General features: G+C 48.0%; 10 protein-coding genes across 16 annotated transcripts; 3 read left to right on the top strand and 7 right to left on the bottom strand.

Moving 5' to 3' along the window:
* Window positions 1-11,227: 11,227 nt before the first annotated feature.
* DMC1 (DNA meiotic recombinase 1) lies at window positions 11,228-40,971 on the bottom strand. The gene is made up of 14 exons (XM_019734560.2): window positions 40,821-40,971; window positions 39,336-39,419; window positions 38,697-38,741; window positions 37,632-37,778; window positions 36,629-36,711; window positions 35,870-35,922; window positions 34,787-34,828; window positions 33,604-33,676; window positions 29,945-30,036; window positions 29,461-29,534; window positions 29,221-29,335; window positions 28,805-28,865; window positions 17,560-17,676; window positions 11,228-12,004 (listed from the first exon to the last, which is right to left on the bottom strand). The coding sequence occupies exons 2-14, from the start codon at window positions 39,384-39,386 to the stop codon at window positions 11,935-11,937; spliced, it is 1,023 nt and encodes a 340-aa protein (XP_019590119.1). The 5' UTR covers window positions 39,387-39,419; window positions 40,821-40,971; the 3' UTR covers window positions 11,228-11,934.
* Window positions 40,972-43,565: 2,594 nt separating this feature from the next.
* FAM227A (family with sequence similarity 227 member A) lies at window positions 43,566-93,908 on the bottom strand. Its single transcript, XM_019734561.2, has 16 exons — window positions 93,411-93,908; window positions 90,298-90,526; window positions 88,102-88,184; window positions 84,357-84,426; window positions 83,693-83,769; window positions 81,419-81,565; window positions 80,524-80,625; window positions 79,874-79,978; window positions 77,877-78,000; window positions 76,991-77,098; window positions 66,508-66,599; window positions 61,258-61,415; window positions 60,438-60,590; window positions 57,988-58,128; window positions 50,173-50,298; window positions 43,566-46,821 (listed from the first exon to the last, which is right to left on the bottom strand). Exons 2-16 carry the CDS (start codon window positions 90,437-90,439, stop codon window positions 46,740-46,742), a joined length of 1,710 nt encoding a protein of 569 aa, XP_019590120.2. The 5' UTR covers window positions 90,440-90,526; window positions 93,411-93,908; the 3' UTR covers window positions 43,566-46,739.
* Window positions 93,909-93,920: 12 nt separating this feature from the next.
* Window positions 93,921-100,850, top strand: CBY1 (chibby 1, beta catenin antagonist). Of its 2 annotated transcripts, XM_019734566.2 has the most exons (6): window positions 93,979-94,073; window positions 96,474-96,648; window positions 97,537-97,647; window positions 98,658-98,763; window positions 98,852-98,970; window positions 100,132-100,850. In XM_019734566.2, exons 2-6 carry the CDS (start codon window positions 96,646-96,648, stop codon window positions 100,210-100,212), a joined length of 420 nt encoding a protein of 139 aa, XP_019590125.1. In that variant the 5' UTR covers window positions 93,979-94,073; window positions 96,474-96,645; the 3' UTR covers window positions 100,213-100,850. The 2 variants fall into 2 exon arrangements, with proteins under 2 accessions (XP_074182506.1, XP_019590125.1); XM_074326405.1 differs by lacking the exon at window positions 96,474-96,648 and having other exon boundaries at window positions 93,921-94,073.
* Window positions 100,851-104,216: 3,366 nt separating this feature from the next.
* Window positions 104,217-107,417, top strand: TOMM22 (translocase of outer mitochondrial membrane 22). The gene is made up of 4 exons (XM_019734519.2): window positions 104,217-105,540; window positions 105,812-105,930; window positions 106,378-106,495; window positions 106,723-107,417. Exons 1-4 carry the CDS (start codon window positions 105,424-105,426, stop codon window positions 106,795-106,797), a joined length of 429 nt encoding a protein of 142 aa, XP_019590078.1. The 5' UTR covers window positions 104,217-105,423; the 3' UTR covers window positions 106,798-107,417.
* A 194-nt stretch (window positions 107,418-107,611) lies between these two features.
* Window positions 107,612-120,804, bottom strand: JOSD1 (Josephin domain containing 1). Of its 4 annotated transcripts, none has more exons than XM_019734518.2 (5): window positions 120,496-120,804; window positions 119,284-120,115; window positions 111,114-111,242; window positions 110,782-110,976; window positions 107,612-109,696 (listed from the first exon to the last, which is right to left on the bottom strand). In XM_019734518.2, the coding sequence occupies exons 2-5, from the start codon at window positions 119,466-119,468 to the stop codon at window positions 109,597-109,599; spliced, it is 609 nt and encodes a 202-aa protein (XP_019590077.1). In that variant the 5' UTR covers window positions 119,469-120,115; window positions 120,496-120,804; the 3' UTR covers window positions 107,612-109,596. The 4 variants fall into 4 exon arrangements, with proteins under 4 accessions (XP_019590077.1, XP_019590074.1, XP_074182505.1 ...); XM_019734515.2 differs by having other exon boundaries at window positions 120,425-120,804; XM_074326404.1 differs by having other exon boundaries at window positions 120,403-120,804.
* An 11,147-nt stretch (window positions 120,805-131,951) lies between these two features.
* On the top strand, window positions 131,952-153,386 carry GTPBP1 (GTP binding protein 1). Of its 2 annotated transcripts, XM_074326407.1 has the most exons (13): window positions 131,952-132,277; window positions 135,226-135,337; window positions 141,119-141,299; window positions 141,865-142,213; window positions 144,967-145,090; window positions 145,929-146,043; window positions 147,448-147,592; window positions 147,721-147,903; window positions 148,673-148,808; window positions 149,355-149,533; window positions 150,214-150,414; window positions 151,287-151,736; window positions 151,977-153,386. In XM_074326407.1, exons 1-12 carry the CDS (start codon window positions 132,086-132,088, stop codon window positions 151,377-151,379), a joined length of 2,010 nt encoding a protein of 669 aa, XP_074182508.1. In that variant the 5' UTR covers window positions 131,952-132,085; the 3' UTR covers window positions 151,380-151,736; window positions 151,977-153,386. The 2 variants fall into 2 exon arrangements, with proteins under 2 accessions (XP_074182508.1, XP_019590039.2); XM_019734480.2 differs by lacking the exons at window positions 135,226-135,337; window positions 151,977-153,386 and having other exon boundaries at window positions 132,139-132,277; window positions 151,287-151,521.
* A 2,225-nt stretch (window positions 153,387-155,611) lies between these two features.
* On the bottom strand, window positions 155,612-173,916 carry SUN2 (Sad1 and UNC84 domain containing 2). Of its 2 annotated transcripts, none has more exons than XM_019734477.2 (18): window positions 173,785-173,916; window positions 171,036-171,192; window positions 169,984-170,174; window positions 169,461-169,598; window positions 168,772-168,867; window positions 168,084-168,177; window positions 167,297-167,367; window positions 165,265-165,392; window positions 162,728-162,982; window positions 162,264-162,341; window positions 161,661-161,704; window positions 160,978-161,143; window positions 160,367-160,588; window positions 159,973-160,057; window positions 159,589-159,704; window positions 159,274-159,441; window positions 158,841-158,933; window positions 155,612-157,347 (listed from the first exon to the last, which is right to left on the bottom strand). In XM_019734477.2, the coding sequence occupies exons 2-18, from the start codon at window positions 171,155-171,157 to the stop codon at window positions 157,237-157,239; spliced, it is 2,178 nt and encodes a 725-aa protein (XP_019590036.2). In that variant the 5' UTR covers window positions 171,158-171,192; window positions 173,785-173,916; the 3' UTR covers window positions 155,612-157,236. The 2 variants fall into 2 exon arrangements, with proteins under 2 accessions (XP_019590036.2, XP_074182507.1); XM_074326406.1 differs by lacking the exon at window positions 173,785-173,916 and adding an exon at window positions 172,111-172,463 and having other exon boundaries at window positions 171,036-171,194.
* A 17,918-nt stretch (window positions 173,917-191,834) lies between these two features.
* Window positions 191,835-202,611, bottom strand: DNAL4 (dynein axonemal light chain 4). Its single transcript, XM_019734557.2, has 4 exons — window positions 202,486-202,611; window positions 195,153-195,363; window positions 194,214-194,297; window positions 191,835-192,902 (listed from the first exon to the last, which is right to left on the bottom strand). Exons 2-4 carry the CDS (start codon window positions 195,219-195,221, stop codon window positions 192,738-192,740), a joined length of 318 nt encoding a protein of 105 aa, XP_019590116.1. The 5' UTR covers window positions 195,222-195,363; window positions 202,486-202,611; the 3' UTR covers window positions 191,835-192,737.
* Window positions 202,612-209,709: 7,098 nt separating this feature from the next.
* NPTXR (neuronal pentraxin receptor) lies at window positions 209,710-236,518 on the bottom strand. The gene is made up of 7 exons (XM_019734444.2): window positions 236,514-236,518; window positions 231,184-231,294; window positions 229,438-230,398; window positions 218,377-218,602; window positions 216,135-216,382; window positions 214,206-214,385; window positions 209,710-213,861 (listed from the first exon to the last, which is right to left on the bottom strand). Exons 1-7 carry the CDS (start codon window positions 236,516-236,518, stop codon window positions 213,637-213,639), a joined length of 1,956 nt encoding a protein of 651 aa, XP_019590003.2. The 3' UTR covers window positions 209,710-213,636.
* Window positions 236,519-245,038: 8,520 nt separating this feature from the next.
* Window positions 245,039-256,120, bottom strand: CBX6 (chromobox 6). The gene is made up of 5 exons (XM_074326408.1): window positions 255,936-256,120; window positions 255,713-255,756; window positions 255,505-255,570; window positions 255,297-255,363; window positions 245,039-250,772 (listed from the first exon to the last, which is right to left on the bottom strand). Exons 1-5 carry the CDS (start codon window positions 256,002-256,004, stop codon window positions 249,771-249,773), a joined length of 1,248 nt encoding a protein of 415 aa, XP_074182509.1. The 5' UTR covers window positions 256,005-256,120; the 3' UTR covers window positions 245,039-249,770.
* Between the last annotated feature and the right edge of the window lie 26,476 nt (window positions 256,121-282,596).

Here is a 282,596-nt window from a genome sequence, read left to right on the forward strand (position 1 = left end):
GGTGCCTGGCACATACCACTCAACATGTTAGTGGTTAGTTATCATCTCTCCACTTTACAGATAAGAAAGCTGAGGCTTGGGGCGGCTGGATGGCTCAATTGTTTAGAGCGTGAGCTCTGAACAACAGGGTTGCTGGTTTGATTCCCACATGAGCCAGTGAGCTGTGCCCTCCACAACTACATTGAAGGACAACGACTTGGAGCTGATGGGCCCTGGAGAAACACACTGTTCCCCAATATTCCCCAATAAAATTTATTTTTAAAAAAATGTGAGGCTCAGATTAAGTGCTAACCCAGGATCACACAGCAATTAGCATAGGCTGGACTCAAACCTAGGTGCTCTGGCAAGGTTTTGACTTGGCACTATTTAGGGCCGGATAATTTATTGTGGGGGATTAGCCTATGCATTGTAGATGTTTAGCAGCATTCCTGGACTCCACCCACTAGATGCCAGTAGAATCGCCCTCCTCCTCCAAGTTGTGACAATAAAATGTTTCCAGACATTGCCCAATGTCTCCCAGGGGGCACTGAGAACCACCCCAGTTGAGAGCCACTACTCTGGGACCACTATGCTATGCTACCTCCCTGTGGGATCACAGGGTCAATATCATTCTCTTTCCGTTGTCCAGTTTTTCTGCAGATGTGGTTTCCTTTCTGCAGATTCCACCTGCCAACAATACCATTGCCATTTTTCATTTTATCTGTGTTTTATTGTTATTATAGCAGTACAATTTATACTCGACTCGATTTCCAACCACTAAGAGAATTTTTCCATTTGTTTAAAGTTTTAAAACTGTAGTTCTTTGTTTTTAAGCTACTTTTACTGTAAACCACCTGTATTATAATAAATTCTATACATACCTTCTCTTGTCGCATTGTCACAACTTTGCAATGTCATAGTCATTAAACTCGCCTAATGTGAAATATAATGCTTCTGCCTTCTATCTTGGTAGGACTCAGGTTGGTTCTTTGATAGCTTGGTTTATTGTACTTTAGATACAAGAGATTGAGAATACTGAGGTGCTTAAGTCAACAAGGTAACTTGAAGCAGTTACCTTTAAACTGTGGTACACAAGGGACACATAGGAGCAGAGACTTTTCAGGAAATCTATTTCCAGAACTTGAACGTTCATATATACTCCTTTCTAAAATTGAGATGACTGAGAAATTTGCTTAAAATTGCACCCTCTCACTTTATAAATGAAAGAATATTTCTCTTCTACCCAAAATTTTACTACGGACTTTGCCATGGAAGTAAAAATCTCAGAGGGGCCCAATACAGGGATAGTTAGAAATGCTGACATTGGTGACTTGAAAAAAGTAAATGATCCTAATACCTTGGTAACATGTCCATTTGCAAATTAGGAGAATTCCAGCTCTTTGCTTTCAACAAAATGGAAGGAGGACGATGTGGAATTTCTACCGACAGATACATTAAAAATAACTTCTTGAGATAATTACTGGATTTTTGGCATATAACTTGGAAGAAGATCAACAAGGAATTGAGTGACATTACTATAACAAGACTCCATTCTCACCTATTAAATTATGTGATCAAAATTTCTCAGCACTGACTATAAAAGGGAGAGAAAAAAAATAGCCAAAAATAACTATTCATAGACACATGATCTATTTTTTCTTAGTCTCCCTCTATCTTATTAAAAGATACATTTCCAATAAAAATTTTACTTTCTATGTTTAATAGTTATTAAGATTTGTAATATATTTATATTGCTTTGCTTAATTGTGTTCTAATAATATTTGTAATAACTTTCCAGAATAAATTTTAATACATAGATCCTTAGGGTCAAGGGAAATGAGAAAAAAACATTTTAATTTTGTGCCACAATTCCATTGTGTATAAATAAAATTAAGTGATGAATAAGACATTTGATACACAAATATTCTGGAAAGTAAGAGTTCCAAGAAAAAAAGGAACAACATAAAACATCCAACTCTTAAAGAAGAGTTTATTCATGTATTTTTAAAGGATGATATTGGACGTGAAACTGATAGGGTATTTAAATTCCATTGGGATGCATTTAAAAGAGTGATGTGGGGAGGCCGGATGGCTCAGTTAGTTAGAGCACGAGCTCTGAACGGCAGGGTTGCTGGTTCGATTCCCACATGGGTCAGTGAGCTGCGCCCTCCACAACTAGATTGAAGGACAATGACTTGGAGCTGATGGGCCCTGGAGAAACACACTGTTCCCCAATATTCCCCAATAAAACAAAATAAAAAGTGATGTGACAGTTTCACTTAAAATGTCAATATTTCAGCATATCATAAATTATATCCTTTAAAACAACTTAAACTTACAGTGAAAAAGTTTAGGAATTAACCTAAACTATGTTTTCTTAGGGGGAATATTTGAAGGCCACTAATCTAAAGAGGTGAACCCAGACCAGGTAGGGAGGGCCTGAGGGAGCTGGAGAGCCATGTTACATCTAAAGTATCTCATTGTCTATCCAATTGTTGCCAGGAAGAAATTTAGGCCCAGAGGTGTTAACTAACTCTAACTGAATGTGTGTGTTAGTGACTTTTGTATTAGAGCAGGGGTGTCCAAACTTTTTTCAACGTTTTTTACCAAGGGCCATATGCGGTAAAATACACAAACAGCCGGGCCACTCAAGTACGTATTGCCTCACCTGGTTTATTTAAGTAAACTAAATATGTGTTTGGAATTTGCTGCAGGCCAATTCACAATGGATTGCTGACCGACCGCAGTTGGCCCAAGGGCCGCAGTTTTGACACCCCTGTATTAGAGAGTGGAGGAATGGAATCCCGTCCTCACTAAGCATTTTTCAACTTTGCTATTCTGTGTAAGTCTCTTGATTACACTTTCTGTGGCTCCCCATGACCTAAACACCCAGTGTTAGCTCCACAGGCTGACATTCAAGGCCTTCCAAATCTGTCCCCAGCTTCTCACCACCCCCTTGCTTTGGCAAATCTCTATTCTCTGTTCTTCACTTACTTTTTTTTTCTCTCAACCTCTGTGATTTTTGTTAATCCCTCTTGGTACCTGCAAATAGAGAAATTCAAAGTCCACTTCTGGCCTCTCCCCAGGTTAGAACGTTACGGAAGTGATCTCCTGTTCTCTGGTATTTAGAGGCATTAATCACTGGATTAACTACGTGAAAACGATATTTTTTCTGCTCTCTTTTAGGTAACAGGGACAGCTGTTCAGTTGCTCCCCTCAACAAATAGCACACAAGCGAGCTTAGGAAGAAAAGAGTTCAGACATACAGTCAGCTCACTACGGGGGAGATCGTCAGAATTAAAGAGGCAGAATAATTCACAAGCCTAGAGATTAACACTGTTAATGCATTTTAAAGACTCTAAATCAGAGGGTGGGGATGATGATTATCAAGATGTGACAGATACTACACTCACGTACATAAATGCTTAGCACTTCCCTTGTGGACTGCACAGGATAATTCATCCACCCTACTCTTCGCCTCAGCAAATGGACCTTTCTAATGAGGCTGGGACAAGAAAAACTTTTTTGGTGACAGAAAAAGTTGCTATAATTCCTTAGCAGCCTTCTAAATCAAGGGACTGTAGTAGCTGAAGGCTCTTTGGTTTGTTGACTATAAATGAATTTAAAGACAGTATTAAATGATGAGTACGGGAGTGCAAAATCTGAGAAGCCAGATAAAGTCAAAAAGCTTTGCATGGGGTAGGGTGGGGAGGCAATGATTTTACCTTCAATAAAATCAGTAATGCTCACTAGTGCTTAGTAGAGGGTGTTTGTTTGACGGAAGTGTCACTAAGATGCCATGGTGTGCTGAGTTCCACTTCAAAATTGATGCCAGTTGGGAACAGAGCCTGTCAGTGGGGACGCAGCCACATGTGAGGTAACTCGTTCTCAGTCCAAAGAGAAGATTCAGAGATATTCCAGTAGATTGTAAGGCACAGGGATACAATTTGTTCCTGTTCCTTCACCCTCCATGCATACTGTTGCAAAGGCTGCAGCCAATCCCAAGGTTTTCAGCGGTTGAAGTCCAGATGCAGCTGAATTTACTGGTGCCTCCTTACTTGCTACCAGTAGGAAAACAACCATTACAGGTTTGGACGGACCACAGGCTGAGTAACCAAGGCCATTTCAGTGTCAGCTTTTCAGTTCTGGAGAAGCCACAAGACAGGCCCAAGCAATCTCCTAGGTCACTGTGGTCAAGGACCATCTGCCGTGTCACCTGCTGGGCCCCAGTCTCTTAGCAATCCTTCTGGGTGTTAAAGATTAGACCCGCCAGGACTGTGTGCCTATGACTGCTGGTGCTTGGGAGGCCCTGAGAGTCTCCTGAACTACAGCAGGGCCTTGTCTTAGCTGGGGATACAAACAACTCTTTTCTTCTTTCCTGAGGAACAGGTGAGTGGGATTCTCTGTCTGCTTTTGACAAACAAAGAGGAAAAGTCAGCCCTCATAGGCTGGAGGGGTGGGGGTAGGGATATGCTAAAATCGAGATGAATCTCCTTAGTAGCTAAGCAAGAGTTAGAGGGCAGGTTCATGTTTTTAAATATCCTTCTGTGTTCCGAGCCAGACATAGGGGTGTTGATTATATAGGGAATGAGCAGAGAGTGAGAGACGAAAGTTGCTAATATCCTGCTGAGGAACAGAATGGAAAGGAGGAGCATCGATCACCAAGTACATAATTATGTTACCGTCAGTTGTACTTTAGAAATACATAGACTTAACAATGTGAAGAAAACAGGCTGGCAGCAAAAATCAGAGCATAAGGACAAAATTAGTGAAAGCAGCAATAGGTTGGTTAAACACCAACAGGTGTCTTTAAGATATTATATAATAAGAAGGAAAACACTGGTATTTATTAATTTGATCACAGAGACAAAATATAGTTTGCCCACACTTGGAGGAAAACCAACTAGCATTAGTGTTATCTCTGAGGAAGACTGTACCAGTCTCTCTCTGTCTCTGTCTCTCTCACGTGTGCTTAGACTAAGGTGTCTTTCTAGAAATTAATCAACACTGGGGCACTAAGCACATTGAAGCTTAAGGCTGAAGGCCTGGCCCTGAGCATGGAACATTCTCCACCATATGAAACCTCTTGGGAAAAATCCAATTAGCCTTCTCATGTTGAAACCCCTCTCTTTGTGCCTGCCTTCAGACTTACACAGTCTTAAAAATGTTATTGACATATTTAAATTCTGTGTTGTTATTTAACTTATCAAGAGTCTGTGTCTCGTGTCCCTGACCATATTGTAGCTTTTGCAGATAAAATCTCCCTACCCCCCAATGGCCCAACATAGTTCCCCGTAGAAGATGGTTACACTGATGACCTCTAAAGAACCATGTCACTGGTATTCAAGCCCCTGTGTAATCCCCTCCTACAATGGCTCTGGGATTGGTGCGTGACTTGCTTTGACCAATGGGACATTAGCAAGTGTAAAGCAAGTAGAGGTGTGATAGGCACTTGCCCTCTTGGAACCCAGCTGCCATTTAAAGCAGCTCAGGCTAGTCCTGCCCTTTCAATAATCATCCCTGCCAAGACCCCACAAAAATGGCTGAGGCCATCTTAGACCCTCCCGCCAACCCACAAGCTACGTGACTGAGCTATTTTCTTGCTCCTAAAAGAATGTCTTTTTTTTCTAGATGTTGTCATGTTAGGATATGAAGGTAGGACTGCTGTACCCATATTTTGACCATGAGGGAGCTTTTGGAGAACAAAACCAGCACACTGAGGATGGGGAAGTAGAGAGAAAGAAAGAAACTGGGCCCTTGATAACATTAGAGAGTTGCAAAATTAACTATGAAGCTAGCTGCCTTCTGGACTTTTTATTATATGAGATACATATTTCCTCATTGTTTACGTTACTTTGAGTTTGGTTTTCTGTTACTTGAAGCTGAAGGCCTTCTAACCAGCTCTAACTCCTCAACCAGCTCTACTGGTACAAGAACAAAATTCTAGAAATGTCCTGCATAGTATATAATAGGCATTCAATAAATTTGTGATTGCTGAGGAAATAAAAGAAGATTTTGTGGTAAAGACTAATTGCTGACTCAACAACCATTCTCCCTTCCCTCCTTAATTACAGAACTCTGAACTATAGCTGAACGATATTGCTGTCTAGAACAAAAGACTATTTCGCTATCTTCGTGTGTATAGATATGGCCATGTGACTGAGTTCAGGCAAATGAGTGTAAGTGGAAGTGTTGTGGTGGAGGGCTGATTCACAGGCGCTGATTCAGCTGGAAGGAACCTTTTTTCTGTCTTTCTGCATTTCATCTTGCTTCTCTCAACCTGGTTTTTCTGACTAGAGTTCAAGGCACCATCTTGGGCCATGAGCTGGCCTTGAGGATATAAGGCAAAAGCTAGAATGGCCAAGGAGAAAGACAGAAGCCTGGGGTCCTGATGAGAGAGTAGAACCACCATAATAGCTCTGAACTGCCTGGTTTCAGATTTCTTGTCTATGAGAGAAAAATAAACCTCAATTTTATTTAAGATACTATTATTTTGAGTTTTCCTTATATTCAGACAAATAAAATCCTAACTAATACAGTCTGTTTATAACTTTCCTTTTAAAATATTGAAGACTGGTATAGAAGAGTATATGAAGAGTCTGAATAATGAGGAACCTCTCACCAGAGATGTTAGGCAAGCCCTTCCTGGCTTCCTTTTTCCCAGTTCTCTAAAGCAGCATTTGGGAGTCCCTTTTCTGTGCCTCGATTGAAGTTCTAGATTGTAAGTAACAGAATCCAACACTGGCTAACTGAAGCAAAGGAAAATTTCTTGAAAGGACATTAGGAGTCATTGAGTTGGCAGGAGGCTGGAGAACCACCCTGGGAATGGACAGGAGTTTGGGCAACGCTGCAGGTTAGGAGTCAGAAACCTACAGGCCAGTAGCAAGAAGAGCCTGCTCAGGTCACTGCCAATGCTGCTACCCCCGCTGCCCTTGCTGTCACTGCATCAATGAGTGGCCTCTAACCCATGTTCTCATCCTTGCAACTGTCACTCAGTATCCAATGTCTCAGGATAGACTACATGAATTGAGGAGAGGTAATTTTTTAAAAGGAAACCAGGGTAGGGGCGGCTGGATGGTTTAGTTGGTTAGAGCGCGAGCTCTGAACAACAGGGTTGCCGGTTTGTTTCCCACACGGGGCAGTAAGCTGCGCCCTCCACAACTAGATTGAAAACAACAAGCTGCCACTGAGCTGCTGGTGGGGCGGCCGGATGGCTCAGTTGGTTAGAATGCGAGCTCTCAACAACAAGGTTGCTGGTTCAATTCCTGCATGGGATGAGGGGCTGCACCCCCTGCAACTAGACTGAAAACAGCAACTGAACTTGGAGCTGAGCTGCGCCCTCCACAACTACATTGAAGGACAATGACTTGACTTGGAGCTGATGGGCCCTGGAAAAACACACTGTTCCCCAACATTCCCCAATTGAAAAAAGAAAACGAAAACTGGGGTATTATTGTGATGGAGAAATGGAAATAGTGCAATAAAAACATAAACATTCACCATGTCCAACCAGCCAGAGTCAGGTGAAGGACACTTGACTGACAGCAGCTTGGTAGCTAAGGTCTCAATCCTTCTCTCCATGAAAGATGCCAGTTTTCTGAGTCTAGTCTATTGTATTACCCACTTTTGTCTTGGCCACCCTATGTTGATCTCTTGGCTTTCTGTCCTTGTTTTTGTTTTTTGTTTGTTTGTTTGTTTTTGTTCTTTAAGGAATGATTGAACAGGAAAGTTAGAAAGGGAAGGGAGAGATCATCTATTTTCAACCTCTTCCTTTTCTAAGAAGCTGCTAGGTTTCCCCACATCTTGACATCCATGTTTCCGACTGTAACCAGTATTGGGTTCAGGTTGTGTCATCCTGGTGTTTGACCCTTGCCTGTACCTGATTCTTACTAACTGGGGATTGTGTCCGCCCCTCCAACCTCCTGAAATTCATATGTTGAAGTCCTAACCTCCAATACCTCAGAATTTCACCTTATTTGAAAATACGGTCATTGTAGATGTAATCAGTTAAGCTGGAGTCATATTGGAGGAGGGTCGGCCTCTAACCCAATATAACTGGTATGCTTAAAAAAAGGGGGAAATTTGGACACAAAGACACACACTCAGGGAAAAAGCTATGTGAAGATGTGGGCAGAGATCAGGGTGATCTTTCTACAAGCCAAGGAATGCTGAAGATTACCAGCAAACCATCAGAAACTAGGGGAGAGACACGGAACAGACTCTTCCTCGTAGCCCTCAGAAGGAACCAACCTTGATCTTGGACATCTAGCTTCCAGAACTGTGAGACAATAAACTTCTGTTGTTTAAGTCATCCATTTGTGGTACTTTATTATGGCAGCCCTAGCAAACTAATACACTAACTTTCCCAGGTAAAATATCTAATCTCTATTTGACACTTCTTCATTCCTGTTGATGAAACAAACATAATTTTTTCTCATAGGTTAGAGAACTTTGTCAGTCACCTGTGACTCTGCCTTCTCTTCCTTTCTTTACATTCAGTCTCACACCAAATCTTAACTACTTTTCTAAAATGTCTATATTGTTGCTACCACCTCAGTACCGTTCTTCAACATCTCACAATTGAATTATTGTAACTGTCCCCTAAATTCTCTCCCGATGCCAGCGTTATTTCCTTTATTTGTTTTTCTGTCTCTACCAGATTAATCCTCCAGCTTCCCATACCAGCAACCTCCAATCAGAGCCTTGCCTGAAGCCTTTCCTTATTTTTCCACTATAAGCTTTCCCATTACTCTGCCTGCCTTTGAGTCTCTACCAAAAGCAAATGAAGGTCACTAACTCTCTTACTGTAGCAAATGCTGAATAAATAGCCTTGGTTCTTATTTGGTGGTCTACTTTTATTTCCACAGAATGAATAATCTATGGAGGAAAAAGGCATGCTTTCTCTAGTGCATTTTCTAACGTGGTGGGATGTGGACCTAAAGCTGCAAGCAGCATCTTGGCTGCTGTGTAGGGTCAGCCTGTCTAAGAACAATTGCAACATGGAGATAAGCAGAGCAAGACATGGAGGCAGGGAGAACAACTCATGATTCTGTTTGGGATCTTGGCTCCAGCTGTGACTAAAGTCAGCTCTACTTCCGGACTTTGCAGTTTCCTGAGCCAATGAATTTCTGTCTTGCATTTGTTAATTTGAGTTTCTGTAGCTCGCAATGAAAAGAGTCATGACCAATAAAACCTATTTTTTTGAGCCCTTCTGACCCCTTAGAATAAGGGGCCAGAGCTATTTCTACAATCAGGTGGAGAGGGAGGACTGCAAAGCCCTGATGCTTTGGTCACTGGTGACAAATTGAACCTTGGCCTAGAAAAGTTCATTGGGCCATGCACAATCTGCTGTGCGATCCCAAAGTTGGGCCCCAAGGTTATAGCTTTTTAGTTCACATTCTCATGCTCAGTTACTGTTCTCTAAAGCAGGACACATTAGAGTGGCTGGACCCAGGGAGGTTTCCAGCCTTGGCCACACACCAGCCCTCCCCACAGAACTGTAGTCCCTTGTGATGAGACCTGGTTTACGACCTACTGCCCACCTCTTGGTAATTTCTCCTGGTCAGGGGTACTCAGCTTAAGCCAGAAAGATTTTCTGAATTTCAAATCTTGGGAGTTTTATTTCCTCCCCTATCAAAAGACTCTGGGTTCCTATACCTTGTTTCCCCGAAAATAAGACTGGGTCTTATATTAAGTTCTGCTCCAAAAGACGCATTAGGGCTTATGTTCAGGGGATGTCATCCTGAAAAATCATGCTAAGGCTTATTTTCCGGTTAGGTCTTATTTTCAGGGAAACACGGTACAAATTAGTCCATTCCCTCTCCAAGCCTTGGCATACCAGGGAATTTCCACAAGACGCTTTTTTTTTTTTTTTTTTTTTTTTTTTTTTTAAAGAGTTTATTGGGGAAGGGGAACAGGACTTTATTGGGGAACAGTGTGTACTTCCAGGACTTTTTTCCAAGTCAAGTTGTTGTCCTTTCAATCTTAGTTGTGGAGGGTGCTGTTCAGCTTCAAGTTGTTGTCCTTCCAATCTTAGTTGTGGAGGGCACAGCTCAGTTCCAGGTCCAGTTGCCGTTTTCTAGTTGCAGGGGGCGCAGCCCACCATCCCTTGCGGGACTCGAGGAATTGAACCAGCAACCTTCGGAGTTAGGAGCATGGAGCTCCAACTGCCTGAGCCACCGGGCTGGCCCCCACAAGATGCTGTTTTTATCAAGTAACAAAACTTTCCCTTCTCTAGAACAAAAGGTATTCATTTTTATTTGCATCCTTAAATAAGCCATTTCTTAAATGGCTTTGCAGAATATAGAAAATCTGCTCCTAGATGATTGTATCTGTTTATTCAGAGAAACAGTTGCTGAGGTTTTAAAAAAAGTAAAACGGAAAAAAAAAGGGGGGGGGCGGCCCAGTGGCTCAGGCGGTTGGAGCCCCGTGCTCCTAACGCTGAGGTCCCTGTTCGATTCCCACATGGGCCAGTGAGCTGCGCCCTCTACAGCTAAGATTGTGAACAACAGCTCTCCCTGGAGTTGGGCTGCCATGAGCAGCCGAAGGTTGGTGTGAGCTGCCCTGTGCTGCTGTGAGCTGCTGTGAGCAGCCGACCAACGACCAGTCATCAGGCTCATAACACCAGCATGGGCCAGGGAGCTGTGTCCTATACAACTAGACTGAGAAACAATGGCTTGAACCAGAGTGGGGGCAGGGAGGCAGAAGAAAGTGGAGGGAAACAACTCTCATTTCCCAGTACCCCATGCTGTAAACAATTCTGCTTATCTGGTTGGTCTCCTTGTTTCCAAGTCTCAGCTTCTATATTTTGCACATGCTGTCTGCAGCTTAAGCTTTCCTCTTCCATTTTTGGAACCCTACAGTCCAAGACCACATTACTGACTATATAATCATTTCCTCTCTCATTCTTTCGTAACTATTAGTCTTTTCTCTTAACTAGTGTACACGTATTTTGAAGGCAGGAACCATACTTTCCCTAAATATTCTTTAGCATTAGTATTAACTACACAATTGGTGACTAATGACCATGAATAACCAAATATATTTTGTAACAAATGGTACTTTCAATACTTGAATTTTCATACAAGTTGTTGCAATGTAAGAGATTAAATCTTTTTGAAGTTCATAAAAATTGTCATAAGTATTCTTAGTATTTTAATTTTTAAATATTTTTATCATACATACATTTTGAAAACTAGATTTTATTTTTGTTTAACAATTAGAAAAAAACAACACACTTTCACACATTTCTAAATTCTTATTCAAAAATTTTACATTTAAATTAACTTTAATATTTAAAAAGATTTTGAATTCTCTACCTAAAACTTAAGAAAAGTCATGCTACCTTTGTGATCCAAAATTGTACAGTTCCTTATTACCTTCCTCTTTATCTTCCCAATAAAATACATATAAATCAGAAGCACATTTTTAAAAAGTAACTTTAACTGGTCAAAAAGTCAAATGATTTAAAATTTATCTTAATTTAATGTTTCTTTTCTGTTGTTATACAATGTGAACGTGCAGTTTGATAATGTAAGTAAAAAAAAAAAAGCTTTTTTGTGTGTCCTCTAAACATTCGTTCCTTAAATGTCTTCCTCCTTTGGAAGTGTATCTATCTCTGTGTTTGAGGGGAAATCTGTAAGAGAGTGGGACATTTCTGAACTCTTGGATTTTCCTTCTGCTTAGTGGCTCACTTTAAAAAGCTAAAGTGAGAGAATCCCTACTAGTTTTCAATAGGTTTATTCATTTATATATAGTATATATTCCTGAATTGACATAAACTATATAGTTATAAAACAGGGACTTTTACGATTTAAATCAAACCTCTTGCCGACTTTCCTTTAATAACATGTGAAAAAAAACAAACTCTTACTTCAAGATAGGAAATTGGAGACTGTTTTTCCATTTCTTCAGCTCCTAATAAGCACTAAGAAGCAATTTGCATCAATCCGCCACCTACTCCTTGGCGTCCCCAATTCCTCCAGCAGTTATTGCGAAGGTGGCTTCATTTTCAGGCATCTCAGGGCTAACGGAATACAAGGGAACAGAAGTTTATAAAAAGCTCTATTTCTATAAATACTCTACTCATGTCAGCAGCATCATACTCCTTTATGTCTGAGTCTCCAGAGACATTTCAGGGTCGGTACAGCTAAATGTGGACTATGGAATGTACCTATGGATACTGACTGGTTTTTGATCAATTCATAATTAATTCCAGCATTCCTTGTCCGACTATGTATGTGTGGTAATTTGATTTTTCTTTTGATCTGGTTATAAAATCTTATTGGTTCCTGTATTACTTCACATATGCAGCCAGCATTCCTTTGACTAACTATATAAATCTCTGTTCCTCAAATTATCCCTTGAATCAATGGTCTCCTCATTAATTATGGAGTTGAATAAAACTGACATGTTCATTTTAATTTATTTGCAAGAAAGTCATGTTTTTAACTTTTTGAAAATCGTGCTAGAATCTGTAGATTTTACCAAAATGAGACGTAGTCCTTATGAAACACGTTAGTTAGCATGTTGTTAGGTAGACAGGGGGGTCCCTGGTGGAATAAACAAAAAGCAGCCATATCCTGAAACTCCGGGTTCTGGAATGTCTCCTTCACTCTAGGACAAAGATATGAGACTATCCTTTTTGGCCGGACAAAGGAGCAGATCTGATAGATAGGAATGGGTTATTTCATTAATCCCTTCAGGATGAGCAAACAGGACAAACCTGATAGATGAATTCCATTAGAAGCCTCCAGCCCCCTTCCCCAAGCAGACAAGGGAAGGTATAAAAGTAAGAACTTTTGCCTCAGTCACTGGGCACCCCCATTTGGGACCCCCTCCCGCTCAGGAGCTCTGACCTTTTGCTTTCAATAAACTATCCTTTTTAAAACTCTTTGCCTCTCCTGGGTCTGTTTCCATTCTTTGGTCTCATGAGACACGATCCTGGCCCTCACACAAAATTCCCCTACATCATTTGGGTACTCACAGAGAAATATCCCTACAACACTTACTCTCAAGAAGTCTAAGACGTGATTTATGACATATGACAAATATTCAAAGTAAGCTCAGTTTCATGAAGTCAGTCTACATGTACTAGAATTCTAAAGGAAGGAGACTATGCCAGGTAGGTTGATTAGGAAAGGCTTTATAGATAACATCTGAATGGCCTTTGAGACAGAAATGGGAGTAATCCAGGCAGAGGTAATGGCATAAACAGACAAACAAACAAAAATGGCAATAGAGAAGCTTGTTTTGTATATAAGAAAGACGGGAAGAATAAGAAGCTAGGTTTGGATGTGTTGCATTTGAGGTACCTCTGGGATATCCATGTAGAGGAGTTCTGCAAGCAGTTGGAAAAGGACATCTGAAGCTTGAGCAAAAGATTAGACTAGAAATAGAAATTTGGAAATCACTGACCATGAGAGAAAGAGCTTACTGCTACTTTGTGCTGTTATTATATCCAGGGTATGGAGACTGTATTAATATTAATAGCTTCCACTTATTAAGTATTTACTGTGTGTCAGGCTCCCTTATGTTATTTCATTTAAACTTTATGATAGCCCCATTGGCTGAAGACTGAGACTCAGAGAGAAGTAATTTGCCCAAGGTCACAGTGCTAGTAAGTGACCGACATCAGGATTAGAGACTAAGGTAACGACTAAGGTAGAGACAAAAGCTTTTGACTCCAAAGCTCATGTTCTTAACCACTAGGCATGCTGCCTCTCAAAGTCGGTTTTGTTTTTTGATTTTGTTTGGTTATTTTGTTTTGTTGGGAGGTGGAGATTAGGCAGTATACTTTGAGCATGCTGTTTGTGTGGTTACTTCCCTTAGGGTCTCCCCTGAGGATAGCAAATGGGTTATAGATAAGGTAGGTCTTGCTAGATCAAACTGGAGTCCAGTAAGAAGCCCTGAGTGGAATTAGAAAATAACATTTGGCCTTGATGAAAAATACTCAGTTGGCCACTTACAAACGGCAGGAAGACAAGGAGCTGAGAAAGAGGGAAGCCAAACAAGGTATCTGCAAAGTTGAACCAGAGATTTTGTTTGTTTGTTTTGTTCTAGAAACAGAATCAAAACAATTATTTCAGAAATGACCATTTGTATGCCTTTTCATTTTTTTGTAATTATTTAAAATGTATTTTTCCTCTGAATTCAGTAGAGTTCTTTGTTTTTAATATCCACTGAACTCAGATATGCTAAGTGGCTTAAATAGGGTTTTTATTCAGTCATTTAAAAGTTTTAAAGAGAGAAAAATGTACACTTGGGGGCCAGCTCTAGTTATTCATGGGAGCAATAATTATGATGACATTCTAGGAAAAGGGCTCAGTTCCTTTTTGTAGTCTCTCCTATACACCTGGGAATTCTTCTGAGAACCCCTTTCTGCTCAATTCTTGGGGAATTCTTCATTTTCTTTGAACAAGAAATGTCTTTCTCTTACATCTGTATAAGGTGGTAGTTGAAGCCATGGGAGTAGCTGTAGCAGATTAACTATGACTACTCTAAACAGATCATCTCTAATAAGCTAAGAACTAGTGTAATGATTAAAAGTGCAGGCCCTTGATTCAGACAGCATAGATTCTAATCCTGACTCCATCCTTTACTGGTGGTGTGATTTGGAGCAACACATTCATTTACTTATTAAGAAAATACTTATTAAGAAAATATTGGGGGCGGGCGGATGGCTCAGTGGGTTAGAGCGCGAGCTCTTAACAACAAGGTTGACGGTTCAATTCCCTACAACTAAAGATTGAAAACCACAACTGGACTTGGAGCTGAGCTGCACCCTCCACAACTAGATTGAAGGACAACAACTTGGAGCTGATGGGCCTGGAGAATTATACTGTTCCCCAATATTCCCCAATTACAAAAAACACACACAAAAAAACACCGAAGACTATAAAAGGAATTAAAAAAGAAAATGTTTATTGAGCATCTGCTATATCCTTGTTGTAGTCACTTGAGATTTTTAAGTGGGAAGAAAACAAATATCCCTGCCCTTGAGGAACTTATATTTGGGAGAAGGAGAGACAGACAATAACTAATGGACATAATAAATAAATATATTAGGTGATATGTTAGGAAATGACAAATGTAGGAAAATAAAAAGTAGAGCTAGGAACAACTCTGAATTCTCAAAAAAAAAAAAAAAAAAGCTAGGTAAGGAAGATTGGAAGTGTGGAAATTGGGAGTAGGCTAATTGCAATTTAAAATAGGGCAATCAAGACAGGCATTGTTGAAAAGGTAACATTTGATCAAAGACTTGAAGGAGGTGAGGGAGATAAACAGAAAGAGGGCTACTGGGGAAAGTTTATTCCAGGCAAGGAGCACAGTAAGTGTGCACAGGCCCTAAGGTAGGAGTGTGGCTGGCACGTGTATGAACATTAAAAGGCCCACTGAGGTTGAGGCACTGAGCAAGGAGGAGAGCAGGAGGAACACGACTAGGGCTCTGTGAACCATTGTAGAGATTTGGGCTTTTACTCTGAGTTAAGATGAAGAGCCTTTGGAGGGCTATAAACAGAAGATATGACTTGACTTAGTTTTACAAAGGACCACTCTGGCTTCTGCATTTAAAATAGACTGTAGGGGCTGGCCCGGTGGCTCAGGCTGTTGGAGCTCCATGCTCCTAACTCCAGAGGCTGCCGGTTCGATTCCCACATGGGCCAGTGGGCTCTCAACCACAAGGTTGCCAGGTTCAACTCCCGCAAGGGATGGTGGGCTGCGCCCCCTGCAACTAGCAACAGCAACTGGACCTGGAGCTGAGCTGCGCCCTCCACAACTAAGATTGAAAGGACAACAACTTGACTTGGAAAAAAGGCCTGGAAGTAAGCACTGTTCCCTAATAAAGTCCTGTTCCCCTTCCCCAATAAAATCTCTTTAAAAAAAAAAAGATTATAGGGGGCAATGGTTACCTAAGTGCTTGGGGCTTTGGTTTCCTCTTGTGGGGAGTATGACCTCTATCTCTTAGGTTTGTTGTTATAAACAATGAAATATATATAAAGCGCTTGGTGAAAGGCCTAGCACACAGTAGCCATTCAATAAGTGTTACCCATTATTATTAGCAGCAGCATCTTCTCTACCTCAAAGTTCTAAAGTCAAGGAGAATTCTTTGTGAGAAATCATTAGGGACCAGAAAGAAGGGAGTATCTGCTGCACAGAAAAATAAGTTTTGCCATTTTAAGCTCTGATCTAGTTTTGTTTTTATTCAAATTTATGGAAACTTGACATAACTAACCTCTGTGATAACTTTAATGATCCTTTATTGAGTCTGCAGAACCCTAGTATTCTTAGGACTGTAAGAACTGCAGGAGTTGTTTGTTCCTGCATGTTTGGAGGACTTGATGAAATACACAAATGATTGAACATGTAGATGGAATTCATTCATTTGTTAATTAAAAAAATAGTTGAGTTCCTACTATGTGCCAAGTACCCTGCTAGGTGCTGGGAGCATTAAAAACCAGACTCAGTCCCTGTTGTGAGGGAGATGTACATGTAATCAGTTGATTACAATTCAAAGTGAAAAGTGTTTGGAAAGTTCTAAGCACAGAAATCTATCCAAGATATAGAGCAAGAAATTTTAGTAAAAACATGGGACAATCCTACTATCTATTCAATTCACAACAAAAAAACATTTGTAGCAAATTTCTAGAGATTGCTGAAGCTCCACAAAACACAGCATTTGTGTATTACAGTCTTTCATAGGGATAGGCGATGAAAGGCAAAATGGTCTGAATAAAAACTATACAGATATAGAAACTTATTATTTAATATTTATTCAATGACAATACATACTAAGTACTGTGATTCAGAGCAAAACCAGATGAAGAGCTCATCTGATTTCTTTTTGGCTGATTTTACCCTCCCTAGGGTAAGGAGTTATTACAAATCTTTGCCTTATTGCTCAGACAAATCAGTCAGTGACAAATAGTGTACACCTGTTATGTCCCAGGAATAGTGTCCCTATCCTCAAGGTATTTAATGTCTAGCAGGGATGACATATGCTATAGTATAAATCACTACCAGTGGAATGTAAGCTCCATGAGAGCAGGACCTTGTCTTTTTGTTTTGTTCACTGATCCATCCCCAGAACCTAGAATAGCTGATATGTAGTAGGTTTCTCTTTAAAATTTATTGTTTATAATTCTTAATTAAAGAAGTAAAGTACTGTGAAAGAATATAAGGTGTAATATAGGGTATAGCCTTGATTGCAAGGGTCAGGGAAAGGTTCCCTGATGAAGTGATGTTTAAACTGAAACCTGAAAATAAAACTGGCAGAAAGAAAGAAGAATATATTCTTGTCATATGAGTACCCTGTACTTCTCCTGCACTTATGACACTTCAATTGGAATTGATTATTTCATTATCTAGCTTCACTGTAAGCTTTGGCAGGTCAAGGGCCAAATACATTTGTCAATAGAATCCCTGAATCCCTAGAACCTAGTACATAGTACGGACTTCCCAATGAATTGAATAATTTTTGAAAAGGAAATTAAAACATGCAGTGTCTTCCAGTGATATACTTACAGCCTCTCAGGAGATTTTATTCATGCACAAGAATCTGATTAAGAATAAGATAATATTTACCTGTCATAAATCTTGGCAATTCTCAGTTCTCCTCTTCCCTTTCGCAAGCTTATTCTTGTTGTTGAAGCATGAGCCAGAATGTGTCCCCCAATGGGTTTTTTGGGGTCTGCCTGAAAACTGAATTAAAAACAGCTTTTCAGGTTCCATTACATGGACTACATAGAGTAAGATCTACAATTTCAAGACAACTTTTCTGTGGAGGGTGGCAGGCGGTGGGGTAGTGTGTGTTCTGAATAAGCACAGGCTTGTTCATTAACGACGGAGTGGGGTTGGGTTTGGAGCTGCTATATACTCCACTGCCATCCAGTTCAGGCTTCTGAGATTCCTGTGATAAATAGTTCATGTTTTAAAAAGAAAAAACACAAGTAAAACATTATTCACTGTCTTAGGATAACTCTTGGGGTAAGCAATCTTTCTTCTTTATAAAATATAAAGATTGAATTTATTTATTCATGCATTCATTTATCAGAAATATGTATTAACAGCCTACTATGCGCTAAGCACTATTCTAGTCTAATGAATAAGAAATACCCAACCTTCCTCCATGATGCTACGATGTAAATGAGAGCAGATTGAGAACCTTTTTTTTTTTTCAATTTATTGGGGTGACAATTGTTAGTAAAATTACATAGATTTCAGGTGCACAATTCTGTATTACATCATCTATAAATCCCATTGTATGTTCACCACCCAGAGTCAGTTCTCCTTCCATCACCATATATTTGATCCCCCTTACCCTCTGGTAACCACTGAACTATTGTCTGTGTCTATGAGTTTTTGTTTCTCATTTGTTTGTCTTGTTCTTTTATTGTTTTTGGTTTATATACCACATATCAGTGAAATCATATGGTTCTCTGCTTTTTCTGTCTGACTTATTTCACTTAGCATTATACTCTCAAAATCCATCCATGTTGTCACAAATGGTCCTATATCATCTTTTCTTACTGCCAAATAGTATTCCATTGTGTATATATACCACAACTTCTTTATCCATTCATCTATCGAAGGACATTTTGGTTGTTGCCATATCTTGGCCACCGTAAACAAAGCTGCAATGAACATTGGAGCACACGAGTCTTTATGGATAAATGTTTTCAGATTTTTTGGGTAGATACCCAGGAGAGGGATTGCTGAGTCATATGGTAATTCTATTCGTAATTTTCTGAGGAACCTCCACACTGCCTTCCATAGTGGCTGCACCAGTCTGCATTCCCACCAACAGTGTATGAGGGTTCCTTTTTCTCCACAGCCTCTCCAACACTTGTTACTATTTGTCTTGTTGATGATAGCCATTCTGACTGGGGTGAGGTGATATCTCATTGTGGTTTTTATTTGCATTTTTCTGATGATTAGTGATGCTGAGCATTTTTTCATATGTCTATTTGCCATTTGTATGTCCTCTTTGGAGAAATGTCTCTTCAGGTCCTCTGCCCATTTTTCAATTGGATTGTTTTTTTGTTGTTGTTGAGTTGCATGAGTTCCTCGTATATATTGGATATTAGCCCTTATTAGAGGCACTGTTTGCAAAAATCTTCTCCCATTCAGTTAGTTGCCTCTTTATTTTGTCGATGGTTTCTTTTGCTGTGCAGAAGCTTTTAAGTTTCATATAGTCCCATTCGTTTATTTTAGCTTTTACTTCCACTGCCTTTGGAGTCAAATTCATAAAATGCTCTTTGAACCCAAGGTCCATAAGTTTAGTACCTATATTTTCTTCTATGCAGTTTATTGTATCAGGTCTTATGCTTAAGTCTTTGATCCATTTTGAATTAATGTTGGTACATGGTGACAGATAGCAGTCCAGTTTCATTCTTTTACATGTGGCTATCCAATTCTCCCAGCACCATTTATTGAAGAGGCTGTCTTTCCTCCATTGTATGTTTTTACCTTCTTTGTCAAAAATTATCTGTCCATATTTACGTGGTTTTATTTCTGGGTTCTCAATTCTATTCCATTGATCTATGTGTCTGTTTTTCTGCTAATACCATGCTGTTTTGATTATTGTAGCCTTGTAGTACAAGCTAAAGTCAGGGAGTGTGATACCTCCAGTATTGTTCTTTTTTCTTAAGATTGCTTTGGCTATTCGGGGTCTTTTGTGGTTCCAAACAAATCCGATGATTTTTTGTTCTATTTCTTTTAAAAATGCCATTGGGATTTTGATGGGGATTGCATTAAATCTGTATATTGCTTTGGGTAATATGGTGAGAACCTTCTTATATGTTAACTCTATGTTGGAAGCCTTCAGTGTTGTACAGGTTTTGAATTTGCCGTGAGAATAATCTCAGAAATATCTTTATCTTTATCACTGATGCCTAAAGTTCATTCTTCTAAAATATGATACAGAAAAGATAAGCTGTTACTATGGCTGATCATATGGATTCAAAAATATATTGTGATTGTTAAGGTAGTTTACACATATTGTTGACACTAATCTTGATAGACAGACTCACTAGGGGACTAACACTCACTTGACAAGATGTGAAAGGTTCTTAATAACACTAATAGTGAGCCCTTTAAAAAAGCGTAGGTGCAATAATCCTCAACAAAATACGTACTAGTAAACCAAATCCAGCAGCGTATTAAAAGGATTATACACCACGACCAAGTGGAACTTATTCTAGGAATGCAGGAGTGGTTCACCATAGGAAACCATCAATGTAATATACCATATCAATACAATGAAGGAAAAAACCCATATGATCATCTCAACTGATTAAGACGAAAACCTGGGCTTTGAAATCATCAATAAAGGGAACTGAACGTAAATTAACAGATTGTACTTGATGAAAATAAACTGTGCTATAGCATAATAGCCTCAGTTCTGGGAGAATAGGGTTACAAGTAAATTCAAATTCTGCTCGCTCCAAGGAGGTGTTCAGGATTCTGGTTACTCTAAGCAGAAGGCTTGGTGCAGTGAGGATGTGGCTGAGTGGCAGGAGGTTAAACAGATTGTAAGTTCGGTGGGGATAAGAAGCTCTCTGGTAAGGGAGTCTGCTGGTATAAACTGATGCTTGATTGAGTGGCTCAGAGGCTAGGACCAGAAGATCCCTGGCTGGGGCTGGATAGGATTCGTTACGATTCAGCAGTGTCAGGCATGGGAGACATCGTCACCACCAGGACACAGGAGGCCCAAATGGACCAATCCTCTGTTCCGAGAGCCATCTTTTTTTTTTAATAGAAGTTTTTTAAATAATAATAATAAAAAAGATTCAGCACGTCCAAAGTGGGAACATAAATACACAGTTAGTTTTGGAACCAACCACTATCAAGAAAGTAGCAGCCAAGCAGTTGACACGGACAGCAGTTAAGAGGTCAGAAGACTGGGTTGCTCTATGCAGGCAGCTGAATGGGGCAGTAAAGCGATGTGATCTCACTTGGATGAAATAGCTACAGGTGAGTTATCTCTGTAATGTTTATAGATCAATGCCACTCTTTGTAACGGAATGGCTCTAAACTTTCCAGGTCACCCTATGTTATCAGTGGTTCTTCAAGGTCTTAAAAGAATCCTGTGTTATATAGAGATGGACTGCTTGAGGCCCTGATGTGGGCTGTGAACTCTGAACTTACCAACACTACATTTATGCTTCTCTACTGCACTTCTCACTTTAATGCTATTATTATTCCTATATTGAATTCTCCCTCAATCCCTCTTCTATTACCTATCATTAAGGTCCGTAAGGGCTGACAATATTGTATTTAGCTGTGTAGCAACCAGCTACCCAGTGGGTACTCAAAAATATTTTTTTGCACTTAAGATATGGAAGTTGTAAAAATACCAAGGAGAATATTGGACTGTAGAAAGATTGGTGCTTCCAGAGAATGTAGACCAGTTAGAAGTTTCTATTAAGAGGACACAAGAAAGACTAGCTAGAGTTAGCTAAATGAGCAGGGAGAAGTTTTAGCCGCTGTGTTACAGATGGTCTCTCCTGCTGCCCAGTAGTTCTCCTATATGAGCGTGGTCAGCTTCACCTCCGCTTTTCCAAACCTTCAGTAATCTTGAGTCCCCTCATCTCGGACAATACTGCCTACTTCTTCCCAAAGAAAACCAGGGCTTTCAGAAAGAAGCTCCCTCAACACCCCATTCTTTCTATCTGTCATCTACATACTTCTCTACAGTTATAGTCATTCTTTCTTCTTCCCTCTCAAACTTTTCTTTTTTCTTATTTCAGCAATTCCTCTTATGCTTTGAGGCCTTTGCACACACGATTCCCTCTGAAACGAAAGCCCCTTTTCCACTGTGTTTGTTCATTTAGTTCTCACTCATCCATCAAGCGTCATCCCTTCTTGGGAGCCTTGCCTGATATACTGAAACAGAGTAGAACGTGCCTTCTCTGTGCTCTCAAACCACTGTGTGTATTCCTCCATTAAAGCATACTACATTATACTTTTTAATTCACGGGTCTCACTCTCCCACTATACTCTAAATCCTGTTCATCTTTGTAACTCCAGTGCTTAGAAAAGTGCCTGTAATATAAAAGGCACTCAGTATTGTTGAATGAATACAGAGGAGAAGACAATTTGGGTCTCCCTGGTCTAGATCCTTTTGGACACAGATTTGTGACATATCTTTGAAGAAGCTATAATTCAAGGAAGTTTTGAAGGATGTTCTGACAGATAGGCAAATATAAAAGATAAAATTTCTTCCTAATCGAGGTAATCCTCTCCCAACCCCATTACAGATAATCTAAAGAAGAGCAGGAAGCTGGAGCTTCTAGATATATAGCCACGGTGTTTCCTTAGCACATTATTGTTTATTGTTACCAATGTGGTACCCTATGCACAAAAGATAATAAGTATTACTGTTTGTTACTGACTATTCTAGGTGGAGAGCCTGAATGTTAAGAATGTCATCTTTAAAGAGATGATTTTGAGTGAACTAAATGAGGGAAATTATAGGATTTGCAGAAACATATAGGAAAGATATCAGCATGGGGAGAAAAATGTCCTTAAAAAGACTCATAAACTAACAGATTATACTTAATCAAAATAGATTGCAACATAGCATAACAGCCTTAGCTCTGGGAGAATATCAAGCCAATTCTAATTTTACTTGCTCCATCAAGGTATTCAGGATTCTGTATAGAATTTTGGGTAGAATTTATGGCTCTTAATCTCTCTTGTAGGTCACTAACACTTTATTAATTTAAGAAAAGATATAAACTCTCCCCCAGAAAAATGTACATATGTACATATATAAGAATTTGCATGTAAATTTAGGAGATTCATGGTTTCTTCCCCCTCTGGTGTAGACAGGTATTAATAATAATAAGAGCAACCAAGATTTATGGAGTCCTTACTATGTGGCAGTCCTTACTCTTCTAACTCATCTAATTGTTTCCCTTTTTTTGGATTCCATATTTAGTAAATACTTTGGACTGAAATTTGGGTTCCTATAAAGGTTTACCTATAGGGAGAGAATGCACTGGTCACGAGAACCTCAAACGTAGTTACGTTTTTCATTATCAGTAAACGGTCCCTGTTATCTTTCATTGAGTCTCATGAGCTTGATTAATGCGAGTCTGCCCGGAGAGACGGATTGGTTCTCAGTAGGCTGACCAAATCAAATCTCTGCCTGCATGGCCGAGGGCCCTGAACTCTGGTCAATTCACCAGGGCAATGGATACATCCCTGCACAGCCTCTCAAATGACAGCATGCCAAGCTTTCCCCAGGCCTATACAACCCTGGTGTACTGCTGTGTGGTACAAGAGCTTTGGAGTGAGACCTGGGTTCCAATTTTGGCTTATCAGCCAGACATGTGACCTCAGGAGAATTCTTTAACCATTCAAAGTGTCTGTTTCTTCATTTTCAATGGGGGATAGTAACTGTAGCTCACTGGGAGGGTACTTGTGAGAATAAAATAAAATAATTGAGGTGAGGCTGTAGCCTAGTGACTACAGGCATTATCATCTGCTTTCATAATCCTGACTCAACACTTGTTATCTAAGTTACCTTGGGCTAGTTGCTTACCTTTATGAATCTCAGTTTCTTTAACTATAAAATGGGAACAAAAAGCCCTTATCTCTTAGTGCTGTTGTGAGGATTCAAGATATATTTAGTATAACTTGCTGGGAGCCTACTGTGTGCCAGGAACTATGCCAGATCATTGATACACATTAGCTCTACCTTTATAGAAATCTTGTCACGTAAGAAATACTCAATAAATGGTAACTATTATCATTTAACTAAAGGATTCAGATAAAACACACTCTTTCAGTGACATGTAGACCAAGAAACTTTTCTTTGAACTGTATTTGAACCAAGTCTCGAGGTAAAGTATAAGAAGGTATAATAGCATTCCACATTCTTTTAGAGGGCTTTAATTTATTTCTATTTCTGATGAAGTAAAAACAGCTTCAGAAAACCACCCACAGCCTTTCTTTAGTCTATTCTCTTATTTCCCCTTCTTTGGTATTTTTTTCTCCTCTTCTTTCCTCCTTTTCTTAAGGGATTGGGGAGTATGATGAGGAGAAAGAGATGGGGGTGGATATTAGAAATAAAGAGGGACCAGGAAAGATTGCTTCATTTCTTCCCCTCTGGTTGAACAGAAGACGGCCCATTATATCATTGAGGGTAAAACCCAGAACAGCCTGACTACCCAACTTCAAATTAGGGTAATGGGGTCATAAAGTACAGGATTATGGTGATGGTAGGACAGGTGATATCTTTCTTGGAATGGGATGAGGAGGGTAGCACAGTGAGGCTAAAATAGCATCAATTTTGAAGTCAAAGATACCTGGGTTCAAATTCAAACCCTGGCTCTATTTTTTAATTGTGTGATTGAGCAAGTACTAAGTACTCTGAGCCTCTGTTTCCTCCTTTATAAATTGTGAATAATAATAGCATCTACCTCAAACACTGGTTGGAGTAGGGACCTTGAGGGGGACTAGGCAAGGGTAAGTTCGAGGGACAATGGGTACTCCTGGTACTTTTGACTTGCTAAGGGGTAAGCTTACAGATAGAGTTTTTGAAAAGGGGTCCATTGCGGAGAGAACGACTGAGTGAGCATGCCCAAGAATGAGGAGGATGCTTTGAGGTTAGGAATGATAGGGAGAGAAGAATACTGCCAAAAGATAAAAATTTGGGGGAAAATAAAGAGATCGTTTCAAGAACGGAGTATGTTTAACAAGTTTTGTTAAGTAATCCCTCGCCCCCAAAGTATGCAGAAAAATCTACACTTTTTCAACATTTTGAAGATGGAATTCTAGGGTTGTTTGGCAGCAGGGGAAAGATGGAGTAACATACTGAGATTGGCTTCACAGAAAGAACATGGAGTCCCAAGGAGGCTGAATTATGCAGAGGTGACATAGAATTACATAAGATGATGCATGAAAGCATCTGGCACGTGGTAAGCAATCAATAAATATAAGTTCTCTTAATTTTCACGGGGAAGAAAACAAGTTCAAGTAGTTTAAATGACTTGCACAAGGTCACCATGCTAGTGACCCTAGTTGAATGTTTTTTCTCTAACCAAATTGCCTCTTAATTTATGCTAAAGATGTTGAATCAGTAGGCGACATCCTTAGAGAATAAACTGACTAAACATTTACAAGACTGCAAATGTTCTAAGATGACTTTTTGTTTGAGCAAAACAAATACACAAACAAAGTAGATGGTATCATCATCTTATTTTTTGTCCTGGTGTGGAGCTTTACAGGCTGATACTATGACTTTTTATCTCCAGACCTTCATCAGCTGGATCATTCTAGTTCTAAAATTTGTATGTGTAAGCCTCGTCTAGGAGCTACTGCTCTGCTGCATCATACGGCAGCTCCCTGCCTCTATAATTTTGTTCCTTTTTAATACAATGTGCCATCAAGCACTCGTATAATGCATGGGACATAAGCCTCAATTATTGTCAGCGTGCTTGGGGACTCATACCAATTACAGTGGTATTTCTCTGACAGGCCCCAGACGAGCTGCAGCTTGGAGTTCCTCAACACTAAGAAACAAAGGCATTTTCTTTATGGGAAGTTTTCTACTGCATCTGAAACCCTTTAGGTTAAAACTGTCCTGGCTTTTTTCATTTAGTGGCAGCAATATATGTGCTTTATATGAAGACATGCGTTTAATTTGTATTGTGATAATTTTAAATACTTTGGAATGTACTCATTCTGGTGAACCTGTTTCCTTACAACTTGGTTAGATGGAGGAGATGATGTGTCAAAGCTGATTCACCCAGCAAAAATATTAGCCTTTGTTACCTTCTTTGGCTCTTTACTTAGCTCACTTCGTTATAAATCTCCTCCCCTCTCCAACTCCTACAATTATTTCCTTCTATCACCTCTCTAGTTCTCATTTCATTGTCTTGTTGGAGTCAATTCAAAATGGTTTTACTCTTTTTGAAACTTTCTACAAATATATAAAAAAAGAACCCCTAACTGACCTAATTTCCACCGATTTCCTTTACCTTCCTTCTAACTCTCTTCAATGTTCCCTCTCCACACCTGAAGAAAGAACATTGCTCTTTAACTTGTACTGTTTTATTTGAATGCAACCCACTTCCTCCCTCTGAACCAATGAGTCATTTTCTCTTTTTAAAGCAGGCCTTAAAAATCTTCCATTTCTGTTCAGTTTAAAATTATTCTTTTTCTGAAGTACTTCATGTCCTGTGTTTGAAAGATACCCTATAAAACAGAGAAGATTGCCTTGACCACTCAAAGGCTACAGACAATTGCATGCCCTACCAAAACTTTAAAATTTTGAATTAAATGGACATTATTTATTTTTCTTTTTTGTGGAGGCAAGGCACATAGTTTCTTTTGATGACTAGTAAATTCCCAGAATCTTAATACATAGTAGATTTTCAATAAATATATGTTGAGTGAATTAAATGATTGATTTCCCCTCCTCAATCTTTTCAACTTGCTTAATATCATTTGTGTAGTTAATATTTTCACACTGGAATCTCCCATGATTAAGTAGAAAATACTCATAAAAAGGTATTGAAAAGTGAGAGAGATATCAAACTGCAGAAAATGCAGCAATACTCTTAGGGTTAATTTAGAAAATGCCTAAAGAGAGACACATTTGTTTCAGTACAATTTACAGAATTTACACTAGCATATCAAGTATCTTCTAATATATATATCAATCTCCATGACTTATTTATTTTATAATTGGAAGTTTGGGGATTAATGTACAGCAGGTGACTATAGTTAATAATAATAAGAAAACAACATATGCCAATGACTTATTTATGTACTGCTATACAATGTAGTGACTCAGTTTTAAAGGAATACCACTTTGTAATATAACCATCAGAGTAATAATTGATGGAAGGAAGAATAATCAATAGATGTTAAAACCAACGGGTAAAGCTTATCATAGAACAAGGTATTTACACCAGTCTCAACGTATCACTCCACAAATTACTTACTGATTACAAAGGGAAAGGCCTTTTATGATGCAGAAATCTTGTGAACACTATCTTAATCACATGATCAAACTTAACATCATTAATAATGGGACAAACTGCCTGACAGTTTTCCTGCTAAAAGTGTTTAACATTTTAAGTAACGAGGAAAAATCAACTCCAAATTGAGGGACATTCAGAAAAACAGTTGGCCTATGCTCTTCAAAAATGTCAGGGTCATAAAAGTCTAACAAAGTCTGAGAAGCTGATTAAAGGAGCCTGAAGAGATATGACAACTACATGCAATGCATGATCCTCCGTGGATTCTGAATCTAAAACAAAACAAAAAATGCCAACACTTATAAAGGAAATTATTGGGACAATTGGAGGCACTTGAATACAACTGTATATTAGATAATACTACTGCCCAATGTTAAATTTCCTGAGTGTGGTCATTATATTGTGGTGATACAGGAGAATGTTGTTGTTCATAGAAGAGATATGCTGAAGTATTAAAAGGTGAAGTATCCTGATGTCTGCAAATAATTCTCAGTGGTTCAGGGAAAAAAACCCTCAAATGGTTCACCAAAACACACATACGCACGCACATATGTGTGTATGTATGGAGAAAGAAATTTTACATACATGTGCATGCACACACGAGAGAGAAAAAAATGTGGCAAAATGTTAATAACTGATGAACCTAGGTGGATGATATATGTGTATTCATTACACTAGTCTTGCAACTTTGGTTAAAAAAAATTTCTAGGGGTGGCCAGATGGCTCAGTTGGTTTGAGCACAAACTCTGAACAACAGGGTTGCTGGTTCGATTCCCATATGGGATAGTGAGCTGCACCCTCCACAACTAGATTGAAGACAACCAGCTGCAGCTGAGCTTCTGGAGGGTCAGCTGGATGGCTCAGTTGGTTAGAGCGCGAGCTCTCAACAACAAGTTTGCCGGTTCAAGTCCCACATGGGATGGTGGGCTATGCCCCCTGCAACTAAGATTCAAAACGGTGACTGGACTTGGAGCTGAGCTGCGCCCTCCACAACTAGATTGAAGGACAATGACTTGGAGCTGATGGGCCCTGGAGAAACACACTGTTCCCCAATATTCCCCAATAAAATTTTTAAAAAAAGACAATCATTAAAAAAATTTTCTAAATAAAAAGTTGTTGAAAAGATCTTTTAAAAAGCAGTATCATGGATTCAGGATAATTTTGATAGCTTATTCAGATACATAGTTTCCAGAATTTTTGATGGTAGCAACTAACCTTTCTTTAAATGTTCTGTTTCTATTACCCTCTTTTAGCTCTTCTTGCCTTTCCATTCACTGCCATCTTTCAAACAGAGCCATCAATCGGTGTGTTACATACATAAATTCTTCAACAAATTCTGCATATGCCTAGTATGCACTAAAATTGTTTCTTCCAACAGAAGACTTCCCTCACAGGACCTCTTATAAATATATCTCTCACACACACACACACACACACACACACACATATCCTGTAAAGAACCTCCTTTTTTTTTTCAGGCTAACAGCTTAGTGCAATAGAAGGCATTCGTGTATTTGGAATATAAGTTTTTATTTCCCTGGGATCTTTTTCTTACTGTCCTCCAATATACTTCTAGTCCTAGACAAAAGAGGAGCGAGTATCTGAAAATAGTTAAACTACTGCTTTATTTTATAAAGGACTAGATAAAAATAGGTCCTGGATAACAAATAAGTGATATTTGCAATTAGAAAGTAATAGGTGCTGTGAAATAAAATAATTTGTGATAAATCTGTGCCCACATCAAGATTGATTATATTGGAATTATTTTCTATCTATACTCCAATCCTCTTGATATTAACCTTCGCGAAATACAAAAGCAGAATGTTGGGGCTTACGTCATAGTTGCTCCTGGATCAGCAGTCATTTGATTGGTCACAAACACAGCCACATTATATTCTGCATCAAGAAATAAAATTAAAGAAACTCAGATAATGGCAATGTAAATATAAAAAGTTCATTGTTTAGGAATCAGAGTTTAGGAATTATTGTGCCATGAATTTATTTTATAAACAAGATTATATTCCTAGTTTTTCTTTGATCACATAATTCATTTAAAGCTATTATTGTTATCATTATTTAGATACCTTATTGTAAGAATCAATCATTTTTATTTAAAAAACAGTGGTATTCCCAAGAAGGTAATTTTATTTTTTAAAAATGTATCACCTCCTGACATCCTGAGCTTCTCTGCAGTCTACTCAGCAGTCACAGATGCTATTCTTATAGTGCCATTTTATCTCTAAAAATCTACCTTCTGAGATTTTTTGGAGTCGTGACAACATCTGGGCCAGTTTTTGCTGTCGTTCAGCCAACTCCCCACGACCGCTGAAATCCACTCGAAAAAGTGCCATTATCGAATCAATGATCTGCACAGTTAATGTAAAAATAAATTACGATTTGGAAAGGAAGAAGTTAATCTGAATCGGAATCAATAGAAGAAAACCAAGATGTTAAATAACTCTGTGAGTGAGCAATATTTAAAAGCTTGTACCAATAGCTTGAAGATGCCAGCTTCTTCATGGAACTTTGCTGCTACATAGTCAAGTAGCTCCATCTGATGTTCACCTGGTGGGAAATGCAGTGAGAAAATACTACAAAAGCTGGAAGAAGCAGAGGCTAAGATCAAGTATGTCCTTGGGAGTCAGTCAAAAGAGAATCCTTGAAGGATTTTCTTAATTATTTGTAACTTTATGAAATATGGTTTCATATTCTACCTTAGCATACACGCCAAATGCTACATTATCCAAAAAGAATGTGATTCTCCATTTCAAAGACAAAGAATAAGAAATAATTTGAGGACATTTAATATGTAAGAACTTACCAGATGATAAAATTTGTAGACTAAATTAATTTGGAGAAAAGTAAAATAAAAAGAGAAAAGAACAGTGTCAAAATGTTGTAAGTATCACTCAAATTGTAAATCAGTGCTGCCAACCTTAAAACTGCCCAAGCGTCCAAGTGCAAGGGGCTCTTACTAGTATATGCACGAGCATAGAGGACATTGTCTAGTACTGCGTCATGGTCCACATTGAAGCGATCGGCAATATCCCGGAGGCGATCTGGACGGCTGACGTGTCCCAACATTAAGGAGCCAATAAATCAATTCCAAAAAAGTTTAGACAACAACTACAGAAAATAATACTGTAAGTAAATTAACAGAGAGTCAAAACAATGTACCTGCAAAGGTATTCTGGAGGATGCTAATAATCACTTCAAATCTACCAGATTTTATTTTTCTTAAGTGCCTCAATTAACGAATACTTTAGGTAGTGATAATGGTGATAGGAATGAGGAGGCAGTAATGCATTTAAATGTTAAATGATCTAATCTTTACAATAACCTTAGAAGTTAGTTGTTACAGCCTATATTATATTTTATAAATGAGGACACTGGCAAACAGATTAGGCAAATAACTCAGGATTAGGCAGAAAATCAATTACAAGAGAAAAACTAGAAACTAAGATTTGTGAATCTCTTGTTCTCAGTTCTATAAAAACAGGTCTATTTTAGGAAGATAATATCACTGAATTATAACTCAAGTCACTTCAAAGTGAATTAATTCACTCTCTTCATACTCCTCGCTTGTTCAATATGAAATAGTTTAATATACGAATGATAAATTTGACTACATGCACCAAAGGATCAGAAGGAAATTAGCAATTTTTTTATTTATTTAGGGTTTAAAATCCACCTTCTTTTAAAGGAGTTGTGTTTTCTGGAATTAGTAAATTCATAGGGAGGCATAAATTCAGTGTACCTGCAAAGGTGTTCTGGAAGATGCTAATAATTACATTATCTAAACTATAAAAGGGTAAAAACATTTTTAGGTTTTTGGTGATCCCAACAATATGTCTACAGTATATTCTCCAAAGTGAAGTAAAACAAAATGCATGTCTGTGGTCTCATTTCACTTTGTATATTACTGATCATACTGTAAGTAACTGTAAAGCAAGGACCATTTCTAATCTTATTTGTGACACTTGCAACTAGTTTTGTAAATGTTAAATTGAATTGTCTTTAGGCTTTCCCAGCCATCTATATCCTAATGCCCTACATATGTTCTTTTCTTCAGAGCTTCAGTGACAGCCATTAAAATCTTCCACTGCTACTGAGTATACCCAGTAGATGTTTTTGGTGGACAAGTCAAAGAAGACAAGGAATTAAAAGAGGCAGTAAAAATATTTTTCACCATGTCAGTTTTTATAAAACTTGGTTACTACGTGACCAGAAGTGAAAAGGTTGGGCTTATGCTGAAAGGAAGTTCAAATCAATTTATAAATATCTATTAACTGAATACCCTATGGAATCAATCATACGTGTATTAACCCATTACCAGTGCAAGGCATTGTGGAGGATATAAAGAGTCATAAGACAATCCATGCCGTAGGTAAGCACAAAACACAATTAAGTAGGCAAAATATATAAAAAGAAAAATTCAAGAGAGAACAGTGTATGTGTAAGACACTGAAAGAATGAGAACATCGTACTGGGGCCCTTGCATGTCCTTGTTCCTCCCTACTCTCTCTCGTGTATGAATTGGCTAACTGTTTACCATTCTTGAAAAAATTCAAATTACCCAAACAGTGGCTGATAATCTGTGAGAACAATTCCTCCCTTTCTAAGAACCATCTGTCGACAGCTATTTCTGAAACTAGCTCAACTCCAGCTGAGCTCCACTTGCCATAACCTATACAACATTTCACCCTCCTTCCCCAAGTTAGAAGTTTCCTTCAGAGTCTTCTCATGCCTGGTATATCCAAATAAGGTCTTCTGCAAACTGTTCTCTGGCTGTTTTTCTTCTACTAAAGTGTTTTGGATAGTAAATTCTGTAACAGATCAAGGAGGACAAGGTTTTCTAAACTGGGCAATTAGAAGTTAGAAAAGGCAGGCCTTCAAATGAGAGCCCTGGAGGATTTGTATGACTAAGAAAGACTGTGAGGTAGGGAAAGAGGGAACAAATACCCAATAGGATAGAAATATACCATGCAAATTTGGCTATGACTGGCCAAATTAACATTCAAGAGTGAGAGCAAAATAAAGACATTTCAGACATGCCAGAGCTCAAAGTTTACCATCTGGATTACTTTTCTGAAAAAAATAAGACTTGAGTAGGTACTCCAGCAAAACAAAAATACAGGAAAGAAGATTTGGGATTCAAGAAACTATAATGAATAAAAAAAATGAGAATCTTTATATTGAAGTCTAAATAATTGCTGATGTACAATGTCTTCAAATTTTAATAGCAAAGCATGTTTTAGAGGCAGTAAGATTGGACCAGAAGACTGATCTCTTTGCCTCTAATAGTGGCAATAATGAGTAATGATCTTGGGGAGCTAGGGCTGGGGCTTCTTTCTTTGTGAATGACCTTATGAACTTATGCAGGTCTCCCTCCCGACTGTTAATAATTTACTATGAACCTAATACCTCCTCAAATTACTGTATTTCTTCTTCTCTTCAGTAGTTAATAACACACTGTCTCAATTCCTTACTGTTTCTTAGCAACAAGCTTCCATCAACACATTTTTCTGCAAATGCCCTCTTGGACTCCTGATTTCAAACCTCAGTGATCTTTCTCAGTTTGCACCTTTGGTCTGTCTGTCATCTCTCTCTTTGTAGAACATTGCTGATTGCCCTTTTCTTCTTGAAACTCTCCTTTTGCTCACCTTCCACAACCAGATTTCCTTCTACTTCCTCTATCTCTATGGGCTCCTCTTTTTAGTCCTTCTTTCTAAACACTGTCACACCCCAAAGTTATGTCCTCTCTTCTCTCTAAGTTCTCTTACCCCCTTGGCGAGTCCATCCATATTTCTGGCCCTCCCCCTTCTCAAGCTGAGCCTAACATTTCCAACTGCCATATGGATGTCTTCCTGTACCTCATATTTAACACATTAAAATGAAACATCACTGTTTCGATGAAGTATGATCTTCCTCATTCTGTTATTAGCATCATTATTCCCCCAGCATTTAGATAACAAATTTGAGTGATTTCTCAAACCTCTTTTCTTTGTCTACGAAATACATTCATCAAGTCCTATCAATTTTCCTCCCTAATATTTCTTGTCCTTTTCTTTTTATCCCTACTGCCTACTGCTTCCCATCTAGATCAAGTTCTCATTACTTGCCTCGAATATTGTAAAAGTATCTGATTTACACGCATCACCTGGTTTTAAAGCCCTTCATGTCTGAGACCCAAATCACCTTACCAGCCTTGCATACTGGAATATCTTACACTTCAATTAAACTGCAATTCTTTCTGTTACCCAAACAGGTTCTGCCATTTTCCCTTCTGTGCTTTTGTTCTATTCATACCTTTCGCTTTATTTTGGACCATGACTTTGAGTGAGTCAATAGTCTTCTTTCTAACTTTAAGTAAAATCTTTGGAGATTAAAAACGAGTTTCCTTTCATGTATTTGTTTTGTCAATTTCACACCAAATCCATAAATCCATTCAGAGAAACAAAACCTTTTTAAATAAAAGTGCTTTGAGATCTCATTGTTTTCCCCTTGGTTATTCTCACTATTGCTGGTTTACAAGATGATTATAAAAATGATATATTTCAAACAAACTCTCTTTTATAGTATCATTACCATATTACACTACTATATTAGCAACTTGTTTAAATAAAAAGGTTACAAAGTATTTTCTGTATCGATGAAGATAATCTTTCCTCCTGAGTAGCCACCAGCTCCTGGAAGCTGAGCTGTCACTAGGAAGCAATTAAAAGTTAATTAATATTAATAGGAGTGAATAAACTTTGTACAAATGAATGTATAAATTAACATGGGATTTATGCTGGTTGCAACTCTTTAATCAATCTAGCAAAGAATCATGATCCTTTAGTTTCTAAATGGCATATTTTTATATTACTAACCAATGGGCAACATTGCAAGTACTCTGACAGCATAGTAGTAATTTAACAGAGAATGTCAGTATCCTTACAATGGGAGCTAGTCATGAAAGCTAGCTCTTGTAAAGAATAGAAGTCAAATTTAAATATTACTTTCTTCCTATAAGAAATTATCACAAATATAATTTATGCTATATAACTCATTTAAGTAAACTTTGGTGAATGGATGCCAAATTTTCAAATACATTTTCTTTATATGTAGTGGTAGTTCCCACTAAGGAATTACTTTATATCTGGTACATGCATATCTCATTTGTTTTTCAAAACAACCCTAAATTTGGCACTATCATTATTCCTATTTTACAGATGGGGAAAATTAGAAAGGTGAAGAGCAACTTGCCTACGTTACACAGGTATTAACGGTACAGCCAAGACTAGAGTCAGGTATTTTGGTTCCAGAATCCCTTTCTTAACCACTTTGCCATGCTCCTTCTACTTAGGTCAAAGAAATGCAGAGTAATGTCTTTGTGCAAAAGGAGGTCTTTACTTTGTTTTAGAAAACGTTGTTTTTAAGTTTTTCTAAGGGGCAACCCTACTCCATGGAAAATAAGGAATTCTAGGCCTTAATAGATTTGTGACATTCTTGTTGATAGGACACAGACAATATGGAATGGGAAAAACTGAGACAGTGAATCTCTCCCCACTTACACACTCATATACCCATTTCCATCATCCCTATTTCCATTCAGGTGTTCAGAGAGCAGCACACCACCTCAAGCACCACACATTCAAAGACCAGGTCTGGTATCTGTGTAACCATGGGCAGTTTACTTAACCTCTCTGAGATTTAGTTTCTTTGTAAATTTGTTCAGATTACAGGAGATGACATAAACCAGGCACAAAGTAGGTTAGTAAGTCATAACTACAATTATTATTGTTATTGTTATTATTGTTGTTATGTACCCTTACCACAGAGGGTATGAGAGAGCTGGGTTTTTCCAGTACGAAATTCTGTGAAATATAGGGAAAAAAAACAAAAAACCGCAGTTAATTTTTAGATATTTTCATAAAGAATAAAATATGTCCTCAGAGTATGGTTTTCTGTTCCAACTGTCAAATCTTACCCATAAAGTACCACCACGTCATGAATGGATCCTGCATATATGAATACCAGTACTAAAAATAACTTTTTAAAGTTATTTTTTCACTGAACTGTCCTTTAGATAAAAATTAAGTTAAACCAAGTTTTCCTTAGTCATATAAATGAGAGTTTAATATCCTCCTATAGGAAGGAGAGCCTGGGATTCTCTCACTGAACTGAAGTACTCAGAGGGGAGCTGACGTGGTCTCCAACTGGTGGCATGCCCTTGCTAGCAACAAAAGCAAATTCTCTCTGGGAGAAAACTTGCCCACTCACCAGTTTAGGCCCACTGAACTCCCACAGATTAAAATCAAGCAATAAACTCACAAATATCAATAAATACACAAGACGATAGCCACAAGACTGAGAGTCACCAGAAATAATGAAAAACAGATTTATTTCTCCAAATCACCAGGAACATCAACAAAACAACAGATTTAGTTTCCCGAAGACTGCAAGTACTGAAATTGCCAGGCACGGTGTAGAATAGTTATGTATGAATTGTTTTGAAGAAAAATAAAGGATATAAACAGGGAAGAAAAAAAATCTACTCTCCTTGTTCATGGAACGTGCATTTCCTAGAAATAAGATGTCTAATTATTCAACTACCTTTTGAAGGAATGAGAGTAAAAAATTCTATTCTCTTCTGTAGCAGTCAGAGATAAAAAGATGAAAAATGACAATAAGATCCATCTGTTAATGTTGGAATATATTTTAACTGCAGCTTAGAATAATCCTGTATTATGATAACTGAGATTTCATTGTATGTCCCAAAATAGACACAATTAACTATTGGTTGTTTATTTAATTATATATGTATGTGTTTATATGTATGTGTGTGTATATATATATATATATATATATATATATATAATTTTTTTCATATAACAAACTATCAAGGTTCTATTTACCTCCAAAAGCTTCTGTGATTGCCATGCTTTCAATTCCACCTCCTAGCAACTTACTGGAAACAGAAAGTAAGCATTAATAACAGGAACAGAAATAGAGATATCAAGAAAGGAGAAAGTGTTACTATCATTCATATCATTTCTTTCGATATCTATCTATCTATCCATCCATCCAACATGAACAGGAATTCTGGGCTGAACAAATGGCATTCCACCGGTTTAGATCACAGGTTCTACTGTGTATGAGCCAGTGGATCAACAAAACAACTTGTAAGCCCTGCTATTCTTACTTCTGGGTACCAATAGGAAACAGGCAATATAGGCCTTATGTCTCAGTTCTGTTCTTTAGATCTGAATTGGAGTTTGAACAAATGGTCTTATTATTAGCTGGGCTTTTCATTTTGTGCTGTTTTTAAAAGTCAACTGAATATTCAATTTTAAAAAATATACTGAGAAACATGAAAAATAGATATTAGGAGAGAGGAAATGAAAAGTTAAACTAATTTTTAAAATTATTTGTAGATTAATACAGGTTGATTCAGAAACTATATTTTGGGTCTGAATTTCTTGTAAGAAATTTAATCTTGTTTCTACAAGTAGTTTCAAATGTATTTTCTTCAGTTGCCTTTGGGAAAAAAAAACTATTTCAAAAGAAGAAGATATTACTAATACTAATAGTAGAAACAAAAGCCAGGTAGAGGAAAAGAAATATAGTATTTCAAAGACTGTGCTCAGTGGTTATAAAATATATGAGATACACACTCAAATTCCTGGCTCCCAGTGGTGATATGGAAAACCATCTTCCTCTTCTCACTATATTCAAAGGCAGTCAAGAATCCTGGTTCCTACAGAAAGACAAAAGGAAAGTTTCAAAAAGGGTATAAGATAATGGTTTTAATTTCAAATGTTGCCGAAAAGTATATACTTGATTATCAGGGTCATCATTTGATATGAACTACAGTTCATTTGTCTTTGAAGGCAGCACAAAATCATGGTTAAGAACGCAGGCTCTTGAGCCACCCTACTTAGGTTCAGGGGTACCCAAAAGCTCTACGCAAAAGCTTGGGTTAAAGGCATATGTTTTTGCTTGGAGCCTCTCAGCTGTATGGGCCTCTCATAGTCTGTGGGCCCAGCTACAAGGTATGGGTTTGGCGTAACTTTAGCTCACTTGCCTTAGTGAGCATATTCTTGGATATTTATTCATTCATTTATTTCAGTTACAGTTGACATTTAATATTATTTAGTTTCAAGTATACAACATAATGGTTAGTAGGTTCATACATTTTTCAACTGCACACATGTAGACCTAACTACTGTTAGTCTTTTTCTAACCCATGCTCTTTTATCAATTGGCCTACATACACCAGGAGAGAGCAACTTCTTTGGTGCTAACCACTTTGCAACGGCCATAGATATCATATTTGAGGAGACAAAACAAAAACAAGGTAAAAAACAAAAATGAAAAGGAGAAGGAAAGGCAGAGAAAAAGAAAGAAAAAGTAATATAAAAGGAAACAAAAAGAAGTTTTGGTAAAAATAATTATCTTCAGAGTGTTCCAGGTGAAGACCCCTGCCTCAATCTTGAAAAAATTAATTGCTGTTGCTTTGAAACTGAAGGAATAAAACGTTAACATGGGGAGAATAATATCCGGTGATCTACAGGAATGCAGAGTTTGCATAATAGTTTCTCGTGTTCATAATGAGAAAGACTACAGAGACTCAGGGGCCCTTCTAAGCTAAAACAACAAAGAATGGATTTTGCTTACAATAAGTTTGTTGGCGGCCTCTTTAATCTTGTCCACTTTTGCTTCTGAGAGCCCTTTGACATTGCACAGGGCTCTTCTTGTTGTCATTTGTATCCCTTTAATGGTACAGATTCCTACTGACTTCAGTTTCTTAATGTCAGCCACATTCTGTAAATAAAAGAATGGAGCAGATTGATGAAATACCAGCCTGAAAAACTCCCATACTATGTCATGCGCTTTTGTGTCCATATCCTTCCACCATGATGCCAATTTTATACAAGTAGCCAGGTGGAACCCACCCACCATGTAGCCAAATGTTCTAGAAATATCTGAGTAGAACACACCCAGCACGCTGCCAAATGTTCTGGCTGTGCCCTGTTTTCCCAAGAATGTTAGTGAGACCATGGCAATGTAACAAGGAATTCAAAAGAAAAGTCTGTTAGTAGAAAAGCTAGCAAATTTATCACACATTCACCCACTCAATTCAGCTCCTTCCTTCTACAGAACTTCATTACCAATATGTTCTTTCAAAATTTTTAAAGATTTTTTTTCCCCTCTCCCCTTGGAGAATGCAAAGAACTACATCACCAAAGGGCCAGGATTTTCTTTTGCTCTTATTTTCTAAATCCAACTGGAAGAGATTAAATGTGAGCCTTCAAAAGATAATGTCAGAGAAGTTTTACTATCAACTGATTGCTGTTGAAATTCATCTAGTTTGTTATTCAAAGTCTGGATTTCTGTCAACATCACTTACTCTGATCACTGCAAAAATTCCGACAGAACTGAATTTTCTGTTGATGAGGACAGCTGATGTAGATAGCTCTGAATATCTCTACTTGAACAAGTGGTTCTCAACCAGGGGCAATTTTGCTCCATGGGGACACTTGACAATGTCTGGAGAAATTTTTGGTTATCACAACTAGAGGGGTACTACTGGCATATAGTGAGTGGTTAGGAGTCAGGGATGTTGCTAAACACTCCACAGTGCACAGGACAGACGCCCACAACAGTCCCGAATGTCAATAGGGTCAAGGCCAAGAAACCCTGAATTGGACAATTTCACACAACATTGAAAAAAATACTTACAATTCCATGTTTTTGTAACAGATCAATGTCTTGAAACAAAGATTCCTAAAGGAGATGGAACAAGAAAAAATGGAGTTTTGATTCTTTATAGTCAACACTTTCACATCTTTTAAAGAGTTAATTCAATATTATGGTCATTCCAAATGCCTCAAATTCCATTTCTCTAGACAGATAGATGTAGGATCAATAATGCATTTACAAACACATTGTTACATACTTAGAAGAAGAGCCAACATTGAAAGGGCTGGGAAATTCAATACTTTTGTCATGGCCTCTTCAAATTTTTAAGACCTTAACCCAAAAGAGTGGAACATTTAAATCTATTTTAAAATATGTGTTCTCAACCTTCTTCCCCACCAGATCTTGCCCCCCTTCCTCTGTTGTTTGGTATCAGTACGCATAGGTACCAATATGGCCACACCAGTTGTTAAATTATTAAAATACTTTCATGCCAGTTGCTAGGTAGCTAATCTTAGCACTTCTTGCCAAACAAGTTGTTACATATTTGTAATATTGCCTCTCTCTAGAACTATGTTTTATTTCTACTCTCAGTTTCTAAAAATAGTAGCTAACAGAGAAGAAGCTTCATTTTTGTGGAATGACTGAATGTCTACCTATCTTCCAATATTCTTGCAATACCTCTTCATCTTGGAATCCTGGTTCTTCCAGCACAACTTGATCTTCCTTCATATTGAAAGGTGAGCAGCAGAAAAATCACCAACTCTGGGAAAATAATATTATTTAAAAAGCAGTCAGATTATATAGTACAAACTCCTTTGCCCAGAGACCTCCTAGATTTCATTTTGAAGTCACCAAGGACCAGGACAATTAGAGAAACATTTAGTTTGGAATGACTGGGCTGGCCTATCTTCTTTCTGCTGAGCATGTGGCATTATTTATTTTAGGGGTGTATGTATGTGGGGGTGGGGGACTTAGCTGCTTCTCTCTTTTCTTAAAACTGGTCACTTTTATCATCTTTTGATTTCCTGTAGCAGTTAATCATGGCTGTCTGATAATATCTTTTTTCTTATCTTGGAAGGTTATTTAGAATTGCATATTGCTGTTTAGTCTTTCGTGTTTGTTAACACCACTCTAAGAACTTTGACCTTATGTCATTTTTCCTGTATCCTCCCTGGCTCCTAAACTTAGTCTGCCGTCAATAAATATGTTTTATTTTTCTCACATCTGATGAATGCCTTCCTGCTTGCTAATTATGAATGGGCTCTCTTGTAACATATATCTTTTTGCTTCATAAAACTTGAGATGTATTTTGTATTTACTAGTATTTACTAATTTCATGGGGCTTTCTTTTCTCCTTGTTTTTTTAAGATTTAAAATTATGGTGGACACTCAGTGCAATACTAAAGCCAACCAATAAGCAGAGTCTTTGATTTAACACTGTAGCAGTTGTTTTAAGATCTCAGTAATCTACAAGGTATGGCTGTGTTCATTAGAATAAAATGTGGTCCAAGTAATCCATTTTCTCGGTCTCTTCCATCTCCTCACTTAATACCAAAATTAGGGGTTGGGGCCCAGCGGAAGAGGAACAAACTGCTAGACCTCTAAACAGCAAATTAACCCAGGGAAAAGAGAAAACAGTGTTAATGGTATCTTCTGGAATACTGTCCCTTCTTTAATCATATATGATTACACAAAATTCCACACTATCTTCATTGAAGAAAAAAAAATCATTTCTACTCCCCTTGATAAAACAAATGGATTGTTCTCTGTCGTTCTGGAGCAGTAACTGACGGGCTGAACAGTTAGAGGGCTCCCAGACACCTCGGTTTAAGGCGCCGTCGGGGAGTGTGGTCCAGGTCACCCCCTTACCCTCCCTCAACAGAAGGCCTGGGCCGCACCCGCGGCCCGACATTTTAACACTTGGTTCCCTCATAAGGAGGCCAAGGGGGCCCCTTCAAGACCTAGGTCCGATTTGATTTAAAATTAAGATGCTGGAAGTCCCTCGAGATCACTGAGATTCCTTTCCCGAAGTGAGGGAGGGATGCACGACGCCACTACCCAGGGACCAGCAACGACCACCAACTATTACCAAAGAACGGAACCCTGGCGTTTCCCCTCAGATTCTTCACACGTTTCCCTTTCTGCCACAAACCCCGCTCGTACCCACAGTCTCCCCGAGATTTTCCTTTCCGCCCCCTCGCCCGGGCTTCCCAGTCCTCAGGGATTCCAACTCAGAACCAGAACGCGGAGACCGCCGGCCCGCGCGTCGTGGACCAGCAGCTTTGGTGCCAACCGGCGCGAGGTTAGGTGCGCGCGGGACGTGCAGACGTCGAGGACCGAGGGGGCGGGGCCACAGTGGGCGGGACGGAGGGAGAGGGAGGAGCATGTGTGGGCGGGGCTCTGGGCGGGGCCGAGAGCGGGACCTGGTCCGAGGGGAGAGGAAGCTAAGAATTGTCGCCGAGAGAGCTCTGAGGGCTGCGCGCTGGGGTGAGTGGCAACAGGTGATGTGCAGAAGGCTTATCTCCTTGAGGACCCTCGGGTTAGGCGGTCGAATATGGGAGTCTTTTCCTCCAAGAGGGGAAAAGGCCTTTCTTTTCACGAACAGCTTTTCATGACTGGTGTTCATAGATGGCTTCACTAATGTCTCAGCGTTCCTAATATCTTTTTGTTCTTTATGGCTTTCTTAACTAACCGTTTGCCACTCTCCAGTCTGTGCGTGAGAGTGAGGCGCCCAAGGCCCATTCAGGACGGAGAGTAATTTTCCTTCGTCTTAACTTGAAATTTTAAATAGACAACAGAAGCCAAACATATTTTGGTCCAGTTTTTAAATAGGAATTTTAGGCCAGCCTTCATGCCAGCAGAGCTATATCTGGCAGCGTCCTCTTCCTCCCTTTAAATGGAGACTGTTGAGGAGAGTCATGAAACGTTTGAAAGAGCATCTGTTGAGGTGGAGACTGTATCTTGGATGAATATCTGTGCAGTTTTTTTGGGTTCAAAACCTAGTACAGAGTGACCCTTTTTCTTCAGTGTCTGAATCATTTTTTTGCTGGAATAAATAGCAAAAAAATTCCCACAGTAGCAGCTGGCATTTTGTAGGATGTTCCCCCCCAACCCCCCAACCAAGGTGGATTGTTTAAAGAGCCAACAAATAAGAGCTGTAGCTTGGAAATTAATGCCCATTTGGGGGGTGAACTGGATAGTGCTAATAGGCTTTCACTTTGAGGATTCACCCAAAATAATTACAGCAATTTCTGAGCAACTTGTTAGATGAAGACATCAATTGTACAGAAGAGCTGCGAAGAGCACAGCAAGATGATTTAGGGAAATATAACATATGTAGCTTGGTGTAGTGACAGCTGGGAGAGAGAAATGTTCATAATATTTGAAGGTTGTGTGCAGTACACTTAAAGAAACTGAAATGAACTTGGTAATAAATTCACGAAGTGAGAATAAAAATCTTTGAATATGATATTGATGGTTATGTACAAATTTTACAATTAAAAACAAACAAAAACCCTGGGGTAATTAAAAATTACACTTGAAGACCTCTCCATTCAAATCAGAAAAAAAAAGACGTCTTTCATATCAAACAAAAATTCTGAATATGATGAAGGTGGAATTTCAAATCAGTGGGGAAATGATGAAGTCAATGAATGGTGGTGGAACAACTAGGTAGCCATCTAGAAGAAAAATAAAATTGGAAGCATACTTCACACCTTATACCAAAATAAATTTCAGATAGATCAAGAAATTAAATCTGAACAATTAAATAATAAAAATGCTAGAAGAAAACATGAGACAATTTTTTGTTATCTCAGAATAAGAAAAATCTTAAGAATGACAGAAAACTCAGAAGCCATAAAAGACCTATAAAAATGACTACATAAAAAAAATCCGGCATGGAAAAATACTACCTTCCTATTTTAGAGGATGACAAGCCAGAACTTTTGTGTCAATTAGTAACCAATTAGTAATTGTGTCAATTAGCTTTCACAATTTCTCAAAATTTTCAGCAAGTCCGCACATTCTCTATAAAATTTAAAAAGTTTGTGTCATTTTAATGATATTCTAAGAAATAAAAAAAAACAGTGAGGGCCGGCCCATGGCTCAGGCAGTTGGAGCTCTGTGCTCCCAACTCCGAAGGCTGCCAGTTCGATTCCCACATGGTCCAGTGGGCTCTCAACCACAAGGTTGCCGGTTCAACTCCTCGAGTCCCGCAAGGGATGGTGGGCTGCGCCCCCTGCAACTAGCAATGGCAACTGGACGTGGAGCTGAGCTGCGCCCCCACAACTACTGAAAGGACAACAACTTGAAGCTGAATGGCACCCTCCACAACTAAGATTGAAAGGACAACTTGACTTGGAAAAAAAAGTCCTGGAACACACTGTTCCCCAATAAAGTCCTGTTCCCCTTCCCCCCCCCCAAAAAAAAAATGCTAGTTAAAAAACAACAACAAAAAACACAGTGGGATTACAGTAAAGACCTGAATTTTAAACCGTTACACTTTACTGCCCCTCTGTGGACAACCATCTTATAATCAAATAGAGGCATATGATTCCGTGGCATACATTTGAGTTTCCTCAAACTAGTGCCTGTGGATATATGTTAGATATATATTCTTGGAGTTTCAAGAGCTCAAATTTGAGAAATGCTATAGTAGAGAACTAAAGAATGAAGAGTCATCACACACACAAAAAGAATTTCACTGGGTACATCTCCCCTTAACATATTTCATTCACTCAAGAGATGTTTATTGAATTCCTACTATGTGTCAGACACTGTGCTAGGTGTTAGGTGCTAGGGATTCAACAGCAAACGATGCAAACCCTAGTGGGGGATATAGATAAGTATATAGGCAATTACAGTCACACACACACACACACACGGTGCCAAAAAAATGTATACACATTTCAAGAAAGGAAAACTGTATTAAAATTGTAATACTCAACATATACCAATAACAAAAGATGAATACAAGTCACGTTTAACTTCTGCAATTACAAGAGGTGCTCAGACTGGTTACCATCAGCGTACAGACACCTCTGATAATGGTGAACTACTGCTTGAGCAATGTTGACCAAAGTGTCCACTTGTATACATTTTTTGGCACTTCTGGTATACCAAAACTCCCAACTTCAGCATATAGCTGCTCAGAGAGGCATACCTATGACAGTTTATTTAACCAACATTTAGTAAACACTGGTCTCAGTTCTCTGCTGGATATGGAGATAAAGACAGGTTTCTGCCCTCAAGAAGCCGTGAGTCTAGTAGGGTAGATACAGAAACATAATCACATACAGGGCAAGATAAGAAGGATTATACATACTTGTATATGCAGTTGGGAACCAAGCAGATCTCTCCCTGGGGGTCCTCATCTAGGTGGTAACCCTTAATTTGGGGCTGAAAGGATAAGTAAGGATTTGCCAGCTGGGCATTGTGGGAAAGACAGATGGAACACAGAGGCTTATTTAGGAAGCTGCAAGTAGTTCTGTTGGAGTGAAAGGTGCTAGAGAGACGTGAGCTCTCAGAAGCAAAGGAGAGAAGCCAAAGGTAACATTTGATAACTAACATTTATAGCACTTACCGCTTTCCACAGATTAGCACATTCACTCCACACAAAGAAACCATGAGGTAGGAACTATTTATTATCCCTGTTTACAGATGATGGAACTGAGGCACCACAAAGTTAAATAACTTGCCCAAGACTCACAGTCTGGCTCCAGTGTCCATGCTCTTAACCCATGTGCTAAACCTGTATATGCATAATCAATTCAAACCAGGACTGTAGGATTTTAACTTCATCTGTTCTAGTTTAACATCTGAATTTCCTTTCTTCCATGCTGAGAATACTGGTTCCCAGCAACATTGGGAATGACAGAAGTGGAGTATCACACAATTACTCATTTGCTTTATCCCACATTACAGTAAATGCTTGTTAACTGTTCTCTTTGATGCTCTGCCCCTCCCCTTATAAAGGGCAAAGGATTCTTTCCCATAATTTTCCCTTCTAATATTTACAAAGAACGGAGACAGGTCTTTTCATCTTGAACTTCCTGAGAGGCCTATGGTTATGAGTCCTCGGTAATTTCTGGAAAGGGTCCGTGCAGGGATGATGTTGGACCCAAGTGCTGTGCAAAGGACAGTCTTGAAAGACAGCAGTGCAGTTTGCCCTGGGCCAGAAAATCAGGACACCTCCTTTCTGGGTTGGGGCTAGTGGTAGACATAGATAGGTAAACAGGCATTTACATCCACTGTGGTAACTGCTACCATAATGAGGGTGCAGGAAAGGCCATCGGACCATGTAGGAGGGGCACAAATGTCAACTTTGCTGGTGGTGTATCAGGGAAGGCTTTCTGGAGGAGGGGACATCTACACGGGGTCCTGAAGGAGGAGCAGGAATTAACGAGACAGGGAGGAGTTCACAGGGAAGAGGGAGAAGGAATATCCAGATACAAAAGCAGCAACAGGCAAAAGGTCCAGAAATAGGAGAGGGAGCATTTCTCCTGAGAAGAACTGCAAATAAAGAGCTGATTGTGGCTTGGGTGGCGGACCGGAGGCAAGAGAGAATGCTCTGGTCATCGGAGCCGTACGGTGCCTTATACATGGCACATGCTCAACATGTCCTGGTTTCAGAAGAGTATGCTTTTTAACAGCAGTGATAACAACAACAACAATAGCTCGTAGCAGTTACCAAGGGGAATAAGCTATGCCAGGAACTTTGCATTAATTATGTCATTTAACCATCACGACAACACTACCCTCCTAGGCAGGCATTCCTTTCTGCATTCAAGCAAGCAAGCTCAGAGAGGTCAAGTCATGTAGCTACAGGGATTCAAAGCTCGGAATTTTCTGGGGCCAAAGCTGGAGCTCCTTCCCTACCCCCCTTCCTCCATCCCTTTACCTGGGTGATATTCTCCAAGGGAGTCACCTAGAGTTACACTCGGGGTTCGAGTGAAGATGCATATCCGTGGGAGACAGTGTAGGTCCCAAGGATGTACTTATTTGCGTCTTGGTTCAGGCAAACAGCCATCTGCATGATTTCTTCCCTCTGAGCTGTGCCAGGCAGACTGTTCTAACACAGAACAGGTCACCCCCTTGTGCTCTGAGGCCAAAATGATACCAGCCAAGCCTCTAAGCCCAGCTGCAGACCCTTCTGCACACTGGCCCCTGTACCTCTGCACCTCAGTGAAGTCTCTCTGACTTGGTTTTCCTTGGAGTTCCCACAGATCCCTAGCAAAGCATTCATGCACTTTTTGGTTTCTACATCCTACTACCCCTTCTTCCAGATTGTGAGCCCCTTAAGGTCAGGGACTCTGTTTTTATTCATCTCTGTATGCACAGGAACTCGTCCAGGCATGACATAGAATAGACACCCGGTGAAGTTTTGCTCAGTCTCTCCAAGCCCCAGTGTCCTCTAAGGACAATGGAGTAACAGCACCATTTCACGGGGCCCCCAGGAGGATGAACCAAGATAATGTCGAAAAAGAACTTACCAGAGCACTCACCACATAGTAAGTACTCGATAAATGATGTCACCTATGATTACTATTGCTATGTTACATAGTAATAGTATACATTCCATGGTGTTCTTATTAAACAAGTGAATGAAAGAACTAGTAAGTAGGAGAGGCCGGATGGCTCAGTTGGTTGGAGCACTGGCTCTCGACAGCAAGGTTGCCAGTTCGATTCCAGGGTTGTGGGCTGCGCCCCCTGCAACTAAAGATTGGGGATGGTGACTGGACTTGGGGCTGAGCTGCGCCCTCCACGGCTAAGTTGGGGGACAGCGGTTTGGAGTTGATGGCCCTGGAGAGACACAGTGTTCCCCAATATTCCCCCCCAAAAAAATAAAAAGAACTAGTAAGTAAATGCATGAGTGAATGAAGTGACTTAGCTTCAATTTAAATCCTGACTTTGGCCCAGGTAGACATGAACTTCAATACTTTTTGTCCCATGGACTAGAAATGACTAGATGTGTTGCAGTATTATTATTATTTTGTTTGGTTTGTAGTTTTTGTTTTAGGTTAAACTCAACAACATGCATAGGCTTCATCCAAAAAGTTCTCCCAGTTCTTGGACAAGGATTCATCCAGGTGAGCTGGAAGGCGAGAAGCTGAGGAAGAATACTTTCCTTTTGTACGTTGGTTCCAACTTCTTGGTGAACTCTCTGTGGATGAACCATAAAGACACAAACAAAAACAGATTTAAAAACCAGTGTGATCAAGAGAATGAAGAAGGGAATCCCCAACATATAGCCTAGAAATCCACCATCAGGAGTGAAGCAAGTCAGGGAAATAAAGGTGAAATTGATAGACTATGTAAAATAATTGTACTGAGAGATTTGTACAACCAAGGGAGAATCTGGAGACAAATTGCAATAAATACGAGGTTGGAAAATTAAGTTCGTGAGCTCATCCTAGAAAAAAATGCTCCATGCCTCATTGCTGAATATACTATGGTCACCTTTGAAATACTCCCCTTGGGAAGCTATGCAACGACGCCAGCGCCTAGTCCACCCTTCAAAGCAATTTTGGAACGTTTTCTGGAATGGCTATCAGAGCTGTCGTCATATTACCCTTGATGTCCTGAATGTCATCAAAATGTCTTTTCAATATTTCCTTTATCTTCAGGTAAAGAAAGAAGTCATTGGGGGCCAGATCAGGTGAGTAGGGAGGATGTTCCAATACAGTTATTTGCTTACTGGCTAAAAACTCCCTCACAGGCAGTGCCATGTGAGCTGGTGCATTGTCGTGAAGCAAGAGCCATGAATTGTTGGCGAAAAGGTCAGGTCATCTAACTTTTTCACGCACCCTTTTCAGCACTTCCAAATAGTAAACTTGGTTAACTGTTTGTCCAGTTGGTACAAATTCATAATGAATAATCCCTCTGATATAAAAAAAAGTTAACAACATTGTTGCAACAAGTTTGCAAACTTAATTGTCAGACCTGTACATAAGGGGAAAAAAGCGAGAAAACAGGCAGATTAAAAAAGAGAGAGACTTAGTTCCAGGGATGGCAAATAGTTTTGCAAGAAAAGAAAACTAACCACAGTACACTCTGTGGCTCATGGCAATGGTACTGATGGTATAATAATGCTGACTCATGATCCAACCAAGATCACAACAGAAACCCATAGGGAGGATGGGAGATGGGAAGGTGTGCGTGTGAGACAGAGCCTAGGCCTCACCTTTCCTAGTGAGAACTCCATAGATAAAGCCTGACACTGAACGATCGAGGAGCAGAGCAGCATGAGATTTAGACATAAAGAGGAAAACAAATACCAGGACAATCAGTTAAGAAAGTGGAAAGTGTTGTTGCTGGAGAATAGGAAAAGGGATCCAGGGGAGTATAATTTTTTTGTAACAAGCTTTGTAGAACCATTGATCAGATAATTTAATAAGCACTTGTATTATGCTAACTTTGCATCAAGCATTGTTCTCAGTGCTTTATAAATGTTAACTAGTTTGATCCTCATAACAACTTTATACTATACATACTATTTTACACATCAGGAAACAGAGCTGCAGAGAAGTAATCAAATAGAGAGGCAGCTCTATTTGATTCTTAAAGATAAATATGTATTATTTTAATTAAAATAAAAACAAAAAATTTAAAATCAGTGTGACCTTTCAAGAGGATGTATTCCTAACTTCACAAGTATAGAGAGGCAAAGTTCTAAAATGTAATCAGTCTATTTTTTCTTATAAGAAATTCACTGGACCCAGGCTGTGCCCTCCCAAATGTGAAACTTTTGGAGCTTGGAGGTTCTTCCCTGTGGGTGAGAACTTGTGCGTTTTCTGGCGCTTCATAATTTCAGTGCCCAATAGTGAGTGAGCAGGGTAAGGACTGCCCTACAAGGTAAGCTAGCCCAGGGCCCAGAAAACCAGGGAGTCCTGGGCTCGGCTAGGCCTGTGCTCTGAAGCAGGCATGCTCGAAGGCTTCCTGAATTACGGAATGTCAGGAATTTCAGGGGGTAAAAAAATGATGCTTATTAATTACTGGCAGTTTCTATGCCAGGCTCATTATATGGGTTAGATCATTCATACATAACACCCATCACATTTTTATGGCCAAGGAAACAGGCCAAGAGAACTTAGGTAGTTTGACTTAAAGTCACAAAGCCGGGCAGGGCAAAGATTCAAAACCCCAGATCTTTTTAGAGTCAAAGCTCCTTCTACTGCTTCATCTTTTCCTGTGGGGGAAACTGAACGGTAACTCCTTTACCTGATTAATTTTTACATGGGGCTCTCCTAGAGTAGTCATCCCTACCAACATGGATCCACAATGGCCTCATTATGAGGAGAAGATATTGGAACTTCTACTATTATTATCTCATCCTTTTTAATTTCTTTTTTTTTCTGCATGTTTTATAGTATACATACTATATCAGTATAGGACCAAATATATGTCTCTGGTTGTGTGTGTGTGTGTGTGTGTATGATTTCTGAATAATTAATATATTATTAGTGGCTGAGTTCTCATAAATGTTTGAGAGAGAGAGAGAGAGAGAGAGAGAGAGAGAGAGAGACAAGATCAAGAAAGTTGGGGACTATGATCAAGAGGTATGGGCAGGGTTCCATACAGAGGTAAACATTTGTGGGAGACTGCAAATCCTCCAAAATACATACACACTCCTTGGTGAAGACCACCATCTGCCGTCAGAACTTTTAAAATCCAAATCTGACCATGTGGTTTCCCTGCTTAATGTCTTCCAGTGGCTCTCCCTGACTTAGAAAATAAAGTACTTCATGGAAATCCCTTCATGAATTGTCCAGGGATCTTCTCCACGCTCACCATCCCTGGAAGCCCCTCACACACTTTCGTGAGCTCCTGCCATGCTACTTCCTACCTCTGAGCTTTCCCTCCTCTGCTCCATCCACTGAGAATGCTGGCCTCTTTTCTCAGCCCCTGCTTTCTGCCTGGCAACCACCTACTTAGGTCAAGGGCCACGACTTCTGTAAAATGTTTCCGCGTGGCTCCAGGCTATTGGGTTCTTTGTCCCATCTGTCTAAGAGCACCTCTGGAACTTATGGCATTTATTTGTTGATAGATCTGCCCTCTTTCTACCAAACTGTGAGCCCCTTGAAAATAGGGAGTGTGTCTTCGCTACAGTTATTTACCTAGTGTCCACTGCAGGGAACTTTTGAAACCTTTCCAAACCTGGGCTAGCTGCTGTATAAATTGCAGTGAATCATCTCTACCTCATATGGCTGTTATGAAGGTTAAAATGAGGTCATGTTGCTGATGTGTGTAGCTTAATGCTTGGCACAGAGAAACCAGTTAATAAATGGCAGCCAGTATTATATTATAAATTAGATTTTGTTAGTTATCATGTTTTATATGAAATAATGGGTAACAGAGTAAATGTAATGACCCAAGCAAAAAATTCCCACTCCTGTTTTTCAATCAGCCTAGGGAAAACTATAATGGACTCTTTCCTCTTTCCTGGGAATAGTTATTTCTATTTCTTAGTCTTCAGCCACAATTTACTTTTTCTCCTGTTGTTGTTCTACTGTACCTGAAATTAGAAATATCAACGACTTCAGAGGAGCTTTCTTGTCCTGGGGAAGAGAATTCATCAGAGCTTGAAAGTGACAAGTGAGAGTAGTTCAAATCCTGTCTCCCTTCTTCCTCCTTTTCCTTCCTGTGGGGCAAACAAAAAGGACATCAACAAAAATTAGCTCAAAAATTCAGTGTAATTTCTTCAAAGTTTTCACTGGAATCTCAATAGGTGTTGAAAGAAAAAGTTTACAAATCAACCAATCACAGTGGCAGTAGCAGACCCCTGAAGCGGAGGGCTGAACACACCACGGTGACTCCTTCATTTATTTTCCAAGCTCAGACCTGTTGCGTGCCAGGCACTGGATTAGGCACTGGGAAAATCCAGGACAAGATTCCTGACCTCAAGGACAAATCTTCAGTCTAGGGAGATGGACAAGCAAATCTATGACTAAAGTAGGCAAAATTCTGTGGAGTGTGATCAGGAGAGTTTAGGGCACATAATGGGTACCCTGAGTAGGCAAGTCAAGGAAGACTTCCTAGAAGTGATGCCTGAGCTGGGTTTTAAGGTCAGCTAGGGGTTAGTGAAAGTAAGTAGTTGAAGTATAGTCAAGTCTGATGGAACAACAATAATATCAGTAAATTAGATTGAGCTGGCTTTTTATATGTTTGAGAATCTAAGATGAGTATCAGAAAGACTATTAATGAGTCACCATTGATCCTATAAGATTCAAACAGATGGGTCTCAAGCTAAATGGCTATTATAAAAAAAATTGTGGTCTTTTTCTGGTTCGAAGGAAAATTCAAATTAGGTTTAATATCGGATGATTTCCTTGGGTAAATTTCTCAGCTCATTAAGCTTTGGTTTCTTCATTTCTAAAATGGAGAGTATAATACCATCTATCTGTGATAGAGATGGTTAGCTACCAACCCATCACCCACTCTCCACTTTTTCTTTAGCAACGGAGCCAGGTTTTGTTTAAGACAGCAATGAGTCCAGATTAGATTAATAAACAAACAAACGACATTTTCCAGCCTCCTTTGAAACTACTATCACCATGTGACTAATAGCTGGCTCTTAAAATGGTAATGTTATATGGTACTTCCAGGGAGGTTATTAAAAAGGGAGGGGAGACATGGGATTGACTACAAATGGGCATGAGGGATCTTTCTGGGGAAAGAGCTTTAGAACTTTTTGAAAAAGTTGAAAAACTGGATTGTAGTAATTGTTGCAAAACTCTGTAAATTTACTAAAAAATCACTGACTTGTACCCTTAAAATGAGCAAATTTTATGGTAAATTATACCTCTATAATATGATAAATTAATAATAATTATTATATACTTATAAAAGAACATTTGAAATGTTTTTTTAAATAATTTTCTAAAATGAAGGTGTGGTAGTCATGGTTCTAGCAATGAGATGTAAGTGGAAATGTTGTTTGGGGCTTCTGGGAATGCCTCTTAAAAGAGAATGGGGTTATAGATTAAAAGTAAATGAAAGGAGAAAAATATACCATGCCAACACTAATCAAAAGACAGCAGAAGTAGCTATACTAATTTCAGACAGAGCCGACTTCGAAGCAAGGAAAGTTATAAGGGATAAAGAAGGTCATTATATAATGATAAAGGGGTCAATTCTCCAAAAAGACAATCTTTTTTTGACAGTATAGTATGCTCATATATTTATAATCACTTCCTCTTGTGACCATATTATAATGAGACTGAAGAAACACAAAAGTGTATAAACTCATAAAAATCAAGTGAATGTGAGGAATACATCTGCTTAGCACTTGTTTCTGTAGATTTCTGGAATCAGAAAGTATATACACTCGATGAAGTGTTGTAGAGAAGTAAGTCACACCCAGAATATGCATGAAGGTGTATAGGTCCGGAGAGGATACCACGGAGCAAGTTGTACTGTATACCCAAAGTTCTCCATCAATAATTCTAGTGTGGCCTTAATTAAGTATAAACAGAAAATCATGAATCACTACATATTTGGTAAGTGCTTACAAAATTAAAGAGAAAGTCCAACTTAAACAAATTTAAAAAGCTACTTTGCAGTACAAGAAAATTCATCAAACAAAAGAAAATTAAAAACAAATAAACAATAAAAAAAGGTAAACAAATCCTCAAACTTGAATGCATATTCTTAGAGAACATCAAGGAGAATTGCATCCATAAAACAAGAACAGAATGCAATGAAAAGGAACAGTCAGTAGAACAAGAGCCCTTAAAAATTAAAAACATAATTACCAAATATGTTAACATTAATGTTGAAAGATAAACTAAATTAAATTATCCAGAAAGTATAACAGGAATACATAAGAGAAATGAAATTAAATAAATAGCAAAGTCAACCCAAAGGGTCCAGTATGTCAATAACCAGTATTCTAGAAAAGAGAAAACAGGAGAATACTATCAAAATGATACTGATATTACTACTAATAGCAATTATGCTACTGATAATATTAATATTATAACTAATGATAATGGTAATAATTTCCTGCTATTTTACTTAACTGTATTCATTAAATCCTCATATTAGATAAGTTACAAACCATTCCCAGTGGCCTGAGGCTAGTATGGAAGTAGCAGGCCACCAGAGGCGACGCTCTCTTACTGAAGAACATCAGAAAAAGACATAATTCTTCATGTGTGTGTTCCTACTAATAGAATGTCAAACTACACAAGGCAAAAACTGATTGAACTGCAGGACAAATATATGAATCCACTATCATAGTTGGAGACTCTAAAACCCCTCTATCAGAATTGGACCGATCCAGCAGGCAGAAAATCAGTAAGGACATAACTCAGCAGTGCCATCATCACTCAACTGGATATCATTGATATCCATAGACTACTCCACCCAACAACAGCAGAATACACATTTTCCTCAAGCTCACACATAACGTACACCATGATAGACCACATTCCGGGCCAAAAAATATACCTTAACAAATGTAAAAGAATAAAAATCATACAATATCTGTTCTCAGACCAAAATGGATCAAATAAAAATCAGTTAACAGAGAGATAGCTGGAAAATCCCCAAATACTTGGAGATTAAACAATGTACTTCTGAATAACATATGGGTCAAAGAAGAGAGATCAACAGAAATTTAAAAATATTTTTAACTAAATGAATATGAAAACACAACTTATCAAAATTTGTGGGATGCTGAAAGCAGTGCTTAGAAGGAAATTTCTAGCATTATATGTATATATTAGAAAGGAAGAAAGATCTAAAATCAATCAGTTAGGTTTCACCTTACAACTTAATTAAAAAATGGGGGGCCAGCCTGATAGCTCAGGAGGTTGGAGCTCCGTGCTCCTAACTCCAAAGGCTGCCAGTCGATTCCTAAATAGGCCAGTGGGCTCTCAACCACAAGGTTGCCAGTTCGACTCCCACAAGGGAGAGTGGGCTGCGCCCCTGCAACTAGCAACGGCAACTGGACCTGGAGCTGAGCTGCGCCCTCCACAACTAAGACTGAAAGGACAACCACTTGACTTGGAAAAAAGGCCTGGAAGTACACACTGTTCCCCAATAAAGTCCCATTCCCCTTCCCCAATAAAATCTTTAAGAGAAAAAAATGGGCCGAAGACCTTACCAGATATCTTACCAAAGAAGAGATACAGATTGCAAATAAGCATATGAAAATATGCTCCACATCATGTCATCACAGAAATGCACATTAAAACAGCAATTAGATGCCACTACACACCTACTAGAATGGCCAAAATCAAATGACAATACCAAATGTAATATATTTATTCATAATTGCCAAAACTTGGAAGCAACCAAGATGTCCTTCAGTAGGTAAACGGATAAACAAACTGTGGTACCTCCAGACAATGGAATATTATTTAGCACTAAAAAGAAATGGACTATCAAGACATGAAAAGACATGGAGAACCTTAAATGCATAGTGCCCATCTGAAAGGCTATATTCTGTATGATTCCATCTATATGACATAAAAGGCACAACTATGGAAACAATAAACAGATCATTGGTTGTCGTGGGTTTGATGGAGTAGAGCACAGAGGATTTTTAGGGCAGTGAAAATATTTTGCATAATATTATAATAATAGATACGTATCATTATACATTTTGTCTTAACTCATAGAACAGATAACACCATGAGTGAAATATAGGGCAGCACGCTTGCTCAATTGGTTAGAGAGTGAGCTCTGAACAACAGGGTTGCCGGTTTGATCCCCACATGGGCCAGTGAGCTGAGCCCTCCATAACTAGATTGAAGACAATGAGCTGCTGTTGAGTTTCCAGAGGGGCGGCCAGATGGCTCAGTTGGTTAGAGCAGGAGCTCTCAACAAGTTTGCCGGTTCAATTCCCACATGGGATGGTGGGCTGCACCCCCTGCAACTGATGATTGAAAATGGCAACTGGACTTGGAGCTGAGCTGCGCCCTCCACAACTAGATTGAAGGACAACGACTTGGAGCTGATGGGCCCTGGAGAAACACACTGTTCCCCAGTAAAAATTAAAAAAAAAAAAAAAAAAAAAGTGAACTGTAATGTAAACTTTGGACTTTGAGTGATTATAATGTGTCGATGTAGGTTCATCCAATTGTAACAAATGTTCCACTCAGGTCCAGATTGAAGGTCAGGATTGTTGCTAATGGAGGAGGCTCTGCATGTGCTGGGGCAAGAGGTACATGGGAAACATCTGTACCTTAGTCTTAATTTTGCTTCTAAAAAAGTATTTTTAAAACGAGAGGCGAGAGGGGAGAGAGAGAGAATGAGAATGGGTTTAGCTCTCGTCTTCCCTTCCTTTAGTTGCTGGTCTACAGACAGTACACCTGGAACTCCAGCAGCCATCTTGATGGACTATAAGGACCCCGACGAAGGAAGCCAAGGATTAGGAGGGTGGAGTTGGGTCCCTGAAGGCCTAGAAGCACCATTTCAAGCTACACTGTGTCCCTCCAGACTTATGAGTGAGAATCAACCTTTGTGCCACTGTAATTCCTTATTTTTCATCTTTATATTTGACAAAATATAATACTAACTTATACATTATGTGAAAGAGTTGTTCAGGAAATAAAAAGAAAATTTGAAGATTTTGTTTTCTGCAGAACTTGAAATAAATAGGCTTTCGGCTTGGGGATACTAGATTAGTAGAAAATAAAGAAAGTTAAGTGGAAGTCTGCCTACTAGATGCAGGATCCCTACCGCCTTTGTTTCCTCTGTTTCCAGAATGCCATTAGGCAGGCATATGACCCACAGGCAAATGACTGGAGGATTCTTCTTCTAAGAAACTGAACTGCTTCTGAGAAAAGTGGCAGAGATGCTGATAATTGAGGGTCTCTCAGTGAGAAAGCTGTCTTACTTCCCTAATCCCAGAAAAAGAGAGCCCACCAATTGAGAAGCCATGCCTCTGATACATCCACTGTCAGTTTTTTAGAGCTTCACTCTTAAATATGAAGACAGCCCAGGATCATCCATAATTTAAGGAAAACTCAAAGATGAAAGTGCATTCAAAACAAGCAAATAAACAAAATACATAAAAAGGTATCCAAGAAAGATACCCGCAGAAATAATATGGGGGGGGGGGTCAGAAGAAACTAAAAAAAAAAAGATTAATATCCTCAGTTATAGATGACAATATCACACCCATGAAAAAGAAGAGGAGTCTATGAAAAAGAAACAGACAAAATAAAGAAAGAGCTCACTCTAGGAAATTAATCATATTATAGAATTTTTGAAATTAAAATAAGTGGAAGATAAAATGTAGAAACCCTCTTAGAAAGTAGGACAGAAATTCATACAGCTAGGAGAATAAAGATAAGAAAATTAGAGAATCAGTCCAGGAGCTCCAACAACTAAGTATAATCCAGAAAAACAGAGCAGGGAAAATGAAAGGAAGGAAATGATGAAATAATCAAAATTCTCAGAATTGGAGGACACTACTCTCCCGTCTAAGAGGGCTTCCCAACCCCAATGAAACATATTAAGAAAAAGACTGATGCCAAGGCACATAACTGAAACTGCAGAACGCTCGGGGTAAAGACAGTATCCTAAAAGCTTCCACAGGAAAAAATGGTGACATACAACATACAGGCCATAGGAATCAGAATGGTATCAGTCTTTTCAACAAAAAAAACTAGAAGGTAGGAAAAAAGGGTTTTTTTTATTTTTTTTATTTTCAAAATTCTGTGGCAAATTGACTTTCTTTTTCCTTTTTTTAAAAAGATTTTATTGGGGAAGGGGAACAGGACTTTATTGGGGAACAGTGTGTACTTCGGGACTTTTCCAAGTCAAGTTGTTGTCCTTTCAATCTTAGCTGTGGAGGGCGCAGCTCAGCTCCAGGTCCAGTTGCCTGTTGTTAGTTGCAGGGGGTGCAGCCCACCATCCCTTGTGGGAGTTGAAACCAGCAACCTTGTGGTTGAGAGGACGTGCTCCAACCAACTGAGCCATCCAGAAGCTCAGCGGCAGCTCAGCTCAAGGTGCCGTGTTCAATCTTAGTTGCAGGGGGCAGAGCCCACCATCCCTTGTGGGAGTCGAGGAGTCGAACTGGCAACCTTGTGGTTGAGAGCCGGGGCTCCAACCAACTGAGCCATCTGGCCACCCAGGAGCTCAGCAGCAGCTCACTGACTTCATTCTACTTGCGGAGGGTGCAGCTCGCTGGCCCATGTAGGAATCGAACCAGCAACCCCATTGCCCAGAGCTCGCGCTCTAACCAACTGAGCCACCCGTCCGCCCCCAAATTGACTTTTAATTTAGAATTTGAGTCCCAGCAAAACATTTGTCAAATATTAATCAAGAGCAAAATCATTCTGGATACATAAAGAAAAACAAAAGCTTCCCAGGTATCTTTTCTTCAAGAGCTACTAGGAAATGTGCTCCAACAAAATAAAGAAGTAAAATTAGAAAAAGGAAGACACGTGACATGGGAAATAGAGACGCCAACAAAGTAAAGTCGACAGATGGAAGTCCTAAGATGATGGTGAAGAAAGCCCCAAGATGGTAACATAAGCAGACCTATTTCTACTACCATTAATAATAAAAAAATAAAATGAGAATTGAGTAACACATAAAAGCAAGTGAAGTTTTATGTATTCTTTTCCATGTATTAAGAATTCTTAGCTTTTTTTGTCCCTGGCTGCTTGAGGGTCGGCCGCCATCATGAACGACACAGTAACTATCTGCACCAGCAATTTCATGACCAATGGACCAACGGAAACAAAACGTCACCGACGTCCTTTACCTTGGGAAGGCCGCAGTACCTAAGACAGAAATTTGGGAAAAAACTAGCCAAAATGTACAAGACCACACCAGATGTCTTTTTTTTTTTTTTTTTTTTTAGGAGGGCGCAGCTCACAGTGGCCCATTCGGGGATCGAACCAGCAACCTTGGTGTTATCAGCACCACACTCTAACCAACTGAGCTAACCTGCCACCCCTAGATGTCATCTTTGTATTTGGATTCAGAACCCATTTTGGTGGTGGCAAGACAACTGGCTTTGGCACGATTTATGATTCCTTGGATTACGCAAAGAAAAATGAACACAAACATAGACTTGCAAGACCTGGTCTGTATGAGAAGAAAAAGATGTCAAGAAAACAGCAAAAGGAACGCAAGCACAGAATGAAGAAGGGCAGGGGGACCGCAACGGCCACTGCTGGTGCTGGCAAAACGTGAGGTGGCGATTAGAAGACAGAAGAAGTAAAGATTCATCAATGACTTTATCTGTGGTGATTGAGCAGATTTTTCATAAGAGGACTAATACACTAAAAACTTTTATGTGGGGGGAGGGAAGAATTCTTTCATTGTTCACAGCTCTAATTTTCCCATGGTCTTTTTAAAAACAAACCTTAAAAGAAACTCAGTCTCCCTCTGATGGATTTCTGTAGATTTCTTTTCCGGGACTTCCTCGATGACGGTTGAAGGTTGGATGACCATGCGGTTTGCCTTTCTTCTATCGATTTCTCTCTGGTCGATATTCTTCACGTCCCTGTAGGGAAATCACAAAGACACATAGGGAAAAAGACTAAAGAGGCAGCATGGTCTTTTCTCTCCTAGGTTCAAGAGAGGCAAATATTTACAAATTCATTCATTACCTCCGTCAAGAGCAGCTGACTGAAGCAGAGCTGACCACACAGTAGCAACTCAGTAACCAAGCCCTTGCCGTGTGCCAGAGGTCATACCAGCCCTGGGGACACAGAGAGGAATAAGGGTGGTCCCCGAACTCAAGGAACACATGTTCAAATTAGGAAGACAGGTGAGGAAATCCACAACCTGAGAAAAAGCTGGAACACGAGCTCTGAGGGCCAGTTGAAGTCAAGTTGGGGCTCTGCCACTTCCTGTGTGATCTTGGGCAAATTACTTCACCTCTCCATGCCAGTGTCCTCATCTCAACATGGCACATAGGTGCTTAGCGCTGTGTCTAGTATACAGCAAGTGCTCAATAAGTGGCAACAGCTGCTGCTGGTGTTATTACAGGAGGTTTTCAGTGGAGTGTGTTAAGATAAGTTTGGGGTACACAATGGGAATGCTGAATTGGGTAATATACAAGCTGACTTTTGAAATGTGAGTGGACATTACTCAATGAGGAAACAGGCCATGGTCATTCAAGGGAGACAAAATAGCAATATGTGCATATATTTAAGGAAGGAAGATGCTGTCATATGCTTCTCTGCTGTGGTAGGCTTGATGTAGAAAGCCTGGTATTTAAAAACTAGGATTCAGTGTGGCAGAAGCCACAATGGGAGTCTTTGAGAAAAATTGTGTTGACACAACATTCTCACGTTTGGGATCTTCTGCCACAACCTTTTCTTAACTCTGTGGAGCCTGCTTCTGCGTGCAACGGAGAGACAAAAAACCAAATGGCCCATTGTCCTTGTTATGAAAAACTTGGATGTAACTCCTTGATAATGTTTTCAATGTTGTCATTTCTTGAGATGGTGAAGCCTAAACATGGCTTAGGCTCATATTTTCCTCTAGGAAAAGCATCTTTAGCTTGTATGACAATCCTATGTTGAAACATTTCATGGAGTTCTTCAAAAAGCATTTTGAATTGTGGGTGCTCTGCCCCCAGACAAGTTTGAGGACTCAGGACTCCCAAGAAAACGAGCCCTCCAGCAGCAGCGGACCCTGCTCCTTCATTGAGCTATAGCTCCATCTGCATGTGCCAACTCGGCTCTTCTCCCACTCGGAGCAGACACCCTGCAAAAGGCTGCTGGATTTCCTTTTCTCAGGGGGACTGCTCTAGGCCTCCCCAACTGCAAACTTTTCAAATCCAAGTCCTTGTGCTGCTGTGGACCCTGCAGTGTTCATGGTACGGCGGGTTTGCAGGTCTTGTCTCTACCAGCCGTCATCTGCTGGGTACCTCCTTTGAGCCAGGCACTGAGCTGGACCTCTCCTGTCACATACAACTACGTGAGTACTGCTGTGAGTGTCCCTGCCATCCAAGTGGCACCAAGCCTCCCAAGGGCTCACTGATTTACACAGAGGGAGAGAGCTGTAACTGTAGCTCCGGTCTGTCCAACTTCAATGCCATTTGTTGAATGCCAGTTAGTGCTCCTAACTGATGTGCTATATCAGGGAAGTGGTAACTGATGTCCCGAAAGAGCCCTAGCCCACCAAAGAGTAAATTCCACATCAGTGTGTGTCACCTTTTGTTCTTGTTATGTCCACCATTAAAGAAAGAAAAAAACTATTTAAAATGTTATAATACTGTATCAAATGTATATCCTATGCTGAAACATTTCATAGGGTTCTTCAAAAAGCATTTTGAATTGTGGGTGCTCGGCCCCCAGCCAAGTTTGAGGACCAGGGCTCAGAACTCACTTATATATAAAAGTAAAGAAAGTAGTATAATTAACACCGTTTACTCATTATCTAGTATCCACATAAGGTCAATCTTGACTCATCTATTACTCCTTTTGTTCCCCCACCCCCACCCCAAGTGGGTTATTTTAAAGCAAATCCTAGACACGATGTCATTTCATCCATAAACACTTCATTATTATCTCTTTAAGACATGACTCTTTTAAAAAATAACATAACTACAAAACTATTATATCTTTTTTAAAAAAAGGAACACACCAATAAAAAGAATTCCTTCATATCATCTAAAACCCTGTTATATTGAAATAAAATAAAAATCTGGTCTCTATTACTGTGGAGATTACATCCTGACCACAAGAAAGCTGAACATGCTGTAGACGTTACAGGGCTAGGCCCTCCAATTAAAAATTATGATGATGTGCTCCAGTAGCCAAATGCTGAAACAATGCCACTTCCCTAAAGCCTCTTAAATACCTGAGGAAGTTGTCTTGCAGTTCTTTTAGGTACATATCAAAATAATTCCATTCATTCTCATAGAGCTGGTTCAACTGCTGGAGGACAACCCTCCGCTTCTTCATGTTGTTCAGGGTCATGCTGATGACGTCAGCGTAGGTCAGGCTGGACTCAGTGGCTTTCATGGTCAAGGAAAACCCTACCCAATCAGTTGGTATTGACTCTCAGCATTACTAGCGAAGGGGGGCGGGAGGAGGAGATGGCAGAGCAGGAACTTGTCTAAGATGATTGAGCTAGTAAGCAGTTGAGTGGGTTCTTGGCTCCACATCTACCTGAATCCATGTTTGGACCCTCTGTGGTAAACAGCTAAGACTCAGGACACCAACATGTCACACTTATTTTCTAAAGAGCTGAGCTTTTTACCAAATCTTTGGATAAATGCCAAAGGGGCCAGGAATTTGCTGATGTGTCTGGGGGAGGGGGTGCATGTGAGAGGGTGTTAGAAGAAACACACACCTAGACACCAAAAGTCCTATTCAATACATACTCTGGGGTCAGTGAGCAATCTGGGAGGCATTACTGAGTTGCAAAGTATGTCAGAGTACCTAGTCAGCCCATTCATTCTGGTAGCTGGGAAGACATGTTGTACACCGGGAAATTCGACTTGCCCAGGTGCCACACAGGCAGCCTCTGAGGCAGACATGGAACTAACACGAGCACCCTTGCTGCTATGTGCCAGGCACTGTGCTGAGGGCGGAAGGCCCCTCCCTCATCCTCGCTTCTGGGAGCAGGAAGCAATGGCCTGCAGTAATGTGTGCCCCAGCCATGGAGGAAAGGATATGGGATGGTCTTGGTTTTCTCCCTCCTGACTATCAACACGTCTTGGCCATGCTGCCGCAGGGTGACATAGTTCTGGAGGAAGTACACAATGAGAGGGCTCTTCCCGTAAAGGTTGAAGAGGTTGGAAGTTATCTCAGGGCTTTTGCAGGCAGGGTGAGACTGAGCGGGAAAGACAGAAGGAAAAAATTAGGATGTTGTCATTTTTACAGCCTGCATTAAGACATGTAAAGATACTCATGCCCTTGATCCAGTAACTCCAGTTGTAGGATGCTGTTCTAAGGAAATTACCCAAAATAAAGAAAAACATCTTAGGCACTAAAATATTTATTACACAGATTTTTACTATAATAAAAGATTAGAATAACCTAAATTCAAGAAGATATTAATATCTCTACCCAAAGGAATAGTATGCCACTACTGAAATGTTTATGAAGAGTTGGTACTAAAATATCGTTTCAGGTATAATAGTGAAATAAAATAATAACAATGCAAAATTCGGTAAATAATATCTATTTTATGTGAAATAAGTGTAATTATATGAAATAATTCGGTTGAAATAACAGATGAGTGACTGGAAGCATAGGTACCAAAATGTTAACAATTAATTCAACAAATATTTACTGGGCGACAACGAGGTCTGACAATTAAGTTTGCGAACTCATCATAGAAAAAGTGCTACACACCTCATTACTGAATACCACTATGGTCACCTTTGAAGTACTCCCCTTGGGAAGTTATGCACCAACGCCCGCGCCTAGTCCACCCTTCAAAGCAATTTTGGAACTCTTTTTCTGGAATGGCCATCAGAGCTGTCGTCATATTACCCTTGATGTCCTGAATGTCATCAAAATGTCTTGCTTTCAATATTTCCTTTATCTTCAGGTAAAGAAATAAGCCATTGGGTGCCAGACTAGGTGAGTAGGGAGGGTGTTCCAATACAATTATTTGTTTACTGGCTAAAAACTCCCTCACAGACAGTGCCGTGTGAGCGGGTGCATTGTCGTGATGCAAGAGCCATGAATTGGTGAAAAATTCAGGTCATCTAACTTTTGCACACAGCCTTTTCAGCATTTCCAAATAGTAAACTTGGTTAACTGTCCAGTTGGTACAAATTCATAATAAATAATCCCTCTGATATCAAAAAAGGTTAGCAACACTGTTGCAACAAGTTTGCAAACTTAATTGTCAGACCTCATACTATGTATACACACTGTTCGAGGCGCTGAAGATTCAGCCGAGAATAAGACAAATCCCAGCCCTCATGGAGGTTGCATTATAGTTGAGAGAGAAACAAGAAACAAATCAACAAAATAAAAGCATCACATGATATTATAAAGTGCTCCAGATAAGAATAGGAAGGTGAGGGGTGAAGGGTGGTGCGAAGGGGACGGGGGAGGAGCGGAGTCTTCCGTGGGATGGTCAGGGACGGCTTCCCTGGCGAGGAGCGATCCAGGCAGATCTGAATGACGGGAGGACCATCAGTGTGATACCCCAGGCAAAGGGGACAGCAAGTGCAAGAGACTCTGAGGCAAACAAGGCCTGCGTGGCTCAGATGGAGAATAAATGATGAAACTAAAGAGGGAGCGAGGGCACTAGGCCAGGGGAAGGAGTTAAGATCTTTTCTCAGTGTGAAGGAAGCCACTGGAAGGTTTTGATCCAAGTACAACATAATCTGATTGATTGTTTTTCTAAAGATCCCTTTGACGGACGTGTAGAGGAATGACTGACTGCAGTGGGTAAGCGTGGACCTGAGAAGAGCAGTTGGGAGGCCTCTGCAGAGGTTGGGGGAGCTCATGGGGCTGGGACCGAGCAGTTGGGAGAAGGGTTAGAAGTGACCGAACTTGCAATATATTATGAAAGCAGAACTGGCAGGATTTGCTGATGGACTCAATGTGGGTGCGAGAAAGAGGAGTCAAGGATGACTCGGAAGGTTTAGGTGCCAGTTGCTGAGGAGGGAAGACCTAGGGAGGAACAGAGAGGACGCAGAGTGGGAGAATCAAGAGGCCTGTTGGGACGAGCTCTATTTCAGATGCTAATCAACAACCAAGAGGAAATGGATCAGGAAAGAGAATAGGCTGGGGCCAGGAGTGACTTGCTTTCCTTCCCCATATTCCTCTGCCTTTTCCCAAAAATGACAATGCTTATGTACTCCTTTTATATTGAAAGAAACAATACCTTTTATTTTGAAGAAGCAGTGATGGTTTAACCCACCAATAATTCTGTCTCATGAATGAAGGCTGCAACAGCACCGAACCACACTATTCTCGAATCCTATCTGTTTTAATTGCTTAATGAGAATTCTTCCATCTACAGCAGGGTCTCTCCACCTCAGTACGTTGACATTGGGGGCCAGGTAATTCTTTGCTGTGGGAGACTGTCCTGTGCATTGTAGGAAGTTGAGCAGCACCCCTGGTCTCTACCTGCTGGATGCTAGTAGTGCTCCAGCCTCCCCACTTGTGACAACCTGACATGGCCAAGTGTCTCCTAGGGGCCAAAATCACCCCCAACTGAGAAACAGCATCCTACAGCAAGATCCCACTCGGATTACAGAAATGTGGGGTTAGTAAGGAACCTACAGATCATTTAGTCCAATGAGTCCTAAAACCCCATCCCCAAATGGGGGCCAGTCTGTGTTCACTGGTCTCCAGGGAAATGAGGGGGGAAAGGAAAGATACATTACAATACATCTAACATAAAGTAAATGTATTCACTTTTAGGACTCTCTTTTATTCTGAGATTGTCTTTTCTACTTTTTTATATTAATGACCTTTTGTTGTGAAATGATGGTGATGGCAGATAGCAGTCATTTTGTTTTAGTAAACTTACTTAGTTTAAAAAAAAAAAGGTTTTCCAAGTCTAGAAAAATCCCAAGTGAACTAGGATCCGCTAACCTAGCTCCATGTTTATCCGAAGAATTTTTCTTTGGCTGCCCAGTATCCATTCTCAGTTCTTAACAACCTCCGAGTCTTGTGTGTTTGGGGTTTACCCGCCGCCCTCCACAGCATTTGGGCTTGAGGGGGCTTTAAGTCAAATGTCCTGCCCTCCCACGAGGGCCTCAGAAGGGGTCCACAGAGGCCTTCACAGGCTCTGCCAGCCATCACCTTCTTCTCATTCACCCAGTTGGAGCCAGGGCACCTGGAATAATCTCGGTCAATGAAAACTCCTGCTCCTGAGATTTTGAATCTTGAGTAGGGTGAAATATAGGCTGAAAACATGTGGGGGTTTATCCATTCCAAAGACGTCACTTTGAAGAAACGGCTTGAGGGTTATAATGGCTTGATTCTTCTTCTGGTCCCTGGACTGGTTTTCAGACTTTCCAGCAACTCGGTGTTCTTCCGGGTTTTGCTCACATTGGCCAGAGATAGATTTTGTTACTTGTAAGCAAAGAATCCCAGTTGGTACACACCCTTTCAATTATATTCACAACAGGTAAGTGTTCGTTTTGGATTCCTAACTTTGTTTACAAGAAATACACTACCTCCTGAAACATCCAGCTCCATTGTTGGTAAGCATCTGATTTCTACTCCCAGGCGGGAGGCAGGGGAGGGGCTGTGGGTACGGGGATGGGGCTGGCTCAGAGCCACAGCACCGGGCAAAGACGGGCCACTGGGCAAGAGAAGTCCGAGAACATCAGATTCAAGAGGCAGGGAGACAGCAGGGGAGGAGCTGGAGGGAAGGGGTTGGCATCAGAGACCTGGCAAGAGGGGGGGCTCGGTTTGAGAGCCTGAGCTGGAACAAGGACCAGCAGACGGTCTACAGCAGAGCCAGAGGGTACAGCTGGTTTAAGTGGCAACTTCGGCTCTTAGGAAGTTCTTTCTCACCCTAGATAAAAACCTGACTTCGGTATTTCCAACCCATCTTCCTTCAAAACACGTGTTAAGTAACAGTCCTTAAAATATTTGAGGGGGACCCTGGCATCATCTTTAAGTCTTGCTTTTCCAACTTAAACATCTTCAGGGCCTTCAGTAACTCCTAGACAGGATTTTCAGTTTGGTCCGTCTCTGGACACACATTAGGTGGGACCACCTGAAGTGGGACCATCCTCTTTCTTGTTCTGGGCCAATTGCAGTTCTTTTTAAAAAATTCTTTATTTTGACATTTAGCTATCATTTTTTCTGCTATCTCTGAGAGTAAAACGCTTATTGGCTTTTAACAAAATAAATTCATATTCATTGTGAAAAATTAATACAATGTAGAAATAAATAAAGGAAAAGATAAAAGTCTCCTCCATCCCCATTTCCTAGGAATAAATCTGTTAATACTTTTCTGTGTATCCTCCAAACCTTTCTATATGCACATACTGACTTTATTCCAAAAGTAAAATTCAACAATAAAAATAGCATCATAATAACACTGCGGGCTTTGTTTCCCCAATTTTATGGGTCAGGAAAGGGTAACACAAGTAACACAGCTGAAGCGGTGCAGCACCAAGATCTGAACCCACATCTGTCTTTTTTTCCCAACATGCCCTGCTCCTCCTCTAAAGTTTCACGCGAAATGCTCAGGGAAATAGGCAGCAGGAGTGAATATGGAGAAATGAAGAAGGTTCAAGAAATCTACAATACTTGCTGTACTGGCCCACATTCTATGGCCTGACTCCTTTGCTAGTTGGTGTCTTGGGGGAGCCCAAAACCTCTTGCCCTGTCCTGGATCCTACGGGGCTCTCCCCACTACACCAGACTGAAGGTGTCATTGATGGAAACTACCCAGCATGGAGGTTTGTGGGGCAAGATTAGGGGGAGGGAAGCAGAAGAGGAGAGAACACACATAATTCAGTGCCTCTCTTGTTTTGGGGACTGTGCTGCTGGCCAAGCTCGGTGGTGAAAAACTCAGGCTCAGAGTCAGACAGTCTGCGTGTAAGTCTTGCCTGTATCACTTACTTGTTTTGTGAACTTGGATGAATTAGTTACTTGCTCTGAGCACCATTTCCTCACTAATAAACTGAAGAATAGCAGGAGTAATTATCTCGGGATTGTGACAGTTAAACAAAATAGGCTGCGTGCTGGACATGTAGTGTTGATTACGTTAATTATCACCACTACTTGGGGTCAACCTCAGAGTGACTATCTCCAGTTTACAGAATAGAAAACTGAGACTCAGTGCTCTCTTTCCACTACACCCAGGCTCCTGAATTTCAAGCAAGTCATTTGAATCCTTGGAGGAATCCAGAGAAAATTTTCATTCAACTTGTGCCTATCTCCTAGCTGCTTTAAAATCATCTCTACTATTAAATTTCTAATTATGTGCTCACCTTCTCAGGAAACATATTCTCATATCTTGCTTTTGATATCCACTTGATTCGTTGTGTACTTTTCTTCAAGATCGAAGTCTGACAATAATCGTCTGTCAATACAATATTAGCCAAAAAAAAGATCATTGGAGCTTGTCAGCTGTGGTAAGAGAGAACGTATGGCAGATCTCAGCTTCCTATTAGTATGAAAGTGCCTGGGTGTGTTCAGATCATTGGAGATACTAGAGGAAGTAGTTTGGGGAAATTCATAGTTTCACGTGCTTTTATCCACATGTACACCTATGGCCATAGATTTGTCCATTTATTAATCTATCTGTCGATCCTTCTATCCCTCTGGCCAACAAACACTGAGCACGTACTATGTGCTAGGCCCATGCTAAGTGCTGGAAGTGGACTATCTTCAAGGAACACAGAGTTTAGTGAGAACAAAAAAGACATGCAAATAGTAAGTGTCACACTAGCCCAGGTTCCATGACAGAATTCTCTACAGGTTACAGTATGGTCATAGCCCCTAGACCCCAAAGCCCACCAGAATAACTCAAACTAGCCCATCCAAAGCTGTTTACCCTGTCACGCCTAGTCTTTCCCCAGGAAATCCCAATAAAGGCTGTGGCCTCTGCGGGCCCCTTGCCCCTTTCTGCCTCCTGACTGACACTGGTGTTTCCTCTCATGACCCTGCATAGCAGGCCATGCCTCTCAGTTTCTAGAACTGTAAATAACAAACTTCTCTTTCAATGGGATTGACCTTTCCCGGTACTCACTCAGTCACTTTTATATGTTAACACCCAGGCACAAACCAGTTCCTACCTCAATAAATGCTGGTTTCTGATGGGGAGGGGAGCAGCAATCATGTCAGATTTATTGTATTTTGCCGTGTATATGATGTGCACCTTTTGCCCAAATTGGTGAGGGAATAATAATTACGCGCATTATAAATGGTAGTACTAATTCTGTATCTATATAAATGTTTTTAGTACTTGTGTTTACGCTTATGAGTTAAAAGTGTAACTCTAGAAATCAATAACGATATCTGTTTGCAAAATAATACCCTGGAATACGAGCATCAGTTTTGTTGAACTTATGATGAACTTACAATGGTGAAGTGTTCTTGGCCTTCTATGATTTGTAAATTTGTTACTGTTACATCAAATTTCTTGTACCATAATATGTTAAAAAATAAATGCTAAAATTCCTTTATAATACAAAAAATCAAGTACCTAAATGTAAACAAATAAAAACTTGAATTAAAAAATTAAAATGACAGATTTCCCCCGAAAGTTGGGGCCAAAAATGTGGGTGCGCATTATACACCACAAAATACGGTATTTTCTTTCACTGCCAACAACTTCTCTTTCCCACAGATACTAGCACTGTGCTGAACTCATCATTACAAAGGTAGAACTTAATCAGAGCTTGTTGAACTGAAAAGACAATTACTTTCACTCGTAGGTACCCCCATGTAACACGGCACGTCTATACTAACACGGTTTCGCTCTAACACGGTTTGAGAATTAGAGAAATCCCCAAACAACATGGAGTGTAATAAGAGCTTTTAAGAGCAAAAATAATCTCATTCGAAATTAGGGAAATCCCCAAACAACACAGAATGTAATACGAGCTTTTAAGAGCAAAAGATATGTCATTTGAAATTTTTCATTCGAACGTGGATGTCGTATCAGATTTGACTGCAGAATATTAAAATGTATTAGAATTTTAAATCCATTTTGTTCGTGGAGCATTAAGTTCAGAGGATGAAGATATCCTGCCAAAACGAAAACTCCCTCAGTTAATGGTGCTTAGTAGTGATGACGAAGAAAACATTATAATACATATTAATATGTTATACTTTTGGTGAAAATTGCTTTAATAAAGATATTTCTCTTAATTATAAAAATATAATAGTATTTTTTTAAATATTTGAAACCTAACCCTCTTTTTTGTACTAGTTCTTTGTTTCATATAACACAGATTCGCGTAAGATGGCATTTTTAAGGAACCTAACAACCGTGTTATACAGGGGTTACCTGTATTATTTGGTACCAACGCCCAGGCTAGAACCACAAGTGTAAAACGAGGGTGGCAAATTATGTTCAAACAAACCCAAGAAACGAGGGCTTTGGAGACAATAACTGAGCCAAAAGCCTACATTCCCTTTAGGTAGTTAGTGTCCTTTTCATGGTGTTCTGTATTTGTGAGCTGTCCTCTGAATTCTTGGATAAAGAGTCTCTCTCGTTATTTGAATTTACACTCATAGACTCCAGGGGACAGGAAAAAATGAACCAATTTAGTGAAACTGGTGGTGAGAGGAACACATGCTTCTTCCCAGATGTTGCTGATGGCTCTTGCCGAGGGAGAGCTTTCGGGCTCAGCTTGACCACTGAGCCCTCCATCCTGGGAGCACGGTGGAAAGAAGTGGCTGATGCAGAAACACATGGGCTGGGGACTAATGCAGACCCGGGTTCCACTCCCAGCCCTGTCACTCAACAGTTGGTGATCTTGGGCAAGTCATCGAGCCTCTTGATTGCCTTGGTTTCCTCACAGGGTTCTTATGAGGACTAAGCCAGCTAATGCATGCAAAGTACATGAGTGGCTGCTCATGTGAAGGCTCCATGAACATAGCTACAGTGGTTTATGCAACCACTCACCACACCTCCTGCAGTAAACATTTCATTGAGCAACTAATGTATCTGGCACTGGGCAGACCCTGAAACCTAGTCCCTGCCCAGAGGAGCTTCCAGTCTAGCAGGAGCACAGTAAATAGATAATTATGCTAAGGTGTGAAAAGTATCAGATATTTGTTAAGAGGCAATGTAAGTTAGGATTAGGTTTGTATGTGAGTAACAGAGACTCAAAATAACAGTGGCTCAAACTAGGTAGAAATTTTCTCCTATGTAACAGTCTGAAGGTAGACAATCCAGGACTTAGATCGTATTTCTGCTAATGGGAAGTCCTTAGGGACTCTAACTTCTCCCCGCTCACCTTTCCTAAGAAAAGACCCTTGTTCTTAGGGTCCAAGATGGCAGCTAGAGCGCCAGTCATCACATTCACGTTCCAGGCAGCAGAATGGAGGAAAGGACAAAGAGGCAAATGATTCACATGAGTTGTTTTCTTAAGGAAGGCTCCCAGAAACTGCCACATAGCCCACCCCTTATATCTTGAATTAACTGGAGCTTAGTTACATGGTCACACATGGTTGTAGGAAAGGCTAGGAAATGTAATCTTTTACCTGCCTACTCAGATAAACATCAGCGGTTCTCTTTCTATAGATGATGGGGAACAGCAGATAATGCAGAACAGTAATCAATGGCCAGAAGCAGTACAAGCAGAGTATCAGAGGAGGCAGAATGGGAAACACTCGATTCCATCTCAAGGGGCGAGCTGGAGGACTTCCAAGGAGAGAAGACACTTTTGTTCTGTCTTTAAGGAATGTAGCAATGTCAAACAGATGCCCCACCAAGATGAGCAGTCTACCAGCCTCAACAACCACCACTTTGCTTTTGTATATATATTTGAATGGGAAGAAGAAAGAGGAAAGGCCTTCCCATACACCACGCAGCTGGTTGTCCGACAGCTACTGCTGTGTACAGAGTTGAAGTGGTTGGGGGGGTTTTGAGAAGAAAACACTTCAGCTCAATGAAGCCCCACCCCACTTCTTAACAGGCCTCAGGAGAGAGAGCTGTGGTGTGAGAGAGAGATAAAAGGAGACTGCCTTTTTTTTTATTATTATATCCTACTCTCTGTTGTGAGGGGCAACATGCTGCTGCAGAGAGAGCTCAGAGCAGCAGCATCCTGTGGCAGAAAGTCAGCTGCTGCCCTGGGACAAGTGATTCACCTCTATTTCTTTCTTTTCCAAAGTAAAGAAAATCATCACCTCCCTCGATGTTTGTAGGACTAGGAGAGGAGACATACAGAAAAAAAAAACGTGGGGTGGACTCTTCACTTTTTTTTTCGTTGTGACCAGCCACACCACCGAGTGTGAGGCAAGGTGACTGTCTCGCAGTGGGGGGGGTAAAAAGATGGCTCTCTGTCCCCCCCCCACCACGGCACAGAGGAGATGGAACCGTTCTACCCCACGTGGTCACCCTACTGCTCAGATTCGCGAGCTGAGGGCTCAGCTGTGATGGGACAGAGTTGCAGGGGAGCCTGTTTTGGAGCCGATGTGAGATTCAATCTGGGGATGCCCAGACATGTCTGGGAGACGGGTGGGCGTTAGCAGGGATGGGCACGAGCGGGAGGAAATTGGATCAGTGTTGTTATTGACCCTCTCTGTCCCGATGCTCTAGAATTTGGGGAAATTCCGGTTAAAGTGAGTAAACATTCTGACAGGACATGACTAGACAACAATCTATGGGGCATCACCTATCCCTAGACTGAATCTATAAGAATCAATACGTCATGATGCCCATTTTGCAGATAAGAACACAGAGGCTCCAATTTGCTCAAAGCTATAGACCTGACAGGTGGCCTCACCTAGATAGAAATTTCAGTCTTCTGAACCAAGCCTACTGTGGTTTCTGCCTTTGCATGTGGCTCCGTGGTGCTCATTCTCTCCTAGTTCCTCGTTTTCACTTTGTCACAGATATGTAAAACTTGGGCAGAAATAGTTCCTTCTATAATCCAGACCTCTCCTCTGAAGTTTCATCTTGTATACTAACTACCTATGTAACGTCTCCATTTGCACTTCTCACAGGCGTCTAAAAGTTAACCAGCTCAAAACTGGACTCCTGATAGCTTCCCCCCACCCTAAACCCTACACTTTCCGTCTCAGTAAATGGCACCATTCAGCTGCGTAAGCCATACATCTATTATTTATTAAATGAATGAATGACGACCCAGTCTCTAATAGGTAAGAGCCCTTATTTATATTATAATATATAGCTGGGCCTCATAGCAGAAGCCAGCCAGACAGATGCTTTTTCATTCCTACTGTGCAAAACCCAACACTAAGCGCGAGAAGGCAGACCACAGGTCAGAGACTTGAAGCTCTGCGCGGACGGACTCTCGGATGGATTGTTGCCATTGACAAGCCCAGCTTGAACACAACAAACCATTTCCTTGAATAGCTGGGAAAGTGTGTCTGCTAAAGACGAGAGGGGCTCTGTCCCCACCATGACATGCAATTACTCCCTCCATCCTGGTTTACTCAGTAGAACTTCAGCTGCTTTCAGGGTTGGAAAACTTTTGATTATTTCTATTCCTAGGGCAGGAAATGGAATCTCTTAGCTGGGTTTCTGATATAACTGTCAGAGGTTTTACGTATTTTAGTGCAATGAAAACGCATTTGTTTTACGCAGTTGTGACAGGCAGTGCAAAAACATTAAATAATATTTTGCTCTTGGCCTCTGAGTGACAGCTATCCCTCCGCAGTGCCTGCTTTGTCTATATTTTTGGGTGACTGACATTTATAGAGCACTGTTACATGCGAAGTGCAAGAGTTTACATAGGTGAGCTCATTCATGAAGTGAAGAGATATTTGTTGAGTGCCTTCTTTGTGCTAGGTCTATTCTAGGAGCTGGAGATAGAAAAGTAATAAAGAAAAAGAGGTCTCGTTCTCGTGGAGTTTACATTCTAATAGAGGGAGACAGATGCTAAACAGTCCATAACTCTCACAGGGAGAAAAGCAGACTGAGATCAGCAGTATACAATTATAACAGGTAATGTGATGATGGTGGCTGGGGAGTCAGGCAGTGAAACTGGAATCTGAACCTGGAAACTGAAAAACAAGGAGCCAGCGAGTCCCTCGGGACTCTGAGGAAAGCCGTTTTAGGCAAAGGTGACAGCTAGTGCAAAGGCCCCCGGGCATAGGCTTGGGGGTGCCCAAGAGGCCGAAGGAAGGCCAGTGGGCGGATGCCTGGTGCCAAGGGAGGGCATGGATGCGAGGAGGCTGGAGAGAAAGGTGGTGGCCGGATTTTGCAGGGCAATCAAGGCAGGCTAAGGAGTCTGGATCTCATTCGAAGTGTACTGGAGAAACTATTGAATGTTTTAAGCAGGGAACAACCTCATCTGATGTGTGTCTGTACAAGGTCACTCTAGTCACTGTGTGGAGATCAGGCTGGGCTAAGAATGAAGGGAAGGAGCCCAGGAGAGGCCACTGCAGTCAGCCAGGAGGGAACCGATGCCGGGGGCTGGGAATCGGCACTGTCCCCACCCCTTTCTAAGTTGAGATCCCCGCAGGGAGGCCAAGAGGGCAGTTGCATAGACCGGGGTGAGTTCCAAGAGGCCAGGGTACGGAGATTTGGGGGTTACTGGCACATGGCAGAAGTGACGAAGAGTTGTTCTTTGGTTCCTTCTTGTCCTGGGGACGACACTACAGATCAGGAGCCTTAGAGGCCGTCCCGTCCCTGGAGGCAACAGCAGCAGCAAGAGGACCACTTATGAGAGACCTTGGGCAAGTTACCTAACCTCTCCGATCCTGTTAAAAGGTGTGACCACTAACTACCTCACAGGGCTGATGAGCAATGAAAGGAAATGATGACTGCAGAGCCCAGTGGGCAGGACAAGCACGCGATCCACACGGCGGGGTAAAAGAGGATTGACTTCTAAAGTAAAACCAAAAACTCAGAACCCAGAAAAACTGAAATGAAAAAATGTTGGATAAAACGCTTTTAAAAAGTACCAATCTAGCAACCTCAGAAGGTGTTACATTTAGTATTCATTAAAATGTCATGAAGTTTGAAGACAACTTACAGGTCAGATTTTCTTCACTTTGCAATTCCCGTGTGTCCATGATGACCACTGGGAATGCAAACCTATTAAATGGGTCAGTAACTGTGAAAGTATAGGAAGGGAGCACACAGCAGCGCCTGGCTGTGAGAAAGGGGTGGCTATTCTGATTCCCAGCCAATCACCACAGCCGTACGCTCCTCTAAGGCTGTCGTGTATTCTCTTCCCTGTGCCCTGGACCCAGGCTTCTCAAACGGGAATGTGCGTATGGCTCCCTGGAGCACCTTGGAAACCTGCAGAGTCTGATGTAGTCCATCTAGAGAGATGCTGATGCTGCTGGTCCCTGAACCACACTTTCAGCAGCAAGTCTTTGCCACAGCACAGGAACCACAATGGAGCAGCCGCCTCCTCATCCAGGAAACCAACCAGCACCGCCTGGCGCTCCTCCTCACCCATTCTCTCTGCTCTTTTCTGCTGGTACCTCAGAAGGATGCTGTCTATTTAAACAAGGGTGGCTCTCCTACCACCAACCCTGCTAACTCCTCCAGCACAGCTTGCTCTGTCAGGCTGAGGCTTTCAGAACGAGCCACACACTCTGTTGTCATTCCTGCATCACTTTCCCTGACACCTGGGTCCTACCTTCCACCACCTGATGGAAACAGCTCTCTCAAAGTTCAGCGACAGGGTTTCTTTTGCGGGTGATGAGAATGTTTTTGGAATGAGATAGTGGTGATGGCTGTACAACTTTGTGAATATACTAAAAACCACTGAATTATACACTTTCAAAGGGTAAATTGTATGTTATGTGAATTGCATCTCAATAAAGCTGATATACAGAGAAGATCACCGCAACCTCACCACACGATTCCATGGCTCCTTCCTAGGCCTCGCTCTGTGGTCCTGCTGCAGCCGCTGGCATCACTGACCATCCCTCAGTACAGGCCCCTCTGGCCCCCAGGGCCCCAGTGTCTCTGGGCTCCTCCGGCCTCTCTGGATCCTTTCTTCCACCTCCAGCATGTAGGTCTCCAAGGCTCTGACCCCAGCCCCCTTGTGGGGACAGAGCCAGGAGTGCGGTTTCCAGGCTCTCAGCCTCACATAGAAAGGTGCTGGCTCAGGTAGTAAATGGCCATCAACTGTGATTGGATGGCCATCAGCTGTGGCTAGTTGGCCGTCAGCTGTAACCAGTGAGCCATTGGTCACTAATATAACTGCTGTGGCTAGGCTAGCAGAAAACGGGGACCAGCAAGAAGATGGTGGCTGAGCTAGCAAGCACGGATTGCAGCTAGCAAGTGCGGAGTGTGGTGGAGTGTGGATTGCGGATTCTGTGGCTCCTGCTTCCTGTGTCTCCAACCCAGCCGCCAGCGAGAATATAGTGATATGACTCCCCTACCTATGGCTTCGTGGGTGTTCCATTTTGGCTTCACCATATCCTGTGTTCTTATGTGGGGAGCGGGACCAGAGACCCCGCAGGCTGCCCCACATGACACCTCTCTCTTCTCCCTCCTTTGATATTTCCATCTAGAGATAATGTCAGCGAGCATATCTACTTTAATAAACTCCCAACTGAGAGCCCAGCCCTGACTTCTCTCCTAACTGCATCTCCAGTGGCATCTTGGTCATCTCCACCTGGATGGTCCATCGTTTCCTCCAATTTATCGCGTCTAAGATCAAACTTGTGGCCTTTCTCCCCAGACCCAATCCTCCTCTTGACTTCCTAGTTCTAAGCGGAATATCTGCAAATGCTGGCTGCTAGGTGCTTAGAGCTGCTTTGAATCTGGAACCCACCCCAGCTCCAGCATCCTTCTGGCCTGACCTACTGAGCTGAAGGGCATTTCTGGCTTCCTCATGGCCTTATGGCCTCATATCCATCTTCACAACTGTGCAGGAAAGTGTTAACATAGCAGCCCTGATGGCTGTCCTTGAAGAGTCCTGCTTATAAGGCTGGCCCTCGGCTGGCACCTGGGAATGTGGGTTTCAGCAGTGTAGTGGCTCACTGTGCCTAAACCATTTGTAGAAACAATATGGTTTACACAGAACACCTGAGTTCCTGTGGGACCCTGGAATTTGGAATATGCCAGGCAGGGGGCACCTATGTGATCAGACCCCAGTAGAAACCCTGCACACTGAGTCTCTAACGAGCTTGCCTGGCAGGCAACACTTCCCACGTGTTGGCACAACTCCTTGCTGGAGGACTAAGCGCGACCTGTGTGACTCCCTGAGAGAGGACTCAGGGGAGCTTGTGCCTGGTTTTCCTGGACTTTTCCCGATGCACCTTTTCCCTTTGTGTGCTTTCGCTGTAATAAGTCGCAGCCGTGAGGCTTGGGAGTGCTCCAAGGGAACTACTACGCCTGAGAGAGGTCTTGGGCACAGTTTCCCCACCCTGGCTTACGCTGCCCCACAACCGCAGATTCCCAGCTTTCAGAAAGAGAGTCTCAGGGGGCACCTCACCCAAGCTCCCACCCAACCCACAACCTTTCAGGCAACGTGCTAGCAGCTCTGCCAGGGCCCCTCCAGGCACAGGAAGCTCATCTCCTGAGACAGCACTGCCTCGTAAGGGGGTCCCTCCTTTCTGCTGGGTGCCCTTCCTTTCCCTGAGGACGTTAGACTAAGGGAAGGAGAACGGTTTCACTGGACAGAGAGGCCAAAGACTGACAAAAGCACCAGGTTGGTGAGTCTGTCTGGGCAACAACCTGGCTCCCCAATTGTGCTGGGAAACCTCGGGCACCTGAACATCTCTACACCTCAATTCCTGCCATACGATGGAAATAATAGGATCTCTCCTAAGGTTGGGGAGGATGAAACAAAACAATGCAAGTCCAGCAGCGGCTGGTGCAGAGAACAAGTCCGTGTGATTAGCGTTATCTGTGTTGCTAATCCAACTACAGCTCCGTGCTCAGCTTCATACTCTGACAATGTGAATTGTTTTCACCACATTTAAGAGAAAAACCAGTCTCCTCATTCCTCTCTCCCTCCTCCCTGAAGGGTCCTGGATATCACGAAAGGGTTTGATTAGACAGATGCTGTCTGCCCCCATGAAAGACAGAGCTTTGCTGCATCCCTGGGGTACCCCATGAAAAGGGGCAGACATTCCCCAGCTGAACTCCAGTGTGTTCTCTGATTTCACAGTCCTGAGTCTGAATCCCGGCAACCCACAGGCTGGTCCTCCAGCCCACTGCTGCCATGAGAAACACCTCTGTGCCGCTCAGCCTCTGGGTCTTCTCCCACGCTGGTCCCTCTGCCTAAAACAGTAGTCCTCCCCTGCCCAGCCTAAAACACACACCCTTCCAACTGCAGCTTACATGCCACTTCCTGACCCTCTCAGGGCGGAACTGGGCCCCCTCCCCGCGCGGTGCACGCCCTGTCCCAGTGCCTGATCCGCTGCAGTGGAGCTGTGTTGCCTGAGCTTCCCATTAGACTGCACGGCGGGGCCACGTGCCTACTGTTTATTTAGCCCCGTGCCTGGCACACCGTCCTCGACTGTCTGCCGAGCGCAGTAAGAAAGTTGGCCTTGGGCAGGTTGCCTCATCTGAGGAGGCGGCAGTGGGCCCTTCAGCTGCTTGTTGTGAGGATTAAATAAAAAGGATAAACACCTTAGCACGGTGCCTGGCACATAGCAGACACTCAGCAACGGGCATCTACCATTAGAATGGAAAATCCCACCCCCGACTCTAACCATGGCTCGGAAGTATTAACATTTCAGTCATTTTGGTGACTAGTTTGGGGGTACGTGAGCGAGAACCTGGCCTTTCCCTGCCCCAACTAGATGGTGTCTGGGTGTGGCTGGGACAAAGGGGGCAGAAGTCCATAAGCGGTACCTTACCCTTTATCAGTTTTTTTCTCTGCATCATTAATTCTTGTCTCCGGAATCTCTCTGGATCCAGTTCCGAGTAGTCCCAACTGTTATAATTCTGTGGGCAAGGATATATACCTAAGAGGGAGTCAAGAGTGATAATGAAAACTTCTGCAAAGGAGAACAGGAGACGACAAATGGAAGACAGAGGCCTCTGAGATGCCCCCGGATGGTCCATCGGGAGGCTGGGCTTCCAGCGAGCACTGTCTCCGCCCCACACCAGCCTTGCGGTCCTGGCTGTCACTTCCTCTCCAGGAGGCTTTGGTTTCTTCATCTGGACAATGGAGACGGTATGCCCACCCTGCCCATGTGACAGTGTGGGTGTGAGGACCAGATGACACCACGATGGGTGAGCCTGTGCCGCGCTGTGCAAATGCAAAGGCACTGGCATTGTGTTCCTGTCTGTCTCCTCTGCTTTTACTGGACTAGAAGCTTGCTGAGGGGAGGTTTCATTTACCTTTGCACCTCCAGGGCTTAGTATTGGACCTGGCACATAATAAATAGGTACTCAGTGAATTTTGTTCAACGTAGTATCACACTAAGTGATAGCTAAGTACCAGAAATGAGTTCACTCTACATATTTGATGGTGATGTTTACGGGGCTGTGCTCAATCCTGCTCCCTGCAGGTGCAGCTGGGTACGAAGAGGGGACAAGGCGTGTCTGAGAACTGTTTAGAGGAAGCGGGAAAATTGGTGCTCGTTGGGGCTCTAACCGCTTTACTTTCTTTAATACTGAGAAGAGAAAAGGACGACTGCCTCAGTGAAGGGGTGTGATGGCAAACAATCACACACCCAGGCTCAGGTGGAAAAGGTGTTTCCAGAATTGCTTGCCCCGGGACAAAGAAGCACCTCTTACCTGAAATCCACAGGCTCATCGTGTTACAGAGGTCAGACTTGAATTCGTGTGTGTTGAACCAGGACTGTGGGAAGCAGCAACAGAAGCTTGTGTACAGGGCTTTACTCAGAAGTGATGGCAATCTCTGGGGGACAAGCAGAACTCAGGCAACCTTCCAGACATTTCTATCCCCGGAAGAGCCCCTGATGTCAGAAAGGACCTGTGATAAAATTCTCTGACACCATACTGCCTTCTGGTTTATTAGGGGAGCAGTTTCCCTCTGCAGCTGCCCCACAGCTCGGTGGACTCCTTACCCTACCTGGGGATGGCTCCTCAAGCACCGTGCTATGCTAGGCCAGCAAGCCCTCCCCCAGCAACTCTGTCCATGTGTGGTCTGTGGTGTGGCCCCTTCTGCAACCTGGCCAAACAGCAGTCCCGAAGGTGACAAGATGCATTTGACAAACCCATCTTGCTATGTCCCGGAAATAATGTTAGTAAGTATTACTCACTGGGTTTTGTCTGTGCACAGGTGGTATCGTTGTTTCTTAACTATGGTTGAGCGCAGATTATGCATTTATATCTGGCTTTATGTATTTAAATGATAACATAAGCACTTCCCCCAAGTTTTCATAATATTGTACTGAGTGGGCATATCAAAATTTACTTAACCATCCCCTATTGGTGGATATTGTCTTGTTGCCAAGACTGCATTAAAAATTATGCTGAATAATTATTTTTATTTATTAAGCTATGTCATTGTCTGGCACATAGCAGTAGGCAGACAAGATTGTTGAATGGATGAATGCACGCGTGAATAAAAGCAGCTTTTCCTGTATATTAGATTATGTCTCCCAGAAGATAGTATTATACTACTAATTACAGTAATGTATTGGGAGCTAGCCTGTGCTGGGCAGTATGTCAGATGCCTTACAAACACCATCTCCTTTAAGCCTTAGGACAACTCAATGAGAGGCATTATTATCCCCATTTTATGGATGATGAAACTGAGGCACAGAAAGCCTAAGTGACTTGTTAAGCGGTCACATAAGTGCCTTTCAGCATAATTGTATCAATTTACTTTCCACTCACACTGTCAGAGTGCCATTTCCCTGTGTCCTCAACGACACTAAGAATTATACTTTCTAATCTATGCTCTATGACAGGTAAGAAGGGACATCAAATTAGTATTGTTTTAATTCATATTTTTCATTATTGTTAAGGATGAACTTTTTCTTATTTGTATTTCTTCCCTGGTGAATTTCTAGATTATGTGTGCTTTGTCCATTGGTCTATGGGGTGTTTCATTTTTTCTTATTGATTTATAAGAGTTCTTTATGTTGTGTGACAAACACATATATAGTACTGATATTCTGCATAGTTTCTCATTTGCCTTTTAACTTTGTAGTAATTTTTTAAAAAATTATATAATTATATTGATCAGTCTTTTCCTTTACAGTTATTTCCTTGGAGCCATATTTTAAAAATCATTCCCCACTCCCAAACCATGTAACTATGCACTTAAATATTTTCTTCTAGCAAACCTTCAGGTACCTCTATACATACACTCATAAAAAGTATATAAGTATATTCATACTTTTAATTTTAAAATTATAGGCTTATTTAAATACTACAGGAATATATAAACTAGAAAAGGAAGTCTCTTATAACCTTATTCCCCAGAATATAACATAACGATTGACTAAGAGTTTGGTAAAGATTTTTTCAGACTTTTTTCTATTCATAGGCACACATACATAATGTACATATACATGTATATTTTTTAAACATAGCATTGTATACATTGCTTTGTTTTTCTCTTAAAATATAGCTTTACATTTTCCCAATCAGTATATATAGACCTACCTCATTTTTCCTAACTGCTGCATTGTAAGTCAGTGTGGATGTATCACAACTTACTAGTCACTCCCTTATGGAAAGAAAGTTAAGGGCATCCCATTGGCTTAGAAGTGAGTAGCTATCTCGTGTGAGTTTTTTCCTAAACAGTGGTTCATGCTCACCTTTAAAATAGCCTCTTCATAGTGGGACCTGGATTCACGAAACAAAAGAAAAGCGTATTGTAGGGCTATCCGGTCGAACAACTTATTCTGGATCTCCCTGTTTGGCTGCCAGGAATAAAAACGGAGAAGGGATTACTACAGTCCCTGCTGAAACAGCCAAGAGCTGAGATTCTTAAATATGTATTTCTTTCCTTTTTAGAAATCTTATTTTCAAGATATTTAACCTCATTATTTAGGAAGTACTACAGAAATTTGTTTCATAGGATTTATAAAACATGAACATAGAGGGGGAGTGTGGAAGAAAGCATCCTAACTGTGGACCGGGAGGTCCTTACTTTACTCTCGGCCCTGCCCTTGACCAGACATGTGACATGGACCAGTTCCTACAGCGCAGGGGAGCTGCAAGACATTGGAAAGCGGCTAAGAGAGAGGACCAGAAAGCTGAAGTCACTTGCCCAAAGTAATACAGCCAGCAAGCGGGTATAGGGCGAGGCTTGTGGGAGGTAGGGAGCGGAAAGATGGGGTGACGAAGGAGGCTGCAGGGCGGTCCAGAGAATCAGAGTGGCTTATAGCCCATGTTAAAGAGGTTACGATTTGTGCCATAGAAAAATAACTTAAGCAAGGAGAGAAGCGATCAGATTTGCATTTACCTGGTACCTTTCATGAAAGATCCACCAGAAGCTATCCAGCCATATGGTTGCTAGAGAAGGAGAAGAGAGAAACTTCTCTAATTCTTTATCCGAACAGAAAGACTTGAAAAGAAACAAAATTCACATTATTATTGTTGTTGTAATTATTCTTTTTAAAAAAATGCACCTGGCGCCACAGACAGATTCATATACCATCTCCACTCAGAACCGTCCTTTCCTCCTTCCGTGTCCCACGCCTGCTTATTGTTATTAATCACACCATCTTTCCACCAGTCACCTTTGGAGTTAATCATGTAGGGTGATGGGACACAGCTGTAGGGCTGCTTCCTCCCCTCCCCACACCTCCTCACAACTATCCCCACGTCCTGAGTGGCCACCGTTGTCTCACATATGCACACAGGTTCTTCTGGGCCTTAGAATATGCCCTTCCTTCCTTCCTAAGGAACCCAGTGTAGTGTGCGCTGCTCTCCAAGTGGGTAACTCACCCCATGGGGCATGGGAAGAAAATATTCTAACTAATGTTTTATTAAGAAAAAAAGAAATTAAGTTCATCAACATACAGTGCAGTGACTGACAACAGAACATCTATAGCATTGATAAGGAAACATGTCGTGAGGGCGTGTACTCATTGTTTTGCTAATAGGACACATGATCAAAACAGTCTGGAGACCAGCAATCTGGTAGAAAGACTCTTGGTTTTGGAGGGAACGTGGGCTTGGGGTCTAAGCTCAGCTCGGTCACTTGCAAACTCAGTGACTCACTCAATTGTCCGGACTCTCAGTTTCCTGGGATGTAAAACTGGGACAGCTGCAACTGCCACGCGGGTGGTTGTAACACTGGGAACAGCTGGGCCCAGGTGGGCATCACAGAGGTGAGCTGTCTGGTCTTTCCTTACCTTGCCGGTGAGGGGGTTTCTTTCAGACCGAACCACATTGCCAACCATGTCACAGAAGTCCACCCCATTGGGAAGCTTGTTTGGCCTAGAGCTGTTAAACTGTGGGTACTGGTACAGCTCTGCCAACAGATTTTTATCTGCTATTTTCTGAAGCAAAAAAAGAAGAAGAATATGAAAATGGAGTCCATCATTTTGACAGGGTAAGACAATAGGATATCTTCCCCTTTTTAGCATGAAGACAATATAACAACCTTACAGGATGTGGGAAAAAATGAGGGTGCATTTATGATCCCAGCACCCCTACTGAGCAAACACCTATGACATTATTTCTATTTTCCCATTCAGGCTTTGAGCACAGGTATACAAACAGGTAGATGTAACCTCAATCATTTTACAACACACACACACTTTAATATCCTGCTCTAGCCACTTAATTTTAGATTTTTCACACTGCTACACTGTCTTCAAATGTATCATTTAAAATAATATATCCTGTTAAGATGTGCAATAATTTAACTACTCACTGTTACTTTTGAGTAATATTACTGTCACTATATTAATAATAAAGTTAATAATAACTTGGAGCATATACGTGTTTCCCCAAAAATAAGACCTACCCTGAAAATAAGCCCCAGTTAAGATTGTCAGCCAGACGGATGCATTTAGTACATTATGACGATGTTTCAGAAGACGATGACATGACTGTATTTGAATAAACGTAGATTGTTGTACATGAAAAAACAAGACATCCCCTGAAAATATGCCCTAATGTGTCTTTAGGAGCAAAAATTAATATGAGACCCGGTCTTTTTGTTTGTTTGTTTTTTGTTTTTTTTTTCTTTATTAGGGAAGGGGAACAAGAATTTATAGGGGAACAGTGTGTATTTCCAGGACTTTGTTTTTTCTTTCCAAGTCAAGTTATCCCTCAATCTTAGTTGTGGAGGGTGCCGTTCAGCTTCAAGTTGTTGTCCTTTCAGTCTTAGTTGTGGAGGGCGCAGCTCAGCTCCAGGTCCAGTTGCCATTGCTAGTTGCAGGGGGCACAGCCCACCATCCCTTGCGGGAGTCGAGGAATTGAACTGGCAACCTTGTGGTTGAGAGCCCACTGGCCCATGTGGGAATCGAACCGGCAGCCTTCGGAATTAGGAGCATGGAGCTCTAACCGCCTGAGCCACCGGGCCAGCCTGAGACCCGGTCTTATTTTGGGGGAAACACGGTATAAGACTCGGTCTTATTTTCAGGGAAACACGGTAGTTTCCCACCTCCTCGGGTTATTTATTTGGTATGGCTTTCTTAAAATGGCACTATTAGATCAAAGAATGTGACTATCTTTATGGTTCTCAATATAGACATTAAATGGATTTTTAGAATAAAAATAAAATATGACTACAAAATCTGTAAAAATACAGAAAAGTAGAAAGAGGAAACCAATCACCATCACCCAAAGGCACCTACTAGAAACATTTTGAGAGACAAAATTACTCTCTAATTGGGCTATGGCATTGACAATGGAAGAACTCGGTGATAAACTGCACAGATTCTGAGTCAGACAATCTGGGGTCCGCGGTCAGCTCCACTATTACTAGCTGTGCCACCTTGGGTAGGACATTTAAATCTGCTTGGCCACCATCATGGGTCATTTGACAGTTTTAATGTGGACTTGCAACCATCGGGCTTTTGGGAGAATTTCCTAGGCTAAAAGGTGAAAAAAGGATAAAAATACATTCTCCAGCATTGAACGGTTTGGAGACATAGGCTCTGGGTAGTTTAAAGAGCAAGCTTAGGAGAATTTTAACTGGGGTGGCTTCTGGAGGCGGCGGAGAAAGCCTGGCCGTGGGTCCGAGGATCTGAGCAGGAAGTGGGGCTCGGCCACCGACAAGCTGCATGAAGCTGCAGGTCATCTAACTATTCCTACTTCCGGGGCATCTGCAATGATCAACCCAACCAGCTGTGGAAATGGCCCGTTGGAGCAGTACGGCACCGTGACTCTGCGTGAGCTGAATCTGAACTGGTTGTTTCTAAGGGGAAATACCTTCTAAGTTCTAAAAATAAACAGACAGATGACCTCTGGAACATTTCTCATCCTGCCCTTTCCAGAGTGTTATGAGAAATCCTAGCATTATTAAAACATTTTGAGATCCTCTAAAAAGGGAATTCTGCAATTTTCCTGCACAACCACTATCCAGGTGCCAAGTATCCCCTCTCCCCCCAGGAATAAGACTGATTTCATGCCCAGCAGAAAGCAGCCAGAAACAGACCCAGGAAAAGATCCCTTACCCTTTTAATAAAGAAAGATTTGACATTCCTGGATTCTGAGCCGCTGCAAGTGTACTTGGATGTTCTTTGACTTTTGTCTGCAGCAGAGTGGAAGGAGAGAAATAGGATGTGAGGCATCTCGGGTCTGTCCACTGCTGTGTAGTAATTATAACTGGGATTTTCATTCAGCCTGGGCGGCCTGATGACACGCACGTTATTAGTCTCACTAGATCTCGCCTGTGTTGCTGACTTATTAAGAGTCCCCTGCTACTTGAGCCGGAGAAGCAGCCAGGAGGAGACAAAACATGGACTTTGAAACAAGGCTGGGATGAGTCTAGAAACTGCCACAGACAAGCTGTGTGACTTTTGGCAAGTTACCCCCTTCCCCCAAGCCTGTTCCTCATCTATAAAACATATTCAATCGCACCGACCTCACAGGTAGGGCATTAGGAAGATTTCACAGAGGAAAACGTATAGAGAATCTGGTGCAATGTGGCACGTAGTAGGCAGTCTGTAAGGGGTATTGTCCTTCCCTCCTTCCTTGCCCAATGTCAAGAAGTCTTCTTTAAGAAGAAGATAAAAAATATCCTCATCTGAAACTCTGGACTCCTACCCAATGCATTTTAGACACTAAAAAACCAAACCCCACCAAACCACCATCCAGGCATTGAGAAAGGACGTTTGCCTCTGTCTCCCGAGCCTCCGTGACTTTTCTCTTTAAAAGCCGTCTTCTCCAACTCAAATCTCTCAGTTTCCTTCAAAAACCAAAAAGAAATGGGGCATTAGGGATTGATGCAAATCTTGGCGGAGGGTGGGGGTCAGGGGCTAGGCCATTTCTCCCGTTGGTGTGTAACAGGCCTGGGACAAAGTTAGATTTTTGTGAGTTTTAACTCATGTAATCATTTCAACAACCCTATAAGGGTGACTCCTTATTAATGGTATCACCATTTTATATGAGACTCACAAAGATTAAATAATGTAACAATGTGAGAAAATGGTAGAGCAGGAACTGAAACTCTAACAGTCTTACTGCAGAGCCTGTGGCTCTGCGGCTAAACACTTTCCTGCGTATAAATGCACACATACACAGACACGTGCTGTTTTTAACTTACATGGAATCAGTCCAAATAGTGTGTACGTGTATTTTGCTTTTATTTACAATTCAATTCCAAGCTCTGCTCAGTGGTGGGGTAGAGGAGACTGAAGCTAATGGTCTCCTTCCTGCATCAGCAAAGAACGGCTGAATCTCTGTGAAACGCAATTTGACTGTATTTACCAAAATTTTGAATTTCACTTCTAGGACAAGAAATACTTGCAAATGAGCCCCAGGACACATGTACAAAAATATTCACATGCTCACTATGATGAAAATACCACTGAAATATTTACCAATAGGGAACAGTTAAATTAATTATGCCACATTCAACCTAGAGAATATGATGCAGCCATGAAAAGAACAGTACTGATTCTGAAAAATCTCCGAGAGGTATGTTTGTTAAAAATTAATGAATTAAAACCAAAAATAGGTTACAAAATAATATTTATGGTATGATCCTGATTACATTAAACAAAGAAAACAACAACCCCAAATGGATGTGCTATATATTTCTAAATGTATAAACAAAGTTCTGGAAGGATGCATACCACACAATTAGCAATGGTTTCTTCTAGAAAGGGAACAGGGCTGGGGAAAAGTGACTTTGACTACTTATATACTTGTAGATGGTTTGAGTATTTTAGGATACGCATGCATTATCTTGCTATTTAAAATTTTTAAACTAAAACAAAAAGATTGACTCAAGAGCTGAACTGACCCAAAAGTCAGTACTGGAAACGCTGGGGTGAGGGTGAAGCTAAAAACTGTGGAGACAAGGCCCCTGGGGGCAGAGGAAGTTGGTGGGAAGCAAGATGTCAGGTGGGAAGGGGTTAGGAGACTTAGGTGGGGTGAACTGGCAGGCAGTAAGGGGGCAGGGGGAAGTGACAGGAGAGGAGGAGGAGCAGGAGGAAGAGGAGGAGGAGGAAGAGGAGGAGGAGGAAGAGGAGGAGAGGGACAAGGCACCGTGGACCGCAGGTCAGGCCAAGTACGGACTCATAGCGACAGCCTCCGACCTACAGAACTGCACTGCCTGCCGACAGGTGACTCGGGTTTTCATCTAGCAGTGGGGAGCAGTGGGGACTACGGCGAACTTCAGAGCTCGTGCGCTGATAGCGGGAGCCCCCGTACTTCTGCTCCAGCCGATGATGCCACCAGGAAATGCAGACCCCAGTCCAAAGACAGCTCGGGCCAACTGGGGCCAACAAACAAAACACACGGGAAGCCCAGCCTTGCCTACAGACCAGCAGTGAGTGACCGCCGGTGTGGGTGAAAAACCTACAGGTTAGAGAGTGAATGTGCCCACCGCACACAGGATCCCTCAAAGAGTAAATCTTCATCATCAAGATCCTGCCTCCCAGCCGCCATGTGTGGGAGTGAGGCAGGTGGACCCACTGAGCTGTACAGCGCCTGTCCATTCTAGACGGTGTGGAATTGGCCCTCCCAGCAGTATTCTCAGTACCGGCGAGGAACAGGTCCTTAGGGGATTGCTGGTTGACATTGCTCTGTGGCTTCATTTCAAATCTCCCTATCTTGAAGATTGTTAGATTTATGCCTCAGACTCCTTAAGTGCAGTTAAAAATCAAATACAGGGCCAGCCCGGTGGCTCAGGTGGTTAGAGCTCCATGCTCCTAACTCCGAAGGCTGCCGGTTCGATTCCCACATGGGCCAGTGGGCTCTCAACCACAAGGTTGCCAGTTCAATTCCTCGACTCCTGCAAGGGATGGTGGGCAGCGCCCCCTGCAACTAAAATTGAACACGGCACCTTGAGCTGAGCTGCCGCTGAGCTCCCGGATGGCTCAGTTGGTTGGAGCGCGTCCTCTCAACCACAAGGTTGCCGGTTCGACTCCCGCAAGGGATGGTGGGCTGTGCCCCCTGCAACTAGCAACGGCAACTGGACCTGGAGCTGAGCTGCGCCCTCCACAACTAAGACTGAAAGGACAACAACTTGAAGCTGAACGGCACCCTCCACAACTAAGATTGAAAGGGCAACAACTTGACTTGGAAAAAAGTCCTGGAAGTACACACTGTTCCCCAATAAAGTCCTGTTCCCCTTCCCCAATAAAATCTTTATAAATAAATAAATAAATAAATGAATAAATAAAATCGAAACCTCTGCTCTGCAAAAGACAATATCAAGAGAATAAGACAAGCCACAGACTGGGAGAAAACATTTGCAAAAGACACAGAATATATAAAGAGCTTGGAAACCCCAACAATAAGAAACTAAACAATTAAAAAATAGGGCAATGACTTAACAGACACCTCACTAAAGAAGAAATACAGATGGCGAGTAAGCATATGAAAAGATGTTTAATATCACATGTCATTAGAAAATTGCAAATTAAAACAACAAGATGTCACCTTACACGGATTAGAATGGCCCAAATCCAGAACACTGACACCACCAAATGCTGGTGAGGAGGTGGGGCAACAGGAACTCTCACAGGAAAGCAAAATAGTGCAGCCATTTTGGAAGACAGTTTGACACTTTCTTACAAACCAAACACACTCTTAGCCTACGATCCAATAATCATGTTCCCTGGCATTTACCCAACTGAACTGAAAACACATATCTACACAAAACCCTGCACAGGGATGTTAACAGCAGCTTAATTCATAATGGCCAAAACTTGGAAGCCACCAACAAGTCCTTCAGTGGGTGAATGGATACACAAACTGTTACATCCAGACAATGGAACGTTATTCAATGCTAAAAAGAAATGACCTATCCAGCCATGAAAAGACATGGAGAGACCTTAAATGCATATGACTAAGTGAAAGCAGCCAATCTGAAAAGGCTACATACTGTATGGTTCCAACACTATGACATTCTGGAAAAGGCAAAACTACGGAGACAATAAAAAGATCAGTAGTTGCCAAGGACTGGGGGAGGGAAGAAAGGATAGAAGAAGCACAGAGGAGTTTTAGGGCAGTGACACTATTCTGTACGATGCTACAAAGGTGGATACATGACATTACATTTCCCCAAACTCATAGAATGTACTGCACAAAGAGAGAACCATGTGTAATGTACACAATAGGCTTTGGATGACAATGTGCCAGTTCAGGGTCCTCAGTTCTAACAAATGTACCACTGTGACACAGAGGTTGTACATATGTAGGGACATGGGACTGCTGTGACAGTGAGAATGCTGTCCTTTCTGCTCAATTTTACTGTCAGCCCCAAACGCCAAGAAAAATAAAGCTTACTAATCAAAATCTATATATATCTTTGAGACCTCCATTGGACAAATGTGCTTTCACATAAATGGAGGGGCCCCCAGGGCCCTTCCTTCCTGGAAGCCTGGCCTTGGCCCCAGCACCCGTAACTCACCAGACTGTCGTCCAACGCACAGGAACGCAGATCTATCCCAGTAATCTTCTGGTTCACCTGGTGGATGGAGCCAATAAAGCACGCTGGGAGGTGAGTCTGCTAAGGAAACTCTGGATGGTAATTACACGCAAGCAGGATGAGGCTAGCCCAGCAAGGACGAAGGCTCACTCCCTTTCTGTGCTGTCTCTCCACTTGATTATTTTATTTGAAAACATTTAACACTTTTTTAATCTTGTTTTAAATGAATTGCTTTATAAATGAAAATTATATTCTAGACACCTTGGAAAATATATAAAGAACTATCCATCATGCTACCACACTAACAACTGCTGTTAGGATTTGGGGGGATTTCCTGCCAGTATTTTTTTTTTACATACATATTTTTTTTTACATAATTATAATCTCAGTAGATGCCTATTTTATTACTGACTTCTCTTCTCCTCATTATTATGATTATTTTCCATAAGGCTAAATAATCTTCTCAATAGTTTAAATGGCCTTACGTGAATCCGTTTAGAGGATGCACCTTAATACACTTAACTATTCCTTGGCTATTGAATATTTAAGTTGTTTATAACTTTTTGCAATCATAAAGAATGCTGTGATACACAGAGTCACACAGAGCAGTTTCCATATTTTGGATTATTCCTTTAAGAGAGATTTTCAGGGGAGGGATGACTTGACCTTGTCTATCATTGTTGAAATCTCTGCTCAGTTCAAGGGCCCATCTTGTTACCGTCTCTACGTCTGAATTTTTTCTGTCTTAGTCTCAATTGGTCCAGGACATATCCTCTGTGAAAGCCCCATAATCCTATCACTCCTCACTGCCTTCATCTAAAGCAAGGTTCACTCTTCCTTCCATTACCCTCAAGTGTTCCTACAAATTGGATGATAAATGAAGATGGCAAGGAGAGACATAATAAATCGTAGGGAGTGAAATGAATTAGTTAAGGTGAGATGAATGTGGATTAAGAAAAAGATGGGAGGTTAGAAAAAGGCCCAGGATGGAGGCCAGATGGCTCAATTGGTTAGAATGTGAGCTCTGAACAACAGGGTTGCTGGTTCAATTCCCACATAGGCCAGTGAGCTGCACCCTCCACAACTAGACTGACGACAACGAGCTGCCACTGAGCTTCTGGAGGGACGGCCGGATGGCACAGTTGGTTAGAGCGCGAGCTCTCAGCAAGGCTGCCGGTTCAATTCCCGCATGGGATGGTGGGCTGTGCCCCCTGCAACCAAAGATTGAAAACAGCAACTGGACTTGGAGCTGAACTGCACCCTCCACAACTAGATTGAAGGACAACAACTTAGAGCTGATGGGCCCTGGAGAAACACACTGTTCCCCAATATTCCCCAATAAAAATTTAAAAAAGAAAAAAAAGAAAGAAAAAGGCACAGGAAAATGAGACCCTGAGGCAGATCCTGGGTGGGATCATGGGTGCTCATCTTGAAGAGGGTTTCTGGGAGGCATGGGACAGGGCATGCAGAGGGGTACGTGCAGTTTGGCTGGCAGCAGCATGACTTGAAGGGAAATGAGACGGAAAGACCTGTAGTTATTTATAACCCCAGAGGGTTATTTGATGGTTGAGCTCTAAGTCCTCCAGAGATGGGAATTTGGGGTCCCTGGAATATAGTTCAGCGTCGGAAGTGAGATGAGGATCAACGAAGGCAGGACTAGAGAAGTAAGATGCTGGTAGAGCTTGGATGACGCCAGAAGGGGCAAACGCTGAGCCCAGGCAAAAGGGCTGGCAGGTGAGAAGAGGTGAGGTCAACAGCAGAAAAAAAAAAATTTTTTTTTTTAAACTGAGTCTTATGTTCACTTGTCAGAGGGCAGAGGGCTGGACCATGTCTTCTTAGTTGCTATCTATAACTAATTATTTGGAAGATAAAAGGAAAAGAAGGAGACAATGGGGAAAAATGAGCTTGTTTTCTCTTCTTCCTCATTCTTTCAACAAATATTTCCCATACTTCTTCCTTTTGGGCTCTCTCTGATTATCTTAGTGAAACAAATTCAAGTCAAACAATCTTACACAGTCTCAAATTCTTTTAGAAGGTAGGCAAGAGTTAAGTAATAAAAAAAATTAATGAATGTATAAGGAACAAGCTAACAAGTAATGCATGTTACAGACTCAAGCACAGATTACACCTCTGCAGCAGGTGTATTTGGTCTCAGTTATCAACAGCACAGAAGGATACAGGGTGGACTGTCTTCCATATTCTTCCTCACGGCATTCTGCCTTGCATTCTGTGCGACGAGTGAGGCAGCCGGGTGCTCATCCACTGGTACCACTGGCAAGGCGGTGACATTGATGACATCCATCTTCCTGAAATAAGCCATTGTCCAGGTTCTTGTAAACTGACAAACAGTAAGTTTCCACTTTTAAGAGCCTCTCACTCTGATCTTGTTCTCCATTCAACCAGCCTCCTGGAAATCACAGACAGCATAGAACCATCTTAGAAAACAGGCACGCTCCTCTGGCAAGCGGGGCTGGTGGAGAGGCTGCATGCAACAGGGGGAATAAAGGGTTTTGTCTGGGAAAACCATTGTCAAATGAGGATTTCAAGGCGTATGTACTTTTTCTTTCTGCCTGCTGATGCCCACCCTCGGGACCCAATGAAAAATGTTGACCCCTGAACAACGTGGGGGTTCGGGGTGCCCACACCCCATGCAGTTGAAAATCCACGTATAACTTTTGGTTCCCCCAAAACTTTACTAATAGCCTACTGTTGACCGGAAGCCTTATTGATCACACAAACAGTCAATTAACACATATTTTGTATGTTACGTGTATTATATACTGTATTCTTACAACAAAGTAAGCTAGAGAAAAGAAAACGATATTAAGAAAATCATAAGGAAGAGAAAATATTTAAAGGTCTGTATGTATTTATTGAAAAAAAAAATCCACCTATAAGTAGACCTGCCCAGTTCAAGGATCAACTGTAGTTTTAAAAATAAGGAGACTGGAGTGCTGAAAAGGCTGGGGCTCCAGACCACCCAGCAAGCTAGGCTCTAAACTAGAAATGAAATCAAATCGTTTTGCTTCTCTGAGCCTCACCTGGAAAGTCAGAGATTTGAATGAGGACCCTAAGACCCTTTCAGCTGTCAGATGCTACGATTCTGTGATACGGGTCCATCTCCTCAGCCTGAGGGTCCTGACTGACCAGACGCTTTCTGCTCCCTCTCAGAAAACTGGCCCCTCACTACTCTTCCTCCTGGACTGAGAACACTATGGCCAGGCTGCTCTCCTGGATCCCTGCTTATAGGACAGGAGTCCACTACCACCATTTGTGGGTCCTCCATGTCCAGAGCCTGGTGGTAGAAGCCTGGTTACAATGAAGTAAAAAACTTAGACCTGCTTCTCAAGAAGCTCATACATAATGGAAGGACAGAGAAAAGGTAAAGCTTGGTGGAAGGAAGAACCGAGGGGCCCTTTCATTACAATCTCCTTTCCTCTCCTTCGGTTCAGGCCTTCTGCTCTGCCCTCTTCTCCCCAGTGCTGCATCCTAGATGCTTGCACCCCACTGAACCTCTTCCTGGTCCCTGCCACGCTATGCTCTGGGCCTCTATGCCTTTGCACGTGCCGTTCCCTCTACTCAATGCTCAGCCCAGATGATACATCTCCTAGAAAATCTTCTTGAATTACTATTAGTACCACCCCACCTCCATGAAGCCCAGGAGTCTGCTTTCATCTCTCCATTACAGCATTTACAATACTGAACTGGAATTAACTGCTTCTACAGATTTCTCCATTAGGCAACTGACTCCTGAGGGATTAAGTTCACTCAATATTTGATTCCATTTTAGACTCACTCATCATACTTCTTTCTAGTCCAAAGAGGCGATCCATTTGGGGCTGTCCCAAGTCAGTTGGGTTGTAGGAAGGGCTGGCCCAGACCCAGGTCAATACTCTTTCCTCCCTCCTTCTCCAAGCCCTGAGCCAAACAGGCAAAGAGCAGGGTAAAGAGGAAGCAGATGCACTTCAGGGCTTCTCATTTTCCTCCTACCCAGTGCCCAGCATGATTGGCAAATTCGAGCAGTTTCTCTGAGTAGCCAGGCTTAGGGTCACCCTGTCAAGAAGCGTCTAGCTTAACATCACTACTCGTGCTAATGGTAGAATTGAATATTATGTTCCTTAAGAGAAATGTTTAAAATACACACTCGGTTCCCCTCTGAATTTTTCATGATACCATTTTAAGATAAGTATTCTCTGAAACATAGTAAGTTTTTATTGTCAGTACTTAAGGAGGAAAAAAGGACAGAGGAGAAAACTAATTTCATTGAATATCTCCCCTGCATCCAGCACCGTATTAGGTGCTATGGGTCGATGAGTAGAAGATTAAGAAACGTTCTGCCCTCATGGAGCCCCTTTTCTGGCAGCCGAGATTTAAATGTCCCTGTTTAAAGTTAACAGGCTTTAACTTAAACAACATGCTAACTTTCGTTCAGCGTAATCTTAAGTCATTCAATGACTATTTACTGAGTGCTAACACGACCCAGCAGTGTTCTCCTGTTTTGATCCAGACTTGACCCCTGCCCTAATGGAACTTATGTCTACTACGAGACATGAGAAAATCAAATTTAATCAGATAAAGGAGGAGGGGAAACACCATCCAAGCAGAGAGGACCAAGGGTACAAAGGTAGGAAAAGGCTAGACCTGGGCATCACAGTAGCCACTAGCCACGGCGACAACTGAGCCCTTGGAATTTGGTTAGTGTGACCGAATTTAAAAATCAAGCTGTACAAATTTAAACATGCTGATTATATGTTGAAATTATAGTATTTGGGGTATTTGGAGTTAAAGAATATATTATTCAAATTCATATCACCTGATTTAGGGTTTTTTCAGTTAAATATATACCTACTAGAAAATTCTAAATGACACCTGCGTCCCACATTATGCTTCCATTGGACAGTGCTGAGCTAGGCTGTGCAGATGTTGGTTCGAGGACATGGAACTCTCCCCTTTCCAATGCAGTGAGGTGTAGTTGGCAGAAAATTGCACTTCGAATCAAGCGACCCAGGGGTCCTGCCCCTCACTGCCGGGACGACCTGGTGCATCCACTAGGCCCCCAGTCAGTATCCTTTGAACAACCCTCAGTTCCTTCATTTTTCAAATGGAACCAATAATACACTCTGTTAGGACTCGGGAAGATCTAGAGTTGATTCTCGAGTAGTTCTCTGTCCCTTGCTCACTGTGAGACCTTGAAGCGGCCCTGGGCCTCCGTTTCCCCCGCTTGTAGAAACCGATGAGAGTCAGGCGTGGGGAGGCGGGCAGGGTGATGACCGTTCTTCTGTCCGTCTTACCTGACGACAGCTGAGGAATTCGACGAACTCGGGGCCGGTTCCGCCACGGCTTCCTCAGGGGACCCTGCAAAGTTCTGGATGCGATATCCGACCCCCGTGGCCCCCACATCCACCAGGAATGGGTGCCCTTTGCTTCGTGTGGGGGGAGCAGGAGGGGCAACAAGGAAAGGCCCATTTTGCTACTGTGAGTCTTGGCGTTCTCCAGGCAACGCCGGGCGCAGCCACCACGTCCCCCTGGCCCACAACAATGGAACCATCGCGAGTCACCGGCAGACGCCGTTACCACAGTGACGGCCCCAGGAGGCTGGGGAGAGCAGACCAATGGGTTTTGGGGGGAGGGTGAGTGTAGTTCTTCGTCCTAGACTACAGCATGGGGGCATGTAAGTGACTCCAGAAGACAGTCACCTTGTGGAGTCTATTCAATATGTCGAGGACACTCCTCAAGCGTTCTTGGTGCTTTGCGGATGCTCGCGTTGTGGACCCCGTCGCGATGGGCACCCCCACTTCCTCTGCGGTAGCGCCCAGGGCGGGGCTGCGCGTGCGCGCGGCAGGCGGGGCGCGGAGAGCTGGGCGGTAACTGTCTCGGCGCTGGACGCAGACCCCGCAGCCGGGTGGCGGGCAGTCCCCGGGTCGGCTCCGAGCCCAGCTTCTGGGACGCGTCAGGTACGTCTCCGAGCCCGGCGTCGCCTGAGGGCCCAGATGAGTTGGGACGCCTGGGCGGAAGTTCCGTAGGGGACCCAAGGCCTCCCCGCAGCTGGAATGGCCAGGGGGCGCCGAGCAGGGGGCGGAGGCCGGCTTCATCCCAGGTCCGTTACCGCTCATCTCGAAGTGCTGCCTCGACTGTAAATCGGGGTAGTAATTCCTCCCCCAGGTCACCTGTGAAGGGCATGCAAGGGAACGTTTGTTTGTTCGCTGCAGTCAGTTAAGTCCACCAGCCCTGGGTGGCGATGTACCTGCGCGGCATGCACTTGGCGGGCTCTGAAGTCTGGGGAACGCGGATCCCTTTGAGAATCCGATGAAAGCCAAAGACCCACCTTCTTGTTAGATTAAAACAAGATAATGTATTTTATGGCTCATTGCAAACTGTAAAACATGCACAGTGACGAACTGATAATTATCACCAGCGCGGAGCCCTGGTGATAATTTGAAGCCCAATTCCACCACCTTCTCACGGTTCAATGGGGGCAAGTCGCTTACCTTCTCTAAGCCTCAGTTTTCTCATCTGTAAATGGTGACGGACTTCATTTACTTCCCAGGGTTGCCCTGAGCATCAAATTGCCACAGCTTTTTATAAACCCTAAAGCACTTTAACAACCTGTAAGTAGGGTACTGTTATTTTCTCTGATTACAAATAAAGAAACCTGAGGCCCAGGGAAGGTAAGTGCTGGGGTCACAACTAGGGGTGAACTGCAGAACAGTGGTTGGAACCCGGATGCTCTCCCTTCACTTCCTTGCATCTGAGCCCTCTCTCGATCCAGGGAGTTTCACTAGAAAGAGGGCTGCCAAGGGGGCAGCTGGGTCCACACTAATATCCCAGGAACCCAGGGTCTTAGCCAGAGTTGTTTGTGGATATTGGGTCTGACTTAAAAAGCAACTAGTCCGGACCCTTTCTCTTCCTCATCTGTAATATATTGATGATGGTTGTTGGCTTAAGTGTTATGAGAATTAGTGAAGTCATGAGTGATGTGTCCCTGTTGAAACCCTGAGAAATAAAATAACTTGGCCCAGGTTTAGCAGGCAACTGAGGGGCGGAGGCAGGCCTGGAACTTGGTCTCTTGTGTCCACATGCTGTGCTCAGGCACAGGGGTGCTGTCAGCACAATTGCAGGCTTTACAAGAACAACTTGGGGGTGACCGTCAGTTGGTTAGAGCGCAGTGCTAATAACATCAAGGTTGCTGGTTCGATCCCCACATGGGCCTCTGTGAGCTGTGCCCTCCTTAAAAAGAAAAAAAAAAGAACAACTTGGCTTTCTTTTTTCCTTCATCATATGTCTCCAGATGCTTGGAGAGACACTGTGAAAGTTAAACAAAATTTCCAGAAATTAATATGTGAAAATATCATGATCTTGGAGTAGGCAGAATTTCTTAAATAGGACACAGAAACACTCATCATTAAAAAGAAAAACTTTGTAAATTAAATTCCATGAAAATTAAGAACTTTTTTTTTAAAGGTTTTATTGGGGAACAGTGTGTACTTCCAGGACTTTTTCCAAGTCAAGTTGTTGTCCTTTCAATCTTAGTTGTGGAGGGCGCAGCTCAGCTCCAGGTTCAGTTGCCATTGTTAGTTGCAGGGGGTGTAGCCCAGCATCCCTTGCTGGAGTAGAACCAGCAACCTTGTGGTTGAGAGGACACGCTCCAACCAACTGAGCCATCTGACCATCCGGGAGCTGAGCGGCAGCTCATTGACTTCATTCCAATTGCAGTGGGTGCAACTCGCTGGCCCATGTGGGAATCGAACCTGCAACCCTGTTGCCCAGGGCTTGCGCTCTAACCAGCTGAGCCACCCGTCCACCCCAAGAACTTCTTTAATCAAAAAGAAACCAGTAATAAAGCAAAAAGTCAAATTCCAGAGTGGGAGAAGATATTTTCAATATTCTCTCTATATAAAACAAAGGACTCTTATTGAATATATATAAAGAACCCTTACAAATCAACTTAAAAAATGATCGACAACCCAATAGAAAAATGGCAAAAGACTTGAACAAGCATGTCACAAAAGAGGGAATCCTGATATCCAGTGAGCATATGAAAAGATGCTCGATTTAATTAGTTATTGGGGAAAAGCAAATTAAACAATGTGATATCACCACATCCCTTCCAGAATGGATAAAATAAAAAGGATAGGAAATGCCAAATGTTTACAAGGATCTTTCGTACAGTGTTGGTAGGAGTATAGATTGATACAACCACTTTGGAAACCATTTGGCAGTACTACTAAAGCTGTATATGTAACTGCTCCATGACTCAATAATTCCACCCCTAGGTATAGAACCGGAGAAGTATACTTAATGTGTACAGAAATACACATCCAAGAATGTTCTTAGCACATTTTTTTTTTTCTTAGCACATTTTTAATAGAAACTGGAAACGGTCCAAATGTCACTTTATGCAGTAGAATATTTTATTGCAATGTGAATGAACAAACTGCAGCTACATACAACAACATGGATAAATCTCACAAACATTATATTGAGTGAAGAAATCCAGACACAGAAGAGGACATCCTCTACAAGACCATGGTTATAAAGCTGTTGGGCGAGGCTTGTGGGGTGATGAGATGTTCTGTATCCAGATCTGGAGGGTGGCTATACAAGGGTGTGTGTGTGTGTGTGTGTGTGTCTGTGTCTGTGTGTGTGTTAGTAAAAACTCGTGAAGCCGTACACTTATGATTTGTATACTTTTCTATATTTATGTCATACCTAACTATACAAAAGGTTTACTTCTCCCTCTCCCCACACACCACCCCCCAAATGGGCAGTGTCAGTAACTCGACTTACCTGCGTCTGTGTGAATTGCAGTAGGTTGCCATATGCTGAAAACAAATGTGTGGCTGCCATTATCAGTTCTGCCCCATCATGGGCCTCCTCCTTCCACTGGACACCTCACTTACCGTACAGGACAGGTGACCTTTGACATATGGACTGAGTGAGAGGCACTATTATCAATCTGAAAGTGAAGTATAAATATAGCTTCAAAATGGAGTATATGCCGAGGCTGTCGCCTAGCGTGCTTCTTACCCGTGTACAGGCATAAGGACACTGCCATCTTGTGACATCTTGTGACAAAACTCCAGACAGGCAAGTGAGGCCCTTGCCTGTGGTTAACATAAACTACAGAGCCACACACACCTGTGTGCAAATCCTAGCTCCCCCTTAGGACCTGAGCCTTTCTAAAGCTCATCTGTCAAATGGGGATAACGAGAGGAGCTACGCGGCACGGTTGTGGGAGTTGAGGTCCTGCATGCAAAGGTGTTAGCACACTGCCTGGCACACAGCCAGCACACGACACACGGGAGCCCTCACCGGGATTGTGACTAGCCGCACGAGAGGTATGTTTTCATGACTTGAGGACAGTGACATAAGGTCACTGACCCAGCTATTTGTACCTCTGACTTGTTCTGACCCTAGGACAAGGGAGCATTGGCCTTTCTTTTGTCAAAGATGCCTCTCTTTGGGAATACGTTCAGTCCAAAGAAGACACCCCCTCGGAAGTCTGCTTCTCTCTCCAACCTGCATAATGTGAGTGTCACCACTGGGCTCAGCCAGCTGTGCCCATGCCTGGAGTGTCTCTGATGGGAAGGGGGTCCTCCAGAGGCATCCAAGCACCAGGGCCTCCTTTTCATTCATATTGCTATTGCTAAAATCATTTTGAACTCCTCTTTGGGAATCAGAGCTTTTTCAAGAACCTAATAAGAGAATCAATCTCGTGATTTTTGGCTCCAAGTGGTGTTATCCGATTTAACTCCACTTTATTCTCAAGACTTGGCCAGAAATCAATTTTAGTCATGTCTAAGAATCTAATTCATTCTCAAAGGATGAGGTTTGGCTTTCAGAAGGTTATGTCAGAGCTCCAGAGGCCGTTTCCAAGCTCCTCATGGGCAGAGCTGGTTGCTTTCATCTCTGAATACCCAGCCCTAGTCCTGACCAGGGTGGGTGCTCAGTGAGTTGTAGAAACATTGAAAAACACATCAAAGAACAGCTGTTACAACTAATAGGGCGTTAGCCTTTTGTGCCTTTTCCATGACATATATGGTTCGGTAATAAGCAAATGACAACTTAGAAGTGGATTTTTCAGATGTGAAATAATTCGTTGTATAAATTTCCGCATATACAGCTTTTCTGAAAAACGTCTATTGTATAAAACAGCATGATTCTTCTCTTTTATACTTTAACATATTTTGTTGTACCTTACTTGATTTCTGACTTACATTATTAAATGTGCCGGGTAATGATTAGAGAAAAGCAGTGAGTGGCTGGCACCTCCAGTTAGTGGGAGGCGCTGGGCCCCGAGCCGCAGTGCCACGGCCTCCTGAAGCCAGCAGGCAGTGTCAGTGCCACGGCCTCCTGAAGCCAGCAGGCAGTGTCAGTGCCACGGCCTCCTGAAGCCAGCAGGCAGTGTCAGTGCCACGGCCTCCTGAAGCCAGCAGGCAGTGTCAGTGCCACGGCCTCCTGAAGCCAGCAGGCAGTATCAGTGCCCGAGCCGCAGTGCCACGGCCTCCTGAAGCCAGCAGGCAGTGTCTCGCCCACAGTTGGATCGCTCAACCCGGGAGGTGGAGCTGGGCCTTGACTATGGAACCCCCAGTATGAACCTGGCGGGGCAAAGCCTGAAGTTTGAAAATGGCCAGTGGATAGCAGGTGAGCTGATCTCCTGCCATTTTGTCTGACAAGATTGCGGAAGAACCCCCTGGTGACCTGGTAACTGCCGGTTTTGTCCTTCCGCCAGAGACAGGGATTAGTGGAGGTGTGGACCGCAGGGAGGCTCAGCGCCTGCGGAGGCGAAACCAGCAGTTGGAGGAAGAGAACAATCTCCTGCGGCTGAAAGTGGACATCCTGCTGGACATGGTGAGGAAGGTGGTGGGGGGGGGGCCTGCCCGGCGCTCCTTTCGGGAGACGCGCCGCCCCGAGTCAGTTCAGCCAGCTCACACCGACGTTGCTGTGAATCCAAGGATACAAAACCAAATCAGACAGTCCCTACCTTCCAGGGCTCACAGCCTAGCAGGGAGATGGACAGTAAGCGCAATGACAGCGCCGCCCGGTGAGGGCAACAGAGTCTCTTACAGGGTCTGGTGTCAGCACACGAGAGAGAATAATTTTGTCGAGACAGGAGGACATCCCAGAGGAAGGCATAGTTGAGCTGAATGTGGAAGGATAAGGGAAGGAATGGAGGCTGGGGATGAAGACGTTCCAGGAAGGAGGACAGTCTGCTCATGGCTTGGAGCTGTCCCCTACCAAGTGGGCGTCAGTCAGTGCCCCGGGGCACTCGCCGCATTGGCATCGGTTTCTTGTGGCGGTGAAAAACCCAGCCTGTTGTACCCCGACATGCACGCGAAGGTTGACAGAGGCAGGAGAGCCGCACTCGAGGGGTTGGAGCCTGCATTCTGGAGCTCAACTGCCTGCCTCCTACGCCACCGGCCCTGGTGCTTTAGGCAAGTTACTTAACTGATCGGTGTGAAGAAACTTAGTTTCTTCAGCAATAAAATAGGCAGGATAGTAGGATCGGCCTCATGGTGAGTTAATGATACAAGTAATTTGGAACGGTGATTGCTCCAGAAGCATGGCTCTTACTTCACAGTAAGCTGACCTGTACTTTAGAGAGTTTATATCTCTCTGTCCCTGTCATGAGTATCTAAAGTCCACTGAAAGATCCTGATGAGGAAAGTGGCATTCTATTTTAAGCATTCCGCCCCCATCCCCAATCACCATTATGGGAGCTACAGCTCAGAAGCAACTAATTGTTTAGTTTAGACTTGCCAGTGTCTGCCTTCCTCATCCCGAGGCCTGCTCTCCTTAAAGCAGTGAGTGATGCAATCCTAAGTGATCAGAAACATTGATAGAGTGGATTGTGAAAGTTTTTCCCAGTTAAGAAGGGCTTCCCGTCATGGAGCCTGGAGGAACGTGTTAGAGAAATGCCAGGGGCCTTTCCCAGGCACACAGGGCTGACCTTGCAAACCTGAAACCTAGCGCAGAAATGTCCTTTCTAATGGTCTGCTGCTTTTCTTTCAGCTCTCTGAGACCACTGCCGAATCCCACTTAATGGAGAAGGAACTGGATGAACTGAAGAGTGTCGGCCGGAGGAGGAAATGAAGACCCCAAAGACATTCATTAGGAGGATTGGGAGAAATCTGATCAGAGGAGTGGGATATAGCTGAGGGGTTTTTTTAAGCCAAACTATTGGATTAGGTCCTGGGAGAGAGAGTCATACAATGGGGCCAAAAGGCACTGGCATCCTTGAGTTGGCAATAGGAAGGTGACAACTTAATGGAGGGAACCAGGATCCCAGGCCAGGGTAGAAAGTAGCAATGTACTCTGGCTGTGGCACAGGGAGGCCAGTCTGGCAGCCAGGCCTCAGGGAGGTCTGGGGTGATGGTAAGTCTGGCTGCTCCCCAGTCACTTAACATACAAATGTACCTATCCCAGGCTCATCCTTATTGGATGACACTGTTTGGAGAAGCAGCGGGCGTTCATCCTACTGTCTCCTCACATTGGTGTTTGGGGTGTAGCACAGTTTTAAAGAGCCCTGTATGAGAGGGTGTCAGATGAGCAGTTCCGGTTCCCTGCCCCTCGCGCCACTCTCTGCCTTTCCAGAGTACGTGTTCCCCAGACCCACAGCTGCCTCTGGCATCCCCTTCAGCAGCAAGCCCCAGCTTTCCACGCAACACTATTTTTGTGCTCCTTTGCTGTTTACACTACTTTTTAAAAATTAAACGACGTTATATAAGCTCTCTGTGGCCAAAGTAAAACAAGAAGCATCAAGTCTGGAAGACTGAAATGGAGCTTGGAGTCTAAGCTTCTGTGCTCCAACCAAAGACAGAATTTTTAGATTGCGGGAAATGTCATCATGGCAATGGAAGCATTCCAGCTTCCTGGGCTTGGCAGAGGCTGACCCGGAACAGAAACAGTCTCCATGGCCAAATCCCCTGCCCTCCTCCTTCGGGGAGTTGGGACCAGCCGGGATCTGGCAGGGGCCAAATAGTTGGGGTGGGGGCTGGATTCCAGTGGGAATTTGTGCCTGAGTCAGTGCGCTGAGCTGCTCTGGCTGGAGGAGGGAGCCAGCCTGAGTCAGTAAGAGGGACTCCAGCTCCCAAAATCAAGGGGAAGCGCTCTGAAGGTGGGGAGCCCAGGGCTGTCGTGCAGGGATGGCTGCCATGGTCAGCAGTTGCATGCCTGGGGCAGGGCTGGAAACCTTGCACACACACTCATTTCCTCCTCAGCTCAGCCCTGTGGAGCAGGGACTGTCAGTATACCTGTTTGCAGACAAGGAACCAAACTCCAGGAGGTTCAGAAACTGGCCTAGGATCACAAAGCAGAAGTGTAGGAGCCTGTGGACTCAGTCCACGGTGAGAGGAGCTGGGTGGGGACCTGTGTCATGCAGGGTGTCATGTGGGGTCTCAGCTCCGGCTCCCCGCACAAGAACGCAGCACATAGTGAGGCCAAAAAGGAACACCCACGGAGCCATAGATAGGGGAGTCATACCACTATAGTCTCGCTGGCGGCTGGGTTGGAGATACAGGAAGCAGGAGCCACACGATCTGCAATCTGCCGTCCGCTTCTCTGCCAACCAACCTCACTTGCTAACTGCAATCCGCCTCTTTACAATCTGCACACCACACTCCACGCTTGCTAGCGTAGCCACAGCAGTTATATCAGTGGCTAATGGCTAACTGGTTACAGCTGACGGCCAGCTAGTCACAGCTGATGGCCAGCTACCACCCAAGCCAGCACCTTTCCACATGAGGCTGAGAGCCTGGAAACTGTTCTCTGGGACTCAGTCCCCACAACCTGCCTCATACGAAGGCCGCTGTTTGTAGTCCATCTGTACGGCCCGCTCGATGGAGGGGTAGAAGCTCCAGCCCGTAACCTTACTTTCTGACATAGAGAATAAGCACAGGAGGAATTGGAGAAGGATACAAATATATGCAGGGTGTGCAGCTCCAGGTGCAGGTAACAGGAGCAACTGAGAGTTCGCTGACTCGTAGACCTCTATCACTAGCGACCATTTACTGAGCACCCTTATGCCAGAAACCTGATTGTAATTCTTACGAGAATTCTTCAAGCTTGTTATCGCCCCCTGCTTTTAGATGAAGAAACCAGCCCAGCCAGGTGACACAGCTGGAAGGGATGGAGCCCGGACTGAAACCCTGGGAATTGTGGGGGGCAGGTTTGATTATCACAAGGATGTGGGTCCCCCTCCATATCACCACGGGCACCTGAGAGGGCTGGCACCAGTTCTGCAGTGAAGGACTTTTGTTTTGAATGGTAAGGGAAGCAAGCCATTGGTGAGTTTCAGCAGAGGAATGCTATGACCCACTTGATTTTTAAAAGGCTCCCTCTGGCTTCTCTGATGAGAACAGACGGAAGGGGGCAAGGCTGGGACCAGGAAAGTGGCAGTAGGAGGTGAAGTGGTCAGATTCTAGACACCAGTGTTTGCTGATGGGTGTGGAGTGTGTCAAGGACAATCCTATAGATGAAAGTCTCTAAGAAAATGGTGGGGGCAGGGGGATCACCCATATCTCACCACCCTAACCCTTGTGTGTTTTTTCCCCATCGAGATGCTATGTACTTTGAAGATCTTTCCTTTTCAGTCAGACACATTCTTCAGGTTCTGGCTGAAATGCTTCCTTCTCACAGCCTTTATTAACCAAATCGACTACTTATGGGGCCTCCAAGTAAAGAGTGCTATCTAGTTGAGATTTACTCTCTTATAATCACTGCAACAATTTTGCGTATTTCTGTGCCGAGTGTCAGATCAGGGAAGAGCTGTTACTGAAGAGTTGAGATAGAAAGCTCTGTGGGTGTGAGAATGAGTGTAGGATTAGAGGCAATAGTCAGGCAGTTTCACAGCTTGAGGCCTAGCACGGGGATCTCTATGCACAATGGTCGGACAAGAGCTAATGAGTATTTTCTATTGGAGGGGGAAGCTTACAGCATTAATGCTTTCCTAGCATTCTCAAAGGGATCTAATGCCCTCCACCGACCCAGGTTAAAAACTACTATTTTACCAGTTCAAATTTGACAGGACAGAAACAGGTCGGGTGGAAATCATGGACTCAACAAATGGGGAATGGAGCTAGGTGGCGGGGTTCTACAACACCCATCTCCATCCAAATGGCAGTCACCTTTGAGCCCTGCATGGGGCATCATCTCACTTGGTGACACCCTTGCTTGTCCCCATGTCCTTTGACTGACCCCTGGCCTGGCATCAGTCTTGACATACTTGCGACCACTGACCATTTCTCCTTGAGCCCTTCAGTGAGGCCACACTGCTCCGGTTTTCCTCCTTCCCCTCCCGCAGCTCCTCCTCGAACCTCTTGGGATAGGAGCAGAGGCTCCCCTTCACCCTTGACCTGTTTTTTTTGTTTTTTAATTATTATGACTTTATGTCTTTCATTTAAAAAAATTATTGTGGCAAAATATACATAACAAAATTTATCATCTTAACCATTTTTAAGCATACAGTTCAGTGGTATTTAATACATTCATAATGTGCAGCCATCACCACCATCCATTTCCATAATTCTTTTCATCTTGTAAAACTGAAACTCTGTTCCCATTAAACTAACTCCTCATTTCCCGCCCCCCCAGCCCCTGGCAGCCACCATTCTACTTTCTATGGTTTTGACTAAGTATCCTGCTGACCTTTAAGTGTCTGATTCCACAGGGCTCTGTCTTCTGTCTTCCCTTCCCACTCTGCCTTTTCTAGTGTCTCACCTACTCCTAAAGCTTTGAATGCTCTACACTGCCTGATTGTCAGTATTTTTTCTTATCTCTTGACAATTTTATAATTGTTGAAAGAGCTCTTTAGCCTTAAACATTGTTTTTTTTTAAATCACATGTTGCTTTTGTGAATATAAACAAGATTAATTGGTTAAAATTTTCCTAAAACTTCTTCACATTAGCCTTTTGACTTTCTACTTGATGTCATTGGTATGTGTGCTTTCCACGTAAGATTGCCTTCTCTACCTTCAAGAGTACTGCTCTTCCAACATTTTGTAAGAGTCCATAAAAGAATAAAAAACTATGGGCACTGAGGATCTGAAACTGCTCTTGATGTAGAGCCTACTTTTAAAAAAATACATTTAATACACGCCAAAAAAAAGCATAATTCATAAATGTACAGCCTGATGAGTTATCCAAAATGAACCTACCCATGTAAACACCATCCAGGTCAAGAAATAGGATTTTGCCAGTAGCACGGAGAAGTCATCTGCCCCTTCCCAAATATTACCTTCTCCTCCTCCTCAAAAGGAATCAGTATTCCCACTACTGATTGGTTTTGCCTGTTTTTGACCTTGATATAATGGAATCATAGCAGTAGGCCCCCTTTGTGACATAACATTTTGTAGTCAGAGCTGCCCTGTCCAAAGATCCAAAGATGAAAAGGACTGAGGACTGCATCTGGAGGCAGTGCCAGCACTCCTCCCGAATATGTAAGCGAAGGACAAAGGCTCATTGCTGCATTGTAGTGCTTCAGATAGGGCTTTGGATTGTCCAGTCCTGAGAGTCTCAGATTCCATGGCTAGTTGGCTAAAGGCGTATATAAATTACCCTCCTGTTAGATTACTTGTGGAGCACATTATGAAAAGCATTTTCATCTATAATACCGTATAGGCAAAAAATTAAAATATAGATAATACCTAATACTGGGTAGGGTGTGGGGGCAAGGACACTTCATGCACTATTGTGGAAGTATATGATATCATAATTTTAAGGGCAATTAGCTAATACCTAGTAAAAATTTAATATTCATACATTTTGCAGCAAACCCACTTCCAGAAATCTATCCTCCAGAAATACAGCAACCCTGTACTGTTCCTCAATTTCCTCATTTCTAAAATGGGGATAATAGTACCTTAATACACACACAAACAATGCCTGGTACTTAAGTGTTAATTCTTGCCTTTGTTTTAACACATTTGGACTGTTTACTTGACGTTTCCCAAAAGACCAATAAACCTCCAAATCTCTAACTTAACTCCTACCAAACAACAAAAACGGATTAGTGTTTCTCAAAGTGCGATCCCTGGGAGGCTTGTTAAAATGCAGGTTTCCGGGCCCACTCTAAACCTTCTGGAGAGAATTACTGCGGAAGGACCTGATTTTATGCTTTAACAGGTCTACCTGGTGTTTTTTTCTACTGATGTCTCAGCCGTCGCGGGACGTGGCTGAAGGCAGGTGACGACCGCCGGCCAGAGGGAGTCGCTCTCCCGCAGCCTCCAACCTCCGGCTCCCGGAAGTGGCGCTCTATCTGCGCTGCACTCGCCTCCTCTTTTCCGCTTCCGGTGTCCCCCGACAGCCATGGCCGCCGCCGCTGCAGTCGCGGGTCCTGCGGCGCCCCTGCCCCCGGACGAATTGCTTCCGAAAGGCGATGCCGAGAAGACTGAGGAAGAGCTGGAAGAGGAAGACGACGATGAGGTACTGGGTCCCCATGGGGCACAGCGGGACGGGGAGCGACGATCCGGGCGGGAGCGGCCGGCTCGGGGGTGTGGGCTCCGCGTGCTGCGGGATCCGGGTGAACGCGCGTCGCGAAGCCTAGAGAGGTCGGAGCGGAGGCGTCTTCTCCGGGAGGCGGGGTTGGGGGCTCCACTGGGCCCGGGATGCCCTAGCTCCAGGGAGATTCTGTGTGCCCCGGCGTCGGGGGTGGTGGCTGCTGCTTCGGCCAAGATTGGCGCATTCTACATCACAGCTAGATGAGACCCTGTCGGAGAGACTCTGGGGTCTGACGGAGATGTTCCCGGAGAGGATACGGTCCGCGGCTGGAGCCACTTTTGATCTTTCGCTCTTTGTGGCTCAGAAAATGTACAGGTAAGGGACAAGGGCAAAGATATTGCGGTGTGCTGTGACTGCGCCCGGGCTTTGGCAGCAGCAGACCCGGGCTGGAGGCCAGCCTGCCATCTAGATCGTTGAGTGACCTTGGACTCGTGGGACCTTAACCTTTTAGTCTCAACTTCCTTTCCTGTAAAGTGGGGATTCTTGTCGTTGTGAGGATCAATTCAGATTACGTGAGATAATTTACATGTAAGTAGCTTTGTAAGAACTTGAGAGAGTGTTAACTGCTATCACTAGACTACCAGAACTGCTCCTCCTGTTTCTGGTTGGAGTATGGTGTAAGGGTTGGGTAGAATACGCTTGTCAAAAACATTGGAGTATGCAGCGTGAGGTTTAGTTATTGGTTCGAGGTTCGGTTACTGGTTTGTACTTAGTTCAGCTGTCTGGTTTCGCCTCGCTATCATGCTCACACTCCCTCTGCAGGTTTTCCAGGGCAGCCTTGTGGATCGGGACAACTTCCTTCATGATCCTGGTTCTTCCTGTTGTCTTTGAGACCGAGAAGTTGCAAATGGAGCAACAGCAGCAACTGCAGCAGCGGCAGGTGAGCCCAGACCCTGGGCCTTTTGCCAGTGGTGAAGACACAACTTGTTTACTTCTCCAGCACCTGGGTAGACCAGCAGTTAATGTGTGGGTAGAGATTGCGAGGTGTTCTGTGTTCTTTTAGGTTCAGCATTGTTTTCCTAGACCTTGTCTGCCACTGGGCAGGTATGATGCAAATGAGATCCCTAGGCCTGTACAATGCCTTACATCCCTCCTTTTCTTTTCCAGATACTTCTAGGGCCTAACACAGGGCTGTCAGGAGGAATGCCAGGGGCTCTACCTTCACTTCCTGGAAAGATCTAAATTGTAGTTGACCTGAGGAGGAAAAGTTTGAAAATTCAATAGTGTTTGAACTGCTGATTTTTTTTTTTTTTTTTTTAACTTTGGCACATTGATCTATCTAAACCTAGTTGGGAGAATTCTCCCCACATTGTCTTATGGAGAGACTCCCAACTTGCAACTGTGCCCTCCACGCTGTCCTTATTTCTGTCCTCACTCTGATAACCAGAGTGCGGCAATGCAGACGGTTACTCCAGCTCTGGCTATCCCACCTTTCACTGAATTACTCCTGACCAGAAGATCTCAGTATCTCATTGTGGGGTAGGAACAGGTGCCATTGGGAAAGATGTACCCCTGACCATTAATGACCATTGTTTTGAAGAATGGAGGTGTTGGGGGAGGGTGGCACACACTATATGAAATACAAAATACATTACAGCTGTAGTGTAAAAGCAGGCACTGAATTCTTCTGTATGTTGGAAAAGAGGGAGGGCCAGCAGCAGCTTTGACCACAGGATGGGGACTGTGGAGGACAGAGCAGGAGCTCATTTCCTCTGCACATGTTGGCTGTTAGACCTGTGTGTGTGTAAAAAAGTCCGTGCTCACTTTTTGTATTTAAATATTAAAAATTATTCCAACCAAAAGTGTCATGTTTGTGCTTGTGATACACACCTTGAAATCAGATCACACTAGAAAGGCAAAGAGACGGGCTGCCCTAAAGCACAGCCTACCTCTAAAAGATGACTTGTGATGGTAGTGAATTCCTTCTAAAGCATCACACTAAAGTTTAACCTTTTTTCCCCTTTATGTACATAATTACAGAATTCAGGCAGACAGATGAGATTTATGTATGGAGTTCTCCATTTTTAATATTTGGTTAAACAAAATACATCTTTTGTAAACAAACCCAGCACAAGGCCAACAAAAAAAGGGGGGGATGGGACAGGAAAAACAAAAAGCCTAGGGTTGCCCCTTAGTGGGCATCAGGGTCAGGCCTGCCCGCTTCCTTAAAGGAAATGGGGCTTTTTGCCCTTGGGCATCAGCTTGGGTCCCTGTTCCTAAGCACCAGAATTGGATATGAACAGAGAAACCAGCCCTGAAATGTTTAAGCATCTTTGCATATCCCATTGGCTCATGGACTCCAAGTACATGGGGACTCAATTGAAGTGCCATTTGCGCAGGCCCAAGCAGATTGGCAGAGAGGAGTTTCCTCCCTTCACAGGAAATGGCTTACTGACAGTGCCAATGGACCCAAGGTCTTGCTTGTGACAATCAGCAAGGTTGGCTGTAACTTCTGGCTGGTGGTGGATGGAATGTCATTGTGCAGGGGTAAAGAGCTCCCTGTGGTGCCAAGCAGGTCTGGTGTAGAAAATGGTGGAGACTGTGGCCAGTTGCTGAGACGGTGTAATGCCGTAGCCGCTTGGTGGCCTGTTACTCAGCATAAAAAACGGCCTTGTTGGATTGAAGAGACATGTGCAGAAAAAGTGCTGGTGTAAACATGCACTCCAGTCACAGTGGGGAGGAGAAAGCCTCAGCTTCATCCCGTTCAGCTTGCTCAGGTTTGACGTGCAAGCCCCAGGCTGGCTTTGCTGGAGAGAAGACTGGCCAGTGGGGCAGCTTTCAGACCTACTAAGACGACTGGCCCCTGGAAGGGCTAGACAGGCCGTCCCTGCTCTGAGGCAACCACACCACTTTGGTGACACCCGTGTGGCATGATAGATACTTCCCCTCCTTCTCTCATTTTACAAAGTTACAGGAGAAAAGTGGCCTACAACTATTGAAAGAGGTAGGGGGCGGGTCAATTCTCAGTTGATTTGTAAAGGAAACTACAGAAAGATGACAAACCCAGGTCCTATAACACATGTAACCACCCAACTTGAGGGCTCTGCTTCCTGTCACTATAGTGACTCCAAGCCTACGTATGACTTCTCCCATCCTAGCTGTTCTAATGTCTGAGAAGCTTATCTTCCTAAAACTCCTCACCCAACTGTCTTAAACTAGTGGAATTTGATGTCAAAGGCAAACTTACTTTTTCCTGATTTTGCTGGAGTAGGTCAACTGGGAAACTGCCCTTTTGCTTATCTTGTTCCCCAGAGCCTCCTAAATAAATGTGACAGGGACAAGGCTGGAGCGAGACAGGCAGGTCACCCATACCTGCCCCAGCCTGGCTTTGGCCATGTCCTCTTAGGTATTTAGCTTACCCTGTCACGCTAGAATGTTGCAGGATTGAACCACCTGGTGTGAAATATTAGAGAACTTTTCATTATAAAACTCCAAGGATGGCCATAAACCACCCTTAAAAAGGGGGTGAGGGGTGGCATTGAGGGTTGGAGACGGCATGCTGTCGTGCTGCTGGGGTTTTGGAGATGGTTTCCTGAGAGGCCCTTTTTGCTCTGGGTCCTTCAAGTCAGTCACATGGGCTTTGCATGTACTGTGTTTTCAGACCCACTAGTTGCCAGGAAAGGGGACATAGAGGCAGCATCTCCAGGTGAGAGCAGCAGTGAGCTCCAGCAGAACCTCTTGTCAAGTCCTCACAGGAAAAGGGAAAAGAAGCTAAGACCCACCTTTTTTCTCCTCTTAAATAAAACAAAGGTCTTCCGTCGCTTGCCCTAAGCCCAGAGCTCCTACCTTCCTTTCCCAGGAACGAGTAGCGCTGGTTGGTTCTTGTAACAGTCCACACATCTGGCCTATTGCACTGTCAAATCTGAGGGGGGAAACCCGATGAGATGTTTGGGGAAGTGGCAAGGACAGACCCACGGTATAGGCCACAGCACGTCACGGAGGATTTAGGGGGTTGAGGTGAGGGAAGGTTGGGTAGAACTGTTACACATCGGCCCTCCAACTCTGATGGGCCTCTACCTCTTCTGGTACCACCAGCAGGAGTTCACAGTTCTTTCCTCGCAAATGATGTTTTAGAAATTTCCTATGGGAAGAAGAGTAGATGAAAGAAAATGAAATGCTGGTAAAATGGCAAATTCCATTCTTGGGGGGGGGGTCACATGTCCATCAATAACCTCATGATATACTTGGCAGTCCCCAAAACACTCGTAGTGCTGTTTTTGGACGGTTCCCCCTTTGGTTACCCCTCGATCTGTCCAGTTAGATTGCCAATCTGAATGTTTCCTCATCATCATCTATTGCCAACAGTAGCTAGTTCTGTGAGAAACAGGCAGCCCAAAGTACCCTAAAGTAAAGCACTTGTAATTGTTTAAAAAAGTTTCTTCTGGGCCGGCCCGGTGGCTCAGGCAGTTGGAGCTCCATGCTCCTAATTCTGAAGGCTGCCGGTTCGATTCCCACATGGGCCAGTGGGCTCTCAACCACAAGGTTGCCGGTTCAACTCCTCAAGTCCCGCAAGGGATGGTGGGCTCCGCCCCCTGCAACTAAGATTGAACATCGCACCTTGAGCTGAGCTGCCTCACGGATGGCTCAGTTGGTTGGAGCGCGTCCTCTCAACCACAAGGTTGCCAGTTCGACTCCTCGACTCCCACAAGGTAAGGTGGGGAGCGCCCCCTGCAACTAGCAACGGTAACTGGAACTGGAACAGAGCTGCGCCCTCCACAACTGAGATTGAAGGGACAGCAACTTGACTTGGAAAAAAGGCCTGGAAGTACACACTGTTCCCCAATAAAGTCCTGTTCCCCTTCCCCAATAAAATCTTAAAAAAAAAAAAGTTTCTTCTGTGGTCCCAGGGAAACAGCCCTGTGACCTGTCTTCCTTTCCCTGAACTGGCAGCTATACTGTCCCAGGTGTCTAGGTGCAGAGAACATCCGGACCAGAAGACCACAGAGCAGGTGCTGGGACTCTCTACCGAAGAGACTTCAAGGCCTCAGGGGCCATCAAACGTCCCGGTCTTTCAAATCTGAGGCCCTCTGCTTCTAAGTAAGGCAGGGGAGAGGATCCAACTACAGGCAAAGCTAGAATTGCACTCCCTTTGTCAAATAAACAAGAGGAGCTCAACTTTCCGCACACACCAAAGGGAGGAGCCCGACGCATCAGCCCCACAGGCACCTGAGCTCGCTCTCGCCACCAATCCACTCCGGCATCTTCAGTTTGGAGTCAAGGTTGTAGTAGGCACCGCCCACCTCTCGAACACAGATCCAGTGCTGCCTTTTGAGAGGCAACTTCAGGGGCCCCCAGCACAGGCTGGAAGGCAGGTTCATGATGAAGCCCATGACGTGAGTGAGAGCAATGGCACTGACATCCCTGCAGGAGAGAAACAGTGTCAGGCTCCAAGGCAGCCACCTCCTCAAGGTTCCCTGGCTGTCTCACAACTGGCCACCCACCTGCCCACTCGTGCCCTGAGCGCCAGTTCTCATCAAATCAAGCCTGGTTCAGATTACCTGCGCTTGTCCCACCAAACAGCTTCATAGCCTTTGGTTTGAAGTGCTGCCATAATGACGTTCACGTCGTAGTTCCCATTTCCCAGCATGCTCTTCTTGTGGGGGGTCACCATGGTATTCGGAGACAACCTACAGAGGTGAGAGGAGGAGGACTGACACTTGCTGGTCTGTCTAACCCGTCCTGGCCCTGCAGGACCAGGGACAGAAGAGCACTTTAGCCCACTGCCCCGGAAGCTTGCTTCCCCCCATTCAAGTGAACTGTAACCAGCTCTCACCCAAGTATTTTGTAGTCTGGACTTCCACTGCCGTAGGGATTCTCTTTTGATGCACGACAATACTTTAGGAGTGATTTAGTCTACAGTGAAGTCAAGGGACACCACGTCCCATGAAGGAGTCTCACTTAGGAAATCCCCAGCCTTTTTTTGGCTGATTTTCTGCCCTGATAGAAACTGCTTTTTAACACGTTGCGTACGGCGGGGTTTAAAATCCCTCGTGAAGATTCTCGTGATCCGTACGCAACGTGTTAAACAATGGAAAACAGTATTTGATATTTTCATGGGTAGTATTTGTTACTCAGTTTTTACAGTTTAAAATTTTCTAGTTAAGGCTTGAACACTTGGTAATCATTAATCATTTAATACTCAAGGGCCTACAGAGGCCCAGGCAGATAACACAAATGTATGAATTGGAGCCAGATGTAAAGCAATAAAAAGTAGTAAGGCCCCTACTAAACTAGAACGCATGACCCCCTAAAGCGTTCCAAATATACGTGTGTGTAAAATACTGGAATAAAAATTGTAAAAATATTAAAAAACCAATTGAAAATGTCTTTGTGTGTCAGACAGACCCCAACTGCAGTCTGGTCTGCACAGCCAGCTTAAAGCCATTTTTGGCCAGGCGTCTTCAGCCACTCCATCTCAAGGCACGGTCAGTTCTGCAAAGGCATTTCCAATTCTATTATTTTGCTTCCACAGGCTGGTCAGGCCAGAACCTGAGGAAGGGCCATGTTGACGGAAAGGGCAGCATGTGTGAAGGGGACGAAGGGAAATGTGCAATCAAAGTGGAGAACAGATGTCCGGGAGGTTGCTAAATGCCATCTCCAGAAGAGCATTGAGACTTTAGGTCAATTTGTAAACACTTAAGAAATAGTATTTAAAAAATCTTTTAAAAACCCAGAAACTTCTCTATATACAGCAAACATACTGATAATTTTTTCAAACATAAAACACTCCTGCCACTGCTTAAACCCTCCATTGGCCCCCAAAGCACTGAACTGCAACCTCCACTATTTCCTCTGGCCTGCAAGCCTCCCAGGATCCTGCGGATCTCATGCCACCTCTCAGCAGCACACAGACCTCTCTCACTGAGGGCCTTTGTGCTCACCCACGTTGCCGCTGTCTACGCTCTTCCCCTAGATCGTCACTTGGTCTGCTCATTATTTGGGTCTCAAGTATTCCTGCCATAGAGGCCTTTTCTGACCGCCCAACCGTGGCTTTCTCCCACCCACCCACTTTAATTACCTTGTTACTACGGGACACGTCTTCTCATTTCTCTGTTTTTCCACACGAGAATGACAGCAGGGGCCTCCTCTATCCCGTGAATGCTACATCAGCAGGGCCCAAAGAGTACCTGGCACATGATAGGTGCTCAAGGAATGTTTGTGGAAATGTTCTTTTTCTGTATCCTATCTTTTTCTGTAAATATTAGTAGTAGACCCTTAAAATAAGCAAAGCTTACATGCTTGTCTCTAGAGCTAGCAAAGGGTAGCTGCATACTCTGCATTCCCCTCTGCAACTAAACCGTTTTCCCTGTAACAATAACTACCATTTACTGAAAACTTCTGTGCCAAGCCCATGACAGATGCCTTCATACGTATCCATTTAATTCTCACAATCAGCCTATGAGGTTATGAATTATTCCATTTTACAGGTTTAAAAACTGAAGTTTGGATGACTTGTCCATGATCACTTATCTTAGCCGGTGACAGAACCAGGATGCAAACTCGGATTTGCTTGAATTGAAAGTCGTGCCTGTCTCATGGCAAGGACCCAAGATCAGAGTGGGTGGTGGTAGCGGGTTAGTACGAGGAAAGGCCAGCTGAGTCCCTGGGGCCTGGGCTGCAAATGCAGCCTACTAGGACAAAGGCTCTCAGTGGGCTCTTGGGCACTTGGACTCAAAGCAAAAGCATATGAAAGAAAGCCCAGCTCAAGATATATCAAGTTCCGTTCCCTTCGCTATTTTTTCAATAGCTTCTCATTACTTCCAGTGAAGTCTCTAGCCAGCAGATGCATGAAAGCTCCAACAAAGAAACTGCTGCGTCTTCCACCTCTTTCACTATCTAACTCCCTACCAGGCTCAAACCTCTGAGCCGCACTTTCCCGAATGCGCTCCCACAGGATCACAGAAGACATTCAACACAATGGATAAATGAATCAAGAAAACAGGTTTCCTGCAGGAATTCTTAGAACCCCTAATGTTCACCTTGAGTCCTGAGGAGAGCGGGTATAATACCTTTCAGTTCCCAAACATATTTGACCACAAATGTTTTTGTGGAGGGGCACCTTACAGGACGAGTGTTCCAAGAGTCTATTCTCCTGTCCTGTATCTTCTATCTCAGACTCAAATCCTTTCCTGTCTGCTCTCACGCTCTCTCCCCGCTAACTGGAGGCCCCTCATCCCACACCTGGACTTTTGAAACAGGATCCTAAATTGATCTTCTTGCTTCCAAACTCGCCTTCCTCCAATTCACCTGTATGTTCCTGACATTCACCAAGGCATCATCTCACTGATGTGAGAACTGCCACTGGAGCTGCCTGCCTGGCTGGCCCACTCCAGCCCTCCGAGCCGGTTCCCTCTCACGGGGTTTAGTGCACAGCAGGCATCAGGACCACGTGGCCTCTATTCTTTCACCCTACTTCCTGTTCTGGGTCAAATCCTAAAGCATCTTCAGGCTCAACCTCACATCCTGCCTCCTCCATGGAATCTTCCTGGCTCCTCTGTAGCAGAAAAAGGAGGGAGATTGGAGGACCACACATATGAATTCACATCCAAGCAGCAGCAATACTAATAGTGCGATTTAATCTCCATGTCTGTTAGCTTATCTGTAAAAATGGGAACAATTTCTATATTATAGGACCACCGAAGAATTCAGTTATTTTATACAAACAGTAAATTCCTTAAAGCCAAGGAAATGGCTCTTCTACCCTGTATCCCTCCCAGCTAGGCACTGGCAACTGAGTAAACATGTGTTGGCCAAACTGTATCAATACAGGAAATGCTGAGAATGGCTTCCATCTCATTCCTAGAGGAATGGCCATTTGAATACCGTGTTTCTCTGAAAATAAGACCTAGCCGGACAATCAGCTTTAATGTGTCTTTTGGAGCAAAAACATAAGACCCGGTCTTATTTTACTATACTATACTATATATATTACTTATTATACTATAAGACCGGGTCTTATATTAATTTTTGCTCCAAAAGATGCATTAGAGCTGATTGTTCAGCTAGGTCTTATTTTCAGGTAACAGGGTAAGTGGGGTCTGTCTGCTCTGCGTGTCTACTATACCAGCATTTGTTTTTATGTTACTAAGTGCCCACTGTGTCAGCTACTTTTATAAGCTTTATCACTAATCCTTCCACCAATCCTGAAATAGAGATTAACCCCACAGTGTAAATACAGAAGGTGAGATGCAGAGGTCACCGTGACTTGCTCAGTCCTATATAGCTAGTGAGTGGCAGAGCTAGGATTCAACCTCCCAACTCTGAACAGAGAGAGCTAAGGCTGCACCAAATAGTCTCCTGGGTGTTTCAACACTGGTCCCACTGAATTCCATGAGATCCCAGTTCTGTTCCAATGGATTGTTTTCTGGAGACTCCTTGGCAAACTCCTGTTCAGGGCTGTCTTAATGATTTCAACAGAAATTCTGGACTATAAAGCAGGCCTCTCACTTTTGTTGTCACAGCCAGAGGTTAGAGCCATGAGATTTGAAGCGACCTACAAGTGGGCTCCACAGCCTAGGTCTCACACCTAAGTTCTAGGTCCTCTCTCGTGGTTACCACTGTGTCTGGCTATGGTGCTGAGTTCAGATTTTAATGAACAGGAGATGTGGAGACAGTCTTGAGATTCCTTTTCTCCCGTAATTATTATTTTCCTTTTTATCAGGTCTGAAGACACGTGACATTAGGACATTTGGTTCCGAACTTCCTGATGTCTTTAAATTATTAAATCTAGAAAGCACAGATCACAGGGCCATGCACACAGAAGTCCTCTGTAGTAGGTGTTGCCTATGATGATGATGGTGACGATGTGTTTACCTGGCCCTTGCACGAGATAATTCAGGTACCCAGAGGTTAACATCAACAGCACCTTTTCTCAATTTACAACTACCATACTTTTAAATGTGGCTCTATCCACCTGTTCAGGGACCTTTTAACAGGGAGGCAGGAGGATCTTCCCCTCTATGGTAGAGAACGCTGGTTGTGCATCAGTACCTATAACCTCTGTCCCTTCCAGCTTGCATTAGATTTTTCCCCCTGGTACCAAGCTAGTTTTCATCGCTTTAGATTTTAACAGCTATTTTATTTGGGAGAGAAACACCTACCTACCTCCAAGGCCATTTGATCACTGGAAAATTGAGATGAATCTAATGAAAATATTTGAGGCCTGAGGATTTTCAAAACAACATAGCAAAGCTACTATCGTACCATTTGACTTCGAAGTCCTTCCTTTTTCAAAGCACACACACATACGATAAAATGTATGAGACCAAATATCCGTATCTGTATATATGCACACGGATGACACTTGCCCAGTTTCTGATCTTTTCTCTAATTTCCCATGTTGAAAACTAACCCTTTTCAAACCTAGTTTTGCTATCACTGTGGATATTACCACTATCTCCAAATCCTGGGCCAAGCCTGTCACACCTCTGACTCCTCTCTTCCCTGTCCCCAAGCTGCTGCCAAGTCATTAGCTTAGTTCTTTCGAAGTTCCTATTCATTTCTATTCCAAACATGAGTCATCTCATATCCACCACTGTATTGCAACTCCACCCTGCTTTTTATTTCTCCTCTTTTATCTGGCTAAAATTCAACTGCTAGGATGAACTTCCTCTCAACAAATGGCATTATTAAAAATTTTTCTCATTTCCACCATTCATTAGCCACATCTTCAAAAAAGCATGGAACGTTAGGTCTGGGAATTTAAAATCATCTAGTTAAACCTTCCAACATTACTGTTCTTTCTGTTAAGATCTAAATAGATCCTCTTTTTCTTCTATATTGCTCTAAAACGCATGGTTCTAGCTAATCTGTTCTCAAGGCCTGGTCAATGTGTAGCTCTGAGATGTACTTCTCAGAGGCTGAGTCCTTCCTGTTCAACTTGTTTTCTCTACAGTACCTAGCAGTGCCTGGCACGATGCAGGCAGCCAGTAAATGTTTAAAAGATTCCATTTTCTCTCTCACCTCTTCTCCCCTCGCTTTTTCCTGATTCCTTTTCACGCTTCTTCTGTTTCTCTTCATCCACACAGAATCTTTCCATACAAAATATTCTGTATAGAATTCCCTTAAGTGGGGCCAGTTTATTTTCTGTATGTACACTTGTTTGCTGTCACTTTAAGGTGGATCTTTACATTACGCTAATAGGGACTTGGGGAGTGTAGTACGACTTCCTAAAGCTTTAAAAGCCAGGAATAGAACTCTGGTTCCATGTGAGTGTTTAGCCAATATCTAGCATTCTTTCATTCAGGGAAAACACAGCTGAAAGAGGCCCATTATTATCCACAAACAGCTTATAATCATAGTCCAGGTCCAACTCACTAGCGGGGTGAACAGCTACTGATGATATAATTGTTCTGACCTGCCTTTCCAATACTCAGGAAGCAGCAGCTAAGAGGGCAGGCCCTGGAGTCACAAAGCGTGGATCCCAACCCTGCCATTAATAGCTCTGTGAACTGTGTGCCATGATTCCCTCACCTGGAAAAATGGGAAAAAACAAAACCTACCTTTTAAGATGAGTGTGAGGAATGAGTTAACTCAAGGAAAAGCACTCAGAATAGTGCTTTGCACACAGCGAGTGTTCATCGTGTTAGTGCTGGAATGGCAGACGAGGGGACAAATTTATAGACATGAGAAACTTCTGAATGGACACACAGAATCTCCACTGTTGACATTTACTAGGGAGTGAAACTGGGCAAATTGCTTAAACTGAATTTTGGTTTGTTTGGATCACTACTGAGAAGGTTATTGCAAGATCGTCACATACTACAAAACAGCAAGCAATTCAGGTACTCACTGTATGAGTCCTTTCCTTCTTAGACTAGGAAATGATTTGCAAATATCCAATTAGGAGAAGAAATATTAATGGCCGGCTAAAAGAACCAGTCTAATGGACTGGCCTCCTTTCTACTTTCACTTACATGACTTGGTGATCTGAGACAAATTATTTCACCTGCCAGGGCCCCATTTCCTGAAGAGTTAATTCTACTTGCCAGATAATGGCCATGATGCAAATGACACATCTGCCCTGCTAAGGCATTACTATGGTTATTATAGGCAGTGGAAAATAATTACCCTCATTATAATTTGTCAGCACACTGGGATTAACATTCTTTTAAGAGAGGACTATGGTTTGTTCAGGGTAAATGGTCCACATCTATGCTTCACAAATCACCCCAAATAGGCTGTTTCCAGCTGTAATTCAGGTCCTTCTGGGGGCAATAATTTCATCTCTGAGTGAAGAGAGTCAGAAGAGTCTTCTTTAATTGCCAATATGCACTGCTTGGAGAATTCTTGAGCTTTCTCTGCACTGAGAACTGAGCTGGCCTAACACTTTGTAGCTGGAGAAATGAGACAGGCGCACTGCCAAAGTTGCTATGCACTGCAGACCGGTTGCTGTGTCCATCTAGGCACCGCAGAATTAATTCTCAAATGCTTTGATAAAAGAATTTTAGAACATCAAAGCCGAGAGAAAAAAGCTGAACTTCTATCAACCTGTCGGGTAGCATTTGGCAAAGAGGTAAAAAGGGCATCTCGGGGGCCGGCCCAGTGGCTCAGGCAGTTGGAGGTCCATGCTCCTAACTCCGAAGGCTGCTGGTTCGATTCCCACATGGGCCAGTGGGCTCTCAACCACAAGGTTGCCGGTTCAATTCCTCGAGTCCCGCAAGGGATGGTGGGCAGCACCCCCTGCAACTAAGATTGAACATCGCACCTTGAGCTGAGCTGCCACTGAGCTCCCAAATGGCTCAGTTGGTTAAAGCGCGTCCTCTCAACCTCAAGGTTGCCGGTTCGACCCCCGCCAAGGGATGGTGGGCTGCACCCCCTGCAACTAGAAACGGCAACTGGACCTGGAGCTGAGCTGCGCCCTCCACAACTAAGACTGAAAGGACAACTTGACTTGGAAAAAAGGCCTGGAAGTACACATTGTTCCCCAATAAAGTCCTGTTCCCCTACCCCAATAAAATCTTTCTTTTTTTAAAAAAAAGGGCATCTAGCATGAAGTAGAAGAGGGGATCAAGAGTCAGCTTCACTTTGTAGCTTTGCTACTTAGAAGCTATTTAGACAAATTACCTGATCCTCCTGCTCATTTCTCTGTCACTAAAACAGAGACAGTAAAACACCGTTGAGAGGGCTACACAAAACAACATATGAAAAGCACCAAGGCCAACACATTGCCTCATAGAAAAGCTAAGTGTTGTGTATACACCTTTCTTATGGAACCCACATTGGTGGTGGGTTCTGATGACAGGTATACATAGCTTGTCCCCTTCTAGACTGTAAACTCCTTGGGGGCAGGACTTGAGGGGCATTTACAGCATAGCAGTCAACAGCACAGATACAAACCTGAACTCAAGCTTGGCTCCATCTTGTTACGTTACCTTGGGCAAATTACTGACCTTCTGAGCCCTGTCTTTATCCAAGAAATGGAAATAACACATTCTATGGGATTGTTGAGATGACACCACTGAGGCCCTTAGCACTGTACCTAGCCCATAGTAAGTGCTCAATAAATGGTAATGACTTTCACATTCCCTCTGTCCCTTATACCTAACAAGCATCTAGCTGATAATACTTGTTGGTTTGAAGGTCTATATAGCTGAGATATCACCCCACCCACAGAAATTCAGAAATAGCAAAAAGTATCAAGATGCCAAGAAGAAGGGGGTCCCCTACCTCTGGAAAATCTCTTGCAGCGTTTCCCGGGTGAAGGCATTGCTGTCCTGGAAGACGTTATTGAGGGCATGCAGGGCACAAAGCTCCCTACGCTGTTTCTCATGGTAAATTTGTGGGGGTGCTGCCTGGGGCAGCTCCAATGATTCAGATTTGGCCTTGTCTCCTTTCCATGGCACGCAGCTCATGTTTTTCGTTTCAGGTTCCAGAGACAGCTAAAAACACCCTACCCTTCCCTCCTGAGGGAGAATGGAAGCTTCTCAGTCTTTTCAGGATTCCTGAGGTCCACTTTATTTTCTGGTGTCCATGATTTATGCTTTGTCACGGAGAGAAAAGGTTGAAATCAAAAGGAAAAACAATCCACCTCTTCTCTCTTCTCAATAGAAAAATAACTTTTGGATTAGTGTATTTCACCACCACTGGCAAAGTGCAGAATTCTAAAAATATCGTATAAAATCTAAGACCTTGTTCCCTTCTCCCCCCTCCCCTCCCGCCCCCCTCCAAAAAACCACGATTTTCTTGATGCTATTTTCCTCTCTGCAAAAGCCAACCAGGCCTCAATGCAGGAGGACCAAACGGAATCCGTCACATCGCTCCTTTTCTTCCATTTCTTTCCAACCACAACGCCACTGATTCAGAAGACAAGGCCTACGTGGTGGATAAGACGCAAAAGTCGAGCAGCTAGCGAGGGCCGGCCAGCGTGGAACTGCGGGCCGTGCTGGGGCCTCGCGGAAGACTCTCCATCCCCTCGGGTGCGGTGGGGCCCCGCAGGGCGCGGGCCGAGGCGGGCGCGACTCCCTCGCAAAGCGCGGACTCTCACCTTTTCGCAGCGGCCCTGCGGGGGAAACAATCCCGATCAGCTCCCGCGGTCAGATGGGCCGCCGCAGAGCACCAGGCTAGGCTGGCCGAGGAAGTGGCGCGGCGGGTCCGGCCCCAGCCCGAGGGAAGGTCCTTCGCTGGCACCAACAGGCCCGCGAGGGGTGGGGCCGGACAATTTGCCTCGCCCTCGGGGGCCCACCCGTCTCGCCGCCCCCACCCCAAGCTCCCGCCGGTCACGTGAGTGCAAGCCGAGGCGCCCTCCTGTCGCTCCCTCAAACTCAGCTCCCGCGCCAACTCACGTACGCGCCGCTGGTCTCCCCCTCACCGCCGCAGGCCGCCGCCGCCACCTGGAGCTGGCGGCCACCACCTGGACCGCGAGCGGGCGAGCGCGCGCACCTGAGCCCGACGTCAGCGGCCCACGCCCGGCGCGTGCTCCGGAAACGCCCTCCTGCGCCGTCCTGGCTCCCGCCCCGCCGCAGCGTCACGTCTGATGTCAGCCTGACGTCAGCGGCGCCGGCTTCGGGGGCCGCGGCAACCGCACGTTTGTTGGGTGGTTGTGGGCAGCGTTGGACGATCTGGTGAATGCGGGGGCCGGGCCGGATAGCCCGGCGGCGGCCTGGGTAGAGCTGGTGTCCGGCTTCTTGGCTCTGGTCCTCCCCGGGCTGCGCAGGGAGGGGCGGTCTGCGAGAGTCCCGCCTCGACGCCCGCCGCTCCCATCCCCGCTCCTCCCCCGAGCGTTGGCGCCGTTCCGGGGCGGTGACCTAGCCCGCGGCTGCACTTCGCAGCTCTCCCAACCCCGCCCCAGTCTCTGGGCCGTGCTACTCGAGTGCTTTCGCGAGCCCGGACTAGCTACTACCACGCTGATCCTTTTGTGTTTGTTTAGCGCGCCGTTCACTTAGTGATTTCAAAGCACCTTACCGACACGGTCGGGCGCGCATTCTCTTGGGTAAGAGTGAGCCCGACCGTGCTGCACTTTCCAAGAGCCCTGAGGCTGAGTCACATTTCAAGTAGAGTGAAGAGTCCGATTTCAGTTCCTCGGTTCACTACACACAGACCACTGTCTTCTTGCCCTCACGGTTGCTGCCACAGAGCTTTGCTCTCTGGTTTTTCTTAATGCCTATCTAAACGCATTGTGTGTCAGAAGGGTAATTCAGTCCCGCGTGTATTTTCCCCTTTATGGGCATATGGAAGTCATCAGCAAATACTATTCACTTTAACTGTCCTTTTAGATTTTTGTTCAGAAAATTGGAAAAACAAGAGATCACACTTACAATTCAGTCGTTTAACTGTGCTTCAACAAGACTCAACACCCTTGTACTCAACACAGTTATCACTTAACACATGCTTGAGTGCCTACTTTATGGGTTGGGAGTGCTCTGGGCTGATCCAGACAACTTTTGAATTACCTTAAATTTTTTGTAATTTGTAAACCAGCTAAGGGGTACAGTTAGATAAGATTAGTTATTGAGGCTTGCGGGCATTGTTCTAAGTGTTTTACAAAAATAAATTCATTGGTTGCTAACTATCCTGTGATGTAGATACTTATTTTTTTAAGAGGAGAAAACAAGCTCAGGTTAATTAACTTGCTCTAGGTCACATAGCTAGTGAGTAGTGGACTCAGGATTTGAACCCCAGCTCTAACCTGTCTTCCCAAAAAGGATGTAAAGGTGAATATGGAATTCCCTCTCTAAAATGTGATTTTAGACGTCTCTGTTCAATTCAAGAAGCACCCACTTTAAGAGTATGTATTCTGAGAAAAGCCCTAAAATGAGAAAGGCGTGCTTTTTAGTCTCCCATGAGATGTCAGCACATCCTGAACTTGAATTCTTTCTGGAAGAGCCAGTCGGTAAAACACTAAATAATTATTATTCTAGAGTACAATACCTTTATATTTGGCTTTTCTGACAAATCAAGATTTTAATATTTGTAACTACCTCATAGAGAAATATACAGGATATATATATAGCAATTTAGGCAGAATAAAAGGAAGAAACACATTCGAAGAACTATTATCAAGACTTTTGGAGTTGGAAGACTTCGTGACTGTAAATCTTGGACATGTTACCTTCTCAGATGGCTGCTCTTTCTTGCTTGCTGGCTGGGACTAGTGGTCTAATCCCTAATTTCATCAAGCTTTTCAGATTTTTGAAATAGGAATTCAAGACTAAATCTTGTGCTGATGGTGTTTTGGATTGGGGCTTCCCACAACTAATGATGCTCCGAAAGAATCATCTGTAGGAAACTCCCTTAACAGACCCTAGATCTCAGCTCCACAGTTCACAAATGTGGTGAGGTGTGTTGTGACGGGCCAGCCGCCACGAGTCGATCAGTACCTGAATGGGGGAGTGGGAATGAAATAAAAGACACACACAAATGTTAATGTGGCCGGTCTTTAGTCATTTTGAAGCCCTGAGTTTATTATCTCTAACCAATATATACAATTTGAGTACGTGCAGTTAAACGAAGAAGATATGCATTATCTCAGTGAAAGTAAATCTTTCCAGCTTCAACCTTACTTTGACATAGAAGATACAAGGTCACTGAAACTCACAAAAGTAAATATTTCAAGGAGACAGAATCTACTATTTGTCTAGAAAGCCCTTAGTTTTCTGTGTCTGGGAACTGGCCGTTTTCACCACATTCCTCAGCAGCCGTTAGGCGCTTCTCAGATAAGGCAGAGACAATGTTATGGGGGCAGAAACCGAGCCAGTCTGCAAGGTTCAGGGTTGCAAGAAACCATGGCTCCCCACATCTCCCCCTTTTTTATTTTATAAAAGCAAAGTCCATCCAGCCAGGATGGCGAGGTGACGGTGCCTGACTTAGGCATCCCAGGACGCCTGCCTCAACTTACCCGTCATTGGTACTCATATTTTATTAATACAAGCCCTGTTTTAGGTGTTGAAGCGGCTCCCAAGTATTTGTCCGTTGTTGACTAACCCGCCCCTCTAAATGCATGGGGGAGAAAGACTTAAGGCTTCGCCTTAAGCTCAAGCTGATGGATGTCAGCTCGTAAGTCTAACATCTTGTTGATGAAACATCTGATGAGGATGGGGAGTAGGCACAGAACCAAGCAGACACAGATGCCCAATGTAAGAAATATTATAACAGAATGGGTAATATAAGGCATAGAGGGCAAAACACTCCTAAGAACATCAACAAACTCAGAGGCAGCCTGAGCTGCATCAAATTTTAAGGGTTCAGCTTCTCTCATACTTTGAACTTTATCATGAAGCTGAAGCATATCTAAAGACAAATTAGCATTATGCCAAATTCCTTGAAGATGTAAACGAACCCGATTCCAATCATATTGACTATTATTATACTTTTTAGAAGTGACACATATCCAATGATATTTTGAATGACATTTTAAATGAGATTTAACTTTCATACCTTGAATGACATTTTTCATATACTGAACTGTATCATAAAGGGCATTCACTTTTTGTTCTAATTTCTCATCAATAGCTTTTTGGGTCCCTAAAGCTAAAGTAACATTTTTTGAAAGAGTATTAACATAATGAGCATTTTGAATAGTCTGAGAAAGAGCCACAGCTGCTGTAGCAGCAGTTGCAATAATAGTAACCAAAGCCATAATTCCTGTAATTAGAAGTCCAATAAACCGCTTTGGTCTACTCAAAGCATACTCAATTTCTTTGAAAATCTGCAAACTTCTTTCAGTATACCAAGGTCCAGAAATATTAACAGGAAGCATAACAAAAGATGGTTGTTTAAGTATCATAACATGAGTTCCTGATGGTACCCAAGAAATACAATTTGCTAAAGAACAATTATTACAGGATACATTAAATTGATTTCCTACAAAGTGTACATTAACATTTCCAATCAACAGTGCATAAGGGGAGGGAACACAAGCAGATACATTAACAATCTCAGTAACAATAGTCCAATGCCTAGTTCCGTCTTCCAAAATCCTCATGGGCAGAGAGAGCCTGGTTTTAACCTTATCCATTGCTCCCATAAGCCTCCATAGTGAATTTTGCTGATACTGCGTATCAGAAGTCCAAAGTCCAGAAGTCAGTTCTCGGGCCCATCCTGACCGGTTACTTTTTGACCAGTCAATGATATATCTGTTTGTCCCGGGGATGTCATAACGAACAGGATCATTGCCAGGACAGTCTCTCCATGGGACAGTCTCAATATTTAATTTCAATCTTTTATTGTAAGATGGACGCGATGGAGGGACGGGCAGATTTATTCTGCGTCCTCCTGACCAATCGCCTAGCATGTTAAGACGAATAGTCCATCCAACTAAAGAGTCATTAATGTGCATAGTGACAGGAGAACTGCGCAAGCACCCAGATGTAGACCTATTTTTTGCAATACAAATAGGCAAACCTATTTTTATACCATTATAAGTGAACTTTTTTTTCAAATGTTGTTTTATGTGTCCATCAGAGGGCAGTCCTAAGACATGGGTGTCATTAACATAGACTGGAATCTCAGGACCGTCCCACACTGTGGGGTGGAGGATTGGTGGATCAGGTACATAGGCCCAATACGTCTGGTCTTTTTTTGTATTGCTGAAGACTATCAGCCTCATCAGTAGGTAGAGGGTTTACATGTCGTACCAATCGTTTTGGCAGCCACCGAGGGCCTTTTGTATCCTGTGGAAAAATACATACATGTCCTCGTCCCCATATGAGGACTGGATCTGGGCCTTGCCAAGAGCCCGTAAGTGGATCTTTTTATTTGACTAAAGCCTGAGGGGCAGTAGAAGGATGCCAAAAGCGCTCCGCAGCACTTTTACCATGGGCATCCAAGGTCAAAAAATTTTGAATAAAGAGAGAATGAGACAGATAATTATGAGGCGTCAGGGGATATAACTCCCCTTTTTTTATTTTATGAAAATTAACTTTAATGTACCATGAGTGCGCTCAACAATCCCTTGTCCTTGGGGATTGTAAGGAATGTCAGTAACATGATTGATCGAAAATTGCTGGCAAAATAGAAAAAATTTTTTGTTGGTATAACCTGAGCCATTATCTGTTTTAAGTTTTTTAGGGGTTCCAATCATGGCAAATGCAGCAAGACAATGTCTGATTACATGTGACGTTGCTTTTCCGGTCTGAGCCGTGGCCACAACGAATCCGGAGAAGGTATCAATAGAGACATGAACATATTTTAACTTTTTAAATTTAGGTATATGAGTCACATCCATTTGCCATAAGTCATTAGGACGCAGGCCTCGAGGGTTGACTCCATAATGAGGCACAGGTTGGAGATGTGAACAATCCGGACACTGTTTTACTATCTGACGTGTTGCTTTTTTGGTTATTTTATACTGTAGTCTTAAGCTCTGGCTATTTTGATGATGGAGACTATGAGCCTTTTGTGTCTTTTTTATTTGAGTCAAGGCAATGAGCTGAGTAGCAGAGTCTGCAATTTGATTTCCTGAGGCTAAAGGACCTGGAAGATTAGAATGAGCTCTAATATGGCCAATGTAAAATTTTTTACAGCGTAACTGAATGGCCTGTTGTATCTGAAGAAACAGGTCCTGAATAACAGGATTACTGGTGCTAATAAAAGGTACCGTTTCTAAATTCCTGATGGCACGAACCACATAATGGCTGTCAGAGAATAAATTAAAAGACTGAGAAGCAAAGTCAAGCAATACCATATGAACTGCTCGAAGCTCAACTATCTGAGCTGAGGCAGGAGGTGTCTGTACTCTTTTAATGACTTTTTCATCGAGCGCATAAACAGCTACACCATTGCTAGATCCATCAGTAAAAATATTAGGTACAGCAGGAAGAGGAGTATGTGACACTATTGAAGGAAAAATTGGATCATGATGTTGAAAAAATTGAAGCAATTTATGCTTGGGATAATGATTATCCAAAGTTCCCACAAAATGAGCCAATGCAATAGGAAAACTGTTTGTAAACTGCATCAGGCCTTGAATTTGTGTTTTTGTAAAAGGGATAATAATAAAATCTGGCTCTTTTTTATAATATTTTCGAGCTTCTAGGCGGCTCTCCTGAATTAAACTGGCCACAAATTCATAATAAGGAGTAAGATTTTTTTGTGCAGCCACATGGAGGTGTATCCATCTAAGTGGCCCTTTTTGCCACAACACTGTTGTGGGTGTATGTTTGGTGTCCAGAACATACACATATAGAGGTTTAGAATAATCTAAAAAGGAAACATGCTGTTGTTGAATGGCTTTCTCAACCTTAGAAAGAGCCTTCCTTGCAGGCTCAGTAAGAGACCTGGAGGAGGTTGGATCAGAATCTCCTTTTAAAATTTCAAACAGTGGTTTAAGATCTCCAGTAGTTAATCCCAAAGAAGGACGTAGCCAATTAATATTTCCCAACAGCTTTTGAAAATCATTAAGAGATTTAAGATGATCTTTTTTAAGCTCTATTTTTTGGGGAGTGAAATACTGAGCAAATAAGTGCCATCCCAAGTAAGAATAAGGCTCACTTTTTTGTACTTTTTCAGGTGTAATAATAAGACCTGAGGCTAGAAGGTTTTTTTTCATATCTGCAAAGCAAGCTAACAACATTCCTTTTTTTTTACAAGCCAATAAGATGTCATCCATATAATGAATGATATACACAGAAGGAAACTGTTTTTTGGTGTTATCAATTGCTTTACTAACAAACTTTTGACACAAGGTAGGGCTATTGGCCATACCCTGGGGAAGGACTCTCCATTGATACCTTCTTACAGGTTCCTGGAAGTTTGGACTAGGAATGCTAAAGGCAAATCTCTTACAATCTTGGGGATGGAGTGGTATATTATAAAAGCAGTCTTTCAAATCTAGCACTATTTTATAAGTATCCTTTGGAATAGCAGAAGGATGAGGTAACCCTGGCTGGAGAGCACCCATAACTTCCATAGTTTCATTTACTTTTTTCAAATCTTGCAATAATCTCCATTTCTCTGATTTTTTTTTAATTACAAAAATGGGTGAATTCCAGGGTGACGTAGATTCAATTACATGGCCTTTATCAAGCTGCTCCTGTACTAGCGCTTGAGCGGCTAATATTTTTTCTTGAGTAAGGGGCCATTGATCTATCCACACAGGCATATCAGATTTCCAAGTTATTGCTTCTGCAGTTTTTTGGTGGAGTACAGGTAAATCTATGACCCCTGGGGAAAATATCCCAGACCTGTTCTTTGTAAATTAGGGTTAGGCGAAATAGGTTCCTGACGTCCCTGTCCCTTAATGCCTAAGCCTTGTCCTGGGAGAAGCCCTTGATCAAACATTTGCTGAGTTACTTGAGTGCTTGGGCTATAAAGATAGACTCCCATATTACTCATAATATCTCGTCCCCACAAATTAACAGGCAGGTTGGGAATAATATATGGCTGGAAAGTCCTTTGATGTCCGTCCTCATCCTGCCATGACAACAAATTATTGTTTTGTTTAGGGGAATGAGATTGTCCTATGCCCTGTAAATCTGTAATAGTGCTTTGCATCGGCCAGTTAGATGGCCAGTGTTGTGCAGATATGCAGGAGACATCAGCGCCAGTATCCAAAAGTCCCTGAAAACCTTTTCCATTAATTTTAAGCTGCAAAACAGGTCGATCTCTTTTTATTTCCTGAACCCAATAAACATCAGAGGAACCGAATCCTCGGTCTCCACGTTCCTGATTTTGCCTATTTTTTCTTATTTTTACACGAGGCAAAATAATTAGCTGAGCTATGCGAGTTCCAGCAGGTATGACTGAAACATTCAAGGGTGAATGAGTCATGATTTTAATTTCTCCGGTAAAATCCTCATCAATAACTCCCGGGGAAACCTGAATCCCTTTCATAGTGGTACTGCTTCTTCCTAATAATAAACCTACAGTTTCTGGTGGTAGTGGCCCAAAGATTCCTGTGGGCAATGCTTGCATTCCCATCTCGGGAGTTAGTACAATGTCGGTGGTGGAACACAAGTCCAATTCTGCGCTACCTGAGGTGGCCTGAAATAAATCTGTGATGTATTTCCTCTCAGAGGCTCGTTCCCTCTTTGTCCCTGCATCTGCGCTGGGATCTGCAGTGCCCCATAACATTGCTGATTCGGGGCCTGGGGCTGGCCCCTCACCCAGTTTCCCTGAATGGGCTTTCCATCTTTATCTGTCTTGGATCTGCATTCATTGGCCCAATGTTTTCCTCTCCTGCATTTAGGACACACATCTGGAGGCTTTCTCACAGGAGCAGCCGAGTTCTCAGATTCCCCTTTATGAGGGCATTGAGCAGCTCGATGTCCCTTTTTGCCACAAGTAAAACAAGCTCCAGAGCGACTTCCTGCATTAAATCTTGCTTGTTGATACAGTATTTCTTTCATAGGCTTTCCCTGAATAGCAGCCGCTATGGCTATGCCCTGTGTAAAAGAGGAACCTACATCAGAGCACAAGCGAATATAATCAGATAAGGTTCCCTTTTTTCTGAATGGTCTAATAGCAGCTTGACATGCAGAATTAGCATTCTCATAGACAAGCTGTGTTATAAAGGACTGAGTGGCCATTGATGGCCCAAAAATCCGCCCTGTAGCTGTACAGAGGCGAGATACAAAATCTTGAAAGGGCTCATCGGGTCCTTGCCTTATCTGAGAAACATGTTCCTCTTTGCGGGAAGTATCTGGCAGCATACGCCAGGCATCTTTTGCTGCAGCAGTGGTCTGAACATAAGCTCCTGCCACAAAGTCCATCTGATTCCTTAATTCAGCATATATGCCTTCTCCTGCTAACATGTCAAAAGTGATGGGAATTTGTCTTAAGGCATTCTGATTAGCTTTCTCCTTGCAATTTTCATAAAACTCGGATTTCCACAAAAGATAATCGCCCCCGGAAAGGCAAGCATGAGCAATATGCTTCCAATCCTCTGGAGGAGTAGCTTCATTAGACAAAGCATCCAGAATTGCTAAGGTGAAAGGGGCAATAGGGCCGTACTGTACACAAGCCTCTTTTAACTCTTTTAATTGTTTCCATTGAATTGGCCTCCATTCTCTAAACCTATTTCCTTCCTGGTCAATCCTGTCAAAAAGAGGATATACTCCAAATTGTTCTGTGGATTCCCCCTGCTTGTGAGCTTCCTCACAAGCCATTTGAAGAGGGGAACGCACATTAGAGTCTGATCCTGGCTTAACATAATTCGGCGGAGGCTTAGTAGGCATGTCCCAAACTGGGGGCTGCAACGGAGGACCCCACATACAGAGCTCCTCAGGAGGTGGTGCAAAAGGAATAACTCTGGGGGGATCTTTGCCCCGAGGATTCCATTGTTCTCTAAAAGGAATCTGGGGACTCCGAGGACAATTTCCTCCATCCACAGCAACTTTAAGTTCAATCAACTGTCCCTGAATCATCTTTATCTGATCTGCAAGAGAAAGTGTAGTGCCTGCAGGTTGTCTGCCTTCTTGAGCCATAGCCACCAAAGGAGGGTATATGTTCCTATTATGTTTGGCTGCTTCATCCTCTGAGTCTTCCTGATCCTGAGAGTCTAAATCTTCCCAGTCCTCGACCGGAGGTTCATAATAAATAGGCTCTGTATCTTTAAAAAATTCTTCTGTGGGTTTGGCTTCCTCCCCCTTTTCTCTCTCTGCCAGAGAAGCGGCAGATGAAAGAATTTCTTCATTGCCAGCTTGTTTTACTTTCTCTAGCTTACAGCTCTTACGCCTGAGATCTAAACAATCTCTAATCAAGGTCCACAACCCGAATGTTTCTACAGGGATCTGCTGAGGTCCGTGGGCAGCATAATAATCTTGTAACTGCTCTCCCATTTACTCCCAAGTTTCCAGACTGACAGTGCCTTCTTCTGGAAACCATGGACAAACTTCTTTTACAAATTCTAAAAACTTATCTAACTGTTCTCTGCTCACCCGACTGCCACGGGCGGCAAGCAATTTCTTAAGTCCTCTAACATACAGGTCCTTGCTGCTAGCGTGACCCATCCTTCACCCTAACTCGGCCCTTCTTTCAAACAAAGAAAACACTCTGATGCCCGTCTGGCCGTGCCCCTCGCGGAGCCAAATCTGTCTTGGCTAAGGCGCTCGGTATAATTCCCCGGACAGGTAGACAGAAGTCCAGTCGCCGTTATGCCGTATGACAGAACCGGAACCGCAGATTAGGGCCCAATCAAGCTCCGTAACACGAAGTCGTGGAGCTATCACTCACTCACACACTCATTCGACCGAGGGTATTGTGCCTTACTCACCACGCATCCACTGATAAGCTCTCTACGAGCTGGGCCCTTGCCACGTGGTGTTCCTCACTGTTACCCCGTATTCAGGTCCCTGTTCGGGCGCCAAGTGTGACGGGCCAGCCGCCACGAGTCGATCAGTACCTGAATGGGGGAGTGGGAATGAAATAAAAGACACACACAAATGCTAATGCGGCCGGTCTTCAGTCATGCTGAAGCCCTGAGTTTATTATCTCTAACCAATATATACAATTTGAGTACGTGCAGTTAAACGAAGAAGATATGCATTATCTCAGTGAAAGTAAATCTTTCCAGCTTCAACCTTACTTTGACATAGAAGATACAAGGTCACTGAAACTCACAAAAGTAAATATTTCAAGGAGACAGAATCTACTATTTGTCTAGAAAGCCCTTAGTTTTCTGTGTCTGGGAACTGGCCGTTTTCACCACATTCCTCAGCAGCCGTTAGGCGCTTCTCAGATAAGGCAGAGACAATGTTATGGGGACAAAAACCGAGCCAGTCTACAAGGTTCAGGGTTGCAAGAAACCATGGCTCCCCACAGTGTGTTAAAGAACAAAATATTCAACCGAGTAAATTTTAAGATCTAATTGGTTTTATTAAACGATTCATGAATCAGGCAGCAACATCACGTCTAGCAAGTAGAAGGGAACTCCAAGGAGTTATACAAAATGGAAGGTTTTTATAGGCAGAAGGAAGATAGGCCAAAGAGGTAAGAGTGGATTATTTCAGGTCAGGTCACTTTAGGAGAAGGCAGGGGGTTTTATCAAGCAGATTACCTCGTAATTATTGATTAGGAAATTGAAGGCCGATTGGTTTAAAATTCCACTCCTGGGAAAGAATGAAACTGCAATTAAGTTAGGTATTAAGTCTTAGTGGGGCTTACTACAAGTGACTCCATTTTGAGTGTATTTCTTTTTAACAGGTGTTTCTGGCTTCTATTTCAGCTGGTTGCCTCTTTTTGGTCGTGTAATTGCTCTCTCCGCAGAGACAGTGAATGGAGAATTCTCCCTACGGTCAGCGTTTAATTAATTGCTTCGCTCTGGCTGCTGTAGTGTTCCAGGCATCGATCCGATTCTACTATTAAAACTGCCTGGAGACTGCCAGCAAGTCAGACCTCTGTCTTCCAGAGACTGCCCTGAGTCACTGAGTTGAGTAGGATGCGCCTTGTTCAGTTTACTATCTCTGTGGGTCGCGGCCCGAGGCGCGGGACCTATCCGATGACTAGATTGGGCCTTGCCCCTGTCCATCATTCGAAGGCTCACGGCTCTGACTGTTTTGCAGTGAGATTTGGAAGCGAGCACCGCCTCTGGAAACAAGAGAGTAACGGGAGGTGAGGGTAAACTCTGTGTGTGTGTGTGTGTGTGTGTGTGTGTGTGTGTGTGTGTGTGTGTTGTGGTGTGTGTGTGTGTGTGTGTGTGTGTGTGTGTGTGTGTGTGTATTTTCCTCTTCATTGGATGGCTGCTCTGTCAGTCACACTGCGCTGCTCCGGTTGGCGGGAAGGCTCTCGGCTGGTAGGGTGGACACGGTGCTGCCCCCTCCCTACCAGCGATTCAGGCGCGTGACGTCTCAGACATTTGTTGTTGGGGTTTGGGCTTATTAATTATTCATTAGGTACTTGGAAGGGCTGCAGTGATTGGTGGCCGGGAGGCCTGGTCGATTGTTTCTTAGCTAGAGATACGTGTCACCTTCAAAGCGGCTGGAAAAGTGTCGCATAAATTATTCCGATGAGGGGCGGGGCGGGGCTACGCATACATTAGGCAAATGAATCGGGGAGGGAAAGGAGGCCGGCTACGAATTAGCCTAAATTATTAAAGATGGCGGCGGAGCGCAGTCGCTCCCCGATGGACTCGCCGGTCCCGGCCTCTATGTTCGCCCCCGAACCCAGTTCCCCGGGGGCGGCTAGGGCCGCGGCGGCTGCCGCCCGGCTCCATGACGGCTTCGACTCAGACTGCAGTGAGGACGGCGAGGCGCTCAACGGCGAGCCAGAGCTGGACCTCACCAGCAAGGTAGGCCCGGGCGCCGGCGGCGGCGCTAAGCGGACCGGGTGTTTAGGGGACAGGGCGGCGGGCCGAGCCGTCTCCGGGGCGACGGCGGGAGAGGGAGGGGCCGAGCCCGCCTACTCGCCGGTGCGGGCTGCGCTGGGGGCCCCTGGGCAAGGGGCGGCCCCCAGCACCCGCGTCCTTCTCCGGTCGCCTCGACTCGGCCTCCCGCGGAGATCACAACCCCTCGGCTCCGCCACGTGGAACGCGGGCGCTCGACGCCGGCAGCGCCCCGCTCAGTGCTGACTCCCCCGAGACCGAAGGGGACTCTCTCCCTGGACTGTCCACCGCAGCCGAGGGTCGGAGGTGGCTGGGCGAGGGAAGCGGAGGCGCGGGAGGATCAGGTCCTCCGAGAGGGAACCGGGAGGCGTCTTTTCCTGGTGCTGGGAAAGGAAACAGAAAGTAGTCGCTCAGTTGGGGAGAAGGATGTCTGAGAAACGTCTGCTTTACTAATCCACCCAAAACAAAATTGAAAGATGGGCATGACCGATAATCTCGCCATCCTGGGAGTGGAGCAACATCTTGTATGAATGGACTAATGAAGGACGTTTCAAATCGTGTCTTCTGAGCTCTTGATAAGGTGGGCAGGAGTTAATGTCTCACCCTCTACTTGCCATTGTGGGGGATAAAAAGTAAGTACGTGGCTGTTGTTTTGTAGGTGTTTAACATTGCTGAAGGAAAGCATGCCAACTTGGGAGTCAGACAGGGCTGGGTTCTGTTAAAAAAGAAACAGGCCCAAGGTTGGGTCACTTGCTCCCAGGATGGCAAACCTCAGCCTAATTGCAGTTTTAGCCCCTCCCAGGTGTGCAATATTAAACTGTAATTTCCTCCTCAACGCTAGAGAGATAATCCGCATAAAAGCCCCCTGCCACCCTTCCCACGCCCACCCCCCAACAGGTGACCTGGCCTGAAGCAATCCTTTACTTTTGCTAATAACTCTCGTCCCTCCCAGTTTCCTACAAGAACCTTCCATTTTGCACTACTTCTAAGATCACATCTCTTATTTACTAGGTGGGATACTGCAGGATTCATGAATCATTCAATAAAGCCAATTAGATCTTCATATTTACTTGGTTGAATTTTTTGTTTTTTAACAGATTCCTTTCAAAAGGCTCTGTGACCTTGGCAAGTTTCTTAACCTCTCAGTTCTCCAGATACATCATCTTTTAAGTACAGGTGGTTATAACAAATGACAAATGTATATGACACCTAGCATAGTACCCAATACATACTATGTAAATATTTGAAGTGAACTGAATAACTGATAACAGACTAATAGCAGCCAATGGAAGCTAGAACACCGATATCCCCTCCTACCTGTAGTTAAAAAATTACAATAGAGATGTTTATGGAGCTTTGAAAAGGTTTGTGACTTTTCACAGTCAAAATTGCATGAAACTTGGCCCAAGCTGGAGAGAACTTTTCCCTGCCACCTAAGGAACAAAGTTTCAACTGCCCTCTTTCCCTTTAGTGTCAGCTGAACACTTTAGAAGCCAACGGTCCTGTCTGGTACTTCTAATGTCGAAATGAGGATGGTCAAGCTCGGAAAGTGGAAAGGTCAGGGGAAATGTGTGAGGCAAGTGACACTATGTAAAAGACCCAGGCAGCATTCAGGTTGCAAGTATAAGCTCTGATGAGTCAACTCAGAAATTGTAAGAGATGTATGTACTTGACTCAAAGGCAGACCAGCTGGATGTCAATGCTTGGTTAAGGTGCTGAAGAAACCTGAAAACACAGGGAGAAATTGCAGGGCAGAGTTGTGACGAGTAATACCTTCATTTCCTGACCAGCTAATTTAATGTTCCAGGACAGGGAAGTGTTACTTCATCACATAGCTGGGGAAGTGTTACTTCATCACATCACTATTTTAAAGTTGAGAAGCTATGTTTGTATAAATATTGATGGTATTGAAAAGAAAAACTGACGATGTGGAGAGAGAGAAGGGATGGGTTGATAGATTGATTCCTGAGGAAAAAATTAGAAGCTCTAATTTTATGCATTTGCTACAATTATATGTAGAGACCTAAGCTCTGAAAGTTTCCAAATAGAGAAACAATTCGTGAACTGTGGTGGCTAGTTTTATCCAAGAAGGTTTTTCTAGGAATGATTGGGTAAAGAAAGCTGTATTTACCTCTTACTGATTTGTCGACTAGATGCTTTGCTTGTTATTTGATTTGGTCTGTACAGTGGCTTTAGGATGCAGGTGGCATTATCTACATTTTGTAGATTGAAAGAATGAGACTCAGAGAGGTTAAGTTCTTTGTCCAAGGTCACACATGAATGGTTAGAGAATGGGACCTGACATACCTATTGGTAAATTAATGGTCTCCCCAAATAAGTCATTGATACTTGAACCAAATTTGCAAAATGATGGTGCTAATACCCATCTTAGCGGTAACGGTGTACGAGTCGTGCAGTTTGTACTGCTGATTCCTCAATAACCGAGATGGCCCAGGCAAGATGGAACAGAATTCTTTTGTTACTGCGACAGCCATTGGTCTTGGGTGGAGAGCATGGCAGTGTGGGACATCTCTGTCCTGTGAGTGGCAAGCTGCAGGTAGTAGACTTGGGCACTCAGGGTGAAGCACTGCTCCTCAATTTCTACCCACAGTGTCAGATCAGTCATTGTCAGTCCTTCCCCTCCTGGTGAGCAGCTGGAGGCAGGCTGTTCACACCCTTTTCTGTGGGTTGTGTTTCAGACCTAGTCATTTTAGTATATCATATCACTCAAATCATCTAAGGCCTTAGGCTCAAAGGCTATTTAAGGAGCGGCAGAGGGCATGAGGGGCATTGGAGCTATTTTAGATGAGGGTGCTGTGGGGTTCAGTCAGGGTCTTGGGTCAGGCTGTGGAGCTGCTTTGGCTATGGCGCTCTTCTAGGAAGTGTGGTCCTAAGGCTGTTGGTTTCTCTTCTAGCTGGTGCTAGTGAGCCCTACATCAGAGCAGTATGACAGCCTACTTCGGCAGATGTGGGAGAGGATGGACGAGGGATGCGGAGAGACCATATATGTCATTGGGCAGGGATCAGGTGAGCATAGTTTTCCTTTCTCTTTATTTGTGAAAAATTATTTAGAGCACATTGTCCATTTTGTACCCACTTTTCCTGTCCAGTGTCTGCAGAACTGTTTGGGAGGACATAAAAATACGAAGTGATAATGTTACTTCCCACTGTGGTGGTCATACTGTGTTTGATTTTCAAGATTCACTTTCCAAGCGGTTTTACAGATGCTTCTTTTGTACCTCCAGTACTTTCCATGTACATAAAGGGGAATGAAGCACAAAGCAAGGAAACTTTTTGCCCTAGGTCTAGAGCAAGTCACAGTTCTAGAATTAAGCCTTCCCTGGGCAGCTGTTGGTCTTGCCCTCCAAGTCCAGTTTATGGATCTTATTGCGTGCTGAGCAGAGACTTTCCATGGTTCTTCTTGATGTCAGCAAGAAGAGGACACTGAGAATTCTTCTCTTCAGCAAGGCTTCCTTGCCCCACTGACCGTTCAGCGTTGATAGCTATGATAACAGAGGCCCTTTCGTCTTCCTATGAAATCCTGTCAGACGTGTAAGCTTGTTGCCCTTCTGGAAGAAACTGGTTACTGTACTCCAACCTGCTTATTCCATTGTATTGGGGCCCAGTGTTTTAGAGGAAGGCAGCTCCCATGACAGAATCCCAGATTATATCTTAGGCTTTTTTTTTCCCTCCTCCCTTGGTCATTCCTACTTTATATTTATACCCTCAGTTCAAGGCCAACTTACCCTCATCTTCATCATGGCATTATCTTTGCTGAAATGGCAGCTGGGCTTGTTAAGGATTCTGAATGTAGTCTGTACCAGAACTTGTCTCATTGCAGGAAGGCCCGCTTGGTAGGCCTCGCTGGATCATTAAAGGAACAATTTTCTTTACTGCATGTAGGCTTTGTAAAGCCAGATAATAATTCTTTTGTAGACTGAGTTTAAGATGCATCAAATCTCAAAATCATTTTTTAACTTTTTGGCGAATACCGATTAAGTATCTCCTAAGGGCTTGATGCTGTTGCAAAGCTCTTTTGGATACTTAAAATCTGGTCTCTGTCCTAAGGAAAGATGGCATATACACCCAAAACCTCAGTAGAAAAGAATATTTGGAAATGCGGCAAGAGGGACACAGGGAGGAAGGGCTTGACCTCCAATTACAGCTGTGCCGTCGTTTGACATGTTTCTCGTATCCTTTCCTTTCCATCTTTGCCGCCACCTTCCTGGCTTGGGGTCTTATCACCTCAAAGAATGCATGGTCAGAGAGATAGGCAAACTAAGAGGTTGCTCGTCCAGAAAGGGAGGGAGTTGTTCAGCGTGTCAAGTGCTACAGAGATAGCAAGGAGAGTCGGGTTCAGAAAAAGCCATTCCATATGGTAGGCTTTTGAAAGCTTTTGTGTCGGGTGCACACCTGGTCTGCGGTAATAGGGTCACTTCGTGCCTATAGAATTGAAGAAACTACATCTAGATCAATGTCAACAAGTGTTGGGACTGTTCTTTGAAGACCTAGATGCTTAAGACAACCCTCCCCGCCCCCCAATTTTTTAATGGGGACTCTTAGTGAATTTTACCATGCCTTGGCAACTCACAACTAATTAACCCTCCCACAGCAAAGCATAAGATGTCAGACATTTATTAACACATTCACACACCCAGGCATTATCTTTGCATCTGTCAATTGGATGCTATTAGATTCTTAGTGACTCCTTCCTGCTGGAATTCTTTTGAGGTAGAAAGCATCCCAACTAGTTAAACGATCCCAACTAGTTAAACGAGTTGAACATCAGAGGACTAAACCAGATGCAAGGCCCCAGGGTCAGCTTCGCCACCTGCTTCCTGTGGTGCTTGGTGCTTCATCTCTGTTTATCACTTCCTTTGTCTATAAAATGAGGATAATGACATCCTTCCCCACCCTTCCTCAGAGAAACTTTGTGTGAATAAGTTAGACATTAAAAAATTATAAGCAGTACAAAGGAATGTGCTCTTTAAGTACATATTTCTAGTTCAAGATCCATGGTTTTAAAGGAGACAATCTGGCCTAGTAGTTCGTTCAGGATCTAGTAGTTCCTAGTAGTTCAGGATCTAGAGCCTGGCAGGTCTGAGTTTGCCTGCAGGCTCTTTAATTGGTCTTAACATGGGGATAATAGTGGAATCTATCCCATGGTGTCATGGTGAAGGTTAACACTTGGCAAACAGTGAGCATTGTGTAAATGTTAGCCAGTGTCTGTTGTTACAGTAATAATTTTTTTTAAGGGTTCCAGATTATAGTTAGTTGATTAACCATGCGATTTCTTTCAAAAAGAACTTTGTTCATTCAAGTATTAAGTCATGACTTTCTTAGAGCCAGGTACTGTAGTAAAAGTTCTGTGAACATAGGAGGAGTGTTAAGTCGTTCTGGGGAAGTCAGGAAAGGCTTCAAAAAGGAGGTGCCCCTGGAATTAGTTCTAAAGGATGAGTAGGAGTTTTTCAGGCAAATGGAGGCATTAGTGAGTGAGCAGAGGAAACCACATGCACAGAAGCACTGGCGATACTGGAGTACTTGGTGGGTGAGCTTGGGCAGGTCAGGAGAGTGGGAGGACGGGTAGGCAGGGCCCAGATCTTGAGGCTCTTTGAATGCCATACCAAGGAGTTTAGACTTTTATCCTAAAAGTTTGGGGAACCTTTGCAGCATGTTGAGCAAGAGACTGCATATAAAAAAGGTATGTCAGATGGCAGGATGGAAGTCTGATTAGGGCTGGGCGTGGGAGGATGTGTGTCCTTTAGTAATCGGACCGCTGCGACTTTTCTCGTGGCCTTTGTCTCCACTCCTACTGAGTGAAGAATGCAGTGCATGCTGGAGAAGGGGAATGGGACCGGGGGCATTTTCTGGGAGCCCTGGATGGACAAGGTTACATTGGTGATTGCCCCCCTGCTGTGGAACAGGGCCTGAAAGCATTGCTTTTTGTTGTGTCAGAATCAGGAAAAGGTGGCAAGATTTGGGGGTCTGGCAAGAATGGCAGGGTTAGCAGGCCTTCCAGCAAGCCCTTTTCTATCTAAACCAAACATCCAGAGGTCAGGGGGCCATGTACTTAGAAACTCCTCGTGCAACTGCTCTCTCTTTGTTCATTTGTTTTGCATTTTACAAACATCTGAGGACTTGCTATAGGAAAGGCACCCCTCATGGGGCACCCAGGGAACGCTGGAGATATGATCCCTGTCCTGAAGATGTTTAGTGGGGAAGACACATCCAGAACAGTACTCCACAGGGTGGAGTCGGTGGCAAGTGCCATAAGGGAGCAGCGTGGGTAGGATGTGACAGGTGGAGACGTGCCGATGGACTTCCTAGGATAGGAAATACGTGAGCACAGCGGTAGAGCTGGAAAAGTGCACAGCGGTAGAGCTGGCGGGATGGTGACCCTCGCACTAGGACAAACTGAGGAGAGGGTGTGGAGTAAACGGGGGTCTTTAAGGAGTTGAGCCTGAACACTCCTGGGCCCGGGGAGCCATTCCAGGCTGTGACTGGGACATGACAGCGTTAGAGCTGTGGCTTTGTTTAGGAGCTTGGGCTTGAGTCTGTGCAGGGGGGGTTGGAGGGAATAGAGGCTGGATTTGCTAAGACCAGTTAGGGGTCTGTTGTGGTGACTGCGGTAGAATAAGGGCCTGAATCAGACTTGTGGCATTGGATCGGCAAAAAGTGGGGAGCAGGAACAAGGAAAGAAGGGCAAGGTGCGAAGCTACACTCAGCAGGACTGGGGTGATGTGTGTTAAGCTAGAGTGCCTGGAAGGGAGGATGGTGTTGTCGTCAGAAATCGGGAAGGCAGGAGGAGGACCTGGGCTGGCACCAAGAGGAGCCCTTGCCAGAGGGGAAGCCGCTAGGTTTGGAATCAGAAAACCCAAGCTCACACGGTCCTCCGCTCCCTACCAACTCGGAGCCCTCTCCGGCTTCTGTTTACTCCACTGTTAAGTAGGAAAAGTAATGCTTATTGCTTCATAGGGTTGCAGCGGGGACTAAAGTGCTTTATGAATGATGCTAGAGTTTGTGCTGTTGTTGAAAGGGAGGGGGTGGGGTGGTTGAGTGTAGGCATCCGTCTTCTGGGAGTCGTCCAGGCAGTTGGGGACTCAGTCTGGAGTTCTGGGAAGAGGACAGTGCTAGAAATGAATGGTTGTGTAGTTTTCAAAATGACATTTGAAGCCATAATAGGAGATGGCCAAGGGGAATGTTTAAAGGGTAGAGAAGAGGGCCACTGGCTGACTCCCGGAGAGGACTGGCATTTAGGGGCCAGGAGCAGGAGGGCCAGCAGGGTAGGCAGAGAAAGAGGAACCAGAGAATGGGGAGGGGACCCGGGAGACTTCACGCAATAGGCAAGCAGGTGCGGGGGAGGGGCCTCAAGAAGCAAAGGCAGGGTGGCCAGCAGTGTCACATGCTCTTGGGGTCAGAAAGGGGTGTGGGATGAGGTTAGGAGGCCAGTGATGAGAAGTCGTTTCTTCCAGGCTCAGAAGTAAACTTCAGAGAGTAAGTGGGGACAGGCAGCAAGTCTCAGGTACTCTGTTGAGATGCTTGATGGTAAAAGAAACAGAGGAGATGGCAGCTTGGCAGGGGCAGGGAAGAGGGGATGGGTTTCCTGTTCCTAGTTTAGGAATGACTTGAACTTGTTTGTAAGGAGAGAAGTGGAGGGGGAGGAAAAGAGGGGGAGGGAAGGTGCTTCAAGTTCTGTGGGAGGCAGTGAGAGAGGAGAGGTTGGGCCCGTGCTGGGAGGTTAGCCTGGGACGGAGCTGGCGTGCTCTCAGAGACAGGCTGGAGGAACACCTGGGGCAGTTACCGTGGGAATTACTCTCGTCACCAGTGGAAAGCACCGGACAGGAGTTGTCGTACAGTAGACGCGCTGTAAATGATTAGTTGATTGGTTCTTCCCGTCCTCATCCTGAGCTCACACTCGTTTTTCCATCTACTTGCTGAATAGTTCACCTGAGCTACATCCGTTAAAAGTCTGTCCCTACAATCATTCTTCAATTCCCTCCCCATTTTCCTTTGTCTCCTCATTACCTCTTGTCTGAATTTATTGGAGCGGCTTCCTAACTGGCTCCCCCCTTTCCGGTCTCGCTCGCCTGTTCCACTTTAGACTGCTGCGCTGCGCTAGACATCTTCCTCACGCGGTGATCCACTCGTGTTCCTCCCTTGCCTGAGCCCCCAAGACTTCCCGCTGCCTGGTACATAATGTGTTTCGCTGCTAACATCTGTCTGCCTAACTGCTTCCACCTCTTGTGTGGTCTCCCGTCACTTGCCATCCTGCTCCCAGCACACTGAGCTGCTTCCTGGTCCCTGAATGTGCTGCGATCTGCCGTGCTCCATGCCTAGCTTTTCTGCCTACGATGTCTTTCCTTCTTTCTCTGGGGGCCCATTTTCATACCGGGAGACCCAGCACCCTGCAAAGCAGTCCTCGGCTTCCCCGGGCCATGCTCGTTGCTCACGCTCTACGTTCTGTTTGTACAAGTCTGTAGTACAGTCCTCAGGACGCATTGCAGTTAATTAATTTGCTGTCTCTCCTGCGGGGCTGTGAGCTGGCTGAGGGCACCTGTATTCCCAGGACTCAGCATGAGGCTCGGCATAACACCCAGGAGAGTTTCAGTGATTACTGTTGAATGAGTTAATGACTGTCCTGCTTCGTGGGGAAGCCGTGGCACTGTTATTTATGAACTGTGTGTGTGGCCAGATTTCTGAGACGTGCCAGGTAGAGACATGTTCTTCCCCACTGCCTGCGGGGGGGCCTGGATGAGGGGTTGGCCGGCTAGCTGATGGGAATGCTGATGGCTGGGCTCTTGTCACCAGATGGGACTGAGTACGGGCTGAGTGAAGCTGACATGGAGGCCTCCTACGCCACAGTGAAAAGCATGGCAGAGCAGATAGAGGCTGACGTCATCCTCCTGCGGGAACGGCAAGAAGCTGGGGGCCGCGTGCGGGATTACCTGGTCCGGAAACGAGTAGGAGACAATGACTTCCTGGAGGTCAGGTGAGGGGGCCTCCGAACAGGTCAGGGATCCCTCCAGCATGACCTCAGGGTCTGGGGCTTCACCGAGAATGGTGATGGCGCTTTGGCGCCTGGTGTGGCAGCTTCACCCCTTCCCTTTCTGAGGCGTGGGAAGAACGTCCAAGACACAATAGCCCCATTTCCTATTTCTGCTCTTTTCCATCCCTGAATATTTCCATTTGGGAAGAGGGGGAGAAAGGCCAGCCATACATTCCGTGGGCTGCATTTTCTTTCTTAACCAACCTGTGAGGCTAGAAACCGGGGTGATGGAGGAGCGCATTCTGTGCTGCTGTTGACTTTGGGGCCCCGTCTGGCAGCGTTGGGGAAGCTTGTGGGAGTTAAGGGAGAAAGTGGGAGCACAGTTCATCCTGAATGACCTTCTCCCTGGATAAACCTCCAGGAACATCCCCAGGTGCTTAGGCATGAATAGGAGGGGCCGTGCGCTGGGCGGGCTCTGGAGCAAGCATGGCCTTACAGATGCAGTTAGTGGGGTGTCCTTCGCTCACCCACCAGCTCTTACATAGACATTTGGGTTCTGTACACGCAGGGTAGCAGTAGTGGGCAACGTGGATGCTGGCAAAAGCACGCTTCTGGGCGTCTTGACACACGGGGAGCTGGACAATGGCCGCGGCTTTGCCCGCCAGAAACTCTTCCGCCACAAACACGAGATTGAATCTGGTCGTACCAGCAGTGTGGGCAACGACATTCTGGGCTTTGACAGCGAAGGTAACGTGGTGAACAAGCCAGACAGCCACGGCGGCAGCCTGGAGTGGACCAAGATTTGTGAGAAATCCACTAAGGTGATTACCTTCATTGACTTGGCTGGCCATGAGAAATACCTGAAGACCACCGTCTTTGGCATGACGGGCCATCTGCCTGACTTCTGCATGCTCATGGTAAGTGTGGGGCGCTCCCGAGAGGGGGCTCCAGCAGCGCTGTTGGGGTGTGCTTATGAGCAAGTGTTGAAAATTGTGCTGAGGGGGAAGCCCATTGGTTTGGGGCTTTGACACGGGCTGGATGGCAAGCTGGATGCCAGGGATGCCCAGCCCTCTGAGTTCTCCAGTCTTCTCAAGGGGGGTACTTTGATCTCTAGGTTGGGCCAGGAAGGGATCCCCTACGGAAAAACCAAGATATTTGCAGGCCTCTCAATTTTTTGGAGAGACATAGAGGAGAGTTTCCCCCGGGGCTTACATGTTACCTTCAGAAGTGTTTTCTTCTGGGGTTGGGCTACTTTGAGGGGGTGATGCCAGGCTGTACCCTCCAAGAAGGGAGCACAGACAGCTATCAGGAGAGACCTGAGAGGTGGCCTCTTCCCAAGTGTGGGCCAGGCTTCTGCGTGCCTGGCTCTGTGCTGGGCCAGAAGGTGCGGTAGTGAATGGCGTCTGAAGTGCTTGCAGTGTGACGGGAATCGATTTCTTAAGCGGCTCATTGTGTAGACAACTGAAAAGGAAAGGAAGCAGAGGCTTCTGCGTTCGTGTTGCTGAGCTTGTGCTTGGGTCCCTTTGATCTTCCTCCCCGGACAAGGAGTGGAGTCCTCGAGGCCCAGCCTTGGTGGTGGCTTCACCGCTTTCACAGAGAGCGAGTGAGCAGGTTTTCCCTCGGCAGGTCCTCGCAGTGCTTCCCGGTGGCCCATTCCTCAGCTGCCTGCATTGATAAGAAGTGTGATCAACACAGGCATCTGATCGAGTTGCCCACAAACACAGGCTCTCAGGCAGAGTCTCCCCAAACTGAAAGTAAAGCGAGGCGGAGCATATGTACAGAACACTTACCACACTCTCGGCTCCCTGGCCAAGGTTCTTGGGATCGCAGCATGATTTCCTCTCCCTTGTCTTGGATCATTGCAAGGAGCCATTACCGACCTGGGCTAAGGAAAGCTGCTCTCTTAGAAGGGGTGTCAATGGATGGTCCATAGGGCGTACTTGTGGGTTGGTTGTTGGGTGGATACTAAGAGAGGTATAGAAACCAGTTTGAAATGAGTGTTTTTCTAACTGAGCTACAGTGAGCAAGGCCAATTAATGGAAATAGCTTCACCCAGATGAAATGTTTTATATTACCTGAGTTTTAGGCCATGATCCAAATATTAAACATTTCCTGTAGAAAACAATGAAATATTTCATTATTGTTCCATGGCAATAAATTTCTGGGGTGTGAAGTGGAATCTTTAAAATAGTAGGTAGACAACAGATCGAGAGAGCTTTTTCCTACCCAGGTTGGGAAGAACAAAGGCAAGTCCGGGTTGGCTAGAAAAGGTTGGAGGGAATGGGAAAAATGATGAGGAAGATGGCGGAGGCGTCCTGGTGTAGGCCAGGGGGAGCACAGGTGTGGGCATCTGTCTCACTGGGGTGGTGACTCACCTGTGAACTGTGATGTTCAAACGAGCATCCTTGGAAACACTCTGTAATGTGCAAAGCACTATATAAACAGCTCATGGCAATTTGAATTTCATTTTGTTTTGGTAAGTAACACATAGGATACAAAAATGAAAAGGTACCAAAGGGCTGGTAGTGCAAAGTCTCCCTTCTTCCTCTGTCCAGTTTCCTTCCAGAGGCAACTAGTAGTATTTCTAGTTTCTTATGTATCTTCCAGAGATATTTTGTAATCATACCAGCAAAAGTGTATACATTCTCTCTCTCCAATTTCAAACATTCCAAAAAGTTAGAAGAGTAGTATAATGAATCCCGAAACCTACCAGTCCGATTCAATAATCATTAACATTGTGCCATGTTTATCTGTATGTGTGATGGATGCTCGTGGTTGTTTTGTTTTGTTTTTGGCTGAATCATTGGAAAGGAGATTATAGACTTGGTGACTCTTCGCCCCCAAATACTTCAGCACACAGCTCCTGAAATAATTGTCTCCCACTGTGATTGCAGGAGGATGGAGCAGGAGCTCCCTAAGGGCATCCAATATCTAGTCTATAAGTGTTTATATATTTCAGATGTTCCCCAAATGTCTGTTAGCTGCTTTTTTCAACTCGTAATCCAGTCACCACTTTTTTAATGGTAGTGTGCTATGTATACCTTGCTTTTCTTTCCCCTTGAAAATATATGTTAGAGATTATCCCATATCGGTAGGTAAGACTGTCCCCCTTTTTTTTGCACAGCACATTTGCGGCATTGTGCATATGCTCTCATTTGTTTAACCAGCCTTTGGGGTGATAATTTAAACACATTTATTATTACGGGAAGGAATAGTAACAGTAATAACAGCTGCCATTGCTTAAAAGCCTAATTCATGCTAGTTGAGTGCTGGACCTTTGACATGTTACATTTCAACCTCAGGTTACCCTCTAACGTGAATATTATTATCTTCCCTTTTTATAGATAGGGAAACTGAGGGCCAGGGAGGTTAAACTGAAACCGTTTTGATGACTCTAGACAGTTGTTTTCCCAGACTGTCTGGGTTTGTCTTTTTCACTGTTTCCAAGTCTCAGATTTGAATGGCCCCCTCCGTCGAAGCAGAGGTTATAGCGGCCTGTGCCCAGCCCATCTGCAGTCGTGATTCCTGGCCTGAGACTTTGCCCTCTGTGTCCTGTCGTGATGGAGGTCTCAGATTTGGGCACTGTCTCTTATCCCAGCCTGTTTGGAGCCTCTGTGCCTACCCAGCAGCCACCTCTCTCTCCCTGACAGTTCTTTCTGTGTTGGGGTAGGTGGGCAGCAATGCTGGCATCGTGGGGATGACCAAGGAGCACCTGGGCTTGGCATTGGCACTCAATGTGCCTGTTTTCGTGGTGGTCACCAAGATTGACATGTGTCCGGCCAACATCCTGCAAGGTAAGTGAAGCCTCCAGCCAGCAGCCGTCTCTCTGCTGGAGGCTGTCAGCCGCTGGGGGCTGTGGTTCCTTGGTGCTGCCAGGGCTCCTGCTTCCTCATCCTGTGCTCACACCTTGACCTGAGTTCTCATCAGCCCAGAATCTTGTGCGTTCTCCCCGGTTTGGCTCTTGATCTAAGCACAGCCTAGAATTATCTTTCTGGTTCCATGCAAGAGTCTTGAGATCCGTAAACTGGCATCTCTTTTTGGGTGGCCCTAGGCAGAAGGGGTTGGGTTTTGCCATCTAAGCTGGATGTATGAGGCGGCATGGGGACGGAGGGTCTGATTACCTTTTACCACCAGAGGCTTCCAAACAGGGTTGCAGGACTACATCTTTGTACATTTCTCCTTCGTTGCTCCAGATAGGAGAAGAGAAGCGGAGAGGCACCCTTTTGGGGGGGCCTCATAAGGGTTTCTGCACGTGTCTGAATTTCCCAGAGATCCTTTTGTCAGATACGTTTCTTCCAGGAAGCAGAACATTCTGGGAGCAACACTGTGCTTATGGACCCCATCCCTATTGACCGACTTCCAGGGTACGGGTCTGCTAGGGACTCTGGAGAAATTCCATGGGTTTCAGGCTTGTAACCGTAGCAGACAGGCCTCATCTGTGCTCTTGCTACTCTAGCACGCACGCACCCACCCACCCCGAGATTTGCTGCTCCGTTTTGCTTCCCCGGCATTGTGGCATTTATCACTGTCTGTCTCCTGCCGGCATCGGTAATCGGTGGACCTGTCTTGCCTGGAAGTCTGGCCATGAAGAAGGCCCTGTCCCTCTAATTCTGTTCCATTTCACCCTGTAAGAAACCCTGAAGCTGTTGCAGCGCCTGCTGAAGTCGCCGGGCTGCCGGAAGATCCCTGTGCTGGTGCAGAGTAAGGACGACGTGATTGTTACGGCCTCCAACTTCAGCTCTGAGAGGTAATGGGGCAGGCAGCAGTGGGGCAGGCAGCAGTGGGGCAGGCACGGAGAGAGAGTGGAGGAAGTAGGCTATTCTGGTCTCAGCACAAGGTCTCCTAGGCCAGCAGTGCTGTATCAGGTGACCCAGATTCTGAGATGCTAGTGTCCTTCTCTGTGAAATGGGAACAGTAGTACCTTCTCCATTGAGCTGTGTGGAAATGCTGTACAGAAAGCACTTAGCACCGTGCCTGCCTGAAGTATGACGGATATACAGCCATTTTTATACCTGTTGCTATTCATAATGTTTTATACTCTTGTTTCTCAAAAACTCTCAAGTCACAGATCACTTTAGGCCCTTACTCACTAACGCATCCTTTGATTCCATAAATATTTATTGGATGTTCGTTCTGTACCGGGTTCTTCCACTGGGCATTGAGGATTCAGAGCTGACTTGGGCACTTGTGCTCAAGGTGGTCAGCTCTTTGGTCAGAGATAGTCTCTAGCTAATAGTGAACTTTGTTAACTCTTCCTTCTCCCCGAGTCATGCGCTGCCTTGGAGCCGTCTGCCTCCTGGCGTGGTCAGTAGTACAGGACCTAGAACAGCTGGCATTTTTGGCCTGTGTCTCGGCCTTGGCGCTACCATCAGTGCCACCATTTGGTCCAGCATGGCAGGGTATGTTTCAGCTGCCTGCATTTCAATTCGCTGATTTTCTCCAGTGCCTGTTCTGTGCAGGTGCTCTTCTAGGAGCTACAGGGAACACATAACTTCTGATCTCCAGGAGTTTGATTAACCCTGGATAGGAGATACAGAGACCATCGAGCTCACTGACGGAAAATCAGAAATCGTTACATGTAACAGAGACAGAAAGTGCTCCAAGGGCTGAGGAGCTAGTGCCCATCCGGAAAGGGCTTCCTGGAAGCAGCAGCAGTGGAGCTGTGCTCTGAGGGATGAGAGGCTTTGGTAGTTGCATAAGAGAAGGCAGGAGCATCAGAGCAAACAAATACAGGGGGGCAAAAAGTACCAAGCTTTTAGGAGACAATCAAGTTCTCTGGTCTGGCTGGAATATAGGAATTTAAAAAATAAACCAGCGGAGGTGTTGGGAGCAGGGGTCTAGGCTGTCTTCTCTGCAGTGGAAAGGTAGGTAAGGATTTTAAACAATCGTGTGTGTGTTAGGAAGAAGCAGTCCTGAGTGCCTGAAACAGGGCAGGGGTGGAGGGAAGAGGAGGGGACAGATTTTAGCTACTAAACTGAGTAAGAGAAGAAGGCCTGAGAGTAGGTCTGGCAGGAGTTGCTAGGTCAAGGCAGAGAGGTAGAGCCCTGGGAGGGGGTCAGGGCAGTGGGGCCCTTTGCAGCAGCAGCTCTCCTGTGTCAGGCAGGCAGGAGCTGGCCTGAGCTCCTTTCCTTTCTCTTCGCCCTCCACTCAGGATGTGCCCGATATTCCAGATCTCCAATGTTACAGGCGAGAACCTAGATCTCTTGAAGATGTTCCTCAACCTCCTCTCCCCGCGCACCAGCTACCGGGAGGAAGAGCCTGCTGAGTTTCAGATCGACGACACTTACTCTGTCCCGGTGGGTGGCTTCTGCTGGACCGAGCAGGGTGGGAGGCTGGGCAGGCACTTCCTCCCGGGTGCGTGGGATTATCTGGTGGGGAGGGGCTACGTGGAGATGGACTCACTGGGCCAGGGTCTTCTCTGCAGGGCGTGGGGACAGTCGTGTCGGGGACAACACTGAGGGGCCTGATCAAGCTGAATGACACACTGCTGCTGGGCCCAGATCCTCTGGGTAACTTCCTGTCTATTGCGGTCAAATCGATCCATCGAAAGCGCATGCCTGTCAAGGAGGTGCGGGGGGGCCAGACAGCCTCCTTCGCACTGAAGAAGGTGAGTGTGGATAATACCAAAATGCCCCTCGGACTCCGCATGTTGCTAGGCTCTGGGCCATTGCCAGTCCTCATGGCTGCTCTGGAGGGCAGGGGTTACTGACCTCACTTTTACACATGAGGAAACAGGCTCAGAGAGCCTGAGTGACGTGCCCAGGAGCACACAGGTAGTAAGTGCTAGAGCCAGGACTTGAACCCAGGCTGCCTGCCGCCTAAGCCCTGTTCCTCCCCCTCGTGCCTGAGCAGGGTGCCGTGAGCTCAGTAGTGAGGTCAGATAGGCACCTCCCTGCTGTGTAGAGGGTCCTACATAGGACCATTGGGGTCCATGCCAAATCCTCTTTCCCATTCAGCCTTCTGCCCCTTGTGGGGTTGGGGCAAGTGCTAGTTCTGGGCTCACCGACCTTCCCCACCAACCAAATTCACCAGCAAAGTGGGCTTTTCCTTATTCCCTCCAACAGCCATGTCACGCTCGCCCTCCTTCCACCCAGTGCTTGCCTACTTTGCCCTCACCACCTACCTAATTCTTATCCTTCAGGGCCCAGCTGAAATGCCACTTCCTGCATGGAGCCTTTCCTGACCCCCAGTAGCAGTGTTTAAACTTCCCACGTAGCACTGCAATCTGCCGAGAAGGCCTGTGGTCCAGTGCAGTGAGGGCAAGGCCAAGTTGGGGTGGTCTTCATTCCCAGGAGGCCTCCTGGTCCTCCAGGACCAGGGGGTGGAACCAGAAGGCATTATTGTCCCTGAGGTCTGAGATTCCCTCTTCCTTTCAGATTAAGCGTTCGTCCATCCGGAAAGGCATGGTGATGGTTTCCCCGCGCTTGAACCCCCAAGCGTCCTGGGAGTTTGAGGCCGAGATCCTCGTCCTCCACCATCCCACCACGATTAGCCCGCGCTACCAGGCCATGGGTAGGTGTCTAAGGGCGTTGCCAGCCCAGGAGGCCCCCCGCTCTAGAACCCTCACAAAGTGCTCTAGCAACCAAAACCCCAAAGTTTCAGCTCGAGCCAAGAAGCAGGTCTCCTTACTGTTCAGTGATGCCCTCTATTCTGCCCACGAGCTGTGGTGTTTATTCAATCCTGCAAACACAAACTGAGTGCCAGCTCTCTGTCCACTCGGTTTCCGCTGAATGCTGCTGTGTGCCAGGTGCTGCCAGGGTGCGGGGGACAGACGTGATGGGCAAGGGCCATGCCCTCAGGAAGCTCACAGCGGAGAAGGCACACCCAGTGCCCTGTGTTCAGGAACTAGGACCGTGGGTCCCGGGACAGGTGGGGTCTAACTGGAGGCACAGACAGGACCAGATGTCAGAGCAGCCTCAGCCCACTCGCCCGCCCTAGGCGCCCTGAGGCCCTGAGCATGCGCAGCTCAAGCCTGTTTCACACGCGCACTCCCCGCGTCCCCTGCCCTGAGGCCACGCGGTGGCTGGCGCCTGGCCTGACGTCTGGCTCCCTGGGCAGTGCACTGTGGGAGCATCCGGCAGACGGCCACCATTCTGAGCATGGACAAGGACTGTCTGCGCACTGGGGACAAGGCCAGCGTGCACTTCCGCTTCATCAAGACCCCCGAGTACCTGCACATAGACCAGCGGCTGGTGTTCCGGGAAGGCCGCACCAAGGCCGTGGGCACCATCACCAAGGTACGGCCAGGCAGGCCACCTTCCCCCAGCGAACCCCGGGGGCCACTCCAGTCCTAGACCGTGAGCCCAGCAGGTGGTTCTGGAAAAGCCCTGGGACGCTCCCGAATTGCCAGAGGCACCAGTCCCTGCCTCGGGAGAGCTAGCGTAGCACATCCCTCCTGGGGAAACGTGCCGATTTCTCATAGCCACACTCCAGATGTTTCTAGCTGCTGAGACACTCACTTGGTCTCTTGGAGACCTGAAATTAAAACTTGCCCCAGACTCTTGTTCCAGGGGCAGCAGAGACCTGGGGCTGGAGATGCAGTGGGTGCTCTGAGGAAGTGCAGCGAGCCTAGCACGGACAAGGGCCTCGAGTTCGGCTCCCCCAGCCCGGGCAGGCTGGACCCTGGCCTGGGAGCTGGACCGCGTGGGGAGGGGCCAAGGTGCCCTCATTATCGGGCAGGGGCCAGGATGGAGCCCTGTTGGGCTGAGCTGAGGCTGCCCCGGGATGCTGAGAGGGCAGGAGAACATCTCTCTAGGTCACTGCCCCTGTCATGGCCCTCCCGCCACGGACTCTGGGCTGTCACCAAGGACCAGCCAGGCCAGGGAGTGAGAAGTCCCCGACGGGGCAGGGGCGCAGGCAGCCGAGCCGATGTCACTGCCTGCACCTCCAGCCCCTCCGCTCCCCTTGGCTTGTGCAGCTCCTGCAGACCACCAACAACTCCCCGATGAACTCCAAGCCTCAGCAGATTAAAATGCAGTCAACGAAGAAAGGCCCCCTGACCAAACGAGAAGACGGGGGCCCGTCAGGAGGGCTGGCAGTAGGGGTGCCCCCACCTGGAGACGAAACTTGCTCCCTAGGGGCCGCGCAGTCATCTGCGTCCCTCAGTCTCCAGCCAACGGTGAGCATGGGTGTGTCCCCCCCCCCCCCCCCCCCGCCGCGTCCTGGAGTTCTGACCATCTCTGCTGGGTGCGGGCAGGGCGGGGGTGGGGGTGCGGCCGTCACTCTTGTCCGTGGACTTGACGTAGGAGAGCTCCAGGCAGCCTCACCCCTGCCACATCTCTGCATAACCAGGCGTTTCCCACACCTGCTGGCACGTGAGTGCTAAGTGTGAGCCATTTGTCGCGGAAGGAGGGTGTTTTTCAAACTTTGAGATGTTTAATCAGTCCTGATTTCACATTTGGTTTCCACATTTCAAAGCTTCTCTTTCATAGTAAGTGTGGGTGACGTATGTGTGTGCCAGTGGCCCAAAGGTTTGAAAAACTGCGTTAGAGGACCCTCCTGTGTCCGTCCTAGAGGTCGGTGGTCTTGGGCCTGTGTCACTGGCGTTCACTCAGTATCCCCTGCCAGCTCTGTCCCCAGTTCTCTCCTGACACGCCCTCCCCCTCCCTCCTGGAGTCGTTCTCCTTCTGACCTTTGGAGAAGAAAGTTTCTGCCTGGACCTGTCCTTTCTGCTCTCTCCCGCACTGAGCTGCTCTGGCTCCTTCATTCCCTTTCTCTTTCCACCTATGGTGGTGGCACGGGTGGGTTCCTGCTTTCTTTGTGCTTCGCTGAACTCTCTCACCAGTTATCACCTGTGACCCACCTGCTCTGTGGAAGGCAGGGCGGTGCTTGCTGCATGTGACAGAGGGAGGTGCCGTTTTCCAGGCCCATGTAGTGATGACTGCTCAGGCTGGGCTGGGCCCACCCTGCCTGCCGTTCCCACTGCCCCGCCCTCTACTGTCCTGCTCCCTGTGGACGCTGCTTCTCAAGCTCCTCCTTTCTCTCTTTCAGCCCAAGCCCAGCAGTGGGGGCCGGCGACGAGGAGGCCAGCGTCACAAGGTGAAGTCCCAGGGTGCCTGTGTGACACCAGCCAGTGGCTGCTGAATTTCCCCTGCCTCCCCCACCACCCAAGGGATCCTCGTCGGACTCTGGCCACCGCTCCACCAGCCAGGCCAGAGCAGCTCTGAGCGCCAGCTGCCCTCCCCCAGGCCACAGCCGGAGCGTCATCTTTCCCCACCCCCGGTTTCCAGGGGCGTTGTAATTTATAAGCCGCGGAAGGTGGCCAGACTCCTGGAGGACTGACCATCTCTCCCACCTTCCTGCCCGCCTTCTTCCTCACTCACAGTTTTTGTACATCTGGGCCCCTCGTTTTTATTCCTTTTATTATACCTCGTGTGTGTGTGTGTGTGTGTGTGTGTGTGTGTGTGTTACTGTTACAGGAGTACAGGCTGTCAGGGCCTGGTGTGTGTGTGTGTGTGTGTGTTACTGTTACAGGAGTACAGGCCATCAGGGCCTGGTGTGTGTGTGTGTGTGTGTGTGTGTGTGTGTGTGTGTGTGTGTGTGTTACTGTTACAGGAGTACAGGCCGTCAGGGCCTGGTGTGTGTGTGTGTGTGTGTGTTACTGTTACAGGAGTACAGGCTGTCAGGGCCTGGTGTGTGTGTGTGTGTGTGTGTTACTGTTACAGGAGTACAGGCCATCAGGGCCTGGTGTGTGTGTGTGTGTGTGTGTGTGTGTGTGTGTGTGTGTGTGTGTTACTGTTACAGGAGTACAGGCCGTCAGGGCCTGGTGTGTGTGTGTGTGTGTGTGTGTGTGTGTGTGTGTGAGACACAGGAGTACAGGCTGTCAGGGCCTGGTGTGTGTGTGTGTGTGTGTGTGTGTGTGTGTGACTGTTACAGGAGTACAGGCTGTCAGGGCCTGGTGTGTGTGTGTGTGTGTGTGTGTGTGTGTGTGTGTGACTGTTACAGGAGTACAGGCTGTCAGGGCCTGGCAGTCGTTTCTCCTTCCCTCCTCCTGGCTGGCTGCCTGCCCATTTGTCCATCCGTCCATGTGTCTGTCTCTCTGAGAACCTTTAGGGACTATCAAGAGCTGAAGCGTGCCCTCCTTCCCTGGCTCTGTACCCTGAACCTCTGTGGAGCCAGTCTGGGGGTTTCTAGGTGTAAGTGCTGCTGCCAGCTCAGGGAACCCCCCTGGGACTTGGGGGTTCCAGCAGGGTGGAGAGTGCTGGCTTCCTTTTCTATCTCTGTCTTTCTCCTTAAACCCCCAAACAGGTAATGCCAAAAGCTCTTAAATTGTAACCTGTAGATGTGTGGAGGGGAGGTGATTGGATTGTAGGCCCTCCCTGCCCCTAACCCCGACCCTTGCCGCTGACCCAAAGACAGCTGGTGGCTTTTCTGTCCCCTTGGAGACAATCCTGTTTGCCTGGCAGGCCAGGACAACTCCTGCTCTGCCATTCTGCTGAGTGGGAGGCTCCCAGCTCACCTAGGAGCCGCCCCCGCTTGGACTCGGGGCTCCAGGCCCTGATGACCTGATGGGGTCGCCTGCTCAGGGTCATGCTCACTAGCACGTCCTGTTGGTGGGGTGCAGGTGTTCTCTGAGTCAGGCTAGGACTAGAACCCCTTCTTCCTCATCACACCCTGCCACATCGCCCCAGTGTGGCTGCCACAGGAGCACAACAGTGAAGCGCCCAAGCCCCAGGTTTGGAAGCCCCAGTGGGGATGCTGGACGGGCAGGTAGTGGGCAGTGAAAGACCCTTCCGGGCCTAGCACAGAGCATTAAGACCTCTGGAAGAATCACTGCCTGGAACGGGGGTGGGGTTGCCCAGGCCAGAGATGCCATGTGCGCCCTGAACCAGCTGGGTCTGAGCTGTGGCCTGAAGCCCTCAGTTTCAGGGGGCTGATGGGTGGAGGTGTGTGTGTTCTCGAGCCGGGGCAGACACCCAGCTGGCTGGGCCCTCCTCAGCCTTGCCTCTATTTTGTCCCCAACACTTCTTCCCTTCTCCTGGACTGCTAGTCCCTTCACCTCCCCTTCTAGCTCTTTCTATTAGTTACCACTGACCTGTGGCAATGGACCGACAAGACCAGCACACAAAATAAAAGTTTGTTCTAAGTTGACGGTGTGGGTGGTCCCTGTCCAGCCCTTCCAGGTGGACGTGCTGCCCTAGAGCCCTGTCTGCAGGGCAGGGCTGGGGGGAGCCCAGCTTCTGTCAGGCAGGCGTGGCTTCAACATCCAGGCTCCTGCACCAGCTGTGACACAGGACAAGTTGCCAGCCTTCTCTGAGCCTCAGTTTCCTCATCTACAGCAAGAGGTAAATGCCTACATCAGGGTTGTAAGGACTCAGTGAGAGGATGTATGTGAGGCCCCCCTGTGCTCAGCACGTGGGAGGTTCCTGGTGAAAGAAAGGTCCTGCTGTTTCCCACCCAATCAGCTTCCCAGTCTCGAGCAGAGTCCGCAAGCTGGGGGCAGGCTTGAAAGGGGACAAGTAGCCTTGACCTGTCTCTATGATAGGTGTCTCATTCTCTTCCTGTTCTTTGATGTTTGCAGCCACTGTCTGTGAGGGAGGTGGTGTTCCATTGTTTTAGTTAAGGAAACAAACTGAGAGGAGCAGTGCCACCAGCAGGCATGTTTGTCCCTGCACCGGCTCTGCCCCCAGCCGTTCCCAGTCAGCTGCTGCTGCTGCTGCAGCTGTCCATTGGCCCCTGGCTGTTTCCTGGCTTTCTCACTCTGGTTCCGCTTCTAGGGGCTGCTGCCCACTGGTGCCTCCGTAAGAGGAGGGCTGCAGCATTGAGCAGCTCCTGCTCTCAGTCCCCATGGCAGGTGCTGTGGGGTTGGTTTCCACGAGCCTTGGCCATGGTAGAACCTCAGAACAGGTGGAAACTCATTTGGTTTGAACTTCATGGCCCCTGTGAGCATAACCACTTTCTTTTGCGTTGGGAAGCTGTGGCTCTCACCCTGGCTTCTGCCCTCAGATACTCAGGAGGGTGGGCTGGACCTCTGTGCGTTGACTGAGCAGGGGGCTTACTGAATGCAGCATTTTACTGTCATTAACAGGGACTACAAAGGTCCCCTGCGGGCCTCAGACCTACCAACCATCCATTTGGAACAAAACACCAGCCCTTTTGTAGTTGGTAAAGAATAAAGTTGTGAATCCGATCATCTGAATGGCAAATCCTGACCCTTCTGTACTGCAGCTAGCATTCGTGGCATCTTTGATTCAGTCAGGACCACTGTTCTGGCCCACTGGCCTCCCTGGCACAGCATGAAGTAACGGGAATGTGCCAAGGTGCCAAGGTGCGGGGGAGGAGCACAAGTTTGATTGGAGTCATGAGGCCGCAGAGAAGACGATGTGAGTTGCGCTGTGAGGGGCCCATGGATTTGAACGTGTGTGTGCAGATAGGCAGAGGGTATGTGCCTGGCCTCAGAGGCAGGAGCTGAGGCCCCAGCCCTGACAAGTATGGAGCCTGCAGCCTCCGGGGGCTCATTTACTGGCACTGCTCAGGGGTGTTTCCTTTGTGGAAAAATGTTAATCGCAGAGTGGGAATTGAGTGAAACGGGACAGGTGTGAGCAGTGGCTGGCGGGCCAGCCATAGGTAGGTAGCTCTTTCCTGGGACCCTGACCTGAGGGGCTGAGGAGCTGGCCCACAGCCTGAGGGCTGGATTTATACTCCACCCACCATCTACTCTATGGCAGTTTATCCCCAAGCCCCCCCCCCCCACGGACGTTCCTGCCTTTATTTTCTCAGCTGTGGCGGGGACTGGCCCTGGGCCAGGTGCCTTGGTTAGGACAAGAGGCACACATTTGAGAGTCCAGCTGGGGTACTGCCCCTGGACCTTTGAACAGCTCATTAGAGACTGAATCCGGGGCGGCATTTGTGGGGAAGGGTTAGGACGCGTTTCGCTGAGCTGGCAGGTTCTGGCTCCTCAGGGTGCCACCCCACCTCCGTGTCCTATCCCAGCACAGGTACAAGGGGACATGTCTAACTCCCACAGGACGAGCACAGCACTGAAGGCAGACATGGTCACTAGTGAAACAGGTAACTTTCCCTACTTTCTACTCACACGGCACAGAGATGCAGGAAAACCTTCCTGCTTCCTAAATGGGACAGCAGTGTCGGCTGTTAAAGCCACCTCACTTTTCTGCCAATCCTTGAACCCAGAATCACTGGAGCAGGGCCTGCCTCGGGCCCCAACCCCACCATAGCTGACTTTTAGCTGAGAGGCCGGGTTTCTAAAGTGGGAGTAAGTCTTTGAGGCATTGTTTTGGCTAAGAATTCATTCTCATTTTCCCAAGAACAGATTCCCTGTGCGATGGCCAGATAAAAATCACATACTCCATTAGTCCTGGGCACGATTTATTTTTTGCATAGGCATAAATTAGAATTGAGATAAAAAATTAAGAACCCAATAGTGCAGCATTTGTGACAGAAGAGCACAAAATGAAACCTGGTTGGGGGCAGAGGCTGTGCAGGGGCCAGTGCTGGAGGACCCCAGGATGGCCTGTGGTCTCCCCTTCATTCCAGCATCCTGCGGGAGCACACTCGGCCTGCCCTGTTCCTAAGGGCGCCTGCCTACATGGCAGCCCCTCTTGGCAGCCGGATTACAAGAAACTGAAGTCACCCAACGCCCCACAGAACGGGGCTAAGAATCAAGCCCTTAGCTTTTCAGTTAAAAAACACCTTGAAAAATATTTACATAATACAGCAGGGCCTGCTGGGTCAGGCCCCTTCCTACCCAACCCCCCATAGAAAAAAAGCAAGAAAGGAAACAGCATTGAGCAAGAGCTGAAAGGAGCCCCAAAGGGGCGGCTGTGGCCCCTCACATCAGGGACCTGATTGTGATGAAGGTGGGGCAGGGCCCACAGTGCAGACAGACTTCCTCCCATCACGACACCCTGAATATCACTGTCATCACTGGGCCACCAGGACAACCAAGGGAGTCCCCTGCTCCCACCCTTTTATCTGGCCCTGGATGCTTATGGCCTCAGGGGACAGGTCTAGGGTCCCTGCACCCTGGGGGAACGTGGCAGGCTTGCTCTGGGGCACAGGCACGCCCAATCTCAGCATCAGAAGAGGAAAAGCAACTAGTCTCCCAAGCATGGGATCCTACGGGGTCGGCCCCCAGGCTCACAGAAACCGGACCCTCTAGGGCAGGGGTGTCCAAACTGGCCCAAAGGCCAACTGCGGTCCGCGATCCGTTTTTTATTGGTCCGCAGCAAATTCCAAAAATATAGTTTACTTAAACCAGGGGAGGCAATATGTACTTCACTTTGTGAGTGGCCTGGCTGTGTATTTTACCGGATATGGCCCTTGGTGAAAAACGTTGAAAAAAATTTGGACACCCCTGCTCTAGGGCAAGAAACCCCATAGCCCACCTTGGCCCAGTACAAAGGCAATATACAGAATCCCTTCAAGGACCCTATAGGTTGATGGCACTGGCTTCTGGAAGAGCCCAGCTACCTTCTACCAGGAGCTTCCTGCCTGCTGGCTGTCCAGTCCCAACCTGTGCAATGAGGACCCTCCTCCAGAGGGCCGCACTTCCCTGCCTCAGGCCCTAGCTTGTCCCACCCATGGCTTTGGCACGTGTGTCATTCACACACCTCCCAGCAGCTTCCTAGGTGTCAGCCCCTCCACCACGGGCAGGGGGCAGGCAGGCTGCTGGGACAGGTTCGCTCGTCACCCCTCCTGCCTCATCCTCAATGATATGCTACATATATACACCCCGCTCCCAGGAGGGGGAAGTAGATGCCCGGTGCCTGGCACGAGGACAGCGAAGAATCAAGACGCTGGAGCCCGCCAGGAAAGCCCTGCACATTCTCTCCACTGGGCCAGGGCTTCTTGGTCCTGGAAGGAAGTGAGCTGATCAAGCGTGTGGGGGAAGTGGCAGGGTTGCTGCTCTCCCACTCCTGGAGAAGGGGGCGCGTGCTGCAGGGCTGGCCGCCCAGCTGGCTGGCAGCAGCACAGAGGCCTACTGGGCAGGCTCCCCATGCACCCGGAAGCGGTAGACGCAGGTGTACTCCGGGTGGCCCCAGTTGGTCAGAACCCGCAGCTCCACCACCTGGTACGAGGCCTTAGGGTCCTGGGTAGAGAAGATGATAAGAGTGTCAGAGCCCTCAGGCCTCGCTGGTGGCACAGGAGGGAACACGCCACCACCCTTCAGGCCACATGCCCCTCGCCCTGGGCCCCAGAAGAGAGCTGGATGTCGAAGCTCCTGTTTCAGACACTGGAGGAGTCTCCAGCTGGTGGGTCAAGGAGCCCCAGGGGCTTCAGAGGTCCTACAGGGCCACCCACCCAGGGCCACATAAAAATGGCCTTGGAGCTGCGAGCTAGCACGATTCATCCCCAACTGACGAGTTCACACGAGCTTTTGATCGTTACTGTCAACAGACAAAACTACCTTTGTGGAGGGCTTGCTATGTGTTGATACTGGAAAAGAATTCCTTTACTCTGAACTAAGCAAAATTTCTTTCTTTCTCAAGTTCCTGTCAAGCCCCTGTCTATGCTCAAAAAGCCACAATTTTTGAGCCAGCTTTTGGGGCAAAGCTCACCTCCTGTGATGCCCCAGGCACCATGCTCTCCTACCCTTCCTCTCTCCCTCCAGTCTCGTCCTCCGCTCTCTCCTAAAAGCTCAGTCTGCATGCCCCCCCACCCCGAGAAATCCCACTCCCATGGCTGCTGTTACCATGGAGCTCACAGTCCCCACGACAGCTCCACGACTGTCCACAGGTGCCTCAAACTCAGTGGCCAAACCTGCCCCCACCTCTGCATTAGCCTCTCAGCGCCCCCTCGTGCCCCCCTTTCCCTTCCCTACTCCCGTCTGACCTGACATGTGGGGCGCTCCCACTGTCCTGCCACCTCTCCACCCTCACGCACAACACTCGGGAGCTCACTTCTGGCTCGCTTCCCTGCAACCACTTCCTGACCGTCCCCTGGTCCGGGCCTGTCCCCTTAGACTCACCATTTACACAGTGCACATCACACTGTCACTTCTCTGCCTGAAGCCCAGCAGTGTCCACCCCTCCCCAGCCCTGAGGGCGGAAACTCTTGGGTCTGGTAGCCAGGTCTCCTCTCCAGCCTCTTCTGCCACTGTCCCTTCACCTCTCACATCCAGTCGTCACACTAGTATATTCCAAGTCCTCATTCCTAGTGGGCCGTGCAGGCTCCCCACATCAGAATCACCTGGGCCGCTGGTTAAAATGCGGATTCCTGGGTCCCAGCGGCCCTAAGGAGTCAACCTCCCGGGGTAGAGACTGGGACTCTGCATTTCTAACAAGGGCCTGGAAGACTGAGGCTGCCCTGTCCGAGACCTGGGTGGGCCACGTGCATGCAAACACCTGTCCTTCCCAGACAGCCTTCCCCAGCGCCCCGCGTCTGGAAGGGGCCCGCCCCCTGTGCTGATGTCTGCTTGGGCACTTGGACAGCTGTGTCTGTTCCACACCTTGAGCTGCGTGAGGGCAGGGCCTGTGGTTCCCTGCTCTAAACCCCCAGTGCCTGTCCCAGGGTGACTGCTCACAAACTGCTGAATGGACAGGACAGTGCGTATGCCCTGGGCTACATAACAGAATCCTCTACCTGAAAATAAAACGTCTGAATGGGCTCCCCGTCCTGGTCATAGGTGAACTGGCCCAGAAGTGTCCCCTGCTGCTGCACGTCTTCATCAAACCCCTGAAAAGAGCGAAAGGAGGAGGGAAGATCCTGCTCTTACACGTGCGCCTTCCCGCCCTGTCCCCACCCTGGTCCCCTGCTACCCTGGCGGGACAGCAGGGGGCCTGAGCCCTGGACACAGGGCTGCTGTGGGGATCTGTGACAAGTCACTCAGCTCCTTGGGCCTCGGTTTCTTCCTCCATAGCCAGAGACAACTGGGACTGAAGTGCCATTTCCCACCCTGGTGCCACGTCTTCCACATCTCCCTTCCCCCAGCCAAAGAATGACCCCAACTTTATCCTCAGAGGAGACCCCCAGGATCCTCCTGCAGCTCTCGGCCCCACACAGATGGGGTACTTACAAAGACGGCGAAGTCCTTGGGGGCACTGGAGATGGTGCTGTTGGGCGACAAGGCCTTGGGCACGTGCTCTAAGGTGACAGCAGTGGGGCGGATGCGGGCAGAAAGGCGAACCACGGCAAAGCCCTGGGGCCCCTGGAAGGCCCAGCAGTTGCCTGGATGCACGTCTGGCTGAAGGGGAAGAAAGTCAGGTCAGCGCAGGGTGGGTGACGAGGGGCCCTCCCTGAGTGCAGCTCTGGCTGACCCGGGATGCGACAGTCACCCAGCTAGTTAGGCGTCTGTGCTCAGGCCCCGCTCGTGCCCTCGCTGGGCCCTTACCTGGAGGATCACGCGAGGCGACTGGGAATGGTACCACAGGGGGATGCCGAACAGGCTGAGGAGGGCCGTCTTGGTCTCGTAGGTTTCAGAACATCGGGTACTGATAACACTGGCCCCTGACACAGGAAAGAGGCCGTCAGGGTCGTCGGCAGGGGAGGGAGGCCCAACAACCAGCTCAGCTCGGCAGCCAAGAGGACCCCAGGCTTAAAGGGCCGAGGCAGCCCAAGGACGGACCACTACTGCCATGTCATCTCAGGCCAGCGCAGGTGCCCCAGACCCCAGAGCAGCTGGCCAAGGCTGGTGTCGGTATGTCCCGACGAGCTTAGGTGGCTTCTGCTGCTCAGCCCTGCCCGCCTCGCCCCGCTGCCTGGCAGACGCACGCACCTCCAGATTCCAGCGCGTAGTCCACCATCCCAATGCGATCCTCACTGTAGCGCTTCAGGGCCTGGCTCACAATGTGGTGCACGTCCTGAAACAGGCACCCAGAGCAGCTGTGACAGGCGGCATGCTAGTCCACCCTTGGACCCCAGTGCCAGGGCCAGGGCCCCACAGACTGACCCCTCCTCTGCTTGCAGCACGCTGGTGTCCAGGCACACGTGCCACCTACCCACCCTCCCATTCCAGCCCCAAAGCAAACATCGGAGCCCTCTGCATGTCACCTGGGTCCTGGACCATACCAGGGAGCTGGCAGTGTGGGACTGCAGGTCTATGGCTCCCCGGGATGGGGGAGATGGTGTGTGTGTGTAGAAATCGGGGTTCGGGGAGCACAGTTCCTCACCTCCTCTGTCACCCCGACCACGCCTTCCTTCTGCAGCTTCAGCCCCAGGGTGGCCACGGCCTCCCTTGCTGACTTGCCCTGCATCTCGGCCACGTGCGTGAGGATCTTTCTCTCCAGCTCCTGCAGCTGAGCTTGCATCTCCTCTCGCTGAAGGAGCCCAGTGCGGGTTCCCCCACCTCGGAGAAGGAACTGACTGACCCAGGCAGGGAACTGAGACTCCACCTAGGGACCAAAAAAAGATCTCGCTCTGGGAGGCTGGTGGGGACAGTGGGACCTGCCATGGCAGAGCCCCGGCCAGAGCAGGGCAGTGCCTGGGTTGGGTAGAGGGGTAGGGAAGGAATGCAGGCCTTCCTAAGGCAAGGGCAGGGCCAGCACGCACCTGCTTGGGCTACATGGAGGAAAACTATATGAACAACCCTCCATGATCTCAAGAGCAAAACAGGAAGAGCTCCCATCAAAGGAAGCCAACATCTGTGCCAAGTCCAGGGCCGGGGGCTAGTGGCACTGAAAGGCTGCCAGGGCAAGACGCCCTCTGCCCCAGGCAGACTCCTAGGACAGATGGTCTCAGAGGACAGGCTGTCCAGCAGGAGACTTGGATGGTCCCAACTCACGTCGTCCCGCACGGCCTGGAGCTGCTGGGGCAGCAGGCCCACTTGGTCCGCCACCGAGTTCTGCTTCACAGCCAGTGCTGCCAGCTCCTGCCGCAGGCCTGCCAGCTGGCCCTCTAGCCGCCCCAGCTCCTTCATGGAGCTCTCCCGGAATGACTCCTGGGTCATCCTGCTCCCAAAGAGAGAAGAGTGAGCCTTGGGTCTCTGGTGAGGAAAACAAGAGGGTCCCCTCGCTGACTCCTGATATAATGTGTGCCCACCACCTACAGGTGAATGCGAGGCCTACTCTTAGAGATCCTGGCTGTTACACAGCCCCGGGCTTTGCCTGTTCCAGGGAGCAAATTCTTATCCTGCTCCTTCTCTAAGCCCAGATGCACCATTCACTCTGCCTCAGCCACTCACACCCTCCCCGAGTACATCTAAGGCATGGAAGGGCATCCTGTGTGCGGTTGTACAGAAAAGATGGTGTGTGTGCATGAAACCACGAATCCCAATTCTCTTGCAATGCCCCCACCCCCAACCTCAACTGCGCCTCAAGGACAGGCTCTAAGCACATGGTCCCGAGGCAGGTTTCAGCCATCTGCTCTCTGCTTGGGACACAGTCAGAACTCTGCTCTGGGGCTCTGCTCCCCAGTCCTGCCTGGGCGCGGGGAGGGGTGGGGAGGCCACACTGTAGGGCCCATTACCTGTGCCACTCGGACTTCAGCTGCTGGAGTCGGGCCTCAGACTCCTGTCAGCAGGAAGAAGGGACAAACACAAGCATTGTCAGGCTCAGAGCAATCGGCCTCCCAGAGCAGGATCTGTTCCATTTGGGGTTTTTGCTTAACCACATCCGTGCCCCAGGGTCTCCCAACTGCTCCAGTAAATGTCAAACTGGCCTCCTGGTGAAGGTCCTTATAAGAATCTCACCCCGTATCTGGCACACAGGCATTCACACGTTTGCTCATTCATTCAGCATGTTATACCCAACATGACGGGCGGCTTGGAGGTGGCCCTTCCTTTCCTCTTGGCTCCCAGTGCGTCCCTGCAGAGCGTTCCAGTCCAGGTGGGATCAGTTCAAGCTGTAACAGGAGACCACACACACACACACACATACACATACACACACACACATACACACATATACACACACACATACACACACACATACACACATATACACACACATACACACACACACCCCACTATGTCCCTCAGGCCCTTCAGGAGGCCAAGTGTCTCAGCCCAGCAACAGATGCTGAATTGGGTCAGGGCCCCCCTGCAGGCCCAGGTGCCCCAAGCCCACTGACCTGGGAGGCCTGGACAATCTTCTTGAAGAGGTCTTCTGAGTCTTGTTGATGCTCTGCTCTCAGGGTGAGCAGTTCCTCCTGTCGGGACAGGAAAGAGGCTGAGGACTGGACCACATGGCACACAGAGGCCACCTGCCTCCCACCGTAAGTGGTGTGGCTGCAGTGCGACCAGGCCATTGGGTGCAGACTTCAGCTCCCGGCCTTTCTGCTACAGAGCTTCCTTCCCGTGATCCTGACTGTCCACCTACATGGTGCCAGGCACTGTACAATCTCGTGCTCACAACGCAGCTAGAGAGGACAGTCTCCTTTTTAAAGAGGAGGAAACGAAGGCTTCGAGAAGGTAACGGCCAAGTGGCAGAGTTGTCTCTCTCGTGTCAGGGTCTCGCCCCCTCCACCCCCGCGCCCAAGGTGTCACCCACACTCGACACTCAGGTCCTGCCTGGAGACTGCAGCTCCTCGCCTACCTGGATCTGGGCAGCAGTGTCCCTGCGGAAACCCTCCTTCAGGGCAGCCTCGCGGCGGCTCACCAGCCCTTCCAGGAGTGCCAGGGTGTCGTCATGGCTCAGGCTGCCCCCGCCTCCCTGGCCAGTGGCCCCTTGCCGCAGCTCCAAGCGTTCCAGCCGCATGGCCTCCTTCTGCCAATTGGAGGAAAATTCGGCAGCAAGAGCTTCCAGGCGCCGTTCCAGAGAGTGTACCCGGGACAGAATGCGCTGCTCAGCCTGGCAGGGCAGGGAGGGAAAAGGCACAGAGGTGAGGGACCTATGACAGCAGGGTTTCCTGAAAAGAAAGGGAAGAGAATCCCAGACACACCCAAAGGTAAACACATGCTGGGTCTGAGGCTGGACACACACTGGGTCTCTCTGCCCTGCAGGTGGGTGACTCCATCAGCAGGTAAATGGGTGCGGTGAGTGTGGTGACAGCAAAACACAGGGTACAGGGACACACAGGCAACCGGAGGGGTCTGATCCTCAAGAAGGAGTGCACATGGGCCGGTGAGAGGGGACACAGTGCCCTCCTCGGAAAGGATCCGAATGGAGGACCATCCAAGAAGAGGACAGGAAGGAGGCACAAGAGGGCCACTGGGCCAGGTGACCTGCTGGGCTGCGCCCATCCCCCCTTTCCTCTCCTAGGAGGTGAGAGAACACGGGACTGAGCTGCTGACTTTCAACAGCTTCCTCTTCTCCCGTCAATAACTACAGCTAAAAGACAAAATAATTTGAAAAAGCTTTCTTTTTCCTCTTTAACTGGATGCCCCACAGAGAAGACAGAATAGAAGTCATTTGGACTTGTGGGTGGCACTGGATAGCATGCCATGAATTTTGAGAACCTTGTTGGCTTAACAACGAAAACCTTTGCCAAGAGAAACCATAAAACACAGTCTGTCAACTATCGGTTAAAGGACAGGGGACTGCTGGGTACAGAGGTTACTTCTGAGTTTTAAAAGTTCCATTTTTAAAATAAGCAGTACATTTGCATGACTCAAAAAGCAAACAAACAGTAAAAAGTCACGCTCCTCACATGTGCCTCCACCCACCCAGTGCCCTCACCACCACCCCATCCCAAACCAGACAGCTATTTTTATTAGTGTCTTTATGCAAATGTAGCAAATACAAAGATATATTCACTCTTCTCCTTTTTTACAAAAAAAAGGTGGTCCTGAGATTAAATTGTATTTAATGCCTTTCCTAATGATTAAAAAGGGAAAAGTTATAAATGCCAGCATAGGTCATTATTTTATGAAATAATAAGGTCATGGTCAGGAAAGTAATATGGTGTTTCCCCAAAAATAAGACTAGCCGGACCATCAGCTCTAGTGAGTCTTTTGGAGCAAAAATTAATATAAGACCTGGTCTTATTTTACTATAATATAAGACCCGGTCTTATTTTATTATAATAAGTAAAATAAGACCGGGTCTTATATAAGATTGTAGCAAAATAAGACCAGGTCTTATAGCTCCAAAAGACACATTAGAGCTGATGGTCCAGCTAGGTCTTATTTTCGGGGAAACACGGTATCAATCAAACTAAATGGTTAAAGATGTGACCCCCCCGCAAAACGTAAGTGATACCGAATTAAGTTCACCAAGATACAAGCAAAGCAAAAGTAAATAACTATAATCAGGGGATAAAGAGTTTTAAGTTTTCATCGTGGAACCCAGGACCTGCACACACACATTCTGGTTTTGTGCACGTGTCACCACCCCACCCCGCACTGGACTGCAAGCTCCTTGAGGGCACAGCCTGGGCCTGTTTCATCTTCAGCCTCTGGGAGACTGCAAAAATGGTCACCGACCTTCCCTGCGCCCTGCAGCTGCTCCCATCGAGAGGTGGAGTCTGTTTCTCCTCTGTAAGCTGGACTGACTCTGGGCTTTGCTTAGGCCCGTACAATGTGGCAGACATGACAGGGTACTAGTTCTGACTGGGCCTCAAAAGGCCTGGCCTGATTCTGCTCTCTTGGAACCTTGCTCGGCTGCTGTGAGAACAAGACCGGGCCGGCCTGCAGGATGACGGAAGCACAGGTGGCGTACAGCCCGTCCACTGCTCACAGCCAGCTACAAACTCACGAGGGAGTCCAGCCACGACCAGCCCACAAGAGCCAGCCACAGGAGCCACAGGCTCATGAGCTAATCAAAGGCTTGTAGTTTTAAGGCACTGATTTTAGGGGTGGTTTGCCTGTGCTAATAGGTAACTGACCCACATATTACCTTATTCATAGAACCACGCTCAGTAAATATTTGTGAAACTATATTGAAAGGAACAAAGCAGACAAAACAGTTTGTCTGATTCCTTTTCCTTCTGTTTTCTGTGCTTCTGAAGATGGCAACTAACTTTGGGACAGTTCTGAGTCATATTTAAGCAACCCGCCCCTCCCCCCATACGTACACTCCAAACGATAGGGATGAGGTGTCCCAGCTAGGACAGCTGTGTGTGTCAGGTGCCAGAGCAGGAAAACAACTGCAAACACAGGCTGCGGGAGGAGCGTGTGAACAAAGATACTCACCTGGAAATGTGGGGACGCGTCTCTGGACTCCCATGCTTCATGCTGCCGGCCACTGCCCTTTGCTGCCCACCAGGAAAGCACGGCAGGTTGGAATGTCTGCAGCCCATAGGGGTAGAAATACCAAGCACCTGTACACAGGGGAGAGGGCGGTTACCCAGGAGGCAGGCCGTGAACAAGGTGGCTCACAGGCTGAGGACAGCAGCCTAGTCAACACCAGACATCAGTAGCCTGTCTCGACCTGAGCTGAGCTGTGCTCCTGCCGGCAGGCGGGAAGAGGAAGGGAGGTGCCCGTCCTTCTCTGATGTAGCAACTTCCAGCTGACAGTCCCAGAGTGTATGCACTCTCAGATCTCAGAAACCCTCATCTTTCTGCAGATGGCAAAACGTGGAGAGCAAGGCTCAATAAGCTAGGGACGATCCAGGGCTAGAACCGAGGCCCTGGTGATGGTTCTCAGCCCCAGACTGTGTATCAGAATCCCCAGGGAGCTTGTCTGACCCCAGTCCAGAGGGTGAGTTCATTGGTCTGGCGGCACCCTCTGTAGCTGAGTGTTAAAAGCTTCCCAGGTGACTCAAATGGGCTGCCATGGTTGAGAATCACTGAAACAGAATACACCCGCTGGAGAGGCTGCCTGTGGCCCCAGAATGAAGTACAAGGCTACAGCCACACAGATGCTGGCATCTTGCTTAGGGGCCATGTGTTTGATGTATTTACTCTTGGGCTTTGGGGGGTGAGGACACCTGAACAAGCCATAGGCCGAAGAGTCTCCATTCAGTAAGATGTCACACTTGTCACTCCTGCTCTGCCACAGCAGGTGCACAGCAGGAGGCAGCACTTACCACCAGACTGTCAGTTACACCCTCTGGACACCCGCTCCCTTCCTGCTCTCCCTGAGCAGGCCACTCCGTCCACCCTGCCTTTCACTCGCCATCAGCATCTCCTCATGAGGCATCAGGACATCAGCTGCACCAACTCCCCAAGGTGAGGGTGAAGCTCAAACTACACTGAGGTAGCAACTCATGCGAATGTGTGCTTCCCGAGTGATTATAGAGGGTCATTATTATTGTAAGGGCGATGCCCAGTTTCTACTGGATATGAACAAGCTGTTCTTGTAACAGGAAACAAAAAGGAAATCAACACTCGGAAAAATGTTCTACCTTTGGTATAAGTAAAAGAAATACAAGTTGAACAGATGCCAAACCAACTCTCTAAAAAAAAATAACAAAACCTGGCCTTTAATTACAAATTGGTACAATCATTAAAATTGAGCCTGGGAAGGTTAGAGGCACCTAGTATGGAATTGTGAAACTCATGTGAAATTGACAAATAAAAGGTTGATACAAATGTATATATGTATCACAACATAATAATGACAACTATGTAACAAATTTGGAAGTCCCATAATAGAGACTGGGACAATATAGTGCGTCTTGTAAATGACAGGCATCTTAGTGTAAAAAGGTGTACTTTCTTCTCTTCACTACTTTATTGTTTTGAGCTTAAAGATAGCTAAGGATCGGACTTGATCTTATAACAATAATTCACTCACCCAGACTGCGTCCTGATTTGGAATGGAGGACAAATAACTGCTAATAACAAGGGTATCCGAGTCCCTGCTTTTTACCCTAATACTCCTGTACTAGGTGGGACATGTTCTGGCCCAGGTGGCTCCAAGGATGCTCTCTGCATGCCAGGCAGTCCATTGTGGCTACCCAAACTGAGGCCAAGATCAGTGGGTCTGGGCACTTCCCCTCTCACCCACCGGACACCCTGAGAACGTGGCAGCTTTAGTCAGCAGAGGACCCAGGAGAGTCAGATAGGAGCAGCCTGGGGCTTCGGACTCAGGAGGTGCCCAGGCTCGCGCTGACCCCACTTGTCCTGCCTCCTTCCCTTTCTTGTAGGTGGTCACCACCCCTTTAGTTTTCAGTTCTGCTGGGCACCGGCCTCTGCCCACACTCTGCCCTGCCCCTCTGGCTGGCGGCCCCATTTCGGAGGCTCCTGTCCCACCCTCCCCCGTCACAGGGCGTCAGCTCACCATAGGTCAGGCCAGTCAGGAGCAGCAGCAGTAAGAGGAACCACAGGAAGGTCTTCAGGGACGAGAAGCGCCTGGACCACAGGAGGGGAGTACAGGGAATGCAGAGGTGTCAGAGGGCGCCAGGGCCTCTGGGTTCCCCTGGGGAGTCCCTTGAGACTTTTCCTGAGTGCTCAACAGGAGTTGAAGGGGACACCCTTGAGTGTCTCATCTTGCCAGGGCTAGATGGACACTCCAGAGCTTTAGCTACAGGTCTGGATGTAATGGGGACAAGTGTGGCTCTAAATTTTATTGATGTTATTAAAAATAAGTAGTGTGGTCTTTGAAAAAAATTTCATGTATTGAGCTCCTCTAAGCAAGCAAATATAGAAAAAAAACATGGAACTCCTTAAACGAGCAACATCTTCTTTTAGAAAAATGAAGAACCTTTTCTTTGCTAACACGAATCCATCCTGGCCCGTCTTCTCAGCATAGCTGGCCGCCCTTCCAACCAGGATTACGGCCACAGGGACCCTGACTTCCTCGCTCAGTTTTCTTTCCTCTGCCAAGGAGCCAGTTCCCAAATCCTGGCTCTGCTGGGTCAGGGACTTGGGGAACAAGCCCTCAGCACCCTCAGGCAGCGCCTGCAACTGGGGTATAGGTCGTCCCGGGGCCAAGAGGGAAGCTGGATGTCCTGGGAAACACCACTGGTTGGCTAGTGCCTGAGGCCTGACCAGCACGGGAGGCCAGCTTGTCTGAGACTCCCACCTGGGGCTTTCTGAGCCATGGTCCAGGCAGGAGTCTCTCTCACCTGGTTAAAACGAAGACATCAAGGAGGGAGGCAGCTGTCGTCAGGCGATACCAAGTGGTGCCGACCCACCAGTACAGAAGTCCAAAGAGCCGCGCTGGAAGAGGGACCGTCAGGCCTAAGCGTCACCCTGAGCCGGAAGCCTGGGGCGCTGCTCTCTCTCCACCTGCAGTCCCCCTGCCCCTATTAACACCCAGCTGCCAATGCACCAGTCCTGTCCCACGGCTACCCAACTCCTCTAATCTCACTCGCCCACTCTGTCAGCGCCCTCTGCCCTGTTCCACTGCTGCTCCTGCCCTTCCAAGCGAGGATGTCCCCACAGCTCTTTCTAGAACATGATTATTCTAGAACGAGCTTTCCCCAGTGGTCCTACGGTCTGTATAGGCTGGATGCCCAAATGCAGGGAGAAAGGTGCGAAGTCAATGCTTTAGAGCAGGGGTATCCAAACTTTTTTTCAACGTTTTATACCAAGGGCCATATGCGGTAAAATACACAAACAGCCGGGCCACTCACTCGAGGTGAAGTACGTATTGCCTCACCTGGTTTATTTGAGTAAACTAAATATATTTTTGGAATTTGCTGCAGGCCAATTAACAATGGATCGCGGGCCGCAGTTGGCCCGCGGGCCGCAGTTTTGACACCCCTGCTCTAGAGAATGGAAACAATTGTGCACAGAATAGCCAGCACCCACCTGGAAAAGTGAACACCGTCCAGAAAAAAGAGCCTGCCCGAGACACAGTGTTCCTCAGCCGTGAACCTGAACTCCACTGGTCCGTCTCTGAGTAGCCTGCAGGGACAGAGAGGAGACCAGCTCAGTCTGTCCTCACTGTGAGGAGCCCTGGAAACTGCCTACTACTTGTCTTCTCCTTAGACTGTGGGCTGAGACCACGGATCACTCTCCCATGACATCCCCAGAGCGTCACACAGCCTGGCCCCTAGCAGGTCAGTAACTGTCTGCTGAAGGAACAAAACAGTAGGTTTCTGACATTTTATTTCCCTTAAGCTCCTTGCCTGCATCCCTCTCCTCATGGGCAAACCATCAACCCATTCAGAACGGGACCGAGGGATCAGGGCACCGCCTCACATGAAGCCCACGCTAAACTGCTTGCTGGAAATGAGCCAAACAATGGAGCTGACCGCAGGCCTAGTGGGGGCAGGGTGGTCACAGCCCAGGGTGTTGAGGGCCACCCCAGGCCAGGGTTCAGGGCGCCAGGCTGGCACAGGAGGGATGCCAGTTGGTCTGTGGAGGCACCCGCCAGACACTATGCTCCCTCAAGCTGTCAGGGGTGCCTTTCCCAGGCTTCCCGTCACCTCCCCAGCCGTCCCGGAACTGCCGGAGCGTCTCCATGAGGATGGGGCAGAGGGGAAGAGGCTGCCTACCTACGTAGTCATCCTCAGAGGAGTAGCCCGAGGAAGACCCCAGGAAGTCCTCCGCCAGCTTGGTCTCCGCCAGCCCGTTGATTTTGCTGCTCTCGGTGCCACCTGTGCCTCTCCTCTTCCTCACCCGCAGATCGTCAACTGAGGAGGGAAGAACGCAGGGTTCCCCTGGGGCACAGCGATGCTCGCAGGAGGGTATTCCAGAGGGCCTCAGGGGACACCCTGAGGAGTGTCGCTGACGGACAGACGGAATCTGCCCTTGGCCTCTCCCGGGTGTCAGGGATGGTGAGCTGGGCCCCGCCCCTCAGTCTCCTGGGCTACGTGGCTACTTTATCACCTGAAGGTTCCTGGAAGTTCAGACACCTGGCTGCTCTTCCAAGGGTTTCTGAGGATGGGGAGCCCCTCCTCTGGCCCAGAAGTGGTTAGGAAGCATTTGTGTGTGGCGTGGGGGGCAGGGGTGTGGCATTTAGGACCTTTAAGTTTCCAGAGGAAGCAAAGCCCCAGGAGAAAGGTTCCGGACACTCACTCCAGTAGGGGTCACTATGCCGCTGGTCATCGAGGATGGAGCTCCTGGCGAGGTTGACGGCTCGGGGGCTACCATAGTAGGACTCCCTGACCACGGACTCGCTGTAGTAGGAGGTGTGTGTGTCGGAGGGGGGGTCCAGCTGTGGCGTTGGGGAGAGGCGCTTCGTGTTGCTGGATTTCCTCTTCAGAGTCCTGTAGGCAGTAGGCCAAGAGAGGACAGGGGGAACAGGCAGGTGAGCCCAGCCTGGAACAGGAAGCCAGCAGCTCTGCCCTCCTGTAGTGAGTGGGTTGGCCTCGTTGCTAAGCAACTGACAGCTCCTGACTGCTGACTGCAGAGCCCAGCCCAGCCCAGCCAAGACAGACAGATATCTTCTCTGCTCGCATTATCTCCAAATCTCAGCAGCAGTTAGGTGAGATCGTTAGTAGGTGATAGAGCCAGGATTTAAATCTATGTCTCTAACTTAAAAGCCAAAGATTTTTCTCATGCTTCTTAATGGATTAGTCATTTCCACAACCCACTGAAAACCCAGACAGACCCAACCTGGCCTCCCAGAGCTAGTCAACTCTATGGGGTCTCATGTCTGCAAGGGGGGCAGGATGAGGAGAGTGCCCGCCTTACTGATTTCCCAGTGCCCCTGGGATCCACTCCTCTCCTCAGCTGCTTGGCTGGCCCAGCTGAGGCCCTACAGATGGTGAGACACATGCGTGTGGGTCTGGGGAGGGTGATGAGACAGGCACGCCCATCCATAGCAGAAGGGGTTCCTAAGAGCCGAGCTTGCAGTGTCGGGGGTTTCCGGCCTGGCTTATTCTTGAAGCTGCCTCTCCCCACTTCCTGTTCTCTGAACACTAGAGCAGCAGCCAGGCTTACAGTAGGGGGAGAAGCAGCAGCACCGGGTCTTGGCTTCCTCATAGGTGTGAATGTCCCCCTTGACTGGATAAGGGCATCTCATCTCCACCCACAAAGGTCCCAACAGGAAGACGCTGCGCAGTGAACTGCCCAAGCCCCCGCTCTGTGGGTCAGCGTGATCCCCCGAGATGGCGGCAGTCCCCTACCTGAGAGGACTGTCTTTAAACAGGGTGCTCTGACTCCCCATCACTGAGCTCCCACCACTGCTGCTGCTGCCGTCGTCATCACCCTGGGAGTAGCGCGTGAGGCGCTGGCTTCGCCGAGACATGATGAGGTGGGATGGGGTCCCTTCCCCTAAAGAGACTCTTGGGAGAGAAAGAAGGACACGTGAGGCTTGTGAGGCTTGGGGCTGTCAGCAGCTCCTCCCTGGGGGAGGAGAGACCATCCTCTCTGCATTCAGCCAAAACAGCCTGAGATGTGGGCACTCCCCCCACTGCGCTGGAGTCCACACCCTGCCGCAGACTCACTTAGTGCCCAGGTAGCCTCTTTCATGGTGCTTTCCACCAGGTTTTGTAACTTTCAGTTTATCTGACACTGAGCTCCGTGAGAGCCAGAATTGGACCTTCCATTACCTTTGACAGTGCACATGACAGGCACCCAACAGATGCACCCCTGCCCTCTAACGGAGTTTGTATGCCTCTCCCCTTGGCTGGTTATTCTGTGGCAACATCAGTACATCTTGATATGATGGTGACAGTGATGATAAAACACTATGTTAAATGCCTCCGAGGTCCCTGACTCCTTAGACACCCATTTCTGATCCTTGCGAGCAAGGGAGACATCATTGCCCCCATCGTATAAGGAAGGAGCCTGGGACACTGAGATGACCGTGCCCACAGCCACAGGGCCTGTTTTAAGTGACAGAGCCAGGGTTTGAGCTCACAGCTGACAGGTGACAGGGCCTACATCTTCCCACTCCACAACGAAGTTTACAAGTTGTTTCAGGAATGTGTTCTATGTCCCCAAATAGAGTCTTTCATAGACTCAAATATGCTCAGAACAGGCTGTAGACAGAGTTGTTACACAACAAATATGTTAACAAACTAACAAGACAGGGAGGTGGAGCAGCCGTGTGGGGTCACAGGGGCAGGAACTCAGGCTCTGGAATTGATATGGAGGACTAGAAAGAGGCCGAAGTGAAAGACCTGGCAAAAGGTGGCATTCTGGCCCCCGAGGAGGGCTGATAAGCTCTGGAAACCCAAACTCCAAACTTCGGATTACCAATGTGCGGTGTCCACGTGGTGCGTCGGCCCGCCCATGGTACAGTCACTCTTATCCTTAGATCCACTCAAGAGTCCTTAGTATTTGTGACTTGTTATCACTTCTAATATTCCTGGGAGATATTTAAATTGCTAGTTCTCTGGGTTGTATGGTAGGCACAGACTCTACATCCCCACTCAGACTATGGAAACCAGAAGGTCTAGTTAATCCAGCTGGAGAATTCTTGAAAGTCCTCTTCTGAAAAACAAGCAGCCTCATGTCTTGGTCTTATTAGTATCTTCTCAGGTAGGCTGTCCACCTGACATCCCTCTGGCTTTAGTCTGTGTTGGTAAAAGGACCGATTGGTAGTAGCCAAAGCAGGAAGTTGGCCTGGGTTCTTTTCTGTATTCCACTCCTTATAAGGCAATTCCACCCTCACTACTGCCCTCCCCACCTGAAAGCTCCAGATGCCCACACAGGCTCCTCCTCCTAAGCCCTGCCCTGCTGAAGTGGAGGCTGTCACCCTGGGGCAGAAACAAAGCAATGTGTTTTCACGATATTGAAGGCTGGGGCTGGCAAGAATATAAATATTTAGACGGAGGTACGTGTGTGTATGTGTGTGTGTGTGTGTGTGTGTAGCGTTGAGAACTGTCAGCACCTCCACCTCCCAGAGGTGCCTTAGTCTTTCCTGTGGCATCCTGGTATCAAAAATCAGTTTGCAACTGAGTCTGGGTTTCACAAAATGTAAAAGGTCAATCCTCCACCGTCCAAAACAAAACAGGAGGTGAACTTCTAGGAGCTCAAATTTTTTGCATATCAGAATTGACACCCTCCCCAACACACACACCCAATCAGTTAAGAAACCCTCCAGTAAAACATCCCTCCCCTCTTTGGAGCTGAACCACATCCTTTGCTCAACCATCTTGCCCAGCTCCCTTCACAAACTTATAAAGCAGTATCTGTTCAGTCTTAACATAGATCTTGGGCATCTTCCGCGGGTCATTTTCACTCTGGGCCAGTTTCACCCTGCACTCCTACGTGGGGCCTGTAAAACGCTCCAGGTGCTAACTCCTTTCTCCCTTCATTCCCTGTGGACTGAACCTGCAGATTTTTACCAACCACGTGCCTTCCCTGCCTCTCAGCTTTAAGTCACACTCCCGCCCCCTATTTGGTTTCTTTTTAGAACTGAACAAAATGGGCCTTCCTCCTATTCCCAGAGTTGTGACAGGCAGCGGCAGAGGCAGAGAACTGTCTGTCCCTGGAAACTGCCTGACTGGCACGAAAACACAGGCACTGCCCTGGGCCGGTTTGGAGCAGCTAGGTCTTCACTCTCCTCCTCCCTGGGAGGTTCTGCCCGGGGAAGTCCCGCCTGGAGACATCCGCCCTCCGGGCTGACCAGTGGGGCGGCCGGCCCTGGGGGCGAGGGCCCGGCGGAGATGAGTCAGGGCGGCTGGCCTTGGCACGGCGCTGGCCCTTCCCGACCGGCCCAGGGGCGTGCGCCGGGCGGGGCTGGAGCCCGGCCCAGCTTGGCCCGAAGAGGAAGAACCAGGCCTGGGCAGCTCGGCCCTGGCCGGAGCGGCCCAGGGATGACCCCCGGGTCAGGCCGGGCCCGGCGCCCGCGGGGAGGCGGGTGAGGCCCGCCCAACATCCTCTCCCCGCGCGTCCCCTCGCCAGAGGCCCACGGCCGGCTGTTACCTGCTGCCGCGGCCGCTCCGTGCGGGACCCGAGGCGTAGGAGGCCGCCGCGACGCCCGGGCGCGCCCCCTTTCCGAGTCCGAATCCGGCGAACGGCGCTCGGCGCGGGGCCCTGGGACGCGCGGGTAGCGGTGGCGCGGGACGAGGCCGGCGGTCGGGAGCTGCGAGTGCGGCGGACAATGCGGCCCGCGCAGAACCTCGCTGCGCGAGTGGGACCAGGAGGCGCGCGCGTGGCCGAGTGTGTATGTGTGCGCCTGTCAATCAACGCTGACAGGCCGCAGCCCATTGGCCAGGCCCCGCCCGCGTCGCCGCCCCCTACCACCGCCCATTGGGCGGTTTGAACACAAAGGCCCCGGCTCGCCCCGTCCGCCGCGTGGGCCCCGCGGGCTAGGCGAGCCCAGTTAAGAGTCCGCGCGTGGGTGGCGCCGGCAAGGGGCCGATGCCTGGGCGTCCGAGAACTCAGCTGGAGCCGGCAGGTGGGGGCTCGGCTGGACCTGACTGCGCACTTGAACTCCGGTCCTGTGGTTCAAAACACCTGAGGGCGCCCTCGTGCGCCCCACCCCACGCAGGACCCACAGACCACAGCGTCCCAGCGCTCCGCAAACTGACTTGAAAAGGCTCTGGTGCCAGGACCCTATAGGCGTTGGGTGGTTGGGGGCAAAGGTTCCCGGAGGATGGGCCGAGGAGGTAGAGAGCCAGGGAGGTGGAAGACCCCCTGGCCTGGGGCCCACCTGGAGGGGTAGCGCGTAGTTAGTCCCCCGCGGACTCAATTGTCGAAGGCACGTGCATAATTGTCCTCTTAGCCAGACCTTTCCGCACTCATTTCGCAGGTAAGGAAACAGGTTCATAGATATTTTAAGTGATTTGCTTAAAGTCACAAAGCTGGAAAGAGGCAAAATTGAGATTAGAAGAGTCTCTCCACATTTCAGCCCGTGTGTTCCATTTTAGGGTTGATTTGGAGATTCTAGACATGGCAGGAGGCTCTGCCGCTTCCCAATCTGCCACCAGAGGTTCCCGTTTCAGGGCAGAATCTTCTTAGTTTAAAGGAGGGAGCTGGCCTGGTGCTGAGAAGGCAGCGTGACTACTTATTTCTGTGCTTTACTCAAATATGCCTGTGAAATGAGCATTACAGTGTTGAGTGAGCTAAATTCAGCCTGACTCCAGGGGTCCTGTGCCCTGACTGCCCAGGGGCACAGCCTGGGAGGGGCCACTTCCTGTGAGTCTAAGGGAAGCTCTTCTAAGGCAGGAAGAATTAGACGGTCCTTATTTCACTTTTAAAGTGTGACTAGGAAGACACCAACATGACAAAATCACTGAGACAGGACAGGAAGGCGCTGGGGGTAGGGGACTGAGGAAATGCGAAGCCTTTGTGTTACGTGGACTTCAGACAAAAAACGACCCTCCCTCCCTGGGCCTCCACTGCCCCACCTCCAGGACCCGCTGTAGGGGCCTCATCTCCGTTTACAGCATCTTGAAGAGGATGATGCTGGTCAGTGTTGCTTCCCATGTTAGATGGAGAGCTCCCTGAGGTCAAGGGCTGGCTCAGGTCTGAGTAGCTGCTGAGCGTGGAACTAGTGAAAGGAGAATCCAGATCAGATTTAGAGTCAGCATCTAGGTAGGGGAAGGGCCCTTTCTTTGACCTTCTCCTCACTGGGTGCTTTACCTCCCTAGTGCTGTCCTAGCCAATTCCAGTGGTCTCCAGATCCCCCCACCACAATTGCAGAGCCTGCTTCCTTCCCTCCTCTCCCAAGACCCTGGCAGAAGGACCTCCGTCCCAGGAGGTGCTGGTTTGTGAAGCAGGAGGTGGTTTGCCTTCCACTGGTCTCAGGTAAGGGCCAGGCTGGCTGGAGGCAGGCCCCTCTGATACTGTGTTGCCTCTGTGGCTCTGCAGTAGGCGAATAACGGGCCCCAAAGATAACTCGCTCCTAATCCCTGGAACCTGTGAATGTTACCTTACATGGAAAGTCTTTGCAGATGCGATTCAATGAAGGATTTTGAGATGGGGAGATTCTCCTGGAATGTCAGAGTGGGCCCTAAATGTAATCACAAGTATACTTTAAAGAGAGGCAGAAGACAGAAGGAGAAGGCAATGTGACCACAGTGACAGACATTGGAGTGTGTCGCCACAAGACCAGGAATGCTGGCAGCCACAAGAAGCCGGAAGGGGCAAAGAACAGACTCTCCCCTAGAGCCTCTGGAGGGAGTGTAGCCCTGCTGACACCTTGATTTCGGTGCAGTGATTTCGAATTTGGACTTCTGGTCTTCTGAACTGTGAGAGAATAAATTTCTGTTGCTTTAAATCACCAAATTTGTGATAATTTGTTACAGTAGCCATAGGAAAGTAACAAGGGCCCTGGGAAATGCTTGTTTAAGGCAGCACCCTCTGTCCTCGCCATCCTGACACCATGCATCAGACTTCTGATATCACACACACACACACACCCGTCTCCCCATCTCTCCTGCCCCTCCCGCTCGGCCATCTGCTCTGGTCAGCAACTCTGTCCTTCCAGACTCTTCTCTTTCTGTCTGGCCGCCATTCATTTGGCTAGTCTCCTCCCAGCCCCGCTCTTCTCTTTTTCACCGCTCCATACTTGTTCCTTCTTCTCTCATCATCATTTCATAAACTGTGGCAGGTGGGAGGCGGGCAGCTTTGTCCGAGCCAGAGCAGGGGCTCGGTGGCTGACGATGCAGACGCCGTAGTGGGGCCACATTATGGCCCCACTTCATTGCTAGGCACTTTGGCCTCACTGGCCCCTTCCTTCATAAAAAAAAAGAATTAATTATATTTTCCAACCATATTGGTAGAAAGATGACTGTAATCTAGGCTTGATTCATTATTAAATATTCATGATTACGATACTTAATTTTTCTTCTGATTTTAAAAGGAATGGAAGTATTTCCATGGGCCCCTGGAGCACCCTGGGCCCTGGGCGCTGTGCTCGCTTTGCTTCATGGAGAAGTTGGTCCTGCGCTGGAGACGTCGAGGAACAGCTCATTGAGGGGAGGCAACCTGGGCACAGAACAGCCTCTGCTCTCATCCAGCCGGGGACATTCTGTGTCACTATAGGCTGCGGTGAAGAGCAAGGAGGGGCCTGCCCGGTGGCTCAGGCGGTTGGAGCTCCATGCTCCTAACTCCAAAGGCTCCCGGTTCGATTCCCACATGGGCCAGTGGGCTCTCCTCAACCACAAGGTTGCCAGTTCAATCCCTCGACTCTGACAAAGGATGGTGAGCTCCGCCCCCTGCAACTAAAATTGAACACAGCACCTTGAGCTGAGCTGCCACTGAGCTCCCAGATGGCTCAGTTGGTTGGAGTGCGTCTTCTCAACTACAAGGTTGGTGGGCTGCGCGCCCTGCAACTAGTAACAGCAACTGGACGTGGAGCTGAGCTGCACCCTCCACAACTAAGACTGAAAGGACAACAACTTGAAGCTGAATGGCACCCTCCACAACTAAGATTGAAAAGACAACAACTTGACTTGGAAAAAAGTCCTGGAAGTACACACTGTTCCCCAATAAAGTCCTATTCCCCTCCCCCAATAAAATCTTTAAAAAAAAAGAGCAAGGAGGATGTGGCTCTGGGTCCGGTGCACCACCTGCTCTGTGACCCCAGGCCAGCCACTTCACCTCTCTGAGCCATTTTCCTCATTTGTACAGTGTGAACAACAACTGGCCCGTCTGTCACATAACTGGCTGTGTGACCTGGGAGCCATCAACAAGGCTCTCTGGCCTCTGTTTCCTCGTTTGTGAGGGCAAGTGAGCAAGGAACTGCTCAGACACAAAGGACTTTGCCACCAGTGGTCTTTGGGAGGAGAAGGGGGAGCCTGAGCCCCTGGTCTGTCCTGGACTCAAAGTCAAGTCAGGTTCCAGCCCCACATGGTGCTGGAATGAACTGTGTCCCTGCCTGCCTCCCCCATCGACCCCGGCCATGTGTAGGAGGTACTCAGTATGCTTGTGTCAAATGACCGCACGAGGGAGGGTACTAGTGTACTAGCCACCTCCCTGCAGCCAAGGCCAGCTCCCCCCATCCCCCGCCCCCCGCTGTCAACATCCATCAGCTGCCAGGGTATCAGCGTCTGTCATTAAACCATCACAGGCAGAATATCCTTGGTGGCTTGGCAGTGGTGGTGGGGACTTTAATGTCAGGCTTCCTGGCTGCGGGAACACGTTTGGCAGCTGTCAGGAGGCAGTAACTTCATTAGTGACCCCCCCTCTGTGGGGATCTGATGCGGGCTCCCTATTTCACCCTGCCCAGTCTTTCATCAGCGAGATCAAAGAACTCTGTCACCTGGTGGCAAGTGCAGTTAAGCCCGTTTTTTTTATGGAAGGAGAAGTCCAGTCTGAGGAGGGAAAGGCGCTGACCCAGGTTACTAAGTGGGCCCGCCAGGCGCCAGGGACATAACATGAGGCCCTGGCTGAGATGGACACTCCCAACCTGGCTCTTATGGGTGACACTGCCTTAGTCATCTCCATCCCTCACACCTATTACAGTGCCTGTCTCCTAATAACTGCATCAACCAACTGCCTGACTGTGGCTCCCCAGTCTTCAAACAGCCCACTCCCTAGCGTGGCAGCCGCAGAGGCCCCGTGGGCCCATCTGTGGTCCCCAGAGCTGAGCCCTGTTCCTCAGCCTCGCCCCAGGCCCTCCACTTCCCACACCTTTGCTCAGGTGGTGTGCTGGCCTGGAATGCCCTTTCCCTGTCTCTGGCCCAGTGAAATTCCACTAACCTTTCAAGGATGGGCTCAAATGTCACCTCTGCCATGAAGGCTTGCTTACCTGCCTCCAAGTACCCAAGGCCGAAGGAATGGCTCCCACATCAGGTCCCCACGTTCCGCATGTCCTTCTATCCTCACATCTCACACTGTGTCCTGGGATGGGCCTACTGGTCACTCACAGGGGTTAGATGGGCTAATGCCTGGCACTCATTGTAACTACGCTTGTCACTTACTGTCCCCCACCCCGGCACAGCACCTGGCCACATGGAGGAATGGTCTGCATGGGCTGTGTGGTTAGAAGGAAGGTCAGGACGGCGCTGGGGTTTCCGAGGGCACTGGCCCGTGGGTCAGGGCTCATGGGCTGACACGAGGGACTTGCTAGATATGTATGAGGTTGTCCCTCCTGGAAAGTGACTCAGACTCTTGACACACATCTACCTCCCACGGGGACATGGCTGGGCCAGTGATCGAGAGTGCAGGCTTGACACTTACGCTCTCCTGGGGGAATAACTTGGACAAATCATTTAGCCTTTCTCAGCCTCGATGTCCTCATCTGTAAAATGGGGATGACATGAATGAGTCTATCTCACAGCAGCTTGGCGCGGTGCCGGCACAGGGTACGGTAAGTGCTCAGTCAACATGAACTACTTTTTAATTTACAAGCGTTTATTTATTCCTACTGCATGCCTGCTCTGCAGTGAGGAAGACACAGCCCTGCTGGAGAAGGCAGTCGAGTGAGCAGGTTGTTACCACACAGTGAGGCCCCAGCAGCGACCCAGGCCTCTAAGGGTCCCCCATGACCCGGGCCTCCGTGTGACTTTTGTGGGCCTCTTCCTCCAAAAAAATATTACAAACTCTTTTTTGCGGCTGTCTTAATATAAGAACAAACACATTCCAGGCTGGATCATATCCATTTTTTCCCTTTTGATTGAAAAAATGATTGAAACATTTTTCTGGGGCCCTAAAAGTGTCATGGGCCCGGCTATGTGTAAGGGTCTGGCCATGACTCTCCTCACCCGGATTTGGGGAACCAGGGAAGCTGCTGGAGACAGTGGCCTGAAGGGTGAGAGGAGTAGCCAGGGGACAGAGGGGACACCAGGGAGAGTGCTCCACTGATGGGGACATTGCCAGATCTACTATGTCCCCTGCTTGGGGACCGCCTCTGCCCCACCCCAGCCCTGTCACTGGATTCTTCACCCATGTCCCCTGGGCTCGTCTGAGATGCCCAGCAGCACCCCAGCCTGTCCCCAACTACACAAACCCTCCATCACCCCCCAGCTCCCTCCTTTTCCACCTGCACGGTGGGGACAGTAATTGCCGCCCTCCCTGCCCGCCAGACGGTTGTGGAGACCGCAGAGGTGGCCAGAGGAAAGCTCTCCAAGGCCTGGGAAGAAGGAGCCCACAGAGGCTGCCAGTCTCCGAAGCAGTGTTATTGTTGGTGTGACCGCATGCCTTTCCCACGCAGGGACAAACCTCAGAGGGGCCCTCCTTACTCAGCACCCAGCTATTAGCACTGCAGCCTGCATGGGGAGGAATGTTCTAGCATGAGTCACTCAGTGTGATCCCCAGAGAGGGTGCAGGACTGGTGGGCCCTTGGTCATGACTGGGCATTTCTATCTGGGGACACCCGTTCGTTCAGTTCTCCTTCTGTTTTCTGGGGGTCTGTACTTGGTACCAACCAAAGCCCTCCAGGTGTGGGGGAATCTGGGGTGGCCAGCTTTGGTGACACACACGTGGGGCGGGGCAGGGCTGTGGAGGCTAAATATGGTCTGTTCGGCTCAGTCACACTGGCCGTGGGGTCCTCCAGCAGCACCTCTGAGGGTCCCCGGTCCATACACCTGGGCAACGTATCCAGCATGACCCGCAGCCACTGGCACAGGCCTCCCAGAGCTCAGAGACAGCCACATGCCATCGTTCAGGCCAGAGGCCTGGCGGTCAGGAGCTGTGGGCTCGAGAATCTTGACTTCGTGATGCTGAAGAGTGAGAGGGCGGGCAGGCTCAGCGAGGGATGGCCTGGGGCTGCGGCTTTCACCGCACAGGTCAGAGAGGACTCCCCTCTCGCAGCTGGGGTGTATGCACGTGTGTGTGCACGTGTGTGTGCACGTGTGCGTGCACGTGTGTGTGCACATGTGCGCACACGCCTGTGTGTGCACACAACACAGGCAGTAGATTTCGCCTGCCACTTGGGAGTGACTTGGGAGTGACACGACCTTGGGCAAGCCTCAGCGTGCTTATCTGCCCACAGCAGGGGCTGAATGTACTGCCTTTAGGGTTTCCTCCAAAGCCCATCCCAGGCCCAGCTCTCCTCACTGGCAGTGGCGCCCTCTTTGCTCTGGCTGCCCTCCCTGAACCTGTCCAGCCACGAGGACACACCCTGACTCCACACCGAGTCCAGGGCTGCCACACAGGGCCCGCTTAGGAGTGGGTGTGTCTGAGGCCCCCTCTAACTGTCCCTCCCTCTCTCCGGCTGGCTGCCACACAAGTTCTCAGGGTCCTGCAGGTCACCATCTCTCTCTCCTTTCTGTCTGGAGTTCTCTAAACTCTCCTGTTTTCTCCCTGTCCTGCTCCCCACTCTCCTCTGTTACCCCATCCTCCTCCTGTGTTTGATTCGCAACAGCTTTGCTCTTGGGGCCAAGGTGGCTGTGGTTATTTGTAATTCAAGCAACTTCTCAGTCTTCCTCTTCCGGCCTCTCCCCAGCCCACACCTCCTAATCAGAGCCAGGCTCCTGCCTCTCCCCAACACCCCACCCCTAAGCGCCAGCCTCCCTCCCAGGATGGGCAACTTGGGTCCTGCTCTCCCTCCTGCCTCCCTTTCTAGGAACAAACAATTCCTCTAGAGACTTTTCAGTGTGTTGCCATCTCTGCCTCCCTGCCAGGCAGTCCCTCTGGCCCCTTGGACCTTCTCATATTGTTGTCTTCCCCAGTGAACCCTAGTTCCAGAACTGGATGACTTCTGCAGCTTTCTAGCTGCCCCCTCCCCTCCAGCCTCAACAAAGCTTACAGAAGGATCTCCTTAAGCGCACGCTGGACCTTGTCACCTCTTTCCAGCTTATCATCTGTCCAGGGTTCCATCACCCCCATGATGGAGGGCAGCCTGGCTAGAACACCCCCATGACATGGCCTCTATCTGCCCCTCTGGCTCCCCTGCCCATCTTACACCCTAATCATGCAGAATTAACATAGCAGCTCTAAGACAAAGGGCTACTTGCAACGCTGGCCCTTGACTGGCATCTGGAAACTTGGATTCCAGAAGGTTCTCTCCATTCCCTAATAAGAGTGGCTCACTGAGCCTAAACTGTTTGTACAGACAATGTGGTTTATACTGAACACCTGCCTTCCTTCTGGGAGTCTGGATTTTGGTACGTACCAAGCAAAGTATGCCTAGTGACCAGCCCCCCATGAAACCCTGGGCCCTGTCTATAATGAGTTTCCCTGGTAGGCAACAGTTCACATGTGTTGTCACAACTTGTTGCTGAAGACTTTAAGCGCGTTCTGTGTGACTCCACTGGGAGGGGACTCCTGGAGGCCTGTCCTTGGTTTCCTGAGACCTGGCTGGGGGGAAAAACTGCTATTTCTGAACTGTGTTGTTCAAAGTCGGAGAAGTAGAACTTGGCAGGGGTCTGCTGGTCCTGGGTCAGCCTGATATTAGACGGAAGGGCCCTTGCCCACTCCCTACCTGGCCCTCCGTCCAGAGCCCTGCTGGTACTGGGTGGAGGGCCATCTCAGTGTCTTGCCCACAGAGCCAGGGACAGAATCCTGCACCCGTGAGAGAGCTGTGGGACTATGGGTGTGGCCTCAGTTTCCTCACCTGTCACAAGTGGAATAACTACGTCTACCTGAGGGACTGTGGTGAGGATGGAACGAGAACGTGGCACAGAGCCTTGCCCTTACATGCTAGCTCCCATCTCTCCAAGCTAGCTTCCTTCCCAGAATGATCCACAGGCAGATCTTTCTAAAGTCAAGTGAGATGGTCCAGGAAAACGGGCCTGGGTCTCTAAAAAACACTGCACCTCTAGTCTGCTTTGCATCCAGCTTTCTGCTCAGCTCCCAGTGGCTGTGTGACCCTGGGCTGGGTACTTAACCACTCTGTGCTTCACTATGCTCTCCCTGACTCAGCAGGTGCAACCACAGATGTGTGAGTGGCCGTGGAGGAACATCCCTGGGGTTCTTTTTCTTTTTGGGGGTGGACTATAGAGCTTGACAAGTGTCTCTTCCCAGGGTGACTATAGGCTTGGGGTTGGGAATTTTGCTCTGGATGTGACCCTCCCAGCTGTGGAATGGAGACATGCCTGGGGTCACCCTTCTTGCTTTCCCGGCGGGCTCCCTGCCTGCAGAAGGACTGGCCCTGCCTGCGTTTTCCTCTGGGGCCTGGAGCAGCAGCTCCTAAGCCCAGATCCTCGCCTGTGTTGGCTGTGGGGGTGGGGCGGGGCTTGGAAGGACCCTGCTTTAAGTCAAATTTTAGAGTGCGCCTTTGCTCTGTGAAGGGATCCTTATTTTATAAAAAGCTCCCCAAATTCCATTAATTTGACCCCTTCCCTGGGGGTAAAGTGGGAGTCAGTGCTGAAATGATCTCCCAGAGGAGCTGCCCCAGCATGGATGGAGGAGCGAAGGTAGGGGATTTGGGGTCCAGCTGGCAGCCTTGGAATAACCAACCCCCTGGAAAAGGGGTGGCAGAGTGTGGAGGTGAGAGCGGGTGGAGGAGGAGGTGGGCGGTGACCTGGGAGGGGTCAGCAGGTCTTGGGTGTCTGCCTGGGCCAGGTCCTGAGTGCCTGGAGCTCCGTCCCCATGGCAACCCTGCAAGGTAGGGACCACTGAGCAGTAATAGGAAGGGGCACGGGGCCTGGCTGGACCATTGCATAAGTGAGGGTGGGGACCTGCCTGCTCTGTTAGTTTGCTGCTTCAATATCCACACGGGCAGAGCATACAGTAGGTGCTCAATAAATGTTTGCTAATGAAGAGTAGAAGGGAATCAGGTTTGACTGAATCAAAGCCTCCACACATTTTCCCACGTGGGCCCGATGAACCTGAAGAGGTGGTTTGTGACCCGCTGGGCCTGGGAGAAGGGCAAGGTGTAGACAGAGTCCCACCAGTCCTCCCAGGACCTTCCCAATGTCCTCCCAGTTCCCCCTCGCTGGCCCTGGCCAAAGCAGTTGCTGGTAAGCCATGTTATGCCCAGACGTGGCCACAAGAGGTCGCCCCACACCGCCATCCACAGTGAGACAAGCCTCCCAGAGGAAGGGGCTCATCTTGGAGAAATAACAGGATAGAGAGGGAGCAGGATTGGAGGGTTGTACCATCTATAGGTCAGCTGAACGCTGCACCACAAAAAGGGCCCTTGGGGCACAGATGAGGAGATAGCCCAGAGAGGTGGTGGCTGGTCCTGGGACACACAGCCAGCCCGTGGCAGAGCCGAAGTCTCCTCTCCGGTCCTAACCTCATGGGTTTGAAGAGGTCCTGTCACTGTTGGCGTATGTTATGGTTAGCTTTGGCTGGGCTCCGCCAGACTTCTGGATTGCAAGGCAGACAGGGGGTCGAGGAGGGCAGGGCTGGGGATGGGAATTGTGGGTGGGCTTACCGGGGTGGACTTGGCTGTACCCAAGGCCATGATCCTCCTCCATCACAGGGGCCCAGCGGGTCATGTGGGTGGACGGCTCATCCCCATTGATGTAGAAATGTTCCCAGGTGGGGTAGGTGCCCCAGGGGTTTGGTTTGGTGGCTCTGCCGACTTGGCTTGGCCCTCACTGACCCTGGGACGCCAGACTCAAGGGTCAGGGCTGGCTCTGGATGCCCAGGAAGCGGGGTCCTGCTGACAGGCAGTGGGGCCAGGCTGGGCCTTGCAGGCTGGCTGAGAAAGGGGCTTTATCTGGGGCAGTTGCAAACTATCTGGTGGGGGTTAGGCTGGGGAGAAACATGGTCCTTCTGGTGACTGTTCGGTGAGCGAGATGGGGGTGGTGGGGAGGTGGGTTAGGAGGCCCTGCAGGGGAGCTCACAGCCCAGCTCATCCTTCATTAGCAAAGCAGGTGACTGGCCCTCTGGCTGTCTCCCCTCAGCCCTCCGAGCTGAGAGGCCTGTTCCCAGATCTGTGGCATCAGATTCTGCCAGGAGTCTCCATGGCTCCCCGGCGCTGGTTGGCGACATGGGTATGCCCCATGTAGCCTGGCCTCAGCTCTGCCCACTCCCCACCCACAGCTTCTTTGGCTGCTATGCCCTGACCCCTCTTCACCTCCCTGGGGCATACTGCAATCCCTTTCAGGCCCAGCTTAAATAGCCTTCCTCTGAGACACCCTCCAGGCCAGTCTGGGCATCAAGGCCTCTCCCTGGCACCCCCAGCCTGTGGGACCTCAGCGCTCACCACAGTAGCTGGGTTTGTAGCCAAGGCTCGGGCTGGTGGAGAACACTGCTGAATGGCAGGGACTGGCCGTCTCCAGCGGTTCCAGGGCCCAGCAGCCTATGCAGCACTCAGCAAGAGGGAGGGAGGAAGGGAAGAGAGAGGGAGCCTGGGACAGAGGGGCCCAGAGGGGCTGGAAAGCAGCCCCTATGCTTGCGTCCCTGAACACCTGAGCCACGCAGGCCTTGAAGAGCCCCCACCCCTTACTGCTCTCCGAGCTGAGGAGGTGGGAGAGGCTTGGTCTCTAGCCAGGCCCACAGCAGCGGCCAGGAGTCCAGCTGGCCAGACCTTTGCCATTTGGCACTGTTGCTGCTGGTCCGTGCACTTCCCTTTGGGGTGGCATGGAAGCGCTTGTCCTTCCCCCCAGCGCAGGCATGGGAGTTACACAGGGCGGGGCCGAGAGCCGCAGGTGTGTCCTGGCCCACTTGCAGTGCTGTGGCTCTGGCCTCTGTTGGGCACCTCCCCTACATGGAGTCCTGGTCACTGTTGAGGTCCCACAGCTCCCAAAGTCCCCATGGCTTCTGGGGCAGTGGCTCCACGGGTTGCCCTGGCTGTGACAAGGCCACCGAAATGGTCCAAGAGGAGGAAGAAGCCACGGGCCACTGAGATGAGTCCCAGGAGCTGGAGCCACTACGGAAATAGCTGGGGGGCCTGGAGCTGGGGCAGGCGGGCCGCCTCCAAGGGGGTGCTGATGGCTGCAAGGCTAGTCAGAGAGGTGGCACCAGCTGGAGCCAGCCAGCAGGGGCTGCAGGAGGGTCTTCTCCTAGTTGAGTCTTCAGAGATGGAGTCCAGGGAAGGCCCAAGGCCCTGGGGACACAGCGGAGGCCTGGGTGACGGAGGGAGCCCTGGTCAGGGGTGGGGGGTTATTGCTGCTGATAAGAGCAAAGGGGCTGCTGGTCAAGGAGGGCAGGGCTGGGCTCCAGGTTACTCAGTAACAGATCGCTTACCCTACCCCCCTCCTGGCCCTGGACAAACCTCCAAAGACGCTCGTCCATCACAAGGTACCTCTGCCCCTCCCAGCTGCACTGGGGCTCTGAGCTGGGGGTGGGGGTGGAGCAAAGACCACCCAGCCCAAGGACTTAGATACACCCCCCAACCCCCAAGGCCCTTTCCACACCAGCATTCCCAACATGCAATGGGTCACTGCACTGTCGCCTCCCCTAATTCAGCACCCTTTCTCATCTTGGTGTAGGCCTTCCCCCCACCCCCAGCCTGCCCTCCATGTGGCAGCTGAGTCCAGCTGCCATGTAGATGCTGTTACCTCCTTCGTTACCACCGACTTCCACTCCTTACCTCAGCAAATGAGGTCCGCAAAGGTCTGGCCCCTGCCCGGCCCTGCTCGCCTCTCCGGAGCCATCTCTCACAAACCAAATGGCCTTGTTTTCTGAAAACGTGATGCTCTTTGTCTTCAGCACTTGTACACATACTCCAGGCTCTGCCTCAATTCCTTCCTCTCGTGTTCAAATGTCCCTCCTCTGGTTTCTGTGCCCCTCCTGGGCACTCCCACACCCACGCGACGGCACTTTGTACATGGAGCTTACAGGGTCAGCTCCATGCCCACCTACCTGCAAGCTCAAGGGTAGGAAACATGTCAAACCAGTCCCAGCAGAATGCACCGAAAGGTTTGGCAAATGAACAAATGGATGACAAGGGCATTCACTTAATAAACATCTATTGAGCTCCAGCTGGGCATACACCCTGTGCTAGGCTCTGAGGGGATGCTTAAGGCAAGGCCCCTGGGCTCCTGTAGGTACCCCACTATGGAGTGTTAAGGGGAGAGGTTCTGCCCCTCCCCCTGTCAGGGCTTCAGAGTTTCAGAGAAGGCTTTGCAAGGGGCTCTTGCTCAGAACACACATCTGAACTGGCTCACCAGCTGCTCTGCCTGCACAGCGTCTTCACAAAGCCCCTTTAGAGCATGTGTCCCCCCAGACTGTGTGCTCCGGAGGGCAGGGACCACAGTGGGTACACAGGGCCTGACACCTTGCAGAGCTCGTTAAATTTGTGGCTTGATGGCTGGAAAGATCACTAGGAATAGACTGAAAGGTTGTCACAGGCCAACCCGGGCTGCAGGGGCCGAGTTGGTGTCTCACTTACTAATGAGGACATTCTGGCAGAGGCTTTAAGGACAGTAGCAGACCCGTGACCCCTCTTACTGCTCCTTACCTTAATCCTCCCAGTGACCTCTGGGGTGGGAGGGCAAGGACTTCTCCCCATTTTACACACAAGGAGAATGGGGCACGGGTGAAGGGACTCACTCAAGGCCACACCACTGGCAGGTGGTGCAGCTGGTGCAGGTGGTGCTGGAACCCAGGTCCCACTGCAAACCCAACGCTCCTCCTGCCTTGCTGCCCTTTAGCAATGCTCTTCCACCCTCAGGAATCCACACATGCTGCTTCTGACTTCTCATCTTTTCTTAGGACCCAGGTCGAAGGGGAGTGACTTTGTGAGTCCCAAACAAACCTGAAGTCTTCTGTGAGGGGCCTAGAAATTTGGCAGAGGGCATCAGAAATCAAAAGACAAGGTTCAGCCCTTCATTCAGTTGTCACTGATGTGCCTGACTTGTGTGCCCTGTTGCTTGAAGCTTCCTGGAGAAGACTTTTCCACTCATCCATCATCTCTCCATCCATCATCTATCCATGCATCATCCATCCATCCACCTATCCATCATCTATCCTTCCATCCATCATTCATGCATCATCCATCTATCCACCCATCCATCCATCCAACCAACCAACCATCCCAAGGCTGGGGGATGGCTCCCCAGACTGGCTCTGACCCAAATCCTTTCAACTTTAAAGCACTTCTACATCTCTCTAGTGCCCTGTAGTAACCTTGGGAAGGATGCAGGGCAGGAGCTGTGAACCCTACTTTGCAGGTGAGGGAACTGAGAAGATTCGAGAAGTGGCTTGTCCCAGCTGGCAGGCTGACCCTTGGAGAGGTTTCAGAGCTGGGCTCTGGTGGCACAGGCCTGGCCTATGGTGAATCCTGGCTCTGCCACTAGCTGTGTGGCCCGGAGCTTAACCTCTCTGGGACTCAGTGCCTCAGCAGAAAAAAGGGGGATAGTGATGGTATCTCCTCACAGAGTGGACATAAGAGTGAAATGGGATAGAGTTTGGAAAATGCTCCATGCAGTGCCTGGCACACTTGGGGCACCAATAGTTTGGGAATATTATTAATACTAATTCTGATCTTCAGATCTTCCGCCTCCTAAGCTGTCTTTCCACCCCCACCCCCCACCTTTCTAAGGATGGAAGACAGCAGCTGTCAGTGGGAGGTGGTTGCTTTAAATACGAGATGAGAAGAACAAAAGGAAAACAGGACAACTCCCCTCCCAAACTTGGGGGAGGGATTTGAAGGGCATTGGCAGATGTTGCCTGCTTCTCATTCTGAGGGATCTGAGCCTTGCTGCACAGCTCAGTCACTCCTGCTGGGGGGCGAGGGGTCACTGGTTTGGGCTGGGACCCCACCACCCAAGGGGGGGGTCACAGCCCTGCCTTCCTTCCAGAGGAGGAGGAAGTAGGTTAAGTGGGATCCCGGAGCTTCTCTGCATGGCTTCTAAGACAACATTAAATATTCACCAGGTTTCTCCACAGGCCCCACGGAGAGCTTCAAAGGCAGCATGCCCACTGCCTGGGTTGCCGTGGGGCCGTTTCCCAGGCCTCGCCTTCACCTTCTCACACTGACGGCCTCGGTGCCCTCGCCCTCGCCCCCTCCGGTGAGGCCTATGGTTCTGGAGTCTGTGCAGGCTCCGGTGGGGAGACCAATGTTTCACCCTCTGATCTGGCTGCTGCTTGCTGCTCTCCCAGGCAGAGGGACACGGCGGCCCTGCAGGTTGGGGACAGTGACCCCGCCTCCAGATGTGTCTGGACAAGGCTGCTGATTTCCCCCACATGGATTCTGGCTGGGCCCAGCTGAGAGGAGTGAGGTGTTAGAGGGCGAGCCACGGAGCCCCACACATAACAGCAGAGAGGCCGGGCGGCAGTCACTGTAGGGCTGTGGTCACTGCCTCCGCTGAGTAAAGGCTTGAGGCTGCTGTGGTGTGAGTGGAGGGTGAGGTACAGGCCCGAGGAAGCGGCCAGGAGCCAGATACACTGGGGACAGGCTGTGGGACCCCAGCGCTCTGCGGGGTGGCAGCAAACAGAAGACCTGTGAATGCAGTTGTGCTGGGAAGAGCAGGGATGGTGGAGGCCGGCAAGCCCTGGTCTGGGTCCTGGCTCGAGTTGCTTCCTAGATGGATGCTGGGCAAGATAATGCATTCTGGAGCCGGCCCGGTGGCTCAGGCGGTTGGAGCTCTGTGCTCCTAACTCTGAAGCCTGCGGTTCGATTCCCACATGGGCCAGTGGACTCTCAACCACAAGGTTGCCGGTTCGACTCCTCGACTCCTGCAAGGGATGGTGGGCCGTGCCCCCTGCAACCAGCAATGGCAACTGGACCTGGAGCTGAGCTACGATTGAAAGGACAACAACTTGACTTGGAAAAAATCCTGGAGGTACACACTGTTCCCCAATAGAGTCCTGCTCCCCTTCCCCAATAAAAGAAAAAGATAACGCATCCTCCATACCTCAGTATCTTCCTTTGTAAAGGGACAGTGATTACCACCTTGGAGGCCTTTTGGAGATACAGGACATCATGGTCATTAGGAAGGGAGCCCAGTGCCTGCCAAGTGGGGGGCCCTCAACAGAGGGAAGTTTCTTCCTCTTGAACCCCACTTTCAGTCCCTCTTCCGCCCTCTCGTGAGCTCCACTTGAATCTCCTCCACTCCCCGAGCACCTCCCTGCCTTCCTCATGCCACCCTTTTTCTGCACGTGCCATTGCTCCCTCAACCAGTGGTGCCTTCCCCGGCATCCACCCCGTCCCACCCATCCCCGGAAAACGCCGAGGCCCAGTTCAGTGCCTTCCCCTGTGCCCCAGGCAGTGAGAGTGCTCTCTTCTCTGAACCCCGCATTCCCCTGAACCCCACCCTCTCTCTTCTCTGACCAGATCACTTAAATGCATCCTGCTTTTCTGTTCCTGGGTCTGTCTCCCTCCATAGATTGCGAGCCATTTGCTGCCAAGGAGGGTGCATTCGTCATTGTCCTGTCCCTTGCCTTTTCAGCCCCCATCAGCAATGCTTGCTGACTTACAGGCCACGAGCAGGGAGAGCCCTGTGAGGAAGGTCAAGGTGACTATGGCTAGCACGGGCCGCGGGGAGTGGAGGGAAGTAAAGTGACTGAGTTCAAGAAAAGAAATCTCTGGGAAGCAGAGTTGCCATGGTCCCCGGTCACTTGACCTGACCCAGCAGAGAGCACACCACTCTGAGAGCAGCAGAGGGAGGCGAGTGGGGCGGGCGTCTACTGCCTTGGACGGAAGTGGGACCACTGTATCGCGTGCCTGCTAGAGCCAGCCCTTGACAAACCCAGTCTCCCTCAATTTCCACTGGGTCCGGGGGAGTTGGTTGTCAGCACCCCATCCATAGGTGGGAAGAAAAGTAGCATGGCCAAGCGTGAGCAGTCAAGACAGTAAGAGCACACACGTGCTCCAGACACAGGCTGAGACTCCGAGCAACCTCAGGGGGCTGGTGCTTTTTATTCTCATTCTACAGACAAGGCGACCACGGCCCAGGGAGGTGAGGAAGAGCAGAGCGGGGCCTGCGCCAGACTTGTGGGCCTCAGGGCCCACACTCCCACCGCCACCCACACCGCCTGGTTCGGGCTGGGCCACCGTTGCTTTTTGGCACCACGCATGGCAGATTAGAGGAGAGAACAGACGCAGAGCAGGCGGTTAATAAACTGTAGCTATTCCAGGCCTTGGCGCCCCCTCTCCTTTCTTCCTATATCTGTGCGTGTCGCCAGCTTCTCCAGCGGCACCTGGTGTGCTGCAGGGCTTGGGCCAGCGCAGGTGCCAGGTGAAGGAGCTGCCTGCCTCGCCTCCGCGTCTCCCTGCCCCACGTCCCAGAAGGCCAGGACCCACTCCAGTTAGAGCCCATGAGCCGTCCGACCAGATGGCCAGCTGGGCAGCAGTGACCTCCACTTCTGTTTCTTGTCTGCTGCCCTGCACTCAGCTCAGGCCCGGAACACAGCAGGCGTGCATGGAAGTGGGACCCCCGCATCATGTGCCTGCGAGAGCCGGTCCTTGTGAAGTTCAAGCACCTGTTAAGTTCACGAGGGAACCCACAGCGCTCCTCTCCCTGCTCAGCCACACTGGCCTTTGTCCGAGCAAGCTTTAGCAGCCTGACACGACGCAGCCCCACAGATCTCATTACAATCGGACCCTCAGCCTCACAAGGGCGTGACTGGGCCAGGTGCCAGGACTCCCAGGCCTGAGCGTGCTGGGTGGGCCCGAGCTGAAGGGGCTTCATGGTCCCGCAATGCAGCCCCCTCAACCTCCAGCCACTTCCACCTCTGCAGTGACTCCAGGCCGTGGCCTGAAGCACACCCTCCCATGGCAAATCCCATTCTCCCTTCAAGACTGGCTTTCAGGCCTCACCCTGCCGGAGCCCCTTACTCCCTAGGCTGGGCGTGGGGTCCCCCCTTCCCTTCCCAGAAGGCCCTGTCCTAGCTTTTACTGTGTCAGTTTCCACTCCCAGCTAAACAACTGGGTTGAGTGTTCCTTTGCAATCAACTGTGAGCTCACTGAGGGCAGGGTCAGTGGCTTTTCCATCTTTGCATCCACCTTCCTAGGGCCGGGAACTCAATAGCTGCTGAATAAACATCTTTGAACTGAATAAATTTATGCGAGACTGAAAACGTCCTTATAGTAGTTGACTCTGGCCACCAAAGGTGTCGTCAGTGCCCACATGGCCCCATCCACCTGCACTCAGCCCACACCCGGGATGTAGAGGGGAGGGGCGCTGCCTGGCACAGGGCTCCCAGCAGCCGCGCTGTCTACCAGGGGCCTCTCTGGGCCCCCAGGACCCACCACACCCTGAGGGTCCGCATCGCATCGTCCCCCAAGAGGCAACAGATCGAGATCAGTTTTTGGCCATTTTAATTGTAAAAACCAAGACATTTATATAAATAAGACCGCTATGTAAAATAGGATTCACCCTTCTACTAAAACCCTTCTCCCCACACTCAAAAAGAATATAGAAAACCCAGCAGAGATAAGAAGTACAAATCAGCATGCGGTCCCTGATGAGAAGCAACTGGCAGGCCAGGTTTCCCTGCTGAGACAGGCCTCATGGTGAGCGCACTCCTGGCCCAGGCGGCTCACTGGAGGCTCAGCGACACCTCGAGAAACTGCTCCATCGCGGTTCCCACACCCTCAGCCACTGGTCATCAACTGCACGGTGGGGGCAGTGGAACAGGCTCATAGGCCTGGTGGCTGGGAAGGGCAGGGAGGAGGGGACAGGGGAAGGCTGCTTGGTCCTCAGGCCGGAGCCCAGGCTATGAAGCTGTTGGTCCCATGCGGTGCAGCGGTTGTTCAGCCTGGGCTCAAGGTGGGGAAGGGGCTTCTGGGGAGTCACCACTTCTCCAGAGGACAAGGAGAGAAGCTGTCCGTGCTCCCGGAGAGGAGAGGCTCCTGCTCGGGGCCATTGCATACGGCCAGTAAAGACAGGGACAGTGGACACCTGCCAGCAGTGCTGGGGTGGAAGGGCAGGGGGCTCCTGGGATGCGAGGGGACACCAGACTCCAAGAGACGTTCCCTGTCGCCACCCTCCTCCTACCCTGTCACACCTCCCTGCCTGGGAGTTTGGGGGTAGAGATGGCGACGAATTCACACTGAGCGTGGCTCAGGACACCGCTACACAGGACAAAAGAAAGACCCCTGGCTCTCCTTCAAACAACCGAGACCTGCCTGGGCCTGCTCCCCATGCCAGGTGAATGGCAGGCAAAGGCCCTGAAGGGGACAGGGGCAGGGGGAGGGGACAGTGTCAGGAGCACTTCCAGACACACACAGCCAGGGTCCCCCCGAAGTACAGGTAGAGGAGGTTCTTCACCTCATGTGTGATCTCAAACCCAAAGCCTTCGCCGATCACCACGTGCCAGGAGGAGCCGAACTTCTTGTCCATTGTCTCTTTGATCATCTTGGCCGCGCTCTGCAACAAGGGGGGCTCATTAGCGCGCGATGGGGGCGGGGGGGGGCAGGAGGCAGCTCCCTCTGTGGGAAGCCCAAGTGTTGGCAGGAGAAAGGCCTGCTGCCCCATTATTGTTCTCCTGCTCATGGAACCGTCAGAAAGGGTTTCCACGCTGGCCACCGCCTGCCAGGGGCTGCTCACAGGGACAGAGGACCAGACATTCCCTCGCCGGTCACGAAGACACTGGCTAAGGTAGCGCATCAGCTCTGGAGACAGAGCCCTGGGTGTGAGTTCTGGCTCTGCCACTTCGGGCCCATTTCTGGTGCCAGCATCACAGTTCACTCAGGACTAAGTGAAGTCACACCTCTGAGACCACCTTGTGGGGCTACTATTGTCTCTGCGAGGTGTCGGCTTTGCCTTCAGGGAACAAAAAGGCTTTTCCCAATGGGTTCAGTGGGCTCCCAGAAGAGAGGCTGGACTGCTTCTCTCAGTTGCGGCAACAGCCCCCCTCCCTCCTGTGCTGACTCGGTCCAGAAGCGTCTTTCAAGAAGAGGTCTAGGGAGTGGCAGAGGCCCTGGTGTTTGTGGGACAAGTGCCAACCCTGGACACCCTCTGTCCACCAGCCGCACGACCACTGTGCCAGGAGAGCACTTCACTGGCACCATCTCAGTACACACGCCCTCAGCCCTGCCCAGTGAGGGGGCAGCATCCCCACCTCCAGTTAGCCTAGGAAACGGGGGCTCCGAGATGAGAAATGGCTCATCGCAGGTTAAAAGACTAGGAAGGACTGGAGACGGGATCTGAACTTGGGCCTCTCGCTGGCCAGGTTCTGCCTCCCCACCGGCTGCCATGTCACCATCACCAACTTCTCTCTCCCTCGCCACCAGACTGATGAATGACATTCCCTGTAGATGTCTACTGGCCGTGTCGCCAGCACCTAGAACAGGGCCTGGCAGAGACGGCGTTTAATGTCTTTTCGGAATGGATGAGTGGATACATGAATGAATGCCTGGCGGGCCTCTGTTCTCCGCTGGGATGGAGCCACGGGGAAAGTGCCCTATGCAGCGCCCACCTGAGACTGGGAACAGGGGCAGGGGTGTCACGGACACCCTCTGGCTTTTCTCCCTCTAGGGCTGCATGTGACCACCAGATCAGTGCCCGCAGACAGCACCAGCCTCTTCCCTCGCTGGCCTTGCCCAGGCTGCGAGTGCGTCCAAGGAAGGCGCTAGCCTGGTCCCAGCGGGACTCTCGGGAGCTGGCTGTGGGGACTGGGCTACTTCAGCCACGGGAGGCACCAAAGGCACAAGGGGCCGCCTGTGTCGATGGCAATACCTCGTTGTTGTTGGAGAATTTCTCACAGGCCGTGACACACAGCTCCATGGTCTCCACCCGCATCTCCTCGGGCATGTCCGAGTGCTAGAGACAGGGCAGGGGTGACAAAGAGAGAGGCTTAGCCGTCAGCTGGTCTCTGGGCTGGACTCTCTGTCCTGAGCTTAAGGCACGGACACCAGTAGCTGCCCTGGCACAGGCCTGGGCACAACCCAGAGAGGCAACCCGTCTCCTTACTCAGGGCGCGCAGCTGGGGCAATGGGGGCAGGGACTCAAGTTGAGGTAAAACCCTCCCCTGGTCCGCTCTGAACTCAGGAGAGAACCCACGTTCCCTAGCAGGTTCTTGACCGTGGCCTGCCAGGCCTGTGAGGTCTGCCCCGTCCCTCTGACCCTCGTGTCCTGCCACCTCCTCAGCACTCCGTTCCACCAACACTGCCTTCTTTCTGTTGCTCCACAGGCCACACTCATTCCCACCTCGTGCTTTCTGGGTTTGCTGCTTCCCTGCCCGGAACGTTCTTCCCTGACCTTCACAAGGCTTGCTCCCAAACTTTATTCAGGTCTCTGATCAGAGAAACCTTTTCAGAAGCTAACTGCTACTCTAGCCCTTTACACCTGCTTTATTTGACCCTGTAGACGTACTACCTAACACTATGTTGTTTAACCCTTTCTTTCATGTGGGCCAGGCCTTTGTCTTCACAACTGTATCCACAGTGCCTAGAACAGGGCCCAATATATAGCAGGCGGCCTAATAACACTTGTTGAATGAATGAATGAATGAATGAAAGAATGAGTCACTGTCAACGCCTAGATCTCTAGATCTCAGCCAGCAAAGTCCTTCTTAACTCCCTCGCCCTGCCGCTCTGCCAAGGACGAGCGCCCCACGTCTCTCTCCAAGGCTGTGTGGGCCCTGATGGTCGCCCTGCCCCCTCCCCTGGGGCTTACCCTGACCAGAGGGAAGGTCTGCAGTCGTTTATAATCAGCCTCCTCTTTCTTCCCTTCTGCTTCTCCCATGATCCTTCCACCGTGACCACTGGAGGCGAGAGTGGGGGTTTTCAGGAGGTGCTGGGACTGGCAATTACGACACGCCCAGGAGATTCAGGAAGCAGGCCCTGCCAGCTTGGTGGGAGCAGAAACTGTCTTTCCCCAAGGGGTGCTGTCGAAAACAGGAAAAACCAGGAGAAAAGAGTTGGCTTTAAAACCACACATCACAAATTAGAAATGTCTCAGTTAACAACCTGACACCTCCCCGTCTTAACTCCTCCGCATCCTTTTCCAAATGGCCAGCAAGTCTGCAGGCAGGAGGATGAGTCAACATGAGATGCTGGGACCCAGTTAAGAACACACTGGTCTGATGCTGCAAGCCCACACTGTCATCACCAAGACAAATACTGAGTGCGGGCCAGGCCGGGATGCAGCTGTGAGCAAGCAATGAACAAGCACGGCCTCCCGCACGCCCACGACGTACACGGGCCTTATTTCTCAGCTGACGCGATTACAAAGTTCAATGTCAGGCCACGATCCACAATCCTGAGCTTATGGGCAAACAAGTGCCTCCTTCTGCAGGTCCCTGATCTACGGGAGGAATGGGAACAGCGACGCCCTGTGTCCTGCTTGGCACACCGGGCTCCCCAGCTCTTCCTCCCCACGCCCCCTCCGGCCACTGTGGCCTGTGTGGCTCGCCCAGGAGGTGGAGGCCTGCGCGTCAGTGCTGGTTCTATGCTCAGCGCAGTGTGGCTTGGGCCTCAGACCGCTCACCAGTAACCCAGGGCAGGCACAGCCATTTCATGGGGATGTTATGAGAATCAAATGAGACAATGTGTGTGGCAACAGCCATAGGGCCAGCCACTCAAAACACTCACTGCGCTTCCTCCCATCTGGCTCCTGCGGGGATCAAATGAGAGAACACATGTGGATTCGGCTGGAAAGGTAGAAGCCTAATACACGCATACAGGTGTTTTTCTCTTTCCAAATCGAGTTAGCTAATAGATAACTAGATGGGGCTTTTTCTAAAGAGAGGGGTGTGGATCCTAAATGACTGGGAGCATGGCTGGAAATCCTGCTGTTTCTCCTACAATCCAATTTATCCTATAATTCAAAGGACTTTCTCATCTCAGAAGAAGTACGACTATAAATGGATACAAACCACCCTGTTGTTAAACCCTTTTTAACAATAATCCATATTGGACAAATACAGACAAATGATGTCATTCCGGCATTTCTCACGTTTCCCAAAAGAGTTACTTTCACGCCAGAGCCACTGAGCCCCGAAGATGCCTAGCATAGTATCTAACAGGTAGGTAATGACAGGTGACATTTCACAGGTTCCCTGTGTGGGGGCTGCTGCGTGCACTGACTCAGCCGCTGCTGCAAGAACTCCACGAGTTGGGTCCTGTACCAAGAGGCACGAAGCTGGCACGCTGCTGGCCTGCGGTCAGTCACTCAGCCAGTGAGCGGCAGGGCTGGGGTTTGAATCCGGGCACAGGCTCCGGTGTGGGCACTCCTAGCCCCTCCTCACAGCACTGACACACAGTAGGCACCCACGAAACTCACCTCGACTGCCTGACCCCTAGTGAGGCTCATGTGATGCCAGCACTGCGATGAACGTTTCGTCTTCCTTTCGCTGTGTGCTGTTCTAACGCTAACCTGACCTCCGTTTGGCCACGCGTTGAGCTTTCTGTGTGCTTTTCTAGGCCGGGCTCTCATTTCATCCCTCCCCGATGCCGCAGAAGCCCTGAGCACCACTCCATTTGGTCAGCTCCCCCAGACGAGGCTGCAGGCCTGGCACTGACTCCACCATCCCACGACGCTGGTATTTTCTGATTTCTCAGCGAACAGATGGTTCCTCTTATCTCATCAATTCTGGGCATCTGTACCATTCAGATACTAGTTTTTGTTTGTCTCTACATATAAGTTGGCAAATGACCAAGCACAATCTCATTGTACGTTCTGCTCATGTTGCTTATTTCACAGAATCCACTTTGTCTTTGCTGGTAAGGCCCATCCATCTCCCATTCCGTCCCGTCCTCCCCGCTTTGGTACAGGCCACGTTGTCGCCTCCTCCTCCACGTTACCAGGGTGTGACAGGAGGTGGTGGCTACACTGATGACCGAAGGATAAGGCAGGGCTTTAAAGTTTACCTCTCAAGATTTTCAAGTGGGAACCACTTAAGATGCTGAAGCAGCTGCTTAGGCATCTTCCTAAACATTTCAGTTTGATTCAATTCATCCTCAGTCTAAAACGTGCGAGCGTGGCGGGGCCTGGGAGGGCGTTCAGAGGCGAGTGTGCCCGGGCCCGCCCTGGGGGAGGTCAGCGTCTGTGACAGTCACTCCAACTCTGCTTCAGCATACGGACTCCTGATGAAACAAGACTTCGGAGGTATTACCAAAGCCCACTCTTGAGGAACAAAGCCGGAAAAGCCACTGGGACAGTTTGTGGGGGAAGGGACAGGACCAGAGGGCGGAGTCTTTAGGCTTGAATGCCAATTATATAACTGAAATGACTTCTTCCGTCTTCCTTGCTTTGCAGCCTTGGGTGTCTTCCTCTATGAAACAGGATAATCCCACCTTAGCCGCTGAAGCTGTTGCAAGCACCAAGGCTCTGCATATCAGCATGTTGAAAATTTAAAGCTGTCTGCACTGTTATTACACTGCTCTTCCTACTGCCTGCTATTAGCCAGGACTTTTGTCAACGTGATTCCACCACGTTTATTGAGGACCACGATGGCAAATAGCTTTTCCTAACCACTACAGGTATTTTTGGGGGTTCCAAAAGGGTTGAAACTTATGGATTAAAAAGGAAGCGTTATAGATGGTGCTTCCAAATACAGAAAGGCAGGAGAATTTTTGATGATGCTGTATCGCTGGAGTACAGCTACCATCACTCAGCCGTGATTAAAAACCCTGCTGAAAGAACGCTGCCCAAAATAGCAGAACTGGAGGTTTTAATAACCTTATCAATCTTCTATGCAAATGAGTGTGTACCTGACAGCTCCAGGCCAGAACGAAGTCACATCAGGCCTAAAACAGAGCCCTTTAATAATGTAAGTGTGCCCATGGCCAGGGTACTTGAATCCCTGGGGTATCAAACACACGAGGCCAGAGGCAGCCTTGCTCTCTCTCCTGCGCTTTACTCTCCTCTGCGTGCCTGACATAGCTTCACCCATGTGTGACTCGAGGCTGCTCCTAGGTCCCAGGTGGCTCAGACAGGGCTCTTTATCGCATCGCCTTGTCAAAGCCAGTGTCCCTTGTCCCAGTGTCCCTTCTTTTGTGGCACTGACCTCAGTCACTAATTATTATTTGGCTTCTGAAGCATTTGGGAAGAATCCTTAAGAGGGTTAGGGAATGTGACAGGGATGGTGAAAAATGAATGGATTCTGGGAAATAAGGCCCAAAGTGTCACTAGCCCCCTTGGGGGGGCCCTGGCCGCTCAATGCCTGGAACACTCCTGGCCCGAGGACCACAGTTCCCGACTCTTAACCATCGCCTGGAAGCTGAGAGATGGGAGGACACACTCAGGGCAGGTCATGTGATTTAAGTGCAGGCTTCACAGGCAGAGCTCAATTCACATCTTGGTCTGTCTCGGACAAGTGTTTTACCTCTGTAAGCCTCAGCTCTCTCATCGGGAAACTGGACTAAGAACAGACTCCACAGTAAATGTAAGCGCTTATTACTGGTGCAGTAAGATGGGGAAATCCAACGTCCTTCTTCATATACCAGCCAAGTAAACATCTAAACATTCAGCCAAACAAAGCAATATATATCGAGTTCCCAACCTGTGCAAACCACCGTGGTTGTACTGAAGGAGGAAAGAGCCACAAGGAAAGCCGGGAAAACACAGTTTGGGCCGGGGCTGGGCATAGTGGTGTGATTACACTGTGCTTTCACGTTCGTTGTCTCATTTTATCCCATAACAACCTGTGGGGTCAGTATCCACTCCTAGTTCCCAGACAAGGCTCCTGGGGTTCAGAGAGGTTTTCGCACTGGCCCAAGGATACACAACCCGTATCTATATTCTTCTGATTCTACCTTTTGTGCTTTCTCCCTTGTCACAAGCAAGTAGGAGACAAGACAGAAACACAACTAACGTCAATCCTCAGCAGTCACCAGTGCAGCCACCTGTCCGGGCACGCCTCCCACTTCCAGGTATATCAGGGATACACAATTGGGCTCCTTGGTCATCCTCCTGCCTTTCCCTGACATTTCCACCCTCTGCCTTCCGGTAAACAAAGCTGGTAAGGTGATAACCTAAGGGATGGGGGGCATCCATCCAAGATGTCAGTGGGGAGGTCAGGAAATGATACTTGGGAGACCTGGATTTCACAGATCGCTTTGAAATGGGGGAAACAAACACAGGGTTAACATTCTACAATTTTGCTAGGAGCATTAAAAAACACATCATCTACTAGGAAAGAAACGTTTAATAGCAGGAGGAGACTGCAGAATAAAGGACAGTCCCTCTCAAGAAAAGACAGTGACCTTTCATACACACACAAAAGGTGTGTTTTTTTTTAATCGCCCATATTCCTTCTAATTTTACTGAGGTCCAGCGACAATGTCTGATGTGCTTTAGACCATGGGGAAGGAGGGAGAGAAAGAAGGAGGGAGGGAGGGATAGAGACAGAGACAGAGATAGAGGGCGGGAGAGATATCAAGACATTTTCTTGATGTATAACATGAGGTGATAAACAACACTGACTCACGTCGCATATCTCATGGGCATACTCAGCTCTAGATGAAATCCCAAACATTCTGCTCGAACTACAAAGTACAACAGAAAGTCACCACCATCGCTGCTATCGGCGCTACACGAGGACAGCTGCCTGCTACAGACAGGGGCTCATGCAGTCTGCCACCTCTATTCCCATTCAAGAGAACAGATTTGAACATAAGAGACTAAGAATGACGTTATCACAGCAATAAATTGGAGTGAGCCCTGACTTATTTTTTTTTAAATGTCATTCACAATTGCTAATTACTAGGGACAGCTCACAACCAGTCATGACTTGGCAGGGCATCATGAGTCCAGACAATCACCTGGGGCTGAAGGACTTTAGCTATTATCCTGTAGATGCTCCAAAGTGCAAAGTCCAGGGACTGGCACAGGGCAGGAGACTTGCAACAAATATTTAAATTGTAATTGAATTAAATTAAATTTCATTTGCCCACTGGGAAAGGAGAGGACATACCAAATCCACTCAATAGTGTTTACTGAGCACTGACTGAAGTGAAGCAACAGGATAGGTGTTCTACACCCAGGATCTCATTCCCCCCGATAACTGTCAGGCAGGCACTAATAGCCCTACTTTTCTGATGACCACGCAGGCTGAGAAAAGGAAGACTAACACATGGAGGAGCTAGGACGCGATCAGATATATGACTTCAAGCGTATACTTTTCCATTACTCCACTATAAGCAAGAGACAGCCCCTGCTTTCAAGGAGCTGACAATCTAAAATGCGAGACCAACCCGCATACACAAGGAACTATGATTCATGATAGAAAGACAGATGCAGAGATAAAAGGAACGAGGAGAATTCTGGAGGGGGCAGGGGAGACGACAGCAAAAAAAGCTTGGTGGCAGGGGCAGCGTCAGAGTCAGGCCTTAAAAGGTGAGTAGGAACCCGGACAGGTGGACAAGATGAGGAAGAACTTCCAGGAAGAGAGATGAACAAACATGATGATAGCCAAGCAGAAAGCAGTGTTTTCTGTGAAGAACCTCGGTCTAATATGGCTGGAGGACAGAAGCTGGCGAAGGAGAAGGGAGAAAGGAGGCCGGGAAAAAAGGCTGGGCTAGATTGTGGAAGTGTAGAAGGGCCCTAAAACCCAGGTTTAAGAAGTGTGGATATACTTAGGGGGAATGAGAAGCCCTGTGAAGGACTCTTGGGGGTTGCTGACATGGTTGTGTTTGGGGGCAATTATTCTGGTTAATATAACTGAGTTAACAGAAGGAGGGACCTGAGATACAGACACCCGTTAGGAAGCTACAGCAATGGTCCACGTGACAGGCATTAAAGACCTGAACCAGGGAGGTGGCTTCAGGAGTGGAGAGGATGTGAGATCCTTGCAGAGGCAGAATCAAAGCAACGTGATAACCGCCTGAGTGGGATGGGCACGGCAGAGTGACAGATGATCCCCCAGGAGGATGGTGATGCCAATAGAGACAGGGGAAGTCAGGAGAATAACAGATAGGCAGAAAGTAGGCCAGTTTAATTTTAGAACTACTGACTTGAAGTTGCTGGTGAGAGATGCAAATGAGGTGTCTCATCAGGAGTACGTAATCACGAAATCATGGCTCACCAGGGGAAGAAGGGAAGCCATTGAGCCCAACCATCACATCAAAATATCAATCTCTACTCTCACCCGCACCCCGAAGTATCCCTAAGGGTGGAAACCCAGGAGAGAGCTCAGAGCTGGAGATCTGGATTTGAAGGTCACGCGGAGAAATGACAGTTCACGCTAAGGAAGTTGGGGACACTTCTGAGGGAAAAGTGGGGGAAGAGAGACAAAGGAAGGAAAGTAACAAATACTGAATGTACACTGGACTGGACTCTTTATACTTCATATAATCCTGACAATTCCTAAAGGAGACGTTCTGTAGTATCCTCATTTTATATGTGCACGGACTGGAGCCCAGGGAGATTAGGTAACTCTCTAGGGTCCTGCAATCGGGAATCCAAATCAGGTTTGTCAAGTTCTTTTCACTACACCCGATTCTTCCCAATGGGAAGCACATCCTGGGGGAAGGCGACAGTTGGGTCAAAGAATCACATCCTAGAACGTCAGAGTCGAAGAGGCCTCTACAAATCACTGAATCCAACTTCTCGTTTACAGATGGGGAAACTAAGGCCCAAAGATGGAAATGACCAGCGTGGAGTCCCAGCACGTCGCCTACTGTCCAAGTCCAGCAGTCTGGGCCTAGGCTCTGGCGACCACCGACCTAGCCGGGGGAAGGGGGGGAAATTACTCCGCGAAAGGTGGGGGGAAATCAAGGTGCTGGTGGGGGGAGGAGTCGGGTCAGGGAGGATGGACAGGGCCTCGGGTGGGGAGGGGGGAAGAAGCGGCCTGCAGAGTCGCGACGGCGAATCTGTCACGACCGAGCTCTCAAGTCCCCTAAGTGGGGGGTGGGGGCTGAGAGGACCTGGGGCTGGGGACCAGCAGGGAGGAGACTGAGGTGGGGCCTCCGCGGTGGGCGAGGCCCGGCCCACCCCGCGATGCTTCCCGGCCCCTCTTCGGGCCGGCCCTCCCCACCCCGCTGCCCGCCGCGCCCCGGGGCCTCACCTGCTCCCGCGGGGGCTGGACCCGGGGCCGCAGTTAGCTCACCCCCGCCAGGGTTGTCAAGGAGCAAAACAAGAGTGTCTTAGCAACAGCAAGGAAGTCCTGCCCCCTCACCGGACGTTGACAAAAATTTCACTTCTTATTGGTGAATAAAAGTGTCCTTCAATGTTGAAGGGCCCTACAACGTAGAGATTTGTACGAAAGGGGCGTGGTTTAGAGGCCAGGGAGGAGGGGCTTCCCTGTATAGTCGTCTTAAGTGGGCCTGAGGAGCCTGGGATATACAGAACTTCGCACTTTAGAGAAACAAACTTTGAAGAGCAGCGTTGTCTTGGGAGTTGCCTTTAGTCATTTGAAATAACAAATGCAATTGGTTGGTGTCGTGACACTGAGATGCTATTTTATTAGGATCTCAAAAGCCTAATAATAATTAGCATTTATGTAGGGCTTTTACAATGATGTCTCACCTGATTCTCACCACCATTCTTTTAGGTGATAGTATTCGTAACCCCACCTGAACTAAGGTTCAGAGAGGCTAATTTACTTGAACAATCAAGGTGAAGCTTCTTGAGAATGAACCCCGTTGCTTTCTCCACTGGAAGCCCTAAGCCATGGGAGACATTGTGCTGTCTAACAAGGTTATTCACAGCCTTCCTTTTCTCCCCCATAGGAGGGAAAACTAATCTGAAAATATTAATATAACTAGGGAAAGGAGAAGAACCTGCAAATTCAATTTTTTGTTGGTGGATCAAAGGGTCAGTGGGTACTCCGTCATTTAAACGTTTATTTTCTCATGGTAGGTACTCAGGTGAAACCCCACTTCACGTTCACTGGCACCTACTGGGAACTCACTCAGCCCTGGCCACGTGCTGGTGATTCAGAGAGGAGTAAGGTGAGGACCTAGGTCCCAGAGAAGGCACAATCCAGTTGTGGGACAGCTGTGTGAACAAATAATTCATTCTACCTGTGCTCTGGTAGAAGTGTGAGCAAGGTGCTGGTTCTCTCCAAGGAGGGAGTTAAGTCTCTGAGAGTTAACTCTCAAAGGAGATGGTGCTTGAGCTGGCTGAGTCTACCATGACCAGCAGACTGATGAAGGTGGAGGGCACAGTTCACTGGGGAAGTACTGGTGGCTCCATGAGGCCTGAGAGGAGGGTGAATGTGGTGTAAGCGGGAGGTGATGGTGACGAGGGTGAGGGTGAAGATGCAGAGGGAAGTAGGGACCACAAGTGTGAGGAGGTTTTGAAAGCCAGGTTCAGGGACTTTGGGGTGAGGTGAGAATGGGGGAAGCAACTGCTGGAAGGTTTCAAGTCTGGCAGTAACATCGTCAGATTTGGGTTATGGAAAGATGACTCAGGTGCTGAAGATGGTGGACTGGACTTAGAGTGGGTAGACAGAAGGCAGATACAGTGGGCTTAGTTTTGAGATTTGGCAGCTTGAGGTGTGCTAGACCATTGCCAATTGCCAGCTTGCCTCCCTGGTGCATTCTGAGGGTCCGGGGAATGTCTGACTCAACCTCCATATTTCCCGAAATCTCTTTGCCAACTTTCTTCAGGAGATGGGAGGTATCCTCTGTGGGGGATGAAGCTCTTGCCTCCGCCTCTCATCCAAATTTCTCTAAAAGGGGTCCACATTTGCTGTCTTCTCTTTCTCACCTCCCATTCACTCTTCAGCCCACTGCAATCTGGTTTCCACTCCCACGATACCACCAAAATTCCCTCTTCCATGGTTACCAGTGACCTCCGGAGCGGAATCCAATAGACCCATTTAGTCTTTATCTTCCTGGGCCCATCGTCTCTGCTGGCATAAGCCTGTCGACCACACCCATCTTCATGAAATTTTCTACCCCAGAGGTAAGGCCTGCAGAACTCTTTACCATGCAGATTCCAGGGTCCCACAGCATCAGAATGGTGAGGGGCAGGAACCTGTATTTTTCACAAGCACCCTGTGCACACTCACAGTTGAGAATCACTGCTCTATCCTAACATCCGGGGGCACCTCCCTCTCCTGGATCTCCTTGAACCTCTTTTCCTTTTGGCTTTCTTGGGCTCTTCTTTCTTTGTTCTCTGTGCCCACGTTGGTCCTCTTTCCTTCTCACCAATGGTCTCAAATTTCTTCTTACCCTAGGTCACCTCATCAGCAAGAGTTTCCCTTGCTCACACTTCCTGAGGTATTTAGTGGAATTGAGGGTTGAGTGTGTACTTTGGAAAATCCCCCCCTCTGGTGATTTCAAGCACTCTCCCAGGGAATTATGCCACCCCATGCATATCTGGTTGAGAATTATTGCCTTAAGTACTGTCCCTTGGGGATCTCATCCACTCCCATGGTTCCTATCAGTGTCCTTCTAGAGTCTAATAGCTCCTGTATTTCTCTCTCCAGATTCGGCCTCTCATTGGAGCGCCAGACCTAAATATCCAGTCGTCCCCTGGCCATCTCCACCAGAATGTCCCACAAGCCTTTCAAATTCAATGTGTCCCAAAATGAATTGATCATCTACCCCCAGACTGCTCTCCCTACACCCCACCTCAGTAAATGGCACCACCACCCACCCACTTGCCTCCATCAGAGACCAGGGACTCTCATCCTTCACACTGTGCCCACCATCACCCACCTCCTGTCAATCACCAGCCTGCCGATTCTGACTCTAACTCTGTCCTGATTACAGCTCCTTCTGACACTCCCCATGTGCACAGCACCACGCCCCCACCTGTATTATTACAACTTTCTACTGACTACAGTCTTGCCCATCTTCCAAACCACAGTCAGTGTGATCCTGCTAAAACCCAAATTTCACCACAGCATTCTTCTCTTTAACAACTCCTTCCCCCCGTCCACAGTTCCACATTACCTAACAGGTGATATCCAATGCCATCACCTGGCATTCAAAACCCCTATGGGGTGGCCTGTGGGTGGCTTTGTTTCCTTGCTGATTCTTCCCCTGTACTTTATGCCAACTCTCATGGCTCTCCACACACTCCATGTGGTTTCACACCTCCCTGCCTTTGCTCACGCATTCTCTCTACCCACATCCTCCCTCTGCTCTCCCCTCCTTTTGGCTAAGAGAGCCCATGCATTTTTGGTCAGAGCTTGTACACGTTGGGATTCCTTGCAACTAGAAGAGTCCTTTGTGCTGCATCTCATCTGGGGCATGTTCTTGCCACTGCCCTCTCCACTGTTTTGTACTTGAGTTTAATTCTCCACTTCCCCTGTGAGCGCCTTGAGGGCAAGAACCGTATCTTATTCATCTCTACGTCCCTGGGTTCCACACAGCATCTGGCAGAGAATAGGTGCTTAGTAAATGTTTCATGAATGAATGTATGAGTGAATGAATGACGGGGATAAGGTCCTATCCTCCCACCCCACTTCTTCAGACTCACCTCTTGCCACTCCCCAAGACTCAGCCTACAGGGACTTAAAACAACATACATTTCTTTTCTTACAGTTTTGGAGTCAGAAGTCTGAAATGGGTCTCACTGAGCTAAAGTCAGTGTCCCAGGGCTGCATTCCTTTGGCTCTCTGTAGGGGAGTGTGGGGACAGAACCAGGAGTGCAGTTTCCAGCTCTCAGCCTCACGTGGAAAGGTGCTCACTTGGGTAGTAAATGGCCATCAGCTGTGGCTAGTTGGCCGTCAGCTGTAACCAGTGAGCCATTGGCCACTAACATAACTGCCGTGGCTATACTAGCAGAAAATGGGGGCTAGCAAGAAGATGGTGGCTGAGCTAGCAAGAGCGGATTGCAGTTAGCATGGTGGATTGCAGCTAGCAGGTTGGTTGGTTGGCGGGCAGGGAAGCAGACAGCAGGTTGCAGGTCATGTGGATCCAGCCTCCAGTGAGACTATAGTGGTATGACTCCCCTATTTAGGGCTCCGTGGGTGTTCCTTTTTGGCCTAGCCATATCCTGCGTTTTTATGTGGGGAGTGGGACCAAAGACCCCGCATCACACCCTGCATGACAAATGGCGCAGTGAGCAGGGTCCCTCGCATGACAGGGAGACGGTTTCCTTCCCTTTTCCAGCGTCTAGAGTTTTCCCACATCCCTCCGACACTGACTCTTCCATTGCCCTCTTTCACATCTGACACTTGTGATTATATTGGTTCATCCAGATAATCCAGGTTAATCTTATCTCATGGTCACCCTATTAGCAACCTTAAGTCCATCTGTTACCTTATTTCCCTTTGCTACATGACATAACACATTCACAGGTTCTGGGGGTCAGGATGTAGACATCTTTGGGTGCTTGTTATTCTACCTACCATAGTCAGTTTGGGTGCAATTTTCACGTGTAGTTGAAAAGTGTCTATTCTGTAGTTGCTCTGTTAGGTCAAGTTTGTGAATCATTTTGTTTGAATTTTCTATATTCGTACTGAACTTTTAATCTGCTATCCTTATAAACCATTGAGAGTGATGTGTTAAAATACCCCACTAAAATTGTGGATTTGTCAATTTTTCCTTTTGGTTCTGTCAGTTTTTACTTTATGTATCATGAAATTGTGTTAATGGAGGCACACAAATTTATAATTGTTATATTTTCCTAAGAGATTGACTCTTTATCATCATGAAATGTCCCTTTTATCTCTAACAGTGCTTCTTATTTTAAAGTCTACTTTGAACTAAGTATAGCTACACCAACTTTCTTTGAATTAGTGTTTGCATAGCATATATTTTTATCCTTTTAATTTCACCTTTCTATATAATTATTTTAAAATCCAGTTGACTATATATATATATATATATATATATATATATATATATATATATAACTTTTTTATTTTTTTATTGGGGACAGTGTGTTTCTCCAGGGTCCATCAGCTCCAAGTCATTGTCCTTCAATCTAGTTGTGGAGGGTGCAGCTCAGCTCCAAGTCCAGTCACCGTTTTTCAATCTTTAGTCGCAGGGGGCGCAGCCCACCATCCCATGCAGGAATTGAACCAGTAACCCTGTTGTTGAGAGCCCACGCTCTAACCAACTGAGCCATCCGGCCGCCCCCCAGTTGACAATATTAATGTTTTAATTGGCATATTTATCTTTTATATTTAATGTAATTATCCATTTACATTAAATCTTTCAAGGAAGGAAGAGTGGTTAACTATGTGTCAAATGCAGCTGACACCTCGCCTCCGAGGAGGACCCAGGCCCAGCCATGAGGTTTTGTGACATGGAGGTCATTGCTGGCCTTGACAAGAGTGATCTCGGTGGAGTGGTGGGGACAGCAGCCGAGTGGGAACTGGCCAAGGAGTGAATAAAAGGGAGGAAATGGCAACAAAGACTACAGACCCAGTGAGCAGTGAAGGGTTAACTCAGTGGCTTCCGTGCTCAAACCCTGCACGTTCTGAAGAAGGCCTGGGCCTTGACCAGCGCCTGGCAGATAAGCTCTGGGCTTTTGGAATATTCTTCCTAATAAGAGTGTCTTTGTGTACCTTGGGCTATATCAGAGAGTTTCGGCTAAAAGAAATGACATATGGAAAATGTCTGTTTTTGTTTGCCCAGGGCCCTGGGTGATGCTGCATCAGTTTGGCTCTGATGGAGACTGAGAAGTTAAGGTCACTCGTGCGGGTGGCTCCATGCCTATGTGACTGAGCCCTCACCCCCCCTCCCCCAGTACAAAACCCGGACAACAAAGCTCTGGTGAGCTTTCCTGGTTGACAATTTCCTGTACCTCTGTCACACATCATTGCTGGGAGAATACATTGTCCATACAACTGCCCTGGGAGAAACAGCTAGAAACTTGCTCCTGGTCTCTCCCGGACTCTGCCCTGTGTGCCTTTTCCTGTGCTCTTTTTACTCTGTCTTTTCAATGTAACAAACCATAACTGGGAGTATAACAGCTTTTCTGAGTTCTGTGAGTCCTTCTAGTGAAAAAGAGCGAAGAAGGGGGTGATAGGTGGAGGAGGACACTGGCTCAGGGTGGGGGCTCTTGTTTGAGGAGCTCCTAGGGTAAATTTGCATGCCTATTGGCATGATAAAGGAGACAAGGAGAAGCTGGTAATTCAGGAAAGATGATCTTGAGAAGGCTAGGGGGATGGGACCCCTAATAGGAACAGGGACAGGATGGGGCCCAGTACACAGGGCAGGGAGAAACCGCCCTCGGCCCTTGGAGATCTCTGGCCACGAATTTAAAATTAAGTCAACACACATCAGATCCTGTGCTGTTCCGTGTCAGCGTTCAGCTGCGCAAGTGCTGGCAGGAAGCAGGTGGACAGTGGGATTTAACCAGGGTTGCATACTGCCAGCTGAGGGGGACAGAGGGAGAGAGCGTGTTTGTAAGTAAATCAATGCAAGAGAGGATAAACAAGGCGTAACTGCCTACAGCTGAGTTTTGCTCAATGGTAATTAAAAACAATATTTTAAAACAAATCTGGATTCATTCTGGAGTAGAATGAAGAAAGCATGTGAATTTTTCAGGTAACTCAGTAGACTTCAATATGGTTTTCTTCTTTGAAGTACTGCTTCCAGAGATACCCCTGGTCCTATGGTGAATTCACTCTTGCTGGAAGCTGTGAAGCTTTGGAAAAGTCTGGGAAGGCTTGTCTTGCTGGTGTGACCCTTTGACCCCTGACTGGCCCCCTGGCTTTTCACAAGGGCCATCTGAGGACAAGATCCAAATAAGAGCAGGACACTATTGATGGGACAGAAGGGTGGAGGCTGTGCCCCTAAGATGGTGTGGACAGGGAGGGCTAGGGACTAGATGAAGGCCTCCCAGGGATGGGTGGGTGCTGGAGGGGTAGGTGGGAGATTGTCAGAGAGTCCAGTCTAGGAGCCAAGTAAGTCAGAGGTGTCTAGGTAGACCATGGGGTGGGGACAGGTTGAAATACACCACGGCCCCTTCCTCTCCTCTCCCCCATCTCCCCAGGACTCCAAGGGAGGCACCACTCCGGGGGTCCAGCCAAGTGACTCAGGCAGATTGGATCTCTGGGACCTGGTTACCAGAACTGGGGCACGAGGAGGGGATGGAGTGCTAGGAATGAGGTCAAAAGCGTTCCCAGAAGTGGGACACTTTCCACGTGACATTTGTGTTCGTTACACCTTCCTGCAGAAATCATGGGGAACGGGCTGCATGTGCACCCAGGGCTGGCAGAACCTGTCAGGTTTGGGAGACGGGCGGGGTCAGCTGACGCTATGGGGCACCAAGGTGGCACTTCCTGTCTTTGCCTGCTGCGTTGCCCCAAGTAGTGGCGTCCTTCTTGCCCGGAGCCCTCCCCTCGCTCCGGCATAGCCCCAGCCTCGCAAGAAGAGCCTCAGAGTAAACATCATGTTTATTGTGAACATTCAACTTTACAAAAACAAAAAAGTAACAAAATCCATGACATATCACACGCACACACGCACACACATACACACACACATTGCATCTCATGTCACTTTATGTACAAAATCAGGCCAGCAGGAGAGGAGGGGGTGGGGAGCCATTAGGGTGTACTCATTTCAGTGTCCAACAGCTAGACATGCTTGCTCACTGTTCAGCCTGGGCCCACAGGAGGCCTGTCTCCACCCAGCAGGGGCAGAGGTCAAGGGTCATGGGGGAGGTGGGGTTTGGGGTAGCAGGCAGCGGAGATAAAGGGGGTGGAGAAAATGATCCCATCTCTGAGAGGAGGGAGAGAGGGCCACTGCATCGTGGAGAGAGTACTGAACACAGTCAGAAAGCTGGGCTCAGGTCTCCCGGTGTCCATTGGGACCCAGCTTCTGTGGGCCCTGGTGTCCTCATCTATAAAACGAGGGCTTTGACCCCCTCTATGAGCCCTTCTGTAGAAATCTGTGGTCCGAGGTCACATACAATTATGGCAAGGTGATCTGTCCCCTTGGGGCATTGACTGGGGGCACAACATGCCACAAAGGTGGGAAAATCTGGCAGATAAGAGCTGCAAAGCACCTGGGGCAGGGCTTGGCCCAAAGCAGGAGTCTGACACGTTTCCTCCCCTCCCCGGCCTGGGGCTTTTGGGAGACACTCCACCTTCCCTTTCAGCTGTCATGGAAACTCCAGCCAGTCGAGTAGTGGGCACACTGCAGAGGGACACGTTTCCTGAAGGGACTGAGACCCCTCCCACAGCCTCACCCAAGGGACCCTTGCCCTGGAGCTGGCCCATCCCATGCCTCTGTTCCTCCACCTCAAACTCTATGGGGTGGGGAATGGGATTAGGCACATTCCTTCAGGCTAAAACACACCAGCAGCAACGATACTCAACTGGCACTTCACAGAGTGGTGGTGACTCCCCTTGGGCTGAGGGGTGGGCCCTCGATGTAACCTGTCTTGGTTTGAACTCTTGGCTCCGTCATTTGCTGGCTGATTGACACTGGGCAGGTTACTTAACCTCTCTGTTCCCCAGTTTCCTTCTGTATACGATAGGGCTAAGAATAGTCCTAGCTTATAACTGTGTTGTGAGGATAAACGAGATGGTGCCCATGGAGTACTGAGCATGGAGCCTGACACTTAAAAAGGATGTAATAAACATGGGCTCCAGCATCGTTATTAAACAAGAGCGGCTCAGGGACGCAACCCAACACCATCTCTAGATCCTCTTCCCCCGTCTTCTTGGCTGTGCCCCGGAGCAGCTGAAGATCAAAGCTGGAGTCCAAACAGCAGGCACTCAGCAAATGTATGGAGGGATGGGGACTTTGGGGTTTTCATTTTCCTGGAATGGAAATGGGGGTCCAAGCCACTCACCAGTGATCTGGACTCCGAGCCTGCACCCCAACATCTCCAATTTGTTCCTGTTCCCTCTGGAGGGCTGACCAGGGTCACTCAGCACAAAGGTCGGAAGGCTCATCATCCCCATAACATAGCAGAAAGGACTTGGGGTGATGCCTGGGTGGGCTCAGGTGATCAAATAAGCCCCCCCAGGCCTCCAAGGCCTCCACAAAAGCTGCTTCCTTAAAAAACAAAAATAGAAACCTAATAAAGCCTAGTGTCCAGTGTCCCTGAAATTTAAGTTCCAAATTCTGCCATCACCCCAGCAACAGTTATGTCACTATGAGATGCTTGACCCAGCACTTGGGCTGATGTCATTGGCTGTTACCAGGGCAACCTAGATCTCAACAGGTTCTGGCTGAAGCACGCCATCGCTCCTTCTAGGGGGATTTGGGCTGGAGGTGCTCTTGAAATGGAAACAGGGATCTGGGGGCTGGAGGCTGCATCTCAGAGAAATCTCCATGGCATGGGGCCAAACTGGGCCCAGAGCCTTCAGCTCTTGTACCAGGCCTCAGACTAAGCGATCATAGGGGGAAGAGGCAGGGAACAAAAAGGAGGGCAAAGGCACCAGAGCCCACTTTAGTCAGGTAGCCTGCAGCTGCCCAGACACCTGCGTTCCCAGCTCTCCATTCCTGCCAGAGTGCCGGGGGATCACACCTCTCAGAAGATACGGGATGCTAAGATGTGTGTTTCGTAAAGGAAGATACTCCAGTGCTCCAGGGGTCATGTTGAAGAGCAGTTTGACCTCTCAAATGTCCATCCTCTAGTGTAGGCTGGACTCAAAGACCCTCATAGGCAGGCAGTATGATGGGGAAAGAGCACTGAAGAGGGAGTCAGAGTCCTGGGTTCTATTCCTGGCTCTGCTCCATTGTTCTGTGTGATCCTGTGGAAGTCACTTGCCCTCTCTGAGCTCTTCCCTATCTGTACAAGTAAGCAGTCAGATTGGGTGCCTTTCTCAGGTTTGACATTCTTCCATTCTCTTGGGGGAGCTGGTGAAGACTCAAGCATGGGGACCAGGAAGCCACCAGCATTTGAGACTCTCTCAGACAGACAAGGGTACCAGGCTGGGGGGATCCAGAAAAGCTGATTTTTACGATCTGTGCATGAGGTTAGTCTATCTTGCCCCTTGCCCTTGCCTTTGACTCTCTGGAGCCAGCTGCTGACTTTGACTCATGCCCAGCCAGATCCCATCTGCTGCCCAGTCTCGGGACCTACCCCTGCTATGTCTCTCGGTCACCAGGAAAATTCTCAGTCTCGCCCACCTTATCCACCTGGAATCACAGACCATCTCATGTTTGGTCTGGAGAGCTCAGAAATAACCAAAGCAAAGCCTCAGCTCACAAATGAGGAAGGCCAGCCCAGAGAGGGCAGGGGTTTATAGAAGCCCTGGGCTGGCTAGGAACCGGAGGCTCCTCCACCTTACCCGGCGCTCTGCACACTACTCCCTGCTCACTCAGCTTCTTCCCTCCCTCCCTCCCTCCCTTCCCCAGAGGCTGCAGGGCCATGCAGCAGGTGTAGGTGATGTGGCTCTGCCAGAGCCTGGGTCCCCTGGGGCACAGTGCTTCTGCTCCATGCTGCTCCCAGCTCAGGCTGAAGTTGCCCAGGCCTTGTCCTGGCCACAGAGGTGACTATGCCCGAAATGGGCACAGCTGTGTGTGGGCACAAGAGGTGACGATGGCCCTTTGGCCTCCTGGGGTCTTGGTCCCTAACTCTCCAGGCCAGAGCTCGGGGAAAGGAAGGGAATGTCCTGGAAATTGAGGTGGGGCTGGGACAGGCATGAAACCAACATTCAACCCACTGCACACAAAGAAACAAGGAAAGAGGAGGAAGAGAGAGGGTGTGGGTGCGGGTGGGGTGGGGGTGGGGGGAGAGGCTCCATCAAGATCCCACTGCTCTTCACTGTCAGCTGGCGGAAAGATGGAGGAGGGGTGAGTCTGAGTCTCATGTCTCTGTCATCCCCTTCTCAGCTGGGGGGACAGCTATACAACCTGTTGTTGTCCTGAAGGGGAAGAGGCCAGGCCTGTTGCAAGGGGGCGGGGTCAGATGGCCACCCCGGCCAGAGAGATAGTGGGCCTTACCCCCAACACAACCCCGGGGGAGATGCTGTTGAGGTCAGTGGGATCAGATGTGGTTGATGGAACAGGGTGTGGTGGGGGTGAGAGATGGTGCCATTATCATGCCAGGAGGGTGGGCAGAGCCATGGACACTGCTACCCCCACGCCCTGTAAGGCTCTGGACTCACCCTAGGCTCAGCCTGTTAACTTGAGCTGCTTGTCCCCATCCAAGTGGGATCAGGGGACAGCCATGGCAGGGCAGGGCATTCTGGAGGTGTGGGTGTAGGTGGGGAAATGAGAGGCATGGCCAGGAGTGAGGCAGAAGGGGAGGCCAGTGTGTGGGGAGGCTGTGGAGGGAATGTGCCCCCCTCCTGGAAGGTCCCCAAATTGGCAGGCAAGGGAGGGGCCCCGGACGAGGTGGCCCCTCATGCCTTAGCCCTCCCCTTGCAGACATCGAAGGTGGCCTTTGTGGCACCCCCGAAGGCCTCCACCAGCTTGTCTTCCCAGGGGATGACATTGCCCAGCAGTGGCCCAGTACAGTTGGCAATGCCCAGGACCTGGGCAGGTGTCAGGGCATGGTCCCACAGGTTAAACTGGGCAATGTCACCCACGAAGGCTTGGGTAGCATCAAACCGGCCGCCCAGGGTGTCCTGGACCGAGAGAGAGGAGAGAGACATAGAGTAAGGGAGCAGAAAAGACAGGCAGGCAGACACAGAGAGTCAGGCCCCTGTCCCAGCTGAAGCCCTGCCCCCATGGTTCCAGCCCCGCCCCTAAGGCTCTAGCCCCGCCCTTAAGGTTCTAGCCCTCCCCTAGCAGGTCTCTGCTCTCTCTAGGTATCAATCTGCTAGATTATCTAGCTGCAGTAAACCTGGGTCAGACTGAGTGATCACTGCTGTGCTTTCAGGGTCCCTCCACCTAAACCCTCCTCCTCAGGGGCCCTGGTAGGTGGAACATCTACTTGCACCTCAAGCCCCAACATCACCCTGAGCCTTACCTGCTCTTGGCCCAGAATAAGGATCCCATGAGGCTTGATGGGGTGCCAGGCAGCCAGGTTCTCACCGGAGCCCTGCAGCTCCCCGTCCTGGTAGGCAGACCACTGGCCATCCCTTGTGGTCCAGGCAATGCAGATGTGGTGCCAGCCGTTGTCCTTCAGGCTCAGGGGCAACTGGGCCACCTAGACACAGGTCCCCCATCCCCAGGTCAGAGGTCACAAGGCTCAAGGGTGGAGCAGTGGGGTAGGGGACCAGGATACCTGTGTCCTTCCTTCTAGGGAACGACTCAAGGCTTGACCATCCCCTTCCTCCCAGCCCAGCATCTTTCCCACCACTCTTTCCTCTTTCCCATGACCCTAACCAGGCAGCTTCACTCAGATCACAGGGACTAGTTAATGTTGGTGTTCAGTTGTTTCCAGGTAGTTTATTCACTCTCTAACAGGCCTGTACGGTCATGTGGGGTGGGAGCCACATCTCTGGGCCTACCTTCCCCTGAATGCCTCACACAGTGCCTGGCACACAGCTGGGCACAGAAGTATGGTGGTGGCAGAACAAGCCTTGGATTCAGACTCTGGGCACTGGCATCCAGTCCTGGCTCTGCCAGCCAACCCCCTGTGGCACCCTGGGGAAGCTGTCCTTTCCTCCCTGGCCTTGGTTTCCTCATCTGTAAAGTGGGAGGTCAGGAAGGGATGGCATATTAATACGCAGCCACCTCTGCCTACCCCACCCAAGGCAGACATGGCCAATCAATCACAAGCCTAGACTCAACCTCAGAATCTTTCTCATTGCAGTGCTCTCGGAAGCCACTGCTGATTGATTAGCATTGGCCTGTGAAATGAAAGGTACTTGCTGCCTATGGATTTGGGGCTCCCAAAGGACTCTTTCATCTTCTATGTTCTCTGAGATCACCATTTAATGCAACATTCTCTGAGGCCTACTTGGTGCCAGGCCTTGTTCTGGACACTGGGGATATGAGTCTGGTCCCAGCTGTAAATGAGCTGAGTCTGCACAGGAAGGAAGGACTTCAGGGACAATACTACAAGACAAAATAGCACAGGGGCCATTTGGCAGGTTCAGAAGTGATAAAGGCCCAGAGGAAAAGGGGGATGTGGGAACAGAAGACATGGAGTCTAAACACATCTGGAAAGACAATGGACTCTGACCATTCCACTACAAGGAAACCACGTGGAGGGTACAGCAGGAGCAAAGACTTAGAGGTTGGAATAACAGGGGAACTGTGAGCAGCCTGTAAGGTTGGCGCTCAAGAGGACTCCAGAGGTTCTGGGAATACGGTTGCTCTGTGCCCTGTCCAGGGTGCTGAATTTCTTCCACTAGGAACTGAGTGCTGAACTTGGGCCGAGCCAACGATGGCAGCCAGGGGGTGTATGAAGGGAACTGGGTAGCAGGATCTAGATGTAACCCAGCTTCCCAGGTCTTCTTAGGACTTATAAGGCCACAGAGACATTCACTGCCCCCTAGGTCCATCTCCTTTCTCCTCCTTCAGGACACCCACAAAAGGTCCCTCCTGCTGAGCAGGGTTCTGGTGGCTTCTGGGAGGGGCCGCTCCTTAGGAAAGTCTTTGAACCTCTCTCTACATCCAGGAGAATGAGCAGGGCCCCCGGGGCAGACACTTCCAGCCCTTCTCTTCGAGCTGGATCACTGGGGAAATCACAGAATCTCTGCGAGCCTCACATGCCTCGCCTGTAAATGGAAACACCACACTTACAGCCTCTCCTGGACACGAGCCTCTCCAGCCAGGCCCAGGTCTGGCTTGTCTTTGGATTCCCAGAACCCAGCCTGGCACGCAGCAGGCATGGCATGCATACCGAATACACTGAAAGGACCCACATGGGTGGAGCCCAGCGCCATGCAATGCTCCCGGAAGGGTGACCCCTGCCCCCATGCCTCCCGCTCTGCCCACCCCCACTGACCTTGTCATTGATCAGCAGCTCCATGGGGTCATGGCCCGCCTCCAGCAGCACAATCTCGTTGGCCTGTCCCGGCACTGAGTAGGAGAAGGGGGTGCCCTGGCCAGTGCCACCTGACCTGGACCGCAGCCACACGCAGACGGTAAAGGCGTAGAGCTCAGGAAGCGCCTTCCGCACACGGGCGTACATGTAGTTGTTACGGATGGGGATGCTGATCTTGAAGGCATCAGGGGGGCTGTAGGCCGAGGACCCTGAGGGGGGTGGGCAAGGCAGACATGGTGGGGGTGGACACTGACGAGGGTGAGGAGGGCAGGGCACCCTCCAGACTGAGGGCTACTAGTCCCTGAGCACCTGCTATGTGCCGGGTGCCTTCATGGCCTTCTCTACTCTGCCTCTCTGTTGAGGGCTGTGGTTTAGAGCCCAAAGGCTCTGGACTTGAGACGTCCTGAGTTCAAATCCTGTCACCACTATTTCCCAGTCATGTGACTTCTGACAAGTTCATCTTACCCTCTCTGGGCCTCAGTTTCCTCAGTAAAATGAGGTAACAATATTTTCTCCCTGCAAAGGTTGCGTGGGACAAATTATGTAAATGACCTGGCTCATAGTAAATGCTCAACAAATGTTAGCTATTGTTATCATCATGTTTAGGGTTTTTTGCCTATTTATTTAACAAGCGCCACACAGTGCTTTCGATGTGTTAGGCACTGTTCTAAGTGCTTTTACATACATTGCTCCATTCAATTTGGTAACAAACCTATGAGGTATGTACACTATTATAATCCTCATTTTACAGATAACATTAAGAGAGATTAAGTAATCTTCTCAAGGCCACACAGCTAGTAAGTGGCAGAGCTTGGATTTGAACACGACAATCATAGGACTCCCTGTCTTCCAAGGTGTTTCCGGCTCAGAGCTTTGTGGACTCTGAGTATGTCTTGAATAGCAGAGGGCTCTCTGCAGGGGGTAGATTGGAGAGTCACTGCCTCCGACAGTAGGGGATAACACTTACCATGCCTGCCTCTAGGGTAACTGGGAGCCCCTATCCCCCAGCTGGTGGTTGAGGGCTGGGGGTAGGTTTGGGCCAGGAATGGTGGACCCAGGGTCCCTAGATCTGGTTAGGGCTTGGGGTGAAAGCTGATGTGATGCATCATGGAAAGAGAGGAAGGGGCTCAGTGACTGCCTCTTCAAGCCCATTCCATAGATAAGACGGGACACAACTTGCCCACAGGCATACAGACATCCAGCCTTGTTGCCTGCCTCCCTCTCTGCCCTGCAGCCCCTTGAGGGGGCATTTCCACCAATCCCTCAGGAGGTGCAGTGTAGAGGGACCAGTGGCAGGACTGAGTAGGAATGTGCTTACTTTTCTTGTCCCTGTGCTCCAGCCAGGGTGCTGGCCCTGGAACCGACCAGGTCATGCCTCCCCTTCAGCTGTGTCCCTGCTATGGCCCTTCCACTCCAGAATTTACTCTCTACCTCTGCTTTCAAGGACTAACTTGAGGCCCACTTCCTCCAGGAAGCCTCCTGGATTTCCTTCTCCAGAACTCCAGTCTTGAATCTAAGCCAACCCCACCTAATTACTCATGGTTTTCCCTGGTATCCCCAACTTGTCCACAAGCCTCTTAAAGGTGTTCTTCACAAGGTTTCAAAGATGAGAGGTCCCTCAGAGCTCATGAGCCCTAAATCCCCATTTTTCAGATGAGGAAAATGAGACCTGGGAAAAGGAAGCAAATTTTCAGTGTCACAGAGTAAGTCAATGACAGCTGGGGAGCCAGGAGCTAGGTCTCCTGATGCTCATACATGTACACTGTCCTTTATGTCATGTTTTTCTGACCTTCTGCAGTGCCAAGCCCAGGTGTTAAACAAATGACAAAATTCGGATCCACTACTTACTGGCTGTGTGACCTTGCGTAAGTCACTTGACCTCTCTGAGCTTCAGTTTCATCATCTGTGAAATGGGGATAATAACAATACCATCCTTGTGTGGTTTGTTAAGATTAAACCAGCTGACGTGTCAACTACTTGGCCCACTCCCAGAATATAATCAGTGCCAGAAAATACTGCTAATACTAATAATGAAAACCACCAATTAGTCTCTCCCTCATGTGTTTCGCAGCCTCCTCCCCTCTGTTCTAGCTATAGCCTCTGGAGGGCATGAACATGTTTTTCCAGTGAATCAGCCACCCTCAGGACCCATCTGAGGACCAAGGCCTCGCCTGCTATGCCCTCTGCGGGGCCCAGGACCCACCATGCTCCAGTTCAGCTACACGGTCCTGCAGGGCGTCCAGCTCCTTCTCCACCTCCTGCCGCTGCCGGTGGCTGTTGTGACTCAGGGCCACACGCTCCTTCTCCAGCGCCAGCACCTTGGCCAGCAGCTGCCCCTCCAACTCATCCATCTTGGAGTGCAGGGCGGTGGGCACCGCAGGTGCGGGGGCAGGGGCAGCTGAGAAGTTCACTCGAGCTGGAATCTCCTGCTGCTCACAATGCAGAGAAAGGGGCATGTGAGGTCACACAGAGGGAGGATGGAAAGAGACACGGGGCTCAGAGACACCCCACCACCTGAATGACTCCAGGTGAGCCTCAGTTTCCCCGTATGCAAAATGGGGCTGGCAATACCAGCTTCAGGCAACAAATGTGTCTAGCAGTACATGGTTAATTAAAATCACAGAGTCAGACAGCCCAGGGTTCAAATCCAGCTCAAGAACCAACCTGCTGTGTGACCCTGAGCAAATGCCTTTACCTCTCTGAACCCCTGGTTCCTCACATGCAACATGGGACAGCGGTACCTATTTAGAAGATTTGTGGGGATGATTAAGTGGTAAGGGCCAATGAACAGAGCCTGTTTATTGGAATTACTGTCTAGAGCAAGTATTTCAGGGTGGTCTCTGATACCCCAATCTTGCCCAGGATGAAGACAAAATGTTTAGAGCTGCCCTTTTCTAAGTACCTGGTAGGCAGGAGAATTGGGGCAGAAGCCAGGGGGCCTCTCCTTCCCCCTCTCCTGCTGGAGGAAGCCCATTCTAAGGGGAGGAAGACGGGGGAGGTTACAAGTCCCGACCCTGGGAAGGGGCAGTTTCTGGCAGACATGTCAGGAGAACATCAGTAGGAAATTAATAATTCAATGAGCTGCTAGGAGTCAAATGAGACCTTCCGTGTCCCCCGCGCTTCTTCTTTCCCCAGGGGCCCGGCAGTTCCTGCTCAGCCTGCCCTGGGCCCAGCCTGCAGGCTTAGCCCCAGACCTAAGCTCATTGAATATTGATTCTTTCACTGGGCAAATAGTCAGCGAGCACCTGCTATGGGCTGGGCCCTGTGTCAGGTGCTAAAGAGACAACTGAGGGGAAAACAGAAAACCAAGGGCACAGCCTAACATTTCCTGAGTGCCCTGTGCCTTGCACAGATGGCCCAAGGCTGGGGGCAAGTACAGAAAACCCCTCCTCAGCCTCACCGGCCCAGCCCTGGCCTTGCTGGTCAATTGCTGGGTGATACTGGGCAGGCCCCTTAACCTCTCTGAACCTGTTTTCTAGCCATGTGATGAGGGGATAAATGTGTCCCCTGCCTCAAAGTGCTGGGAGGTGGAGAGGGTCGTATAGGCAGAGGGTCAGTGCCACACTCAGTGCCTGAGAGAAGGGAGCTGCCACCATGGACAGTGATATGATCTCGAGCTGAGGTGTTAGAGAGTGGGGGCAGGTGGGCTAACCACAAAGGGTCTCCTCAGCCCTAGCACCACCGTTTTCCTCAGTTTCCCTCCTTTCACTGTGCCAAGTTTGGCATGAGGGGCACACATCTGAATGAGACGGTGTGCCAGCCCCATCCTTGGCACTTTACACATATTTACTCATGAATCCTCACACCCACTCATTTGGGTTGGTACTCTTAGTGTCCCCATTTCACAGATGGGGAAAGTGAGGCAGAAGTCCTTTTGAATTTTCTATAACAATGAGGGTAGGCAAAGCTGGCACCTCTGGAGCCAAAGCCTTCTCTCTCTGTCAAAGCGTCCTCCTCCCCCAGAAGGAGAAAGGCCTGCCAGGAAGGAACAAAACGTAGAATGCTATTTACACAGACACTGTTTTGAGGAGAAACCGCGCAAACTGAGGGAGGTGGGAACACAAGCTGTTCTTTGGTCAGACCCACTAGCTCCACCACCAATAGGAAGGCCAGGGAGGAGGTGGGCTCACCTAATCGTGTGTGGCCCCCACCCCACCCCAGTGTCTGAATCAGAAGAACATGACTGCCCCTCTCTCTCACTTTCCCATCTGCTTCAGGCGCAGGCTGTGCTGTGTGGGCTCCCAGCCTGATGCCAAGTGGTGGGGGACAGGATGATGCCATCACCCCCACTCAGGTCCAATGAGGCAGGAAACAGGGGCTGGGAACCCCAGTTTGTCATGCAGGGAATCCAGGGTAGGGTTTGGTGTAAGTATATGGGGCCTCAAGCCAGAGCCCAGGGTTCTAGACCAGCTCAGCGCCAATATGCTGGGCTCATTAGCTCTCAGTAATAAGGATGCTAACAGTGGCAGCTGTCCTTATTGTCACACACTGCGTGCCAGGTTCTGCTCTAAGGAAGCACTGTGCAAACATGTCACAGCTCCTCTCAACAACCTGGAAGGTAAGGAGGCCCACTTTACAGATGAGGGAACTGAGGCTCAGAGAGGCGAAGTCACCTGCCTATGATCACACAGCTGCAAAGTGGCAAAGCCAGGACCCTAGTTCAGGCCCTGCTGATTCCAAAAACTGCTCCCATTCTTCTGTCCTACCCTGATAGTCTGGACCTGTTTGTTGGTCCATCAAGGGGGCAGAGTGCTGGCTGCCCTGCCTGCCTGGAGGGCCAGCGAAGAGGTTCTAGGGCCATCAGAAGTCTGGGAGGGTTTGGCAGGCTGTGTCAGACTGTGGCTTGGGGCATCTCACAGAGTGCCCGGATAGAAGGGACCTGCCTACGCAGTGTGGCTCAGAGGCTGGGAGGACTGGGGGAGACCCAACCACCTTGTCCCCAAGTGGGGACTGCTCCTTGCCTTTGGAGAGCAGAGGGAAGTCCTGGCTTTACGGTCAGGGTCCCACCCTCTGCACAACTCACTCCTGCCCAGGAGAGCAGGGGGCCCCATCCCAGGGGCAGCAGAACAGTGTGGAAAGAAGGCTTGGCAGCAGTGCTGTGGGTCAGGTGGCCTCACCTCCCCCCATCCGGTCATCCCTCAAGTCCTGTGTGAGTCTGCCTGGGCCCACACCTGGCTCCACCAGCCCAGTGCCCTTGTTATGTAAAGCAGCTGTGCCTCAGTTTCCCTATCAGCTAGAAGGATACAATAATAACATTTCATAGCATTGTAGTGAGAATTAAATGAATTAATAGATATAATGCCCTGTGAGTAGAATTGGCACAGGAAGCGCTATGTGTCAGTAATTACTATTGTTACTAATACTACTTAAATATCTCTTGAAGGGGCCAACCGTTTTCCACCTCCAACCATCAATCTTTTTGTTTACTCATTATATTGAGAAAAAAAAGCAAGTTACAGAAGAACAGTTAGATTCCATTTAAATAAAGTGGCAAAGATTCAAAACTAAATCACCTATTTGCAAAAGCATGAAGAAATGCATGGAGAGAGAACTACAAATGCAGGACAGTGGTGACCCTCTCCTGGGGGTGGGCGGTTTGGGCCTGGGCGTGGGGAGGCTCTGAGGGGCAGTGGCTAGTTGCGAACGTTCTGGTTCTTGAGCCTGGGTGGGGATCTGGATGGTATTCTGCATACATTTGCGCATGTCGGAGATTCTTCACAATGATTTTCTTTAAAAAATGGGGGGAAATCCCAGAGCAGAGTCTCTGAGGGTAGAATCTAACCCTGGATCTTAGCTGTAGCCTCTCTCAGCCTCTTTGCCTCTCGCTCGTCCAGCCCACAGTCACCTGGGCTTCTACTCTGACCCTTCTCCATACAGCAGCCGGAGGCAGCCACCTAACTGCACACCCAGCCTGGCTGTTTAAAATCCTTCAGTAGTCCCCTCCCCCGACAGATAAAAGCCCCTGCCCCTCTGATCTCAGTCCCCACTACCCACCCTGCAGGCTACACTTCACTCCCACAGAAAGTCCCTGGCTGCCCCCAGCTCCCGCTCACCCTAGGGCTTCCGCACGTGCTATTCCTTCTGCCAAGAACGCTCTTCCTGCCCCTACCCCAACTTCTCTGGAGGGACTGCAGCGTACTCGTTCCCTCATTCATTCACTCACTCGTTCCTTCATCCGTCATGTGCTATGGCAACACAATGCTGTGGGTACAGGCACAACTCTCACATCTAACAGACCTGTGTCAGTTCCAGGCTCCCCACTACTAGACCTGTGGCCCTGGGCAAGCTGCTCAACTCCTGTGACCCTCAGTTTCCTCAACTGAGGAATGTGGGGATAACAACACAACAGCATCTATGTTTTGGGATATAAGTAATGACCAAATGGAAGAACATATGTAAAGTCAGGCATATAATAAGTGGCTGATAAATGGTCATAACCATTCTTCTTCTTATTATTATTTTTCACTATTGCCAGGCAGGAGAGCATAGTGAGCAGTAACCGTGCGAGTGGGGCCCTGGAGCAAGACTGCCTTCCTTGACTGAAATCCCAGCTGAGTGACTGGAGCAAGCCTCTTAATCTCTCTGAGCCTCCATTTCCCCATCTGAGAAATGGGGATGGTAATAGTCCCATGGTTCCGGTGGGACTAAATTTTAAGGCCCGGAGAACAGGCTGGCACAGAGCACTCAGTCCTGCTTCCTCTTACAAGTGCCAGGTGGCAGGGGCCAGGGTGACTCCGGGAAGACCTCTCAGAGGGGCTGTCCTGCAGGGTCCCCGCCTTCCTCTCCAGGAATGTCCCAGTGGCTCTGTCTCCACCTAACCCAGCTAGGAAGGGTCAGGAGTGCGAGAGGCAGAGCTAGAATGATCTTTGGTCCTGGTCCCCGGTGCCAATTTGGAGCTGTAATGAAAAGACAAATGGGCCTCTGTGTGCCAGGATGCCAAGTTAGGGTGTGTGGTGAGGGCAAGGAGGACATGAGAAGGGGAGAAGTCTCTTTGAAGTTCTGTCCCATACATCCTCCCAGGCTCTGAGGCCCCAGAGTTAGTGCTAGGATACCCCCAACTCCAAACTCCCTTGCTTCTTCCTTCAAGTACTCCCGGTCAGGCTGCTGTGTTGAGAAGGCCGCAGAATTCCCTCTCGGGTCTGCCTGCCAATACATCTTCTGGGCCCTGGCCAAAAATCTGCAGCAAAGACTGAGGCCCCACCCTTAGTCCATTTTAATAGAAAATCCTGGCTGTCAGCTTCTGCTGTGCTGTGTGGCCTTGAGCAAGTCACTCAGCCTCTCTGAGCCTCAGCTTCCCCTGAGTCAAATGAGGGGTGTGTGGGGGCACAGAAGTGCTTCCACTTTGGGTTGGTTGCCGCCATTGTCCGGAGTTCAATGGGGATCACGTGCTCACGTTTGTCCTGGGGATATTGCACCGCCTTCGCACTCAGAGAAGAGCGCTGACCCGAGCTCCTTCTACCTCACAAAATGGCCAGTAAACACAGAAAAGGTGCTCAACATTATGAATCATCAGAGAAATACAAACGAAAACCATAATGAGTGCACACTGCACACCCACCAGAACAGGGAGGGTTTTTAAAATGACCATATCCAGGTTGGCAAGATTCACAAGCGGGGAGGTGTGTGAGCGCTCACTGCCACTTTGCAAGAGTGCTTGGCGGTGCCTCCTAACGCTAAATCGAGCCTCTCCCGGGACCCAGGCATCCCACTCCTGGGGATGGAGCCAGGAGAAACGAGGGCTTACAGCCACCGAAAGATACCACAAGGGTATTCATGGCAGCTTTCTTTGTAATGACTCCAAACCAGAAACAACCCAACGTCCATCCATAGAAGAATGGGTAAATCAAGGCAGGTACGCATATATCCATATGTGGACACACTACACAGCACTGAAAACGAAACCACGGACACACACACTATGATCGAATGCCAGATGTGTTAAACGAAAATACCACACACAAAGGGGTACAGCTGTCTGAACCCATCTGAATTCAGTCACGGGCAAAACAGATCTGTGGTGACAGGAACCAGAATAGCGGCACCTTTGGGGAAGTTTGGACTTTGGGGGGTCACAGAGGAGCCTTCTGGGGCACTGGAAATGTTCTGGTTCTTGATCTGGGGGGTGTTTCATGGGTGTCTCCATACATAAATTTTCATAAAGCCGTGCACTTAAGATTTGTGTCTTTTATAAGTAAGATGTGTGAGCTCTTACATATTTTGAATAGATATACCTGAAAAAAAAAAAAGTCCCACAGGGAAGGCTCTGCCTTCCACCCACACAGCTCCTGCCATGCTTGGAACAGCAGGTCTCGTGTCCTGAGTGAAGGCCTGCCAGGGATGCAAGATGTCAAGGGCACAGGATGACAGAGCAAGAGGGGTCCTCTGGGCCTCCTGCCCACCCTTCCCATTTGACAGATGGGAAAACTGAGGATCAGTGAGAAGAAATTTTCTGAGGTCACAGTGAGCAGGTGGCAGAGTTGGAGCTTAAAACACCAGGTTTCACGAAGGTGCCACACTGAGTAGGGGTTAAGGGCTCCCCGGTGTGGATGCGCCACCTAGAGATGAGGGGAGGCCAGTCACAGAAAGAGGGGCTATGGGGGTCTGCACGTGGCCGAAGGACACTGAGGTTCCACGTGCTCAAACAAAAGGCCAATGGGCAGAACCTCTCTTGTTGCACTCTGCTGGCCCCCTTCACAGCCAAAGAGGCAGGGTCCAGAGAACCAGCCCCAACAGAGCAGAAGCTTCCAGAATAGGCAGCAATGTAAGAGAAAAGTAAAAGCAACCTATAGAGTTTAGAAAAGGCACCAACAGATTCTCTAAGCCACTGTTTATCTGCAGACTTTCCTAAGAAACTTGAGGGCTGGGAGCAGGTGGATTGGAGGCTGGGGAGCTGCTCATATATATAACCCACTCCCATTTCCTAACCAGTAAGCATCTGCCCAAGAACTCAGAATTTAGAGACCAAAGGGCCTAGACCAAACCTAGCCCATCTTTCCACCCATTTTACAGATAAGAACACTGAGGCCCAAAGAGAAAGTGATTAGCCTAAAGTTGCAAGCAAGAAGAATTCAACTTTATGCCACACAGCCTTCCTATTGCAGAGAATATTTAGAGCTAGAAGGTGTTTAGGGAATATCTGGCTCACTGCACCATTTTATAGAGGGAAAACCAAAGCAGGGGTGGGGGGGTTGCCTGGCTCTTGTTCCTCCAGACTCTCTGAGCCTCCACTTCCATATCTGTAAGATGGGAGCGTATAAGCCTACTTCATAGGGCTGAAGACTGAATAAGCTAATACGTATGTAGTAAGTGCCTAATAAATGTTACTTCTTATTATTTATTGTTATTGGTGAAGCTCCCATGTGATTATCTTGCCAGCCAGCAGGACGAGCCTTTGAGGACTGGCCCTTATCACTCTTGCTCTGCATGTTCTGAAGCAGAAATGGTCCAGGGCACTATCCAGCAAGAGGCACTGCCCTCACCTGTCTTTCTCACTTTCCTGAAGGTAGCTGAGTTCTGACCCCTCCAGACGGATCTAGAGTTAATGATAAAGAACATGAGCTCTGGAGCCAGACACTGACAATCCAGGGTCAAATCCAGGCACTACTGCCATGTGACCTTGGGCCAGTATCTTAATCTCTCTGAAGCTTGGTTTACTTATCTGTAAAAAGGGGATAGGACGGTACCTTCCTCATAGAGCTTTTGTGAGGATCAAATGAGACAATGCACAGAACCTGACAAGGTAAGTGCTCAGTAAGTGTGAGCTATCACTGTTTTGAAGTCCAGGGTCTTCTGTGACCATCGTCAGGGTGTTCCTTAACATGGCTCCCACTCCAGGATGGGGGAGGCCACCAGCTTGCCAGGCAAGGTGAAGAATGTGGCTTATGTCAAAGAATTACTGCCTACCTCAATCTTGAAGTTTCATTTTACGCATAAATTAGTGCAAAAATGGAACACTGGAACATGCGTACATGGCCAGTTGCCATACAAATGGTCCAACCCTTCTGGAAAGTGGTTGCTGGCCACAGCCATAGAAGTCAATATCCTCTGACCCAGTAACACCACTCCTGGGGATTCAGCCTAAAGAAATAATTCAACAGACTTAAAAAGCAAAAACTCAACTATCTGCATGAAATGGATCCTGCAATAAGCATCTAGAAGAAGAAGAATTAGAAACAATCTACATCTCCAGCCACAAGAGATGGTCAAGGGACTGATAGATGGTGGAGTCCGTGACGGACCCTGGGATGTCATGGCTGTCATTACATGGTAATTAACAGCAATGCTGGCAAATCTGGAACAGTGTTTACATTTGGATAAAGGACCAAAAGGGAGCTGCAAAAACAAATAAAATGGTGGAATTAAATGTGAATATTCCCCCCCCCCCAATTTTTGACTTTTTTTCAATTAACAGCAACAATAATGACAACAAAAATAAAAACAGAAAAGAAGACAATTTCTCCTAAGCCCTCAAACTTAGGTTCCACTTGAGGCCTGGGGGCAGAGGCTGGGCCAGGATGACCTTCCTTCCCTCCCTTTGATAGTTGGCCTGGTGGAATTGGGGAGGAGTGATGCAGAGATGTGCCAGGTGGGCTTGGGCAGGGATATGCTGAGGATTATGGGAGCATGGGTGGGAATAGGAAGTGAACAGAGTGTGATCAGGAGGTCCTCTGGGAGGAGGTGTCCTCAGAACACTCTTAAATGACAAGGATGAATACTCTGGGGGAAATCTAGGCAGAGGCAAGAAAGAACTGGGAGATGGGCCAGATCCAAAATGGCAGCTTGGAAGGAGGCTGATTTTCAGTGTGCCATGGCGGGAGAGAGATGAGTGGTGAGAAAGTAGACCTTAAAAATCTGGGAACATCCTTTTGAGGTTATTGGGTGAGAAGAGACGGGAGAAACTAGACAGTAGCTAACGGGTGGGTGGGGTCCAGTGAGACCAGTAGTCTGACCCCACGTTTGCTCCAGACCCCAGCTCCGCCCACAGAGCCCAAAAAGACTGGCTCTGGCTGCTGCCAGGCTCAGAACGCAGACCTGTTGGGCGGGCAGCCCCTGCCTTTCTCCATTCTGCTGCACTCAGAAAGCAGGAGGGGTGTGTGTAGGGAAGCCAGGACTCCCCGAACCTGGGAGGAGGACGTGGTGCCAAATCCCAGCCAGCAGGATACCCCCAACCTCAGCAGGCTAAGTGGAGGGGAGCCCACCCTGCCAAATGCACAGGTGCTGGGGAAATAGGTCCAGGAGAAGCCACATTGCCAGCCCCAGACATGGGAAGCACCACGGGTGCCATCTGGGTGTGGGGGCAGGAGCTAGGGCAGGCAAGAGGAAGTCTTTTGAAAACCAAATCTTCTTCTTCTTTTTTTTTTTACATTAATAAAGTCTATTTTCTACAAGGAGGGTTTGTTCCTATTTTTATTTTTTGGCTATTTAAAACATTAGTAATGTTATAGCTTAAGGATAAAAATAGCAATCACTCTGATTGAGCATACCTCTGCCAGACATTGTTCTGGGTCCTTCACAAAAATTAACTCACTTGATCCTCCCAACACCCCAATGAGGTACCCTGTTTCCCCGAAAATAAGACCTAGCCAGACAATCAGCTCTAATGCATCTTTTGGAGCAAAAATTAATATAAGACTCACTCTTATTTTACTATAAGACCCAATCTCATATAATGTAATATAAGACTGTGTCTTATATTAATTTTTGCTCCAAAAGATGCATTAGAGCTGATTGTCTGGCTCGGTCTTATTTTCGGGGAAACATAGAAGGTGCTATTATTGTCCCCATTTTGCAGGTGAGAAAACTGAGATGGCCCTTCACTGCTGACTTTCAGCATTTCCCTCATTATTATTATTTCCTGCTCTTGGCTCTCATCCTAGAAATCCCCAGAGCTGGAGTGGGAAAAGGGGAATACTGGCCTGGGAGACAAAACTCGGGCTTTCCTCTTGACTCTGTCGCTCACCTTGGCAGGTGTCTGAGACCCAGTGTCTGTGACAGCTGCCTGGCTGTGCTCTGACGCGCTGTGAGGCGGGTGCTGACACCAGCACAGACTTTTAGGGGGCCACTGGACCATGGCATGGCCAGCCTTCCACACACAGGCATCACCTGTGCTGCTAGGCCAGCGATTTAACTGAGAGAGCCACAGGGAGGGGGGATTCCCTACATTGCTTTCCTTCCAGCCTCTCTCCTCCCTCTGCTTGCCAGGTGCTCTGGGTTTGGGAGGGGGTATAAAGGGGCAGCTGGTGCTTTGGCCCCTCTCTCTCCCCTCCTTCCATAGATTCAATTTTGTTGCTAATACCCTTCCCCGCACTCTGGAAATTGTAAATGGCTGGAGGTGGTCAGTGTCTCCCGAATGTCTGTCCTGCCTCGTCTGTCCAGCTTCCTCTTCTGAGGGCCCCAAATAGGTTCTCACAGGGAGGTAGGGGTCTGGTGGCTTCAAAGGAGAAATGACTGGCCCAGGATTACAAGACTGCCCAGTGCAGACACCCCGTCAGACCTCTTGTCTGACCCCAAGCCCGAACCAGGATGTCTGAAAAGGGTGAGTGTTAAAGGAGGAACCCGGATGGGGTTCTATTCTCCTCAGTCCCCACCCCAGAGCTATGGGCTTCCAGGTACCGCGGCCAGGCCAGCACCGTCTGGGCTCCTGCCCTCATGTCCTGGTCCGATCCCAGGTGGGGGATACGGGAGTGGGAGGAGCTGAGAGGCACTCGTGTTTGGCTTGTGGGACACCGTTCCCCACTCTTCGGCAGGAGAGAGCTACCTAGAGTCTCTGGACAGCACATCTTATGTCCTGACCACAGGGAGTGAATGCTGCTGCTGGTTTGGGGGTGTCTGGAAGAAGGAAATGAAACGGACATTTAACGAGGTCCTAGTACGTGCCAAGCATTTTCACACACCTACATTTTTGATCAATCCTCTACAAGTGGACACTGTTATACCCACTTTACAGACGCCGAAACTGAGGCTTACAGAGACGCCTGGGGGGAAATGGATAGGGAGCGAGCCTTTCTGGCGAGCTTCCTGTGCCTCAGTCCCAGTGTCAGCCTCTGGCCCGCCTGCCCTGCCGGAATCCTCCCTTCTCGCCTGTGAGAAAGGAACCACCATTCGCTTTACACGGATGGCAGATCCGAGGCTTAATGACCCGCCATCCCGCCCCCCGCCCGGTCCCTCAGCGCGGCGGTGCCGGTCGGATCCCGGGACGCCCTCGAGCGGCCCCTCCCACCCCAGAATAACCCCCCGACGGCGCAGCGCGGGGCGCAGCGCTCACCTCGATGCGGTCGATGCGGTCCCGGAGGGCGCGCACGGCGTCCTCCAGCTCGAGGATGAGCGCGGGCGAGTCCCACGGCCCGTCCGCCATGGTGTCGCGGCGAGGCCCGGCGTCCTGGAGGCCGCGCGGCAGGCCGCTCTCGCAGCGGCCCAGCTTGCTTGTGAGCTCGCGGATGGTGTCCTGGTCCGCGCGGATGCGCGCCTCCTGCTGCAGCGCCGTCTGGCGCAGCTGCTCCGCTGTGCTCTGCAGCAGCAGCAACTCCTCCCGCTCGCCCGGCGCCGCGTCCCCCTGCTCAACCCCCGACGGGCAGGCGGCCGCCAGCGGCGTGCACAGGAAGCGACTGAAGAGGGGCACGGGAGGCAGCGGGTGCGCGCTGGCCGCCGGCGCCCCGGGCAGTGCGGGGGGCCGGGCCGAGCCGCCCGCGCCGTGCAGCGCGCTCAGGCTGCGCTGCGGACCCTGGGACTCGGCGGCGGCGCCCGAGGCCGCCGAGGCGTTGTCGGCGCCTCCGGGCAGCGCCCGCGCCGGGCTGGCCGCCAGGGGCACGCTGGCGATGATGCATATGACGGCACCGAGGAACGCCAGCATGCCCGCGGCCAGCAGCACGGCCAGGAACTTCAGCGTGAGGCGGGCGGCGGGGGCTCCCGAGGCCCCCAGAAGGCGCAGCGGCGGGGTTGGGGCGCGCGGCCCGGGAACGCGGTGCCGAACGAAGCCGAACCCGGAGGAGCCGGAGCTAGAGCCGGAGCTGTTGCCGCGGCCGCTGCTGCCGCCGCTCTGAGCCCGGGCGGCTAGAGGAGGAGAAGGCAGCCGGCGGGCGGGCGGGGAGGGGGAGCGGACGCGGCGGCCCCGCCCCGCCGGCTCCCCCGGGGCCGGCTCTCGATCAGCCCCGCACCCGTTCTGTGCCGGGCGTGAAGGTGGGGGCTCCGCCGGGGATGCGGCAAGGGGCGGAGGGCGGCGCCGAGAGCTTTATCCTGCCGCTGTCACAGCGCAGAGTGGAGACCCGATGGTCGCGTGGACTCTTGGGCGACCCCCCAACACCACCCTCCAGTGCTCTAGACCCCTCCCCGAACCGGTAATGCCAACGGCTACCTTGCGGGGAGCTTTCCCCTGTATCACGCTCTGTGCTGAGCGAGTTACAAGCCGGGTCCCAATTAAGCCTCACCGTGGACATGCTCACAATATAAATGAGGAAACTGAGGCCCACTGAAGTCAGGTCGCTGTCCAAGGTCACACAGCTAGTATGCTTTGGAGCAGCACTTGGGCTCAGGCACACCTGACTGGACGCAGACTATAGGATGGAGTTGGGGTGGGCATGGGGAGAGGAAGAAAAAAGGCCGGTGTTGGAGGCAGGGGACTGGAGATTTTGACACAACCTCTATTTATATATACAATGGCCACCAACCTGTCACTTCCCACTCCCAACCTCCTGAAGGAGAAGAGTTCACTCCCCTCCACCCCCACCAAGAAAAAAACATCTTTCTGTGATCTCCAAGAGTAGCAGAGGTTCCTCCTCTGACTCTTTGGGGGCACAGACCACCAAGAGAGAAGACCCCTCTCCCAGCTGCAGTCTACATCAGGATGGCAAGCCCTGGTGTCCATGTGGACCGCGCCCTGGAAGGAACGAGCAGGAATGGGAGTGGGATTGGTGTGGGGGTGGGGGAGGAGCCTTTTACTTTCTCCTGTCAAACCTGTCTATATATATTTTGTTGCAAATTAACTTTGCAATTAACAACAACAACAGAAGCCTACCATCCTTCACAATCCAGTTCCAGTTCCAGTTTTCCACAATGCATTTTCTGACCGAAGTGGGTTCCCAGGGCTGGAAGGGTGCTCAGAATGCTGTGATGTTCTCGCTGCAGCCTGGGATAGAGGAGAGGGGTTTTGGCTCATGGGAGTCACCAGCCAAGGCCACACCCAGGTCTGTCTCCCTTCCAAGCCCACATTCTTGACTTGCAGGGAGGCTCAGACTGGGGCTCTGGACCCCCATGGCTACCATGTAGGCTCTGCACAGCGCTGGTGGTGGGGAGAGACCAGAATACTGCTCAGGAGGCAAGAGCCCTGGAGGGCCCTGCTTGGCCATTGGGAACCTGCCCAGGGGCCCCTAGGCACATACCACACACCCGATCCCCAGCCCCAGGATGATGCCTGCCCTGCTTACCCAATCTCTGGGAGTCAGGATCCTCTGAATTGTAAAGCAGGAGCGGAGCAAATGCAAGCTCTACACCATGAACACCTGAGCCGGATGTGCATGGATGGGAGTTAGTACCCCTTAGAGCTGTGACCTGGAACCCCCTCCAGGCAGCACAGCTTGGAGGAAGCATCTGCAGACGGAGAGGTCGGCCAGGCTCTCTGAAGGTGAAGGCAGGGAGAAGGGGGCCGCAAGGTCCTGAGGGTGCATGGGGCATCGGGAATCCTGGTGCATTCACGTGTGTTCTGTGAAGAAAGAAACATACACGTAACATCCTGAGGAGAAACTGTCCTAGAAAATCTGGGGAAGGACAGGGGAAGCCAAGACAGGGGATTGCTGCCAAGAGCTGCAGAGCCACTGTGGCTTGGGCATCAAATGGTGCCACCTTTATATGAGCTGCCCTCTGAGAGTTGGGGACACTTGGATAAGTGGGTCCAGAGGCGGGAGTTGAATCTTGTTTAAACTGGTCTGTTTATCTGCTAAGAAGACTTTTTAAAACCTGTATTATGAGCAGGTCACTCTCCTGCTTATAAACACATTGGTAGCTCCCCATCTACTATAGAATAAAATCCAATCTCCTTAAGAGGCAGTATCGCTTAAGGGCATGGATTTTAGAGCCACGAGGCCTAGTTCTAAACCTGCCTCTACCTGTTACCAGTTGTGTGACCTCGTTTTCAAGGAGGGTAAAGTCTCAGGCCTTTCACAGTTGTTGATACCCTCTCTGTGCCTCAGTTTTCCAATCTATAAAATGGGGGAATAATAGGAGTATGTGGAAAGCCTCAACAAATGTTGGGTCTTATTATATCAGCTGCTCTTGGTGTGTAAGATTGTTAGTAATTTCAACACTGCTCACCCTTCCATCCTCACCTCCTATCCCTCACCACCTGGAGCAACATCAAACTGCACAATTCCCCAAATACACTGGTATGTCTCCTCTCTCTGCTTCATTCATGCTGTCCCCTACCTGGAATGCCACGCCCTCCTTCCTTGATTCATCTCATCCCCAGCAGCCAGCAGGGGGCCCTGCCCTGGTAGCTACTGCGTGAATATCTGCAGAACTAGTTCCCTCACAGGCAACATTGGCTTTTGCTGGGGGTGGGGGGGGGGGGGGAGGCTAGGACAGGGAGGTCCTGAAACCCATCTCTCTGAGGCCCTTTAATCCACAGAATCCCTCAAGAGATGGTCAGAAAAGGATTCTCAGGGGGACTTCCTATGGTGGCAATAGTCTCATAATTTCCCTCTAAATTTTCATGACTCCTAGGTTTTTTATTTCTTCACTTTCATTCCATTCTTCGGGTAAGGGACTTCTGCCCTACATGAACAAATATAGTCATTCATTCAAAATATATCTTGTGAGACCAGGCACTGGGGAGAATTGGAAACAAGACAAGCTCACGCTTTATATTGTAATGGGGAGACAGGCAGTAAACAAATGAATAATTACACAAACAAGTCAATTTATAATAGTAATGAGAACTACAAAGAAAACTGAAAGAGTAATGTGACAGAAAATTACAGGAGGTGTGTGATGGGCATGAATTATAAGGTTGTCAGAAAAGGCTTGCATCTGAGCTGAGACCTAAATGACCTGAGAAACCAGCCGTGCAGATATTTGGGGAAAGACTGAGTGTTCTAGGCAAGTGGGGAACAGCAAGTTTCCCAAGTTCTGGGGAAAAGCGAGTGCAAAGGCCCTGAAGCAGAAACAAACTCGGTATGTTTCAGACCAGAAAGAAGGCTAATAGGGCTGAAGCAGAATGGACGCCGGAGAGGAAAGCAGGGTGAGGTCATGTGGGCTTACAGCCTATGGGAAAGAAATGGGCTTGATTCTAAGGCCAGCTGGAGGGCTTTAAGCAGGGAAGTGGCATCATGTGGTTTGTGTTTGTAAAAGGTCCCTCTGGTGGTTGCATGGAGACTGGGCCTTAAAGGGAGAGGAGAGGAAGCAGCGAGACAAGCTAGGGGCCATCAACTCTCCAGGTGAGAGGAATAGAGGTTTAGAAGTTGTGATGATGGAGAGAATTGGATGCACTGTGAGTTGATTTTAGAGATCGAGTTAGTCATTTGGGTTCTCCAGGAAGCAGACACTGAGATAAGGTTAGGCATACAAGTGGTTGATTGGGGCTAAGGCCTATGAAAGATAAAAAGGGACGAGGAAGAACTGAGCAGGGAGAGCTTCAGACCTCAATCCAGACCTGACAAAGTCTTGGCTGACCTAACAGGGAGCTCTGGGGCCATGACTGTCTATTAGGGAAGTTTTGCCCTGGGCAGAAATGTCCAGTCCCTAGTACCTTTTTATGCTCAGTCATTAGCTGGGAGCTGGAAGCTGCCCCAGAAGAGGGTGGCCTTAGCACAAAAGCTGGGGTGATGTCCACACAGACACCTGCACCCAGAAGTTTATAGTAGCTGTATTCATACTTGTCAAAACTTGGAAGCAACGAAGATGCCCTTCAGTGGGTGATGGATAAATACACTGTGGTTCATCCAGACAACGGAATATTATTCAATATGAGAAAGAAATAAGCTATCAAACCATGCAAAGACATGAAGGAAACTTAAATGCACATTATTAAGGGGAAGAAGACAGTCTGAAAAGGCTACGTCCTGTATGGTCCCAACTATATGACATTCTGAAAAAGGCAAAACTATAGAGACAGTTAAAAGATCAGTGTTTGCCAGGGGTTAAAGGGAGGGAAGGAGAAATAGGAGCACAGGGGAGTTTTCAAGCTGTGAAACTATTCTCTCAGACACCAGCATGGTGGATACACATCATTACACCTCTACCCAAACCTACCGAAGGTACAACCCCAAAAGTGAAGCCCAGTGGAAACTATGGACTTTGGATGATAATGAAATGTCCGTGGAGGTTGACCCATTGTGATAAATGGACCACTCTGGTGAGGGACGCGGATCATACGTGTAGGGATGGGGGTCTCTGGGAAATGTCTGTACCTTCTGCTCAGCATTGTTGTAAACCTAAAGCTGTTCTGAAAACAAACAAACAAAAGCTGGGATGGATCCTAAAGGGTGTCTGCTAACAGCACCGCACACAGTCAAGCGGCAAGTTCATTCTGGAAAGGAAGTGGAAAGTGTCCCTCCACGGCTGCCACAGTCCGCCCCTTGCACGGTAAAGATCCGCTTCTCCACACACACAGTCAGGGAGCAGCTCCTCCAGCGTTCTCCTGGGCCTCTCTTCCTGAGGGGACATTTAGAAGTGGGGTTGGTAGGATGAACCACAGCCCCCATCACCGCGGTTGGTCTCAGGGCCCCAAGAGGTATTCACTATCTCTCCCCTTCACTGCCCATTCTAATTCCCCTTACTCTCCGTTATTACCTCTGTTGAGAAAGAGGGGAAGAATATTCTTTCTTCTCCCTAACCTAGAAACGTCCACGGTACAACATATCTGCTCAATAAGTGAGATACATTGTTAAAAAGGTGGGGGAAGGGAGGAAGTAGAACTGGGTAAGGAAAACCTTCAGACTGTAATAAAGTCATTTCTAAAAGAACGGGAGAATGATGCTAGTTAGGTGACTCGTGGCCTCTGCCACAGGCACGTGCCAGAGCTAGACTCTGAACTCAGGGTTTAGGGGACCACTTCAATCCATGTGGAGTCCTGCATCCTGGCAAGTCTCAGTCCTGGGCAGATCAGGCCAATTAGTCAACCAACTATCTCTAAATTGTACCCCTTCAGTGCTGGTACATAATCGGGCAACACATGACTCTCTCTCTTTCTGCCTCCTCAGCCTGTGCTTTCCTCTGCTACAGCATCTCCCACTTTACCTGTGTCCTGCAGACTGTGAGCTCCTCGGTGGCAGGGACCAGCTGCGTCATCTTTACCTCTGTGTCTCCAGGGCCAGCATTTGTAGATACTCAAACTCCCAGCAAATGAAGACAAGCCCTCTTGGGGTGTGCTGTGAGCTAAAGGGTGACCTTTCCCCAGGGTGGGGGAAGTGAAGGTTGGGGACAAAGAGGGCTGCCTGTGTCCATCCTGGATGTATCCATCCTGAGGGTCCACTCTCCACCCAGGGATGGATTGTCCCAGGACCAGAGCTGCCTCAGTCACCTCTGTAAAACAGAGCCATGGTCCTTACCTCCTAGGACTGAAATGAGAATCAGATAAGACCAGATGAGCTGTCATAGAAACACCTCCCAGGGCCTCATGCTACTTTGTATTCACAGGGCATGGCACAGTGCCTAGCATTAGTAGGTGCCCAATACATGCCACCCCCTTCCTTAGTTATTATATTAGCCAACTAGCTAGTTAGCATGCTATTGTTAAGATGTATTCGGTGCTCAGTACATGTTAATTTCCTTTTTTACGTCTTTACCTTGATTCTGCAGGTGCCTGTGGTACCTTTCTCCATAATTGCACTGTCCTTTTGCAGGCCCTTCCCACCCCATTTCTGAGCAGAGCTGGGGGATCATCCAGACCGAGGCTTCTATATGTTTTCAATCAACACACCGCAGTCTGGGGCCTTCCAAGGGGAAGCCGGTCTCACGTAGGGCCCAGAAATATTGGCCTATTAGCAGTGGATGCCAGGATTCGGAGCCCAACCAGAGGGGAGGGGCTGAAGCCAGGAAAGGGAGTGCTTTCCTCTCTGGGGAAGCCCAGAGATTTCCATCCAGGGTTTCTGCTTCCCTGGGAGCAGCAAAAGGAGCCAACCCAGCTCACAGGCTCGGGAAGGAAGCAAGGACATCTGTTCCCAGCTCAGGAGGGGCTGAGAACCAAGGAGGAAACGAATGTCCTCCTTGCAGGGGGCCTGGGAGTTGGCTGCAACGTGTGTGCCTGAGTTCAGGCCCAGCCAAGAAAGACCAGAAAGAGTGGCCGCCTAATAAGGCTCCGTCCCCTTTCTGAGGCTGTCAGGGCTGGGCCGTGGGGTGCTCTCACTCTCTCACGTCATCGCAACGGGTGGTTGTCCGTTCCTCCTCTCCACGCTTTTTTTCTGCCAGCTCCTCCCCTGTGGCAGCCCTGGAGCCCCATGTTATCATCCTCCCCATTTCACAGGAAGGAAATAGAAACTCAGAGAGGTGCTGTAATTTGCCCAGGTCCCCTGGTCAGTGGGTGTACACCGGGGATTTGAATCTGGAAGTTTTCACATTCCACCTCGCCCTTCTCCCGCTCTCAGAGTGGCTCACACCCTGCCTGATGAGGAGGTGGCCAAGTTCATCCTGCAGCTTCCTTCCTCCCTGGGCTCAGCTCACCCTTCTCTGGGCCCTTCCCGGACCCCAGGAGCCTGTCTAAACCCATTGGCCACCGCAGCCCCCCACCTGTCCTCACCCAGCTGTCGGGCACCAGTTTCCGGTTGCACTTCCCTGACAGGTCGAGAACTTCTCAAGATCTGGCACTGTGTCTGCCTCCTATCTGGGTCACTGGCACCCAGTGTGTGTTCAGAGTGTGTTTGCTTCATGCACAGTGGAACCTAAGGACGGATGGCCGTTCCTCCAGCACCTCTAGAAAAGGCAGCTTTCTGATGAACCCCAGGATTCTGCAGCTACTGCACTTGGAGGCAGGGAAGCTGAGTTTTAGGGCTCAGGGAGCCTTCCTTCTTTAGTCTATAAAATGGGTGTGGGCAGACCTGTGCTGCCTATGATAAAATTCCTGTGAAAGAGAAAAGGTCCCCTGAAGAAGGAAAATCAAGGACAGGTGGAGACTGAAAGACCGGGCAGAAGTTTACGATGGGGCTAGAGATAAGGGGGTGGGGGTACGTGGGACCTCACCTGGATGGCCATTCATGTGTATCCATCAAGGAACCAAGAGTGCCTGGCATCTACTCTTCAAATACCGTGTATTTCCTGATCTAGCTCAGGGTATCCAAGTTGACCACTAGGGGAGGCGGGGGGGGGGGGCAGGTTGGTTACCTGCCAAGTCTCTCGGAAGCTGGAAGAAGGGACATGCACGAGACCTTCTTCCAGATAGAGTGGCAGTCCTGCAGGTGGGACCCATCCCTGCTTCTGCCCACCGAGCCTGCCAGCCTTCCTCTTGGACCAACGTGGGGTGGGTCCAGGCTTGGGTCTCTCTCTTCACTGAAGTTTGCCTGTCACCAGCATTAGCTGCAGCACCAGCAAATTACACACACACACACACACACACACACACACACACACACACACACACACACAACTTATTTTTCAGATACAGAAACTGATAAGTAGGGAGGGAAAGGGAATTTCTTGAGGTTAGCCAGCAAGGAGGCATTCAATAATAGTGATGAATGCTAACACCGAGATGCCTCTCCTTATGTTCCTAAGTGCTTTCTTTAGAATCATTAGGAGCCTCACAAACCCCTAATGGAATAGGTGTGCTACTCCACCACCCCCATGTTACAGATGGCAGTGCTGAGGCACAGCGAGGTTAAGCAACTTGCTTCAGGTCAGTCAGCTGCCCAGGTGAGGAGCTGGGATTCAAACCCAAACAGACGTTCAAACTCGTGACCACCAGGATATGCTTGCTGTCTCTCTGGATGGAAGCACAGTGCAGGGGAGGCTGTCCTGGAGGGCCTGAGTGCCGTGGAGTGGAATGGGGCTTGAGGGTAGGGCCGGAAGAGCAAAAGCGAGTAAAGAGCTCCTGTTAGGGAGCTGAAGCAGTGAATGGACACAGAATGAGCTGCGCTTGGCAAACTGGCTACAGACAGAAATAATTTTACGCTTTCCCAGTGGCTACTTTGTTAATCTGTTCTGTTAACCCCATCTTTCCTACCTCTGGATGAGATCTCAGGCATATTTCTTAGCTTTTTCAGTCACTCTTGGGGTTTGCCTTATTTTTTTAGCTATTAAAACAGTTTGGTCTACTAGCAAAGTTTTAAGCGCTACTCAAAGCTTCTCCTTCCCCCAAGCTCAAGTTTCCCTCCAACTCAAAGATCTGTATAGTGAGGAAGGAGATAGGGTAGCCTTCTCCTCTAAGACCCACTTGGTCTGCTCTCCCTCTGCCCCCTCTCTCACTAGGTGCCTCTGTTTTCTCCAGGGTTGGAGCTTGGGACAGGGAGGAGTGAGGTGGCAGGTAAGTCTCACGTGGCTGGTCAGCTGTTCTCGGGACGGCCATGCTCTCAGGCTGGTCAGGCGCCAGGAAAGTGGCTCTTTTTCAGTAGGGGTCCTTTTGTGGGTTCTTCAGAGACCCCTTTCCCATCACTAGGGATCTCCCACCTGCAGTTCCTACTTGGGCAAAGTGGCCCCTAGCTGGCTGGTGCTTATAACCCCCCTTCAGCACCTGTCTTCAGGGGTCCACCCAACACAGATTCTTTTGATAGGATCGTGTGCCCCTTTCCTGTTTCCTTCCACCCCCAATCCTCTTGGGGCAGGATCCTAACTCAAAGTGACCTCAAGCCAGCTGTATTCTGCAAGGTTTCTGCTGGGGACCCAGGAAACAAGCTTGCATCCTGGCCCCCCAATGCTCGGAGTGCAGGCTGTTCCCAAAGCTGCTCCATCCCTGCCCCTTGGCAATGGCCTCCAGGCAGCCTCTTACTTTGGTCCCTAATCACCTCACCTCCCAAGTTCCAGTGGACACATGCTGTGTTCTCAGGTTCTCCAAAGTGCCCTCACTTGGCTTGAGTTGGGGAGCAACACCAACTGCCTCTAAATAGAACTCCCTCTCTGGTGTCCCATCTCCCACCTGGCTTCTTGGCCACAGGCCTTGGAGGGCTGAGGGACCAGGAGCAGTTTGGGGCCAGTGCCTGGTAAGTCTATACTTTGTAACAGAGGTATTTGGTGTCCACTGTCCTCAGCTTTGGGGGTCTGCACCGGAGCGGGCAGCAAGGCTGAGGAGGAAGGGAGGGACGGATCCAAGTGACATTTCAGGGGTCAGTTAGTCACCGACGCTTGTCATAAAGGGATGAGTCAAAGACAAGATCAGGGTTCCAGCCGCATCAGGGGAAGGTGGTGAGTCAGGCAGCCTGTGGGGGGTGCCAATTTGCAGATGGAGGTCGGTTTTGCACGGGGAGTTTGAAGGTGTCATGTGTAAGTGGAACAGAGTGGTTGAAAGCATGGCTTTTGAAGTTGGGGCGTTTGGATTTCAGGCCCCGCTCCACAACTTACTAACAGTGCCACCTGCAGCAAGTGACTCAACCTCTGTCTCCAGTTTCCTTGGCGGCACCACGGGACGGTTAATGTCGGAGTAAAACTCGAGTGTGTAGCTCAGAGCCTGGCTCATGGACACTCAGCAGAGCAATCTCATGAAGCGAGTATTACTCTCATCTCCCATTTTATAGATGGGGAAACTGAGGCACAGCAGAGATAAGCAATATGCCCAGGGTCCCATACAGGTGGGCAGTCCAGCTCGGGACTGTCCTCACCCACCATGCTCTCCAGGGAGGAGGCTGGCATGGCGGTGAGTATGACTGTATGGGTTCAAACCCCACCACTACCATGGAGGAATTTTGGAGCAAGTGACTTCACCTTTCTGGACCTCAGTCCCCTCACCTACACCTTGTGGGGACTGCACTCTCTGGATTGTGAGGATTTAATGAGTTAATCCTTTTGAAGTCCACTCTGTACACGGTAGTTATCCTTCTGAGCATAATTCTAAGTTGGAAAGGGTAAAGAGGAAGCCCTCTCTTCCATTTTACAGAAGAGGACACCGAGGCCCAGAGAGGGTGATTGACTGGCTTGAGATCACACAGCTGGCAGAGCTTGGACTCCTGTACTGTTTTTCTACTATCCTCGAGCTGTTTCATGGGAGGAAGGCATCAAGAATTGGTGAGCAGACAGCTGGAACAGCCGGACTGGAAATCAGAGGAGTGGTCAGGTCTGGATACATAGATCTTCTTACCCACATGGTGCTTGAACAAAACGCTTTCACACCCATCACCTTCAGTCCTCCCAAGTAACTCTGACCAGTAGGGAGTTCTGGCCTCCTTTACTGCGGAAGAGCACCAAGGCCTGGAGAGCAGCCTCAAATCTGGCCACCTGAACCTGAACAAGCATCTCTTTTCTCTTTTTGGGGTCTGAGTTGTGACAGACAGGCGGGTAGATGAGCGTTGGGAAGAGAGTCAGGGACGATGAGGGCAGCAAACCTCCGCTAGGACGTTACTGCGTGGTAACAGCCCTGAGTGCCTGCAGGAATTACCAAGGGAGCTGTGAGATGACGATCACTAATGAGTCCCCATGGGGAACAGAGTCCACATTTGCCTTTTCCAAAGTGTGTCCTGTTTCCTTGCTCACAGAGGGGAGTATCAAGCCTTAACAGAACACCTAGGGAACTCCAAATCCATCCCAAAAAGAGCGTGTTGCTCATGCTGGGTTTTCAGACCATGACGCAAGGTAGGCAGGGGGCTTGTTTTCATGTCACAGCAACGAGAACCCCTGCCATCTGGCTTTGTCCCATTTCCAGCAGCCCACCATGGCTCTGCACAGATATCTGCCAGACCCTCTGGCTCATAAAGGCTGATTGCTGGCAGCTGTCATTTAAATGGAGGCACATGTCTTTGTCACACTCTGGGCTCATCCTTTGGAAAAGACAGAAAAGACTTTGGTCTTTTGCTCTAATGAAGGTCACATCCCACGTAGAGGATCAGAGGGGGATCTGTTCCCATCCAGCTTCAACTCCAATGGCTGTGCACCTTCTGTGTGCCTGCCATCTATTAGCATTTTCACATCCATCCTCGAGTCTCATTGTTCTAGAGATTTCAGAAGGTCGGGGAGGGAGCAAGGTAAAGAGGAAAGAGAGATCTGGGTTACTGTCCAAAAACATGAGGTTTTTGTTTTTCAGTTATCGTTTTGTTTTTCATTTTTAACTTTACACATAATCTGTGATGCCAATTTCTTGAAATGTATTGGGACTTGCATTGTGTCCCACTATATGAAGTATATGATAATTTTTGGAAATTATCAACGTGTGCTTGAAAAGAATGTGTCAGGTGCAGGATTCCACACATACTGTTTGTCGTTCTGCTGTTTGTCTTTATGGCTTGCGTCTTGTAATTTGGGATTGTGAGCTCATGTTTACAAGGGTTTTATCTGTGAGAGTCCTGTGTGGCCTTTTACTGTGGGACTGCGCCTTCCGAGAGGCTTGCCTTTGCTACTGCCATGTGCTCCGATCCCATGTTTGCTTTTCATATTAATTTCCAGACTTGGGAGTTCTGAGACCATGTGGGTAATGCAAATTCAAACCTCAAATGTATGTTAGGGAAGGTTCTAGAATTCTAATTTCTTAAGAGAGACTTCATTTTAATTTATCCAACAGAGCCAAAAAATGAGACACACAACTTCTTTAACAAGTTATTTTTTGCCAAAGGGTGATATTTCTCTCGTTTGCTCTTTCATTGAGGATATGGGTCCAGCTTTATTCAGGTGTCTTGGTTCCAAATCTCCTTTGGCAAGAGCCCAAGGCCTGTCTCCCATTCCTGTATACATGTAAAATCTAAGCTCCTTGGTTCTCAAGATCAGCAAAGACCAACACCCCCCCACCTCTGTCCCCATGCCACCCACAGACCCCCCACTCCCAGCCAAAAGGTCAGCACTCCCATTTTTGGTTTCCTCTTTGTTTGTGGTCCCTGGGGATTTCTTTACTGTTTTGGAAGCTCAGTTGGGTATTTAAAAGAATGTCTGTTATATTTTACCCAGTGTCTCTAAGTATTGTATAGCCACAGGCTCTTCAGAAGGTTCTACCCACCATGCTCGAAACTTGGGTTGTACTCCTTCTGCCTCTGAGTGACCATGGGAAGCCCCCTGCCTCCACCCTGCCCTGGCTTCTCAGCTGTCTGATGGGGTACATTGTCCCCCAGACACCTGTGTCACAACCTCACCCAGAAAATGATATGAGATTGGAAATGTGGGGGTGGTGGGCAGGGGCTGGATATCCCCGTGGCCCTTGGAGCTGAGCACCTGTCACTAGTGGTCCTTCCAGGATGTCTGGTGACCAGTCATCTCAGAGATGAGGTATATCTGGGGACAAAGACTCTTCAACAAAGGGACAGATTTCTCTAGCAGTTCCTGGGTAGGCAGGAACTCGCTCCAAGCCTCAAATCTATGGGTTAAAATCCCTCCTGGATCCTCTGTCCAATTCACGCCCAACGTGTCCCAAACTGCACTCATCCTCCTCCCAAGTTGACTCCTCCGCCAGGTGCCCCCACCCATGGGTGTTGTCAATACCTATTACTTTGCCTCCACCAGACCCCCAAGGGGGTTTTAGAGGACCCCTCTCACAAGCACTCAGAGCCAACCAACAAATCCTCAATATTCTGAACATCTATCTCTTGGCTCTGGACACTTCCTGCCATCCCATGCCTCAGCCTAGGCGTCACTGCTCACCAGGGTTATTTCAAGTCAGTGCCCTTTGTACCTCCTGACTCTCAGATGCTCAGAAAGTGTGGATGCCTGGAGGCCAGGGTGGGTCACCTGCCACTTCCTTTCAATCCCCACTGCTGTGATCAGGTGTCCTTTCCAGGCCAGATGTCTTTTGAAAGTGTGAACTCATCCTGAACAAAGAGGGTATGGAATGAGCTTGTCAGCTTGTGATCTGGCTTGAGGGGGGTTTGGCATTTGGATGCAACCACTGTGGCCCCCCTCTTCACTCTAAGCACAGCTTGACAAGGAAAGAATTTTCAGCTTCTGAAAAGTGACTGAGTAGTTTTGCAAAATTGTCATTCTCGTCTTATCCCAACCCCCGTTTCTTACCTGCTCCCATTCTGAGCTTCACCCCAGAGCTGACACGTGGGATGTCACCCTGGTGAGGCCCAGGAATGGGGTGAGGTAAGGAGTGGGGGCCAGCTCAGGTACTGCTTGGCAGACGACCCCGAGACAACAGCAGCAGCCGCTTGTACCCCCGCCCAGATGGGTGTTGGGCTCTCTGAGCCCAGCTGTGTGATCTTCGCCACCTCTCATCACAAACCCTCCTTAAGAAGCTGCCATGGTCACACTCATTCACCCGCAACTAATAAACAGATGTGGCTGCTTAGTAAGTAATGGCCTGATTTGTGAGAAGGTAGTGACCCTAATCTCAGAACGCACTCACCTCATAAGGGCAGTCCCTGTGTTCCAATCCCAGAGAGCATGTGACTTGCAGGGGCCGAGAGGGCAGACAGACGTGCCTGGAGGGCAGCCCCACCTGACTGCCAGAGCTGTGCCACCTCAGGCAGATGAACCGCCTACTCCGACTCTGACCCTCCCCCATGACACTGGCTCATCACGCCATGCCTGGGATGAGCGGGTAGAGGGTTGAGGGGGCTGAGGGGAGACGACTCAAGTGCTCCCCAGTGCTTGGCATGTAGTAGGTGCGCTCACAACTCCTGTTGTTGTTGTTGTTGATTTAATAAGTACTAAACAAGGATTTGTGGAGAACAGAGCTGGGCGAGATGACCAGGTGGAGGCAAGGTAGGCGTGACAAGGAGCAAAAGCCATGGAGGAGGGCCTGTCTCCACCCCCTTTGCCCACCTTCCCACTTACCTGCCCAGCTTCTGTGATCCCTGTACCTAGGACCAGTCTCAGACAGGGACATGCTCCCATTTGTCCTGCTGGCAACTCAGGGATGGGGAGGGACCAAACCACGGTCAGTGTCACCAGGGAGGGCACTGCAGGCAGTGGGAGAGCACCTGGAGAGAATGTGTGTGTGTGTGTGTGGGGGGCCATGAGGGGCACCCCAGGCAGGCTGCCAGGCTGAGGACTTGGGACATGATCCTGAGAGCATGATTCTCGGGCTTAAGGCAGGGCTGCCAGACCCCTGTGGCACTGGTGTGGAAGAGGCGGGATGGTGCAGGCAAGATGGAGGCTGGCAGACCAGGGAGGCTTTGCCAAAGGAGAACGGGTCAAACTGGCAGGGGTGGGGGTGGGAGAGACATCTGAGAGGGATGTCAGGATACCTGGGCAGGGAGGATTGCAGGGCAATACCCAGTTGAGGCCTGGCAAAGGGGCCGTGGATAAACGGAGGTGCAGCTCTCGGAGGGGAGCGCAAGTCCTGGGGGAAGGGATGGGAGTTTGCCGGGAAGCCCCGAGACCATCTCGCCGGGGAGAGGGCTCCTTAAGGTTGCATGACTAACCAGAGAAGAGGCACAAGCACCCAGAAAGCATTTCTCCAAACGTGAAGCAGCTCCTTGTTACCAACGAAAACATTGTGCCAAATTGTGGAAACCCCGGCAAGGGCAGCCCATGTCTCCCGCCCTGGGCTGCTCTCTCCCAAGCTCTGGGGCAACAAGCTTGTTGGAATCCAGCCTTACAGACCCTCCCTTTCTGTGGGTGCTGTGATTCCAACTGGGGAGCAGACAGTGGCGGGACCTTACCCCTCCATGTGCCCGGCCTAGTATTCTCCAGATTTCAGGAAGTGGCAGGCACCTGTTTCACCTGTGCTGGGCCACCAGCTCAGCTCACTTCCAGGTTGAGGTGGAGAGATTAGGGCCCCAGCTAAGGAGCAGGGGTCCTCCCCTCACCTGTTTTCTACAGACCAGTCACAGCCAGAAGAAATGAGACAGACACACCCCCACCATAGGGGCTAGACCTGAGCTTCGGAATGTGACAATTTATTTGGGGGTGCAAAAGAAGCTTTTCACTCCCCCTTCCTGGCATTGATACAATATTGAAGAGCAGCAGAACAAAACATACAAGACAAGAGTAATCGGCACAAACCCCCCTCCCCCGGCCCAGAAACCAAATCCAGAACAACAGAACCGAAACCCACACCCAAAACAAGCCGTTTTCTCTACCCGCAGCCTCTGGGACAGGGGCAGGTGGACGGGGACGCCCCTCACACTGGGGCAACATGTCCACTTCCGGTCTCCTGCCCACCCCACTATTTTTCTCTCTTTAACCACTGGAGGCAAAGTTTAGCCAGCTGGGAGCTGGATGGTTGAACCACAGACAAAGGCAACAACACTTCATTTTTAAAATGAGAAAGAGAAAAAAGAGACAGTGCCCTCCCCAAATATAGAGCTATATATGTATATTTTATATATATAGAATTCATTCGTGCACAATTCATTAAATGAGCTTTTCAAAAATTAAAAAAATTATAAGATACATTTCTTTAGGCCTTTGTGTTTTTAAATTAAAACCAACAAAAAGAAATCTCCATCTCCACTCCTGCCAAGAGCAGGGGCGGGCGCCAGAACCTGTTCTTTCCACCATGGCCTCTAGCGCAGGGGCCCCAGTTAGACCATAATCAGCCCCCTTTGCTTAGTGGAAGCACTGCACACAGTAGGTGCTCACTCACTGTTGGAGTGGGGTGCTGACTCCTTCAAGGTGGGGTTGGGGGGACCCTGCAGGCCTGGGGGGTGGGGTCCTCAGTCCCAACCCAGCCTGTTCCATTTTGGCGTCTTGGTGACTATCAGTAAGATGGGGTCAGGCTGAGGAGACCTTCTCCTGGAGTTTTAGCCCCTAATTCTGGGCTTTCTGAATCTGAGAGGAGATGCAGAGAAAAAACAAAAACCTTTAAACACTTTCCTTTTTTTTTTTCCTTTTTAAAAGTGATTCCTTAAACCATACAAGCCCCCAAGAGGCTGCCTTGGGCTAGTGCATGGGAGCCCGAAAGTGGAACCAACGAGGCAGGGCTCCACTGTCCGGTGTGGGCCAAGTGCAAAAAAAAAAAAAAAACAGATACAAAAATTAAAAAATAAACCCACAACCTTCCCCCCCGCCCCCCAACCCCAAAAGGTGGGAAAGGCAGTGCGTCCACTTGGGTCCCCACAGAGGCTAGAAAGGCTGATGGTAACCTCCCTCATCCACGCCCCCCCCCCCCAGCTAAGTTTCCTACTCTGGTTGACCCCTCACCCTCGACTGCCTGGCTCAGGGGTAGCCTGCCAGCTTTGTGGTGGCCCCAGGCCAGAGCAGCTGGGCTCTTCACCCCAGTGAAGCAGCTTTGCCTCTTGGGGCCCGTTTCCTTGTCTTTAAAATGGGGTGATCCCTCCCACTCTGCCCACCTCACACTGAGGCTGGAGATTTTCCAGAGCAGCAAAGATGGAGCTCGTTTGACCTTTTGCAGGGTGAGAACAAATGGGGGCTGTGGGAGGCTGGGGGCCCAGTGCCAGCCTCAACCACCACCTACCTAATCCTTGGCAGCTGCCCGGACACCAGCAGTGCTTTACGAAGAGGCCTTGCTGCCCAATACACCCATTTCTGAGGGGAAAACTGAGGGTGAGAGAGGGGAACAAGACAGGGATGGGTCCCAACTTCCCATCTCAAACCAGAGACACCAGACGTCACCTGCTTCCTATGACATGTGGGTGGCGGCGTGGCACTAAGGGGAAATGAACAATGCCCCAACCAATAGTGAACATGGGAGATTGGGCTGTGGGGGTATTTCACATATAAAAATAAAGCAAACCAGACTGCAACTTCTGCTTGGTAATTAGGCAAACGGAAAAGCAGCAAGGGAAGGGCCCACGGGAGGCTGATCCGTGCAAGAGTGTGTGTGGGGGGCTTCTGGGCCCCACTCCAAGCCACCCTGGGAGAGAGGTAAGGAGGGCTGTTTGCTCTTGACCCTATGCCCACTCAAGCCCCAGGGGAGCTGCCTGACTCAAGCACTGTGCATGCGTGCCTCTGCATGTGCGAGGCAGGGAGGGGTTGCATGTCTGGGGTCTCCCCACGGTTACCCCCAATCCCTTAGGGTCACCACCTAAGGTTCTCCCAGAGTCCACAGCTCCTGTCTTCCTGAAGCCTGCATCCCCTACCTGGCCAGAGAAGCTCAGGGGTGTCACGGTCTTTGGGGTGGTGGGGAGGGAGAAGCCCCCCCCACACGGGGTAGTGGTGGTAGGAACCAGATGGCCCAACAAGCTGGCAAAGGAACAGAGGAGAGCAAGAAACCCAACTGCACTTGTTCACCAGCTTTCCTGGAATCACCAACAGTAGGTCCCAGGGATGATGGGACCCCCACTGACCCCCACCACCCCAAATCCCAGCTCCATTTGCTTGGCCCCTGCAGCTTCTGGCTAGGTCCCTTAGGAACAGCTGTCATCCTTTCCTTTGAGCAAGGATAGGTGTGGAGAGTAGGCCCAGGACAGGAGGGAGGGCTCACTCTGCCTCATACCAAGGCAGGCAGGCAGTTGGCCATGACCCCAGGGACCCGCCAGCCGTGCCTGGGCCTCCATTCCTGTTCCTAACATTGCCACCTCACCTGTGCAATCACTGCGTTACTAGTTTTTCTTTAAATATCTCTTTCTCCCCCCTCCCAACCCCATAGGAATCCCACAATATTTTTTTCTATTTCTTTTTTTTTCCTCTTTTTTTGCTTTTTTTGTTTTCTGCAAAACTAATTCTTTCACTTTCCTGTCATAAAATCACCTCTGAAAACACAACTTCTTTACAAAAAAAGTCACGAATGACACGGACTCTCAGGAAAACACATTTCTATGGTCTCTGGAAACACCTGTAACTGGTACCCAGGTGGTCGTCCACCTTGGGTAAGGGGGGTCAGGGGGGAAATCACCTCTAAGGACAGAGGAGAAACACCAGCCCTTATTTGGGGGGAAGCCAATTGGCACTTGGACGGCCATGGAGCCAACACAAAGGGCAGGTGGGGAGGGGTCTGGGAGTGCCAGCCCCCCAAACCCTGTGAGGGCCCTTGTACATCCTGGGGTGGGGAGGACCAGGGACCAAGCTACAGCCCCTGGTGGGGAGGTTTGGAAGAGAGCCCTCCCACACTTAGGACAAAGGCGTTTTCTCCCTAACTGGATCCCCTTCTGCCTCCTTCTACCTTCTGCCATCATGCTTCTGAGCTTAGACACCTGTTGCTGCATATACCAGGGAGCTAAGACGGGCCTTGCACAGGGACAAGCCACTCATGACAAACTGAGCTTGACAGTGGCCTAGGGCTGCCTCACGAGGCTGCCTCCCGGTGCACCAGACCCCTGGCCCTGCACACCCGCACCCTCCTCCCCTCTCCATTCCCTCTACTTTGGCCTGCTTACGCTCCCAGTGCCCGGCCGACAACGGGGGCTTTGGGCTCCGCCACTGGCATGGATGCCTCAGCTCCCTGGAAGCACAGGGAAGGAGAAGCTGCCCAGGGCACCAGAGGCCTCCCGCTGCTTCGAGCAGGCTGGGCTGTGAGAAAGCCTCAGGGGTCAGAAGCAAAAGAGAGGGATCGAGAGAAGCTGGACAACCCCGGGAACAGTTTCCAGCCTTCCTCCTTCCCCCAAAACACCCAGGAGGAAAGGGAAGCTGGGGGTGGGCGTCTCCCTTCCCTATCTCAGTCTCCACCTTGCCATGTGTGCAACTACTGAAGGCCCAGCTGGTTGGGCTGACTACCCCAAAGGAGAAGGGTGTGGGGGTGCATGCCCCCATACCTGGGCTGGGAGCATAGACGTGGCGGCCTCCACAGTGTAACCCTTAGGTCCTCAGGTGGGGCACTGGCCTGGTGTCCTCCACAGGCCCAGCTGACCGCAAGGGACGGTCCAGGCCTCTGACGACCCTATTCTGAGGAACCCTAAATGGTGCCGCCTGGAAAGCCTGGACCAAGTGCCCAATGCACATATGGATTCACATACAAACATGCCAAGGGGCGGCAGACGCACACGCACAGCTGGAAGTTTCCACAGCAGGTTCTTCTAGCACCTTTGGTCGAGAACTGAAGGGGTCTTTAGATGCTGGGAGGCTGTGGCAGGTTGAGGTCCCTGCTAGTTCCTTCCATCTTCCAGACAGGGATTAGTAAAGAGATGGGATGGGGTGGGGCCAAAGGGGGCCCGATTGGGTCTCTTCCAAAAGTGGGCAGTAAGACCCATGCCTCTGGGCCCTGCCGCCCCTCAGCCTGTCTGGGTTCTGCCATCCCTGCCCCTTCTGCCCAGGCAACTGGAGGAAAGAGACGGTGCCCACACTGGGAGGGGGGTCTCCTAAGGGGCCCTGCAGCTGCCGGGTTAGCACCGAGAAATCAGATGCTGTGCACGAGAGTTGGAAGCAAGCTGGGGAGAGACACGGTGGGATGTGGAGGGGGCAGCTGAACCCCAGGTTCTGGGGCTCCCCAGAAGCCACCCAGTGGGCCCCACCATGCATGGGCAGGGAGGGTGCCAAGAGACAAGAGGGAGGATTTCCCAGTGCCCTTGCCCCCCCTCGGCCCTAAACTGGTCCAGGACTGACCCCCACTGGGCTTCAGGGGACTCCAACTGCCCAAGCCCATCCCAGGGTCAACACCGAGCCATTTGAAACAAGCAAAGCACAGGCAGAAGTGTCGCAAGGAGGGGGAGGGAACAAGAGTATGACTTTCAGGAGGGCTCCCCCCAAAGCCCCCTCCTTGGTGGAGCCCCCTCACTTGCTCACCCCACCGATGCCACCCCCCCCTGCAGCACCTACTACACCCGCAGCCACCTTCTCGAAATCCTCAGGGTTGCAGAATTCCTTGATAGTGACTGTCAGCAGGTTGCTGGTGACATCAGTGACAACCACATTGGAGCAGGGTGACATCTCAGGGCGCCAGTCCCCAGCCTCGGGCTCTAAGGGGGTGCTGGCAGGCTCAGGGGCCGTGGGAAGTGCCTGGCTGGCAGCAGCAGTGACGTCGGTGGGTGCCCACTTGCTGGTGGCTGCTGTCTCAGGAGAGATGGACAGGTCGAGCACCTCGGGCTCCCGCCAGTCGGGAGCCGATGGACTCATGGTCTCCGGGAGCAGCTTGGGGGGTGCATCGTCCGGGTCGGAGGAGGACTGCGGCGCCGGCGAGGGGCAGCCAGACGAGCTGGAGCTTCGGGCGTCGTAGGGTGGAGTGGGGGCCGCCAGGAGCAGCCCCGGGGCCGTGGAGGCAGCAATGTCGGCCTTGCCAGCGGGTGGGGGGGACGCAGGGCCTGGCGGCGGCTTATTGTACAGCGTGAATGCGCCGAACTTCATGTGGCGGATCTGCGTGCGCAGGACGCTCTCGCTGAACTTCTTGCTCTTGCCGATGACACGGTTCCTCGAAGGGACTTTGGGGCGGGCGAGGTTCCCAGTCCCCTGCCCAGTGCCACCTCCACCCGTGCCCTTGTCGATGACCTTCAGGTTTAGGATAATGCGGTTCCGCTTGGGCTCCCGAGGCTTTACCTTGCGGTTGATGATGCGCACGGTCTCAGAAAAAGGCGAGATGGGCGGGCGCAGGCCGGGGCTGCCCCCCTGCGGGTCTGGGCGGGGCAGCGGGCGGCGGGACATGCGGTGGCAGCGGCGGATATCCTTTTTGAGCCGGTGCACGGCTGCGCTGGAGTGCAGCTTGGGTGAGGAGGCGCTGGCACTCGGCTTGACAGAGAAATGTACATCACTGATGCGGAGGGCCTCGGCCTGGGCCCGCGCCTGGGGGGCAGAAGAGGGTGGGTGGGGGCTCGAGTTCCTGCTGCCCTTCTCTGGACACCCGTGTGATAGCCACCCACAAGGATGGTCTCATTATACCATCCTGAGAGCACTTAGGAGAATCACTGCCACTCACGACCCATCTTAGAGATAAAAGGCAGCAGACAGAGACGGGCAAAGCAAGTGCATATGGTGACAGGGCAAGTCAGACCCTCCTCCAAGCCTGACTCCAAGACCCACACTACTTGTGCAAGGCTGGCTGTGGGCCCTGGGGACAGACGCGTCAGTGGCTGCCCTTGCTGACATAGGCGAGCCAGCATTGGGACAATGAATGTAGATAACAACCCTTTGTTTAGAAGCCCCTGAGCAGCCCTGCTCTGTGAGGGAGCCCAGCCCAGCCTGGCATCCTCCACAGACCAATTCTCGGGGCAGAATGGAGAGGGCAGCCCCTGCCTGCTCTACCCTAAACCCCAGCCCGACCTACTGGCAGGGTCCCAAATTCCCTGTGCTCTCTCTGCCTTTGAACAGGCTGCACCTCCAGCTTGGACTTGCCTCCCAGTTAAGCACTGCCTTTGGGGTAGGACAGCTGAGCAGAGTTCTGTGCGCAGCCAGAGACTGTCCCCGGCGCCTCCGTCCAGCTGTACCCCCACATGTGAAATCTATCAAGCTTGAGGGCTCTGTAGCTGCTCATCTGCTACATCGTGGAACACTCTGGGTTTGGTAGGGCCCTCAAGGACCCCAGGTTCAGGACAAGGGACTCGCAAGGCCAGATAAGCCATCCTCCATGGCCTACCTATCCTTCCTTCACTATGAAAGTGCTACTAGGGATGTGTCAGCTGCCTGGGGCTACAGCTCTGAATATGCAGCCTCGGAGGGGGGTGGGAGCTGCGCTCCTCAGGGAAGACCAGTACCAGGTAGTTAGGATGCAGGGTGAAGGGCCCAAAGGAGCACAGATAGGGGCCCAGGCCTGGGACCTGGAGGATGAAGCCTGAGTAGGAGAGAGCCAGCCCTGGTCCTTCCTGAGCCCGACCAGGCCCCAGGTAGCCTGCTGAAGGGGCACTGCCAAGATAAACGGTGGAGGCAGGGAGAGACCAACAGAGAGGGGATGCAGAGTGGCCAAGGGACCGAAGGCAATGGCTGGACAGAGGGCAGCGGTGGATGACTGATTTGTGTTCTATAGACGCCCCGGCTCCTGGAGGGCAGGGGACTCATTAGGGGTGACTGCATCCATCCAGGTGGGAGGTGGTGGCCAAGGAAGGGACACATTCCCGGAGTCTGAGAGTGGGATCTGTGGTTTGGGGCCTTTTCTCCTCCCTGCCCCAAATAGAACTGTATGCTTACCTAGTACCTGGGAGGTACCGTTTCCCTGAAAATAAGACCTAGCTGGACCATCAGCTCTAATGCGTCTTTTGGAGCAAAAAATGAATATAAGACCCGGTCTTATGTTAATGACCGGGTCTTATATAATAATATAACATAATGTAACATTAATATAATATAATACCGGGTCTTATATTCATTTTTGCTCCAAAAGACTCATTAGAGCTGATGGCCTGGCTAGGTCTTATTTTCGGGGGAACGCGGTAGTCTCTATGCCCCTCAGACAAAACTAGATTATATCTGACCACAACCCCCAGAAGTGTTTGCTGACTTACTTGCTAAATAAGCAAGGATAGCTTCCTTCAGAATGTGGGAGAAGTACCCTTTAATGCCACATGGCCCTTCCACACACTTAAGGCCTTCAGAGGCTGCTTGGTCAACAACCTGGCACTAGGTGGCAGCATACAGTCAGCCCCCCCAACCCTCGCCCCTGGGTTGGGGGTGCGGGGGTGCTGCCAGCTCCTCCAGCTCCTAGCCAGCAGAGCCAGGGACTGCTTCCCTTCTTATAGCCCTTCCCAAACAAAGGCAGGGGAAAGCCGCCAGCCTTTCCTTGGCATGGCAAGCAGGGCCTTTTGCAGGTTCATCCCTATGGGAGCTTAGGGGATCCCCTCTTTTTGATCCCCATAGGGGGTTAGCGTTCACTCCCTCTGCATATTGCCTGAGGCCCTGGCCCTCTGTAATTATGGTTCTGCCAGAGTTCAGTGGTGATGGACAGTCCTTGGAGAGTGGCTAAGAGTGTGGGCAAACATCAGATCCAGGATGAGACCCTGGCTCAGTGGGTCTCCTGTGCATCTTTCCCTTCTGTGCAATCATAGGAGGACCCACCACAGGGGCTCCTATGACCATGTGTACATGTCACCTGCTTAGCATAGCGCCCTGCACGCAGCAAGTACTCAATAAATACTAGATTTATCCTTGGGGGGGGTGCGTGGGGGGGGGTTTATGAGCAATAAGTTTATTCTAATGTATGGTTTCCAAACTTTCTATGGGAACTATTTCTTACTTTATAATTTTTCAATATAATTTTATAAAAAAGGGACTGGCTTAAACTTCCTCCTTCTTTCCCCTCTCCAGATTGAGTTTTTTGAATGTGAGACCTAGGTCGGCCTGTGAATTAAAAACGGTCAACCACTGCTAATCACTGCTGCGGTCTACTGAACTGACTGGGTGACAGGCATGCCTCTGAGAGGTTGGCACGGAAGGTGACATGTGGACTCTACCACTGGCGCTCTGTGACCGTGGGCAAGTTATTTAACCTATCTGGCCTCAGTTTTCCTATGTGTAAAATGGGGGTAATGAGACCTTCCTCATGGGCTCCTGTTCCCTTTAGACTCGTTCCTGGCAGAAGTGCGATCTGAATGTAATTGGTTTACTAAACACACTGCCTCTCACTGACTAACAGAGCAATAGGTTCAGACCACACTGATCTCCATTACCCCTTGCAAAGATCCATACCATTTTCATGCTACCTGTTTTTAAGGTCCAGAGCAAGGTTCTTTCATCTGCTTCTCCATCCCCTACCCCTTCGTGGTTTCCTGTGTGTGCTTGTACACCTTGCACACTTAACCTGATGTGTACTCTGAGGGACGGGGTGTAGAGGAGACAGGATGAAGTCATGAAGTTGGGTGGTGGGACCTTGGGTAAGTCACTTCCCCTTTCTAGGCCTTGATTTTATCATATGCAAAATGGATAATACTCCCTACTTCATAGGGTTGTTGAGAGGATTAAAGGAGATAATCCGTGTCGGGGCTCAGCACTCTGTTAGGCACACAGCCAGCTCAGGAACTAGAGCTCTCCAAAAAAAAAAAGGCACTTTGTGAATCAGTGCTCATGGTCATTACTCGCTTCACCGCTAGAGGGTGCTACAGCGGCGCTGAGAAGCTGTCACAGCCCACAAGCCCTCCAGCTGCTCTACCCCATCCCTCGTGTAAGAAGCATCAGGGTTAAGGCTGCTTCATGGATCCCCTAAGATGCGTGTGGGTCAGGGCCAGGGGGTCACAGAAGTATGCAATTCTGGAAACATTTCTTTCACTTCTGCTTTAAGTCCAAAGCAAACCCTTACACATGCACAGTCCTTTGGAGAGGGGAGGCGGGGCTGGAGACATCTACCACACTCTCACTGGGCTTTGAGCCTTTTGGACAAATTGGTGGTGGTGAATCTGAGCTTTTGCATTCTGCACAGTCTCTTCTCTGCAGAGTCCTCGCTGCCCTTCCTGTGCCACTTGCCACAAAGTCACAGACTGTTGGGTGGGAAGGGGCCCTGAGACAATCTTAGCACTAACAGGGAGACTGTGGTTGCCCAGGGAGGCCCACGAGCCACCTCGTCATCTTGCCCTCCCTTTCCTACACTGTTCTTTCTCACTAAAAAATAAAATAAAATGAAACCCAAAAAACTCTATAAAATGGCTTTCTCTGGAGCTAGGTCTCCCTCCCTTGCCAAGACTAATTTGCTATGCTTTCACTCTCCCACTTTCCATCCTCATGAGAACCTCTAGAAACAGCCAGGGATGGGGGGAAATTGAGGCTCAGAGTCCTGAAGCTAGTGGCCCAGCCTGGATGATAAATTCATAGTGAAGTGATTTAAGGTCAAATTCAAGTTGGATCCCCCAGTGAGGAGGGGAGGCAGGCAGAACAAATTCTAAGAAAGAGAAGGAAGCTGGGGGCGGGGAGGCAAGTGGCCCCCAAATGCTTCTCCCTGTTCCCTGCCATGAGGGAGACCACATTCACTTTCCCGTCGGGTTCTAATTCCAGGCAGAGCCCACGGGTAGATTGCTTAAAGCTGGAGGAGATGAGGCCTCTCACGTGCAGAAGGGACCTCCCTGCCACCCACTCAGGTGGGCAGCCCCCACCTGCTTCATCCACCCCATTCCTGGAGCCCTGCTGACCTCCGTAGATCCTCGTTTGGCTAGCAAGGATTATCCCGCTCCTCACCCCCGACTCCCAAGGACCCTCATGCTGAAGCTGGAGCCGGGCGGGGCCTGCTGCCAGGGGCTCGTTGGGGGCTCATAACCACCCCCTGCCCAGCTGGGGCCCCTCTGTAAAGGCCCGCCCAAGCGGGCGGCCGCCGATCTGTCCCTCCCTTGCAGGCCCCGCGCTGTGCTGGGGCTAGGGGCCCGAGAGGGGGCTGCTGGGGCTGGGCCAGATTACCTTCAGGAGGAAAGTTTTGGGTTTGGGTCCCCTCTTCTTGGGCCCATACAGCTCACGCTCCCTCTCCCTGCGACCGAGAAACGCCAAAGGTTAAAAAGAAACCCTTCCCGGGCCCCGCTCCGCGCTGCCCTCCCCAGCTCCCCGGTTTCCCAGCGAGGCGCCCCAGCCGAGCCTTGGCCCCGCCGCCCTGCCAGCTTCCGAAACTCACTTCTGCTCGAAGGCTGCAATGAGCCGCGAGTCCAGGATGTTCTCCTCGGGCTCCCAAGTGCTGTACCTGGCGAGTCACACATGCACAAAATAACCAGAGAGACAGAGGCACATGCGAGGGCGCAAACGTGCGCACCCCTCAAGGAAAAAAAAGGCCCAGTGTCCGCTGCCTCCCCTCCCCCCTCGTCCCTGGACCCCGCGACACTCACTTAATGGCCCACCCCTTCCATTTCACCAGGTACTCGATACGTCCCTGAAAAACAGGAAAAAAAAGGGGGGGATGTGGGGGTGGGGAGGATGTAGGGACGCGAGCAGACGGCGGCGCGGGGGTGGGCAAGAGAGCCCGGGTTAGCGGGACCGCTTCGCCCCGAAGGCCCGCGGACCCGGCCACCGGCTGCGGGGCGAGGCGTCCCGCCCCGGGAGGCGGCTCACCTTTCGGATCCGCCGTTTGATGATGGATTCGGCCGCAAAGACCCGCTCGCCCACTGCAGACAGCTCCATCTTGCTCAGCGGCACCCACAGCCCATAATACTCCCTGCTCCCGCGGCCGGTGCTGCACCGCTCGCGCACGCGCCGCAGCGCACAGGCCCCGGCCGGCGGGCGCGCGGCGGGGCGCGCGCTCGCGCTCCAGCTGCGGGACGTCACGTGACCCTCCGGGCCGGCACGCCGTTGCCAGGACCTCCCCCTCCCCCGGGGCCGTTGCTAGGGAAAGTGAGCGCACGCGGGGCGGGGGCGCGCGTTGGCTCTTAAAGCGGCCTCGCCTGGCGGCGGGAGCCGGGGCCTAGAGCGGGGTGGATGCTTGGCTTGTGCGGAACTGGTCCGGCATAGTGCAGTCCTACGTTTTCCACTCCCCTCTCCATCTTTGCGGCCCTTGCTAGCTGACAACCTTTCACCCCACCCCTCATGCAAGTCCCGCCAGGCCTCCCGCGGGGAAGGGCGATGGAGTCTGCAGCCGCTGCGCATCTTCCCAGCAGAAGTTTGCAAACAGTTAAATATGATACAGCAGAAATGCATTTGCTGTTGCCTTGCCAGGCCCTGCGGGAATTTCTTTAAAACATTGTCCACCCCCACCCCCCCACATCCATTATTTATGTATTCGTGCGAGTATGGTTTTGTAACCAGTTCAGATGAATTAAAACAAAAACGCCACCGCAGGAAAGGATGCGGTGAAGGGGCCGAGGAAGGCCGGGGTGATCCTGTGCATCTATTCCTCGGCCAAGGTCTTGGGCGGCACCTGCCTTCACTCAGGAGGCCGGCTGAAGACGGCAGGGAGGATTTGTGGAGATGGGGGGGCGGGAAGAGGGTGCCACGTTGGGCCGGAAACAGATCATCCTTGGGTCGTTAGGCAGAAACCCCCCTCAGGGTCATGTCTATAAGTTTTCTGATTCCCAGGCTCCCAGGCGGCATCACTCTCCTGCCACCTGCAGTTCCTCCAATGGTTCCGCCATTGCTAACGTGGAGACTGGGAGACCGGACCACAGCTTTCTATTTGGGGAGGGGCTGAGAGACCTGGGCTGTCCCGGAATGGGCACAAAGTAGCCCTGCCACCCAAAACGCTCTATTTCTTTTATTTTGGATTATTTAAACTTTATTTTTATTACATCAACATTTTGTGTTTTGTAAACTAAAAAAGTAAGAAAAAAGCAACTGTCTATATTCTCTATCAAACCATTGTTTAACACCTTCACGAATCTTCCAGCCTCTGTTCTATGCCTATATAAACACACGTAAATATGCATATATATACGTATATACATTTAACTTCTTTTTAACAGAATGGGATCATGTGATTCACACTGGAATCTGCTTTTCTCCTTTAATGATATAAAGTCGACCTCTTTTGGTGTCATTACGTACAGATTTCATCTTGTTTCAGTGGCTGTGGTGGGGCTGAGATGGAGGTGGAGAGGAACGGGGAAGTGGTAAGGGTCAGGGCTGTCTCCTGCTCTCAGTACTTGTTTATTAGAAAGGATGATTACTACATTTCTGTGATGCAACACCAGTATCTTGCGGTTTCAAACCAACCATATCAAAATTTCCGCTTCTCATTCCTGCACCTCTGCAGATTTATCCAATTGTTACCTTCGGAGAAATTCCCCTCCCTGCTTGAAAATCAACATACTCTTGAGAAATAGCTGTCTGCTGGCCCGCCCCCAAGTGGGCTTGGTGTGAGAACAGAGCTGCCCTCCTGGGGATGGTGGGGGTGAATGGGCAGGTGAGCTGTGTGGATGAGAGAGAGACAGAGACAGAGACAGAGACAGAGACAGAGACAGAGACAGAGACAGAGACAGAGAGAGAGATTTCAGGCTGAGGGAGACAGGCAAGCAGCCGGAGGAAGCTGATAAGCATTAATCCAGTTGTTAGTTCGTTTAGCGGCTTTTGTGGGCCCTTTTTAAAAGGTGTTTGTTAAACAAGTCAGGTGAGAAAGGCACCTGCCATATAGTGACTAGTGCTAGAATAAGAATGTATTAATTTCCTACGACTGCTGTAACAAACTCAGTGGCTTAAAACAATACAAATTTGTTATCTTAGAGTTCTGGAGGCCAAAAGTCCCAAATTAGTGTCACTGGGCTAAAGTCCAGATATCCTCAGGACTGGTTCCTTCTGGAGGTTCTAGAAGAAAGTACATTTCTTGCCTCATCCATCTTCTAGAAGCTGCTGGCATTCCTTGGCTCATGGCTCTATCACTCCAATCTTTACTTTTGCCTTCTCCTGACTGACCTCCTGTTATGTGTGTCACATGCTGTTTAGTGGGCTCCAACTCCTGGCGACCCAATGAATGAGTGATGTCCATGATGACCTGTCCTCAGCAGCCCTGCTCAGCTCCTGTGGACTCACGCCTATGGCTTCTTTTATGGAGTCAATCCATCTCATATTTGGTCTTCCTCTTTTCCCGCTGCCTTCTGTCTTCCCCAGCATTACTGTCTTTGCCAAAGAACCCCATCTTCTCATGATGTGCTCAAAGTAGGACAGCTTCAGTTTTGTAATTTTTGCCTCCAGCGATGTTTCAGGCTTAATTTGTTTAGGACCCACTTGGTCATCTTTCTGGCGGTCCAGGGTATTCGTAGAGCTCTCCTCCAACATCTCATTTCAAATGAATAATTTTGTTTTTCTATCAGCCTTCTTCACTGTCCAACTTCCACATCTGTACATAGTAATTGGGAATATGAGGGTGGGGATAATTTTAGCCTTGGTCTCTAATGACACATCTTTGCTTTTGGTGATCTTTTCTAATTCTTCCAGTACTGTCCTTCCAAGTCTCAGCCTTCTCTTGATTTCTTAACTGCAGTGTCCATTTGAATTGATGACCGAATCAAGGACTGACTTCTGCCTCCTTCTAATAAGGACCCTGGTGATTACCCTGGGCTCACCCAAATAATCAAGGGTTATCTCCCCATCCCCACATTCTTACCTTAATCATATCTGCAAAATCCCTTTTACCATGGAGTATCACTTATACAGGGTATATAAGGTATCATATTCATAGGTTCCGGGGACTGGAATGTGGACATCTTGGGAGTGGGGGCATTCTTCAGCCTACCACAAAAGGTATGCACAGGGTGCCTTGGGAGTCTACATGTGTTAGTCAGAGTTCTCCAGAAAAACAGAGCCAAAAGCATGTATATAGGGACATATAAGAGGAGATTTATTATAGGAACTGGTTCGTGTGGTTATGGAGGTCGAGAAGTCAGCCATCTGTAAACTGGAGACCAAGAAAGTTGTTCTGGACTTTTGAACTACAGAAACAGAAATGGTACATGAGTGTTGTTTTAAGCCACTACATTTGTGGTAATTTGTTACAGAGCAATAGAAAACTAATATATAAGACTATTCCAGATTGAGGGATGGGGAAATAGACTCCACCCCTGGATAGAAGGAGTGACAAGGTCCCATTGAAAAGGGACCTCAGGGCCATTACTATAATAATTTGCCACAAGTGGGGCCCCAGCTGGGACAGAGCTCATACTCACAGCTGATGGGGTCCTTGGGGCCAGATGCTCGTTCTATCTGGGCATCTGTAGGAGTCTAGGCACCTGCGTCCGTGCCTTCCACTAGCTGGCTCATGTGGGTGCTTAATAAATATTTGCTGGACAAAGGAAGGAATAAATGCACTGAAACCCGGGCTATGCAGAGGCTGAGAAGTAAGGCCTTGGCTAAAAAGGATTTGTCTGTGCTTGGGGCAGGGAAGGGCTAAGGGATGTAGGGGAAATAATTTGTCATAGTCTTAGATGTCAGGCCAGTGTAGTTGACACACTCAGACTGTCTCTTGAGGCTTTGAGCAATGCTAGAATTATAAAAGAACATCTTTGCTTCCTTCCCCCCTGAAGATCTGTCCAAGTTCACTTTCCAGACTGGACCACCCCCTGCCTGATGCTAAAAGGCAGTACCTTGAGCTCGGAACCAGAGGCCACAGGCCTTCATTCTGTCCCCAGTCTGGGGTCCTGAAGGCCTGGAGTGTGGATTATAATACAGTGGGGATAGCCTCCTACGAGTGTTTAACCCAACAGTCAAGTCTGCATTTGTTGCCATCATTTAAACAATGTAAAATGATATTCTGCAGATGTATTCACTACTATGTACTGTGACATTACCCATTATGTTTGTCTTAGGTTGTCAAGTGACTTAGTAAGGACCTGCTCCCACTAGAATGCTAAGGGAGTGAGTGAGCAGGATGGGAAAGGCGAGAAGCCAAACGGAGATCAGGGTCATCTCAGGTGCAGTCCTGAGGTAGCGGTGGGGGTTGGGCAGCCTGATCCTGCCGGTATTTCTGGAGTGTAAGTTACTCCTCTGTATTTGTTCCCACCCATAAGCACTGGTCAAAAGCTACAGGGGGAGGGTGTTAGGTGGGCCGATGTCAACTCCCAGCCACTGCCTGCTTTCTGCCTCAGTGTGCAAAGTGGCTTCAATGCCCAGAGCCACAGGTACTGGCTATTGGAGGGAAAAGCACATGGTGGGATGGGGGTGGGGACATGACAAAGTTACCCCAAGGCATCTGGGCAGAGAGCAGATATTACTGTACAGGGTTGAGCCATAACACCATGTATATGGCACTTTATGGGTCTGCAAACTCCAAGCTCGTTCCCACCCCAGGTCCTTGGCACTGGCTGTTCCCTCTGCCTGGAACACTCACGTTTTCTCCAGATGGTCACATGACTTGTTTCCACATTTCTTTCGATCTGCTCAAATCTTGCTTCTTCAGAAAGGTGTGCTCTGACCTCCTTAACTAAAATGGTGCCCCACTTCTACCCATCATCCTATTCTCTAACCATCTTGTTTCTTCCTAGCTCTTTACACTACCTGCCATTACAATAACCATGGAGTTAATGCCTCACCAGGCTCCAAGCTCCACAGGGGTAAGGATTTTGCCCATCTGGTGCACTTTATTGCCAGTGCTAGCTCAGAACCCTGCACATAGTAGGTGTTCTGGAGATATTTGTTGGATACATGAGTTAGCCATTGAAGGGATTTTCAAGAGTAATTTTGACCATGTAACATATGCAGGGATTCAGACCCAGCAAACACTCCCTGGGTATCCCCTTCCCTCCCTATGTTGGGCTCTGTGAGTGTAAACATGGGATTTCTGCCCTCCAGGAACTGAGATGCACAAAGAGATGAAGGTATAAACAGATGCAATTTAAGCTGTGCAACTTTTAGTTGTCAACCTCTCTGAGCCTCAGGTTTCTTCATCTGTAAAATGGAATAACCATGCCTATTTCGTAGGTTTATTGTGAGGATAGCAAGATAACCTATCTATGGCACCTAGAGCTCTGTCAGGCACATAGTAGGTCTGTGAGAATGGAAATGTATATGCCACAGGCTAACTCATAGCTAGAGAGATGGACACACACACACATACACACACAAAATATACTCACATGTTTTAGAAGCTGAAACTGAGTTTTGTTGGTGAAAAATAACACCAAACACTCTATATAGCATTCATATTTCAAGGAGTCTTTCAAGTGCTTTACATACCGTATTAGCTCATTGATTACTTAAAAGAATCCTACAAAGTAGCTACTATTATTATTATTCCACGCCACTGCTGAAGATACTGGGTTTCTACCCAAACGTGGAAGATGCCAAGATGAACAAAACATAAGTCCTATGTCCATTAGACGCCCTTCATTTCCTCCCGCTACCCCCTGGCATCTGCCATGTGATGTAATTTGACTTACGAAACTAAGGACAAAAACACTGAAGATGCAGTTGGGTGACAATAGGAGTTCCAAAGAATTGAACCATGTATCATTCCTTCTGAAATATCATGCAGTGAAACTATGTGCCCCCAAGGAGAGGCTGACTATTTTTAGAAAGAGGGCAGTAGAGTCTTTTGGAAATATGCCTGAATGCAGTCATAATTGGGCAAGGGACACGGGGAACTCCAATTTTGGCAGAGGGATCTTTTGGAAATGCATTTCTGACCAACTCATTCCTCCGTTTAAGACTCTTCAACATTGGAAGGAGCCAGAATATCAACAGGGGAAAATCACCGTCTCTAGGAGGAAGCCCAAGCTCCTTCTTCCCTGCAAGAGGCCTTCCTGATAGTCTCACTCCTGCTCCCCATTCTGCACAACCCCTTCCGTTGCTCTCCTCGAACCACCTGCTATTTCCTGAATGGTCCCTGCTTTTTCTCATCTTTGCACCTTTGGTTCACCTGGCAAGTACCTACATGCATTTCAAAAGTCAGTACAAGGGTGTCCTCCTGTATGAAGCTACAACTGGCTCCCCAGATAGAACTGGCCAGCCTTCTTTTGCCCCGTTTGGGTGTTTGCAGAGTTCCAGGAAGACAGGAGCGTTCTGTTTGGTCACTGTAGCATGAGCTCCCTGAAGGCAGGCACCCCATACCCCTTAGTTCCCTGACACTGGGTAGCCAAGCAACTAATATTTACTGGATGCCAGCCATGTGCCCAGCAGTGATTCTAGGCACTGGGGACATAGAAGAGCAAAGATGACAGACCCCTGTCCTCACAAAGCTTAGATTCTTGTGAGGGTAGCAGACAGACAATGAACCCATAAAACAAAGAGATGATTTTCAGGCAGATATGTGTTATAAAAAGACGAAATAGGGTCTCGTCGTATTGAGGAACAGGGTGTGTGGATGGGGTGCTCAGCTAGGGTGGTCAGGGCAGGTCTGAGAAGCCACATCTGCGATGAGACCTGCATGAGGAAAGGGAGGCAGCTGCGTAGATCTGGGAGAAGAGTTTTCCAAGCAGAAGAAGCAGCAAGTGCAAAGGCCCTGAGGCAGGGACATGCTTGGCATATTTGAGGGACACCAGTGGGGCTGGAATGGAGTGGTGGGGAGACTGAAGTGTGCGAGGAAGGTGGGGGCCCCACATGCAGGGTCTCACAGGTCAATGAAGGGAGCTTGGGCTTTGTTCTGAGTGCAGTCAGGAAGCTCCAGGAGAGAACTCACTGCAAGAGAAGGGCTTGGCACATTGAGCTTGACGCAGAGAAAAAGCCTGGGGTTGTTGGAGAGGTCCTGAGTGTCCAGTGGTGGCTGCTTCTCAAATTGGTCATGGCCCAACCTCCTCGATGTAAACCCAGGGAAGCAGAAGGCTGTAAATAAAAATGGAAAGAGCTGTGTCTAGAATCTCCAAACTTGGACACCCTCTAACAGAGAGATGAACAAAGGGGAAGGAAGCCGTTCCCCTGATCTGCTAGTTCCTTTGGGCAAATGTTAAGCTTCTGTACAAAGACACCCTGGAATACAATGATTTGTTTCTCTCTTCAGTACAGTCTGGCTTGTGTTGGCTGGGAGCCCCCACTGAGGCTGGCAGGACTGATGGCTGGTGGTCAAGGCCACGGTTCGGAGAACTGACCTGAGTAATTACAGATAAAATCTAGGCATGATTCCGGCTCATGTGGGCCCCCTTGTCCCAATGATCCCTCCCTCTTCTAGTGAATGTAAAACACATGAGAAGAAATGCAAAGTTCCTGGCTGTTTGCTTTCATATCCCAGCAGAGTGGAGCCAGCTCTGTGCAAACTTGTCCTCTTCCTGCTCTTCCTGTTTTGCTTGGAAACTTTTTTTCCCCCAAATACTTTTCAGTTGTTTGTGGTGGTGGTGGGGTGTTAATTTCTCCAGATTCTTTTTTCACTGAAAGGAAAACTTGGGCAACTCGATAGGTGGGTGCTGGTTCCATTCTGCCAGTCCTGTCAAGCAGTGTGGCCCCTGACCTGCAGCGGTGGGCCACCAGGAGGGCCAGGGAGGGCTGGCTGCTGGCTGCCTTCTCTCCCCAGCAGCCTGGCCTTGGTCCCCTGCTCCTGCTGACAGTGGTGACCCGTGTTACTCCGGGGCCAGCCCTCCTGGCTGGAGAAGAAGAAGCTCTCACAGTGTCAAATCACCTTCACCTTTTCCTCCTTATCTTCTTCCATGGGGTCTTGAGGGAGCCCCTGGGGTGCGTGATAATAAAGATCATAATCTTACTGTGACACAGTCCTGGCACTGTTTTAAAAGAAAAACTTCTAGGGGTTAAATTAGAAAGAGTCCTTCTAATGGATCCATGGAGCTCTGTCTCCAAAATGCATGTCCAGCAGAGAAAGCGCCAAGAAAGTGCTGTGCCCAGCTAAGCAGCCTAGTGGGCGCCAGAACTGGAGACAGACTTGGGCCTCCCAGGCATTACTGGGAGGGGTTTCCCAGAGGTGAGGAGTTCTCAGGTGAGCAAGAAGGCCACAGTGAGAGGACAAAAGAATATGTGGGGACAGAGTCCCAGAGAGCAGTTTCTAGGCTCTCGGGCTCACGTGGAAAGGTTCTGGCTCCAGTAGTTGATGGCCATCACCTGTAACCACTTAGCCATTGGCCACTGATATAACTGCCATGGCTGAGCTAGCAGGCGCGGATTGCAGTTAGCAAGGGGTTAATTGGTTGGCAGAGAGGCAGATGGTGGATTGCGGATCATGTGGATCCTACTTCCTGTGTCTCACACGGCTGCCAGCGAGACTGGGGTGCAGGAAGACCCTTGTTGAGGTACTTGCAGATGTTTGCTTTTGTGTCTCGACCAGCCGCCGTCGAGAATATAGTGGTATGACTCTCCTATTTGTGGCTCTGTGGGTGTTCCTTTTTGGCCTCACCTTATCCTGCGTTCTTATGTGGGGAGCAGGACCAGAGATACTGCATTACAGAATGTGTAGGCTTGATAATGTAGTGAGTTTGGAAGCAACCACCCTGGTGGCTGGCCCTTGCTGGGAAGGCTGCCCCTGACCTTGGTCACCAGCAAAGTTCATCACAGTTCCTCTAGGGCTGTCAGAGAGCATTTCTAGTATCATGTGTATGACCCCGATGTATCCCCCACTGCTGCCAACTGGGCCTTCCTTGAGGTGGACTGGGGCAGCCCTGCTGTCCCGCTCAGGGCTTTCCCCGGAGAAGGTACCCAGGAGGACTTTCTAGAGAGCGTTGCAGCCTCATCTTCATGTTGTAAGCCGTGGAGGGAGCAGGAGTCCTGGGGTCCCTGACCCTGGGACCCGTCTGCACGTGTGAGCCACAACTTTAGTCCCATGTAGGTGGAGAACACTCTCTCCTGTCCTGTGTGACCTGTAGCCAGTGACGGTGTTTGGAGCAGGAGAGTCATACGTCACACACGCCCAGTTCTCGTGCGAATTTAAGGGGGCCGGGCAATTAGCCCAGGGCCCTGCTGGGGACTGGTCCTATTCTTGGCCCCATACAAGGAGAAATGAGAGGTGACAAGACTGTCTCAGAGAACCTCAAATCCATATACACATATACACATTAACGTGCATGTTTATTGATGCCCTTGAAAGTCACTTTTGTGTGCAGAAAAGATTATTCATGAGTTTGCTTAGGTTTTAATAATTCATATTTGATGCATTAAAGTTATACACAAAAGGAAAAAGCCTAGTATACCCTAAAGCTCTTAATTTCACCTTAAATAACTTATTTTAATTCTAGGACTAGCAAATTTTAGCAATCACTCTAAGGAGGCTTTGGTACATTTTGGTCTCATTTATCAACTTAAACGCCTTTAAACCTTTCATATCGCATTATCCATCATATATAATAGATTTGCTTAACTTCCTAAGTATAACTGGCTGACAAGCTTTCTCAGGTACTTAAGCAATTCTTATTAACCTGACACATTTAGTTTACAAACACAGTAACTTGGAAGTTCGGTGAGCTGTCCTAGTACTGTGTATAAAAGAGTTAAAATCTTAAGTTTAGATCAATTACTCAATTATATATTTAAAATTGGAATCACAAGGCAATCCATCATTCTAATAAACCAAGTTCTCTTAAGTAGTATAAGGATATAAAATAGCAAAAATGCTTTAATATAGAAATACTAACACTTCAGTTTTTGTTCTTTTTGCATTTCTGTACTTAATCCAAATCTTCCTGAGGATGAGAAGTACTTACTCTCACCCTCCTTTGGTCATTTGAAGCAATTTTTGAGACTACCCACTCAGCTGTTTGATGTCACATAATGATCCAAGAGCTACAGGCTGGGATCCTCGGTGTGACCCTGATGGGCCATTCAGAGGCCTATTTGTAAACACTTATCTCAAGACCTTCCATATGGGGTCGTCTCAAAGCCCTCGAGATTGCCTCTGTCCACATAATTGAGTTCAAGTCAAATCATTACTTAATTCTTCCCTCTAATTATGGAAACCTGCACATCCCACCTTAGTTTCTACATCATTGATTGGATTTCGTATTTTTTTGCTTCTTTTTTTTTTACACTAATTACCATTTTCAATTGTTTCTATTTTCTTTTTAAAGTTTTTTTTTTTTTTTTTTAATTGGGGAAGGGGAACAGGACTTTATTGGGGAACAGTGTGTGCTTCTGGGACTTTTCCAAGTCAAGTTGTTGTCCTTTCAATTTTAGTTGTGGGCACAGCTCAGCTCCAGGTCCAGTTGCCTGTTGTTAGTTGCAGAGGGCGCAGCCCACCATCCCTTGCTGAAGTCGAGGAGTTCAACCAGCAACCTTTTGGTCGAGAGCCTGCGCTCCAACCAACTGAGCCATCCGGGAGCTGAGCGGCATTCTAGTTCTAGTTGTGGAGGGCACAGCTCGCTGGCCCATGTGGGAATCGAACCGGCAGCCCCGTTGCCCAGAACTCATGCTCTAACCAACTGAGCCACCCGTCCGCCCTTCTTTGCTTCTTAAGATAGAAAAATGTCTATGAATCTTTGAACTTTATGATCTTAACAGCTAATGTTTATTGAAGGCCTGCTCTGTGCCAGGAGTAGTTCTACATGCTTTTCATTTATTAATTGATTCAATTCTAGCAACTCTGGAAGTAGGGACTATTATTTTTTCCCATTTTACAGATAAAGGAACTGAAGAGCAGAGAGATGAAGTAATTTGTCTAGGGTCCCATGGGCAGTTGAAGGGTGACCTGGGATTCAGAGCCCGTGCTCTTACCTGGGACCTTGGTTTTAGAAACACACCTTGGTAGGACCACCTAACTCATAACTATTCACAGAACCCTGGCTCTCTGTCAGGACTTGGCCTACCCAGTCATGACACACAGACACACACACACGTTCACATGGGCCTTATGTCTGCTGTTCAGATGTGTGCATGGGCGGCAAACCCATCTGGGTCAGCTCTACTAAGTTAATCTTTGTGTTTTAGGAAGTGGCCCTTGTTTCTCAGTCCGAAGAGATGTTGGAGGAATGTTCTAACAAAACATAAACAATGGAGATGTATCAATAAGCTTTTGCGGTGGAGCAATACCCCAAAACTCGGCGTTTTAAAACAACACTCAAAATTTTTTAAAAACCAGCTTGAGATATGGACTATATATTCTTTTCTAAAAATGATGAAACTTTAGTACACTTTTTGCTCTTTCCCACCCACCTCACCACATAGGTTTCATTAAATTCAGCTGGAATTGAAGTTTGAGATTTTTTTGTTTTCTAAGTATGTAGTTTCCATTTTTGGAAACTCTTTCTTAGAAATTGCATTACACTGTGAGAATTAAGAGCCAGGCACTGGAGTCAGACCGCCTGTGTTCGATCTGGGTCGTGTCCTTCACTTGCTCTGTGATCCTGGGTAGGTCACTTAACCACACTTTGACTCATATTTAAATTGGCGATGATAAAACTATATACCTCATAGGGCTACTGTGAAGATTAAAGGAGTTTACTGTTTTATACACAGTACTGGGGCAGCTCATTGAACTTCAAAGTCACAATATTTATAAGCTAAATGTGTTAGGTTAATAAGAATTGCTTAAGTACTTGAAAAGGTTTGTCAGCCAATTGTACAAGCACTTAGGAAGTTAAACAAATATATCATATGTGATATATATATATATATATATATATATATATATATATATATACATACAGATGTCTATGTCTGTATATACGTGTGTATGTATGTATGTATCTATCCATCTATCTATCATCAATCACCTCTTTCCATATCAATAAATATAGATCTCTGTTATCCCTTTAACAGCTGCACAGTAAACTGCTGTGTGGATGTGTAATTATTCATGTATGCAATCCTAAATTGATAGATCTTTATGTTGTTTCCAGTTATTTTTGAAATTAAAAACAAGCTGTGATGAAGATCCGTAAGCAATGTCTTCCTGCACTTGCCCAATTATTTTCTTAGACAAGATCTAGTGGGCAGAGTTTAGAGAAAAACTGTAAGCATTAGTGGAGGGTGTACTGCTGCTTTTATCCCATCAAATCCAGCTACAGATTCTCTTTTGTCTGCAAATCCAGGGGCTCCCCAACTTCCCTGAACAGCGGTTTCATTCTGCTGGGTCCTCATGGGGGTGTAGCATAGCCTCAAACCCCCAAATGAAGCTGTCCTCAGTGGTCGCTGGCTCAGATAAGTGGCCAGGATGGAGCCTTTGACTGTCCCCAAACTCTGAAATTGCCGTTTGGACAGACATCGTAATAGTTTGGCCACAAGAATGGACTCCTCTGCTTCTGCCCTCCTTCCCATCCGTCAGGGCTATGGTTGCACATAACGTATTTTTCACTCTGTGACAGACTAGAGTATCTCTTTTTGAAAGGAGATGAAGGAGGTGAAGAGAGTTGGACCGAGAAAGTTGCACATAGAGCCCATGGAGGCCGTGCCAAGATGGAGGCCCAGATTCCACGGTCCGCTAATTCTTAGGTTATCGAGCCCCAGCCAGGCTAGATGCTGGGAACCTCATGGGAATTAGACACAGTCCCTGCCCATGAGGAGCTAGCTGTGCAGGAGAGGAGACAGAGCCATAAACAGATCACCGAGAGAGCTACAAGGGTGATAAGCCTGCTCTGGGTTTTGTGGGACCCTGCAGGGAGTTGGGGGGAGGGAAAAGGCCACTCTGTCATCAGATACTCTAGAGAGCGTTTCCAACAAGACCAGCCACACAGTCTGTTCCTAAAGTCCACTGGTATATCACTTAAAACAATGTTTTCTTTTTCTTTCTTTTTTTTTTTAACATTTTCTTTTTTTTTAACTGAGGAAGGGGAACAGGACTTTATTGGGGAATAGTGTGTACTTCCAGGACTTTTTTCCAAGTCAAGTTGTTGTCCTTTCAATCTTAGCTGTGGAGGGTGCCATTCAGCTTCAATTTGTTGTCTTTCAGCCTTAGTTGTAGAGGGCGCAACTCAGATCCAGGTCCAGTTGCTGTTGTTAGTTGCAGGGGGCACAGCCCACCATCCCTTGCGGGACTCAAGGAGTTGAAACGGCAACCTTGTGGTTGAGAGCCCACTGGCCCATGTGGGAATCACGCCGGCATGCTTCGGAGTTAGGAGCACGGAGCTCCAACTGCCTGGATCCACCGGCCGGCCCTCAAAACAGTATTTTAGTGTCTACCATTTATCAGACACTCTTCTTGGTGCTAGAGACCAACTTGTGTTATCTTAGTAACTGGAGCTTTTATTATCATTGGAATAAGTTGATGATGACGTCAGCCTTCCTCCAGCCATCTGGAAAGACACGACACCAGCATCTCCTTGGAACTGGGCAAGAGGGGCCCCAGGCTTTAGAGAGCCCCAAAGCAATTATCCCCAAAATATCTTTGATAGCTGGTTTTGCCTAAATTAGGATCCAGGGCCCTATTTGCTTACATCCGTACATCTTTTTTTAAATTTAGAACTGTTCTTATTTTCCTAATGTGAATTGAAGGGACTAAGCCATTGTCCTGTAGAATGTTTTCTGGATGTGTCTGATTGGTTCCTTGTCGTGAGTTCAGCTGGGCCTCTTGTCTCCTGTTCTTCCAGTGTCTCACATACTTCACTCAGCGACTCAAATGCAGCAAGCAGCCAAATTAAAAAAATCTGTGAGGATAAAGGAATTATGGGATCACAAGCTTCACAAAATGGGAATTTCCAGGACATTTCACCAAGTAGCTGGAGGCATCACCTTCTTTTCACACGTACCTGGAACATTTATGAAAACTGACCATTTATAGCACCAAAAAGCAATCTTTAGTTAATGTCAAAATGTTGGATTGAACAAATAACACTTTCTGACCACCACATAATTAAAGAAGAATTCAATAACAACAACAACAGCAACAACAACAAAATAGAAATGAAAAAACCGTTTAAATAATTCATGGATTTAAAATAGAAAGCACAATGGATTTTAGAATATGCTTAGAAATGAACAATAATGAAAATCCCACATATCAGAACATATGAGAGGCTTATATGAGATAAAAGTCTAAAAAAATCAATAAACCAAACATGCAGCACAAGAAGTTAGTAAGAGAACAGCTGAATAAACTCAAAGAAAGTAGGAAAAAGGAAACGTGAAAGATAAGAGCAGAAGTACATGAAATAGAAAACCACAAAATAAAAGTGACTAATAAAGCTGACTCTGGTTCTCTGAAAAGACTAATAAAACTGGCGAACCTCTGGCAAGACTGTTAGGAAACAGAGAGATGGAACTGTAAACTATTGAAAGGCAATGAAAGGAAACATGACTTTAGATGAAAAATGAATTTAAATATAATAAGGGCATGTTATGAGCAGCTTTTTGCCAATAATACAAGTAAGCAGTTCTATTATACAGGGTATATTAATTCTCTATGGCTACTATAACAAATTACCACAGATTTAGTGGATTAAAACAACATGAATCTATTATCTGGATTCTGGAGGTCAGAAGTCCCAAATCAGTTTCACTGGGCTAAACGCAAGGTGGCATCGAGGCTGGAGGCTCTGAGGGGAGACGCCGCTTCCTTCTCCAGGCCACCTGCGTTCCTTGGCGCATGGCCCCTTCCTCCCTCTTCAGAGCACATCAGTCTAACCTCTGGTGCTGTTGTCACATGTCCTTTCTCTGACTCTGACCCTTTTTCTCCCTCTTCTATGGACGCTTGTGATTACATGGGATCATGCAGGAGAATCTCATCTTAAAAATCTTTAGTTTCCTCACATCTGCAAAGTCCGTTTTGCTTTATAAGGCAACATATGCACAGGTTCTGGGATGAGGGAATGCACCTGTGGGGGCAGAGCCCCAGAAAGCAGTTTCCAGGCTCTCGGCCTCACATAGACAGGTGCCTGGCTCAGGTAGTAAATGGCCATCAACTGTGATTGCATGGCCATCAGCTGTGGCTAGTTGGCCGTCAGCTGTAACCAGTGAGCCATTAGCCACTAATATAACTGCTGTGGCTACGCTAGCAGAGAGAGGAAGAATGGGGGCTAGCAAGAAGATGGTGGCTGGGCTGGCAAGCGTGGATGGCGGTTTGCGGACTGTGTGGATCCAGCCTCCAGTGAGAGTATAGTGCCGCCAGAGAGAATATAGTGGTATGACTCCCCTACCTATGGCTCCGTGGGTGTTCCTTTTTGGCCTGGCCATATCCTGTGTTCTTGTATGGGGAGCGGGAGCAGAGACCCCGCAGGATACCCCGCATGACAAATGGCGCAGCGAGCAGGGTCCCCTGCACGACAAATGGCGCAGCAAGCAGGGTCCCCTGCACGACAAATGGCGCAGCGAGCAGGGTCTCCCGCATTACAGCACCTCTATGGGGTGGATCGTTTTTCAGCCTCCCACACTAGGCACGAGTTCTAATTGTTCAACTTAATCGTCCTCCCTTCCACGGCAGGAATGCCTCAGTTATCTTCCTCAGGCAGCCGGCTGGGACTCAGGTCTGACTGTTGGAATATTCTCAAGGGCAGGGGTCTGGCAAATGGTGAAAGGCAGAGGAGTCTTACACGGTGTGTACCAGTAGTTCAAGAGGGGGACCTCTCTGACACCCCACCTCTGAGCAACTGCAGGAGGAAGGCTCTCTGCAAGTGCCTCCCAGCAGGCATTCAGATCTATGAGTATTCTACGAATATTCTCAATATCCTGCTTTGAAGTCGTTGTTATATTGTTTTATAAGATTACTTAATCTGGAGTGACTTCATGTGTTGATTTTGTTGGCTTCCTTTCTTGGCATTAGATTTCTTTGTAGGTTTTGGAAAGTTGGGTTTGCACACTCATTTTGAGAGGAAACTTTTGATTTCTCTGTTTTTGCCCCCTCTTTCCCTCTCTATCACCCTCCCCAGTCCGCATGTTTCAGTTGCTGGGTCTTTTTTTTTTTTTTTTTACTTTTTATTGGGGAACAGTGTGTTTTTCCAGGACCCATCAGCTCCAAGTCAAGTCATTGTTTTTCAGTCTAGTTGTGGAGGGCGCAGCTCCCTGGCCCATGTGGGAATCGAACTGGCGACCTTGGTGTTATGAGCACTGCGCTCTAACCACCTGAGCCACCCGGCCGCCCCAGTTGCTGGGTCTTTCAAGTCCCCAGCCTTGATCCCATTCCACAGCAGTAGCTTAGGTGGTTCCTGTTCTGTGGTTACACTGGGCGGTGACTGATCGATTATATAGCAGTGGGAGCGCGGCATTGACCCTGGTCACAAGGTTGGTGTTCTCCCCCCCTCCTAGGCTTCCAGATCTTTTCATAAGCAGGAGACTTCAAATAGTGAGCCTGGGCCTTGTCCTCCATTTTGTGAGTCATCTTGGGGGCAAATCAGCTCATTTCTTGGTGGGACTTACTTCTGTGCATACTCTAAGGCATCATTAGTTTTCTCTTCTCCATCACTTTTCAGTCTTTCAGATTATTTTCTTCTCTATGATTTTCTTTCCTTTTTCTTGTTAATTATGGGTCTATCCCCTTGTTATTCTTTACTACCCTCTTGGAGGGGTCTCCAGAAGGGAATGGGTTGAATGCATGTGGTCACCTCATCAGCGCCCACTGGAAGTCTGTACTATAGTTTAAAACTATTCTTGCAACAACATGGATGGACTTAGATAGATGGTGTTAAGCTAAGTGAAATAAATAAGACAAAGAAAGACCAAAAAATGTATGATTTCACTTATTTGTGGAATCTAGAAAAAAACAAAACAAATGAATAAACAAAATAAAGCAGAAACAGACCCAAGAACAAACTGACAGTTGCCCGAGAAGAGGGGGATGGGGGGAACGGGTGAAAAAGGTGAAGGGGGGACAAAAAGAAAAACAGTCAAACAAACAAACAAACAAACAAACAAACTCACCTTAGAGTTTGGGAAGAATATTTAAGGGGAGCAATATAAGTTGGTGGGGTTTTCTCCTCTACTTATGCTTTAGTAGCAAAAATTTAAAAAAAAAATACAGATTTAAAAAAAAAGAAATGCGTGAAATACAACTATACACAATAATATGGAAGTTTTAGTTATATGGAAAAAACACAAGACCCCATTCTTCCGTCTACACATATTTTGGTTCAGAAAATATTAGATGACTAATTGATTTAGAGACTTTTCTAATGAAAGGATAACAGTTCTCATTAGTAGATTTAGCAGGGGAGCAGGGACAGGAAGAAGGAAAGGTGATTCCATGTTGCTAGCCTAAGAAACTGGAGTTTAAGAATCCAGGATGGTGAAGTAGATTTGGAGGCAAAGACAGGCGGCCAAACCTCTGAAACAGATGGAAAGGAGGACAGAGAGAGAGAACCAGCAAAGTGGTCCAGACTTTGTGTTGTTCAAGGTCCTCAGTGAGGGGTAAGAGGAAGGAGGAATATAGTTGAGGAGTTTGTTATGAGACGCATTGCTTTAAAAGTGGAGTCTCAAGGAGGGGAGGGTAGACCCTTCCAGGTGCCAAAGACAGGCCACAGAAAAGGGTCAGCCATACTTTGGGCTCAGTTCTGGTCCTCCATTGCTAGAGCACTTTTCCGTGAACTCTGTGCTTCAAAGACATGCACTGACTTGAGTAGGGGTCTTCAAGCAGAAAAGCATTGTGACTTGGCTTAGAAATTGCTCTTAGGCAAATCCACAAATGCCCAGTCCCTTTATATCTGCTTAACCCAGAAGATAACAGTCGCTCTCCCCTTTCTCCATGCATGGGTCCAAATGGAAAGTGTTCCTGGGTAGTTTTTGGTTTTCAGACCTATCTTCCAGCCCCTAGGGGAGGGTTGTAATAGTTCACAGCACAAGCTCTGGTGTAAACCCAGTTACTCCAGCAGCAGGAGTGAAACCTATGAGAGGCAGGGAGGCTCTGCTGTCAGACTGACTCATACAGGGCAATAAGGCCAAGGGCTAACAGGACTCACCTGTGTGGGACAGGAGGCGCCCATCTGGCGCTGTCCATGGTTCTGAACCATAGCTGCTGGCCTCCATTGCACTGTTATTCCACTTCTCATTGGAGCAGTGGTGATTCCTGTTCAACCCCTCCCAGAAATTGGAAATCAAAGGAGCAAGGATGTGAGAAAGAGAGAGAGACTGAAGAGAGGAAAACAGACTGAGGTCTTCAATTTAGTCCTCATGGGAGATTTATCACAAAGTACCCACTTAGTAATCAGGCTCATATAGACAAGCCCCCTGAGTGAGGTCCCATTACTCTTATGTGGTGAGTCTAGGCTCAAACCCAGGTCCTGCCAACCCCAAAGGCCATATTCCCCCTCCCACCACTGGATACTTTCTTCTTATACAAAGAGAGGGACACACAAATTCCATTAGGGAAAAATGATTTTGTAGTCCATACAAGCATCTTGTTTAATGTCTGGAGATCACGTTAAAAGGTTAAAACGCTGATTTTGTTATGGCGACTATTGCTGATCAGGGTTTGGAGCCAGGAACTTATGTCTGGGATTGGGGAGGGCAAGAGGATGGACTCAAACCTCGGCGGGGCGCAGGGTTTTTCCTTGCCTCAGTACCTCATACGCGTTCCAGTTTGGGAGAGCAAAAGTAATGAGTAACTTCCAATGAAAGATGAAGTCATTAGGGCCACCAAGCAAGACACACCAGCTCTGGCAGGGGAACAAGCAACTCAGGTGATGTGGTATGAGGCTAGAGCCAGGGGTTTTTCTCCAGCTCCTGGATGAATCAGCTTGGCAGCCACCCAGACTTCAGTCAGATCCAGAGGTACAACCAGCTCTGGATCCAGGTCAGGCCAGCTCTCTTCCCATGCCACCAGGGAATGGAGGTGTTTCTAACCTACTGGGGGCTTATGCTGATTCTACTTAGCCTACTGAGTGCTGCTGTCCACTCATTGGGCAGCAGAGTCCATCTGCTTATGAACTGTCGTCTTTGAAAGGTCCACTTAGAGGAGGATGTCAGGGTGTCTTCCAAAGGATTTGTAGACACACGTTGAAGTGCTTACTGAGCCAATGTCCCCTTGGCTGCCATCTTCCCTCCTCCCCTACATTGGTGGGCCCTTCAGGCTTCTATGGCTAATTGGATCGGGCATATATACCTGATGCAAGATGCACCAATCAGATTCTCTCTTCTGGAGATTTAGACTTGAGAGGCAGTAGTTCTCCTAGGTTAGCTTTGGCTACTGGACCTGGAAGGTCAGGGAGACCTGGGGCTGAGGGGCCCTTTTTGGGACAGGCATGATAGTCCTTGTGCAAACAGAGAAACCTGACAGATGAGGGAATGGAATGAAGGAACTGGAGAAGGAGAAGCAGAAATAGAGAGGACGAGGTGGACAGAGGCACCGCCTTGGTGAGGCCAGCTTGCTGGGAACACTGATATTTTGGGGCTGGTGCCTGGGCAGCACAGAGTTCAGAACATGGAACAGCAGAACATCTGGCCTGATGCTTCCAGCTCTCTCCCTGCTACTTAGCGACTCCATTCCCTATGAGGAGAAGGGATGAAGGAGAGTTTTATTAGGGGGTATGAATTTTTAATAACTGTTTAAGCATTTGCTACTTAGGAGAACGGGGATTTGCAAAGGGTATTCATTGGGTGTTAGATCCTTGAAGAGTCCTCTTAAAGCACAGGTCCTCAAAGTTTTCACACCACAGATCACCACTTTGTAGCACAAAAAGCAGAGTTTCATCAATGATTTTAAGTTACAAGATAGTATGTTAAATGTTAAGAATAGTTTCATATGGGAGCGATCTCCCTCCCACCCATTGGTCTTGCCGCTGCTTTGCAGGCTTTTTGCCATTATGGTTGGGGAGGAGCCATCCGTGCATTCCACCCCCAGCTACACTGTGATTGGTTTAGAATTGCATGTGTGACCTGAGCCTTTCCAATCATGTGAATCTCAGGACTTTTTCTGGGAATTCCGGGACACAGCTATTCTTGGTTGGTCTGGATGGTGTGGGCTGAACATGTGGGGCTTCGTGCTGTGGTAACCATTTTTCTGCCTCAAGGAAAGCTGGTCTGAAAAGAAGCCAACACAGGGAGGACAGAGCCAAGGCACCTGCAGTGAAATGGGGCCAGAGCCCTGATGTCACAAACGGTCTAATTAGTTCCATTTCTGGTTTTATTAATCCACTTAGAATTGGGTGTCTGTCACCCTTGACTGACAGCACCCTGACCTGTAATTTACCTGTGTTTTCTCAGAGCACGCTGAAAAGATGGGCATTGAACTCTGCCAGGATTAGATGATATTCAGGTTTTTTGTTTGTTTGTTTGTTCTACTTCCTTTAACCTGGAACCAAGAACTGAGGTCTAGATGCATTTTGTTGACCATTAACTCATCTGTGAATAAAGCAGCGTGTGGAGCCAACTCTCTTTTTTCACAGAGCAGAGTCCTTCCTTATGGCAGTCACGGCTCCTTCTATTCTGGCACTGATCCCAAAGTATCATTTCCAACACATGACTCACAAAGTACATAATCTGTAAGTGAAAGCCTCTTATCATACTTTGGAACGACAAACAAAATGATAAGCCAGACAGCATTTTTCCTTCATGGTAGAACCCCATATGTGCCAAAGGCTTGGCTTCATACCCCATCCATGTACATGCAAAGTAGCTCTTAGCATGTGTCTCGCTAATTGCTTTTCTACTGTGTATATTCTTGCTGTTGCGCAACGTCCAACAGTGCTATCCGACCACGGGTTTTGTCCAGTCCTTCTGCTCTTCCCCAAGCATAGTCTTTATCATTATTTCTGCAGCTGGTTTACAGGCTTCTTGGTGATTGTATGACTGGCTTTTATGTGCACTTAAGAGGGCAGCAACTTAGAATGATCCTTCTATAGCTTTGGTCTCTTCTGCCCCTTTAGAAACAAGAATAATGAATCTTACATTAGAAAGCATTATTTTGTGTGTGTTCTGGAAAAACTGGATTGGTTGCTTTCTTGGAAGATAATGGAAAACATTTTTTTATGGCTTCAGACTGCTATTTAGCAAAGTTTTAATTTTAATGGCAACATATTGAGGACTAGGGGCAAATGGAATGCTGGTGCCATAAATGAAAACACTGAACTTATATACACAATTTGCGTTTATGGCTACATGCGTAAATCATTACCCGAGAATTTGTGTGCCCTAGAATATGCAGTTTCATATTTCATAGTTACACTGGAGAACTATTTATTCATTATGTTTACTGTGTTCTGAGGATGTATGTTGTCATTTTTGTCATTACTTTACATTTCAAAGAACCTGTTTGGGGCCATTGATACATTTTTGTGAACTGGAGATATAATGCAACATAATAGTAACCACAAAAATTCAAAAATAGCAAACATAAACAACTTGCAAGTGAGAAAGCCCTGTGTCAGTCTGATTCTTGTTGCTTTCTAGGCAATCTATCTCCTCGAACTGGTAGCTTTTAAAGTGGTATTTTTACTCCTGATGTTCTGAAGACTTACAAAGGCATTTATGTGCTTGCGTGCGCGAGAGAGAGAGAGAGAGAGAGAGAGAGAGAGAGAGAGAGAGAGAGAGAGAGAGAAGGGCAGAGGTGGAAGCAGATGGGTAAGAGCAGGAAAGTCTTTGAAAAAAATGTATCAAATGTATCGGGATTGCGAGACCTTGTTACTTTGTCTTGTCTCTGTCACTCAGTTCTCACCTTTCTACAGAAGCCTTTTGCTTTTTCACAGGCCAGGCGGTGCCTGGTAGGTAAGGTGTGCAAGGAACCTGCTGGGCAAGTGCATACTCTGTGCCCAGGCCAACTCATACCTGTGCTCTGAGCTGGGACACTGATGTCACCTTCCTCGGGGTTGTGACCCTGTCTTCTTGTGGAGACAGGCTAGAAAAATAACCTAGAAATAATGACACATGTGGCTTCTTTCCAATGATCATACCTCTTTCCTTTTCCTTTCCATAACTAAGCTTTTTCCTTTTGGCTTAGTTATCGTCCCAGACCTTCACAAAGCTGGCTAAGCACAGTGATGGGATGATGAGATGGGCATCAGGGCTGAGCCCGGACATTCCAGCCCTTCTTCCTGCTACCCATGGTGGCGTTCCACTTGCCGACACCTTTGAGATTAGCTTTGGCCAATGAAATGTGAGCAAAAGAGACACATCCCTTCCAGGCAGAGGGTTTGAAAGCTGGAGAGTAAAGTGCCGCGTCCCTGTCAAGCGGCTGAGCGTCCTTCCAGGGGGCGGCTCCGGGTTAGTCCCCACCCCTCATGGAGGATTAGGGGGTAGAACTCCTCCCCCAACCCCCACCGTGGACGGTTAACATAACCACGAATAAGGCTCCCTTGATTTAAGCCACTGAGATCTTCGGGATCGTTCTGACCAGAACGGGTGGGTGCACATATAAAGAACATGGATCCCTCTGACAGTTTCATTTCCTTGAAAACTTGCACTGACCAGCGCCCAACAGAATCCCAGGAGCGTGCCTGTCCCCCACTCCCGAGACCCTCTTTTACATAGAAGGACACGTATATTTTCCAGCTTTCATTATTCTAGTCACCATTCTTTTATCTTTTGTTTGTCAATCATACACCAAAAATCCGGAATATTCTCAGTAGACCCTTTATCAATACGGATTTTCAACAAAAATAATCCCAACAGCACTAAAACAAAAAAACAAAAACAAAACAACCCCCAAACCTGAAGCTAACGTTGGGCCTAAAGTCTCCGTGGTAATCCCAATACAAGGAATCTGTGTAATAGTCAAAGATTTCCAGTGCACGGCGCTGCTGCGCAGTCGCTTAGTTCTCAGCGGCGCCTAGCGCAGCGCGAGCCTCGTTCTACCCGGGTGGCGGTGGGGGTGTGGCGAGGGAGGGGGAGGGTTGCGAGGGGGAGGGTCCGGCGGGGATGGGGGACAGATGCGGGGGCGGGGGTGCCTCTGGAGAGCAGCGCACAGCACCCTGCCACCCGCGCCCCCGGCTCGCCACCGCCCCCTTCAGGAGCAGCAGCGAGCTGAGGACACGCTCCGCATCCCGGCCAGGAGCGCACGGTGCGGCGGAGGGAGGATGGAGCCGCGGCAGAACCTGGCTGTACTGTGGGCGGCAAGTTTACCAAGAGGCTGGAGTCTAAGGAAAATGAGAAAGACCCCTGGGCAGGTTTGAGCAGAACCGAGACTGCAAGCTGTTCACCTTTTAAACATAGGCTTGCTAGTAAAAATCGAGGGCTGTGAACACTTCAGGAAAATTGGTGCCACTGTTTTGGGAAAAGGAGATCTTGTACCAGAAATGAAGCGCAGGACATACATTGATGCTCTTACTGTCACTGACGTATTAGACGATGGAGGAGAGTCTGTGAACATGGCGAGGAAGAGAAGGATTCCACTAGAAGATACTCTCAACAGTTTTCCAATGTCATAAATCTGAACTTGCAGAGAATCTAGACAGCGAAAGCTGGGTTGTTCCCCAAGAAATGCAACCTCCACGGTCCCTTTCCCCCAGACCAATTGTGACTGCAGATTTCTTTCTGGGTGACACCGAGCACAAGAGACAGAGTTCAGCTGACACCATGAACCACAAGCCAAGAGAAGCGGCTAAACCTTGGTAGGGCTCCTTGTGGACTGAAGGGGCCGCTCACAGTGGTGGGGAGGCCTTGTCAGACCGTGCCTGCCTAGTCCCGGCCCTGAGAGGGCCTGCGGAGAAATGATGGCTTCACGAGGCTTTTCTTTCTTTAATAGCTTCTGTGATTATAAAATCAACACTCACTCACTGTAAGCAATTGGAAAAGCAAAGCTAACTGGGACAGCCGATGGTCCATATTACTTCCTGGAGATAGTGAACATTTTTGTTTTATTTTTCATTTGTTTAAACATCTTAATTCAAACTGACAAACAGTTGCACATAAAGAGTATCCATACACCCTTCTCCCAAATTCACCTGCTGTGAACATTTCCCCCGTTTGCTTTACCGTTGGCGTGTTCTTTCCCCATCGATCTGCCTATCTGTCATCCATCTATCATCTATAAACCTCTCTGTCATTTGTTTCTCATTTATATTACAAAATGGACATTTTGCTGTATTCGGGTGGACCCCTCACTCCTTGGTACAATATTCATTACGAAGATTATGTGAGAGAAGGGGCCTGGCCATCATGTCACTGCTGTACCCCAGGCCCCAGAATGGCAGGTGACAGGAGTAGATGTATAATTCATACTGTGGGATGTGATGATTGGCAGCTCCAGGCACCCTGCTAACTGATGACTCCCCAGTGAGGCTCTGACGGCCCAGCTGGCACAGGTGTGGCTCTGCCTGGTGCTGCGGGCAGCCTGCCCAGTTTCGTCTGCTTCCCTGTGTTATTGCCTTAGCCCTTTCACCTTATAGAATAAGGGCACCAGGCTGTGAAAGTTCAGATAGCGATGAGAGGCGACGTGGGAGACATGAATGAAATGCAGTTTAGACAGACCTGGGGAGCAGGAAGCAGGAAGAAAGGCCCAACTCTGCCCCCCTCAGAGGTTGGGAAGGTGTGTTTTCATTGACGAAGGAAACAGTGTTTTACAATATGTATTAAACGCTGAAACCAAATGGTCAACAATTGTGCCTAAAAGTGCAGCTATAATTAGAGATTTTGAGAAATATTTAAGTTCTTTAGGAATGGAATCCTCCTGCTGACACAGACGTGTTTAGCTCCTTTTCAGTGTCTTTAGTGACATCTTGAGTATGATTTTACTTTCAGACTCTTGGCTCATTTTCTATATTATCACATATTCATTGAACGTGTCATTTTAATGACAAAGTTATATTAAACGTTGCTAACATAGGTTGTAGTTGTAATAGGAATAATCAGTTAGTGGGAATTAAGGGTTAAGAGAAGGTTTCTCCCACAGTTGGCGGTGTTTTCGTAGGAAACAGTTTAACCTTGTCTAGGGTACCTGTCTCTTTGGTCATAAGGTCTGAAATAAGGATATTCACTCTGTATGTTTTGTGACCCTTTAAACCCATTTTGATACAGTTGCATTCTAACATTCTGAAAGGTTAGCACACTCAAGGGTTGCCCTACTAACTGCTTACAGAATTAGAAGGTGAGCACACTTCCTGCTAGACTGGAAATACTGAAGACCCAGGAGCCTTTGCAAAGGCAGGAATAACAGGTTTTGGCAACACGTGCAGAAAAGAACCCAGCATGACACACAAAGCCCAGGCCAGAAGCCTGGAGGGCTCAGCAGAGTGGGCAGGGCAGGCTGGGGAAGAGAGCCAGTGCCTGGGGGGACGGAGCCCAGAGAGAGGGCAGGTGGTCATGGCTGTGCTGAAGACCCAGGGAGAGAGCGGGTGGAGAGGAGGCACCCTGGGGAAAGGAGGTCACTCCACCACCCAGAAGCAGAGAGAGGATGACACTGCCAGGTGGCTGCAGAGGGTGAGGGGCCTGGGTCTGCGATGGGCTCCATCATCCATGGTCTCTGGCTCCGATTCTGGGCTTCTTGCCTTCCTGTTTCCACCCCACTCCCCTTTCATTTGCATTCTCTGTTCCCAAGCAGCGCTCTTTGCTCTCTGAATCCCCATATATCTGCAGACAACGGTCCACCCTGACTTGGTCACATGCCTTGAGTGCACACACACACACACACACACACACACACACACACACACAGGGTCAGAAAAAGGACCTGCCTGTAGCGCCCAGGACTCACCTCGTGCCTTGTCTCCACATGACCTGAAGTCGCGGGTCCCAGCGCTCGCTCTCCTGGAGGGCTCAGGTGCCTATACATTCTCATTCCCAAAAGGCAGGGGCCTAGCATTTGACAAGAACCCTTAGGCCCAGATATGGTTAATTTGGGTGGTAAGAACCAAAGCCAGAGGAAAAGGGACAGGTCAGTTAGTGGGTGAGCAGCCAGGTATCTCTTCCTGGGCACTTCAGGAGGTCAGGGGCAGGCTGGACTGATTTCCTGCAGAGCCCCAGCCCAAGACTTCCCACAAAATGGGGTACACTGAGTGGGTTCACTTCATAAGAGTGAAATGAGAAAAGACCCTGGTCTGGGAATCCGGCCACCCAGCTTTCATCCCTGGCTCTAAGGACGGAAAGGAAGGAATATTGGCTGAGCTCCCCCACACCCAGGTCAGGCCGTGCACAATTCCATTATCTAATCACGAGAGCAATCGTAACTGGAAGTAGTTTTATTGTCACTGAAGAGCTAAAGAAACAAAAGCTCTAAGGTGAAGCAATATCCCCAAGGTCACCCAGAAGGTGAATGCCAGAGAGGGCATTGACAGACAGACCCAGAAGGCTGGAAACTTACGCTAGGTCCTCATGCCACGGAGCCCCTCAAATCTTCACAGGACTCACGTTCTTATTGCAGGCCTCTTTCTGGCTTTGCCCAGGGTCCCCCGTGAGCCCACAGCCAGACCTGCATTTGCGCTAAGACCCTCTCCCAGGACCTGGCTACAGGGCAGTTCCCTGTCTCATTACCAACGCTCACCCGCCTTGCCTTGCGTTTGCCATCCCTCTACATAACCCCTATTTCCTCTTCTTTGGTAATATCCTGCTCTTTGCCTGTCCTCTCACAGGGGACCAGGCCATTTGAGGGGTCCAGCATGGATGTGCTAATGTGGAAATGCCCTCCAGAGGCCAGACTGA

Source organism: Rhinolophus sinicus, linkage group LG02 (assembly GCF_036562045.2).
Source record: "Rhinolophus sinicus isolate RSC01 linkage group LG02, ASM3656204v1, whole genome shotgun sequence".
Taxonomy (NCBI): Eukaryota; Metazoa; Chordata; class Mammalia; order Chiroptera; family Rhinolophidae; genus Rhinolophus; species Rhinolophus sinicus.

What these genes read in the sequence shown, in the direction of transcription:
- CBX6 (XM_074326408.1), bottom strand. Translation starts at nt 256,004, where the DNA reads ATGGAGCTGTCTGCAGTGGGCGAGCGGGTCTTTGCGGCCGAATCCATC. An exon ending in TCAAACGGCGGATCCGAAAG is followed by an intron (nt 255,757 to 255,935) that starts GTGAGCCGCCTC and finishes CCTGTTTTTCAG; the next exon opens with GGACGTATCGAGTACCTGGT. An exon ending in CCAAAACTTTCCTCCTGAAG is followed by an intron (nt 250,773 to 255,296) that starts GTAATCTGGCCC and finishes TCTGCCCCCCAG; the next exon opens with GCGCGGGCCCAGGCCGAGGC.
- NPTXR (XM_019734444.2), bottom strand. An exon ending in GAACTGGATTGTGAAGGATG is followed by an intron (nt 230,399 to 231,183) that starts GTAGGCTTCTGT and finishes GGCAGGATAAAG; the next exon opens with CTCTCGGCGCCGCCCTCCGC. An exon ending in TTATTCTGGGCCAAGAGCAG is followed by an intron (nt 213,862 to 214,205) that starts GTAAGGCTCAGG and finishes CTCTCGGTCCAG; the next exon opens with GACACCCTGGGCGGCCGGTT.
- CBY1 (XM_019734566.2), top strand. An exon ending in CTCTCTCCAACCTGCATAAT is followed by an intron (nt 97,648 to 98,657) that starts GTGAGTGTCACC and finishes TCTCGCCCACAG; the next exon opens with TTGGATCGCTCAACCCGGGA. An exon ending in AAATGGCCAGTGGATAGCAG is followed by an intron (nt 98,764 to 98,851) that starts GTGAGCTGATCT and finishes TCCTTCCGCCAG; the next exon opens with AGACAGGGATTAGTGGAGGT.
- SUN2 (XM_019734477.2), bottom strand. Translation starts at nt 171,157, where the DNA reads ATGTCTCGGCGAAGCCAGCGCCTCACGCGCTACTCCCAGGGTGATGAC. An exon ending in GATGTCTTCGTTTTAACCAG is followed by an intron (nt 167,368 to 168,083) that starts GTGAGAGAGACT and finishes CCTGTGGTCCAG; the next exon opens with GCGCTTCTCGTCCCTGAAGA. An exon ending in CTACGCGCTGGAATCTGGAG is followed by an intron (nt 159,705 to 159,972) that starts GTGCGTGCGTCT and finishes TTCCTGTGTCAG; the next exon opens with GGGCCAGTGTTATCAGTACC.
- GTPBP1 (XM_074326407.1), top strand. Translation starts at nt 132,086, where the DNA reads ATGGCGGCGGAGCGCAGTCGCTCCCCGATGGACTCGCCGGTCCCGGCC. An exon ending in AGCTGGACCTCACCAGCAAG is followed by an intron (nt 132,278 to 135,225) that starts GTAGGCCCGGGC and finishes TTTCTCTTCTAG; the next exon opens with CTGGTGCTAGTGAGCCCTAC. An exon ending in TCCGGCCAACATCCTGCAAG is followed by an intron (nt 145,091 to 145,928) that starts GTAAGTGAAGCC and finishes TCACCCTGTAAG; the next exon opens with AAACCCTGAAGCTGTTGCAG.
- FAM227A (XM_019734561.2), bottom strand. Translation starts at nt 90,439, where the DNA reads ATGGCTTATTTCAGGAAGATGGATGTCATCAATGTCACCGCCTTGCCA. An exon ending in ATGAAGAGGCTATTTTAAAG is followed by an intron (nt 78,001 to 79,873) that starts GTGAGCATGAAC and finishes CTTGTCCCCCAG; the next exon opens with AGATTGCCATCACTTCTGAG. An exon ending in GATGAGCCTGTGGATTTCAG is followed by an intron (nt 77,099 to 77,876) that starts GTAAGAGGTGCT and finishes ACTCCCTCTTAG; the next exon opens with GTATATATCCTTGCCCACAG.
- TOMM22 (XM_019734519.2), top strand. Translation starts at nt 105,424, where the DNA reads ATGGCCGCCGCCGCTGCAGTCGCGGGTCCTGCGGCGCCCCTGCCCCCG. An exon ending in GTGGCTCAGAAAATGTACAG is followed by an intron (nt 105,931 to 106,377) that starts GTAAGGGACAAG and finishes CTCCCTCTGCAG; the next exon opens with GTTTTCCAGGGCAGCCTTGT. An exon ending in AGCAACTGCAGCAGCGGCAG is followed by an intron (nt 106,496 to 106,722) that starts GTGAGCCCAGAC and finishes TTTCTTTTCCAG; the next exon opens with ATACTTCTAGGGCCTAACAC.
- DMC1 (XM_019734560.2), bottom strand. Translation starts at nt 39,386, where the DNA reads ATGAAGGAAGATCAAGTTGTGCTGGAAGAACCAGGATTCCAAGATGAA. An exon ending in CTGGCATCTTCAAGCTATTG is followed by an intron (nt 29,336 to 29,460) that starts GTACAAGCTTTT and finishes TTAACTGTGCAG; the next exon opens with ATCATTGATTCGATAATGGC. An exon ending in ATTGCCAAGATTTATGACAG is followed by an intron (nt 12,005 to 17,559) that starts GTAAATATTATC and finishes GTATTCCGTTAG; the next exon opens with CCCTGAGATGCCTGAAAATG.
- DNAL4 (XM_019734557.2), bottom strand. Translation starts at nt 195,221, where the DNA reads ATGGGAGAAGCAGAAGGGAAGAAAGAGGAGGCTGATTATAAACGACTG. An exon ending in AGACCTTCCCTCTGGTCAGG is followed by an intron (nt 194,298 to 195,152) that starts GTAAGCCCCAGG and finishes CCCTGTCTCTAG; the next exon opens with CACTCGGACATGCCCGAGGA. An exon ending in AATTCTCCAACAACAACGAG is followed by an intron (nt 192,903 to 194,213) that starts GTATTGCCATCG and finishes CCCTTGTTGCAG; the next exon opens with AGCGCGGCCAAGATGATCAA.
- JOSD1 (XM_019734518.2), bottom strand. Translation starts at nt 119,468, where the DNA reads ATGAGCTGCGTGCCATGGAAAGGAGACAAGGCCAAATCTGAATCATTG. An exon ending in CTGCAAGAGATTTTCCAGAG is followed by an intron (nt 111,243 to 119,283) that starts GTAGGGGACCCC and finishes TCACCTCTGTAG; the next exon opens with GTTGTCTCCGAATACCATGG. An exon ending in GTTTGGTGGGACAAGCGCAG is followed by an intron (nt 110,977 to 111,113) that starts GTAATCTGAACC and finishes TCTCTCCTGCAG; the next exon opens with GGATGTCAGTGCCATTGCTC.